This window comes from Littorina saxatilis, linkage group LG14 (assembly GCF_037325665.1).
Source record: "Littorina saxatilis isolate snail1 linkage group LG14, US_GU_Lsax_2.0, whole genome shotgun sequence".
Classification (NCBI taxonomy): domain Eukaryota; kingdom Metazoa; phylum Mollusca; class Gastropoda; order Littorinimorpha; family Littorinidae; genus Littorina; species Littorina saxatilis.
This window is the reverse complement of record NC_090258.1, coordinates 45041022-45316021: the sequence shown is the minus strand read 5'-3', so window position 1 is coordinate 45316021 and position 275000 is coordinate 45041022. Positions and strand designations below refer to the sequence as shown.

Genomic DNA, 275000 nt, shown 5'->3' with positions numbered 1-275000 from the left:
TTTACAGTGGTACCTCCCTTTACAGTGGTACCTCTCTTTACAGTGGTACCTCTCTTTACAGTGGTACCTCCCTTTACAGTGGTGCCTCCCTTTACAGTGGTACCTCCCTTTACAGTGGTACCTCTCTTTACCACCCCTCTCTTTCACGGGTCCCTCAATATTACGACCGACTTTTCTCTGACGGATGTTTTCTCCTTCTTTGTCTTAGTATTTCCCACCTCCATATTTCGTCCACCTCTCTGATACGACATACGACCGTCCATACGTGGACTTATAACGACTTTTCCCAAAATTATCACGGGTTTGGTTTTCTCTAACTTGTATCTCCAGTCGAGTCAGTACGCAATACGGACACAAACACATGCTGAAATCTTGTACATGTACAACATCACCTCGGCACGCAAACGGCTGAAGCCATGGTTTTTCATTTCTATTCCAGGTCATTACTTTATTTTGACTAGATAAAGGTCAGTTGCCAGATATCTGCTTCACTTTGCAAAGAACTGTGCAGGAATTCCTACCTTATAAACAGGCAAAGTTACAGAAACGTCATGAAAGTAATCCGCAGATCGAACCAAAACCGAAAGTTGTGGTGACGTCCTGACATTTTGCGATGTACATCAACGAAGCTCGTGCACATGTGGTCTGTCTTGCTAAAAACAATGGCTGACGAACATGGTTTCGAAATCAGAAACTGGTTTTTTGTTTTCCCCGATCCGTGACCGAGTGACGCGAAATATAACCACGCGTTCGTTTGAATCAATAAACTCTACTCAGGCAGTGAAGTTTGAAGGTGAGTAGTGTAGTCTCCTAAATTGCTCAACACTGGACAGTCCGGAGTGCAGTTATATGTCCCGTGAATGAGCGAGTCAAAGTTTTATCGTGAAAACTGACGCTTTTCGCTGCAATTTTACATCGGTTTTAACACACTGCCGCGGTTCTTAACGTCTGCAAAGGCTTACAAGTTCTTGAAACAAGCGTTTGGGACACTTCTTTGTTTTTAACCAAATCTCTGCACGACTATGATCAGAATCTGGTATCGAGATCGATGTGCATGCTTTGGGACCGCATACTTTTGTTCGACCTCAGTGTGTTTTAATTTGCAAACCCTTAACCCAGGAGTAGTTACGGGGCTTCATTAAACAAGCAAGACAACTATGTGTTGGTAAATAATTGAATAGAAAACTGTTTACTATAATCGTTTAAGGAAAGAATAACATTACTTTATGGGTGGCATCAATCAAAACGCCCATGTCATTCCTGATCATTGACGGACCCGGACATAAACCAATCCTCCATATTACGACCCCTCCATATTACGACCCCTCCATATAACGACCGAATTTCGGTTACATTTTCAAAGTCGTTATACAGAGGTACCACTCTACCACACCACTCACCTATACTGGGATCGAGCATGATCAGCAGGAACACGCCCCCACACCACTCACCTATACTGGGATCGAGCATGATCAGCAGGAACACGCCCCCACACCACTCACCTATACTGGGATCGAGCATGATCAGCAGGAACACGCCCCCACACCACTCACCTATACTGGGATCGAGCATGATCAGCAGGAACACGCCCCCACACCACTCACCTATACTGGGATCTAGCATGATCAGCAGGAACACGCCCCCACACCACTCACCTATACTGGGATCGAGCATGATCAGCAGGAACACGCCCCCACACCACTCACCTATACTGGGATCGAGCATGATCAGCAGGAACACGCCCCCACACCACTCACCTATACTGGGATCGAGCATGATCAGCAGGAACACGCCCCCACACCACTCACCTATACTGGGATCGAGCATGATCAGCAGGAACACGCCCCCACACCACTCACCTATACTGGGATCGAGCATGATCAGCAGGAACACGCCCCCACACCACTCACCTATACTGGGATCTAGCATGATCAGCAGGAACACGCCCCCACACCACTCACCTATACTGGGATCGAGCATGATCAGCAGGAACACGCCCCCACACCACTCACCTATACTGGGATCGAGCATGATCAGCAGGAAAACGCCCCCAAAGATGTTGTTGAGCAAGGTGAGCAACCCGTTGGCAGTTCCCTCCCCTGTGGGGTACGACACCTCGCACGTCAGTTCGAAGATGAGCGGGGTGGCCGCGTACACCGCTGTTGTGCCAACCACGATGGCACTGATGTACATGGCTGAAAGATCACACAGATCATGATGTACATGGCTGAAAGAATACACACAGATCATGATGTACATGGCTGACAGAAAACACACAGATCATGATGTACATGGCTGACAGAATACACACAGATCATGATGTACATGGCTGACAGAATACACACAGATCATGATGTACATGGCTGAAAGAATACACACAGATCATGATGTACATGGCTGAAAGAAAACACACAGATCATGATGTACATGGCTGAAAGAATACACACAGATCATGATGTACATGGCTGACAGAATACACACAGATCATGATGTACATGGCTGACAGAATACACACAGATCATGATGTACATGGCTGACAGAATACACACAGATCATGATGTACATGGCTGACAGAATACACACAGATCATGATGTACATGGCTGACAGAATACACACAGATCATGATGTACATGGCTGACAGAATACACACAGATCATGATGTACATGGCTGAAAGAATACACACAGATCATGATGTACATGGCTGAAAGAAAGGCCACACACGTATTCCAACCATAAATGCAGAGTTGTATGATGCACATGGCTGAAGCAGAGACAGGGAAGATAATGAGGGGACAGGTTTTCTTTGCTCAGAATGGAACACTTCTTAATACCCAGACATGCACACACTCCCCCCCCCCCCCCCCCCTCCCCAATTGCTTCCCAAACGTAACCCCATACCCTTAACCCAACAGCTGCAAAACCACAATAGAGCAAAATAAATCCCCTAAGCTCAAAATGACTTGACAAATCCAAAGGCACCCCACCTGGAGTTAAGTGTATAATACTGTCAGCGGCCAGGGCGAAGGTGAGAAAAGACGCTGTGCCCAGAGCGTAGAAGAGCACCACGAACCACTTCATCGCTCGCTTCAGGTGATCAGCCAGTCTGCACACATATATAGCTCTCTCTGTGACTCACGCACACACACACACACACACACACACACAGCTCTCTCTATGACACACTCACACACACACTGACACACTGACACACACACTGACACACACACACACACTGACACACACACACACTGACACACACAAAACATGATACTACAAAGTAAACTCACGCTGCAAACAGCACAGACATGACACAGCTCTCTCTATGACACACTCACACACACACTGACACACACACACACACTGACACACACACACACTGACACACACACACACACCATGGCACACACACACACATTGACACACACACACACACCGTGGCACACACACACACACTGACACACACACACACTGACACACACACACACACTGACACACACACACACTGACACACACACACACTGACACACACACACACACTGACACACACACACACTGACACACACACACACACTGACACACACACACACACTGACACACACACACACACACTGACACACACACACACACTGACACACACAAAACATGATACTACAAAGTAAACTCACGCTGCAAACAGCACAGACATGACACAGCCGCCACACGTTGCACCAAACCCGATCCACCCTGCCTCACTCTGCAACCCAAGGTCAACACAAGGTCAAACCCGATCCACCCTGCCTCACTCTGCAACCCAAGGTCAACACAAGGTCAAACCCTATCCACCCTGCCTCACTCTGCAACACAAGGTCAACACAAGGTCAAACCCTATCCACCCTGCCTCACTCTGCAACCCAAGGTCAACACAAGGTCAAACCCTATCCACCCTGCCTCACTCTGCAACCCAAGGTCAACACAAGGTCAATAACCAGGTCAATAACCAGGTCAAACCTGATCCACCCTGCCTCACTCTGCAACCCAAGGTCAACACAAGGTCAATAACCAGGTCAAACCTGATCCACCCTGCCTCACTCTGCAACCCAAGGTCAACACAAGGTCAATAACCAGGTCAATAACCAGGTCAAACCTGATCCACCCTGCCTCACTCTGCAACACAAGGTCAACACAAGGTCAATAACCAGGTCAAACCCGATCCACCCTGCCTCACTCTGCAACACAAGGTCAACACAAGGTCAATAACCAGGTCAATAACCAGGTCAAACCTGATCCACCCTGCCTCACTCTGCAACACAAGGTCAACACAAGGTCAATAACCAGGTCAAACCCGATCCACCCTGCCTCACTCTGCAACCCAAGGTCAACACAAGGTCAAACCCTATCCACCCTGCCTCACTCTGCAACACAAGGTCAACACAAGGTCAATAACCAGGTCAATAACCAGGTCAAACCTGATCCACCCTGCCTCACTCTGCAACACAAGGTCAATAACCAGGTCAAACCCGATCCACCCTGCCTCACTCTGCAACACAAGGTCAACACAAGGTCAATAACCAGGTCAATAACCAGGTCAAACCTGATCCACCCTGCCTCACTCAGCAACACAAGGTCAACACAAGGTCAATAACCAGGTCAAACCCGATCCACCCTGCCTCACTCTGCAACACAAGGTCAACACAAGGTCAATACCCAGATCAAACCTGATCCACCCTGCCTCACTCTGCAACACAAGGTCAACAACAAGGTCAACAACAAGGTCAAACCCGATCCACCCTGCCTCACTCTGCAACACAAGGTCAACACAAGGCCAATAACAAGGTCAACACAAGGTCAAACCCGATCCACCCGGCCTCACTCTGCAACACGTACAACGTCAACACAGGGTCAAAACAAGGTGAAACCCTATACGCCCTGCCTCACTCTGCAAAACAACGTCAACACAAGGTCAACAACAAGGTCAAACCCTATCCACCCTGCCTCACTCTGCAACACAACATCAACACAAGGTCAATAACAAGGTCAACAACAAGGTCAAACCCCATCCACCCTGCCTCACTCTGCAACACAACGTCAAGATAAGGTCAATAACAAGGTCAACACAAGGTCAAACCCTATCCACCCTGCCTCACTCTGGAACACAACGTCAACACAAGGTCAATAATAAGGTCAAACCCCATCCACCCTGCCTCACTCTGCAACACAACGTCAAGATAAGGTCAACACAAGGTCAACACAAGGTCAAACCCTATCCACCCTGCCTCACTCTGCAACACAACGTCAACACAAGGTCAATAACAAGGTCAAACCCTAATCACCCTGCCTCACTCTGCACACAACGTCAACACAAGGTCAATAACAAGGTCAAACCCTAGCCACCCTGCCTCACTCTGCAACACAACATCAACACAAGGTCAATAACAAGGTCAAACCCTATCCACCCTGCCTCACTCTGCAACACAAGGTCAACAACAAGGTCAACAACAAGGTCAAACCCTATCCACCCTGCCTCACTCTGCAACACAAGGTCAACAACAAGGTCAACAACAAGGTCAACAACAAGGTCAACAACAAGGTCAAACTTCAGTGGAACCCCTCTTTTCAGACCGTCCTTTCCAAGATGTTGTGTTGATAGCCTGTGTAATAATCATTTCATCTCTAGACCGTCCTTTCCAAGATGTGGTGTTGATAGCCTGTGTAAAAATCATTTCATCTTTAGACCGCTTCCTTTTAAAACCTGATTTTCTCAGATTGTTCATGGCCGTAATAGGGCCGTAATAGGGCCGTTCCACTGTAGTTTAATGTCTACTTTATTACTGCAAACAACAAGATTAAAAAACAATACTTCCTTTAAGACATGGAATAAGAAAATTAACAAAGGGGAAAAATAATCTTTGCCAACATCACAAACTTCTGCTTTAATATCGCTGATACCGTGAGGTTTGAGTATAACACAGGTAACTGACCTCGCTGATACCGTGAGGTTTGAGTATAACAGAGGTAACTGACCTCGCTGATACCGTGAGGTTTGAGTATAACACAGGTAACTGACCTCGCTGATGCCGTGAGGTTTGAGTATAACACAGGTAACTGACCTCGCTGATGCCGTGAGGTTTGAGTATAACACAGGTAACTGACCTCGCTGATACCGTGAGGTTTGAGTATAACACAGGTAACTGACCTCGCTGATACCGTGAGGTTTGAGTATAACACAGGTAACTGACCTCGCTGATACCGTGAGGTTTGAGTATAACGTTGATGACACTGGACCAGCAGTTAAGCACGCCCTGAGACAGTCCGTACGATATCCCCAGTATCCAGAACTGAGGTAGTCTGCACAAAACACAAAACACTAACAACAGCCCTTTAACAACAGCGATCTAACAACAGCGATCAAACTGATGACAACCTTCAGGCATTTAAAGAGCCGCTATGATATACATGTACCTTATTTGCATTTTTTTTAACCAAAATATGTCATTTGACAGAGATAGAGAAAGTCATTGTTCTACAAGACTGAACTCACAGTCGACAAGTGTACTATGTTACATGTATTTATATTCCATGGTGTGAAAACTTTATCATGTCTTATCATGTCAGTGTCAGCTGTCTAGGAAAGCTGTGTCACCATATTCTCAATTAGTTTTGCTGTCATTTAGCGTAATCTGTTTCGGTGGAGATTCTCGTAGACTTTTCTGTGCGGTTTATGCTATTATGCTAATGCTATATAATCACTCCGTAGACTCCTTCGCAGCTGGAGCGGTAAGTTGAGTGGGGTTTGTGTCTCGATAAAACAGCTTCTTGTATAAACATTTCGTAACTTTGCACATTAAGATATGTCTTGTTAGATCTGTTAGTGTTTCTTCTACACGCCGATGTACTTTTTGGGTGCATATTTTGTATACAGGTACATAACAACTGAAAACGGCTGCTTGTTTTGAAATTTTACCGATGCACCCGAGTACCGGGACCTTTCGTCCACATCACTAGGTATGTGAATGTTTCTAGATCTAAACAGATCAAAATTTCTAGATCAAAATGTTTCTACATCTAAAATTTTCAACACTTTGAATTAATTTACAGCCTGTATGCATAAGATCTAGAAAAAGTCACATAGCTAGTGATGTGCATAAAAGGTCGCGCTACTGGGATGCATCGGTAAAATTTCAAAACAAGCAGCCGTTTTCAGTTGTTATGTACCTGCGTAACGCACTGTGTTCTTTGACTGTTAAAGTTAAAATAACGGGTAAGTGCGAGATTTGTTCAATCTCTAGCTCATGCCTCTCAGATCGTCATTCAGTTTTTAATAAAAATGAACAGTTTGAAGGCGATTGGTGCTCAAATTTTGGAGAAATTCACGTTTGATTTTTAGATCTAGATCTAAATCTTTCATCACTTTACAATCGCCTTAATGCGCAGTATAAATTTTCATTCATTCATTCATATGGGGTCGCCCGACCGGGGTATCGAACCCGAGACCTTTAGGTTACAAGTCCAACGTGCTACCGACTGCGCTACCCGGCGAAGAAGAAGACCAAGCTAAGAAGAAGAAGAAGAAGAAGAAAAGATCATCGGTTTCTGTTTTTTGGTTCAGTAGGTAGAGATACTGCCCCATAGTAACTCTCCATGGTTCCTGCAAAATAGCTCCAAGCCAATTAGAGGACATAAACATGAGTGTGCAGGGTCGGTGGTCAAACACAAACGGTGGGCAAACACGGCAGCTGCGGGGGAGAAACACGGCAGCTTCGGGGGGCAAACAAAGAAGTTGTAGGATAATTCTCATTCTCCGAATGCTTTTCGCTGTCTGCAAGGTCCTAGAAGCTTGAAACTCGGCCTCAGTACTGCAGAAAGGTTCAGGTTTTTGTGGAACTGATGGCAGTTCTTCACATTAAAGTTTACACCAGTAATTTGTTACGAATGCTACGAAATTTGCTTCTGTGCAGTTACAGGCGTGATATTTTACAGAATCACGGCTATAATATACAAAATATGCACCCAAAAAGTACATCGGCGTGTAGAAGAAACACTAACAGATCTAACAAGACATATCTTAACCTTTAAAGCGCGATGGGCCACGATCGTGGCTTCACGGTAGAGTGCGATGGGCCACGTTCGTGGCTTTGTTTACGTATGGTCGGAAATCGTTCGACTATCATCGGCAGCCTTCGTAAAACTGTCTCGTTTTGGTTTAGTCACTTCCTCCATGTGTTGTGACATCCCCGCCATTTACATTTTGTGACTTTGTAGCTCGATTGTTTTGCAAAAATGAGCGATGCTGAAAGCGACAACAATGATGAGAGGAATGTTGATGACACCAGCGAGGAGTCAGTTGTTGGAAGCGACAGTGGCGAAAGTGATGACGGTGAGTGAAGTAGCTTTCTTGTTTCGATACTTGCATGCGTTGGCTTCGTTGTTGTTCATTCTGAAAGTGGGTGCAGTCGACGGTGATGGGGAAGGGGGGGGGGGGGGGCGGGGCAGGTTAGGCATGGATTCATTGGTAATTCTGGCCAAAATAAAGCTAGCAGACTGGGAATTTTGAATTGAAAGCATTCTTGCTGCTTCTCAAAACAACATAAAGTTAAAAAAAAATTAATGACAATAATTTTATTTACTGTTTTTGCCCTTGGTTGTGTCAAATATTGAAGAAGACATAAGTGGGCGTGGCATGGGCGGATTTGTCTCCAGCAAATAATACATTGCTTATAATTTCAGTGGCTAAATTTGTATAGATGTCATGATGTGCTGTTTGATTTATCATACTATTCTTTGAAATATATTTTTGGAAATAATATTTTTGATTTCAATCCAGATTCTTTGAAATATTGCTGTTCAGATGCAAATTTAGAGTGAAACATGTGAAATTAAAACGAGCAGTTTGGAATCTTTTGATATCCCAAAAAGATATATTGCAGAAAACATATTATAGCAAAAATGCTCATTAGTCTTCTCCTTTTTTGTTTGTTTATTTAGAATCTGGGGAGAGTGCTGCTGAGGACAGTGGTGGTGAGAGTGATGGAGGAGACGCAGGCGGAGTTGCCCCTGTGGCTGGCGTGTGGTTGCCCATCATCGGCGCTGATGTTGGCCGTGTTCTGTGGCCTTTTACTTCTGTCCCTGGCCCCAGGTATGATGCCCCCCCTGCTGATGCCAGACCCATTGAGTATGTGGACTTGTTTTTCAGTCCTCAATTCCTCAATGCCATTGTGGCTGACACAAATCGTTATGCTGATCAGTGGGTGGCAGGACATCAGCAGCATCTCCAACGCAGTCCACAGTCCAGAGTCCACAGGTGGATCAGGCAGGGCCAGACAAACCTTGAAGAGTTGAGAGCCTTCATTGGTATTGTCATCAACATGGGATTAATCCAGAAAAGAAACCTACAGGCTTACTGGGATTCTTCTCATGAAAGTCAGTCCACACCTTGGTTCATCAAGCACTTCTCCCGAGACCGCTTCCAGCTTCTGCTCAAGTTCCTCCATTTTGCAGACAACAACAACATGCCAGATCAAAACCATCCCAACTACAAGCTGTACAAGATCCAGCCAGTGATAGACCACTTTCGTGAGAAATTTCTTCACTACTATCAGCCTCACGCGGACATATCCATCGACGAGAGCATGATTGGATACAAGGGAAAGACCCCCTCACCTTCGCATGTTCATGCCAAACAAACGGCATGCCCGCTTTGGGATCAAGCTGTGGTGCCTATCCGACAGTACCAACGGATATTTGTGCAGGTTTGAGGTTTGCAAGGGTGCACATAACCCAAGAGATCCAGAAAATGTACACGGCACCACGTATGCCCTCGTCATGTGGCTGATGCGGGACTCTGGCTTTCTAAACAAAGGCTGCCACCTTTGCCTTGACAATTATTTCTCCTCACCACTGCTGTTCCAAACTCTGCATGTTCAGCAAACCACTGCTACTGGCACTGTGAGGACACACAGAAGAGGCCTTCCTCGAGACTGCATCACCAGAAGGCTGAGGAACGGGGAAGTGTCCGAGCGAAGAAAAGGACCGCTGCTGTGTGTGGCATACAAGGATGGCAATAGAAAGCCTGTTCTTCTGTCAACTGCTGCCACAGCTGGCTACTCTGAACACCAGAACAGGAGGGGCAACAGGGTCCAGAAGCCAAACACTGTTCTTCTCTACAACAAGACCATGGGAGGAGTGGACCTGGGTGACGCCCAACTCTACATGTACCTGGCGGAGAGGAGGACCATGAAGTGGACAACAAAGGTGGCATTCTCTCTGTTTGGCAGGGCAATCCTAAACAGCTACCTGCTCTACAAGATGAATACCTCTGATGCCCCTGTACTGTCCAGGTACCTGTTTATGGTGTCTGTGGTGGAGAGCCTGGCTGGTAACTACTACCCACCACAGAAAGTTGTGCGCAGGAGGCGTACAGCTGCTGAGATCAGGGCTGCCAGAGACAACCCCCAACCCCAGCTGGTTGCAGCAGCCCCTCAAGCTGTTCCTGCTCACCCCCTTGAAGGACATGTCCTGGTCAAGCTTCCAGTTGGGAGGAAAAGGAACTGTGTGGCTGGACATGGCACTCGTGTTCGCTCTGGCTGGGAGTGCCCTGGTTGTGATGTGGGGCTCTGCCCAGGCTGCTTTGCTGCACACCACAAGCGACCCAGGAACTAGGCTTGTGCCTTCAGCAGCAACAACAGGATACTTATCAGATAGTATCTACAGTTTTGAGTGATTTTGACACTGTGACAGACAGACCATACCTTTCAAATACTGTGGTAGACTTTTTGGATTACCTGTTTGTGGAGCTTGTTGGATACATTTTGTGGGATATCTCCAGCTACATACCAGGTACAGTCTCTTTTTTATTTTTATCACATTCTACATTATCTCTACTTTCCAAAAATGTATAGGTTTACCTATCTAGTGTTACTAATAAGCATATAAGAGCCTTAAGGGCAGAGGTGGCACGGAATTTTAGCAAACATTTGTTCAAAAACGTGTTTTGGGTTTTTGTTTTTTTCAGGTACTTTGAACATCATAGAATCACTGTGTGTTGTTTATTTTGTCAATTTCATCGTTTATTTTGCAATAAAGTGGTGATTTTCAAAGTATGTGTACATGTGTGAGTGCTGCAAGTGTGAGAAATTGCTGAACAATCTATGTTTTCAAGTCCTTGCAACAACCACGATTCCCCGAATAAGCTTGGCAGTAACACATCGAACGGTTGAGCGGGAATTCCCGTTTTCTGTGAACGTTAAAAATAGACATGAACAGTCCGTTATTTCCGTACAACGGCCGGATCGCGCATCAACTTTTTCAGACAGTAATATGAATATTCATGAGAACAACCTCTAACCTTTGAGAAACTTCTCTGGTTGGTCGTTGTCAATGACCACAGTGACGCGCATGCGCAAACTGCCTTATCCGTTGTAAACACAGTGTCGATTCCACGTAACTCAATATCAACTATCAACCAGCAATGTCTACTCCGAAATTCGCAAGGATCTTCCCAACGCAAAAGGAAGAATCAGCTTTCAGATGCTCGAACAACGAGGAAGGAAAAACCAGCAGGCGACGAGAACGCGCCTGAAGTTGGCAGAGCAGAGACAGTTGTTTTGAGAGATAGTGCTGACGCGTATGTTTCGAATCGACTCGGAGTCGAACCTCGGCCAGTTTTGGGCGATGTGAACCGTAATCAGCCTCAAATCGAAGGTATTTCTGCTTCGGCGACAAAACTGAGGAGATTTAGTGGTGCAGGCATCGACCTGAATGCTCAACCACCAGCTGAGCTAAATCGCCGTTCGTGGTGTTTTGCCGAGTGCAGTCAGTTGAACTGAGAACTCGCTTCTCTCTGATGTGAAGTGCCCGGAGTGCGAGGCAGGACATGTGACAATTCAAGTTGGTGACTCGATGGGCTTGTCACAAGAACTAGTGCTGTGTTGCGACAGCTGCCAGTATTCACGCACAGAGTATTCGTCGCCAAGAGAAAACAACCTCAACCACAGACAAAATGTTCCCTTTGAAGTGAACAAAGAGATTGTGCTATACACTCCAGTGTGGACAAACTGTGCACAGTCTTTGGAATGCCAGCGATGAACAAGAGTTCCTATCATCGCATAGACAAACGAGTCAATGCCAGCATTGTGGAAGCTACAGATGCCACACTTAACGAAACAGTGGAGTTTGTGAGGGAAGCCTACAGGGAAACATTTCCTCAAGGCAGAGTGAATGCTGTGAATGATGATGGTGAGGAAGACGGTGCTTGGGAAGATGATGATGGCATTCTCTGGGTGGATGTGGCCTTTGATGGTACATGGCACAAGAGAGGATTTTCCTCACACTATGGAGTTGGCGTTGTTGTTGATGTTCTGACTGGGTATGTGCTGGACTTCTGTGTGAAATCCACATACTGTCACACATGTGCGATGAACAAAGAAAAACTAGAGGGGATGACCGCTGCCGAGCAACTACAGTGGAAGCAGCTTCACCAGCCTGACTGCAGCATTAACCATGAGGGATCTGCCAAGTCTATGGAGAGGGACACAGCCTTGGAGTTGTGGGGAAGGTAAGAATATTGTTCTAATAGCCTATACACTCTTCCCTATATCCTTTATTTTCAAATACAGAATAAGACAACATGAATAAGGTTGCGCTAAAAAGTAAATTTTATTTAAAATTGTATAAAGCATGGTACATTGTGGGTGTTTCTTTTTCTTTACAAAGAAAGATGAAGACCAACAAAACACAACACAGAAGCACATATTTTTGCAACAAAACACTGTCCACAAACCCTTCACAAATACATTTTCTTTTGTTGATAAATCATTAAATGTTCACAATGTCCTAAAGGATCAGCTAGGCTGGGAAATTTTTTATTGAATCTGCAAATTTCAGAGGAAACCTGACAACTTTTCTATTGAAAAGAAAAAGTGTCCCAAACAAGTTGGGATCAAACTCATTGTCAGTGTGTGTGCGTGTGTGTGTGTGTGTGTGTGTGTGTGTGTGTGTGTGTGTGTGTGTATGTGTGTGTGTGTGTGTGTGTGTGTGTGTGTGTGAGAGAGGGAGAGATGTGTGTATGTATACATATATATTCTAACAAGTACAAGTTAAATGTTCACCCTCTATGAAAAGATCACTTTATACACACTTAGTACACAAGCCAATGTAAATTGGCACACTTTCCAGTAATAATAATACATGTATGTATTTTTTGCTGGGAGAGGCCTCCTGATACTCTTCACTAAAGTAATATCCAAAATCATTTTCATTCGTGGGTCTGCGTCTGTATCTCACCAGGACCTTGTTGGCCCATGAACCCCAGTCTTTTTCATATTTTTTTTCAAGACAGTAGTTATCCAGCCAGTACTTTACACTAAGTTTTTTTTAATTTTTCTATGCTGCAGGTCTGTTGAGCGTCACAACCTCAGGTACAGAACTATGCTGTCGGACGGAGATTCCACAGCGTTCAATGCTCTGGCTGCAGCTCAGCCCTACGGTCCCACACGTCCCATCACCAAGCTGGAATGTACCAACCACCTCCCCAAGAGAATGGGCACAGCTCTCCGCAAGGCATCAAAGGATGGAAGGCTTGGTGGAAGAGGGGAGGGGCGACTAACCAAGGAAAAGTGTCAACGCTTGCAAAACTACTTCCGTAGCGCGATCCTCAACAACCTTGAAGATCAGCGAGCCATGGAGCAGGTGATCTGGGCCACTTTCTTCCATGTGACTTCAACTGACGAGGACCCTCACCACGACAGATGTCCAGCCGGGCCAGCCTCATGGTGCTTTTTTCAAAGAGCCAGGGCAGAAGGGCAACCACCACCTCCACACGCAGGGCACAACGGCACTGCCTTGTCCAGGGAAGTATCACATGCTGTTCTGCCCATCTACAGGAGAATGACAAATCCCATTCTTCTCAAGCGCGTGGCCATGGCAAGACTCAGAACAGTAATGAGTCTCTCCACAATGTCATGTGGGGACACTGCCCCAAAGAAGTCTTTGTTGGGAAAGACCGGGTGGAAGCAGCCACCGCTGAGGCTGTCGCAAAGTTCAACAGAGGCAACTTTGCACTGGCACAGGTCATGGACCACATGAGCTTGCCAATTACTGAGCTTACGTACTCATTCTGCTTTGGCCAAAAAAGACAAGGTGAGGGTCCAGAAGGCGGAGAGAGTAACAGATGTGGCCGCTGTAGCAGCTCGTAGGGCAAGATGTGCTGGTCGTCAACGTCAGCTGGAGCAGCGAGAAGACCAGGAGGGGGAGGTGTACGGTGCTGGACTGATGGGGGATGGAGGGGAATAAGTACCAACATCGTTTGAAGAAGACTCGGAACAATACATGAACACACCCAGACTCTTTTTTCAGCAATTTGTCTTCATAATGTGTAAAGAAACACTTTACAAACTTTCAAATGCAATTTTCTCTGAATATGGGTTTTCAAGGACGGTATCAACGCGGGAAATGATATTTCGTCAGAACTACTTGTGGTAGAGTTATAATTTTTTTTTTACAGGAGTAAGATTTGATTTTGCCAGACTCTTACAGAGCGGTTTTTGTAAAACCCATCAAAAATTTTTTTTAGAGAATATAATATAAGCCTGATTGGGTATTTTGGGGGCAAAAATTTATATCTCTCAATTTATGCTGCTGAATTCGAACTGGGGTAATTTGGTCAAAATGGCTCTGTATAAGTCTGAAACTGATATCTGGGAGTAATTTTCACTGCATTTGAAGCCTGTAGCTTCAAAAATGTCTTTTGAATTTCATGGGGCGTGGTGTGTAATTTTCGTATTTTTTTAAAGAAATTGGTATTTTTTTAATGAAAATATTACTTGCTGGGTCAAAAACTGGGCATGCAGGTGCTTTTTTAGGCTTTCTTTCTACGAAGTACCCCTAAACTTCAAAGAAAACTTACAAATATTCAGATTTCATTTTTCGTGCCACCTCTCCCCTTAAAACAGAACACAGGTAGTGGCGGCTAATTATTCTTTGTTTTAACCATGATTTCTGAGAGCAATAATAATTATATTTAGCACTGTAAGGGTTAATGTGCAAAGTTACGAAATGTTTATACAAGAAGCTGTTTTATCGAGACACAAACCCCACTCAACTTACCGCTCCAGCGTGCGGGGTGCAAATACCCGTGCAGCACGCAACACACCGCTGCGAAGGAGTCTACGGAGTGATAATGCTTACCTGACAATATTTTGGATTCCCACAAAGAAGTCGTCGCGCTGCACGGTGGCCGACACGCTGGGAGGTAGCGGTGGTTTCTTGGGCAGGTAGATAAAGATGAGAAGGAACAACATACACGCCCACCCGCACTCTGTGGCACAGAAACATTCAACAACAGTTTCAGTCAGTATACGAAGCACAAGAATCACCTTTGATAGATAGAGAATGTTTAGAAAGTGCTCAAGAAAAACAACAAGGGGACTGTGTAAACAAATGAGAGTGTAAAAAGTTGGCTCTGTAAACAAATGAGTGTAAAAAGTTGGTTCTGTACAATAATGAGTGTAAAAAGTTGGTTCTGTACAATAATGAGTGTAAAAAGTTGGTTCTGTAAACAAAATATGAGAGTGTAAAAAGTTGGTTCTGTAAACAAATGAGAGTTTTAGAAGTTGCCTGGGTGTTTACCAATGTACATCAGTCGATGGATGGCCTCCCTCTCTCCGGACACTCTCTCCGCTTCTGAAAACAGACAACACATCTCATCTCTCATATACACACACAGAGAGGACAGCACAGACAACACATCTCATATCTCATATACACACACAGAGGACAGTACAGAAGTAACACAACCAATCTGACACACACAGAGGACAGTACAGAAGTAACACAACCAATCTGACACACAAAGAGGACAGCACAGAAGTAACACAACCAATCTGACACACACAGAGAGGACAGCACAGAAGTAACACAACCAATCTGACACACACACAGAGGACAGTACAGAAGTAACACAACCAATCTAACACACACAGAGAGGACAGCACAGAAGTAACACAACCAATCTGACACACAGAGAGGACAGCACAGAAGTAACACAATCAATCTGACACACAGAGAGAGGACAGCACAGAAGTAACACAACCAATCTGACACACACAGAGAGGACAATACAGAAGTAACACAACCAATCTGACACACACAGAGAGGACAGCACAGAAGTAACACAACCAATCTGACACACAGAGAGGACGGCAAAGAAGTAACACAACCAATCTGACACACAGAGAGGACAGCACAGAAGTAACACAACCAATCTGATACACAGAGAGGACAGCACAGAAGTAACACAACCAATCTGATACACAGAGAGGACAGCACAGAAGTAACACAACCAATCTGACACAGAGAGAGGACAGCACAGAAGTAACACAACCAATCTGACACACAGAGAGGACAGCACAGAAGTAACACAACCAATCTGACACACACAGAGGACAGCACAGAAGTAACACAACCAATCTGACACACACAGAGAGGACAGCACAGAAGTAACACAACCAATCTGACACACAGAGAGGACAGCACAGAAGTAACACAACCAATCTGACACACACAGAGGACAGCACAGAAGTAACACAACCAATCTGACACACACAGAGAGGACAGCACAGAAGTAACACAACCAATCTGACACACACAGAGAGGACAATACAGAAGTAACACAACCAATCTGACACACACAGAGGACAGCACAGAAGTAACACAACCAATCTGACACACACAGAGAGGACAGCACAGAAGTAACACAACCAATCTGACACACACAGAGAGGACAGCACAGAAGTAACACAACCAATCTGACACACACAGAGGACAGCACAGAAGTAACACAACCAATCTGACACACACAGAGAGGACAGCACAGAAGTAACACAACCAATCTGACACACACAGAGGACAGCACAGAAGTAACACAACCAATCTGACACACAGAGAGGACAGCACAGAAGTAACACAACCAATCTGACACACACACAGAGGACAGTACAGAAGTAACACAACCAATCTGACACACAGAGAGGACAGCACAGAAGTAACACAACCAATCTGACACACAGAAAGTACAGCACAGAAGTAACACAACCAATCTGACACACACAGAGGACAGCACAGAAGTAACACAACCAATCTGACACACACACAGAGGACAGCACAGAAGTAACACAACCAATCTGACACACACAGAGAGGACAGCACAGAAGTAACACAACCAATCTGACACACAGAGAGGACAGCACAGAAGTAACACAACCAATCTGACACACACAGAGGACAGCACAGAAGTAACACAACCAATCTGACACACACAGAGAGGACAGTACAGAAGTAACACAACCAATCTGACACACAGAGAGGACAGCACAGAAGTAACACAACCAATCTGACACACAGAAAGGACAGCACAGAAGTTACACAACCTTCACAAGACATGCTACACATTTCACAAGACAGATCAAGGGTCAAAAGCAGTCAAAAATTGTGTGTGTCTTACAATCAAATTAATCAGGCCAGAAAATTGTCCTTTTGATTACACAGAGAGGTATCCTGGGTCTTTCTGTAAATCCTTGATTTCAATCTTTCGAAGAATAAACGAGATATTTGTCAATTGCACTCACTTGATTCTGTGCTGATCAGAGCACTAAATTCGACGTCTGTCGAGTTCTTAGGAACATCAGGTACTAGCATCGGTCCTGCAACAAAAGAAAAGAGAAAGCGTACAAGTTTCATCTGTCATTGTCATATGTCATGATTTTCAACATGTACCAGAAACTCATTAATACTTGTGTACCATTGACTGGGGTATCTAGGCTGGCATCTAATTCAGTGAAAACCCATTTTAAGACCTCCAACAATCTGAGCAAATCAGATCTTAAAGTAAATGGGATCTTAAAATGGAGGGAAAGGAATTGACATTTATGAACAGAAAAGCTGAAAAGGCAAGGTCTTAAAAGGGGGGGGGGGAGTCCTAATTAGGTGGTCTTAAAAGGGGGGGAGTCCTAATTAGGTGGTCTTAAAAGGGGGAGTCCTAATTAGGTGGTCTTAAAAGGGGGGAGTCCTAATTAGGTGGTCTTAAAAGGGAGGGGGAGTCCTAATTAGGTGGTCTTAAAAGGGGGATTCCTAATTAGGTGGTCTTAAAAGGGGGAGTCCTAATTAGGTGGTCTTAAAAGGGAGGGGGAGTCCTAATTAGGTGGTCTTAAAAGGGAGGGGGAGTCCTAATTAGGTGGTCTTAAAAGGGAGGGGGAGTCCTAAATAGGTGGTCTTACAAGAGGGGGGAGTCCTAATTAGGTGGTCTTAAAAGGGAGGGGGAGTCCTAAATAGGTGGTCTTACAAGAGAGGGGAGTCCTAAATAGGTGGTCTTAAAAGGGAGGGGGGAGTCCTAATTAGGTGGTCTTAAAAGGGGGGGAGTCCTAATTAGGTGGTCTTAAAAGGGAGGGGGAGTCCTAATTAGGTGATCTTAAAGGGTGGTCTTAACACTATTGTGACTAGCACTGCCACGGCGTTGACGTCCTGCCTGCCCAAGCTTGCCACCAAGAAACTTACCAAAAATCAGTAACTGTAAAGAAATCTGTCTAGCAAGCTTGAATTAAGTCCAATCACCACCAAATTTTTTGTACTAATTAAAAAATGGATGCCCAGATCAGTCGTGCTATTTATAAGTTTGTCACGCGATTTGTTTTAGCAAAGGGGGGGTGAAAGGGGGATAATTTGTGTTTTTTAACGTTTTTTTGTGTGTGTTTTCTTTTCCACTGCTTTTTTAAAAGTTATTTTTTAACAGAAAGTATTATAAATAATTTTATAACCAAACAAGGTGTAAAACCTATGAATTAGCTGAAATATTGTTAAAATTCTACACAGAAATAAGGAGACAGTACAAAGAAAAAAACAAGCAAATCCCGCATTCACTCACAGCATCCTGACTCAAATGAAACAAAACTGTGACAGTCTCACCAAATGATGTCTAGGTAATCCATATTGAATATAAGTCACATTTTCACAACAAAGTCCCAACTGTACACATATGAACATTTCCAAAAGGATTAGGACGCTCCAGCCATCCATTGTTATCAGTGCTGCCACGCCCCCCTTGCAACTACACATTCGAAGATTCATGCAGTACCACCCTAACACGTGTAGTTTGCCGACTCATACTAGCAACACTGAACAGGACTGTTTCTTCCTCAATATCACTGCTATTATCGCTTTCTTGAGGCGAAAACAACACGTCGGAATCATGATCTACAGGGTCCTCAAGATCCAGCATCCGGAGAATCTCCTCCCGTGACAAGGCTCGCCTTCGATTCATTTTTTTTCTCGAAAAAACCACACAAATCAGGCTAATTTTACATATCAATCAATCAATCAATGAGTCTTATATCGCGCATATTCCGTGGGTACAGTTCTAGGCGCTCTGCAGTGATGCCGTGTGAGATGAAATTTTATACGGCCAGTAATATGGCGGAAGGGCACGCAAAGTGTGTCAAGGGAAACAACTCAATTTACTGCAAGCTTCAAAAACCGGGAAGCAATCACGAGTCGTGTACCCTGTATGGCTGTTACTGATTTATAAGCGTCCCGTCCATGGGCGTGTCAGCGCTGTTACTGATTTATCAGTGTCCCGTCGCGAAAGTGTTAAAAGGGAGGGGGAGTCCTAATTAGGTGGTCTTAAAAGGAGGGTGTCACTGTAATGCCTCTTTCAATTTCCTGTTTCACCTTCTGTGCAGCTGTGTATGAGATTCAAACCCTATTCAGAAATGACAAAATCTCTCTTCTAGGCAAAAGCTGAGTCCTTGAACTAAATAAAGGCACATGTGCCAAGGGAGAGTACTCAGTATTACACTGTGAAGGAAGTTGATAAAGAGTTGCTTCCCTTTCACTGGGCCCTCTGAACAGGATGTGAATTGTGTCCCATGAAGCAGCCTGTTGCCGACACTATATCAACACTTGTCGGTATAGAGAGGTTTTTGTTTTCAGATTGAATGACATGTTGAGTTTCTAAAACTCGCCCAACATTGATGTAAAATAACAAGTCCAGTATTTCTGGTACAAGGGAACGCTCCCCCCACATTTACCTTCATTGTAACACTGCCTCCCTTTGCAAGCCGGATTTTCTGGTACAAGGGAACGCTCCCCCCACATTTACCTTCATTGTAACACTGCCTCCCTTTGCAAGCCGGATTTTCTGGGGGTTATTTGGGTCTTAAAAGGGAAGTTCCACTATCTCTAAGAATAGTAAGAGTCACACGCTTTACTGCCTATATAAGGAAAAAGAGAAGTTCCACTATCTCTAAGAATAGTAAAAGTCACACGCTTTACTGCCTATATAAGGAAAAAGAGAAGTTCCACTATCTCTAAGAATAGTAAAAGTCACACGCTTTACTGCCTATAGAAGGAAAAAGAGAAGTTCCACTATCTCTAAGAATAGTAAAAGTCACACGCTTTACTGCCTATATAAGGAAAAAGAGAAGTTCCACTATATCTAAGAATAGTAAAAGTCACACGCTTTACTGCCTATATAAGGAAAAAGAGAAGTTCCACTATCTCTAAGAATAGTAAAAGTCACACGCTTTACTGCCTATATAAGGAAAAAGAGAAGTTCCACTATCTCTAAGAATAGTAAAAGTCACACGCTTTACTGCCTATATAAGGAAAAAGGGAAGTTCCACTATATCTAAGAATAGTAAAAGTCACACGCTTTACTGCCTATATAAGGAAAAACAGAAGTTCCACTATCTCTAAGAATAGTAAAAGTCACACGCTTTACTGCCTATATAAGGAAAAAGAGAAGTTCCACTATCTCTAAGAATAGTAAAAGTCACACGCTTTACTGCCTATATAAGGAAAAAGAGAAGTTCCACTATCTCTAAGAATAGTAAAAGTCACACGCTTTACTGCCTATATAAGGAAAAAGGGAAGTTCCACTATATCTAAGAATAGTAAAAGTCACACGCTTTACTGCCTATATAAGGAAAAAGAGAAGTTCCACTATCTCTAAGAATAGTAAAAGTCACACGCTTTACTGCCTATATAAGGAAAAAGAGAAGTTCCACTATCTCTAAGAATAGTAAAAGTCACACGCTTTACTGCCTATATAAGGAAAAAGGGAAGTTCCACTATATCTAAGAATAGTAAAAGTCACACGCTTTACTGCCTATATAAGGAAAAAGAGAAGTTCCACTATCTCTAAGAATAGTAAAAGTCACACGCTTTACTGCCTATATAAGGAAAAAGAGAAGTTCCACTATCTCTAAGAATAGTAAAAGTCACACGCTTTACTGCCTATATAAGGAAAAAGAGAAGTTCCACTATCTCTAAGAATAGTAAAAGTCACACGCTTTACTGCCTATATAAGGAAAAAGGGAAGTTCCACTATATCTAAGAATAGTAAAAGTCACACGCTTTACTGCCTATATAAGGAAAAAGAGAAGTTCCACTATCTCTAAGAATAGTAAAAGTCACACGCTTTACTGCCTATATAAGGAAAAAGAGAAGTTCCACTATCTCTAAGAATAGTAAAAGTCACACGCTTTACTGCCTATATAAGGAAAAAGAGAAGTTCCACTATCTCTAAGAATAGTAAAAGTCACACGCTTTACTGCCTATATAAGGAAAAAGAGAAGTTCCACTATCTCTAAGAATAGTAAAAGTCACACGCTTTACTGCCTATATAAGGAAAAAGGGAAGTTCCACTATCTCTAAGAATAGTAAAAGTCACACGCTTTACTGCCTATATAAGGAAAAAGAGAAGTTCCACTATCTCTAAGAATAGTAAAAGTCACACACTTTACTGCCTATATAAGGAAAAAGAGAAGTTCCACTATCTCTAAGAATAGTAAAAGTCACACGATTTACTGCCTATATAAGGAAAAAGGGAAGTTCCACTATCTCTAAGAATAGTAAAAGTCACACGATTTACTGCCTATATAAGGAAAAAGGGAAGTTCCACTATCTCTAAGAATAGTAAGAGTCACACGATTTACTGCCTATATAAGGAAAAAGAGAAGTTCCACTATCTCTAAGAATAGTAAAAGTCACACACTTTACTGCCTATATAAGGAAAAAGGGAAGTTCCACTATCTCTAAGAATAGTAAAAGTCACACGATTTACTGCCTATATAAGGAAAAAGGGAAGTTCCACTATCTCTAAGAATAGTAAAAGTCACACGATTTACTGCCTATATAAGGAAAAAGGGAAGTTCCACTATCTCTAAGAATAGTAAAAGTCACACGATTTACTGCCTATATAAGGAAAAAGAGAAGTTCCACTATCTCTAAGAATAGTAAAAGTCACACGATTTACTGCCTATATAAGGAAAAAGGGAAGTTCCACTATCTCTAAGAATAGTAAAAGTCACACACTTTACTGCCTATATAAGGAAAAAGGGAAGTTCCACTATATCTAAGAATAGTAAAAGTCACACGATTTACTGCCTATATAAAGAAAAAGGGAAGTTCCACTATCTCTAAGAATAGTAAAAGTCACACACTTTACTGCCTATATAAGGAAAAAGGGAAGTTCCACTATATCTAAGAATAGTAAAAGTCACACGATTTACTGCCTATATAAGGAAAAAGGGAAGTTCCACTATCTCTAAGAATAGTAAAAGTCACACACTTTACTGCCTATATAAGGAAAAAGGGAAGTTCCACTATATCTAAGAATAGTAAAAGTCACACGATTTACTGCCTATATAAAGAAAAAGGGAAGTTCCACTATCTCTAAGAATAGTAAAAGTCACACACTTTACTGCCTATATAAGGAAAAAGGGAAGTTCCACTATATCTAAGAATAGTAAAAGTCACACGCTTTACTGCCTATATAAGGAAAAAGGGAAGTTCCACTATATCTAAGAATAGTAAAAGTCACACGATTTACTGCCTATATAAGGAAAAAGGGAAGTTTCACTATATCACAAAGCTGTCCCTAATTGAGCCCTAAGTTGACTTTACATTTGCAAGGACTTTGAAAAGTTTTTTCTTTTACAAAACTTCATGCAGCCAGCATTGTGAAGTAGACTTCCCAATGTTGACTTTGTGAAGTAGACTTCCCAATGTTGACTTTGCACGCTTAATATCAGGCTTTAGAAAAGCAAAGTACAGCCTACCTATAAGGAAGCCCGAGGCGGTACCGAACATGCCGAAGAAAGTGCCTACGGAGGTGGCGAGCGTACGTTGTTCTGGGGGGAACCAGGTGGCCGACACCGCAGGGGGGCCCGCCATGGCGATGGGGCCTGCCAGTCCATTCAGCGCCTGACCCACGTTCATTAGTCTGACAGATAGTAATGATGATAATAGTGACAATGATAACAACACCACAGGGGGGCCCGCCATGGCGATGGGGCATGCCAGTCCATTCAGCGCCTGACCCACGTTCATTAGTCCGACAGATAGTAATGATGATAATAGTGACAATGATAACAACACCGCAGGGGGCCCGCCATGGCGATGGGGCCTGCCAGTCCGTTCAGCGCCTGACCCACGTTCATTAGTCTGACAGATAGTAATGATGATAATGGTGACAATGATGATAACAACACTGCAGGGGTGCCCGCCATGGCGATGGGGCCTGCCAGTCCATTCAGCGCCTGACCCACGTTCATTAGTCTGACAGATGATAATAATAACAATAAGGGTATTTATATGGCGCAAATCCTAACATAGTTTCAAGCGTCTTACATTCTTTAAAGGCACAGTAAGCCTCCCGTAAACCATCACAGATACTGTCAGGCTTTTACACACAGTACAAACACCCTTCCATTTGAACGCTCACCGAATGGGAACATCCTAGGTGCCCTACGTAAAGAGCGAGCAATTTTCAAAGAATTAATTTTTTGGATTGTCTCCATCACAATCGGACCGTGGTACGTTTTGGCGCTAGACCTAACTTTTAAAATCTAAATAATAAATTGACAGCTTGTTACACAAACATTCTTAAATCATAAAAGATTCTTTTTTCATCAAGACAAGATCAGTACAATTCGAAGTTTTGAAAGTTTGAAAAAAGAAAAGCCCGGAAGCAGGGTCACGCAAGGTCGTGGTTCTCGTAGCAGAGGACGGTTTATACCTATCGCCAGTTCCTCTGAACAGTCAAAAGCCATCGCTAGAGTTCTTGTGAACCACATCCGTTTGTTTCGTGCATAATCAGAGGTACATAATAACGTGCTATTGCAGATAAGCTCACAGCGAGCCGCATTCAAATTACAAACTGACAACTGCATTGTGAAAAAGGGAAACTGGGTCCACGATGGCTCAGGGGTAAGATAAACCACGCAAAAATAAATTCTTTGAAAATTGCTCGTTCTTTACGGAGGGCACCTAGGATGTTCTCAAGCGGTGAGTGTTTAAATGAAAGGGTGTTTGTACTGTGTGTAAAAGCCTGACAGTATCTGTGATGGTTTACGGGAGGCTTACTGTGCCTTTACCCAAATACTGTATTAAGAAAAAAGAGAGGGGAGAGAGAAAGAAGTGCCGTAAATGAAATGCAGGAAAGGGGGAACTTCTTTATAACATGCAACAAGACTGTGCGACTCACATCGTGACTCCTGGTGGCTCCATGGTGAATATTCTCACCACCGTCCCCGACGCGATTAAGAACGCCGCCCACAGAGACGCCACCCGTAGACCTGAAACGTACAGCACAACTCAAAACAGGTCAAACAATTATATGTACAAGGGAAGCTTTGTTATAGTATCATGACTATATAATCCTTTCAAAAATTTGTATGGTTAAATTGTTGTTGAGGGTAAACAGAGGGTTTTAGTGTGGGATAGGCTGGGAGGGGAGGGAACTGCTGTTGGCAGACACCAGGACTGAAGGGCATGCACAAAGCGGAACTGGATGCCAACCAAATGGGTGGTACGTCTGATTGCTTGAATTGAGCTTATGCCCATCCTAATGGGTGGTACGTCTGATTGGTTGAATTGAGCTTATGCCCATCCTAATGGGTCGTACGTCTGATTGCTTGAATTGAGCTTATGCCCATCCTGATGGGTGGTACGTCAGATTGGTTGAATTGAGCTTATGCCCATTCTGATGGGTGGCACCCAGTCTTGCTTCATGCACCTCAGCCCAATTCAGGCAGACAGACACCAGTGACATTGTGGAACTGAGCAATACAAAAACCTGGATCAAAACATCCAGCAAAGAATAAGATGATCCCACCCTTGTGTTCCATGGCCCAGATAAGTGGGACTGTCCCCGTGATGAAGGAGATGGGTAAAACATGTAGCAAAGAATAAGATGATCCCACCCTTGTGTTCCATGGCCCAGATAAGTGGGACTGTCGCCAGATGGGTAAAACATGTAGCAAAGAATAAGATGATCCCACCCTTATGTTCCATGGCCCTGATAAGTGGGACTGTCGCCATGATGAAGGAGATGGGTAAAACATGTAGCAAAGAATAAGATGATCCCACCCTTGTGTTCCAAGGCCCAGATAAGTGGGACTGTCGCCACGATGAAGGAGATGGGTAAAACATGTAGCAAAGAATAAGATGATCCCACCCTTGTGTTCCAAGGCCCAGATAAGTGGGACTGTCGCCACGATGAAGGAGATAGGTAAAACATGTAGCAAAGAATAAGATGATCCCACCCTTGTGTTCCAAGGCCCAGATAAGTGGGACTGTCGCCACGATGAAGGAGATGGGTAAAACATGTAGCAAAGAATAAGCTGATCCCACCCTTGTGTTCCAAGGCCCAGATAAGTGGGACTGTCGCCACGATGAAGGAGATGGGTAAAACATGTAGCAAAGAATAAGATGATCCCACCCTTGTGTTCCATGGCCCAGATAAGTGGGACTGTCGCCGTGATGAAGGAGATGGGTAAAACATGTAGCAAAGAATAAGATGATCCCACCCTTGTGTTCCATGGCCCAGATAAGTGGGACTGTCGCCGTGATGAAGGAGATGGGTAAAACATGTAGCAAAGAATAAGATGATCCCACCCTTGTGTTCCATGGCCCAGATAAGTGGGACTGTCGCCGTGATGAAGGAGATGGGTAAAACATGTAGCAAAGAATAAGATGATCCCACCCTTATGTTCCATGGCCCTGATAAGTGGGACTGTCGCCATGATGAAGGAGATAGGTAAAACATGTAGCAAAGAATAAGATGATCCCACCCTTGTGTTCCATGGCCCAGATAAGTGGGACTGTCGCCGCGATGAAGGAGATGGGTCCCCAGTTGGTCAGCATTCCGATGTTGCTGGTGTCCCAGTCAAATGCGTCCTCGGCGGTGGACGAGATCGGGCCGAAGGTGTTCCACACGCCGCCCTGTGTGCCGCACATCAGGCTGAACAGGATCAGGATGTACCAGCGACGTCGGTAAACATGTGTCTCGTCCTCACCCCGTGTGTTGCCGCCGTCATGGCTGACCACGGGTTGAAGAAGGGGGGAGTACTGTTGGTCGCTGTTGATGGAGTGGTAGTGGTGAGTGGTGCCCCCTTGCTGGGGGTCAGAGCATGCCGGGTCGTCACCATGGCCACCCAGCAGAGGTTCTGTCGACATTCTGCCAGACTTCGATCTGTTGCCGGGATGCAGTCACTCTCACCTGCAACACCGATGAATAATCTTGTCATCATTTTTATTTGAAACGCATACATCAGAAAAAAACTTCATACTCTTGGTCTACGGTCAACAGGCTTAACATCTATGATTTCTATTCTTCTTCCTGGTTGCATTCAGGGCAACAGACTTAACATCTATGATTTCTATTCTTCTTCCTCGTTGCATTCAGGGCAACAGGCTTAACATCTATGATTTCTATTCTTCTTCCTCGTTGCATTCAGGGCAACAGGCTTAACATCTATGATTTCTATTCTTCTTCCTCGTTGCATTCAGGGCAACAGGCTTAACATCTATGATTTCTATTCTTCTTCCTCGTTGCATTCAGGGCAACAGGCTTAACATCTATGATTTCTATTCTTCTTCCTCGTTGCATTCAGGGCAACAGGCTTAACATCTATGATTTCTATTCTTCTTTCTCGTTGCATTCAGGGCAACAGACTTAACATCTATGATTTCTATTCTTCTTCCTCGTTGCATTCAGGGCAACAGGCTTAACATCTATGATTTCTATTCTTCTTCCTCGTTGCATTCAGGGCAACAGACTTAACATCTATGATTTCTATTCTTCTTCCTCGTTGCATTCAGGGCAACAGGCTTAACATCTATGATTTCTATTCTTCTTCCTCGTTGCATTCAGGGCAACAGGCTGGCCAACACACAGCAGGTGCCTGCAGTACCATTCTCAGCAACCTCCAGTACCATTCTCAGCAACCTCCAGTACCATTCTCAGCAACCTCCAGTACCATTCTCAGCAACCTGCGACACTGCACATGCACTTGCCTCAATGATACATATCATAAGCGTATAACTATTCACATCATTTATTTTTTCAATAGCATCATTGACAGTCATCACGTAGTCATATTTGGGATTCTTTTTACCAGAATGCAGAACATTGCACTTTGAAACATTAAAAAATAATTTCCATTTATTTGTCCAATCCTGAAGTAAGTGTATGTCTTTTTGCATGACTGAACTGTTTGTTGCTTTATTGTATAGCTTTGTATCATCCGCAAATATCTTGACTATACCACTAACCACATCTGGTAAATCATTTATAAACACTGTAAATAGAACCGGCCCCAAAACGCTGCCCTGTGGAATTCCGCTGAGAACTGCTGCTTGGCTCGACGTTTCCTGTCCAACTCGTACCCTCTGGGACCGGCCACTCAAGAATGACCGAATCCAGGAAAGGACGCTGGAACTAAACCCATACGAAGCAAGCTTTAGGAGTAATCTCTCATGCGGCACAGTATCGAAAGCCTTCTTAAAGTCACAGTAAATAATATCTATGGCTTCACCTTCATCAACAAATTTTGTGAGGTCTTCCATGACCTCTATGAGTTGAGTGACACAGGAACGTCTTTTTCTAAAACCATGCTGACAGTCAGCATATAAATTATTGATAGAAAATGCGCTTAAGGGATTCGACCTCCCCAACTGACCAGAGCCCAGTCATATTGCCTACTTAACGCCTTCTTGTTACGTACTTTCCGAGATACTCCATTACTCGGTTTGATATGAAGACGTGTCCTCATCAGACAACGGCACTGCACAGCCCTACAAACATGAGTTGTTTCTCTGCACTTGGAATAGAGTTGTATGGCAAGCAGTGTGCAGACTGTGGAACTGAAACTCTGTCAAGCAATCACAAAGTAACATTAATTGAATGGACCACACAGTTCGGGATGGAAAGACGAGCAAATTAGCAGACGACAAAATGGCGCAGCCGCTGTATTTTTACTTATTTTATGTATGATCTAATGCACTTACACTCAGTGAAGTTCCAGTGATAGGTGGTTAACACTTACCTCAAACCATTTTTACAGGTCGTTGTGACTGCAGATGTATATTATGGTCCCAAACAGAGAGTATTACATGATAGAAAATGCGCTCCCACTTTTCTTCTTCTCTGTCACATGACACCCAGTAAACAAAGAGCAGTTAACTCAATATATCTTTTTACCACAATCTTACCCAAACATGGCAAAAGGGCTGCTGGTGAAACACGGAATTTTTACTCCACGAAAAATTTACTCCGGAGTAAGAATTTCGTGACACCTTTCGTACGAGAAAAGAACTCCCCAAGGCACACAAAAATTACTCCCTCCACGAAATTTTTACTCCCCATTTTTACATTTAGTCAAGTTTTGACTTAGGGTTAAGTTTTGACTAAATGTTTTAACATAGAGGGGGGAATCGAGACGAGGGTCGTGGTGTATGTGTGTCTGTGTGTCTGTCTGTCTGTCTGTGTGTGTAGAGCGATTCAGACTAAACTACTGGGCCGATCTTTATGAAATTTGACATGAGAGTTCCTGGGTATGATATCCCCGGACGTTTTTTTCATTTTTTCGATAAATACCTTTGATGACGTCATATCCGGCTTTTTGTAAAAGTTGAGGCGGCACTGTCACACCCTCATTTTTGGTTTAAACAATGTTTTATTAAATCAAACATGGTACAACAATACAACGATAAACAATAGGGACACGAACTCAAGCGAACGCTTATATTACGCGCCCTACGTAGTTACAAATTAACAAAAATATGATGTCGGACAAACATTACTTATAAACTATGGAACTATCTAGGTAAACAGCATAGTTGAAGCAAACCAAAAAGAACAAGAGAAAGCTAGCAGGAGGAAGAGGGGGAGGGTGGAGGTGGGACGAAAGAATGGTCCCAGCAAACAATTTTACGTTGTATTCACGTTATATTCACGTTGGGTTACGTTGGGTTTACGTTGCGTTTCAACGTTTTTTTACGTAGATTTGTATGGACGAAATCACGTGGGAATAACGTTGGAAAACAACGTTGCATTTTACGTGACACCAACGTGAATGCAACGTGAATTATTGGTGGAGGTGGATTGTTCGTAAAAACATTACGTGAATTTTACGTTGTCACAACGTGAATTTTTGGTTGTGGTTGTGGTTTGGTTGAAATTGCGTTGCATTTTTACGTAATGTCCACGTGAATGGAACGTAAATTTTAGGTCAAAATTTAGATGAAAAATTACGTGAATTCTACGTTGACACAACGTAAAAGTTGTGTTTTGGTGCATTTTTTTCTGATAAAATTGACGTGAATTACACGTCGACACAACGTGAATTTTTGGTTGTGGTTGTGGTTTGGTTTGATTTCGACGTGAATGCAACTTTGGTAAATGTATACACGCACACACACCAACTTTCACACTCAGTCACAGATCATAAGGACTATTACGTGTAACACCATAAACTCAAGATACGATCAACAATTTTATTTCATAACAAAAACATGCATATTATGTTGCGGAGAAACTAAAAATGCACGCAGCTTTGCAGGGCAACAGCACAGCATATTCAATCGATTTCATTCTTTGTCCTGGTGGTCCTCTTCTCCCAGGCAGTCCTCTATGCGCCTCTTTGATGCTGGTCGCTAAACAAAGCAAAGACAGCACATTGATATTAGTGACACCAGAGCCTCTATAATGTCTGGAGTAGAAATACACATCTTTTCAACTTAGGTCACTTTTTAGTAACTTTCCACTGCCTACTATGTCTCTGGCCTACTGCCAACTGAGTGTTGACACTACATGTATTTCTTTTTAATATATGAAATAAAGCATTATGTCCCTTCTTCGAAAAGTTTTCTAACCTTCATCTGTCCGACACGTGCGATCTCACTTTTTCAGTGAGTTATTTTTTCCCTCTAACATCTGGTTGCCAGACTTCCGTCAAACTCTTGTCAAATGTCACACTGTGATTCTCACGTATCTGATCGCTTCTTTAAGAGCACTTGACAGTGCAGCTAGTGTCCAGTCAATCACTTCTTTCAGACGGGTCATAAAATTGCAAAGGCTCCTAATTGCCCCGCTCCTGTACGCTTCGTTGGGAAAAGTCGAAGAGGCTAGCGGAAAACTTTGGGGGGAGGGTCTATGGGGGGGGGGGGGGGGGGATCTTAGATTGAGAGGAGACGGAATGCATGGAACGGAACTTTTATGAATCGTTTTGTAGTTTTTGTGTCTGGGGCATGTAAACAAAACAAAAATGAGCAAAATTCTGAGAGAAAAACGGGAGCTTTATCAAAGCAAATTTGTTTTACAGTTGTTGTGATTATTTAACGACAAGAGGAGACACAATATAATTTGTTATAATTTTGATTTCTAAGAGTTGAAATCAATTACGCAGATATATTATAAGTCTACAAAGCCATGACGGTGCCAAAATAGAATGATAGCATTTTTGAATATTTCACTAATCAGAGCAGCAGAATTCTAACTTCATTATATAAAATCAATCTAATCAATGAATTTAGTAAGCACTGAAGGCATCGTGATCATTAAAAAATCTCACAACTTAAGAACATCATACCTCTGTATAAATTACGCTTATGCAGTATGTTTCTTCCGATTAATGCAAACACTTTTTTTTTCGCAGAGCAGGGACCCGGCATTGATACCGTCACCTGAAAATCAGTGGCTGTGTTGTAAGACCTACATTTTGTAATTGACAATGACTTGAAAAGGCACGTGTCCTAAGCATATAGGAAAGGTAATACATGTACACTCAACGGTGTCTTTTGCACACTGCTATCTGACAAATTATTTAGAGCGGTCATCAGAAGCAGGCGACGATAGTCGAGTGATTTATTACCCACGGGGGGGGGGGGGGGGGGGGGGGTTGAGGCTGCAGACAATTAACTGTGAACTGAGAAGGGGTAAGCGGTGGGGGCGGAGGGGGGGTAAAAGGGTGGGGTGACAGGCATAAGATAATGAAAACTTGTTACGGTCCGACTTTGGGTTTGGTGTGTGTTGGCTACGCTGATGTCTCAAGTAGACTCACGTTCATAAGGGGGTGGGTAAATCAACATGGTCGGCAATTTTATGATCCAGGTCGACAAAAGACAGTCAAGTGTGTAATTAGCCAATCAGTCAGATGACATCAAGGTGTCAAGTTATGAATTCTTCTCATACCACCGTTCCGACCTCATCTCTCGGACAAAAGTTGGACAACCAAGTTTTTGAAGAAATTTTCAAGGAAGAATGACATCACAGGTTTCTGGAAAGCAAGGATTCGGGACAAAAGAAAGAATAACTGACACTATAACACACACACACACACACACACACACACACACACACACACACACACACACACACACAGGCACGAACTCAAACAAACACACTGGCACACCACACACACACTGACACCACACACACACACCGACACCACACACACACACTCACGCACGAACACATTCATACAAACTTGCGCGCGCGCGCACTGATTTCTAAACAACAACAACAACAAGCAGTGAACGATGCATATGCTAATCATGAGGCAAGAAATGAATGTGGCAAGTTTTGAGCCGTCAGTAAATATTTGTAGGTGATCTTTGTAACTGTTTGAGATTATTTCTCTTACTATTGATGAGACAAGCACAGGGTTATCTTTCTTTGTTATACCCAGATCGTGATCAGGGATGATAATGGGGGACTCCATGAACCAAAAGGGGAAGGGGTAAATGGGAATTTGGGCCATCCTACCTGGGTTCACCCCACTTTCTTGAAATATCGGTTGAACATAGTCTGCTAGTGGGATTGTTGCTTCGTATATTGTGGGTGTTTTTCTTTTTATATTTAGTCAAGTTTTGACTAAATATTTTAACATCGAGGGGGAATCGAAACGAGGGTCGTGGTGTATGTGCGTGTGTCTGTCTGTCTGTCTGTCTGTGTGTGTGTGTATAGCGATTCAGACTAAAATACTGGACCGATCTTTATGAAATTTGACATGAGAGTTCCTGGGTATCAAATCCCCGAACATTGTTTTCATTGTTTTGATAAATGTCTTTGATGACGTCATATCCGGCTTTTCGTGAAAGTTGAGGCGGCACTGTCACGCCCTCATTTTCAACCAAATTGGTTGAAATTTTGGTCAAGTAATCTTCGACAAAGCCCGGACGTCGGTATTGCATTTCAGCTTGGTGGCTTAAAAATTAATTTATGACTTTGGTCATTAAAAATCTGAAAATTGTAAAAAAAAAAAATAATTTATCAAACGATCCAAATTTACGTTCATCTTATTCTCCATCATTTTCTGATTCCAAAAACATAAATATGTTATATTCGGATTAAAAACAAGCTCTGAAAATTAAATATATAAAAATTATTATCAAAATTAAATTGTCCAAATCAATTTAAAAACACTTTCATCTTATTCCTTGTCGGTTCCTGATTCCAAAAACATATAGATATGATATGTTTGGATTAAAAACACGCTCAGAAAGTTAAAACAAAGAGAGGTACAGAAAAGCGTGCTATCCTTCTTAGCGCAACTACTACCCCGCTCTTCTTGTCAATTTCACTGCCTTTGCCGTGAGCGGTGGACTGACGATGCTACGAGTATACGGTCTTGCTGAAAAATGGCATTACGTTCAGTTTCATTCTGCGAGTTCGACAGCTACTTGACTAAATATTGTATTTTCGCCTTACGCGACTTGTTAGGTTTTGGTAAGGGGCCGAGGTTGTGTCGAAATCAGCAGTGAGCTCTTCGTTTACAGCATTATCAACTGTACTGGCTCTTGATACGTACTGGGCCGACGTTAGTCTTCTTTCTTCATTGAGGGGCAGCCAGCCAGCCTCTTGATACACTAATTTGTTTATGGAGTGTTTTGGGAGATCAAAGATGATTTTGAGGGCAGCCATTTCGGCTCTTTCCAATAGTTTTAGATTCGATTTTGATGCAGCAAAAAATGCTTCTTGACCATATGTTAAACGGGATCTTATAATGGCTTTCGTAACGTGAAGCAGGCTGTCTTTATTTGAGGCCCAGGTCTCTCGTTTTAATACTTTGAGGAGACTTAGTGCTTTCTTGGTTTTGCCAAGAAATCAGGAATCGACAGGGAATAAGATGAAATTGTTTTTAGATCGATTTCGGAAAATTAACTTTAAATTTAATCATAATTTTTATATTTTTAATGTTTAGAGCTTGTTTGTAATCCAAATATAACATAAGTATACGTTTTTGGAATCAGAAAATGACGAAAAAAAAGATGAAAATGTTTTTGGATCGTTTGATAAAAAAAATTATTTTAATTACAAGTTTCCGATTTTTAATGACCAAAGCCATTAATTAGTTTTTAAGCCATCAAGCTGAAATGCAATACCAAAGTCCGGCCTTCGTCGAAGATTGCTTTGCCAAATTTTCAATCAATTTGATTGAAAAATGAGGGTGTGACAGTGCCGCCTCAACTTTTACAAAAAGCCGGATATGACGTCATCGAAGGTATTTATTGAAAAAATGAAACAAAACTTCCGAGGATATCATTCCCAGGAACTCTCATGTAAAATTTCATAAAGATCGGTCCAGTAGTTTAGTCTGAATCGCTCTACACACACACACACACACGCACAGACACACAGACACACACACACACACACACACACCACGACCCTCGTCTCGATTCCCCCTCTATGTTAAAACATTTAATCAAAACTTGACTAAATGTAATAAGGCAAAACAACTCAGGGTTGAAGCAGCCTGCATGCAACTGAGGACAACAACAACAAGTCGCGTGAGGCGAAAATACAACATTTTAGTCAAGCTCAGTCGAACTCACAGAATGAAACTGAACGCACTGCATTTTTTCACAATGACCTTAGTCCGCCGCTTGTGCAAAACGGAGTGAAACTGACGAGCCTGTTCAGCGCTGTACATAGTGGTTTCGCTGTGCTGCATAGCACGCTTTTCTGTACCTCTCTTCGTTTGGTTTAAACTGTTTTATTCAACGTTTGTGCATTATTTACAAATAAAAAACGCATATATATAGAGTAAACAACACAAGCATAATGCTTATAGTGGTGTTTACAGTTTTCTAGAAAAATACATATAAATGGCGGCTATTGTACAGTTTAAATGAAGAGCAAGCAAACATGAAAAGAAAATTGAATGAAAAATATTACATCAAAACAAAAATCCGTTTAAGAATACATATATTATATTTTTCGTTTTAACTTTGTGAGCGTGTTTTTAATCCAAACATATCATATCTACATGTTTTTTTGAATCAGGAACCGACAAGGAATCAGACGAAATTGTTTTTAAATCGATTTCGGAAATTTGATTTTGATAATTATTTTTATATTTTTAATTTTCAGAGCTTGTTTTTAATCCAAATATTACATATTTATATGTTTTTTGAATCAGATAATGACGCAGAATAAGATGGAATTGTTTTTGGAACGTTTGATAAAAAAAAAAATTTAATTACAAGTTTCCGATTTTTAACGACCAAACTCACTCATTAGTTTTTAAGCCACCAAGCTGAAATGCAATACCGAAGTCCGGCCTTTGTCGAAGATTGCGTGGCCAAAATTTCAATCAATTTGATTGAAAAATGAGGGTGTGACAGTGCCGCCTCAACTTTTACAAAAAGCCGGATATAACGTCATCAAAGGTATTAATCGAAAAAAGGAAAAAAAACGTCCGGGGATATCATACCCAGGAACTCTCATGTAAAATTGCATAAAGATCGGTCCAGTAGTTTAGTCTGAATCGCTCTACACACACACACACGCGCACAGACACACACAGACACACACACACACACACACACACATACACTACGACCCTCGTCTCGATTCCCCCTCTATGGACATTCTGTGAGTTCGACAGCTTGACTAAATGTTGTATTTTCGCCTTACGCGACTTGTTTTTTGCTGTATTTTTCTCTCTTTTTCTTTATTTTGTCTTATATGTCTGTAATGAACATTTTAAAATGAAGAGGAAAATCACTACCCACGATCCTCTCAACGAAACAGTACATTAAAAAACCTGCGCACGCGCACACACACACAAACACAACTTTTCGAGAAAACATTGGCTGCATTTTTTTTTTTTACTGGTGAGCGTACCCTAAGAAGAAATCCAACATGTGTTGTCCATATGATTTGCCCGTTCGGTTTTCTTTTGTTCTCATACGCGAGATGTCTCAAGAGGACCCATTTTGGCAAAGTTTAGAGGAGGGGGAGGGGGGGGATGGGGAAGCATGTCCGTAATTTTATTATCCAAGTGGACAAGCGATCGACAAAAGCCCGACAAAAGACTGCCAAGTGCCGTAAATGAGTCAGGTAAGATCAAGGTGCGATTTTTGACTTGTACTTCATACCAGTTTTTCTCGCCTCTTCTCTCCTCAACAAAGGTCTAGCAACAAAGGTTGGGGGGGTGTAATCTCATAAGGAGTGACATACTATCACATGCGAATATGAGGGAACGAGACAGAAGAATGAATAAAACAGCCGCTATTACGCTATCTGTGTTGTGGCTGGAAGAAAAAAGAACAAGTCGCGTAAGGCGAAAATACAATATTTAGTCAAGTAGCTGTCGAACTCACAGAATGAAACGCAATGCCATTTTACTCGTAGCATCGTCAGGCCACCGCTCATGGCAAAGGCAGTGAAATTGAGAAGAAGAGCGGGGTAGTAGTTGCGCTAAGAAGGATAGCACGCTTTTCTGTACCTCTCTTTGTTTTAACTTTCTGAGCGTGTTTTTAATCCAAACATATCATATCTATATGTTTTTGGAATCAGGAACCGACAAGGAATAAGATGAAAGTGTTTTTAAATTGATTTGGACAATTTAATTTTGATAATAATTTTTATATATTTAATTTTCAGAGCTTGTTTTTAATCCGAATATAACATATTTATATGTTTTTGGAATCAGCAAATGATGGAGAATAAGATAAACGTAAATTTGGATCGTTTTATAAATTTTTATTTTTTTTTTACAATTTTCAGATTTTTAATGACCAAAGTCATTTATTAATTTTTAAGCCACCAAGCTGAAATGCAATACCGAACCCCGGGCATCGTCGAAGATTACTTGACCAAAATTTCAACCAATTTGGTTGAAAAATGAGAGCGTGACAGTGCCGCCTCAACTTTCACGAAAAGCCGGATATGACGTCATCAAAGACATTTATAAAAAAAATGAAAAAAACGTATGGGGATATCAATCCCAGGAACTCTCATGTCAAATTTCATAAAGATCGGTCCAGTAGTTTGGGCTGAATCGCTCTACACGCACGCACGCACGCACGCACGCACGCACACACACACACACACACACACACACACACACACACACACACATACACACTCACATACACCACGACCCTCGTTTCGATTCCCCCTCGATGTTAAAATATTTAGTCAAAACTTGACTAAATATAAAAAGAAAGAATACCGTCCAACTAACACGAAGAAGAATGGGAAAAAATCTTAAATAAAGGGAGAGGTACAAAGGTTGCGATTCATCTCGGCTAGATATTATTCACGATTTTTGTAAACATAGTAATTAAGCCTATACTCGCATCAGACACATATTTTACATGTATCAGCATCCTACATTTTGTCCGTGTCTGCCTTCTGGCCGGGTTTGCGATTTCTACATATTATATTCCTGTGTTCTTCTCTCTGACAGTGCGGGCTCAACTTTTACAAACGGGAAAATATGACATCAAATACCGCTATCAAATATATCGGAGAACAGCCACACAATCGAATGCTCTCAAGAATATGTAAACCAATGTTCATCAAAATCCGTCAGGTAGCACACACACACACACACACACACACACACACACACACACACACACACACACACACACACACACACACACACAGTCCGAGTGTGTCATTACTTGAATGGGGTATGCACGTTAAAGATCCCACGATTGACAAAAGGGTCTTTCCTGGCAAAAGTGTATTGGCATAGATAAAAATGTCCACCAAAATACCCGTGTGACTTGGAATAATAGGCCGTGAAAAGTAGGATATGCGCCGAAATGGCTGCGATCTGCTGGCCGATGTGAATGCGTGATGTATTTTGTTAAATAAAACCATCTCACACGGCATAGATAAAAATCCCTGCGCCTTGAATATGTGCGCGATATAAATTGTACAAAATAAAAATACAAAAATAAATAAATAAATCCCCGCGCTTGGAACTGTACCCACGGAATACGCGCGATATAAGCCTCATATTGATTGATTGATTGATTGAATCAGTGAATGTGAAAAGACTATGGGTAGTCGTCTAAAACAGGTTAAAATCAGTCTAACGAATGACTACACAAACCTGCATGTGTCAGGTTTTAATTTGTGTTTGTTTGTTCTTTCTTTATTTTGTTTTGTTATTTCGTACGTTCGTTGATAAAATGCCGTCCCAACCTGCTGCCCACACACACACACACACACACACACACACACAAACACACACACACACACACACACACACACACACACATTATAATCCCCCCTCCCGAATCCCCTCCCCATTCTCCACCCGATAGCTCCTCTTTGTCTCACTCTCTCCTCCTTACAAATAACAATTTGATACGTTCATCTTTAATCCACCCCCCTCCCCGAATCACCTCCCCATTCTCCACCCGATAGCTCCTCTTTGTCTCGCTCTCTCCCCCGGTGTGACGTTTTCATCTTTCGCCGTGTTGATATTTCGCTTCTCGGCCTCGTTGATCTAGTATAAACTCAACACTGAACAAAAAAACACCCTTCGATAGTACTGATGAGCGACCTTGTGTACCTTACATTCATGGGGCCAAATTTGTCCAACCAATTTGTTTTATTTAACTTAGAAATTTGATTCATCCTAAAATGTTTCCTTCTTATTTAAGGGACGTAACCACTCAGTACACATTTTCGAAGAATTCGATTTTGGGGTTGAAATCTATTAAATTTTACCACCAATTTTCTTCACATGCAAGAAACTGACATGCTTTTCGTCCTTAAATAATTTCATTTCTTAATTTTACCAGGAAACAACATTTCAGTCTTGAGTATATGTCGAGGGGGAAATATGTACACAGGCGAAAGATGAAATCGTGACCGGCAGGGTATCTCGGCTGCCCACTTGAGTGAGTAACAGAACAGGTCGACAAAAGACAGTCAAGTATGTAATGAGCCAATGTGTCAAGTTCTGAATTCTTCTCATAACACTGTCCGCTGGGCAGATTCACTTGAACTTGAAGCAGCTTGTCTGGATACATCGTCCTCCCTCAAGATCGTAAAATGCCCAATTAAGTACTTGAGATATCAATGGCCGCCCCCGCTTTCAGGCTCATGCACTGAGCTAGTCTGATTAAACAGCTTTCTAAAGATTGCGTCCGTCTATGTGAAACGTGTTTTTCCTTTGTGTTCCACTGCTTGTGACCCATTGTTTCGCTATACTGACTCAAAAGTTAAGTCTAAAAGAATGTGTATCCCTTGAACTGAGTTAGGGCTGACATTGTGACTATTGGAAAGACCCGCCATCTTTGGCCGGTCCGTTTCCAATCATGGTCTCGACAATCAAGTAATCTGTGCATGTGTACATGGAGTACAATAAGTGATAACGTCTCATGTGGAACAACTGAAAACAACTTACCTTCGAGTTGATTACGATGAATATTTTAGTCCTGAAAGTGTTCATCAAAGTTGAAAACCAAATTTGGGATACACAAAGTCGACCGTGGCCATCACCGGAGAACACTGTCGGTTAGTAACGCGTCTTTTTTTGGGAGGGAAAGTTTCGCACTCGCAAATCCATTTAACTCAGCAAATTCCTTGAAACAATATGCATTTATGTTATACTCTTTTCGTCTTACACAATTAGTGAACCTCTATGTTTGACCGAACATTAATTGAATAGAATATTACGAAACTAAAAATGCAGGTGAAAAAACCGAAATGATTGACAAAGTTTCGACGTTGTCTCTCTCTGTCTCTCTCTGACTCTCTCTGTCTCCCTCTCTCCCCTCTGTCTCCCTCTATGTCTCTCTCAGTCTATCTCTCTCTCTCCCTCTCTGTCTCTGTCTGTCTGTCTCTCTGTCTCTCTGTCTCTCTGTCTGTCTGTCTCTCTCTCTCTCTCTCTTTGTCTCTCTCTCTCTCCCCCGACCCCCAGCCCCAAGTTTTGGAAGGTTAGAAACTAGAGGACGTACATTTCTGTACAGTCACCATAAAATCTTCATCATGAATGCAAAAATGTTAACAAAATCGGCAAACCATAAAAGAACATGAAAAAAGGAAAGAGGTGCATTTAAAGGCTGTTGGGTACTGGCTCTCAAAATCCGTTCAGCAGAATGAGTTCGCATGTAACTGAAACTATTCTTAAAAGTTACTTGGTGATTTTAAAAGCTTGATGACACAAGTCCCATGATTTTAGACATGCTACAATGCCTTTAATCGAAGAAAGTTTGCGTTCTTGGCCGAGTCAATGCAGCTGGCTCGAAAATTACCTCCCTTGGACGCGTGACGTCTATAGCGGAATCGGCCGGGTGGAACGGCGCTCTCTTATGCCGTGCAATGGGCGCAATCGGGTAGTCTAGTCATGTCCTCAAGAATACTTCAAAGGTAGGTCAAGAGAAACTAAGGACGGGGTGCGAGGGTGACTTCTCCCAGGTTATAACATTTCAAACAATAAATAACGGAGTTCATAACATGTATTCTGCTCCCTTCCTGCTTTTTCAGGTGTAATTCCCACTTGAACCCTGTTTTAGTTCAACTTATTGGCAGATATATTGTCACGCGCCGAGGGACACAAACACACACACACACACACACACACACACAAACACACGCACGTACGCACGCACACACACACACACACACACACACACTAACATGTGTACACACACACGCACACACACACTAACACGTGTAATCACACACACACACACACACACACACACACACACACACACACACACACACACACACACACAAACACACGCACGTATAGACAATCACAGAGATTAGGTTCATGTATTCTGCCCCCCTCTCGCCAATTTACAAAATACAACAAGAGGTTTGATGAGCACAGTAGATCAACTTTAAACGTACACAATTATATTTTTAGCATTACTTTTAAATTCTCGTTGATGCATTAATGATGCCAGAAAATGTAACCGGACGCATTTGGAACGCCAAAGCAATCAAATACATTGCGCGGTACATCGGCGCTTAATTTCATAACGTCTGACTGAGTCATTTGTTATTCGGTGATAGTTTCGCACATATCTATCTCCTGTATTTGAAAATCTGTTCACCTTACGTAATTTTCAAAGGCTTTATATATATTGATAAACGATACGAAACCGTGCAGGTGAAAAATTGGTAATGACTGACGTAGGATTTACGTTGTGGATTTCACGTTGAGGGCACGTTGGCGATCAATCAAACCCCAACGTTGTGTGTTTACGTTGAAACTACGTTGTAGGAACGTTTGTTGTATCAAACTAACTTTTGTTTTTAAATCACGTGAATTTCACGTGAAAATCACGTGAGTATACCAACGTCGTTCGAACACCAGAAAATCACAATAATACAACGTCGATTTTACGTTGCTTTTTAAGGTGGAATCCACGTGAAATTTACGTTATGTACCAACGTGTAAAAAACAAAAAAACACAACTGTAACGCAACGTTGCTTTCACGTTGTGTTTTTTGGTTGGATCCACGTAAATTTCACGTAATCTTCGCAACATTTGTAAGACACCAAAATGCAACGTGAAATTCACGTAAAATGTACGTTGTATTACAACGTCGAAAGAACACCAAAATCTCACAATGACACAACGTTGGTTTTATGTTGCGTTTTTTGGTTGGTTCAACGTAAATTTCACGTAAAGTTCGCAACGTTGCTAATGACACGAAAAATTCACATTTTCGCAACGTCGTATTTACGTTGTGTGTTTGCTGGGGTAGGTACATATGAAAGATGACGGTGGTTAGCGCATACAAAAAGAATATACATAGTACATTGTAAACTGTAATCCAGTGGCAAATAAGCAGTAGTTCGCTGAATATATAATTGAAAAATGTATATAGAATACATGGCATGGATATGCGTACTGAGTCAAATTAACAAAAACGACCAGATTTACAGATAAACGATTGGACACTTTCAAAAATAAGCTTGTTGGTGCGAAGAGAAAGGTTTTCGCTACCATTTAACAATATTTCAACATGTCTGTAATGTACAGGTAGTGCATTTATTGTAGATAGGCGAGCGTCTACGTACAGAGGGCAATGTATCAAGTAATGGTCAGCTGTTTCGTGCAGGTAGCCGCAAGCGCACTGCGGATTTTCCTGTAAGTGGCGTTTGCACAGGTCAGAGTTCAAGTTACTCATGTTTAGGCGCATTCTGCAGTGATGGATCTCTTCCAATCGTTTACCACAGTAGTAATAGGCAGGTACGTTATAATCAGGAATAGTTAGATAGTGTTTGAATTCGCTGATTGAGTTAGTTGTTTTGATGTTGTCTGGCAAGTTGTTCCAAAGGACAGTGGTAGATGGTATAAAAGATCGACGGTATAATTCAGTTTTGCAAGTGGGAACTCTTCTTTCTGATGGTCTTCTTCTTCTTCAGAAGTTAAAGGTGGCAAAAGTTGTGCTAAGTAATGAGGACATTTGCCAAATACCATCTTGTAATATAAAATTAGTTTGTGTCTGCTCCGTCTTTCTTTTAGGTTACAAAATCCGCTTTCTTTATACAGCTTTTCGTGGCTGGTGCCGCGTACACCACCGATTATAGTCCGAATGGCTTCCAAATGTAATTTTTCCAGTGCAGTACGAGTTGACCAGTACTCGGTGCAGTAGTTGTCCCTCATTTTTCAATTAAATTGATTGAAATTTTGGCAAAGCAATCTTCGACGAAGGCCGGGGTTTGGTATTGCATTTCAGCTGGGTGGCTTAAAAACTAATGAGTGAGTTTGGTCATTAAATATCGGAAACTTGTAATTAAAATTATTTTTTTATTAAACGATCCAACAACAATTTCATCTTATTCTTCGTCATTTTCTGATTCCAAAAACATATAGATATGTTATATTTGGATTAAAAACAAGCTCTGAAAATTAAAAATATAAAAATTATGATCAAAATTAAATTTCCGAAATCGATTCAAAAACTATTTCATCTTATTCCTTGTCGGTTCCTGATTCCAAAAACATATGGATATGATATGTTTGGATTAAAAACACGCTCAGAAAGTTAAAACGAAGAGAGGTACAGTAAAGCGTGCTATGAAGCACAGCGCAATCGCTACCGCGCCAAACATGCGCGGGGAGTGCGCATGCGCGGCGAGCGGACGCGTTTCATCTGCAGTCCTAGTTTAGCCGTCGTATTTTTGGAAGTTATCGATAGTCAAACCTTGTGCCTCGCCGTGTAATTCTTTCAGAACATACCTAGGGACACTTAGCATGGAAATTACAGTTGTGTAGTAACTTTTTAGGTGTGTGTCGCGTGCCAACCTCAATATAGTCTACCACCCTACCTCGACCGACCCCCCGCCATCTTGAACTTCTGCTTCCCGTACCTTGCCACCTCCATCCGCTCGTCTCCGAGCACCATGCTTCGTGGCATACTCCTTGCCTTCCTTCTTTACGCTGCCTACCATCGCCTTGCACCTCCTCCTGCTGAACACCATGCCCCCAGCCACCTTGACTCTGCTTTCTGCAAGTATCGCCGTATTTTTACCTCCACCCCCCACCCCACTCCATCAAACCCGTGCATGTTTGCATTCGCCTTGCTATTATCAGGAGATGTTCACATCAACCCCGGCCCACCGACTGTCTACATCTGCGGCTTGTGTGACCATAAGGTGTCCTGGAACTGTGTTTGCTGTGACGCCTGCAACATCTGGTACCACTTCTCCTGTGCGGATGTGGGAGCTTCGCGGACCGACCTTGACCGCTCAACAGCTGTCTGGAACTGCCCTAGATGCAACAGCTGCAACTGCGACAGCTTCACCTTCAGAAGCTATGAACTCGACTGTTCCAACTACTACTACCCCCTCCAGAACCTTAGCCAGACTATCAGTACATCTTCAGTCATAGACCCCTTTTCTCCACCGAGAGCCAGCAGCCCGAAGACCTCAAGTTCTTCACGTAGTACTCCACCTTCCACCCACCCCCCAGTACCCCCACCCCACCAGAGAAGCACCAGATCTGAAAGCTCCTCCGTCTTTGACCTTCCGCCAAAATCCAACCTAAGAGTCATGACTGTCAACTGCCAGAGCGCCGACTCCAAGAAGCAGGAGCTAGCAGCGTCCCTCCACTACGTCAAGCCCGACATCGTCTGCGGTACGGAGTCCTGGCTGCGAGGCATCCAACCAGGAAAGTCCCCATCACAAGACCACATCAAGTCGGCGGAAGTTTTTCCAGACTACTACGATGTGTACCGGAACGACCGAACCACTCGAGGGGGCGGCGTCTTCATCCTTGTACACAAGTCTCTTACTTCTGTCGAACAGCCCGAGTTCGTCACCGACTGCGAGATCGAGTGGGTCAGAGTCAAGCTGAAGGACCGGAAGGACCTCCATGTGGGAGCGTTCTACATGCCCGACCGGAACCAGCACGACCTAACCGAGCTTCAAAGGTCGATTGACAAGCTCACCAACAACGGCAAGCTCCAACGAGAAGTCATCCTAGCAGGTGATTTCAACTGCCCCAACATCGACTGGTCCACCCACACCGCTTCCTCATCCGGCAGAGATAACGCCATACAGCAGTCGTTGATCGATATCACCTCCTCCTCCCTCCTCACCCAAATCCAACACACCCCCACCCGTGGCCGTGGCCCCAACATCCTAGACTTGGTCTTCACCTCCAACCCCTCCCTTGTAAAGTCCTCTGTAAGCGCCCCTGGCATCTCAGACCATGACATCGTAGTGTCAGACTTAACACCAGACCCCAGGTTACCCCGCAGAAAGCGCGCAAGAGCTACAAGTTCAAGAAGGCCAACTGGGACAACATGAAGAAGGACATGGACGATGCAGCCAGCACAGTCAAAGAGGAATACAAGGCAGGCAAGGACGTCAACACCCTCTGGGAAACGTTCAAGAGCCTCCTCGTTAGCTCCATGGAGAAAAACATCCCGTCCTTCACACTGCGGCGACCCCAGAACTTGCCTTGGCTCAACGCTTCCATCAGGAGGATGCTCAAGCGCAAGAAGAAACTGCTAAAGCGTGCAAGGGCTACGAAGAGCTGGTCCCCCTACAGGAACTACCAGAAATACTGCAGGCGAGAGCTCCGGCGTGCTGAGTGGCAGTACATCAATGGCACCATCCAAGAGGGACTAGACCAGAACGACTCCAAACCCTTCTGGCGCTTCATCAAGGCGAAAAAGCAAGACTCGACAGGTGTGGCCCCGCTAAAAGAAGACGGTAGACTCCACAGTGATAGGCAGACCAAAGCTGACCTTCTTTTAAAACAGTTCAAGTCTGTCTTCACCAAGAGTACCAGCAGCACGCTGCCAAATCTTCTACCACCAACTGCCACCATACAGCCCATCAGTATCACCACAGCCGGTGTCGCCAAACTCCTTCAAAACATCAAACCCAACAAAGCCTCTGGTCCCGACAACATCCCCAACATCGTCCTTAAGACCCTAGCCCACCACATAGCACCATCCCTGTCCGTCATCTACCAGCTCTCATTAGATTCTGGGCGTCTCCCACAAGATTGGCTCAGTGCCAACGTCGCGTGCGCGTTCAAGAAAGGCGACCGTCACTGCCCAGCCAACTACCGCCCCATTTCACTCACGTCTGTCCCCTGTAAGATGCTGGAGCACATCATTAGCCGCCACATCCTATCCCACCTTGAAACCAACAACATTCTGACAAATCTAAATCATGGCTTCCGATCCGGCTATTCCACAGAGACCCAGCTCCTGACAACAACAGAAGACCTGCTATCCTCATACGACCGGGGGCGCCAAGTCGACATGGCCATCTTGGATTTTTCCAAAGCCTTCGATACGGTACCCCATGATCGTCTCCTCCACAAACTCAACAGCTACGGAATCTCCGGCTCCATACTCGCCTGGCTCCAGACCTTCCTCACCCAACGTACCATGCAGGTAGTTGTGGAAGGCACGACCTCCGCCCCAACCACTGTCGACTCTGGAGTCCCGCAAGGCACCGTGTTAGGGCCTCTTCTCTTCCTTTGCCACATCAACGACCTCCCGGATGCAGTCAAGTCCCAAGTGCGCCTCTTCGCAGATGACTGCCTCCTCTACAGGGAGATCGTTGACTTCAGCGACCACATCGCCCTCCAGGAAGACCTGAAGAGCCTGGAATCCTGGGCAGAGAGATGGGGCATGCGCTTCAACGCTACAAAATGCTACGTCATGACTCTAGCACGGAAAACCCCTTCCTCCTACCTCTATTCCCTAGACAGCACCATCCTCAAGAGTGTACCCACGAACCCCTACCTTGGCATTCAGTTCTCGAACGACCTGAAGTGGTCCACCCACATCAACTACATCACTAAGAAAGCTAACAGCACCCTCGGATTCCTCCGCCGCAACCTGCGCCACTGCCCATCAAACTGCAGGCACAACGCCTACCTTGCCCTCATCCGCCCTCTTCTTGAGTATGGTGCCACCATCTGGGACCCATACCTTAAGCAGGACGTCGAGAGATTGGAGCGCATACAGCGGAACGCATCCCGCTTCATCTCTGGTGACTACAGAACCACGACTCCTGGCTTCGTCACTGGGCTCCTACACAAGCTTCAACTACCAACCCTCCAGGAACGTCGCGAACACCTGCGTCTAACCTCCTTCTACAAAGTGGCTGAGGGGCTGGTGCCGGCAATCCCGCCTGACAAGTTCCTGACCCCTCAAAAACCAGGACGCCTCATTCGTCCACGTCAATCTTCCAGAGACTTTAGCACCTCGAATCCAGTAGACAACTACATCAGGAACAATAGCAGATGCTTCACTGTGCCACGCTGTAACACTGAGCAATACAGACATTCGTTTTTTCCAAAGACAGTAGTGGCCTGGAACCAATTAGATGAAGAAACTGTAACCTCGGCATCGACCGAGAGCTTCAAGTCGGCGCTGGCAGTAGCCAGACGACGATAAAGAACTAGCTGCGCACCCCCCACTCCGCTGCAACAATGCCAGACATCTGGATGACTTGTTCTACAAGTGCAGCGTAACAGACAGATACAGAAACAGGCTCGTCACTTTCACTGCCTTTTGCACTAGCGGCGGACTGCGTTCAGTTTCATTCTGAGCGAGTTTTCGCGAGGAACAGGGTTGAGCTACGGTAGGGTCACTGCGCATGTCTGGTTTTTTTCTTCGCGGAAACGCTGTTGGGTTGTGTCCAGTCGCGTCCCTTGCAACAAGATGGCGACAAGCGCGTTACGGATTTACTGTTGTGGAGAGTTGATGGACGACGATGATGAACAAGCAGTACTTGTGTTTGCTGTGACGCCTGCAACATCTGGTACCACTTCTCCTGTGCGGATGTGGGAGCTTCGCGGACCGACCTTGACCGCTCAACAGCTGTCTGGAACTGCCCTAGATGCAACAGCTGCAACTGCGACAGCTTCACCTTCAGAAGCTATGAACTCGACTGTTCCAACTACTACTACCCCCTCCAGAACCTTAGCCAGACTATCAGTACATCTTCAGTCATAGACCCCTTTTCTCCACCGAGAGCCAGCAGCCCGAAGACCTCAAGTTCTTCACGTAGTACTCCACCTTCCACCCACCCCCCAGTACCCCCACTATTGTTGATGTGAATGTAATGCCAAAACATCGAACTATCGATTCGAACGTCAATGAAGAAGTGAGCGTGAAAATCGAGCGCAAAACAGCCGGGTAAAAGTTCAGGGCGCTAAAGTACATTTGAGCCGAAATCGCACCCAAACTCCTGTTGACCTCATTTCTTCCCAAAATAAACATCACTGCTAAAATAAAATGCATTAAAACCAAGACAGTATCCAACCCAGTATCCTTAATTTTTGAAAGGCTAAGTGATTTACAACAAATGTCTTCTCACAATCCGTAACTTTGTCAAAAAATATTTGCAGAAGTTTCTCACCTCGCCTTGGCAGCCATCTTGGAACTGGAGAGACCCTACGCAGGAAGCAAGGTTGAAAGTTGGTTAACCGGTGACGTCACTCCAGTCGTGCCGGACCGAGTTTTTGCGACCTCCGGTTCGACTCGAGTCACCTTAGTTGACGCTAAAACTCGCTCTCTGTGAGTTCCACAGCTTGACTAAATGTAGTACCTAGGCTAATTTCGCCTTACGCGACTTGTTTTTAATTCCAGTACAAACCTCGTACGCGAAAATGGGATGCGGGCGAAGGGTTAATGCCAATATGTGTTCTCGCGCAAACGAATGTCGCGCTACCCCTCCTTCCACCCCTTCCACCACAAAGACTAACAGGGGACAAGGGAGTAACAATTTTGTACACCTGGCATGGGAAGTTAAATTGCTCGTGTTAGGGTGAAGTAATTTATTCGATATTTATTCGTCAGGGGAGTAACATTTTTGTACGAAATATTTACTCGGAACTCACCTGTCGTGGGGAGTATTTTTCTCGCGTAATGGGGGAGTACTTTTTTCGTAAAGGGAGTAACATTTTCGTACGAAATTTGTACTCCGGAGTAAAAATCTCATGGGAGTAATTTTCTCGTGATACACTGAGTTCACCTTACCATCTTCATTTACAGACACAGTTGAAATTATGGTTACATTGTGTTTTACTTTTACTTCTTTTTTTTAACTTTGAGCTGTAGCACTCATAGATGGTGCCAGGATTTGCGGAATGGTGTCAGTTTCAGTCCTTGATGAATGTCTCGCTTTGTATCAGTTTCAGGCCTTGATGAATTTCCCGCTTTGTATCAGTTTCACCCCATGATGGATGTCACGCTTTGTATCAGTTTCACCCCTTGATGAATGTCTCGCTTTGTATCAGTTTCACCCCTTGATGAATTTCCCGCTTTGTATCAGTTTCACCCCATGATGGATGTCACGCTTTGTATCAGTTTCACCCCTTGATGAATGTCTCGCTTTGTATCAGTTTCAGTCCTTGATGAATGTCTCGCTTTGTATCAGTTTCAGGCCTTGGTAAATGTCTTGCTTTGTATCAGTTTCAGTCCTTGATGAATGTCACGTTTTGTATCAGTTTCAGGCCTATAGATGGATGTCACGCTTTGGGTCAGTTTCAGTCCTTCATAATTGTCACGCTTTGTATCAGTTTCAGGCCTTGATAAATGTCACGCTTTGTATCAGTTTCAGTCATTGATGAATGTTACGCTTTGTATCAGTTTCAGGCCTTGATGAATGTCACTCTTCGTATCAGTTTCAGGCCTTGATGAATGTCACGCTTTGTATCAGTTTCAGGCCTTGATGAATGTCACGCTTTGTATCAGTTTCAGTCCTTGATGAATGTCACACTCTGGGTCAGTTTCACCCCTTGATGGATGTCACTCTTTGGATCAGTTTCAGTCCTTAATAAATGTCACGCTCTGGGTCAGTTTCAGTCCTTGATGAATGTCAGGTTTTGGGTCAGTTTCACACCTTGATGGATGTCATGCTCTGGGTCAGTTTAAGTCCTTGATGAATGTCATGCTCTGGGTCAGTTTCAGTCCTTGATGAATGTCACGCTTTGGGTCAGTTTTATTCCTTGATGAATGTCACGCTTTGGGTCAGTTTCAGTCCTCGATGAATGTCACACTTTGTATCAGTTTCACCCCTTGATGAATGTCATGCTTTGTATCAGTTTCAGGCCTTGATGAATTTCACGCTTTGTATCAGTTTCAGGCCTTGATGGATGTCACGCTTTGTATCAGTTTCACGCCTTGATGAATGTCACGGTTTGGGTCAGTTTCAGTCCTCGATGAATGTCACACTTTGTATCAGTTTCACCCCTTGATGAATGTCACGGTTTGTATCAGTTTCATCCCTTGATGAATGTCATGCTTTGTATCAGTTTCACCCCTTGATGAATGTCACGCTTTGTATCAGTTTCACCCCTTGATGAATGTCACGCTTTGTATCAGTTTCACCCCTTGATGAATGTCACACTTTGTATCAGTTTCACCCCTTGATGAATGTCATGCTTTGTATCAGTTTCAGTCCTTGATGAATGTCACACTTTGTATCAGTTTCAGTCCTTGATGAATATCACGCTTTGGGTCAGTTTCAGTCCTTGATGAATGTCACGGTTTGTATCAGTTTCACCCCTTGATGAATGTCATGCTTTGTATCAGTTTCAGTCCTTGATGAATGTCACACTTTGTATCAGTTTCAGTCCTTGATGAATGTCACGCTTTGTATCAGTTTCAGGCCTTGATGAATGTCACGGTTTGTATCAGTTTCACCCCTTGATGAATGTCACGCTTTGTATCAGTTTCAGTCCTTGATGAATGTCACACTTTGTATCAGTTTCACCCCTTGATGAATGTCACGCTTTGTATCAGTTTCACCCCTTGATGAATGTCACGCTTTGTATCAGTTTCACCCCTTGATGAATGTCACACTTTGTATCAGTTTCACCCCTTGATGAATGTCATGCTTTGTATCAGTTTCAGGCCTTGATGAATGTCACACTTTGTATCAGTTTCAGTCCTTGATGAATGTCACGCTTTGGGTCAGTTTCAGTCCTTGATGAATGTCACGCTTTGTATCAGTTTCAGTCCTTGATGAATGTCACGCTTTGTATCAGTTTCACCCCTTGATGAATGTCACGCTTTGTATCAGTTTCACCCCTTGATGAATGTCACACTTTGTATTTGTATCACCCCTTGATGGATGTCACGCTTTGGGTCAGTTTCAGTCCTTGATGAATGTCACGCTTTGTATCAGTTTCAGTCCTTGATGAATGTCACGCTTTTTATCAGTTTCAGGCCTTGATGAATGTCACGCTTTAAGTCAGTTTCAGGCCTTGATGAATGTCACGCTTTAGGTCAGTTTCAGTCCTCGATGAATGTCACGCTCTGGGTCAGTTTCAGTCTTTGATGACTGTCGCTCTTTGTATCAGTTTAAGTTCTTGATGAATGTCACGCTCTGGGTCAGTTTCAATCCTTGATGAATGTCACGTTTTGTATTAGTTTCAGTCCTTGATGAATGTCATGCTTTAGGTCAGTGTAAGACCTTGATGAATGTCACGTTTTGTGTCAGTTTCAGTCCTTGATGAATGTCACGCTTTGTATTAGTTTCAGGCCTTGATGAATGTCATGTTTTGTATTAGTTTCAGTCCTTGATGAAAGTCACGTTTTGTATCAGTTTCAGGCCTTGATGAATGTCACGCTTTGTATCAGGTCACAAGGTTTTTGATGACGTCAATGTTGGTGTCTTGAACAGAGACTGTACGGGTTAAAGGTCACAAGGTTTGTGATGACGTCAATGTTGGTGCCTTTCATAGATACTGAACGGGTTAAAGGTCACAAGGTTTGTGATGAGGTCAAAGTTTGTGCCTTGAACAGAGACTTTACGGGTTAAAGGTCAGTGTTCGGGTTTGTCAAATGTGTTGCAAGAGGCATAACGGTCAAAGGTAAGTTAATGAGCCTTTTGACAGTTGTCGTTTCTGCAAGAGGCATGATGGTCAGAGGTAAGTTGAGCCTGTTGACTGTTGGAATATTTTTGGAATCAGGAACCGACAAGAAATAAGATGAAATTGTTTTTAAATCGATTTCGGAAATGAAAGTTTAATCATAATTTTTATAGTTTTAATTTTCAGAGCTTGTGTTTTATCCGAATATAACATATTGATATGTTTTTGGAATCAGAAATTGATGAAGAATAAGATAAAATTGTTTTTGGATCGCTTTATAAAAAAAAAATTTAATTACAATTTTCAGATTTTTAATGACCAAAGTCATCAAATAATTTTTAAGTCTCCAAGCTGAAATGCAATACCAAAGTCCGGCCTTCGTCGAAGATTGCTTGGAAAAAATTTCAATCAATTTTACGATTGAAAAATGAGGGTGTGACAGTGCCGCCTCAACTTTTACAAAAAGCCGGATATGACGTCATCAAAGACATTTATCAAATAAATGAAAACAACATCTGTGGATTTCATACCCAGAAACTCTCATGTAAAATTTTACAAAGATCGGTCCAGTAGTTTACTCTGAATCGCTCTATACACACACACACACACACACACACACACCACACACACACACCACGACCCTCGTGACGATTCTCCCTCTGGGATGTTAAAACATTTAGTCAAAACTTGACTAAATCCAAAAAGCAGATACATAAAATCTGAATAATACCGTCCACTTACATATCATCTTAATCAACACCTCAGAAGTGTGAAACATACTGTGTGTGTGTGTGTGTGTGTGTGTGTGTGTGTGTGTGTGTGCAGGTGTACCTACGGGTGGACAGGGCGTGTGTGTGGCTCAGTCGACCCCGAGGCACAAGGTAGATTCAGATGTGCTCTGTTCTCCCTGTAGGCTATGTGTCTTTCTGTCCGACCGTTCGCCTCTCCACCTTTCTCTCCATCTCTCTTTTATGACTACATGCGTATGTATGTATGTATGTATGTATGTATGTATGTATGTATGTATATTGTGTTTATGTGTGTGTATTAGGTGTGTATTTTGTGCATATTATGTATATTGTGTGTATATTGTGTGTATATTGTGTGTATATTGTGTGCATATTGTGTTTATGTGGGTATATTGTGTATATTGTGATATTGTGTGTATGTGTGAAGAGTCATATGCTATGGGCCGTGCCGGTAGGACTGGCTGTGATACTGGGCTGTCTCTGTCTAATGCTGATCGCTGGCGCCATCTATCTGACTATTAGGGTTTTAACGTCCTCTTAGACCAACTGGTCTATATTGGGACAGGTATTGGTAATACACTGAAGATATGGTGTGATACTTTGATTCGAACAAGCCCGCTGTGGCTGTCTTCTTCGACACACCAGCATTGGGTTTGTCTCGTCAAAGTATCGAAATACGATCATGATAATCAGAGACGAGAGATGATGCATGCGTGTCTTCGTGTTTTCCAAGCCCTGAGACTTTCGCTGTGAACGTGGGATTTTTTCGTGCGCATGTGTGCACACGGGGGTGTTCGGACACCGAAGAGAGTCTGCAGAAAGTTGACTCCGAGAAATAAATCTCTCGCCGAACGTGGGGATCGAACCCACGCTGATAGCAACCAACTGGCTACAAAGCCAGCGCGCTACCAACTGAGCTACGTCCCCGCCCCTGCCATCTATCTGTGCTGTAGGACGAACAGGTGAGGTCTTGTGTTTAAGCTGGCGTAACTAAGAATCTCCTGTAAGAGTGCATGGATACATGAAGCAAAGCTGGGCTGGACCAAGTGTATGAGAAGGAGGGGATTCCAACATGAGGCAGGGGTTCAGGGGGCTGGACCTAGTGTATGAGAGGGAGGGGCTTCCAACATGAGGCAGGGGTTCAGGGTCTGGACCTAGTGTATGAGAGGGAGGGGCTTCCAACATGAGGCAGGGGTTCAGGGTCTGGACCTAGTGTATGAGAGGGAGGGGCTTCCAACATGAGGCAGGGGTTCAGGGGCTGGACCTAGTGTATGAGAGGGAGGGGCTTCCAACATGAGGCAGGGGTTCAGGGTCTGGACCTAGTGTATGAGAGGGAGGGGCTTCCAACATGAGGCAGGGGTTCAGGGTCTGGACCTAGTGTATGAGAGGGAGGGGCTTCCAACATGAGGCAGGGGTTCAGGGGCTGGACCTAGTGTATGAGAGGGAGGGGCTTCCAACATGAGGCGGGGGGAAAGGGGCTGGACCTAGTGTATGAGAGGGAGGGGCTTCCAACATGAGGCAGAGGTACAGGGGTTGGACCTTGTGTATGAGAGGGAGGGGCTTCCAACATGAGGCAGAGGTTCAGGGTCTGGACCTAGTGTATGAGAGGGAGGGGCTTCCAACATGAGGCAGAGGTTCAGGGTCTGGACCTAGTGTATGAGAGGGAGGGACTTCCAACATGAGGCAGTGGTACAGCGGCTGGACCTAGTGTATGAGAGGGAGGGGATTGCAACATGAGACGGGCTAGACCTAGTGTTTGAGAGAGAGGGGATTCCAACATGAGACAGGGGTACAGGGGCTGGACCTAGTGTATGAGAGGGAGGGGCTTCCAACATGAGGCAGGGGTACAGGGGCTGGACCTAGTGTATGAGAGGGAGGGGCTTCCAACATGAGGCAGGGGTACAGGGGCTGGACCTAGTGTATGAGAGGGAGGGGCTTCCAACATGAGGCAGGGGTACAGGGGCTGGACCTAGTGTATGAGAGGGAGGGGCTTCCATCATGAGGCAGGGGTACAGGGGCTGCACCTAGTGTATGAGAGGGAGGGGCTTCCAACACGAGGCAGGGGTACTGGGGCTGGACCCAGTGTATGAGAGGGAGGGGCTTCCATCATGAGGCAGGGTTGCAGTGGATTGACCTATACAGTGGTATGTGTTATAACAGGCAAGGTGGCAGTGGATGGACCTATACAGTGGTATGCGTTATAACTGGCAAGGTGGCAGTGGATGGACCTATACAGTGGTATGTGTTATAACAGGCAAGGTGGCAGTGGATGGACCTATAGGCCTACAGTGGTATGTGTTATAACAGGCAAGGTGACCTATACAGTGGTATGTGTTATAACAGGCAAGGTGACCTATACAGTGGTATGTGTTATAACAGGCAAGGTGACCTATACAGTGGTATGTGTTATGACAGGCAAGGTGACCTATATAGTGGTATGTGTTTTCAACAGGCAAGGTGACCTATACAGTGGTACTGTATGTGTTATAACAGGCAAGGTGACCTATACAGTGGTATGTGTTATAACAGGCAAGGTGACCTATACAGTGGTATGTGTTATAACAGGCAAGGTGACCTATACAGTGGTATGTGTTATAACAGGCAAGGTGACCTATACAGTGGTATGTGTTATAACAGGCAAGGTGACCTATACAGTGGTATGTGTTATGACAGGCAAGGTGACCTATACAGTGGTATGTGTTATGACAGGCAAGGTGACCTATACAGTGGTATGTGTTATAACAGGCAAGGTGACCTATACAGTGGTATGTGTTATAACAGGCAAGGTGACCTATACAGTACGTGGTATGTGTTATAACAGGCAAGGTGACCTATACAGTGGTATGTGTTATAACAGGCAAGGTGACCTATACAGTGGTATGTGTTATAAAAGGAAAGGTGACCGATACAGTGGTATGTGTTATAACGGGCAAGGTGGCAAGCCGAGGTCAGCGCTGGGACACCACCACGTGGGCAACACACTCCCCTCCTCCACCCTGCATTCCACCACCTCCCCCGTCATGGTCGTCAAGGCAACACAAGGGTCAGTCAGCAGTGGCTACGTCATGGTGGACAGTCCCACCCCCCCTCTGTCGGGGGGCGTTCCCAGGGGCGTGGTCAGTGACGTGGGGTCAGGGAAGCGACGCGAGTCGACCAGTGGTTACTACGACCTGGGCTTCTCCCCGCCCCCCGACCTCACCCTCCACAAGGACAAGGTCGAGCCTGCTGTCTTCTTCACCAACACTTTCATGACTGACCGTTTGTGAACAGCAACACTTTCATGACTGACCGTTTGTGAACAGCAACACTTTCATGACTGACCGTTTGTGAACAGCAACACTTTCATGACTGACCGTTTGTGAACAGCAACACTTTCATGACTGACCGTTTGTGAACAGAAACACTTTCATCACTGACTGTTTGTGAACAGCAACACTTTCATCACTGACCGTTTGTGAACAGCATCTTCATGTCTGACCGTTTGTGAACAACATCGTTATGTCTGACCGTTTGTGAACAGCATCTTCATGACTTATCGTTTGTGAACAGCAACATCGTTATGTCTGACCGTTTGTGAACAACATCGTTATGTCTGACCGTTTGTGAACAGCAACACATTTATGCCCGACTGTGAACAGCAACACCTTTATGCCCGACTGTGAACAGCAACACCTTTATGCCCGACTGTGAACAGCAACACATTTATGCCCGACTGTGAACAGCAACACATTTATGCCCGACTGTGAACAGCAACACCTTTATGCCCGACTGTGAACAGCAACACCTTCATGACTGACCGTTTATGAACAGCAACAACTTATGTCCGACCGTTTAGAGGGCGGACGAGAACAGGTGTATCCGACCGTTTGTGAACGAATGTGTTCACTTGCACTTGCGTTCAACATTAAAGGGGAGGCCAGAAGAGTTGTAGACTTGATATTTTATTTTGCTGTGGAGTGCGTGTTGTCAGCGGGCATCCCATACATCTTTCTTTTCATTCAGTCATCAATAAAGGTGTAGCTTGCAAGGATTATCCATTGGATTGAGAATGTGTGTGTCTGTGGAAGTCAGTTGCTCACTTCCATCCGATACAGATAGGTTTCACACACACACACACACACACACACACACACACACACACACACACTGTCTCTCTCTCTCTCTCTCATAAAATCACTGACTGTTATCTGAAGAAATGTGTGTAAAAATCTCGTATCAATATCTAACAATCACTCCATTCAATGTTATGCATCACCAAGAAAAGGCAGTCAACCATGCAACACAATATCACAACAATAGTCATTGTTTTGTTATTCATCACCAAGAAAAGGCAGTCAACCATACAACACAATATCACAACAATAGTCATTCTTTTGTTATTCATCACCAAGAAAAGGCAGTCAACCATGCAACACAATATCACAACAATAGTCATTCTTTTGTTATTCATCACCAAGAAAAGGCAGTCAACCATGCAACACAATATCACAACAATAGTCATTCTTTTGTTATTCATCACCAAGAAAAGGCAGTCAACCATACAACACAATATCACAACAATAGTCATTCTTTTGTTATTCATCACCAAGAAAAGGCAGTCAACCATGCAACACAATATCACAACAATAGTCATTCTTTTGCTAGTTTCATGATGTCCATCTCTCCTTTGTGCTTTTCTTTATCATTCTTTTTTTCTGAATGAATAATTTGTTTGAAAAAGAGAACCCCCCAAAACTGAATAATAAGACAACAGAAAAATATAAAAATTAAAATTCCGGCACCCATAAAAAAGCAGCATTAAGAATTTTTCAGATCCAAATTACAATTCTCTCTCTCTCTCCTCTCCACACAAACACACACACACACACACACACACAATATGATGCACGAGATGCAACAACAACAACAACAAAATTAACCCTTTCGCTGCCTAGGACTTCAGCTTAAAGGCAAAACCTATTTGCCAAGTAGTTTTACCGAAAAATGGGTAATAATATGCAAAAAATTCTGGAGACTTTGTTATTGCCTAAAACACAAATAAAAGTATATATATTCTGAAAGGTAAATGAATAAACAAAACAAATAAAGCATTGAATTCCACTTTTGCTTTTTATTCCAAGACTTGCAGCTGCTTTGAAATCAATGTTAGTTTGATTTTTCAAAGTAGTCATGTTGATCACATGTCAGGGAGGTCTTCTGATTTGCACAAAGATACCATGTTGATGATAACATAATACACATTAGCACACACACATTTAAGTAAAAGTGAATACATGATCAATGTGACACCTTATAATGATAAAAATAATTGACCAATTATGACAGTCAAATCACCTCGGCTGAAGAAAAAAACATACCGCTCACTGACACAGTTCCCTGCGAATCAGTCTTTCTCTCATTCACCTGTTGCTGTCCACAGTTACACAAACTTGAAAAAAGTCAACTTACAGTTTTGCAGCACATTAAGAAATCAACACTGGTAGACGGGTGCCTCCCACAGGTGAACAAAATCAGAATTTTTGCTAAATCGACCGAACAAAGGATTCCCGTATGACGTAGATGGGGTTTCCGCCTATAAATAGACCCTAGAGATATTTTTGTACCCAAATGGATCAGTTTTGTTGTCAGTGAACTGAATGACAACAAATGAAAAATCAGGGTAAGTCAACGACGAGATATCTCGTCGAGCATAGCAGCGAAGGGCACGTAACTTCGCTGACGAGATATCTCGTCATGCAGGCAGTCTCAGGGTCAAAAACACTAAAACAGCCAACGATAATGTAAAATGAGAGTTGTGAGAAAGGGACAACAGATCTATTTCAAGCAATGTCTATGATGAACAGTTGTTTGTGTCTTGGTTAGCCTGGACATGTGGAACAGAACAACAGATCTATTTCAAGCAATGTCTATGATGAACAGTTGTTTGTGTCTTGGTTGGCCTGGACATGTGGAACAGTACAACAGATCTATTTCAAGCAATGTCTATGATGAACAGTTGTTTGTGTCTTGGTTGGCCTGGACATGTGGAACAGAACAACAGATCTATTTCAAGCAATGTCTATGATGAACAGTTGTTTGTGTCTTGGTTGGCCTGGACATGTGGAACAGAACAACAGATCTATTTCAAGCAATGTCTATGATGAACAGTTGTTTGTGTCTTGGTTGGCCTGGACATGTGGAACAGAACAACAGATCTATTTCAAGTAATGTCTATGATGAACAGTTGTTTGTGTCTTGGTTGGCCTGGACATGTGGAACAGAACAACAGATCTATTTCAAGCAATGTCTATGATGAACAGTTGTTTGTGTCTTGGTTGGCCTGGACATGTGGAACAGAACAACAGATCTATTTCAAGCAATGTCTATGATGAACAGTTGTTTGTGTCTTGGTTGGCCTGGACATGTGGAACAGAACAACAGATCTATTTCAAGCAGTGTCTATGATGAACAGTTGTTTGTGTCTTGGTTAGCCTGGACATGTGGAACAGAACAACAGATCTATTTCAAGCAGTGTCTATGATGAACAGTTGTTTGTGTCTTGGTTGGCCTGGACATGTGGAACAGAACAACAGATCTATTTCAAGCAATGTCTATGATGAACAGTTGTTTGTGTCTTGGTTGGCCTGGACATGTGGAACAGAACAACAGATCTATTTCAAGCAATGTCTATGATGAACAGTTGTTTGTGTCTTGGTTGGCCTGGACATGTGGAACAGTACAACAGATCTATTTCAAGCAATGTCTATGATGAACAGTTGTTTGTGTCTTGGTTGGCCTGGACATGTGGAACAGAACAACAGATCTATTTCAAGCAATGTCTATGATGAACAGTTGTTTGTGTCTTGGTTAGCCTGGACATGTGGAACAGAACAACAGATCTATTTCAAGCAATGTCTATGATGAACAGTTGTTTGTGTCTTGGTTAGCCTGGACATGTGGAACAGTACAACAGATCTATTTCAAGCAATGTCTATGATGAACAGTTGTTTGTGTCTTGGTTGGCCTGGACATGTGGAACAGAACAACAGATCTATTTCAAGCAATGTCTATGATGAACAGTTGTTTGTGTCTTGGTTAGCCTGGACATGTGGAACAGAACAACAGAGAAAACAATTTGTGTGTACACACTTCTCAAACACTAAACTGACAAATTATATTTAACTTGGTGGTTTTTTTTCAAAAGTCTTGTCTTGTGAACAGTTTGTTTTAAAGCAGTAAGATTTACAGAGATTATTTACAAAAACTTACACTTCGAGAATCATTGAAAAGTACCATCCAATCAAACAAGGCGCGGTGTTTTGCTGTACGACCGGCAGTTATAACCCCGACGGAGGACTGCGGACGCTGTGATCAAATCCATTTCTCCTTGGAATCCACGTCCCTGTCAACAGAGAGGGCGGCCCACATCACAACCATCGTCTCCACAAATGTTGCATAGAGCACGATTTATCATATTCAAGTAGATGTTCACAGAACGGTCTTTAAAGCTTGCAAAACTAAGACAATTCATTTAATTTCCATACTTCATTTACAAACACAACGAAATGTACAGCTATTTTTGTTTCAAAAGAACGACCTTAAAATATCATCCAGGAAAACAAATGAGAGATTTGCATTATTGTAAATAAACCTCCAGCCACATAAACTTCATTAGCAACAATAATACAAAATCTGCATACTTGTAAACTGCATAATATATCTGAGTTATCATGTGTGTTCATAACAACAAACTCAAAATCAACATAATTCAATCTTTGAAATAACAAACACCCCAGGTAACATACTGTAAAAAGCAGGAAAAATGTGCACCGCACTCTCTCCTCTGTCTGTCGGTCTGTCTGTCGGTCTGTCTGTCGGTCTGTCTCTGTCTTCTGCCTGCCTGTCTATCTGTCTGTCTGTCTGTCTGTCTGTCTGTCTGACTGTCTCTCTCTCTCAGGTACAGCAAACAAGAGATAAAAAAGCATACCTAGTCTACATGCAAGTTATCAACACAAGCGTAAAAGCTGCAAGGACAATAACGCTCAACATGAACACACTTCATACACGTCTTATCACCACAGTAACAACATCAATCATACATCACGCACAATAACGCTCAACATGAACACACTTCATACACGTCTTATCGCCACAGTAGCAACATCAATCATACATCACGCAAAATAACACTCAACACACACACTCCATACACGTCTTATCGCCACAGTAACAACATCAATCATACATCACGCACAATAACACTCAACACACACACTCCATACACGTCTTATCGCCACAGTAACAACATCAATCATACATCACGCACAATAACACTCAACACACACTCTTCATACACGTCTTATCGCCACAGTAACAACATCAATCGTACATCACGCACAATAACACTCAACACACACACTCCATACACGTCTTATCGCCACAGTAACAACATCAATCATACATCACGCACAATAACACTCAACACACACTCTTCATACACGTCTTATCGCCACAGTAGCAACATCAATCGTACATCAAGCACAATAACACTCAACACACACACTCCATACACGTCTTATCGCCACAGTAGCAACATCAATCGTACATCACGCACAATAACACTCAACACACACACTCCATACACGTCTTATCGCCACAGTAGCAACATCAATCGTACATCACGCACAATAACACTCAACACACACACTCCATACACGTCTTATCGCCACAGTAACAACATCAATCGTACATCACGCACAATAACACTCAACACACACACTCCATACACGTCTTATCGCCACAGTAACAACATCAATCGTACATCACGCACAATAACACTCAACACACACACTCCATACACGTCTTATCGGCACAGTAACAACATCAATCGTACATCACGCACAATAACACTCAACACACACACTCCATACACGTCTTATCAAAGCAATGTAAACCTTTTTTCATAAAGCAAAAGCCATTGCCTTATCCCAGCGCATATGAACTGCTGGCGCTCTTGATCATGAAGTTCACTCAGCATTTGTCCATAGTGAAGATAATATCATAAAGTTACTGGTTTATAGTCTTATCAGGGGGCCCCGGGGGAAAAATGGATCTTACGAGAACAAAGTCTATCAAAACATCATATCTAGAAAGACTGCATTTTTACTTCATTCATTAGAAGAAAAAAGAGCATAATTGAAATGTAGCACAGCCAGCGATCGATTGCTTAAAAATAAAGACAAGTGTGCAGAAAAACATAGCAGAAAATAATAATGTAAAAACAAATTACTGCCCTGAGTGTAAGTGAGTTCAAAACATTTTGATCAAAAACAAAAACATATTCTGTGCCTCGGATTTGTTGTTTGACCAAGGACGACTGAAAACAGGACGCGCAGTGATGAGATTCGGAGTCAGCCAGCGAAGGCGATCGCTAACGGCTTAGCGATGCGAGTGGTCTTGATCTATTTTTAGCGATAGGCCTACATCCATGTCGCCACATGGGTTACGCGTAGAGATCTGGAGCCTTCTAATATTTTCGACTAATTTCTATTTTACATACATGTATCTCAGCGTAATCTTTTGAAGTAATGATAGTGTTATGCAGTCAATAAAAGGGCTGAATCTGATTGAAATATACTTTTTTGTCACTCCCAAACACGGACTATTTTGCACCTCGCCGAGGTTCTGACCGGAAGTCAGTGCAAGAATGAACGGTAGATTTGTTTGCTAACACAGTCGCACGAGTAACTCGCTTTCGAGCTTGTGTTGTTGGATTTACTACTGTTTTGAAGTGTATTTATTGTCACGCTGCCGAACAAGTGTGGAATTGTGAATTGTAGAGGAAACTACGACGATGCGACCAAGTGTAGAATGTTCAAACTCCCCAAAGATGATCCAGAAAGACAGAAGTGGCTTGCTGTGATTCCTCCTCGAAAGGACCTCGATGTTTCTAAAGCCAAGTCATTCTTTGTTTGCGAGAAGCATTGGCCTGAAGATCGTCCCATGAAAAAACTGCCAGGCGGAACAACAAGACCAGCTGTTGCACCAAGCATGTTTGATGTGCCTGCTTCATGCCTACCGACCTTGAGAACCCCTCCTTGCCCAGCAAAACAAGACCAGCTGTTGCACCAAGCTTGATGAGCCTGCTTCATGCCTACCGACCTCGAGACCCCCTCCTCGCCCAGCAAAACAAGACCAGCTGTTGCACCAAGCTTGATGTGCCTGCTTCATGCCTACCGACCTCGAGACCCCCTCCTCGCCCAGCAAAACAAGACCAGCTGTTGCACCAAGCATGTTTGATGTGCCTGCTTCGTACCTACCGACCTCGAGACCCCCTCCTCGCCCAGCAAAACAAGACCAGCTGTTGCACCAAGCTTGATGAGCCTGCTTCATGCCTACCGACCTCGAGACCCCCTCCTCGCCCAGCAAAACAAGACCAGCTGTTGCACCAAGCTTGATGTGCCTGCTTCATGCCTACCGACCTCGAGACCCCCTCCTCGCCCAGCAAAACAAGACCAGCTGTTGCACCAAGCATGTTTGATGTGCCTGCTTCGTACCTACCGACCTCGAGACCCCCTCCTCGCCCAGCAAAACAAGACCAGCTGTTGCACCAAGCTTGATGTGCCTGCTTCCTGCCTACCGACCTCGAGACCCCCTCCTCGCCCAGCAAAACAAGACCAGCTGTTGCACCAAGCTTGATGTGCCTGCTTCATGCCTACCGACCTCGAGACCCCCTCCTCGCCCCAGCAAAACAAGACCAGCTGTTGCACCAAGCTTGATGTGCCTGCTTCATGCCTAGCGACCTCGAGACCCCCTCCTCGCCCAGCAAAACAAGACCAGCTGTTGCACCAAGCTTGATGTGCCTGCTTCATGCCTACCGACCTCGAGACCCCCTCCTCGCCCAGCAAAACAAGACCAGCTGTTGCACCAAGCTTGATGTGCCTGCTTCATGCCTACCGACCTCGAGACCCCCTCCTCGCCCAGCAAAACAAGACCAGCTGTTGCACCAAGCTTGATGTGCCTGCTTCATGCCTACCGACCTCGAGACCCCCTCCTCGCCCAGCAAAACAAGACCAGCTGTTGCACCAAGCTTGATGTGCCGGCTTCATGCCTACCGACCTCGAGACCCCCTCCTCGCCCAGCAAAACAAGACCAGCTGTTGCACCAAGCTTGATGTGCCTGCTTCATGCCTACCGACCTCGAGACCCCCTCCTCGCCCAGCAAAACAAGACCAGCTGTTGCACCAAGCTTGATGTGCCTGCTTCATGCCTACCGACCTCGAGACCCCCTCCTTGCCCAGCAAAACAAGACCAGCTGTTGCACCAAGCTTGATGTGCCTGCTTCATGCCTATCGACCTCGAGACCCCCTCCTTGCCCAGCAATACAAGACCAGCTGTTGCACCAAGCTTGATGTGCCCGCTTCATGCCTACTGACCTCGAGACCCCCTCCTCGCCCAGCAAAACAAGACCAGCTGTTGCACAAAGCTTGATGTGCCCGCTTCATGCCTACCGACCTCGAGACCCCCTCCTTGCCCAGCAAAACAAGACCAGCTGTTGCACCAAGCTTGATGTGCCTGCTTCATGCCTACCGACCTCCAGACCCCCTCCTCGCCCAGCAAAACAAGACCAGCTGTTGCACCAAGCCTAATGTGCCCGCTTCATGCCTACCGACCTCGAGACCCCCTCCTCGCCCAGCAAAACAAGACCAGCTGTTGCACCAAGCTTGATGTGTCCGCTTCATGCCTACCGACCTCGAGACCCCCTCCTTGCCCAGCAAAACAAGACCAGCTGTTGCACCAAGCTTGATGTGCCCGCTTCATGCCTACCGACCTCGAGACCCCCTCCTTGCCCAGCAAAACAAGACCAGCTGTTGCACCAAGCTTGATGTGCTCGCTTCATGCCTACCGACCTCGAGACCCCCTCCTTGCCCAGCAAAACAAGACCAGCTGTTGCACCAAGCATGTTTGATGTGCCTGCTTCATGCCTACCGACCTCGAGACCCCCTCCTTGCCCAGCAAAACAAGTAGACAGACAGCTTCAGTTTTTCATGGACAAAGACAAGATCAAATCATTTAGTGACTTTGTGCCAGACAAGGAAATCCACAAGAAATACGACAACGTGGTAATTTCTAGATCTTCTGACAAATGTGCATTTCTCTTCATGCCGTCTGACTTTCATGAATGCAAGATGACAGTGGTAGTAGAAAACAAATCAACACTGTGCTATTTCCTCGTGTGTTGTGCATGCAAGAATGGTGTCCGCATTCCCCTGGGGAAATTTTTGAACCCAAATAATGGTCTGAGCTCTTATTCTCAGTTTGATGCTGTTCTGCACACTTGCTTCAACTACAAAATCCCCCTAGAAAATGTGTTGAGGAAAGTAGTGACCGAACTTCAGGCCCAAGAGACTGACGACAAGAAGAAGGCCAAGAAACTGGACTTTATCACCAACAACCTCAAGCTACTAGCAGATAAACATTTCACTGTTAAAGACTACTGCTTTGCTGTGGAATCTTTTCCACGCTGTAGTTATGGATCAAGAAGGCTCGCTTGTCGGATTAACCTGTATTTGGTGAGTTTTCTTTATTTTTCATGAATGAAAGCAGTCATCCTGGATGCAATTTACACAAATGGAGTGTGGAGAGGACTCATGTCTTCATTGCCTGATACAGTGATAGTTTTCAATATTCAATGCTATTTTTCTCTTTCGTATGCAATTATACAGGTACTATGTGTTACTGTTCACTGCAACTAATAGTAAACACCTTAGACCAACTGAGGTGGTCTCTTGTTGAAGTATTATTGGGAAACCTGCTAATGAAGTATGAGATTGAGAGACTTCTTTTAAATTGTGACACCACTAATTTCAAGTACAAAATCAAGGTCTTCTTTTGTAATGATCCTTTGATGATGGATCCCCTGTCTTGAGAGACCACTTAGTTGGTCTATAGTATTGACTTTAAAGTGGCTTCCATTGTATCTATTCAAGTTCATTGTGGTTGTGGAATGGTTTATGGATAAAAACTTGTCAGAAACTATTTTAATTTAATTCAAATCAACTTTTAAGATTAAATCATGGCAAGAAATGATACTTTAAGTTCAACAAGAGACCACCTCACAGGGATCGTGTTTACCGATAATTTCCGGTATTTTACCGATTGAGATTCGCCAATACCGATTAATAGATGGGTGCTCGGTCAGATGTACCGATTGTTATTTGGTTTGACCGGAGGGTGGTGGTGGGGGGGGAATAAAGACTAAAAAGAAAATCATTTTTGTCTGTACGAGAGAGAGAGAGAGAGAGAGAGAGAGAGAGAGAGAGAGAGAGAGAGAGAGAGAGAGAGAGAGAGACTAGGTGTCATTTGGTAAAATGATACACTTTTGCCATTGTCGTGGGGGGGGGGGGGGGGGGGAGTTAATGACCCTTGGTGTTAATAATAAAAATAAAATAATTGACTGATTTACGTGAGAGCATTGTGATCAGCTCATTATGTCATACCGGTTTGTAAGATATTTAGCGCTATCACTGACCTCAGTTGGTCTATGATGTTTACTATTAACTAAGCGGTTTGTAAGATATTTAGCGCTATCACTGACCTCAGTTGGTCTATGATGTTTACTATTAACTATAAGTGGGTTCCACTGTATCTATTTATATTCAATGTGGTTATGGAATGGTTATGGAATGGTTATGGAATGGTTTATGGATGAAAACTGCCAGAAGCCATTTCAAATCAACTTTGAAGATCCACTGGCATAAATCAAATGGTGTATTTAAACAAGAGACCACTTAAGTTTAGACCGTGCTATTGAGTCAGTTGACCTTTTAATAAATTTAAGCGGGTTCCACTGTATCCATTCAGATTCAATATGGTTGATGACTGTGGTTTAAAAAAAAATAAAAACTTGTCAGAAACCATTTAAAATTAACTTTGAAAAAAGACTTAATGGTATAACATGATAAATATTTCAACAGTCATGTTATATAGCATATTACATGTACCGTACTTCACCCACAGGCTGCTCTGTGAGCATGGTGACACTTATTAACTCTCTCAATATGGCTTTAAACATAGTAATACAATTGTATGAAACAATTGTGGGTCTATCATGAGTAGATTTCACTAAAACAACAGCACTTTCATAGTAAAGGTGATCGCCTTTGCTAGCAAAGTCAGGACATAGGCAGTGCATGTCCTTTCTTTAGAGGTCCTTGTGTTTGACAAAGTTAGCACTTGTGACTTTTTTTAAATGAAGGACAAAACTTATTTCCTGTGGAATGTTGTTCAGAGTTACCACCCCTTGTTTAATGATAGAATTTAATCACATAGCATCGATCGCCTTCAACAGAAAGGTGCAGCATTTTGATGGAAATGATGTTGGCAATGGTTTATATGCTGGTTCATCTTTCATGTTGGTCAATTTGTCTCTCAGTCTGACCCATAATGATATGAAAGCGGCGCTGCATTTCAGATGTGGTCTGACTGGTCGGTGTGCCATTTCCTGTGAGAAGCGAAATTGCTAGTTATAGAGAACGCGTGGCGTAGAGAGTGGCAAGGGTGATCAACACACTAGAATAAAGCATTTTGGGCACGGTCACAACACTATTCCTCTTACCTCACATCACGGTCACAACACTGTTCCTCTTACCTCACATTGACTAAACCTCACGGTCAGAACACTATTCCCTTTTATTCTTACAACCTGACATTGACTAAACCTCACGGTCACAACACTATTCCTCTTACCTCACATTGACTAAACCTCACGGTCAGAACACTATTCCCTTTTATTCTTACAACCTGACATTGACTAAACCTCACGGTCACAACACTATTCCTCTTACCTCACATTGACTAAACCTCACGGTCAGAACACTATTCCCTTTTCTCTTACAACCTGACATTGACTAAACCTCACGGTCAGAACACTATTCCCTTTTCTCTTACCTCACATTGACTAAACCTCACGGTCGCTCTCACAGCTACGTTCACAGCAAGACAAAGGCAACAGATCACGACTAGCAGTTCATATGTGCTGGGGGGGGGGGGGGGGGGGGGGGGGGTGAGGTTGAGGTGGGGGGGTCAACGACATATTCTGCAGTGAGAGAGGGGTTGTGTTCATCGAGCTCTAGCCTGTTATAGTTCGCCTCCATGAAGAACAGCAGCGGCACACACACAGCACACGACCCCACCAGCGTCCAGTTCATCCACTCCGTGCCTGCAACACACAGCAAGGTAACAGTAATAACAGGTGAGTGAGAGTGACAGAGAGAGAGACAGAGAAACACACAGCACATGACCCCACCAGCGTCCAGTTCATCCACTCCGTGCCTGCAACACACAGCAAGGTAACAGTAATAACTTATGAGTGAAAGTGAAAGAGAGAGAGAGAGAGAGAGAGAGAGAGAGAGAGAGAGAGAGAGAGAGAGAGAGAGAGAGAGAGAGAGAGAGCGAAGGAGATACTGGGGAGAGAGAGAGAAAGAGAGAGAGAGAGAGAGAGAGAGAGAGAGAGAGAGAGAGAGAGAGAGAGAGAGAGAGAGAGAGAGAGCGAGGGAGAGGGAGACACTAGGAAAAGTGAATTACATAGACAAAGTTTGTTGAGGATCCCTTGGGTGGTTGTTGTGGACAGGTGGTGGTCAGAGCAAGTTCTGCTGTACATATTTATTTCCTTCTTACCCTCCCATTTTGTCCTTTCAAGCCAAACCAAACCAAGGTAAACAGTCCGCCCTCTGTACCACCTGCCTGTACTGGGGTCGAGCATGGCGAGCAGAAACAACAAGCATTGACCTTAACGGGCAAAGTAGCCGCCCGTGGTGACACGGGGGTAGGACATGGATACCATCTCTGCACAAACAGTTGACCTGTGACCTAATCCGCGACCTTAAGTCACGCTTAACACTATTGTGACTAGCATTGCCACAGCGTTAACGTCTTGCCTGCCCAAGCTTGCCACCAAGAAACTTCCAAAAAACAGTAACTGTAAAGAAATCTATCTAGCAAGCTTGAATTAAGTCCAATCACCACCAAATTTTGTGTACTAATTAAAAAATGGATGCCCAGTTCAGTCGTGCTATTTATAAGTTTGTCACGCGATTTGTTTTATCAAAGGGGGGTGAATGGGGGATAATTTGTGTTTTTTTAACGTTTTTTTGTGTGTGTTTTCTTTTCCACTGCTTTTTTAAAAGTTATTTTTTAACAGAAAGTATTATAAATAATGTTATAACCAAACAAGGTGTAAAACCTATGAATTAGCTGAAATATTGTTAACATTGTACACAGAAATAAGGAGACAGTACCAAGAAAAAAAAAGCAAATCACGCATTCACTCACAGCATCCTGACTCAAATGAAACAAAACTGTGACACTCACCAAATAATGTCCAGGTAATCCATATTGAATATAAGTCACATTTTCACAACAAAGTACCAACTGTACACCTATAAACATTTTCCAAAAGGATTAGGAGGCTCCAGCCAGCCATTGTTATCAGTGCTGCCACACCCCCTTGCACCAACACGATTCCGAGATGTGCGTCTAGCAGTACCACCCCGTGTAGTTTGCCGACTCGTACTAGCAACAACAGGACTGTTTCTTCCTCACTATCACTGCTATTATCGCTTTCTTGAGGCAAAAACGACACGTCGGAATCATGATCTACAGGATCCTCAAGATCCAACATCCGGAGAATCTCCTCCCGTGACAAGGCTGCCTTCGATTCATTTTTTTTGTTCGAAAAAACCACGCAAATCTGCACTAATTTGATCAGGGCAGAAGAGGAAACCACGTGTATCAAGGGAAACAACTCAATTTATTGCAATCTTCAAAAACCGGGAAGCAATCACGAGTCGTGTACCTTGTATGACTGTTACTGAAAAATTCACTTCCCGTCCATGGGCGTGTCAGCGCTGCTACTAATTTATTCACCTCCCGTCGTGAAAGTGTTAACAGTTTCAAACCATACTGAGAGAGAGCGAGAGAAAGAGAGAGGGTGAGAAAAAGAGAGAGAGAGACAGAGAGAGAGAGGGGGGACACACCTTCTCAGCCGCGCTGTGCAGGTCAGAATTCGGTTCGCGGCCTAGCTGACCCAGTTGTTCCTGCCAGTGCGCCCGCACTGACTGGTTACCAGGGCAATGGAAATTCAAAATGGCGGCCAGCAGAATCTCACTATCTCTGGCGAGTGCTGTTTTTAGGAGATTTACAACACATTCCCTTCATTCTAATGCCCCACTATCTTGCACCAGTCTGTCAGCCAGGCAATTAGCTTGCTGTGTGTCCAGCCAGGGATGTTTATCCCCACTGTAATTGATAGTAGGCAGCTTCAAGTGAAACTGGCCCCTTGGCACTAAGCAGAAAATGGACTCCAGATGTTAAAACAAATGCCCGGATATCTCAGTTCCCTCTAATCTTGTAGCTTTGCTTGAACTTAGACCTGTTGGCAGAGTTGCTATGCTGCTGGTTGCAATAAACAGTTCTGGGGAAGCAAGACTTGCCTGGGGAAAAAAAGGGGGGGGGGGGGGGGGTCATGGGTTTGGTCAGTACTTTGGGAGAGTGTCTACTCCCACTCACTGTGCTCTCTGTTCTGTGGAAAGCAAGCACTAGTGGAATGAATATGTGCCTTATCTAAAGGAAAGTGAATGTGTTGGTATCTGTGCTGTTTTATTTTGTTGTTTTTGTGTGGACGCCTGTACACAACACCGCTTTCCTTACCCGAAGCCGTGACAACTGAACTTTGGAAGAGTACACCTCTTCATTACCTCCAGAGATCTTTCACTTCCAGCTGACTACCATCCCACCCCCCACCCCCTTTGACAACAGCTGAAACAAATTAAAAAACATGTTATCTGACAAGTGTACACGCCCATGCTTTGTAAAAGCTTTCATGCTTCATGTATAAAGGTTTTAGGTCTTACTTAGCACATGTCTTCGACGTCAAGTGTTAGGTTGAAACGCGCGTCCTCATGCCAAATCTTTAGCATCCGCTTTACAGGGAATTGTTTGTCACGAAGTGGTTTGCATGTGAATTTATTATGCGTGTTCTGCCCTTTTGCACTGTCTCTACCCTTTCACACCAAACACTTCAAAAACAGAATTTGGGAGGATGCAGGCTCATTATTTCCTCAACCAAAACAACATACTTCTTCACTTTAAATACATCAATACGAACAACTTTTCAACACACAGGTCGCACAATCTTCCAGCTTTCACTCAAGGCATGTAAATACATATTATAACAATTCTTTCTCAAATATAGATTAGCGCACACAAGAAGGTACCAACAGACACTCACGAGTTCGTCTCACGGCTCACTGCATGTCGCCAGTTCACTTACTTGTCCCGCTGAATCGTCGTAGAATAATGAAATCGGATGCCAACACACAGAGATGCTAAGACACACCTTTCGCTGAAGATGCCAACACACACCTTCCAGTGAAGATGCCAACCCGCACCTTTCTCTGAAGATGCCAACACACATCTCATGGAAGATGCCCACACACACCTTCCAGGTTTCTCCCCGAGAAACCCTTCCGCCCGTAGCGGAAACAACCGTCGACAGCTACGACCGGTCTCGATGAAGACTCCACTCGTCTAGTCATCTGCGCAGAGGTGGTCCCTTGCTTCCACCGTCGTCTAGCGCTTCTCTCGTGTAAGGTCCCTCCCTTATACGCCATGGAAATCCCTCATGGAAACTCCTAAAGAATTTAACCAAGTCTTAATACAACATTCTCTAAAACCATCTCTTCTTCCAAACGTTCATGTACCACTCATACATCCTCGTTCATTCACAGATTCAATATCCAAACTAACACTTAATCAATGAATAACACTCCCCATACAAAGCATGACCGTCTTAAACATAACATAAATGCCTAGCAATTATGTTCAAGAAATTCCCCATTGAAAAACCGTGAAACAATTACATCAAGAATTCTCTCAACGCTTCACACTAAGATTGGGTGCACTTTATACACACTAACCTTTACGCTCCAGCTATGTATTCCAACGTCACTAATATACAACATAGTAAATCATTTACCTTAAGAGACCCGTCTCTTGAAAGAGTACTTGTTCCCAGAACAAGTCTGACACACGCTGAACAACCTTCCCGGTTGGAAATCTCACACGCTGTGACGTTATTTACCCCAGACCAGCTACATGTCTCAAACACAACTCACATCAAGCTAAGCCAGTTTTACGTGCAACACCCGAAACACGTGAATAACGCCAGTCCGGTCAGCTACCCTCGCCTGTACAACATTTAGGGAGGTTAAAAACACGACGTGGTTTCACCTCACAAATATGCTACTCACATCTTTGTGACATCCCCCTTCCCGGGGACAAAAGAAAACTCTCGAGTTTTCTTTTGATCAAAGCAACTTTCTTTTTCCACACATCCCATAAACCTATGGTATGCTCTGATCTACGAATGACCTGGACAAAATGTCTGTCAACGTATTCCTGTCTCATGCTATTGGATGAACCTCGAATGCTAATTCTTGCCGTTAAAGACACCACCGCATCACATGTTTTGAAAATTTCATCCATCTTTCCAAACACCTGCTTCATTTCATCCTTTTGACCATCTGTCAAACCAGGATCAAAAACAATATCTCTGACTATCTCTTCCTTCCCCTTAGGCAATGTAGGTAACGGCAACGTTTTCCTCTCCTCAGTCTGAGGTAACACTGCAACCTTTGCCTCTTCACCTTTACTTGAGACAACACCCTGACTGCCACAGTCAGATCTCAGTGGAATGCTTTCGCGATATCCATTACTTACTTCCTCAATATCAACAACTTTCTCTGCACAAACTGCATACTTCTCATCCTCTCGTGACACACTCAACACCTCTTCCAATGTCTCAACTTCTCTCAGCAAACTTTCCAGATCCTCCTCGTTAACCGACAAATCAGGAGTAACCACATTTTTCAATGGCACCGGGGAATCCTCCAGTCTCTTTTTGGCTTTTGCCCAACTCGAACCACACACGACCTTCTCAAGTATCATGTCTTCAGTGATTTTCTTGTGACTTACATCAGCACACAATCCAACACCCTGCGTATTCCCAAGGAATAAATCTACTCTGGGTACCACACCCCGAAGATTACCTATCACTAGGTCAGCGACTGGGTCTGTGAGCACACAACATTTCAACTTTCCCTGAAAATATGGGGTATCGACAACCACTTCCGCCAATGGATACAAATCAATCCGTCCACTAAAACCCTTCACTTTTTGGACCTCTCCCTTTATGTACTGGCTTGGTAAGACCAACGACTTCCTTACCCCAGCTACATTAGCTCCTGTGTCTCTCAGTACTGAAACTTGCTTCCCATTAACGATACCTTCCGCTAATGGCAACGACCCGAATGCTGCCGAGCTTACCAACACTCCAGCGTCCTGACAATCCGCTACCGACTTCGCTGAATATGCTACCTGAAAACATTCTCTAGCGTAATGGCCCAACTGCCCACATCTGTAACATGTGTCCTGATTTTGCTGTTCCGTACCCGTACCTCTAGTACTTCCTTGCTGCCAACCTCTTCTACCCGGCCTACGATCATCTCCTCTGCCTTGAAACCTGGTATTTCTGCTCATACCCTCTTGTCTTCTGCCACTATCACCTTGACCTCGATTGTAAGACTGACCCGATCCACGATTCTGATTGAACGCTACGTTTCCAGTCCCCAAAGGATTTACTTGACTCTTTCTGGCCAAACATTTATTTGGATGGGCCGATTTGTACATTTCTGCGCTAGCAATCATGTCTTTTGAATTTTTACAATCACGTTCTTTCAAAAAGACTGCCAAATCAGTGCATACACTGGTAAGAATCTGTTCACACAACACAAAATCAAACAAAGCTTCATATGAGGTTTCTATATCAGACAAACTCAACCAACGGTTGAACAAATGCGTCATCCTTGTTACGTATGTGCCAAAACTTTCATCAGCCTCTGGCTTCGTACTGCGAAATTTCTCCCGAAATCCCTCTCGAGTGCACTGAAACTTCTTCAACAACTCTTTCTTCAAGTCTTCATACGACAAAGTACCCGTTGAAAACAACGAATGAAACAATGACAATGCTCCACCCTCCAGATAAGCTGATAAGTATGTAGCCCACTCTGAATCATTCCATTTGTTCGCCTTTGCATGCGTTTCAAATCTGAACAAGAAACTGTCAATGTCATCTTTATCTTCCTTGAACATGGGGAGTTTTGGGTACTGGGGCCTAATGCTGGGACCTGATCTCCCACCTGCATTTCCACCTGTACTTTGCTGCGCCTCTTTCTTAAACTCCAAATCCATTTTCCTTGCCTCAGTATCTGCTTCTAGCCTCTTTGCATCTAATTCCATTTCTAACCTTCTTGTCTCAGCCTGAGTTTCTAATCTTTTTGTCTCAGCCTCAGTTTCTAATCTTTTTGTCTCAGCCTCAACTTTCTTTGTCTCAGCCTCAACTTTCTTTGCTTCAACCTCAGCTGCTACTTTCTTTGCTTCAACCTCAGCTGCTACTTTCTTTGCTTCCCTTTCCTGAATTCTCTCTTCTCTATCCATATGATCCTGAGCAAACTTAAACAAAGCTTCTGCCTTTAAGCCATGCTTCTCTCCCAACGCCAAATAATGATCATATGTGCTACCACCAGTATCACTATGCTCAGCCATCTTTACAATGTCAAAATATCAAAGTAATCTCAAAGTAATACAATGGATCAAGTAACACAAGTTTCACGAAATTGCTTTAGGTATCAAAAGTTGTATCATACACCACTTTCTCGCAATACTAAACACACACAAAAGAGTATCATAAAATACTAAACTAACAGAAATCTTGTGCCTTTTTAAAAACAATCCTCAAATTGTTTACTACTTAACTATTTACACAACCAGTCTCAAAAATAAACAATAAACTTTATAGAGTTCAACAAAAAAATTATAATTTAGAAAATATCAGATTAAACAATCAATAGCAGCTTCAAACACTTGTCAATCAATGTCAAACTTAAACTAACAACTTTAGAACATCAACAACAACAAAAATAAAAAATAAATTAACTGGAAATTTCAAAGTTTCTCAAACCCAAATAACACACTTTAAATGAAAATTTCAATTCCACACACCACTAACCAGCGTCAGATCCTTTAAGGAAAATCAATCGCCCGAGCAAAACCAAAACAAAATTTAAATGTTCACACAACAACAACAACCAAAAAAAAAAATTTACCCAAAATTTTGTCTAAGTACAAATGTTTACAAATTATTACTAACCACAAAACTTTCCCCAAACCAACAACTAAATATCAAACACTAGTATAGGGGAGATAATCACCCTATTACTAATCCAACTACAAATAGGAACAACAATAACAATAATAAACCAACACTTTTCAAGCCAGAGTACACAACTAAAAAAAATATCAGAGTCCAAACAAAAAAAAATAAAAAATTTCAGAATTTATACACACAAAAAATGGCACACCCTATACTATTTTATTTAAAATAAGCCTGCACCTCAACGACACCAATCATACACAACAATCAATCCAAGATAGAATCTAAGAAAAATAGTTTTTAAAAAACTTATAGGAAAGGGAGCTAGAATTTAGATAGAAAGATAGATAATAAATACACAGAAAAGGAAGCAAACAGAATCTAAGGCCCTCTCTACGTAAGAAACTATACAATTACGTAGACCCCTAGAGCTGGAGAGGGGATGTCCAATAACATACACATAAACAAACACTACAACACGCAAAGTATCAAAGTATGTATAATTAGCTACACTAAGGCACTTCTTTCTCAATTTCTCAATTTTCTCCAATGAAAGGGAAACAACTGCTTTTTAACTAGCACAAAAATCTATCCTTAGAAACAAAAACCTATTTAGGGCTAAATCGGGGTCACCACTGTCACGAAGTGGTTTGCATGTGAATTTATTATGCGTGTTCTGCCCTTTTGCACTGTCTCTACCCTTTCACACCAAACACTTCAAAAACAGAATTTGGGAGGATGCAGGCTCATTATTTCCTCAACCAAAACAACATACTTCTTCACTTTAAATACATCAATACGAACAACTTTTCAACACACAGGTCGCACAATCTTCCAGCTTTCACTCAAGGCATGTAAGTAGAGGTTACATGCCGAGTCTCAGTGATTATCAAAAATAATGGTCGAAGTTAGCGGATCATGAAAAATGCGAGCTTTAGCGAGCTTTTTCATGACCGCGAACTGAGACCATTATTTTTTATAATCACTGAGACGAGGTGTGTAACCTCTTTATTCCTCCTTTCTTCAGTTATTCAAAGAAAACAGGAGTTTTTTTGCGAAAGTTTGATCGAATCCTATTCTCTCAACCAGTCAACCTGCGCAGGCGATCGATTAATGCGCGGTTGTATAGTTCCGTGCAAATCATTCCATTCTGTTAACACTTCTTGTCAGTTTTCCTATTTTGGGCTAAAATCAAGTACACAGATATGCTGTTATTCTGCTGTGGCGGCAAAGGCAGATATTGTGTGTTCTGTATATATGTTTTGGTATCGCTCAGGATAATGTTTTTTCGTCAAATGGGACTAGCAGACGAACTTTTGCACCCGTGTTCCAACGTTAAAAACTGTATGAAGTTCAGTTTTCTGGGGAAAATAGTGTATGAAACCCCTTTATGTTGTTTAAATTGATGAGATGTGTGCATTTGGTTGCGTGTGATCTGTTTATTAAATGAAATATTGTTGAAAACTGACCGTCGGATTGCAGTCTGTTGTCGAAGGAACTGAGTGAAAAGGAGGGGAACTACTCTTGTCGCTAGACAAAGTATGAGTTACTTGCCTTGGGAAATTGCTTGTGATGAACGGCTTGTTGAGCACGGCAGATGAGATTCAGAAAACAACCGAACTCATGGATTTTATATGGAGATTCATGTGTTCAGGCCTGTAGTTGTTAATTTAAATGCGGTGTGTTTGTATTGTTTGCTCGAGAGATGTATACTTCGTACATTAGAGCGTTCGGAACTTTTCAGTCGCAAAAAGTAGTACCGAAACAGAACAACCTCTTAACCCATTGCACTATCGAGGATTCAGGCTGTTGCTGGGTCGTTATTTGTTTGGTTGCTGGGTCATTATCGAAAAATAACTACCCCTACAAGTTTACAGAGATAAAGAAGCAGAGGGGGGAATAAATACATATTATAACAATTCTTTCTCAAATATAGATTAGCGCACACAAGAAGGTACCAACAGACACTCACGAGTTCGTCTCACGGCTCACTGCATGTCGCCAGTTCACTTACTTGTCCCGCTGAATCGTCGTAGAATAATGAAATCGGATGCCAACACACAGAGATGCTAAGACACACCTTTCGCTGAAGATGCCAACACACACCTTCCAGTGAAGATGCCAACCCGCACCTTTCTCTGAAGATGCCAACACACATCTCATGGAAGATGCCCACACACACCTTCCAGGTTTCTCCCCGAGAAACCCTTCCGCCCGTAGCGGAAACAACCGTCGACAGCTACGACCGGTCTCGATGAAGACTCCACTCGTCTAGTCATCTGCGCAGAGGTGGTCCCTTGCTTCCACCGTCGTCTAGCGCTTCTCTCGTGTAAGGTCCCTCCCTTATACGCCATGGAAATCCCTCATGGAAACTCCTAAAGAATTTAACCAAGTCTTAATACAACATTCTCTAAAACCATCTCTTCTTCCAAACGTTCATGTACCACTCATACATCCTCGTTCATTCACAGATTCAATATCCAAACTAACACTTAATCAATGAATAACACTCCCCATACAAAGCATGACCGTCTTAAACATAACATAAATGCCTAGCAATTATGTTCAAGAAATTCCCCATTGAAAAACCGTGAAACAATTACATCAAGAATTCTCTCAACGCTTCACACTAAGATTGGGTGCACTTTATACACACTAACCTTTACGCTCCAGCTATGTATTCCAACGTCACTAATATACAACATAGTAAATCATTTACCTTAAGAGACCCGTCTCTTGAAAGAGTACTTGTTCCCAGAACAAGTCTGACACACGCTGAACAACCTTCCCGGTTGGAAATCTCACACGCTGTGACGTTATTTACCCCAGACCAGCTACATGTCTCAAACACAACTCACATCAAGCTAAGCCAGTTTTACGTGCAACACCCGAAACACGTGAATAACGCCAGTCCGGTCAGCTACCCTCGCCTGTACAACATTTAGGGAGGTTAAAAACACGACGTGGTTTCACCTCACAAATATGCTACTCACATCTTTGTGACATTGTTTTCCTGGCCGGGTGCCAAAAACGTGAAAAGCGTGTAAAGCTAATATCTTCCGTTTGCCTACCGTTAGGATGTAGAGATTTTTATTAATCTCTCTTTCTACAAGTACTTACCAGTTCCATTTAACTTTGCATACCATGCTAATAACTCAGTAAAACAAGAAGAGCAAACGCTCGATCGAGTCACTTTCGCAGTTCTGAATATTATATGAGGCATCAGATGGACAGGAAGAAATTGCTATTCACAACACAATGAGTCACGTTCACATAAAATTTGAGCCCGGTCACTTTTATAGTTTCCGAGAAAAGCCCAACGTTAAGTTGTGTGTTGCTGAACAGAAAAGGCTAGTTATCTCCCTTGTTTTTCTGATAACGTTCGTAAAAGGCTACAGATGTAAATACTTTGATGTAAAGAATAATCCTACAAAGTTTCAATCACATCCGATGAACTTTGTCAAAGATATAAAATGTCTAATTTTTCCTTTGACGCTGACCTGTGACCTTGAAAAAGGTCAAAGGTCAACGAAACCATCGTTAAAGTGTAGAGGTCATTGGAGGTCACGACTAAACAAAATATGAGCCCGATCGCTTTGATAGTTTCCGAGAAAAGTTTGTCAAAGATATAAAATGTCTAATTTTTCCTTTGACGCTGACCTGTGACCTTGAAAAAGGTCAAAGGTCAACGAAACCATCGTTAAAGTGTAGAGGTCATTGGAGGTCACGACTAAACAAAATATGAGCCCGATCGCTTTGATAGTTTCCGAGAAAAGTCCAACGTTAAGGTGGTGTCTACGGCCGGCCGGACGGCCGGACGGACGGACGGACGGCCGGACGGACGGACGGACGGACGGCCGGACGGCCGGCCGGACAGACTAACACTGACCGATTACATAGAGTCACTTTTTCTCAAGTGACTCAAAAACTTAATAGCATCAAGCTTACACCTCTATGTGGTATAGCCCGGTTTGTGTGCTATTCCCTATAGCCCGGGCGTTTCCCGCCACTGGGATGGGTACCTCTAATAGCCCATAGCCCGGTGACGTCATAGCGGTATTCCCCTGCGCACGCACTGGCGGTAAGCCTATCATAACGTAGTAGAAACGTAATTTTTTGCACAAACCCTTGGCCCCACAATTCCAAGCTACTCGCCATATTTGAGCTCAAGTGACCCCAGAGTACCAGAGATACAGTCCCCATGCTTTACTGGACAATCAACTAGACTTTCAAACAATCACAAGAGCAAAACCTAAGTATAGCCGGGCTATAAATAGCCGGCGGCTAAAAAAAACCTCCCAACCCCCAAGATATTGTTGACCAGAGCGAGCGAGCCTTGCTTTCAACCACAACCAGTCAGGATAGAGATTCAACCCTCCAGGAGCGTGGGGGATCGCTCAGTCGGTAGCAGCACTGGCATGAAACCAGTTGTCGTTATCATTGTAGGTTTGACCCCTACGTTTCGGCAAACGATTTATTTCTCAGAGTCAACTATAGGCAGACTCTCCTCGGTGTCCGAACAACCCTGTATACACGCATGTGCACGATAAAGATCCCAAGTTCACAGTGAAAGTCTCAGGGCTTGGAAACATGAACACATACATAATAATAATAATAATAATAAATGAGCATTTATATAGCGCAACATCATAACTTTACAATTATGCTCTTTGCGCTTGACACATTTAACTGATCTTAGCAAAGAGAAGACAACTCATTCCAGTCATGCAAACGTGACCAACGCTGACGATGTGTTTGACTCACAGTCAACTCCCAAACATACGCATTTTTGTGCTGTTTTGTGTTTTTTTCAAGGCAAAATTGCATACACATACATTTTTCATTTAGCCGTTCTGACCGTTTATGATTAATTCTGATCTAAAATAAATTCATCAGAGTAACCAGAAGAGGTTCAAAATCCAGAATCAGAAAAAAAACGAAAATGACCAGGGAACACAAAAATTACTTTTTTCACTGTGGTGTCTGCCCTTAAAATTAAAACACAGTTATACAAGCATTTACATCTACATTCATAGTCAACAACGCTTAATTAAAAGCATACACCATCACACATACATTACAAAAGATTCTTCCACTAACTAAGTAATAAAAACATGAATAAAATAGTTAGTAAAAAACAAGGAAATACCAGCTGAATACCCTTAATCAAACAGAACATGTTATCAACAATGCTGAAAACAGTCCTAGATGTTTATATACATTATCACTAAAACAACAAATACACTACATGTAGCCTACTGATGGACTGAGAAAACAAAATCAGGGGTTGTATTTCTTGAAGAGGTGCGTTTTAAGTGCTCGTTTGAATGCTTGGGGTGACTGAGAGTGGCGGATGTGAAAGGGGAGAGAATTCCATTGTGTGGGTGCGCAGAAAGTAAAAGTGCGTTGTCCGTATGTTTTGGTTTTGGTGTGTGGAATGGTAAGGATGCGACAGTCAGAAGAGGCACGGAGTTGTCTTGCTGGAGAATAGACGGTGAGGAGTTCAGAGAAGTAAGCAGGAGACGAGCCAGAAAAGAAGTTAAAGTGTTGCGTGATCTCGTTTTCGTGCTTTGAAAAAGAGAACAAGAAGGGCAAAGCCCATACGACTCACATGCTTGACCTTGACCTTTACATGACCTTGACCTTCAGCTAAACCTAGCAATGACATCATACACTAAGAACTGCTTTACACATTTTTCCTACCAAAATACATGTGACCTTGACCCAAGGTCAAGGTCATCCAAGGTCATGCAACACAAAGCTGTTAATTCAAGACATAGGAAGTACAATGGTGCTTATTGGCTCTTTCTACCATGAGATATGGTCACTTTTAGTGGTTCACTACCTTATTTTGGTCACATTTCATAAGGGTCAAAGTGACCTTGACCTTGATCATATGTGACCAAATGTGTCTCATGATGAAAGCATAACATGTGCCCCACATAATTTTTAAGTTTGAAACAGTTACCTTCCATAGTTCAGGGTCAAGGTCACTTCAAAATATGTATACAATCCAACTTTGAAGAGCTCCTGTGACCTTGACCTTGAAGCAAGGTAAACCAAACTGGTATCAAAAGATGGGGCTTACTTTGCCCTATATATCATATATAGGTGAGGTATTAAATCTCAAAAACTTCAGAGAAAATGGGGAAAATGTGAAAAATAGCTGTTTTTTAGACAACATTTATGGCCCCTGCGACCTTGACCTTGAAGCAAGGTCAAGATGCTATGTATGTTTTTTGGGGCCTTGTCATCATACACCATCTTGCCAAATTTGGTACTGATAGACTGAATAGTGTCCAAGAAATATCCAACGTTAAAGTTTTCCGGACGGACGAACGACTCGGGTGAGTACAAAAAAGACTCACTTTTGCTTCGCATGTGAGTCAAAAATGGGTAGCACTGCACTGAATGGCAACTCGCTTACCCCAGTGAGAAGCAGCCCGAATTTCCATGAGGGTGACCTCACAAGACGATAGAAAACCAAAAACAATACCACTCACCTATACTGGGATCGAGCATGATCAGCAGGAACACGCCCCCAAAGATGCTGTTGAGCAAGGTGAGCAACCCGTTGGCAGTTCCCTCCCCTGTGGGGTAACACACCTCGCACGTCAGTTCGAAGATGAGCGGGGTGGCTGCGTACACCGCTGTGGTGCCAACCACGATGGCACTGATGTACATGGCTGAAAGAAAACATACAGATCATGATGTACATGGCTGACAGAAAACACACAGATCATGATGTACATGGCTGACAGAATACACACAGATCATGATGTACATGGCTGAAAGAAAACACACAGATCATGATGTACATGGCTGACAGAAAACACACAGATCATGATGTACATGGCTGACAGAATACACACAGATCATGATGTACATGGCTGACAGAATACACACAGATCATGATGTACAGTCGAACCCACTTAAAACGAACACGCTAGTTACGAATTTTTACTTATAACGAATTAGTTTTAAGTTCCCAACTGAATACCTCTTTCTTCATGCTTAAAAAAAATGCTTAAAACGAATTCTTTATAACGAATTTACGCTTATAACGAGCACTTTTTGGATTCCCAAGCATGCATAATGTCTGTAATTTACTCACGCTTATGACGAAATCTTTAAACTCGTCCCGAGATCGACATATCATGGGAATTTGAGAAGTTTGAATACACGTGTGTCAAAGTCTTCCCTTGCGTCGACTGCTTGAACCATTGCTCAACCGATCACTGAATAAAGTTAAACTGATTACACTGTACTCACAAAACAATTTCAAATTTAGAATCAAAGTGATTGATAGCTCAGACACTGAACATGAATGACTGACTGACGTTTATTTCCTTCGCGAATACCAAAAACGAAACATCGAACGGAAGCCATTGCCAAAAAATATAGATGCCAGAGTGGTTTCCCTTGGACAAGGGAAACCACACTCTCAACGTTTGCGTTCGCCGGTTCGCGATAGTTTATCAGTCAGTCAGTGCTTTCGATTTGGATGTGAACATCATGTTGCAACAACAACAAAAAAAAACTAAATTGGCCAAGGTTTGCTACCCGTCGCCAAGGTAAGTGATTCCGGACAAATGATAGGAACACCGCGAATGTGGACAGTGTCAGTGTGTGCGCGTGTGTGTGACCAAAAACGTAACAACTGGATGAAACATCTGTGTGCTCACTCTCACTCAAACTCAACAATCATCACTCAACATGAGACACACATGAACATGTACCTGAATATGTCACTTTATTGTCTAAACGTGAAGCAGCATGAAAGTTGCGAAAGAAACAAATTGAAACACCATAAAATGTACAAGACTTAAAAAAAAAAATTAAAAAAAAATCGATCAATTTTCTTAATACGAATTTTGGTTAAGACGAACTTTTTTTCCGATCCCCAGTGATTCGTCTTAAGCGAGTTCGACTGTACATGGCTGAAAGAAAACACACAGATCATGATGTACATGGCTGAAAGAAAACACACAGATCATGATGTACATGGCTGAAAGAAAACACACAGATCATGATGTACATGGCTGACAGAATACACACAGATCATGATGTACATGGCTGACAGAAAACACACAGATCATGATGTACATGGCTGACAGAATACACACAGATCATGATGTAAAATAAAAATTAAAAAATTAAAAAATAAATCCCTGCGCTTAGAACTGTACCCACGGAATACGCGCGATAAAAGCCTCATGTTGATTGATTGATGTACATGGCTGAAAGAAAGGCCACACACGTATTCCAACCATAAATGCAGAGTTGTATGATGCACATGGTTGAAGCAGAGACAGGGAAGATAATGAGGGGACAGGTTTTCTTTGCTCAGAATGGAACACTTCTTAATACCCAGACATGCACACACTCCCCCCCCCCCCTCCCCCAACATCTGCAAAACCACAACAGAGCAAAATAAATCCCCTAAGCTCAAAATGACTTGACAAATCCAAAGGCACCCCCACCTGGAGTTAAGTGTATAATACTGTCAGCGGCCAGGGCGAAGGTGAGAAAAGCCGCTGTGCCCAGAGCATAGAAGAGCACCACGAACCACTTCATCGCTCGCTTCAGGCGATCAGCCAGTCTGCACACATATATAGCTCTCTCTGTGACTCACGCACACACACACACACCTACACAGCTCTCTCTATGACACACTCATACACACACACTGACACACACACGCTGACACACACACACTGTCACAAAGATGTGAGTAGCATATTTGTGAGGTGAAACCACGTCGTGTTTTTAACCTCCCTAAATGTTGTACAGGCGAGGGTAGCTGACCGGACTGGCGTTATTCACGTGTTTCAGGTGTTGCACGCAAAACTGGCTTAGCTTGATGTGAGTTGTGTTTGAGACATGTAGCTGGTCTGAGGTAAATAACGACACAGCGTGTGAGATTTCCAACCGGGAAGGTTGTTCAGCGTGTGTCAGACTTGTTCTGGGAACAAGTACTCTTTCAAGAGACGGGTCTCTTAAGGTAAATGATTTACTATGTTGTATATTAGTGACGTTGGAATACATAGCTGGAGCGTAAAGGTTAGTGTGTATAAAGTGCACCCAATCTTAGTGTGAAGCGTTGAGAGAATTCTTGATGTAATTGTTTCACGGTTTTTCATGGGGAATTTCTTGAACATAATTGCTAGGCATTTATGTTATGTTTAAGACGGTCATGCTTTGTATGGGGAGTGTTATTCATTGATTAAGTGTTAGTTTGGATATTGAATCTGTACGGAATGTGAACGTGGAATGAACGAGAATGTATGAGTGGTACATGAACGTTTGGAAGAAGAGATGGTTTTAGAGAATGTTGTATTAAGACTTGGTTAAATTCTTTAGGAGTTTCCATGAGGGATTTCCATGGCGTATAAGGGAGGGACCTTACACGAGAGAAGCGCTAGACGACGGTGGAAGCAAGGGACCACCTCTGCGCAGATGACTAGACGAGTGGAGTCTTCATCGATACCGGTCGTAGCTGACGACGGTTGTTTCAGCTACGGGCGGAAGGGTTTCTCGGGGAGAAACCTGGAAGGTGTGTGTGGGCATCTTCCATGAGATGTGTGTTGGCATCTTCAGTGAAAGGTGCGGGTTGGCATCTTCAGTGGAAGGTGTGTGTTGGCATCTTCAGCGAAAGGTGTGTGTTAGCATCTCTGTGTGTTGGCATCTGAATTCATTATTCTACGACGATTCAGCGGGACAAGTAAGTGAACTGGCGACATGCAGTGAGCCGTGAGACGAACTCGTGAGTGTCTGTTGGTACCTTCTTGTGTGCGTTAATCTATATTTGAGAAAGTATTGTTATAATATGTATTTACATGCCTTGAGTGAAAGCTGGAAGATTGTGCGAACTGTGTGTTGAAAAGTTGTTCGTATTGATGTATTTAAAGTGAAGAAGTATGTTTTGGTTGAGGAAATAATGAGCCTGCATCCTCCCAAGTTCTGTTTTTGAAGTGTTTGGTGTGAAAGGGTAGAGACAGTGCAAAAGGGCAGAACACGCATAATAAATTCACATGCAAACCACTTCGTGACAGTGGTGACCCCGATTTAGCCCTAAATAGGTTTTTGTTTCTAAGGATAGATTTTTGTTGTAGTTAAAAAGCAGTTGCTTCCCTTTCATTGGAGAAAAGTGAGAAATTGAGAAAGAAGTGCCTTAGTGTAGCTAATTATACATACTTTGATACTTTGCGTGTTGTAGTGTTTGTTTATGTGTATGTTATTGGACACCCCCTCTCCAGCTCTAGGGGTCTACGTAGTTGTATAGTTCGTACGTAGAGAGGGCCTTAGTTTCTGTTTGCTTCCTGTTCTGTGTATTTATCATCTATCTTTCTATCTAAATTCTAGCTCCCTTTCCTATAAGTTTTTTTTAAAAACTATTTTTCTTAGATTCTATCTTGGATTGATTGTTGTGTATGATTGTTGTCGTTGAGGTGCAGGCTTATTTTAAATAAAATAGTATAGGGTGTGCCATTTTTTTTTTTGTGTATAAATTCTGAAATTGTGTTTTTTTTTGTTTGGACTCTGATTTTTTTTTTAGTTGTGTGGCTTGAAAAGTGTTTTTGTTATTATTGTTATTGTTTTTCCTATTTGTAGTTGGGTTAGTAATAGGGTGATTATCTCCCCTATACTATTGTTTGATATTTAGTTGTTGGTTTGGGGAAAGTTTTTTGTTTATTTTTTTTGTAAATTTGTTTTGTTTTTTTGAGTTAGTAGTAATTTGTAAACATGTGTACTTGGACAAATTTTTGGGTACATTTTTTGTTGTTGTTGTTGTGAACATTTAAATTTTGTTTTGGTTTTGCTCTGGCGATTGATTTTCCTTAAAGGATCTGACGCTGGTTAGTGGTGTGTGGAATTGAATTTTTCATTTAAAGTGTGTTATTTGGGTTTGAGAAACTTTGAAATTTCCAGTTAATTTATTTTTTATTTTTGTTGTTGTTGATGTTCTAAAGTTGTTAGTTTAAGTTTGACATTGATTGACAAGTGTTTGAAGCTGCTATTGATTGTTTAATCTGATATTTTCTAAATTATAATTTTTTTTTTTTGAACTCTATAAAGTTTATTGTTTATTTTTGAGACTGGTTGTGTAAATAGTTAAGTAGTAAACAATTTGAGGATTGTGTTTAAAAAGGCACAAGATTTCTGTTAGTTTAGTATTTTATGATACTCTTTTGTGTGTGTTTAGTATTGCGAGAAATTGGTGTATGACACAACTTTTGATACCTAAAGCAATTTCGTGAAACTTGTGTTACTTGATCCATTGTATTACTGTGAGATTACTTTGATATTTTGACATTGTAAAGATGGCTGAGCATAGTGATACTGGTGGTAGCACATATGATCATTATTTGGCGTTGGGAGAGAAGCATGGCTTAAAGGCAGAAGATTTGTTTAAGTTTGCTCAGGATCATATGGATAGAGAAGAGAGAATTCAGGAAAGGGAAGCAAAGAAAGTAGCAGCTGAAGCTGAGGTTGAGGCAAAGAAGATAGAAGCTGAGGTTGAAGCAAAGAAAGTTGAGGCTGAGACAAGAAAGTTAGAAATGGAATTGGATGCAAAGAGGCTAGAAGCAGATACTGAAGCGAGGAAAATGGATTTGGAGTTTAAGAAAGCAGAAGCGCAGCAAGGTACGGGTGGAAATGCAGGTGGGAGATCAGGTCCCAGCATCAGGCCCCAGTACCCAAAACTCCCCATGTTCAAGGAAGATAAAGATGACATTGACAGTTTCTTGTTCAGATTTGAAACGCATGCAAAGGCGAACAAATGGAGTGATTCAGAGTGGGCTACATACTTATCAGCTTATCTGGAGGGTGGAGCTTTGTCATTGTTTCATTCATTGTTTTCAACGGGTACTTTGTCGTATGAAGACTTGAAGAAAGAGCTATTGAAGAAGTTTCAGTGCACTCGAGAGGGATTTCGGGAGAAATTTCGCAGTACGAAGCCAGAGGCTGATGAAAGTTTTGGCACATACGTAACAAGGATGACGCATTTGTTCAACCGTTGGTTGAGGTTGTCGGATATAGAAACCTCATATGAAGCTTTGTTTGATTTTGTGTTGTGTGAACAGATTCTTACCAGTGTATGCACTGATTTGGCAGTCTTTTTGAAAGAACGTGATTGTAAAAATTCAAAAGACATGATTGCTAGCGCAGAAATGTACAAATCGGCCCATCCAAATAAATGTTTGGCCAGAAAGAGTCAAGTAAATCCTTTGGGGACTGGAAACGTAGCGTTCAATCAGAATCGTGGATCGGGTCAGTCTTACAATCGAGGTCAAGGTGATAGTGGCAGAAGACAAGAGGGTATGAGCAGAAATACCAGGTTTCAAGGCAGAGGAGATGATCGTAGGCCGGGTAGAAGAGGTTGGCAGCAAGGAAGTACTAGAGGTACGGGTACGGAACAGCAAAATCAGGACACATGTTACAGATGTGGGCAGTTGGGCCATTACGCTAGAGAATGTTTTCAGGTAGCATATTCAGCGAAGTCGGTAGCGGATTGTCAGGACGCTGGAGTGTTGGTAAGCTCGGCAGCATTCGGGTCGTTGCCATTAGCGGAAGGTATCGTTAATGGGAAGCAAGTTTCAGTACTGAGAGACACAGGAGCTAATGTAGCTGGGGTAAGGAAGTCGTTGGTCTTACCAAGCCAGTACATAAAGGGAGAGGTCCAAAAAGTGAAGGGTTTCAGTGGACGGATTGATTTGTATCCATTGGCGGAAGTGGTTGTCGATACCCCATATTTTCAGGGAAAGTTGAAATGTTGCGTGCTCACAGACCCAGTCGCTGACCTAGTGATAGGTAATCTTCGGGGTGTGGTACCCAGAGTAGATTTATTCCTTGGGAATACGCAGGGTGTTGGATTGTGTGCTGATGTAAGTCACAAGAAAATCGCTGAAGAGGTGGTACTTGAGAAGGTCGTGTGTGGTTCGAGTAGGGCAAAAGCCAAAAAGAAACTGGAGGATTCCCCGGTGCCATTGAAAAATGTGGTTACTCCTGATTTGTCGGTTAACGAGGAGGATCTGGGAAGTTTGCTGAGAGAAGATGAGACATTGGAAGAGGTGTTGAGTGTGTCACGAGAGGATGAGAAGTATGCAGTTTGTGCAGAGAAAGTTGTTGATGTTGAGGAAGTAAGTAGTGGGTTTCGCGAAGACATTCCACTGAGATCTGACTGGGGCAGTCAGGGTGTTGTCTCAAGTAAAGGTGAAGAGGCAAAGGTTGCAGTGTTACCTCTGACTGAGGAGAGGAAAACGTTGCCGTTACCTACATTGCCTAAGGGGAAGGAAGAGACAATCGGAGACATTGTTTTTGATCCTGGTTTGACAGATAGTCAAAAGGATGATATGGAACAGGTGTTTGGAAAGATGGTTGACATTTTCAAAACATGTGATGCGGTGGTGTCTTTAACGGCAAGAATTAGCATTCGAGGTTCATCCAATAGCATGAGACAGGAATACGTTGACAGACATGTTGTCCAGGTCATTCGTAGATCAGAGCATACCACAGGTTTATGGGATGTGTGGAAAAAGAAGGTTGTTTTGATCAAAAGAAAACTCAAGAATTTTCTTTTTTCCCCGGGAAGGGGGATGTCACAAAGATGTGAGTAGCATATTTGTGAGGTGAAACCACGTCGTGTTTTTAACCTCCCTAAATGTTGTACAGGCGAGGGTAGCTGACCGGACTGGCGTTATTCACGTGTTTCAGGTGTTGCACGCAAAACTGGCTTAGCTTGATGTGAGTTGTGTTTGAGACATGTAGCTGGTCTGAGGTAAATAACGACACAGCGTGTGAGATTTCCAACCGGGAAGGTTGTTCAGCGTGTGTCAGACTTGTTCTGGGAACAAGTACTCTTTCAAGAGACGGGTCTCTTAAGGTAAATGATTTACTATGTTGTATATTAGTGACGTTGGAATACATAGCTGGAGCGTAAAGGTTAGTGTGTATAAAGTGCACCCAATCTTAGTGTGAAGCGTTGAGAGAATTCTTGATGTAATTGTTTCACGGTTTTTCATGGGGAATTTCTTGAACATAATTGCTAGGCATTTATGTTATGTTTAAGACGGTCATGCTTTGTATGGGGAGTGTTATTCATTGATTAAGTGTTAGTTTGGATATTGAATCTGTACGGAATGTGAACGTGGAATGAACGAGAATGTATGAGTGGTACATGAACGTTTGGAAGAAGAGATGGTTTTAGAGAATGTTGTATTAAGACTTGGTTAAATTCTTTAGGAGTTTCCATGAGGGATTTCCATGGCGTATAAGGGAGGGACCTTACACGAGAGAAGCGCTAGACGACGGTGGAAGCAAGGGACCACCTCTGCGCAGATGACTAGACGAGTGGAGTCTTCATCGATACCGGTCGTAGCTGACGACGGTTGTTTCAGCTACGGGCGGAAGGGTTTCTCGGGGAGAAACCTGGAAGGTGTGTGTGGGCATCTTCCATGAGATGTGTGTTGGCATCTTCAGTGAAAGGTGCGGGTTGGCATCTTCAGTGGAAGGTGTGTGTTGGCATCTTCAGCGAAAGGTGTGTGTTAGCATCTCTGTGTGTTGGCATCTGAATTCATTATTCTACGACGATTCAGCGGGACAAGTAAGTGAACTGGCGACATGCAGTGAGCCGTGAGACGAACTCGTGAGTGTCTGTTGGTACCTTCTTGTGTGCGTTAATCTATATTTGAGAAAGTATTGTTATAATATGTATTTACATGCCTTGAGTGAAAGCTGGAAGATTGTGCGAACTGTGTGTTGAAAAGTTGTTCGTATTGATGTATTTAAAGTGAAGAAGTATGTTTTGGTTGAGGAAATAATGAGCCTGCATCCTCCCAAGTTCTGTTTTTGAAGTGTTTGGTGTGAAAGGGTAGAGACAGTGCAAAAGGGCAGAACACGCATAATAAATTCACATGCAAACCACTTCGTGACACACACATACACAGCTCTCTCAATGACACACTCACACACACACACTGACACACACACACACAAAACATACACAGCTCTCTCTATGACACACTGACACACACACTGACACACACACACACTGACACACACACACACACACTGACACACACACACACTGACACACACACACACACTGACACACACAAAACATGATACTACAAAGTAAACTCACGCTGCAAACAGCACAGACATGACACAGCCGCCACACGTTGCACCAAACCCGATCCACCCTGCCTCACTCTGCAACACAAGGTCAACACAAGGTCAAACCCGATCCACCCTGCCTCACTCTGCAACCCAAGGTCAACACAAGGTCAAACCCGATCCACCCTGCCTCACTCTGCAACCCAAGGTCAACACAAGGTCAAACCCGATCCACCCTGCCTCACTCTGCAACACAAGGTCAACACAAGGTCAAACCCTATCCACCCTGCCTCACTCTGCAACCCAAGGTCAACACAAGGTCAATAACCAGGTCAATAACCAGGTCAAACCTGATCCACCCTGCCTCACTCAGCAACACAAGGTCAACACAAGGTCAAACCCGATCCACCCTGCCTCACTCTGCAACACAAGGTCAACACAAGGTCAAACCCGATCCACCCTGCCTCACTCTGCAACCCAAGGTCAACACAAGGTCAATAACCAGGTCAATAACCAGGTCAAACCTGATCCACCCTGCCTCACTCTGCAACACAAGGTCAACACAAGGTCAAACCCTATCCACCCTGCCTCACTCTGCAACACAAGGTCAACACAAGGTCAAACCCTATCCACCCTGCCTCACTCTGCAACACAAGGTCAACACAAGGTCAATAACCAGGTCAATAACCAGGTCAAACCTGATCCACCCTGCCTCACTCTGCAACCCAAGGTCAACACAAGGTCAAACCCTATCCACCCTGCCTCACTCTGCAACACAAGGTCAATAACCAGGTCAAACCCTATCCACCCTGCCTCACAACATCAACACAAGGTCAATAACAAGGTCAATAACAAGGTCAAACCCTATCCACCCTGCCTCACAACATCAACACAAGGTCAATAACAAGGTCAATAACAAGGTCAAACCCGATCCACCCTGCCTCACTCTGCAACACAAGGTCAATAACCAGGTCAAACCCTATCCACCCTGCCTCACAACATCAACACAAGGTCAATAACAAGGTCAAACCCTATCCACCCTGCCTCACTCTGCAACAGAACATCAACACAAGGTCAATAACACGGTCAATAACAAGGTCAAACCCTATCCACCCTGCCTCACAACATCAACACAAGGTCAATAACAAGGTCAAACCCTATCCACCCTGCCTCACTCTGCAACAGAACATCAACACAAGGTCAATAACACGGTCAATAACAAGGTCAAACCCTATCCACCCTGCCTCACAACATCAACACAAGGTCAATAACAAGGTCAAACCCTATCCACCCTGCCTCACTCTGCAACAGAACATCAACACAAGGTCAATAACACGGTCAATAACAAGGTCAAACCCTATCCACCCTGCCTCACTCTGCACACGTCAACACAAGGTCAATAACAAGGTCAAACCCCATCCACCCTGCCTCACTCTGCACACAAGGTCAACACAAGGTCAATAACACTGTCAATAACACGGTCAAACCCTATTCACCCTGCCTCACTCTGCAACACAACGTCAACACAAGGTCAATAACACGGTCAAACCCTAACCACCCTGCCTCACTCTGCAACACAACGTCAACACAAGGTCAATAACAAGGTCAAACCCCATCCATCCTGGCTCACTCTGCAACACAAGGTCAATAACAAGGTCAAACCCGATCCACCCTGCCTCACTCTGCAACACAAGGTCAATAACACGGTAAAACCCTGTCCACCCTGCCTCACTCTGCACACAACGTCAACACAAGGTCAATAACACGGTCAAACCCTATCCACCCTGCCTCACTCTGCAACACAAGGTCAACAACAAGGTCAACAACAAAGATGTTGTGTTGATAGCCTGTGTAAAAATCATTTCATCTTTAAACCGTCCTTTCCAAGATGTTGTGTTGATTCTTTCTTTCTTTATTTGGTGTTTAACGTCGTTTTCAACCACGAAGGTTATATCGCGACGGGGAAAGGGGGGGGGGGGGGGGGGGGGGGGGAGATGGGATAGAGCCACTTGTTAATTGTTTCTTGTTCACAAAAGCACTAATCAAAAAATTGCTCCAGGGGCTTGCAACGTAGTACAATATATTACCTTACTGGGAGAATCCAAGTTTCCAGTACAAAGGACTTAACATTTCTTACATACTGCTTGACCAAAATCTTTACAAACATTGACTATATTCTATACAAGAAACACTTAACAAGGGTAAAAGGAGAAACAGAATCCGTTAGTCGCCTCTTACGACATGCTGGGGAGCATCGGGTAAATTCTTCCCCCTAACCCGCGGGGGGACGTTGTGTTGATAGCCTGTGTAAAAATCATTTCATCTTCAGACCGCCTCCTTTCCAAGATGTTGTGTTGATAGCCTGTGTAAAAATCATTTCATCTTCAGACCGTCCTTTCCAAGATGTTGTGTTGATAGCCTGTGTAAAAATCATTTCATCTTTAGACCGTCCTTTCCAAGATGTTGTGTTGATTCTTTCTTTCTTTATTTGGTGTTTAACGTCGTTTTTAACCGTTCAAGGTTATATCGCGACGGGGAAAGGGGGGAGATGGGATAGAGCCACTTGTTAATTGTTTCTTGTTCACAAAAGCACTAATAAAAAAATTGCTCCAGGGGCTTGCAACGCAGTACAATATATGACCTTACTGGGAGAATCCAAAATTTTAATAATAAATTTTCATTTAATTAATATACTTACCCAACTCACATATAGCAATTAACTCTAGTTCAGTGCTGGTAACGCTGTACGTGTCCCCTTGGTAACAAGGGAGACCACTCTAAAAAAGAGTGACCAATCCCATAAGGCCAGACTAACAACAAGCCTGACTTCCGTATGTGTGCGCATACGCCGCCATTTGTATTCATTCCAAAACGAAGCCCAACTCACTTCTTTTTTAGACCCCCATACCACCACAGCGGGGAGGCGGGAGGGAATAAACGATGTGAGTTGGGTAAATATATTAATTTTTGTTTGTTTGTTTGTTTGTTTATTTGTTGCTTAACGTCCAGCCGACTACGCAGAGCCATATCAGGACGAGGAAGGGGGGGATGAAGGGGGCCACTTGTCAAGCGATTCCTGTTTACAAATGCACTAACCCATTACTTGTGTCCCAGCAGGCTTTAGTAAAACTAAATTAATACCTACTGGAAGATTACCAGTTTCCAGTATGTTAAAATAGGCTTAACCTATCTACTGCTGGACTTACATCAGAACACTAACAGATTAAACTATACATGAATCGCAAGACAAGCGGCAAGAGAAGAGATTTTTGGAAAAAATACAGGTGAATGAGCAAGAAGGCAGAAAAAAGAAAAGAATTCATGAAGAAAAAGAGAGCATGACAGGAAAGAGGAACCAAAAATGTACCTAACAGCAAACTAGAAAGCTCCTGCGGTTCCAAAAACAGGAGGGGCTTTTAATTTCATAACCGCAGTGCCCCACTGCGGGAATATATTAATTAAATGAAAATTTATTATTAAAATTTTGGATTAAATTACATATCTTTACCCAACTCACATATAGCAGATTGCTACTATAGGTGGCGGGTACTCACCAAAATCATGAAAGTAGGACCTGTCCTGCGGCTACCATAGCAGGCAACCCGGAACTGCCGTCCTGTCTCAAGGAGGAGACGTCTCTGAGGTAATAGTTAATAAACACATCCTCAGATCGCCAGTACGCAGACTCCAGAACTTCGGCCAAGCGGCCCGACCGGAGGACTGCCAAAGAGGAGGCCCATGCCCTTGCCTCATGTGTTCTTGCCGAAGTGAGAGGCAGCACTGCCCTAACATCTCCCGACTGTTTTATCCACCAGGCGTAAGCTTGTTTGATCAACGTGGAGACCCACTTGGTTAACGTTGTTTTTGCGATATCCTTACACCTTGCTGTGTTCAGTGAAATAAAGAGAAGCTTCTGGTTTTCTGAACGAATGTGCCGAGTCCGCGACAGGTAACTGCTGAGCGTTCTCACAGGACAATTAACTACGTCTGGATCTCCAGGAGCAAGAATTTTGCTCAAGGGGGGAATGTTAATGACAGGAGAGATTTGGCCTGGTTTCTGATTTTTCGCAAGAAAATCCGGCCTAAACCTAAGTGAAATAGACCCATCTTTCTCAGTCGAGATATCTTTCGCTAATCCAGACAAAGCATGCACCTCGCTACCTCTACGAGAAGTCGCGAGTAAAACCAGAAAAACGGCCTTGCGTGTTAAATTAACCAGGCTGGCTGACTGAAGAGGTTCAAACTCATCTGATGCCAAAAAAACGCAAAACCAGCAACAAATCCCAGGCTGGGAGCTGAGACTTTGAACGAGCGGCCTTAAGGGAGGCTCCCTTAATAACACTAGAAATGACTCCACTGAGAGTAATCTTGTGACCTAGCTGCCGCAGCGTTGAGGAGATAGCTGACCTTCTAACGCGAAGGGAAGAAGAAGACCCACCCTGATCTGCTAGCCAGGCCAAATGATTGGCCACCTGCATAGATCTTGTTGACAGGGGTCTAACCCCGTTACGTTCACACCATGTAACCCAGGACGACCAATGAGAGGAGTACACCGAGCTAGTCGACTCCCTATGGGCATGCTTCACAAAATTCAGAGTGGCAGAAGATGCCCCTGCCCTAAGCAAAGAGCTTCTGACAGAATCCAACCGTGTAGGTTTAGAACCTGAGGATTCTCGTGAGGGATGCCTGACCGGGGTTGCAAGAGTTCTCCCTTTCTTACTGCGAGGGGGATAGGCGGTCGAACCGCCAGTCGCAGCAAGTCCGGGAACCAGTGCTGGCTTGGCCATAATGGGGCAACCAACACCAGCGCTGGTCTCTCCAAATCGACTTTCCTCAAAACTTTGCCTAACAGACAGAACGGCGGGAAAGTGTAAGCTGTCAGGTTTGACCAGTCCAGTTCCAGAGCGTTCACTCCCTACGCCAGAGGATCTGGGAAAGGGGACACGAAAAGGGGCAGCCTCGCCGAGAATCTTGTTGCGAACAAGTCGATCAACGGCTTGTCGATCTGTATCCAAAGTCTCTGCAGGGACTGATGAGACAGAGTCCACTCTGAATGGACAACCTTGTCTCCCCTGCTCAGTGTGTCCGCAAGGACGTTCAAGCTGCCCTTCAGGTAAACCGCTGACAGCTGTATGTGCCACAAATCGCACCACGTCAGGATGCGGCAAGCACTGTCTGAAAGACTGAGAGACCGTGTCCCTCCCTGCCTGTTTACGTAAGACGCCACAGTCATATTGTCTGTGTGGAGCCTGACATGACTGTTCTTCAGGAAAGGCAGAAAAGCTTGGAGGGCCAAAGAAACTGCCTCCAACTCCAGCGCATTGATGTGCAGGGAGGACTGAGCCGAGTCCCAAACCCCTGACGTCATATCGACATATGCTCCGCCAGGTGAGCGCCCCACCCCCTCTGAGAGGCGTCTGTGAAGAGTTCGTTCTCTGGCAACGGGCCGATGTCAAAACCCGTACACTGGCCAGATTCTCTCCGTGAAGCGAGCGGATCAAGTCCTGGAGTTTGGTCACCCTTCTCTGAGAAGGGCGGACAGACCAATCTCGGGTGTCGAAATCCATCCCTAGATATGAGAACTTCTGGGATGGATCCAACTCCGACTTTGACAGGTTTATCGAAAAGCCGAGCTGAGCTGCCTGACTGACGACTTTCCGAGTATGGACCCCGCAAAGATCTCTGTCCTGATGGAGGATCAGCCAATCGTCCAAGTACGCACGGAGGCGCACACCCTCTTTTCTCACCAGAGAGCAAAGTTGTCGAACGACTATGGTAAAGATCCATGGCGCGAGAGATAGACCGAACGGAAGTGCCCTGAACTGATAGGCCGTGTCTCCCCAGGGGAAACGCAACCATTTCCTGTCTGTGACATGCATCAGGACGTGGAAATACGCATCTGTTAAGTCCACCGACGTTGCTCAGTCCCCTGGACGCAGAGCCTCCCGTACTGAGACCGGAGTCTCCATGGTGAATTTCACTACCCGAAGGAACTTGTTCAAAGTCGATAGATCCAACACCGGTCTCCATGCCCCCGAGGCTTTCGGCACTACAAAGAGTCTGCCGTAAAACCCCGGCGGCCGTAAAACCGTGACTTCCTCTATTGCCCCCTTGAGGAGAAGGGCTGTCACCTCCTTTTGTACAGCAGCCCTTGCCTCTAAGTCTCTTGGAGCTTTGCATGGCGGCATTATCCTGGTAAGAGGTGCCTTTTCCCCTGACCAGAGAAGTCGGAACCCCGAACGCACCATCCCCGTAACCCACTAATTGCTGTCCACCAGCTGCAGCCAGGAAGAGAGGGCCCTGGACGGGCCGCCCGCTACAACCAGTGCGGGGGCTACCGGGATGAGAGGTTCGGGGGAGCATCATTGGGGGTGAGGCTTGCGCCCCGACCCCCTAGAGCCGCCAAAAGACTGTCCCCTCTTAGGGTAAGGCGCTCCGCGACCCCTACCCCTCGAGGCAAAGGACTGAGTCTGAGTCTTACCGCCGCCAGACGAAGAAGTCTGAGGCTTGTTAGACGACTGAGTTTGCGGCTTGCTCTAAGTCTTCGGCAAACCCTGAAGCGCGATACGGGATATGGCAAGATCCCTCGCGTCCTGAGTTTCCTTCTGGAGAGCGTCTAGGGAAGACTGCCCCAAAAGAGCACCCTCTGAGAATGGAGAATTCTTCAAGTTCTCAACAGTGGTCTTGTCCCTAATCCTAGAGCCTGCCAAAAACGCAGACCTCCGGGCAAGGACGGCATGTGTGTAAAGCTTCGCAGACAGAGACATCTGCTCTTTGGAAACTCTAGCCAGAGTAGACAACAGAGTGGTCACATCCACAGAGGAAGCATCGAAGCGAAACTCAAATGGATCCAAAGAGGTAGCGATGGACCTCGACAAAGACCTCTGCAAAGTTTCAGAAACAGAGGAGAGTTCCAACAAAGATCTCCCTGTCTCCTCCACAGCCGCAAGGGAAGCGTCAGTGTATGGGACAAGCTTGTCCTTACCGTAGCCGTCTTCCCGTAACACAGCAAGTTCCGGTGAAACCGGAAGTACCGCCGGAGGCAATGCGAACGAGTCAATCAAATTGACAGGCTGCGAAGTCAGCTTGCCATTCCGGAAACCGGAAGCAGCTTGCTCCCCAACCTTCGCAAGTCAAGGGATGACAACGTCCGGAGCCTCGCTATGTTGAGTCAACAGCGGAAACGGCGGACCACGTCTAATCTTGCGAACATTCGCCATCTCAAAAGCAATAGATGGAGATGAAGCGAACCTTGTGTTCCTTCGCCGACCGGAAATCATCAAAAGCGGAGAGAGGTGGAGGAAGCTTTAAAGAACTCTCAGCCACCCCTTCCGGAAAATACCTAAATGCCGTCTCGGCCGCCAGTGACACTGCACTTGACAGCCTAAACGGCATGTTCGGTTGAGTGTCTTCCGCCGAAACGGAAGTACCCTCGTCAACGTCTCCTTCCTGCTCCAAAGAGCATTCCGGAAGCTGACCCCCGGAGAGACTCGCATGGTCAGACCGAGAGTCGGCTACGCCAACAACTTCCTGCCACCCGGGCGGAAGAGGATAAGTCCGATCCCCGTTATGCTCTGACCGAGAGGGCTTTGACAAATCCTTACGCTGCACAGGGCCCTCCGACCCCACCGACCTGGCGCTTACGCCCAAAGGATCGGCTGGGTTGTCAGGACTTTCGCTGCTCGGCGAGCACGCATTCTCATCCTCCTGTGCACGCAACCCACTTTCGCCGGAGAACCCGGCTACTCGTGGGGTAGACCAACCTTTGACATGCCCAGGCATGTTCACCAACGACACACGTCGACAGTCACCGTCCTGCGTAGCATGAACGTCGGCATGAGTGACGAAACCGGAAGCAGCCGCGGAAGCGGAAGCAGAAGCGGAAGGTGAAGACCGGATCCGAGCAAGTGATGACGCATCCACCACACCGGAAGGAAGAGCGCGTAGCTCCGCCCTAGTAGACGTCAAATCTGCCGCCAACGTCGAAACCTGCGAACTTAACGTAAGCAACAAAGAAGCAACATCCGAGGGCAACAACCCAGAACTAACCGGAGCCCCCGAATCAACGACAGCTTTGACCACATGGCTAACCTTGTCTTTAACCTTCAAAGGCACAATGTCAGCCGGCGGATTATCAACAAGAACATCAATGCATTTGTTAGAAACTGGTTCTAGAACTGAGATAGCGGTTATTCCGGCACTCTTACTCTTTCTAGACACTTTCTTAGTGGGAGAAGCTGCAGCAGTCACCTGTCTCGAACTGGACTGCTTCTTGGCGTTCTCCGCCATAACAAAACGAACTCACAAAAAAATTTTCTTTGAAAAATATTACAAGTCCGAAAATTGCGACCAAAGTGTCGCCAAAGTTTCACAAAACAAGAAAGACCTCACCCAAACAGCATCAGGTGAAGAAGCAAGCACAGCAGACCAAGGGGTAAAGCCAAAGTACAAAGACTAAGGCATAAAGCTGACAACAGCCGGAGCGTACATAGATAGCGACCAGTTCCCTTGAACGCTGAGTGTGGAATGAATACAAATGGCGGCGTATGCGCACACATACGGAAGTCAGGCTTGTTGTTAGTCTGGCCTTATGGGATTGGTCACTCTTTTTTAGAGTGGTCTCCCTTGTTACCAAGGGGACGCGTACAGCGTTACCAGCACTGAACTAGAGTTAATTGCTATATGTGAGTTGGGTAAAGATATGTAATTTAATGCAAGTTTCCAGTATAAAGGACTTAACATTTCTTACATACTGCTTGACTAAAATCTTAACAAACATTGACTATATTCTATACAAGACACACTTAACAAGGGTAAAAGGAGAAACAGAATCAGTTAGTCGCCTCTTACGACATGCTGGGTAAATTCTTCCCCCTAACCCGCGGGGGGTTGTTGTGTTGATAGCCTGTGTTAAAATCCTTTCATCTTTAGACCGCTTCCTTTCCAAGATGTTGTGTTGATAGCCTGTGTAAAAATCATTTCATCTTCAGACCGTCCTTTCCAAGATGTTGTGTTGATAGCCTGTGTAAAAATCATTTCATCTTCAGACCGTCCTTTCCAAGATGTTGTGTTGATAGCCTGTGTAAAAATCATTTCATCTTCAGACCGTCCTTTCCAAGATGTTGTGTTGATAGCCTGTGTAAAAATCATTTCATCTTCAGACTGTCCTTTCCAAGATGTTGTGTTGATAGCCTGTGTAAAAATCATTTCATCTTCAGACCGTCCTTTCCAAGATGTGGTGTTGATAGCCTGTGTAAAAATCATTTCATCTTCAGACTGTCCTTTCCAAGATGTTGTGTTGATAGCCTGTGTAAAAATCATTTCATCTTCAGACCGTCCTTTCCAAGATGTGAATGAATGCAAATGCGCTAGTACGCTATCATACAGAAACAAACACAACTCCAAATGTAGGTTCCCTCCACTGTATTATACAGGTATAACACTTAACAGCATACACACAAATACACACAATCATGAACATAAATGTTAGGTACTCAAAAATCCAGTACTCACAGTTTTGGTAGGCAAAAAAACACTCGAGATGACAATCTCGTACCCAATTGCAATGACAAAACTCTCTATCCTTCACTGAGGTATAAAACTACAAAAACAGTTCGTGGACTCACAGGCACACGATATCTAGTTTACACGTATCTACTCACGGCTCTAGTGTAGTCAACAAAAACCAGTTATAGTTTCTACTACGGCAGACTTAAAACACTGTCTGCTCTGTCTACTAAGTATTCCTTATCTCTTAAGTAATTAAGATATTGTAGACATATTTTAATTCTGGTCATACGCAGAATTACACAGCTTCTTTTGCTGTTCACTAGGAAATGTATTTTACTACTAATTCCTGCTATTGGTGACCTCGGTCTACTCAGTTTTTACCGCCCTGTGACCACTATGGTCTAACTCAACGGACAAACATAACCGTGCACTAGCTTCTAGAAATCCCGTCGAATCTCAGCTATGCGAGTCTAAAGGCGTGATATTCCGGCGACTTCTCAGATCCTTCATTCTGTCGTCTGGTCGCTACCTTCCTTTACGACCGGTTACACGACGCACGGCACAACATAAATAGCGGACATCTTGTCTTAGATATCTGTCTGCTATGTTTAAAGTTACAGTGTTAGTCGATTCGACTTATGCGATAAACATTAACGATATTCAAATGCTTATTCCATTTACCTGTTAAGTGCTCTACTTGGGCTTCCTTTCTCCCGGTCGATTCCTGTGACAACCCCTCCCTGTCGCTGGACAGTGGTTAAGTGTAACGATATCTTCGTTGCGATTTACAAAGTCAACTCTCTCGGTCAGTGAGCTGAATTCACAGTACGTGCAACCACACTTCACTACGTCACTCTATTATCTCTGGTTAGCGCTCTCAAAGCGTGGAGGATATCACTATCAAACTTTGCCTGTTAGTGTTATTCGTGATTTCCTTCACAGATGTTGTGTTGATAGCCTGTGTAAAAATTATTTCATCTTCAGACCGCTTCCTTCTAAAACCTGATTTTCTCAGATTGTTCATGGCCGTAATAGGGCCGTTGCACTGTAGTTTAATGTCTACTTTATTACTGCAAACAACAAGTTTAAAAAACAATACTTCCCATGCCTTTAAGACATGGAATAAGAAAATTAACTAAGGGGAAAAATAATATTTGCCAACATCACAAACTTCTGCTTTAATATTGGTATCCAACCAGAACTACTGCTCCTTTTGTCTCCATCTTATGAACCACACGCAAGGATAGTTTTTACACTCAGAAATAACATGCATGGAATGGCTTGAGCAAGCATACATATTGTTCTTTCCCTATGCAAAAGCTCCTGGCTGCCAAGCCAATAAAAACAAGTAATCATTGTCTATACGCAACGCTTGATACAATGACACGCCCCTAAAAAACAAAGACGAGAGGGTAACACAGGTAAGTGACCTCGCTGATACCGTGAGGTTTGAGTATAACACAAGTAACTGACCTCGCTGATACCGTGAGGTTTGAGTATAACACAGGTAACTGACCTCGCTAATGCCGTGAGGTTTGAGTATAACACAGGTAAGTGAACTCGCTGATACCGTAAGGTTTGAGTATAACACAGGTAACTGACCTTGCTGATACCGTGAGGTTTGAGTATAACACAGGTAACTGACCTCGCTGATACCGTGAGGTTTGAGTATAACACAGGTAACTGACCTCGCTAATGCCGTGAGGTTTGAGTATAATACAGGTAACTGACCTCGCTGATGCCGTGAGGTTTGAGTATAACACAGGTAACTGACCTCGCTGATACCGTGAGGTTTGAGTATAACACAGGTAACTGACCTCGCTGATGCCGTGAGGTTTGAGTATAACACAGGTAACTGACCTCGCTGATACCGTGAGGTTTGAGTATAACACAGGTAACTGACCTCGCTGATACCGTGAGGTTTGAGTATAACACAGGTAAGTGACCTCGCTGATACCATGAGGTTTGAGTATAACACAGGTAAGTGACCTCGCTGATACCGTGAGGTTTGAGTATAACACAGGTAAGTGACCTCGCTGATACCGTGAGGTTTGAGTATAACACAGGTAACTGACCTCGCTGATGCCGTGAGGTTTGAGTATAACACAGGTAACTGACCTCGCTGATGCCGTGAGGTTTGAGTATAACGTTGATGACACTGGACCAGCAGTTGAGCACGCCCTGAGACAGTCCGTACGATATCCCCAGTATCCAGAACTGAGGTAGTCTGCACAAAACACAAAACACTAACAACAGCCCTTTATAAACAGCGATCAAACTGATGACAACCTTCAGGCATTTAAAGAGCCGCTATGACATACCTTATATGCATTTTATTTTGTGCCAAATTATTCATTTGACAGAGATAGAGAAAGTCATTGTTCTACAAGACTGAACTCACAGTCGACAAGTGTACTATGTTACTTGTATTTATATTCCATGGTGTGAAAAGTTTATCATGTCTTATCATGTGAGTGTCAGCTGTCTAGGAATGCTGTGTCACCATATTCTCAATTTGTTTTGCTGTCATTTAGCGTAATCTGTTTCGGTGGAGATTCTCGAAGACTTTTCTGTGCGGTTTAAGCTATTATGCTAATGCTATATAATGCTTACCTGACAATATTTTGGATTCCCACAAAGAAGTCGTCGCGCTGCACGGTGGCCGAGACGCTGGGAGGTAGCGGTGGTTTCTTGGGCAGGTAGATAAAGATGAGAAGGAACAACATACACGCCCACCCGCACTCTGTGGCACAGAAACATTCAACAACAGTTTTAGTCAGTGTATGAAGCACAAGAATCACCTTTGGAGGCAAAGCCAGTCAAACAGAAGAGATTTTAAGAGATAAATTAATAGCCCTATAAAAAATGCCCATTGATTCAAGTCAAAGAGCATGACAAATTCTATGACTACAACCAGGTGAAAGTTAAAAAAGTTGGTTCTGTAAACAAATGTGTAAAAAGTTGGTTCTGTAAACAAATGAGTGTAAAAAGTTGGCTGGGTGTTTACCAATGTACATCAGTCGATGGATGGCCTCCCTCTCTCTGGACACTCTCTCCGCTTCTGAAAACAGACAACACATCTCATCTCTCATATACACACACAGAGTGGACAGCACAGACAACACATCTCATCTCTCATATACACACACAATCTGACACACAGAAAGGACAGCACAGAAGTAACACAACCAATCTGACACACAGAAGTAACACAACCAATCTGACACACAGAGAGGACAGCACAGAAGTAACACAACCAATCTGACACACAGAGAGGACAGCACAGAAGTAACACAACCAATCTGACACACACAGAGGACAGCACAGAAGTAACACAACCAATCTGACACACACAGAGAGAACAGCACAGAAGTAACACAACCAATCTGACACACACAGAGAGGACAGCACAGAAGTAACACAACCAATCTGACACACAGAGAGGACAGCACAGAAGTAACACAACCAATCTGATACACACAGAGGACAGCACAGAAGTAACACAACCAATCTGACACACACAGAGAGGACAGCACAGAAGTTACACAACCAATCTGACACACACACAGAGAGGACAGCACAGAAGTAACACAACCAATCTGACACACAGAGAGAGGACAGCACAGAAGTAACACAACCAATCTGACACACAGAAAGGACAGCACAGAAGTAACACAACCAATCTGACACACAGAGAGGACAGCACAGAAGTAACACAACCAATCTGACACACACAGAGGACAGCACAGAAGTAACACAACCAATCTGACACACAGAGAGGACAGCACAGAAGTAACACAACCAATCTGACACACACAGAGAGGACAGCACAGAAGTAACACAACCAATCTGACACACACAGAGAGGACAGCACAGGAGTAACACAACCAATCTGACACAGACACAGAGGACAGCACAGAAGTTCTTTCTTTCTTTATTTGGTGTTTAACATCGTTTTCAACCACGAAGGTTATATCGCGACGGCAGCACAGAAGTAACACATCCAATCTGACACACAGAGAGAGGACAGTACAGAAGTAACACAACCAATCTGACACACACACAGAGGACAGCACAGAAGTAACACAACCAATCTGACACACAGAGAGGACAGCACAAAAGTAACACAACCAATCTGACACACAGAGAGAGGACAGTACAGAAGTAACACAACCAATCTGACACACACACACACAGAGAGGACAGTACAGAAGTAACACAACCAATCTGACACACAGAGAGAGGACAGCACAGAAGTAACACAACCAATCTGACACACAGAGAGAGGACAGCACAGAAGTAACACAACCAATCTGACACACAGAGAGGACAGCACAGAAGTAACACAACCAATCTGACACACACACAGAGGACAGCACAGAGGTAACACAACCAATCTGACACACACAGAGAGGACAGCACAGAAGTAACACAACCAATCTGACACACACAGAGAGGACAGCACAGAAGTAACACAACCAATCTGACACACACAGAGAGGACAGCACAGAAGTAACACAACCAATCTGACACACAGAGAGAGGACAGTACAGAAGTAACACAACCAATCTGACACACACACACACAGAGAACAGCACAGAAGTAACACAACCAATCTGACACACACAGAGAGGACAGCACAGAAGTAACACAACCAATCTGACACACAGAGAGAGGACAGTACAGAACACAACCAATCTGACACACAGAGAGAGGACAGTACAGAAGTAACACAACCAATCTGACACACACACACAGAGGACAGCACAGAAGTAACACAACCAATCTGACACACACACAGAGGACAGCACAGAAGTAACACAACCAATCTGACACACACACAGAGGACAGCACAGAAGTAACACAACCAATCTGACACACAGAGAGGACAGCACAGAAGTAACACAACCAATCTGACACACAGAGAGGACAGCACAAAAGTAACACAACCAATCTGACACACAGAGAGGACAGTACAGAAGTAACACAACCAATCTGACACACACAGAGAGGACAGCACAGAAGTAACACAACCAATCTGACACACACAGAGAGGACAGCACAAAAGTAACACAACCAATCTGACACACAGAGAGGACAGCACAAAAGTAACACAACCAATCTGACACACAGAGAGGACAGTACAGAAGTAACACAACCAATCTGACACACACACACAGAGAGGACAGTACAGAAGTAACACAACCAATCTGACACACACACAGAGGACAGCACAGAAGTAACACAACCAATCTGACACACAGAAAGGACAGCACAGAAGTAACACAACCAATCTGACACACAGAGAGGACAGCACAGAAGTAACACAACCAATCTGACACACACAGAGGACAGCACAGAAGTAACACAACCAATCTGACACACACAGAGGACAGCACAGAAGTAACACAACCAATCTGACACACACACAGAGGACAGTACAGAAGTAACACAACCAATCTAACACACACAGAGGACAGCACAGAAGTAACACAACCAATCTGACACACACAGAGGACAGCACAGAAGTAACACAACCAATCTGACACACACACAGAGGACAGTACAGAAGTAACACAACCAATCTAACACACACAGAGGACAGCACAGAAGTAACACAACCAATCTGACACACACAGAGGACAGCACAGAAGTAACACAACCAATCTGACACACAGAGAGAGATGACAGCACAGAAGTAACACAACCAATCTGACACACAGAGAGAGGACAGTACAGAAGTAACACAACCAATCTGACACACACACAGAGGTCAGTACAGAAGTGGAAATGGGTGGCCAGTGGTAACGCACTAGCGCTCGGAAGCGAGAGGTTGCGAGTTCGACCCTGGGTCAGGGCGTTAGCAATTTTCTCCCCCCTTTCCTAACCTAGGTGGTGGGTTCAAGTGCTAGTCTTTCGGATGAGACGAAAAACCGAGGTCCCTTCGTGTACACTACATTGGGGTGTGCACGTTAAGGATCCCACGATTGACAAAAGGGTCTTTCCTGGCAAAATTGTATAGGCATAGATAAAAATGTCCACCAAAATACCCGTGTGACTTGGAATAATAGGCCGTGAAAAGTAGGATATGCGCAGAAATGGCTGCGATCTGCTGGCCGATGTGAATGCGTGATGTATTGTGTAAAAAAAAATTCCATCTCACACGGCATAAATAAATCCCTGCGCCTTGAATATGTGCGCGATATAAATTGCATAAAAAAAAGTTAAAAAAATAAAAAATCCCTGCGCTTAGAACTGTACCCACGGAATACGTGCGATATAAGCCTCATATTGATTGATTGATTCAGAAGTAACACAACCAATCTGACACACACACAGAGGACAGCACAGAAGTAACACAACCAATCTGACACACACACAGAGGACAGTACAGAAGTAACACAACCAATCTGACACACAGAGAGGACAGCACAGAAGTAACACAACCAATCTGACACACACAGAGGACAGTACAGAAGTAACACAACCAATCTGACACACACAGAGGACAGCACAGAAGTAACACAACCAATCTGACACACAGAGAGAGGACAGTACAGAAGTAACACAACCAATCTAACACACACAGAGGACAGCACAGAAGTAACACAACCAATCTGACACACACACACAGAGGACAACACAGAAGTAACACAACCAATCTGACACACACACAGAGGACAGCACAGAAGTAACACAACCAATCTGACACACAGAGAGAGGAGAGCACAGAAGTAACACAACCAATCTGACACACAGAGAGGACAGTACAGAAGTAACACAACCAATCTGACACACACAGAGGACAGCACAGAAGTAACACAACCAATCTGACACACAGAGAGAGGACAGCACAGAAGTAACACAACCAATCTGACACACAGAGCGGACAGCACAGAAGTAACACAACCAATCTGACACAGAGAGAGGACAGCACAGAAGTAACACAACCAATCTGACACACAGAGAGGACAGCACAGAAGTAACACAACCAATCTGACACACACAGAGGACAGCACAGAAGTAACACAACCAATCTGACACACACAGAGGACAGCACAGAAGTAACACAACCAATCTGACACACACACAGAGGACAGCACAGAAGTAACACAACCATTCTGACACACACAGAGGACAGCACAGAAGTAACACAACCATTCTGACACACAGAGAGGACAGCACAGAAGTAACACAACCAATCTGACACACACACACAGAGGACAGCACAGAAGTAACACAACCAATCTGACACACACACAGAGGACAGTACAGAAGTAACACAACCAATCTGACACACACACAGAGGACAGTACAGAAGTAACACAACCAATCTGACACACAGAGAGGACACCACAGAAGTAACACAACCAATCTGACACACACAGAGGACAGCACAGAAGTAACACAACCAATCTGACACACAGAGAGGACAGTACAGTAGTAACACAACCAATCTAACACACACACAGAGGACAGCACAGAAGTAACACAACCAATCTGACACACACAGAGAGGACAGCACAGAAGTAACACAACCAATCTGACACACACACAGAGGACAGCACAGAAGTAACACAACCAATCTGACACACACAGAGAGGACAGCACAGAAGTAACACAACCAATCTGACACACAAAGAGAGGACAGCACAGAAGTAACACAACCAATCTGACACAGAGAGAGGACAGCACAGAAGTAACAACCAATCTGACACAGAGAGAGGACAGCACAGAAGTAACACAACCAATCTGACACACAGAGAGTACAGCACAGAAGTAACACAACCAATCTGACACACAGAGAGGACAGCACAGAAGTAACACAACCAATCTGACACACAGAGAGGACAGCACAGAAGTTACACAACCTTCAGAAGACATGCTACACATTTCACAAGACAGATCAAGGGTCAAAAGCAGTCAAAAATTGTGTATGTCTTACAATCAAATTAATCAGGTACTCATGTATACACTGACGGATCTGCCGACCAGGCTGTCAGAAGTGGTGGTGCCGGAATCTACATAAAGTACCCAGGAGGTCGAGAAGAAGAACACATCTCCCTCGCTACCGGCCTCTACTCCACCAACTTCAAGGCTGAAGCAGTAGCGCTCCAGACAGGTGCAGCCCACATTGAGCACAGTCCACTCTCCTCCAACAACGTTGTGTTCTTCAGCGACGCAAAGTCAGTCCTGCAGGCCTTAAACACTGCCAGAGACAAAGAACTGAATGACCTGTCATCCGCCTTGACCTCCCTGTGCAGAGCCCACACAGTCGTGCTGCAATGGGTCCCCTCTCACTGCAACATACCAGGCAACGAAGCCGCAGATACTCTGGCAAAGGAGGGCACTACGAAGGACCAGAATGACAGATCAACCACCTTCAAAGAAGCCAAGACCATCATCAAGGCCAAGCAACACAAAAAGTGGTTGCAGCAGCACCCACACTACAACAAAAACGACGCCTTTCACCTGCTCACAAGGTCTGAGCAGGTCCTCATATTCAGGCTGCGGACAGGCCACAACCGAATGAACCACCACCTTTTCACCAAGTTCAGAATTGGCCAGTCAGACCAGTGTCCTTGTCAAACAGGCAGCATGACAACGGAACACCTGCTGCAGACTTGTCCACTACACGATGGCCTCAGGAGCCAGATCTGGGCGGAGGTGACCACGGTGCAAGGGAAGCTCAATGGCAGTCTGGACGACCTACAGCACACGGCAACATTTGCGCGGAGAACCGGCGTTTCCATCTGAGTGATCGACAAGAAGAAGAAGAAGAAATTAATCAGGTCAGAAAATTGTCCTTTTGATTACACAGAGAGTTATCCTGGGTCTTTCTGTAAATCCTTGATTTCAATCTTTCGAAGAAGAAACGAGATATTTGTCAATTGCACTCACTTGATTCTGTGCTGATCAGAGAACTAAATTTGATGTCTGTCGAGTTCTTAGGAACATCAGGTACTAGCATCGGTCCTGCAACAAAAGAAAAGAGAAAGCGTACAAGTTTCATCTGTCAGTGTCACATGTCATGATTTTCAACATGTACCAGAAACTCATTAATACTTGTGTAGCATTGACTGGGGTATCTAGGCTGGCATGTAATACAGTGAAAACCCATTTTAAGACCTCCAACAATCTGAGCAAATCAGATCTTAAAGTAACTGGGATCTTAAAATGGAGGGAAAGGAATTGACATTATGAACAGAAAAGCTGAAAAGGCAAGGTCTTAAAAGGGGGAAGTCCTAATTAGGTGGTCTTTAAAGGGGGGAAGTCTTAATTAGGTGGTCTTAAAAGGGGGGAGTCCTAATTAGGTGGTCTTTAAAGGGGAAGTCTTAATTAGGTGGTCTTAAAAGGGGGGAAGTCCTAATTACGTGGTCTTAAAAACCTAATTAGGTGGTCTTCAAAGGGGGGGAGTCCTAAATAGGTGGTCTTAAAAGGGGGGTTCCACTATATCTAAGAATAGTAAAAGTCACACGATTTACTGCCTATATAAGGAAAAAGGGAAGTTCCACTATATCTAAGAATAGTAAAAGTCACACGATTTACTGCCTATATAAGGAAAAAGGGAAGTTCCACTATATCACAAAGCTGTCCCTAATTGAGCCCTAAGTTGACTTTACATTTGCAAGGACTTTGAAAAGTATTTCTGTACAAAACTTCATGCAGCCAGCATTGTAAAGTAGACTTCCCAATGTTGACTTTGCAGGCTTAATATCAGGCTTTAGAACAGCAAAGTACAGCCTACCTATAAGGAAGCCCGAGGCCATGCCGAACATGCTGAAGAAAGTGCCTATGGAGGTGGCGAGCGTACGTTGTTCTGGGGGGAACCAGGTAGCCGACACCGCAGGGGGGCCCGCCATGGCGATGGGGCCTGCCAGTCCATTCAGTGCCTGACCCACGTTCATTAGTCTGACAGATAGTAATGATGATAATAGTGACAATGATAACAACACCGCAGGGGGGCCCGCCATGGCGATGGGGCCTGCCAGTCCATTCAGCGTCTGACCCACGTTGATTAGTCTGACAGATGATAATAATAACAATAAGGGTATTTATATGGTGCAAATCCTAACATAGTTTCAAGCGTCTTACATTTTTTAACCCAATACTGTATTAAACAAAAAAGAGAGGGGAGAGAGAAAGAAGTGCCGTAAATGAAATGCAGGAAAGGGGGAACTTCTTTATAACATGCAACAAGACTGTGCGACTCACATCGTGACTCCTGGTGGCTCCATGGTGAATATTCTCACCACCGTCCCCGACGCGACGAAGAACGCCGTCCACAGAGACGCCACACGTAGACCTGAAACGTACAGCACAACTCAAAACAGGTCAAACAATTTTATGTACAAGGGAAGCTTTGTTATAGTATCATGACTATATAATCCTTTCAAAGATTTGTATGGTTAAATTGTTGTTGAGCGTAAACAGAGGGTTTTAGTGTGGGACAGGCTGGGAGGGGAGGGAACTGTTGTTGAGGGTAAACAGAGGGTTTTAGTGTGGGATAGGCTGGGAGGGGAGGGAACTGTTGTTGAGGGTAAACAGAGGGTTTTAGTGTGGGACAGGCTGGGAGGGGAGGGAACTGTTGTTGAGGGTAAACAGAGGGTTTTAGTGTGGGATTGGCTGGGAGGGGAGGGAACTGTTGTTGGCAGACACCAGGACTGAAGTGCATGCACAAAGCGGAACTGGATGCCAACCAAATGGGTCGTACGTGTGATTGCTTGAATTGAGCTTATGCCCATCCTGATGGGTGGTACGTCTGATTGGTTGAATTGAGCTTATGCCCATCCTAATGGGTGGTACGTCTGATTGGTTGAATTGAGCTTATGCCCATCCTAATGGGTGGTACGTCAGATTGGTTGAATTGAGCTTATGCCCATCCTAATGGGTGGTACGTCAGATTGGTTGAATTGAGCTTATGCCCATCCTGATGGGTGGTACGTCAGATTGCTTGAATTGAGCTTATGCCCATCCTGATGGGTGGTACGTCAGATTGGTTGAATTGAGCTTATGCCCATCCTGATGGGTGGTACGTCAGATTGGTTGAATTGAGCTTATGCCCATCCTGATGGGTGGTACGTCAGATTGGTTGAATTGAGCTTATGCCCATCCTAATGGGTGGTACGTCAGATTGGTTGAATTGAGCTTATGCCCATCCTGATGGGTGGTACGTCAGATTGGTTGAATTGAGCTTATGCCCATCCTGATGGGTGGTACGTCAGATTGGTTGAATTGAGCTAATGCCCATCCTGATGGGTGGTACGTCAGATTGGTTGAATTGAGCTTATGCCCATCCTGATGGGTGGTACGTCAGATTGGTTGAATTGAGCTTATGCCCATCCTGATGGGTGGTACGTCAGATTGGTTGAATTGAGCTTATGCCCATCCTGATGGGTGGTACGTCAGATTGGTTGAATTGAGCTTATGCCCATCCTGATGGGTGGTACGTCAGATTGGTTGAATTGAGCTAATGCCCATCCTGATGGGTGGTACGTCAGATTGGTTGAATTGAGCTTATGCCCATCCTAATGGGTGGTACGTCAGATTGGTTGAATTGAGCTTATGCCCATCCTGATGGGTGGTACGTCTGATTGGTTGAATTGAGCTTATGCCCATCCTGTTGGGTGGTACGTCAGATTGGTTGAATTGAGCTTATGCCCATCCTAATGGGTGGTACGTCAGATTGGCTGAATTGAGCTTATGCCCATCCTGATGGGTGGTACGTCAGATTGGTTGAATTGAGCTTATGCCCATCCTAATGGGTGGTACGTCAGATTGGTTGAATTGAGCTAATGCCCATCCTGATGGGTGGTACGTCTGATTGGTTGAATTGAGCTTATGCCCATCCTAATGGGTCGTACGTCAGATTGGTTGAATTGAGCTTATGCCCATCCTGATGGGTGGTACGTCAGATTGGTTGAATTGAGCTTATGCCCATCCTGATGGGTGGTACGTCAGATTGGTTGAATTGAGCTTATGCCCATCCTGATGGGTGGTACATCAGATTGGTTGAATTGAGCTTATGCCCATCCTGATGGGTGGTACGTCAGATTGGTTGAATTGAGCTTATGCCCATCCTGATGGGTGGTACGTCAGATTGGTTGAATTGAGCTTATGCCCATCCTGATGGGTGGTACCTAGTCTTGCTTCGTGCACCAGATGGGTGGTACCCAGTCTTGCTTCGTGCACCTCAGCCCAAATCAGGCAGACAGACACCAATGACATTGTGGAACTGAGCAATACAAAAACCTGGATCAAAACATCCAGCAAAGAATTAGATCCACCCATGGCCCAGATAAGTGGGACTGTCGCCGTGATGAAGGAGATGGGTAAAACATGTAGCAAAGAATAAGATGATCCCACCCTTGTGTTCCATGGCCCAGATAAGTGGGACTGTCGCCGTGATGAAGGAGATGGGTAAAACATGTAGCAAAGAATAAGATGATCCCACCCTTGTGTTCCATGGCCCAGATAAGTGGGACTGTCGCCATGATGAAGGAGATGGGTATAACATGTAGCAAAGAATAAGATGATCCCACCCTTATGTTCCATGGCCCAGATAAGTGGGACTGTCGCCACGATGAAGGAGATAGGTAAAACATGTAGCAAAGAATAAGATGATCCCACCCTTGTGTTCCATGGCCCAGATAAGTGGGACTGTCGCCATGATGAAGGAGATGGGTATAACATGTAGCAAAGAATAAGATTATCCCACCCTTATGTTCCATGGCCCAGATAAGTGGGACTGTCCCCGTGATGAAGGAGATAGGTAAAACATGTAGCAAAGAATAAGATGATCCCACCCTTATGTTCCATGGCCCAGATAAGTGGGATTGTCGCCACGATGAAGGAGATGGGTAAAACATGTAGCAAAGAATAAGATGATCCCACCCTTATGTTCCATGGCCCAGATAAGTGGGACTGTCGCCACGATGAAGGAGATGGGTAAAACATGTAGCAAAGAATAAGATGATCCCACCCTTGTGTTCCATGGCCCAGATAAGTGGGACTGTCCCCGTGATGAAGGAGATGGGTAAAACATGTAGCAAAGAATAAGCTGATCCCACCCTTGTGTTCCATGACCCAGATAAGTGGGACTGTCCCCGTGATGAAGGAGATGGGTAAAACATGTAGCAAAGAATAAGCTGATCCCACCCTTGTGTTCCATGGCCCAGATAAGTGGGACTGTCGCCGTGATGAAGGAGATGGGTAAAACATGTAGCAAAGAATAAGCTGATCCCACCCTTGTGTTCCATGGCCCAGATAAGTGGGACTGTCGCCGTGATGAAGGAGATGGGTAAAACATGTAGCAAGAATAAGCTGATCCCACCCTTGTGTTCCATGGCCCAGATAAGTGGGACTGTCGCCATGATGAAGGAGATGGGTAAAACATGTAGCAAAGAATAAGATTATCCCACCCTTGTGTTCCAAGGCCCAGATAAGTGGGACTGTCGCCGGGATGAAGGAGATGGGTCCCCAGTTGGTCAGCATTCCGATGTTGCTGGTGTCCCAGTCAAATGCGTCCTCGGCGGTCGACGAGATCGGGCCGAAGGTGTTCCACACGCAGCCCTGTGTGCCGCACATCAGGCTGAACAGGATCAGGATGTACCAGCGACGTCGGTAAACATGCGTCTCGTCCTCACCTCGTGTGTTGCCGCCGTCATGGCTGACCACGGGTTGAAGAAGGGGGGAGTACTGTTGGTCGCTGTTGATGGAGTGGTAGTGGTGAGTGGTGCCCCCTTGCTGGGGGTCAGAGCATGCCGGGTCGTCACCATGGCCACCCAGCAGAGGTTCTGTCGACATTCTGCCAGGCTTCGATCTGTTGCCGGGATGCAGTCACTCTCACCTGCAACACCGTGGAATAATCTTGTTATCATTTTTATGTGAAATGCATACAATGATACATCATGAAAAAACATACTCTTGGTGTATGTCTGGTCAAGAGACTTAACATCTATGATTTGTATTCTTCTTCCTTGTTGCGTTGAGGGCAACATTCTGGCCAACACACAGCAGGTGCCTCCAGTACTGTCCTCCCCAGACAGCGGTACGGCATATGCAGTTGCCTTAATGACACATATCATAAGTATAACCTGGTGCTACTGGCGATTCTCGTCATAAAACATATGTAATGATACATCAGCCTTCTTGAAACTGCGATAGCTAGCTTGGTGGTCAGTGACCCGGAATGAAAAAAAAATCTTTTCGTCCAGATCAAACATCTTGAGGCAAATTAATTAAGGCACCCACTATCGAACTCTCCACATGATTGCCGGAAGAGGAAAATGTTCTGTCTTTCTAGTGCCATACCTGTCAAGCTCTTGTGGACTCTCACCATAAGATTTTGCTCACAAAACCATAAGTTTGCACCAAAAAGCATGTCGACAACGTGCAAAACTGCAGAAGTCGTTAGATTAATCACCACGTGACCACAAGAACTAAATACATGCACACACACAAAAACAAGAAATCAGCCTTATTTCACACATAATCAAAAAACAAACTTTTTTTCAACACTGAACTGCACTGTTTTATGTAATTTTGAAATGCAAAGCACAGTGTTGTTGCCAGCCTAAGAAGACAATAGTTCATTTGGACCTCCCTAAAAAAAACACCAATAGGTCCAAATGCCCTGGCTTTAAAAAAGCAATAGGTAAAAAAAAAAAAATTACAACTTTGTTGCTACTTTTAGCATCTTTTTTGGGGCAACATTTTCAGGCTATTCCAGGGCCGGACTAGGCTAAGAGGAGGGGGGGGGGGGGGGGTTGCCAGTGGTGGTCCAGGGGGATGTTCTCAGGGGGGTCAGGGGGCGAAGCTGATGGTAAGGTCATATTCTGAGATAGGAAAATGGTCGCTCCTTGCATGGAACGGCATAAAATAAACAATAACAAGAAATTCCTCCGAGGTAGGAAAAACACCCCCGTTGGTCAAAGGGAAATAACCATTCTCACTGCCACCAACTGAGAAGGTTATTTCCCTTTGACCATTAATATGTCCCTCTATAAGTCCTTGTAGAATCTTAATCCACCAATAACTCCCTAACCGTGTGTTTGACTGGTCCCAATTTTTGTAAGGACCGTCTCAGGAATGTATAGAACCTGTTCACCAAGTTTGGTGACGATCTGTCCGTTCATTCTTGAGATCTATATGCGAACACAAACACACAAACACACAAACAAACAAACAAACAATACAATACAATACAATACAATAAACTTTATTAATCTCTAAAAGAGAAATTGCATTGCTGAGCTTTTGTGTCCGTAATAAAACATACATAAAACATTCAAAAATAAACATTTGTTCTTTGTCATTCATACATTCTTGTGTTCTTATACATTTCTTCAATTCATACATCATTATTCTATCATGTATACATTTATTCTCTTTTAACAGTCTGTCTTCAAACGCATCTCAGAGAGGAAGGCTAGAGATTTGTGTTGTGCCATAGGTAAAATCATGTGCTTAGCTATGAAGTAATGTTATCACATGTTATTTAAGGAAAATGAGTAAATCTATATATATATATACGACTTGTGTCTGTGTGTCTGTGTCTTCGCGATGCACGGCCAAAGTTCTCGATGGATCTGCTTCAAACTTGGTGGGCTTATTCACAGAGACCCCGGACACAACCTGATCGACGAGATATTTCAACACGTGATCTCAGCGCGCAGCGCTGAACCGATTTTCGTTTTTCTGTTTATTTCACCATTCCCAGTAACTCTTCCTTATCTTCTCCAGTGTTTTGCGTTTATCTCCCTTCCTTCGTGTGGCGTCAATCCATATTTTATTCGGATTTAGTTCTCTTTCCTTGTTTGTATTATGATAGTGTAAGTGTAAAGCGCTCTGGGCTCGTCACCACGAGGTTTACGCGCTATATAAGTAATCGTTATTATTATTATTATTATTCCCGTTTGTACGTTACTATATTTAGAAGGTCACTGCACGTTACTATTTTTAGATCTCCCTTCCTTCGTGCGCCGGCAAAGCCGGGTCCCCGGTGACAGCCGGGTATTCGGCTCTACTTCTTCCCGGCGAAGCGGGTAATCATCTAGTATATAAATATATATATACAAACACATCGACCGAATCCTATACACACCCCTATACCAGGGGTGTAATAAAAAATGTTTTAAATAAGTGAGGTACATGTTTAGGCTAGGGGGGGGGGGGGGGGGGTTGCGCAACCCCCATAACCCCCCCCCCCCCCCCCCCCCCCCCCCCCCCCCGGTAGTCCGGCCCTGTATTCGCGTTTTTCCCTTTCCTTCTTATTCTGAACCTGTTTCAAGTCCTTTGACATTGCTTTGATGTCGCTTCCTAGTTTTAATTGTTCATAAACTTTGCGAGGAGAAAGAGCCTGATATTCCTGGCCTACCCTTTCCAATACAGTGCCCGATGTGCGAATGTAGGGATCCTGCCTGATCTTTGCATTACCATGCCGTAGAACTTTCCGCTGTTTGAGAACATATTGATGAACTTTCCGCTGTTTGCGCCGTTTTCGGTAAATAGGTACACCGGCTGGATCGGGTATTTTCGTAAACGCAGCCTCGAGTGTCAATGACGACAAACACGGACTCGGCACCGAGTGCATTTTTACTCGTAGCGAACATGAGCATTTTGATCGGGGTTTGTTTTCCGACTTTGCAACTCCCATTCCATTCATTGCAGACCTTGTCCGCCTAATTGTACGAATATGTATCGGTCAGTTGACCACCAAAACGTAAAAAAATCGGTCTATCGACCGGACAAGGCTAGGTCCAATGCGTCAAATCAGAAAGGAATGCGTCAGAGACCGAAGACCGAGGCCTGGCAACAACACTGAAAGCATGTTGAAATGTAAATTGTACCGAGAATCACCTAAATTGTACAAAGACGGCACACGTCCAACCTGGCAGTCACACATTTACACCCCTCACAAAAATGTTACCAGAATGCACAAAAACACCACATGATAGTAAAGGCACAAGACAAGTGTGTTTTAACAACATTCATTCATTGAGCACAGTGATTCAATCATGAATGGAAACCCCCACCACAATGTGCAAAAGAGAACATTTTAGCCAAACAGAACATGTAAAACACACAAGTTACAAGCCAGAAACTCATGTGTGTCTCAACAATCAAGGACAAAAACCAGATCAACAAAAATATGACATGTAAATGCTTTAGTTTGAGGTCGCGCATATTCTAACAAGAGGCGAAGCCTTCACGGCTCACGTAAGAAATCGACAAACAGTAACACAAACTCAATCACTCTGTCACACATACACACACACAGTAAGCATACCGTCGCGATATAACCTTGAACGGTTGAAAACGACGTTAAACACCAAATAAAGAAAGAAAGAAACAGTAAGCATAAGTGATACGGTGCAAGAGTGCGAGACACTAGATCTAGATCTGTCTGTCTGTAGCCTACTTACGGGGACACGACTGCCAGATGGCCAGATCGACACTGCGCTTTCGACCGCGCTTCCTCGCGCAGACACTGGAAACACGCTGTGCAGATTAACCTGTAGGAAATCTCCTTTGGTATCTTCTTTATCTATTTTTCTGGAGCTACGAAACCGAACAATGTGAAATCATGAGTCGTCTTCTCCGAATCGGCGAACTGCAGCTTGGTGATAACTGTATCTATACCACAATCCTTCACGCGATCTGACCTAACCTTGACCCCTGACCTGGTCTACATACCACACACGACACAAACCAGTCAGCTGTTTTTACCCCCCCAAAACCCCCCACCACCCGTTTTCTTTGGATACACACTTTAACTACATACGTGCCGACGAAATGTTGATCATTGCTTCAATACTTTGAAGCTGTTGCTTGAATAATAACCAAGTAAAATGAGTATTTCGGTGTTCAGTCAAATGTTAAAGTTTCTATCACACACGCACGCACGCACTCACAGACAGACAAAGTTTAGCATCGCATAGGCTACATTTACGTGAGCCAAAAACAAGTCGTATATATGTTCTGCGCGTTCTTAGAATCCGGTTTCATTCTAGAATGGACCGGGTCCAGGTTGGAATTCTAACCCTGCGCAAGTACAGGGGTGCCATTCTAGAATGAAACCCTTGTTGCTGGTCCATTCTAGAATCGGCCGTGCGCAAGGTTGGAATTTGGGTCCAAGTTGGAATAGTCATTTCAGTTAGACTATCACACATCCAAAGCCACAAATGTGGATTTTCTGTTTGTTTTTGTTTTTTGTGTGTTTGGTTGGGTTTTTTTTTTCGGGTTTTTTACACTTTACTCAAAGACATCGTGAATTGGGATTGTGATGTTCTGAAAGTGATTACGATTTTGAGAGACACTCAGCACTGATCGCTACGAACGGAAATTTCCGGACTGACAGTGTTTTGCCGATCTCGCTTGTAACTGGATTTTCTGTTTGTTTTTGTTTTTTGTGTGTTTGGTTGGGTTTTTTTTCTCGGGTTTTTTACACTTTACTCAAAGACATCGTGAATTGGGATTGTGATGTTCTGAAAGTGATTACGATTTTGAGAGACACTCAGCACTGATCGCTACGAACGGAAATTTCCGGACTGACAGTGTTTTGCCGATCTCGCTTGTAACTTTTAATCTTATTCATATACATGAAGAGTTTGAAACGTGGGCATATCACAGTTTGGAAGGTAGGGATTCTGATAGATTAAATAAAAACTGTCAAACTTTTAGGCATGGAATTCCCCTTTGAGAGTATTTGTTGTGGTAGTACTACTACTATGAATTGCTTTCAATGTTTTCCCATAATATTATAAAACTGTTGGTCTGTCTGTCGGTTAGTCGGTCTGACCGTCTCAGTGTCTGTCTGTCTGTCAAAAAAATTGTCAAAAAACCGGACATTTCCGAGAGGGAGACAGCGCTGACATTGCAAGCGGCCGCAACCGGCTCTCATCACAAAAACAACTGCCCTGCAAACATTACCGCCCTGGTAGTCCCCCTTGCTATGGTCTGCCTTTGTTTATTGCGTACTCAGGAGTGTCAACTTCCTTGACACAGGGGTAGACAAATCAGCCCCATTTTATCAAAGGGAAGGTGCAGGTGGAGATAATTCAAGGGAAGACAACTCTGTCTTACCTACAAACATTACGGCCCCCTTTATTCACTCTCGCGATGCTTCACGCATGGTTTCATTCTAGAATGGCACCCCTGTACTTGCGCAGGGTTAGAATTCCAACCTGGACCCGGTCCATTCTAGAATGAAACCAGATTCTAAGTTCGCGCAGAACATATATGATTATGATCGGTTGTGACAAACATCCGGTGCTAACTTTCGCTCTCTACCTCTTCGAAAATGCATCACAACGGCCTTATTTTTATTTATATGGCTTCACACTTGGTACAACGTGAGAAAATACTGTGTAGATACTAGAACAACAAAAAATATGACATGTAAATGCTTTAGTTTGAGGTCGCGCGTGTTCTAAAAACAAGTCCGACATGATTGGATGTGACAGAAATCCGGCTCCTTTCGCTTTCGATCGCAGTGTGAACCGAGAGTGAATGTGTCATTGTGTGGAAGTTTTGCTTGATTGATTTATTCATGATTTAATTTGCCTTTTGGTTCAATAGAAAAATCTGTGTACCTTTTTCTTTGTATTTTGTGGTGTGATTCGCCCGAGTGCGAGACCCCCATCCCCGAACGCCTCTGTGGGTAGAATTGTATAATTGTGTGAGTAACGTGAGTGTGTAGATGAGAATGTGTAGATGAGAATGTGAAAGTTGCTTTGGACCCAGACACACACAGCAGACTTCATCGCAACAGCTAAGTTTCAGCCTGACAAAGAAATTCGAGTGACACAGCTAAGGGCTGTACTTGTTATTTCTCTATTAAAACAAATGTTTCAAGATCTTTAGGCCAATAAAAAATAAATTGTCTGTTTCTAATAACATGGGTAAACAAAATAGGGTAGGTAGGTAGGGATTTTTAATTTTTTTTGCCAGGATAGAATTCTTCAAAATAAGTAAATGACACAAAGAGACAAGACTCGCTATAGATAAATTTATAAAAAAAAAAAAGTAAAAAATGTGACAAAGAATATAAAATGATTGTTTTACCTGGTCTGGAATCTTCAGTAGTAATTGCATAAAAAAAAGTCTGATATATATATATTTATATATCAATTATCATGTTAACTTTTTCTTAAAATGGGTGCGCTAAATCCTAGTCTGTTTGTTTTTAATGGACTAAGCAATCCTTGGACTGACAGAAAATATGTATTTTAAAAATGTCCAGTTGCAAATTACTTATTTTTCTAATTGGAAGAGAATATACACTCTTTTGTGTTCAAATGGGTAGGGGGCAGGGGTAGTAAAAGGATCACAGTTCAAGATTGTGCGCGACAAGAGGTGTGTTTCTTTTAACTGTGATAAAGAGCGACAACTCAACTTGGTTTCTAACACTATTTCTGAACACTGTAACCACTGTAACCACTTTAGCACTTTTAATTTATTTTTTCTGTCTTCCAAACTTCTTCTTCTTCTCCTCCTCTTCTTCTTCGTTCATGGGCTTAAACTCCCACGTTCACTCATGTTTTTAGCACGAGTGGATTTTTAGGTGTATGACCGTTTTTACCCCGCCATTTAGGCAGCCATACGCCGCTTTCGGAGGAATTCCAAACTTCTAATTCAGCTTCAAAAAATGAGAAAAAAAGGTGTTTTTTTAATTCAACAGTTAAAATTAAATCACTATGTTGGATATTCTATTTTGCTTCCCTATTTATCTTAAGTTTTTGATCATCTGATTACCTTTCTTTCCTATTTGTAAGATAATATGCACTCTTTTCTGAAAAATAGGTAGGGGGTGGGGGTAGTAAAAGCATCAAAGTTCAAGATTTTGCGCGACAAGAGGTGTGTTTCTTTAAACTGTGATGAAAAGGGATAACTGAACTTGGTATCTAACACTATTTCTGAACACTGTAACCACATTAGCACTTTTAATTTTTTTTCTGTCTTCCAAGCTTTAAATTCAGCTAATAAAATGAGTAAAAAAGAGTTTTTTTCTGAATTCAACAGTTAAATTACTATGTTGGATGTTCTATTTTGCTTCCCTATTTCTGTTCTGAAGTTTTTGATCATCTGACTACCTTGCTTTTCTATTTGGAAGACAATATGCACTCTTTTGAAGTTTTCTGAAAAATGGGTAGGGGGTGGGGAAAGTAAAAGCATCACAGTTCAAGATTTTGCGCGACAAGAGGTGTGTTTCTTTTAACTGTGATGAAGAGGGATAACTAAACTTGGTATCTAACACTATTTCTGAACACTGTAACCACTTTAGCACTGTTAATTTATTTTTTTCTGTCATCCAAGTTTTAAATTCAGCTTATAAAATGAGTAAACAAGTGGGTTTTTTCTGAATTCAACAGCTAAATCACTCTGTTGGGTGTTCTTTTTTGCTTCCCTATTTCTGTTCTGAAGTTTTTGATCATCTGATTACCTTGCCTTTCTATTTGGAAGATAATATGCACTCTTTTCTGAAGAATGGGTAGGGGGTAGGGGTAGTAAAAGCATCACAATTCAAGATTTTGCGCGACAAGAGGTGTGTTTCTTTTAACTGTGATGAAGAGGGATAACTCAACTTGGTATCTAACACTATTTCTGAACACTGTAACCACTTTAGCACTTTTAATTTATTTTTTTCTGTCATCCAAGCTTTAAATTCAGCTTATAAAATGAGTAAACAAGTGGGTTTTTTCTGAATTCAACAGCTAAATCACTCTGTTGGGTGTTCTTTTTTGCTTCCCTATTTCTGTTCTGAAGTTTTTGATCATCTGATTACCTTGCCTTTCTATTTGGAAGATAATATGCACTCTTTTCTGAAGAATGGGTAGGGGGTAGGGGTAGTAAAACCATCACAGTTCAAGATTTTGCGCGACAAGAGGTGCGTTTCTTTTAACTGTGATGAAGAGGGATAACTCAACTTGGTATCTAACACTATTTCTGAACACTGTAACCACTTTAGCACTTTTAATTTATTTTTTTCTGTCATCCAAGCTTTAAATTCAGCTTATAAAATGAGTAAACAAGTGGTTTTTTTCTGAATTCAACAGCTAAATCACTCTGTTGGGTGTTCTTTTTTGCTTCCCTATTTCTGTTCTGAAGTTTTTGATCATCTGATTACCTTGCCTTTCTATTTGGAAGATAATATGCACTCTTTTCTGAAGAATGGGTAGGGGGTAGGGGTAGTAAAAGCATCACAGTTCAAGATTTTGCGCAACAAGAGGTGCGTTTCTTTTAACTGTGATGAAGAGGGATAACTCAACTTGGTATCTAACACTATTTCTGAACACTGTAACCAGTTTTGCACTTTTAATTTATTTATTTATGTCTTCCAAGCTTTAAATTCAGCTAATAAAATGAGTAAAAAAGTGGTTTTTTTCTGAATTCACCAGTTAAATCACTATGTTGCATGTTCTATTTTGCTTCCCTATTTTTGTTCTGAAGTTTTGATCATCTGACTACCTTGCTTGTCTATTTGGAAGATAATATGCACTCTTTTCTGAAAAATGAGTAGGGGGTGGGGGTAGTAAAAGCATCACAGTTCAAAATTTTGCGCGACAAGAGGTGTATTTCTCTTAAAATTTGTGAAGAGGGATAACTCAACTTGTTATTTAACACTATTTCTGAACACTGTAACCACTTTAACACTTTTAATTTATGTTTGACTGTGTTCCATGCTTCAAATTGGGCTTCAAAAATGGATACATAAGGTTTTTTTTCCAAATTCACCTGTAAAATCACTATGTTTGATGTTCTATTTTGCTTCCCTATTTCTCTTCTTCAGTTTCTGATCATCCGATTGTTTTTTTGTTAACATATTCACAATACAATATCACAATTTCTTCAGTAGGGTTTGCGTGAAAAAATCTCATACCTATGCTCAAACTTCAGTCGCTATCTCAAAATTTTGCGCGACAAGCTCTATTCATTTTGTTTTTTCCTGATAAACAAAACACTGAACTAACATAAAAACAAACCTTTAAAACTGCCTAACCACTTTGAAATATGGCCTCAGGTGTGAACTCCAGCCTTAAAACTTCGCACAACGTGAGAAAATACCTTGAAGATACCGAGAACAACAACGCGTGTGGTCAAGCGTGGTCACACAGTACTCTGTCAGATCGCGCTGACGGTGTGCACATATGCACGGGGTCTGACTAAAGGCTACCAGTAAGTTCGTCACACGGTAGATTCGTCACGGGTGACGAAGTTACCGGCAGGGTGGGCGGCTGTTTATGCTTAGAGCTTATAATAAATGCTTTCAGATGTTTGATTTGTGGGAGAGATTCAAGATTCACATTTTTTAGAGAGAGAGAGAGAGAGAGAGAGAGAGAGAGAGAGAAAGAGACAGAGAGAGAGGGAGAGAGACAGAGAGAGAGGGAGAGAGACTGACAGAGACAGAGAGAGAGGGAGAGAGAGTTCTCAACTGAGCAGTTTTCACTGACACAGCACAGTCCGAGCGTTGTTATTTTAAAACCCGAGATCTACTCATTGAGCAGTTCTCAACAGCCTGTAGTCTGAGAGAGGGAGCGAGAGAGAGAGAGAGAGAAAGAGAGAGAGAGAGAGAGAGAGAGAGAGAGAGAGAGAATAAACAAGAGAGAGAGAGAATAAACAATAGAGAGAGAGGGAGAGAGAGAGGGAGAGAGAGAGAAAGAGAGAGCGAGAGAGAGAGAGGGGGGGGGGGTGCAAGGTTGTATTACCATTACATAACAGCCGCGCTCGGACTACTGTGGCGAAGTTACCTGTGGCTGTGGCGAAGTTACCGGGACCGGTGACGAATCTACTGTGTGACGAACTTACTGGTAGCCTGACTAAATACTACGCGACCGCACGCGGCCGCACGCGGCTTTGCACTAACCTTGCGCTACCAAACTAAAGCATGTACAAGTACTTTTTTTTTATATATAGTATCTTCACAACATTATCTGACTTTATACCAAGTTTTAAGTCACAGAAATAAAAAAAATAAGGGAGTTGTGATGTATTTTGCGACGATCTATCGAGCGAAAGTGAAAGCATCGTGGTTCAGCGTCCGACCATGTTCACATTGATCTAAGAACGCAAGCTCAACCTCAAAATAAAGAATGTTCATGTAATATTTTTATATATCTAGAATCTTCACAACAGTATCATACTTTGTACCGAGTTTTAAGTCACAGAAATAAAAATAATAAGGAAGTTATGATGCATTTTCGAAGAGCTAGCGAGCGAAAGTGCAAGCATCGAATATCTGCGTCCGACCATGTTCGCATTGTTAATTAGAATCGCAGGTAACTTGAGCAACATGGCTTCCGCAATTTGTCCCACTTTGGTCCCATCATCTGGAATGAACTGCCCTACAATGTTCGAAATAGTCGCTCCCCTCCTTCAAAACCAACATCAAGACACACCTCTTCAAACAACACTGATTTCGTCGCCGATTAGCTCTGTCCCAAACGTTCTCTATGAGTACTTAACTGACCTGGTGTGTGTGTGGGTGTGTGTTTGTACATGTGTGCTTGTTGTGAGCATTGTCTGTTGTATGAGTTTGTTTGCGTGTTTTTATATTTAGTCAAGTTTTGACTAAATATTTTAACATCGAGGGGGAATCGAAACGAGGGTCGTGGTGTATGTGCGTGTGTCTGTGTGTCTGTGTGTGTGTGTGTGTGTAGAGCGATTCAGACTAAACTACTGGACCGATCTTTATGAAATTTGACATGAGAGTTCCTGGGTATGAAATCCCCGAACGTTTTTTTCATTTTTTTGATAAATGTCTTTGATGACGTCATATCCGGCTTTTCGTGAAAGTTGAGGCGGCACTGTCACGCCCTCATTTTTCAACCAAATTGGTTGAAATTTTGGTCAAGTAATCTTCGACGAAGCTCGGGGTTCGGTATTGCATTTCAGCTTGGTGGCTTAAAAATTAATCAATGACTTTGGTCATTAAAAATCTGAAAATTGTAAAAAAAAATAAAAATTTATAAAACGATCCAAATTTACGTTTATCTTATTCTCCATCATTTGCTGATTCCAAAAACATATAAATATGTTATATTCGGATTAAAAATAAGCTCTGAAAATTAAATATATAAAAATTATTATCAAAATTTTTTTTTCGAAATCAATTCAAAAACACTTTCATCTTATTCCTTGTCGGTTCCTGATTCCAAAAATATATAGATATGATATGTTTGGATTAAAAACACGCTCAGAAAGTTAAAGCGAAGAGAGGTACAGAAAAGCGTGCTATCCTTCTTAGCGCAACGAATACCCCGCTCTTCTTGTCAATTCCACGGGCACTGCCTTTGCCACGGGCGGTTGAGTGACGATGCTACGAGTATACGGTCTTGCTGCGTTGCGTTGCGTTCAGTTTCATTCTGTGAGTTCGACAGCTACTTGACTAAATATTGTATTTTCGCCTTACGCGACTTGTTTGACTGTGCACTGTGCTCCGCTGCGAAAAAATTTGATTCTTTGTATTTTTGTGCAAGTAGCCTATGTATATGTGCTGTTTGATGAGTATTTTCCTTTTCATCTGAGACAAATTGTATTTGTGTTGTGTTTTTGATTGAACTTGTAAATTGAACTTGTAAAGCGCTTCGAGCTGTGGAGAAGCGCTATATAAATGTCCATTATTATTATTATTATTATTACTGAAATGGAAAATATTTGTGATTAGCTTAAAAGTTGTGATTTTATCAGTGATATCAACAAATATAATTCGATGGCCCAGAATTGTTTTAGTCACTGCCGTCTGTCTGACAAAAACGGCCCATCTTCTACTTTTTAATTGGAAAACAGGGCATGGGATCATTATAATTTTGTTTTGCGAAATTAGTGGTCACGTATAGCTGACTCAGAGTACTTTCTGTGTTTATGATTATTCTGAAACGCAGGGTTGGGGCTGGGCACAGATTCCATCAATGCAGAGGGGGGGGGGGGGGGGCCGGATAAAATCAGTGCAAGTGCAGTTGCTAAAAAAATGTAGTGTATTAATTTTGTGAAATATCCACTGATAAGATGCTACTGAGGACTGCCTCTCTGGTAAGGGAGGCCACTCTGGCTGCAACTCGCATCACCCACGTGCACAGTGTAGCAGACAGTCAGCGAGAGGTCTCCGCAGTCGTTATTGGTTGACGTAATTTGCTGCTCTTCAACTCTTCAACTCGACAGAAACTAACATGGCAGGAGAGTTTGGTATGTATTGTAGACAGAAATACTGTCTCGGAACGCTGTGCAGCCTTATTTTCTGATTATTTTGCTGTCAGTGTCATTCAATAAACGATTCAGCGTGGTCTGTTTCCGGTGCAGAATCTCGCGGAATTTTTTGCGCCGTTTGACCTTTCTTTCTTTCTTTATTTGGTGTTTAACGTCGTTTTCAACCACGAAGGTTATATCGCGACGAGCCGTTTGACCTAAAACTCCATGTTGATGAGAGATCGCTGTTATGCTGTCTGTTTTTTGTCGCCGTTTGACCTAAAACTCCATGTTGATGAGAGATCGCTGTTATGCTGTCTGTTTTTTGTCGCCGTTTGACCTAAAACTCCATGTTGATGAGAGATCGCTGTTATGCTGTCTGTTTTTTGTCGCCGTTTGACATAAAACTCCATGTTAATGAGGGATCTCTGTTATTCTTTCTACATTTTGTCACCCACTCTGAAATATATATGTGTAAATTACTAAATAGTAATTAAGTAGATGTGCAACGCCAAGGCACTGCATACCCCAGCGAAAGACAAACCTCCCTCTTACTCTTTCTCTTTCTCTCTCTCAAACACACACACACACACGAACACACACACACACACATATACACACACACACACACACACACACACACACACACACACACGCACACACACACACACCCCAAGTCACACACGTACACACATACACACTCACTCACACGCACTCACTCACTCTCTCACACACACTTCATACACACAAAACACACCCCCATACGCACATATAGACAGACGGACATTAAAGGCATATGTACGCGCTCCCGTGTTTACAAAGTGTAGTTTGCCCATAATCGATGTCAAACGCACCATAAGACCATGTAATGACGATATGTCGCCATGCGCGGACCATATACATGCATTACAGCTTGTTTTAGAGTCTCAAAAACTTTGGATGTAAACAAAGACGCGGAGTTATTTCCCTTGCGTCAACGCTACCTCTGTTGGCAAATCTATAAATAGGACGATCCAGATCAAAATGAAAATTAACATATCTCAACATTGAAGGGGTCCTAGACCACAATATTTTGCAGGGAACTTAATTTAGCATGTCTCCAGCTGTTGGTAAAGCAATTAGCGTGTATAGTCATCGAGTACATATGGCTTTAACACCTTTACAAACAAACACACATACACACACACATACACTTACGCACACACACACATACACACACCCACCCACTCTCTCTCTCTCTCTTTCTCTCTCTCTTTCTCTCTCATACAAACAGACACACACACACTGTACATACGCACAGACAAATACGCACATAGACAGTCGGACACACACACCTTTACAAACAAACACATAATTATACACACTCATACACACACAAACATACACACAAACTCATGCACACACACATTCACACACACACACACACTCTCTCTCTCTCAAACACACACACACACACACACACACACACACACACACACACACACACACACCCCAAGTCACACACACATACATACACACACTCACTAACACGCACTCACTCACTCTCACAAAAAACTTCATACACACAAAACACACACCCATACGCACATATGGACAGACGGACATACACACCTTTACAAACAAACACACAAACACGCACACACATACACTTATACCCACACACACATTTACACACACACGAGTACAGACTCATGCACGCGTGCGCGCACACACACACACACACACACAAATACACACACACACCACACACATACGAGTACAGACTCATGCACGCGTGCGCACACACACACACACACACACACACACACACACACACACACACACACACACACAAACAGTAACACTAACACATGTGCACAAAATGAACACAAACACACACACTGCGCGAGAGAGAAAGACTTCAGGGAGGCATGACGTCATGATGCATTAATTGACGTCAAAGACTTTCGACCGTGACGTATTCTTCTTATGCGAGCTTTATCCATAGACTTGGAAACTACGGAATTTCTACCCGTCCAAAACGGCCTTGGGTGGCGTTTGCTGAAAAAATGGGGGCGACTATTGCACCCACCGTATTTTTGTTAGTATGGTCCCAATTTTTGGTGAACTTCCATCTCCACCTGTAGCACGTAGCCGGGCACAAAGAATCCTTCTTTATCATGTATTATTCGGTATGCACATTTCTCAAGTCGATTACAGTATAGCGTTCACGGGATACCTCCAGCTTCGCTGGGATAATATCAGTCCCTGAAACATCTGCAAAAATAACTTCAATTAAGTAGATGTGCAACGCCAAGGCACAAGACAAACCTCTCTCTCTCTCTCTCTCTCCCTCCCTCTCAAACACACACACACACGCACACACGCACACACACACCCCAAGTTACACACGTACACACACACTCACTCACACGCACTCACTCACTCTCACACACACTTCATACACACAAAACACACCCCCATACGCACATATAGACAGACGGACATACACACCTTTACAAACAAACACACATACACTTACGCACACGTACAAACACACACCCACCCACTCTCTCTTTCTCTCTCTTTCTCTCTCTCTTTCTCTCTTATACAAACAGACCCACACACACATGTACATACGCATGCATGTACGCACGCACACACCCACAGACACACACACACACACACACATTGACTCACACAAATCTCATACACACAAAACACACACTCGGAGTCGTACGCACATACACGGTTGGCCTAGTGGTAAGGTGGCCGCCCCGTGATCGGGAGGTCGTGGGCTAGAACCCAGGCCGGGTCATACCTAAGACTTTAAAATTGGCAATCTAGTGGCTGCTCCGCCTGGCGTCTGGCATTATGGGGTTAGTGCATGCTAGGACTGGTTGGTCCGGTGTCAGAATAATGTGACTGGGTGAGACATGAAGCCTGTGCTGCGACTTCTGCCTTGTGTGTGGCGCACGTTATATCTCAAAGCAGCACCGCCCTGATAATTATGGCCTTTCGTGGTTGGCTGGGCGTTAAGCAAACAAACAAATACGCACATAGACAGACGGACACACACACCTTTACAAACAAACACATCTATATATACGACTTGTGTCTGTGTGTGTGTGTGTTTGATCACCATGCACGGCCAAAGTTCTCGATGGATCTGCTTTAAATTTGGTGTCCATATTCAGATACACCCTGCACAAAATCTGGTCGATGAGATATTTCAACACGTGCTCTCAGCGCGCAGCGCTGAACCGATTTTGGTTCCACCTGAGCTACCCGGGCCCCCATACCGACACACCAAAGCCAAAGTTCTCGGTGGATCTTTTTCAAATTTGGACACCGTATTCAGCTACCGTACTTTCCGGGTCATAAGGCGCGACTTTTTTCCTCGAGTTCGACCCCTGCGTCTTGTATAACGAAGCGCCTAATCCGTGTATGAAATACGAAAAAAATCAAAGAGACCGCTTGAGTACCAGTCAAACAACTTGTGATAATGCATGTTTCAGCTACTAGGTACTGCCCTGCCTTTGATCTGGCCGCACACACAGATTTCCACTCTGTTAAACTCGGTCACTGACCGGTCACTGACCCCGATGCAGGAAGTGTTTCCTCTCTCAGATATGACAGGGGAACCACCTCTCATGGCAAAAACTGGGTCATTGACCCCTGGGAAGAAGGTCGTGTCTTTTAACAAGGCCACCCAGCTATCACAATGCCTTTGATCTGGCCGCACACACAGAGCACACATATTTTCACTCAGTTAAAGTCGGTCACTGACCCCGATGCAGGAAGTGTTTCCTCTCTCAGATATGACAGGGGAACCACCTCTCATGGCAAAAACTGGGTCATTTTGGTGCGCCCTATCGGCCCCCTGCGTCCAATGGGTGACTGGATTACAATTTTTTTTAAAAGAAGGGGGTGCGTCTTAGATAACGAAGCGCCTTGTCACCCGGAAAGTACGGTACACCCCGGACACAATATCATCGATGATATATTTCAACACGTGCTCTCAGCGCGCAGCGCTGAACCGATTTTGGTTTTTGTGTTCATTTCACCATTACAAGTAACTCTTCCTTATCTTCTCCAGTGTTTTTCGTTTATCTCCCTTCCTTCGTGTGGCTTCAATCCATATTCCCGTTTCTAAGTTACTATTTTTAGAATGTCACTGCGCTGTCCAGAACGCTTCCCTTGCACCCGTAAGTTGTTCTTACTGTCAAAGTGAAAAGGTCGAATCAATTTATAACCACGCGAAAAATACACTGTCACCTATCTCTATATATTTATAGATATACATATATATACGGCTTCTCTGTGTTTGTGTGTGTGTGTGGGCAAAAACCTGTGGATTGTAGAGTTCTGTTTGTGATGGGGTCTAGCGGCTTTTGTCTGTATGTTCTGGCATTTGAGAAGCCACAACAGATAATATCGGGCTAAGAAATAAGCTCTAAAATTCTCAATCCCGTTTGACAGGACTTCGCCTGCAAAGGTGATTGTGATGAACCGCCACGCTGTCTGTCTCTGTCTCGCGATTTATTCCTCTAGTATATATATATATACACACTCATACACACACAAACATACACACAAACTCATGCACACACACACACATTCACACACACACACACTCTTTCTCCCTCTCTCTGTCTTTCTTACACACACACACACACACACACACGAGTACAGACTCATGCACACACACACACACTAACACATGTGCACAAAATGAACACACACACACACACACACACACACACACACCGCGAGAGAAAAAGACTACAGGGAGGCATGACGTCATGATGCATTAATTGACGTCAAAGACTTTTGACCGTGACGTGATCTTCTTGCGCGAGCTTTATCCATAGTCTTGGATAACCACACACAAATAGACTTGGAAGCTACAGAATTGCACCCACCGTAGTATGGTCCCAATTTTTGTTGAACAGTTCCATCTTCAACTGTAGCCGGGCACAAAGAATCCTTCTTTATCATGTATTATCGATATGAAAATTTCTCAAGTCGATTACAGTATAGCGTTCGTGGGATACCTCCAGCTTCGCTGGGATAATGAACAAGTCGCATAAGGCGAAATTACTACATTTAGTCAAGCTGTGGAACTCACAGAATGAAACTGAACGTAGTCCGCCGCTAGTGCAAAAGGCAGTGAAAGTTACGCGCCTGTTTGGCGCGGTAGCGGTTGCGCTGTGCTTCATAGCACGCTTTACTGTACCTCTCTTCGTTTTAACTTTCTGAGCGTGTTTTTAATCCAAACATATCACATCTATATGTATTTAGATTATATGCTTACTCCCAATCACATATTGCATTTGACACAGTCTGAGATGCTAGGTACTGAAAACGCTTACCCGTCTAACACATTAAAGGGAAGCAACCCCATCACCAAAAAGGCAAACGTAGCCATGGTAACGGACCAGTATCCCGGGAGTTACCTCCCATCTAGTGGATACTACGTCACTTCCTATACCAACACGTGGTCATATACTCATACGTCTTTTTCAGTCCTTGAGAGTAGGACGTCTGTTTTTGCGCTCCTCTGGTGTTTGTTGACACCTGCCGGCCACTTTACCTGTCTTCCCGCTTGCTGGCTCCTGTAGTTGGTCAACTCGTTCCTTTGTCTTTTGTTGACACCTGCCGGCCACTTTACCTGTCTTCCCGCTTGCTGGCTCCTGTAGTTGGTCAACTCGTTCCTTTGTCTTTTGTTGACACCTGCCGGCCACTTTACCTGTCTTCCCGCTTGCTGGCTCCTGTAGTTGGTCAACTCGTTCCTTTGTCTTTTGTTGACACCTGCCGGCCACTTTACCTGTCTTCCCGCTTGCTGGCTCCTGTAGTTGGTCAACTCGTTCCTTTGTCTTTTGTTGACACCTGCCGGCCACTTTACCTGTCTTCCCGCTTGCTGGCTCCTGTAGTTGGTCAACTCGTTCCTTTGTCTTTCGTTGACACCTGCCGGCCACTTTACCTGTCTTCCCGCTTGCTGGCTCCTGTAGTTGGTGAACTCGTTCCTTTGTCTTTTGTTGACTGGAATTTTTGTTGTAGTTACTGAATTCTGTCCATTTTGGGACTTGTGTTTTCAGTAGCTGTTTTTGTCTTGTCGCCATTTTTGTTGTTGCCAACTTGGCTGACGTAGATCAATATGTTTTTGAGCCGTTGCTTGCCTGAGCCTTGTGGTTGGCGAGCTTGGTTTATTTTCGTTTCTTTGCTGAATTTCTGTCCATTCGGACGTGTTTGTTTCAGTGTTGTTTGTGTTGTCGCCATTTTTTTTGTTGGTCAGTTTGTCTGACTTACTTTTAAGTGGTGTTAAGCCTTTGCTTGCCGGCTTTTGTGGTTGGCGAGCTTGGTTATGTCGTCGTTTCTGACGATAACTGTTGTTTGTACTGATTTCTTTGTCCTTTTGGGCTTGCGTGTTCAGTAAGATGTTCCACGTGTTGGTATAGGAAGTGACGTAGTATCCACTAGATGGGAGGTAACTCCCGGGATACTGGTCCGTTACCATGGCTACGTTTGCCTTTTTGGTGATGGGGTTGCTTCCCTTTAATGTGTTAGACGGGTAAGCGTTTTCAGTACCTAGCATCTCAGACTGTGTCAAATGCAATATGTGATTGGGGTAAGTATATTAATCAAATGAAAATTTACTTTACAAATTTTATAATCAGGAACCGACAAGGAATAAGATGAAATTGTTTTTAAATCGATTTCGGAAAGTTAATTTTGATCATAATTTTTATATTTTTAATTTTCAGAGCTTGTTTTTAATCCAAATATAACATATTTATATGTTTTTGGAATCAGAACATGTTAAAGAATAAGATGAACGTAAATTTGGATCGTTTTATAAAAAAAAAAATTCTTTACAATTTTCAGATTTTGAATGACCAAGGTCATTAATTAATTTTTAAGCCACCAAGCTGAAATGCAATACCGAAGTCCGGCCTTCGTCGAAGATTGCTTGGTCAAAATTTCAATAAATTTGATTGAAAAATGAGGGTGTGACAGTGCCGCCTCAACTTTTACAAAAAGCCGGATATGACGTCATCAAAGACATTTATCGAAAAAAAGAAAAAAATGTCCGGGGATATCATTCCCAGGAACTCTCATGTAAAATTTCACAAAGATTGGTCCAGTAGTTTAGTCTGAATCGCTCTACACACACACACGCACACACACACACACCACACCCTCGTCTCGATTCCCCCCCTACGTTAAAACATTTAGTCAAAACTTGACTAAATGTAAAAACGCACATGGATTAATAGTGATATTTAAACATGGAACTAAAGTTGGCCCTTACTAACCCAACTACGCATTTCGAATAATTGTATGTTTTTTTTTATCAACTTGTTTTTGCAACCTGCTATGACCCACAAAGTTATTTGTTTGACTTGACATTGGAAATCTAGGACTTGACCCGGTGAGAATGATGTTGTTGTGATGTGCAGATAGGCATGTTCTGGTTTTGTACATGTTTACCTGGTTCTGTACATGTTTACCAAATAACCTGTTGTGCTAATAGTAGGTAAGTCACCTGTCATGTCCTTGACATTGTTCAGTTTTTTGTTGGTCTTGTCACATTAGCCAAGTCTACTGGGTGTTTTTTTTCATTTCAAACTGTTAGATGATACTTTTAGGAGATATCGACCTTTTAGATGATACTGATAGTTTTAGGAGATATCAACCTTTTAAGAGAATAACAGTTGCACATTTCTGCCCTTTGATAAGATTGCATTAACCCTAACCCTAACACTAACCCTAACCCTTTGATAAGATTGCATTAACCCTAACCCTAACCCTAACCCTTTGATAAGATTGCATTAACCCTAACCCTAACCCTAACCCTAACCCTTTGATAAGATTGCATTAACCCTAACCCTAACTTCTCTTTATGATGAAAAGGTCAGATCAAATCAAATTAACTTCATCATACCAGGGACCTATATTTAGATACCAATTATGAGAAATTACAGAACTGAGGTGTGGGATCAAGTTTGTATGTGAATTTGTTTTTCTCTGTTGGTGTTGGTGGTGTTTGTGTGTGTGTGATAAATGATTGTCCCTGACATAAATTCAAAAAAGTGTCAACAAATTATTGCAAGTGTTTTAAACACTGATACAGTAGACGCCGCTTAATAAGGTCACCTTGGTGCAGGACAAAAGTGGCTATAATTATTAAGCGGGTGGATTTAATAAAAGGAACTCATGGTTTTCAGGCAAACAGAGCCTTAAAACAAAGGAGAGACATTCTGTGTGCATCTCTTATTAAACAGAAAAACATCTCTGTTTCCACATCTTTCCCAAGTCCTTAAAACAAAGGAGAGACATTCTGTGTGCATCTCTTATTAAACAGAAAAACTCTGTTTCCACATCTTTCCCAAGTCCTTAAAACAAAGGAGAGACATTCTGTGTGCATCTCTTATTAAACAGAAAAACTCTGTTTCCACATCTTTCCCAAGTCCTTAAAACAAAGGAGAGACATTCTGTGTGCATCTCTTATTAAACAGAAAAACTCTGTTTCCACATCTTTCCCAAGTCCTTAAAACAAAGGAGAGACATTCTGTGTGCATCTCTTATTAAACAGAAAAACATCTCTGTTTCCACATCTTTCCCAAGTCCTTAAAACAAAGGAGAGACATTCTGTGTGCATCTCTTATTAAACAGAAAAACATCTCTGTTTCCACATCTTTCCCAAGTCCTTAAAACAAAGGAGAGACATTCTGTGTGCATCTCTTATTAAACAGAAAAACATCTCTGTTTCCACATCTTTCCCAAGTCCTTAAAACAAAGGAGAGACATTCTGTGTGCATCTCTTATTAAACAGAAAAACATCTCTGTTTCCACATCTTTCCCAAGTCGCTGACGTTTTCTCTCAGGTGCACCAGTTGCAGTTTCACGCAGATTTCCTTCATTTTTCAGCAGATTTGTCAGCATCCCACGTGAAACTCCCAGAATTACAGCACCTTCCCTGACAGAGAAAGACGGCAGAGCTTTAAACTTTTCTAGGATTACGATCTTTTCTACAGGGGTCATGTCTGTTTTCTTGCGTTTGGTGGCCATGCCCATGGTTGCTGGTGTCCAGATTCAGACTAAACACATGTTGGCAGTGTATGTGACAGAAATGCGATCATGAACAATCATGCACATGAACAAAAGCTCAGAAGTACGCTTCTGTTGGAAGTTGTTTATGACCACTGACTTGCACTTAACGTGATTTCAAACTCACAAGAGGCTGGCCAAAACGTCTCGGGTTGTTTGAAAACCAGTCATGCATTAGCTGTGAGTGATCAGACAGCGATTACAGACTCACTGTTACGGCTTTTCACACCTGACGCGAGCCAAAAAATGGCTTTAATAAGCGGGATGGTGGCTTTATAAAGCGGGTGATTTTAAGCATAAAACATAAGGAAAAATCCGTGCAGTCAGAAATTGGCCTCAAAAAGCGGGTGGCTATATTAAACATGGCCTTATTAAGCGGGTGACTATATTAAACATGGCCTTATTAAGTGGATTCTACTGTATATACTGACCCTTAATCCCCCCACCACCACCCAAAAAAACCACCAAAAGCACACACCTGCACTTAGTAAAACAGTTTTGACCTGATTGTGTTGTGTGTGTTGAGCAGCGTTGCTGAGCGTGTCTGACAAGACTGGACTCATCCCCTTCGCTCAGAAGCTGGCCGCGCTGGGTCTGAGACTGGTGGCGTCGGGGGGGACGGCCAAGGTCATCCGTGATGCCAACATCCCCGTCAGGTGATCACAGCTCATACAGCTTGCATTTTGCTGTCTTCATTTTTTCCCTCCAGTTTTTACATTTAGTCAAAAGTTTTAACATAGAGGGGGAATCGAGACAAGGGCCGTGGTGTATGTGTGTGTGTGTGTATGTGCATGTGTGTGTGTGTAGAGCGATTCAGACCAAACTACCGGACCGATCTTTATGAAATTTGACATGAGAGTTCCTGGGAATGATATCCCCGGACGTTTTTTGTTTTTTTCGATAAATACTTTTGATGACGTCATATCCGGCTTTTTGTAAAAGTTGAGGCGGCACTGTCACACCCTCATTTTTCAATCAAATTGATTGACATTTTTGTAAAGCAATCTTCGACGAAGGCCGGACTTCGGTATTGCATTTCAGCTTGGTGGCTTAAAAATTAATTAATGACTTTGGCCAATCTGAAAATTGTAATAATTATTTTTTTTTTATATAAATTTACGTTCATCTTATTCTACATCATTTCCTGATTCCAAAAACATATAAATATGTTATATTTGGATTAAAAACAAGCTCTGAAAATTAAAAATATAAAAATTATGATCAAAATTAAATTTCCGAAATCGATTTAAAAACAATTTCATCTTATTCCTTGTCGGTTTCTGATTCCAAAAACATATAGATATGATATGTTTGGATTAAAAACACGCTCAGAAAGTTAAAACGAAGAGAGGTACAGAAAAGCGTGCTATGCAGCACAGCGAAACCACTGAACAGGCTCGTCAGTTTCACTCCGTTATGCACAAGCGGCGGACTACGTTCAATGTGAAAAAATGCAGTGCGTTCAGTTTCATTCTGTGAGTTCCACAGCTTGACTAAATGTAGTAATTTCGCCTTACGCGACCTTTTTGAATTTTTTTTATAGATGTTTCCTATATCTATACATATAAATAAAAGAGAGTGTCTGTCTGTGTGTGTGTGTGTGTGTCTGTCTGTCTGTCTGTGATCGCCAAAGCTCCGAGAAGGGAGGGGGCAGGAAGACGATGTCGTGCATGTGCACTCCTGTGACTGTGAAGATGTGCACCTGACCACCACCGCCGCTGCCGAACTTGTATCTATACATATAAATAAAAGAGAGTGTCTGTCTGTGTGTGTGTGTGTGTGTGTGTGTCTGTCTGTCTGTCTGTGATCCCCAAAGCTCCGAGAAGGGAGGGGGCAGGAAGACGATGTCGTGCATGTGCACTCCCTAGGTGCCGCAGATGTGCACCTGGGTTTTAGTTTCTTGATTCATTGTTTCCTTTCTCAGATTATGGACCTCCCATTTATTGAATACAGCCTATATGGTGCAAGACCAGTTCAGTGCCTACTGTTCACCTGTAGCAAGCACATCATGCCAGTGATATTAGAGACTCGCTATTGCTCCTATGAGGGGAAGAAATTAAGAATGAAAAATTAACTGGACAGTTCCGGAAATTTCTAGACGGTAAGGGAGATAACTCTTTTTTTGTATCCAAACAAAGGAGGTAAAGCTAATGATAATGGGATAGCGAGCGTCTTAAATTGCTACAGGGCTCCGCTTATCCCGGGCGAAGCCGGGCTTAACTGCTAGTTATATATAAACATCTCTTTGTTTTCTTTGTGCTTTCTTTTCTATTTTTTTAAAACAATTTTTTTAACAAAATCCAGATTTCCTTTTGATCAGCTTATGTTGGTGAACTGTTTTTAAAAGAAGAAAACAAAAGTTGTTCAAACATCCTACCAAGATTAAATGATGTGTTGTGATGTTTCAGTGATGTGTCTGAAGTGACAGGAGCCCCGGAGATGCTGGGAGGGAGAGTCAAGACGCTTCACCCCGCTGTGCATGGAGGTATGACAGACCCACGTTTCATAGCGTCAAGAATAGCTAGGTGTCTAGAGTGAAGCAAGGTATGCGAGGCTAGGCAGAGTGAAGACGTTGCACCCCGCTGTGCACTGTGGTAGGACAGACCCACATTTCATAGCGTCAAGAATAGCTAGGTGTCTAGGGTGAAGCAAGGCATGCGAGGCTAGGCAGAGTGAAGACGTTGCACCCAGCTGTGCACGGTGGTATGACAGACCACTTTGATCTCTTATTCAAGTTAAAAAACAGAAAGGGGACGGTAATAATTCAAACTAGAATAGTTGAGAATGAGCAATTGTCCAGGTGTGTATGTAGGTAGCATGGAGTACCTGAATGGTTGTAAATTGTGTGTACAGTATACCTGCATGCACAACTGCCTGCAGTTGTCACTGTGTACCGTGTACAAACTGTTGTTGTCTTGATGTGCAGTTGTCACTGTGTACTGTGTACACACCGTTGTTGTCTTGATGTGCAGTTGTCATTGTGTACACACTGTTGTTGTCTTGGTGTGCAGTTGTCACTGTGTACCGTGTACACACTGTTGTTGTCTTGATGTGCAGTTGTCATTGTGTACCGTGTACACACTGTTGTTGTCTTGATGTGCAGTTGTCACTGTGTACACACTTGGTGTGCAGTTGTCACTGTGTACCGTGTACACACTGTTGTTGTCTTGATGTGCAGTTGTCATTGTGTACACACTTGGTGTGCAGTTGTCACTGTGTACCGTGTACACACTGTTGTTGTCTTGATGTGCAGTTGTCATTGTGTACTGTGTACACACTGTTGTTGTCTTGATGTGCAGTTGTCACTGTGTACCGTGTACACACTGTTGTTGTCTTGATGTGCAGTTGTCATTGTGTACCGTGTACACACTGTTGTTGTCTTGATACCCCCCGCGGGTTAGGGGGAGTCCCATATTGGTTGGGACGAGAAAGAATTTACCCGATGCTACCCAGCATGTCGTAAGAGGCGACTAACGGGTCTGTTTCTCCTTTTACCCTTGTTAAGTGTTTCTTGTATAGAATATAGTCAATGTTTGTAAAGATTTTAGTCAAGCAGTATGTAAGAAATGTTAAGTCCTTTGTACTGGAAACTTGCATTCTCCCAGTAAGGTCATATATTGTACTACGTTGCAAGCCCCTGGAGCAATTTTTTGATTAGTGCTTTTGTGAACAAGAAACAATTAACAAGTGGCTCAATCCCATCTCCCCCCTTTCCCCTGGTTCCATGTCACTTCAGCGCCAGCACTTCAGCACCAGAAATTCAGCGCCATACACTTCAGCGCGAGGATACTTCAGCGCCGTACACTTCAGCGTTGGGACTTTTCAGCACCGTACCTTTCAGCGTGGCGAAATGTTAGCGCCGTACATTGTAGCGCTGTACATTATAGCGCTAGAGGAAGACAGAGAAAGAGAGAGAGAGAGTGTGTGACGGTGTGTGTGTGTGTGTGTGTGTGTTTGTGTGTGTGTGTGTAAAAGTGTCTGCGAAACTGCAAAACTGAGTGACTAATAGGCTTGATTGAGTTTATCCCACAAAAATCTATTCTTTACCTTTATTTCTCAATAAAGCGTATGAATTAAAATGTCCATTTAAATCACTAAAATCAGTAAAATGTCATTAAATGAATTCGATTGCAATGTGCCCATAATGAATAGCTGGAGGTGCCAGTTCAAGATCACACCGCGTCTCCTGACGCACCGAATAGCTTGTCTCTGAAGACGTCAACACTAGAACATGAAAGCAAAGGCGAGTCCTTCCATTGTTTCAAGCAGCCCCCGACCTCCGTCATTGTATTGTCTAACGATCGTCTTTATCCGTTTCTGTAAGTCTTTGTACTTGCGCCTTTTGGGCGCTGGAGCCTGGCCTCCCAGTAGACGTGTGACGTCCGCCTGGACTAGTGCCTGTTCTTTCTTGAGGGCCTCTATCAGCCTCCAAAGATTGGGGTAGCACGCCCCGACCACGTTCTGAAAGGCGTGATGCCACCCTTCACAGCTGCTGTTGGACTTGGCAGCATCAGTGAGGACGCGGTCGTGCACGTTCCACATGTCAATGGAGAACGTCGGCGGATGACGAGGACCACGACGGCGAGGTCTGCCAATATACGTGTCCTCAAAATAGTCGAAGATTGGTTGCCCACGTGCATCTGAATATAACTCAAACCACTCATTCAGACCTGATCTGTAACTCACGAAGTGATCTCTCTCTCTCTCTCTCTCTCTCTCTCTCTCTCTCTCTCTCTCTCTCTCTGACGCTAATAGTTTTACCCCCTTCCCCGACATTCCCTCCTTTTCCCTCACCACGGCGCTGAGATGTACGGCGCTGAAGTCAATCAATCAATCAATCAATATGAGGCTTATATCGCGCGTATTCCGTGGGTACAGTTCTAAACGCAGGGATTTTTTTTTTATATTATTTTTTTATGCAATTCAGTTATATCGGGCACATATTCAAGGCGCAGGGATTTATTTATGCCGTGTGAGATGGAATTTTTTTACACAATACATCACGCATTCACATCGGCCAGCAGATCGCAGCCATTTCGGCGCATATCCTACTTTTCACGGCCTATTATTCCAAGTCACACGGGTATTTGGTGGACATTTTTATCTATGCCTATACAATTTTGCCAGGAAAGACCCTTTTGTCAATCGTGGGATCTTTTACGTGCACCCCCAATGTAGTGTACACGAAGTCTCCCGGCGCTAAAGTGAACGGCGCTGACATGCCCCCGTGCTGAAATGTACGGCGCTAAAAAATACGGTGCTGAAAAGACGCCGCGCTGAAATGGTGGCGCTGAAAGGTGTAGTGCTGGCGCTAAAGTGACGTGTTACCCTTTCCCCTATCCCATCTCCCCCCCTTTCCCCGTCGCGATATAACCTTGAATGGTTGAAAACGACGTTAAACACCAAATAAAGAAAGAAAGTTGTCTTGATGTGCAGTTGTCATTGTGTACTGTGTACACTCTATTGTTGTCTTGATGTGCAGTTGTCATTGTGTACTGTGTACACACTGTTGTTTTCTTGATGTGCAGTTGTCACTGTGTACCGTGTACACACTGTTGTTGTCTTGATGTGCAGTTGTCACTGTGTACTGTGTACACACTGTTGTTGTCTTGATGTGCAGTTGTCATTGTGTACCGTGTACACACTGTTGTTGTCTTGGTGTGCAGTTGTCACTGTGTACACACTGTTGTTGTCTTGATGTGCAGTTGTCATTGTGTACACGGTACACACTGTTGTTGTCTTGATGTGCAGTTGTCATTGTGTACCGTGTACACACTGTTGTTGTCTTGATGTGCAGTGTACATTGTGTCTCCAGTATAAGTGCATATATATATACAGCCTGTCGTTGTCATGGTGTACACACTGTTGTTGTCTTGGTGACAGGTATCCTGGCGCGCCTGACAGACTCTGACCAGAGTGACCTGAAGAAGCAAGGCTACCAGCTCATCAGGTGAGTGGAAAACAGACCGGAACGAGGCAGCTAGACCTCTTTAACCTTCGCCGGTCGTTGTGGGTCCGTGTGGACCCGGAAGGGTGTTTAATTGCAAATATCTCTTGAACCATTTGGAATTTTTGAGTCACTTGAGAAAATGTGACTCTATGTAATCGGTCAGTGTTAGTCTGTCCGGCCGGCCGTCCGGCCGGCCGGCCGTAGACACCACCTTAACGTTGGACTTTTCTCGGAAACTATCAAAGCGATCGGGCTCATATTTTGTTTAGTCGTGACCTCCAATGACCTCTACACTTTAACGATGGTTTCGTTGACCTTTGACCTTTTTCAAGGTCACAGGTCAGCGTCAAAGGAAAAATTAGACATTTTATATCTTTGACAAAGTTCATCGGATGTGATTGAAACTTTGTAGGATTATTCTTTACATCAAAGTATTTACATCTGTAGCCTTTTACGAACGTTATCAGAAAAACAAGGGAGATAACTAGCCTTTTCTGTTCGGCAACACACAACTTAACGTTGGGCTTTTCTCGGAAACTATAAAAGTGACCGGGCTCAAATTTTATGTGAACGTGACTCCCAGTGACCTCTACACTTTGACGTCTGCTTTGGTGACCTTTGACCTTTTTCAAGGTCACAGGTATGTCTTGAAGGAAAAAAATTGAAATATCATATCTCTGAAACTATTCATCGGATTTGATTCAAACTTTATAGGATTATTCTTTACATCAAATTATTTACATCTGTATTGTGTTGTGAATAGCAATTTCTTCCTGTCCATCTGATGCCTCATATAATATTCAGAACTGCGAAAGTGACTCGATCGAGCGTTTGCTCTTCTTGTTTAATGAGCTTTTAAGAATGCCTCAGACACCTAAAAAGCTCTTATGTCCTAAAAGATCATTAAATTTCAGCGAGAAGTAATTACAAAAACAAAGGTCAAATTTTAACTGCACACTGAAGACATCGTGGGGCCGTGCGGACCCATGTTTCTCAAACTGAAGGAACTTACATAAAAACTAGGGAGAGAAGTCACAAACCTTCAGGTATTGGCTCTAAACATCATTTTCTACGATCTGTTTAATTTTGGAGTTAAGGCTGGAGCACACTTTGGAAAGTACGTTGGAGTAGCCTCCCTTCTACGTTGGAGTAGCCTCCCTTCCCGGATTTAGAACGCGTTTCGTGTCGTAACAGATTATCCACTTACTAGTCATATCCGTATGCAAAATAATGAAATAAACATTAGGAAATGGCAGACGTTTACAAATATCGACATTCTCTATCAGTGCAATAAAAAACAATCGTTAGAACTTGCATTTACGACATGTCGTGCGTGAGAACGTGTCAGTAAACAAGCACTTTTTGCCTGGCTGAAGAACCCCACGAGTCAAGCTAAAACAGACGACAAGTAGATCTAATGGAAAGCAGTCTGCGGATAAACATAACAAACTACTGATGAAAAAGTGTGTTCATCCCTGCTCTGGATAAAAGACATCGGACTGATGACAACGTGGCAGCGTTCACGCGAAAAGATTTTTTTTCAGATTATCGCTTCTACATTTTATTGCACGTACTTGGGGCAGATCTGAATTTCTCAGTGAAAGATGACAAATCGGTCTTGTGAGTTGAGAACCACATGTTCTTTGCCGACAGAAATCACGATGGGACAAGATGTAGATTGTGTTGAAGAGATGTTTGCAGATTATCGCATCTACATTTTATTGCTCAGATCAATGCACGAGTTGGGGTAGATCTGAATTTCGCAATGGAAGACGACAAATCCGTCTTGTGAGTTAAGAACCACACGTTCTTTGGCGGCAGAAATCACTATGGGACAAGATGAGGATTGTGTTGAGGGGCTAATACTGACTGACTTTAGATGAAGAGTTCCTAGACTGCCTGGTTTTTGTAGAGAGGCATCATGATGATATCCTGGGTTTTTTTTACGTTCTTGGTGACAACGCGCCAGAATCGCACGAAGATCGAACTCTCGAAGAAAACAAGTTTATCGCTGAACATCGGAAATGTGAAATGCTCTTCCTGTCTGACCAGTCTCCCCGTTAAATCCACAGGCTACATTATTTATCAGGTAACTTACCAAACCGGAGTGTGTGTGTGTGTGTGTGTGTGTGTGTGTACACCGGATTACCACCATCAACGCACCCTTTTGGACTTTTCTACTATGCCTGCTGTGACATTCACGAGGATTATTGTGATTCTTGGACAATCGTGTGCCTATGCTGGACTTGCAGGAAGACAAACGGTGCCGGAACGGTATACGTGCTGCCAAGTGTGCACGTCCAGAGCGCAGTGTGAAACGAGAGTGAGTGTGTCATTGTGTGGAAGTTTTGCTTGATTGATTTATTCATGATTTAATTTGCTTTTTGGTTCAATAGTAAAATCTGTGTACGTTATACTTTGTATTTTGTGGTGTGATTCGCCCGAGTGCGAGACCCCCATCCCCGAACGCCTCTGTGGGTGGAATTACTTGTGTAACGTGAGTGTGTAGATGAGAATGTGAAAGTTGCTTTGGACCCAGATACACACAGCAGACACCAACGCAACAGCTAAGTTTCAGCCTGACAAAAAAATTCGAGTGACACAGCTAATGGCTGTACTTGTTATTTCTCTATTAAAACAAATGTTTCAAGATCTTTAGGCCAAAACAAATAAATTGTCTGTTTCTATTAACATGGCTAAAAAAAATAGGGTAGGTAGGTAGGTGTTTTTGTTGTTGTTGTTGCCAGGATATAATTCTTGAAAATAACTAAATGACACAAAGAGACAAGACTCGCTATAGATAGATTTATTAAAAATAAAAATAAAATGTGACAAAGGATATAAAATGATTGTTTTACCTGGTCTGCAATCTTCAGTAGTAATTGCATAAAAAAAAAGTCTGATATATATCAATTATCATGTTAACTTTTTCTTAAAATGGGTGCGTTAAATCCTAGTCTGTTTGTTTTTAATGGACTAAGCAATCCTTGGACTGACAGAAAAGATGTATTTTAAAAATGTCCAGTTGCTTTTACTTATTTTTCTAATTGGAAGAGAATACAAATTATGCACTCTTTTCTGTTCAAATGGGTAGAGGGCGTGGGGTAGTAAAAGGATCACAGTTCAAGATTTTGCGCGACAAGAGGTGTGTTTCTTTTATAAAGAGCAAAAACTCAACTTGGTATCTAACACTATTTCTGAACACTGTAACCACTTTAGCACTTTTTTTTTCTTTTTCTGTCTTCCAAACTTCAAGTTCAGCTTCAAAAATGATTAAAAAAAAGGGTTTTTTTCTTCTGAAATCTACAGTTAAATCACTATTTTGGATATTCTATTTTGCTTCCCTCTTTCTCTTTTTAAGTTTTTGATCATCTGATTACCTTGCTTTTCTATTTGGAAGATAATATGCACTCTTTTCTGAAAAATGGGTAGGGGGTGGGGGTAGTAAAAGCATCACAGTATAAAATTTTGTGCGACAAGAGGTGTGTTTCTTTTAACTGTGATGAAGAGGGATAACTCAACTTGGTATCTAACACTAGTTCTGAACACTGTAACCACTTTAGCACTTTTAATTTATTTGTTCTGTCTTCCAAGCTTTAAATTCAGCTTATAAAATGAGTAAAACAGTGTGTGTTTTCTGAATTTACCAGTTAAATCACTCTGTTGGATGTTATTTTTTGCTTCCCTATTTCTGTTCTGAAGTTTTTGATCATCTGACTACCTTGCTTTTCTATTTGGAAGATAATATGCACTCTTTTCTGAAAAATGGGTAGGGGGTGGGGGTAGTAAAAGCATCACAGTTCAAGATTTTGCGCGACAAGAGGTGTGTTTCTTTTAACTGTGATGAAGAAGGATAACTCAACTTGGTACCAAACACTATTTCTGAACACTGTAACCACTTTAGCACTTTCATTTTTTTTCTCTCTGTCTTCCAAGCTTTAAAATTCAGCTAATAAAATGAGTAAAAAAGTGGGGTTTTTTGAGAATTCACCAGTTAAATCACTATGTTGGATGTTCTATTTTGCTTCCCTATTTCTGTTCTTCAGTTTTTGATCATCTGACTACCCTGCTTTTCTATTTGGTAGATAATATGCACTCTTTTCTGAAAAAATGGGTAGGGGGTGGGGGAAGTAAAAGTATCACAGTTCAAGATTTTGGCCGACATGAGGTGTATTTCTTTTAACAGTGGTAAAGAGGGATAACTCAACTTGGTATCTAACACTATTTCTGAACACTGTAATCACTTTAACACTTTTAATTTATGTTTGTTTGTGTTCCAAGTTTTAAATTAAGCTTCAAAAATGGGTAAAAAAATAGTTTTCTCATAATTCACAAGTTAAATCATTATGTTGGATGTTCTATTTTGCTTCCCTCTTTCTCTTCTTAAGTTTTTGATCATCTGACTACCCTGCTTTTCTATTTGGAAGATAATATGCACTCTTTTCTGAAAAATGGTAAGGGGGTGGGGGTAGTAAAAGCAACACAGTTCAAAATTTTGCGCGTTAAGAGATGTTTTTTTTTTTAAATTGGTAAAGAGGGATAACTCAACTTGGTATCTAACACTATTTCTGAACACTGTAATCACTTTAACACTTTTAATTTATGTTTGTCTGTGTTCCAAGTTTCAAATTAAGCTTCATAAATGGGTTAAAAAAAATGGTTTTTTAATAATTCACAAGTTAAATCATTATGTTGGATGTTCTATTTTGCTTCCCTCTTTCTCTTCTTTAAGTTTTTGATCATCTGACTACCCTGCTTTTCTATTTGAAAGATAATATGCACTCTTTTCTGAAAAATGGGTAGGGGGTGGGGGTAGTAAAAGCATCACAGTTCAAGATTTTGCGCGACAAGAGGTGTATTTCTTTTAACAGTGGTAAAGAGGGATAACTCAACTTGGTATCTAACACTATTTCTGAACACTGTAATCACTTTAACACTTTTAATTTATGTTTGTTTGTGTTCCAAGTTTTAAATTAAGCTTCAAAAATGGATAAAAAAATAGTTTTCTCATAATTCACAAGTTAAATCATTATGTTGGATGTTCTATTTTGCTTCCCTCTTTCTCTTCTTAAGTTTTTGATCATCTGACTACCCTGCTTTTCTATTTGAAAGATAATATGCACTCTTTTCTGAAAAATGGGTAGGGGGTGGGGGTAGTAAAAGCATCACAGTTCAAGATTTTGCGCGACAAGAGGTGTGTTTTTTTTAACTGTGATGAAGAGGGATAACTCAACTTGGTATCAAACACTATTTCTGAACACTGTAACCACTTTAGCACTTTTAATTTTTTTTTTCTGTCTTCAGTTCCAAGCTTTAAATTAAGCTAATAAAATGAGTAAAAAAGTGGGGTTTTTTTTAGAATTCACCAGTTAAATCACTATGTTGGATGTTCTATTTTGCTTCCCTATTTCTGTTCTGAAGTTTTTGATCATCTGACTACCCTGCTTTTCTATTTGGTAGATAATAATTATGCACTCTTTTCTGAAAAAATGGGTAGGGGGTGGGGGAAGTAAAAGTATCACAGTTCAAGATTTTGCGCGACAAGAGGTGTATTTCTTTTAACAGTGGTAAAGAGGGATAACTCAACTTGGTATCTAACACTATTTCTGAACACTGTAATCACTTTAACACTTTTAATATATGTTTGTCTGTGTTCCAAGTTTCAAATTAAGCTTCACAAATGGGTAAAAAAATAGTTTTCTCATGATTCACAAGTTAAATCATTGTGTTGGATGTTCAATTTTGCTTCCCTCTTTCTCTTCTTAAGTTTTTGATCATCTGACTACCCTGCTTTTCTATTTGGAAGATAATATGCACTCATTTATGACAAATGGGAAGGGGGTGGGGGTAGTAAAAGCATCACAGTTCAAAATTTTGCGCGTTAAGAGGTGTATTTTTTTTTAAATTGGTAAAGAGGGATAACTCAACTTGGTATCTAACACTATTTCTGAACACTGTAATCACTTTAACACTTTTTATCAATGTTTGTTGGTGTTCCATGCTTCAAATTGAGCTTCAAAATGGATACAAAAGGATTTTTTTCCGAATTCACAAGTAAAATCACTACGTTTAATGTTCTATTTTGCTTCCCTATTTCTCTTCTTCAGTTTGTGATCATCTGATTGTTATTTTGTTTACATTTTCACAATACAATATTGCAACTTATTCAGTAGTGTTTGCGTGAAAAAATCTGATACCTATGCTTAAACTTCAGTCGTTATCTTAAAATTTTGCGCGTTAAGCCCTTTATATTTTGTATTTTCCTGATAAAGCAAACATTGAACTAACAGAAAAAGTAACTTTTAAAACTACCTAATCACTTTGAAAGAGGGCCTCCAAAGTGTACTCCAGCCTTAATAAGCAAGTCGTGTGGCGCGAAATTAATACATAACAATGTGGGTCCACACGGCCCCACGATGTCTACAGAAGGGTATTCACGTTTTTCCTTTTTTGAGAAGCTTTAGTCCGCACGGTAATAATTAAAGTAATAATTTTTAATTTAATTACTTCTCGCAGAAATTTAACCACGGCGTCTACGGAAGGGGATGCACGTTTTTGCTTCTTTGCAAAGCATGGGTCTACGGAAGAATATGCATATTTTTCCTTCTTCGAGAAGCATGGATCCGCACGGCCCCACGATGTCTTCCGTGTGTAGTCGATAACCTGGTCGGGCAAAGGTTCATTAACAGCCGTGTCATGTGTCAGCCCAGAGCTGGTTATTTAACAGCCGTGTCATGTGTCAGCCCAGTAAGACAGCAAGAGCTGGTTATTTAACAGCCGTGTCATGTGTCAGCCCAGTAAGACAGCAAGAGCTGGTTATTTAACAGCCGTGTCATGTGTCAGCCCAGTAAGACAGCAAGAGCTGGTTATTTAACAGCCGTGTCATGTGTCAGCCCACTAATACTGCAAGAGCTGGTTATTTAACAGCCGTGTCATGTGTCAGCCCACTAATACTGCAAGAGCTGGTTATTTAACAGCCGTGTCATGTGTCAGCCCACTAATACTGCAAGAGCTGGTTATTTAACAGCCGTGTCATGTGTCAGCCCAGAGCTGGTTATTTAACAGCCGTGTCATGTGTCAGCCCAGTAAGACAGCAAGAGCTGGTTATTTAACAGCCGTGTCATGTGTCAGCCCACTAATACTGCAAGAGCTGGTTATTTAACAGCCGTGTCATGTGTCAGCCCAGTAAGACAGCAAGAGCTGGTTATTTAACAGCCGTGTCATGTGTCAGCCCACTAATACTGCAAGAGCTGGTTCATTAACAGCCGTGTCATGTGTCAGCCCAGTAAGACAGCAAGAGCTGATTCATTAACAGCCGTGTCATGTGTCAGCCCAGTAAGACAGCAAGAGCTGGTTATTTAACAGCCGTGTCATGTGTCAGCCCAGTAAGACAGCAAGAGCTGATTCATTAACAGCCGTGTCATGTGTCAGCCCAGTAAGACAGCAAGAGCTGGTTCATTAACAGCCGTGTCATGTGTCAGCCCAGTAAGACTGCAAGAGCTGGTTCATTAACAGCCGTGTCATATGTCAGCCCAGTAAGACAGCAAGAGCTGGTTCATTAACAGCCTTGTCATTTGTCAGCCCAGTAAGACTGCAAGAGCTGGTTAATTAACAGCCGCGTCATTTGTCAGCCCAGTAAGACTGCAAGAGCTGGTTAATTAACAGCTGTGTCATTTGTCAGCCCATAAAGACAGCAAGAGCTGGTTAATTAACAGCCGTGTCATGTGTCAGCCCAGTAAGACAACAAGAGCTGGTTCATTAACAGCCGTGTCATTTGTCAGCCCACTAAGACTGCAAGAGCTGGTTAATTAACAGCCATGTCATGTGTCAGCCCATAAAGACTGCAAGAGCTGGTTCATTAACAGCTGTGTCATGTGTCAGCCCAGTAAGACTGCAAGAGCTGGTTATTTAACAGCCGTGTCATGTGTCAGCCCATAACGACTGCAAGAGCTGGTTCATTAACAGCTGTGTCATGTGTCAGCCCAGTAAGACAGCAAGAGCTGGTTAATTAACAGCCGTGTCATGTGTCAGCCCACTAAGACTGCAAGAGCTGGTTAATTAACAGCCGTGTCATGTGTCAGCCCATAAAGACAGCAAGAGCTGGTTAATTAACAGCCGTGTCATGTGTCAGCCCAGTAAGACTGCAAGAGCTGGTTCATTAACAGCCGTGTCATGTGTCAGCCCATAACGACTGCAAGAGCTGGTTCATTAACAGCCGTGTCATGTGTCAGCCCAGTAAGACAGCAAGAGCTGGTTCATTAACAGCCGTGTCATGTGTCAGCCCATAACGACTGCAAGAGCTGGTTCATTAACAGCCGTGTCATGTGTCAGCCCAGTAAGACAGCAAGAGCTGGTTCATTAACAGCTGTGTCATGTGTCAGCCCATAACGACTGCAAGAGCTGGTTCATTAACAGCCGTGTCATGTGTCAGCCCAGTAAGACAGCAAGAGCTGGTTAATTAACAGCCGTGTCATGTGTCAGCCCATAAAGACAGCAAGAGCTGGTTCATTAACAGCCGTGTCATGTGTCAGCCCAGTAAGACTGCAAGAGCTGGTTAATTAACAGCCGTGTCATTTGTCAGCCCATAACGACTGCAAGAGCTGGTTATTTAACAGCTGTGTCATGTGTCAGCTCATAACGACTGCAAGAGCTGGTTAATTAACAGCCGTGTCGTTTGTCAGCCCAGTAAGACAGCAAGAACTGGTTATTGTTTCTGGGGCTGCTCAGGACTATTTCTTTCTCAACAAACATGTCTGATGTGGAACATCATTAAAATACCCAAATAAAGGGTGAAAATGGACAATGAACGGATTTGTGCCCCTATGTGAAGACCGGTGGTGTGTGTTGTGTGCAGGGTGGTGGTGTGCAACCTCTACCCTTTTGTGAAGACGGTGGAGAAACCTGACGTTAAAGTGGAGGATGCTGTGGAACAGATTGACATCGGTCAGTGTGTTTAGCGAGAGAGAGTGTATGCGTGTTTTGAGAGTGTATGTGTGTTTTGAGAGTGTATGTGTGTTTTGAGAGTATGTGTGTTTTGAGAGTGTAGGTGTGTTTTCAGAGTGTAGGGGTGTTTTCAGAGTGTAGGTGTGTTTTCAGAGTGTAGGTGTGTTTTCAGAGTGTAGGTGTGTTTTCAGTGTGTTTTCAGAGTGTAGGTGTGTTTTCAGAGTGTATGTGTGTTTTCAGAGTGTATGTGTGTTTTGAGAGTGTATGTGTGTTTTCAGAGTGTATGTGTGTTTTGAGAGTGTATCAATCAATAAGAAGCTTATATCGCGCGTATCCCGTGGGTACAGTTCTAAGCGCTTGTCGAAGAGCTGTCAACACAGGACTAACAGAAGAAAAAAACATCTACAGACGGACATAAACCCTATCACACACTAGCAGACCCAAATAAACATACAACAAACAACTGTTTAACAACAATGTACACATCAATAGCTATGTGTTTGAGCAGCACATTTGAGTGGGATGGGAAGACGATGATGGGTTTTTATTTTTTCAACATTTTTAAGAACATAAGAAGAGAAAAGAACCCATTTTTGTTTGGAACAACATTGCTCACGTCGAGAAATATCAATTGTGCGAAAGATATTGCAACTTGCGTCTTTGTTTGTACAGTATATTTACCAGGTTATTTGTAAAATTTCTGGCGGGCTAGTGACTTGCTTGAAGTTACTCACCCAGCTGGTGAGTTCAATTTGTGAGATGTGGCCATGCCTTGTTTACCTTTAAGTTCTATGTCTCCAGGCGGTGTGACACTGCTGAGGGCTGCTGCCAAGAATCACGCCAGAGTGACCGTGGTCTGCGATCCTTCTGACTACGACAGGTAGGGCTGTGGCTGTGTCTCTCTCGACTACACTGTCTCTGATCAGTTGTGTTCTCTACTTTAACGTTTTAGATATCACCTGCAAATAACCGATTGTAATGCACAATTTTATCAAACAGTGTTGGGCAAGCTGTCTTTGTTTTATATTGATTTTTATTTGTTTATTTATTTTTATTTTCTTAGAATTGTGGAGGAGATGAGCAGCTCCCCCAGCAAGGACACTGCTGAGTCGACACGCAAGACTCTGGCTGTAAAGGTGAGGGACGTTTGGTACCTGCACCGCTGTCAGCATGTAGATTGTGCTCTTTGCTTTGTAGTTTATGTATGTTGTTCTTTATGATTTGTACTTTAGCAAGACTGGCTGTGAAGTGAGGGACGTTTGGTATCTGCACCGCTGTCAGCATGTAGATTGTGCTCTTTGCTTTGTAGTTTATGTATATTGTTCTTTATGATTTGTACTTTAGCAAGACTGGCTGTGAAGTGAGGGACGTTTGGTACCTGCACCGCTGTCAGCATGTAGATTGTCCTCTTTGCTTTGTAGTTTATGTATGTTCATTTTTTTTTTTAATTGCTTGCTTAATGCATTCATGATTACATTGCTGTTGTACGCACATCACATGATGAATGAGGAAAAACAATGAGCTGGAATTCCTTTCAACAGCTGGGATTCCTTTCAACAGGTGGGACGTTCTGTGTGCACCGTGTGGCAACTGAAAGCAATAGATTATATCAAGCAGTACAAAACATTGCAATTAGCCAGGTTATATTTCCCAATGCGACAAGCTTTCAGCTACATCATAAACTGTACCATTTTCCAGGCTTTTAACCACACAGCAGATTACGACGGGGCGATATCAGACTACTTTCGCAAGGAATACAGCGCAGGGACGTCACAGCTGACACTGCGATACGGAATGAACCCCCACCAGAAACCTGCACAACTCTACACGACCCTGCCACAACTACCCCTCTCAGGTTAGATGTCTAGCTGTTGTCAGGGAGTCATGTTCCATACTGCCCTCTCAGGTTAGATGTCTAGCTGTTGTCAGGGAGTCATGCTCCATACTGCCCTCTCAGGTTAGATGTCTAGCTGTTGTCAGGGAGTCATGTTCCATACTGCCCTCTCAGGTTAGATGTCTAGCTGTTGTCAGGGAGTCATGTTCCATACTGCCCTCTCAGGTTAGATGTCTAGCTGTTGTCAGGGAGTCATGCTCCATACTGCCCTCTCAGGTTAGATGTCTAGCTGTTGTCAGGGAGTCATGTTCCATACTGCCCTCTCAGGTTAGATGTCTAGCTGTTGTCAGGGAGTCATGCTCCATACTGCCCTCTCAGGTTAGATGTCTAGCTGTTGTCAGGGAGTCATGTTCCATACTGCCCTCTCAGGTTAGATGTCTAGCTGTTGTCAGGGAGTCATGCTCCATACTGCTCTCTCAGGTTAGATGTCTAGCTGTTGTCAGGGAGTCATGTTCCATACTGCTCTCTCAGGTTAGATGTCTAGCTGTTGTCAGGGAGTCATGCTCCATACTGCTCTCTCAGGTTAGATGTCTAGCTGTTGTCAGGGAGTCATGTTCCATACTGCCCTCTCAGGTTAGATGTCTAGCTGTTGTCAGGGAGTCATGCTCCATACTGCACTCTCAGGTTAGATGTCTAGCTGTTGTCAGGGAGTCATGTTCCATACTGCTCTCTCAGGTTAGATGTCTAGCTGTTGTCAGGGAGTCATGTTCCATACTGCTCTCTCAGGTTAGATGTCTAGCTGTTGTCAGGGAGTCATGTTCCATACTGCCCTCTCAGGTTAGATGTCTAGCTGTTGTCAGGGAGTCATGCTCCATACTGCCCTCTCAGGTTAGATGTCTAGCTGTTGTCAGGGAGTCATGCTCCATACTGCCCTCTCAGGTTAGATGTCTAGCTGTTGTCAGGGAGTCATGCTCCATACTGCTCTCTCAGGTTAGATGTCTAGCTGTTGTCAGGGAGTCATGTTCCATACTGCTCTCTCAGGTTAGATGTCTAGCTGTTGTCAGGGAGTCATGCTCCATACTGCCCTCTCAGGTTAGATGTCTAGCTGTTGTCAGGGAGTCATGCTCCATACTGCACTCTCAGGTTAGATGTCTAGCTGTTGTCAGGGAGTCATGTTCCATACTGCCCTCTCAGGTTAGATGTCTAGCTGTTGTCAGGGAGTCATGTTCCATACTGCCCTCTCAGGTTAGATGTCTAGCTGTTGTCAGGGAGTCATGCTCCATACTGCCCTCTCAGGTTAGATGTCTAGCTGTTGTCAGGGAGTCATGTTCCATACTGCCCTCTCAGGTTAGATGTCTAGCTGTTGTCAGGGAGTCATGCTCCATACTGCTCTCTCAGGTTAGATGTCTAGCTGTTGTCAGGGAGTCATGCTCCATACTGCCCTCTCAGGTTAGATGTCTAGCTGTTGTCAGGGAGTCATGCTCCATACTGCCCTCTCAGGTTAGATGTCTAGCTGTTGTCAGGGAGTCATGTTCCATACTGCTCTCTCAGGTTAGATGTCTAGCTGTTGTCAGGGAGTCATGTTCCATACTGCCCTCTCAGGTTAGATGTCTAGCTGTTGTCAGGGAGTCATGCTCCATACTGCTCTCTCAGGTTAGATGTCTAGCTGTTGTCAGGGAGTCATGTTCCATACTGCTCTCTCAGGTTAGATGTCTAGCTGTTGTCAGGGAGTCATGCTCCATACTGCCCTCTCAGGTTAGATGTCTAGCTGTTGTCAGGGAGTCATGTTCCATACTGCTCTCTCAGGTTAGATGTCTAGCTGTTGTCAGGGAGTCATGCTCCATACTGCTCTCTCAGGTTAGATGTCTAGCTGTTGTCAGGGAGTCATGTTCCATACTGCCCTCTCAGGTTAGATGTCTAGCTGTTGTCAGGGAGTCATGCTCCATACTGCCCTCTCAGGTTAGATGTCTAGCTGTTGTCAGGGAGTCATGTTCCATACTGCCCTCTCAGGTTAGATGTCTAGCTGTTGTCAGGGAGTCATGCTCCATACTGCTCTCTCAGGTTAGATGTCTAGCTGTTGTCAGGGAGTCATGTTCCATACTGCCCTCTCAGGTTAGATGTCTAGCTGTTGTCAGGGAGTCATGCTCCATACTGCCCTCTCAGGTTAGATGTCTAGCTGTTGTCAGGGAGTCATGTTCCATACTGCTCTCTCAGGTTAGATGTCTAGCTGTTGTCAGGGAGTCATGCTCCATACTGCCCTCTCAGGTTAGATGTCTAGCTGTTGTCAGGGAGTCATGTTCCATACTGCTCTCTCAGGTTAGATGTCTAGCTGTTGTCAGGGAGTCATGCTCCATACTGCCCTCTCAGGTTAGATGTCTAGCTGTTGTCAGGGAGTCATGTTCCATACTGCCCTCTCAGGTTAGATGTCTAGCTGTTGTCAGGGAGTCATGCTCCATACTGCACTCTCAGGTTAGATGTCTAGCTGTTGTCAGGGAGTCATGTTCCATACTGCCCTCTCAGGTTAGATGTCTAGCTGTTGTCAGGGAGTCATGCTCCATACTGCCCTCTCAGGTTAGATGTCTAGCTGTTGTCAGGGAGTCATGTTCCATACTGCCCTCTCAGGTTAGATGTCTAGCTGTTGTCAGGGAGTCATGCTCCATACTGCCCTCTCAGGTTAGATGTCTAGCTGTTGTCAGGGAGTCATGCTCCATACTGCCCTCTCAGGTTAGATGTCTAGCTGTTGTCAGGGAGTCATGTTCCATACTGCCCTCTCAGGTTAGATGTCTAGCTGTTGTCAGGGAGTCATGTTCCATACTGCCCTCTCAGGTTAGATGTCTAGCTGTTGTCAGGGAGTCATGTTCCATACTGCCCTCTCAGGTTAGATGTCTAGCTGTTGTCAGGGAGTCATGTTCCATACTGCCCTCTCAGGTTAGATGTCTAGCTGTTGTCAGGGAGTCATGTTCCATACTGCCCTCTCAGGTTAGATGTCTAGCTGTTGTCAGGGAGTCATGCTCCATACTGCCCTCTCAGGTTAGATGTCTAGCTGTTGTCAGGGAGTCATGTTCCATACTGCCCTCTCAGGTTAGATGTCTAGCTGTTGTCAGGGAGTCATGCTCCATACTGCTCTCTCAGGTTAGATGTCTAGCTGTTGTCAGGGAGTCATGTTCCATACTGCCCTCTCAGGTTAGATGTCTAGCTGTTGTCAGGGAGTCATGCTCCATACTGCACTCTCAGGTTAGATGTCTAGCTGTTGTCAGGGAGTCATGTTCCATACTGCCCTCTCAGGTTAGATGTCTAGCTGTTGTCAGGGAGTCATGCTCCATACTGCCCTCTCAGGTTAGATGTCTAGCTGTTGTCAGGGAGTCATGCTCCATACTGCCCTCTCAGGTTAGATGTCTAGCTGTTGTCAGGGAGTCATGCTCCATACTGCTCTCTCAGGTTAGATGTCTAGCTGTTGTCAGGGAGTCATGTTCCATACTGCCCTCTCAGGTTAGATGTCTAGCTGTTGTCAGGGAGTCATGCTCCATACTGCTCTCTCAGGTTAGATGTCTAGCTGTTGTCAGGGAGTCATGCTCCATACTGCCCTCTCAGGTTAGATGTCTAGCTGTTGTCAGGGAGTCATGTTCCATACTGCTCTCTCAGGTTAGATGTCTAGCTGTTGTCAGGGAGTCATGCTCCATACTGCCCTCTCAGGTTAGATGTCTAGCTGTTGTCAGGGAGTCATGTTCCATACTGCTCTCTCAGGTTAGATGTCTAGCTGTTGTCAGGGAGTCATGCTCCATACTGCTCTCTCAGGTTAGATGTCTAGCTGTTGTCAGGGAGTCATGTTCCATACTGCCCTCTCAGGTTAGATGTCTAGCTGTTGTCAGGGAGTCATGCTCCATACTGCCCTCTCAGGTTAGATGTCTAGCTGTTGTCAGGGAGTCATGTTCCATACTGCCCTCTCAGGTTAGATGTCTAGCTGTTGTCAGGGAGTCATGCTCCATACTGCTCTCTCAGGTTAGATGTCTAGCTGTTGTCAGGGAGTCATGTTCCATACTGCCCTCTCAGGTTAGATGTCTAGCTGTTGTCAGGGAGTCATGCTCCATACTGCCCTCTCAGGTTAGATGTCTAGCTGTTGTCAGGGAGTCATGTTCCATACTGCTCTCTCAGGTTAGATGTCTAGCTGTTGTCAGGGAGTCATGCTCCATACTGCCCTCTCAGGTTAGATGTCTAGCTGTTGTCAGGGAGTCATGTTCCATACTGCCCTCTCAGGTTAGATGTCTAGCTGTTGTCAGGGAGTCATGCTCCATACTGCTCTCTCAGGTTAGATGTCTAGCTGTTGTCAGGGAGTCATGTTCCATACTGCCCTCTCAGGTTAGATGTCTAGCTGTTGTCAGGGAGTCATGCTCCATACTGCCCTCTCAGGTTAGATGTCTAGCTGTTGTCAGGGAGTCATGTTCCATACTGCCCTCTCAGGTTAGATGTCTAGCTGTTGTCAGGGAGTCATGCTCCATACTGCCCTCTCAGGTTAGATGTCTAGCTGTTGTCAGGGAGTCATGTTCCATACTGCCCTCTCAGGTTAGATGTCTAGCTGTTGTCAGGGAGTCATGCTCCATACTGCCCTCTCAGGTTAGATGTCTAGCTGTTGTCAGGGAGTCATGCTCCATACTGCTCTCTCAGGTTAGATGTCTAGCTGTTGTCAGGGAGTCATGTTCCATACTGCCCTCTCAGGTTAGATGTCTAGCTGTTGTCAGGGAGTCATGCTCCATACTGCCCTCTCAGGTTAGATGTCTAGCTGTTGTCAGGGAGTCATGTTCCATACTGCCCTCTCAGGTTAGATGTCTAGCTGTTGTCAGGGAGTCATGTTCCATACTGCCCTCTCAGGTTAGATGTCTAGCTGTTGTCAGGGAGTCATGTTCCATACTGCCCTCTCAGGTTAGATGTCTAGCTGTTGTCAGGGAGTCATGCTCCATACTGCCCTCTCAGGTTAGATGTCTAGCTGTTGTCAGGGAGTCATGTTCCATACTGCCCTCTCAGGTTAGATGTCTAGCTGTTGTCAGGGAGTCATGTTCCATACTGCCCTCTCAGGTTAGATGTCTAGCTGTTGTCAGGGAGTCATGCTCCATACTGCTCTCTCAGGTTAGATGTCTAGCTGTTGTCAGGGAGTCATGCTCCATACTGCCCTCTCAGGTTAGATGTCTAGCTGTTGTCAGGGAGTCATGTTCCATACTGCCCTCTCAGGTTAGATGTCTAGCTGTTGTCAGGGAGTCATGCTCCATACTGCCCTCTCAGGTTAGATGTCTAGCTGTTGTCAGGGAGTCATGTTCCATACTGCCCTCTCAGGTTAGATGTCTAGCTGTTGTCAGGGAGTCATGCTCCATACTGCTCTCTCAGGTTAGATGTCTAGCTGTTGTCAGGGAGTCATGTTCCATACTGCTCTCTCAGGTTAGATGTCTAGCTGTTGTCAGGGAGTCATGCTCCATACTGCCCTCTCAGGTTAGATGTCTAGCTGTTGTCAGGGAGTCATGTTCCATACTGCTCTCTCAGGTTAGATGTCTAGCTGTTGTCAGGGAGTCATGCTCCATACTGCTCTCTCAGGTTAGATGTCTAGCTGTTGTCAGGGAGTCATGTTCCATACTGCCCTCTCAGGTTAGATGTCTAGCTGTTGTCAGGGAGTCATGCTCCATACTGCCCTCTCAGGTTAGATGTCTAGCTGTTGTCAGGGAGTCATGTTCCATACTGCCCTCTCAGGTTAGATGTCTAGCTGTTGTCAGGGAGTCATGCTCCATACTGCTCTCTCAGGTTAGATGTCTAGCTGTTGTCAGGGAGTCATGTTCCATACTGCCCTCTCAGGTTAGATGTCTAGCTGTTGTCAGGGAGTCATGCTCCATACTGCCCTCTCAGGTTAGATGTCTAGCTGTTGTCAGGGAGTCATGTTCCATACTGCTCTCTCAGGTTAGATGTCTAGCTGTTGTCAGGGAGTCATGCTCCATACTGCCCTCTCAGGTTAGATGTCTAGCTGTTGTCAGGGAGTCATGCTCCATACTGCTCTCTCAGGTTAGATGTCTAGCTGTTGTCAGGGAGTCATGCTCCATACTGCTCTCTCAGGTTAGATGTCTAGCTGTTGTCAGGGAGTCATGTTCCATACTGCTCTCTCAGGTTAGATGTCTAGCTGTTGTCAGGGAGTCATGTTCCATACTGCTCTCTCAGGTTAGATGTCTAGCTGTTGTCAGGGAGTCATGTTCCATACTGCTCTCTCAGGTTAGATGTCTAGCTGTTGTCAGGGAGTCATGTTCCATACTGCTCTCTCAGGTTAGATGTCTAGCTGTTGTCAGGGAGTCATGTTCCTAATACTGCTCTCTCAGGTTAGATGTCTAGCTGTTGTCAGGGAGTCATGTTCCATACTGCCCTCTCAGGTTAGATGTCTAGCTGTTGTCAGGGAGTCATGTTCCATACTGCCCTCTCAGGTTAGATGTCTAGCTGTTGTCAGGGAGTCATGCTCCATACTGCACTCTCAGGTTAGATGTCTAGCTGTTGTCAGGGAGTCATGTTCCATACTGCTCTCTCAGGTTAGATGTCTAGCTGTTGTCAGGGAGTCATGTTCCATACTGCCCTCTCAGGTTAGATGTCTAGCTGTTGTCAGGGAGTCATGTTCCATACTGCCCTCTCAGGTTAGATGTCTAGCTGTTGTCAGGGAGTCATGTTCCATACTGCTCTCTCAGGTTAGATGTCTAGCTGTTGTCAGGGAGTCATGCTCCATACTGCTCTCTCAGGTTAGATGTCTAGCTGTTGTCAGGGAGTCATGCTCCATACTGCTCTCTCAGGTTAGATGTCTAGCTGTTGTCAGGGAGTCATGTTCCATACTGCCCTCTCAGGTTAGATGTCTAGCTGTTGTCAGGGAGTCATGTTCCATACTGCCCTCTCAGGTTAGATGTCTAGCTGTTGTCAGGGAGTCATGTTCCATACTGCCCTCTCAGGTTAGATGTCTAGCTGTTGTCAGGGAGTCATGTTCCATACTGCCCTCTCAGGTTAGATGTCTAGCTGTTGTCAGGGAGTCATGCTCCATACTGCTCTCTCAGGTTAGATGTCTAGCTGTTGTCAGGGAGTCATGTTCCATACTGCCCTCTCAGGTTAGATGTCTAGCTGTTGTCAGGGAGTCATGTTCCATACTGCTCTCTCAGGTTAGATGTCTAGCTGTTGTCAGGGAGTCATGCTCCATACTGCCCTCTCAGGTTAGATGTCTAGCTGTTGTCAGGGAGTCATGCTCCATACTGCCCTCTCAGGTTAGATGTCTAGCTGTTGTCATGGAGTCATGCTCCATACTGCCCTCTCAGGTTAGATGTCTAGCTGTTGTCAGGGAGTCATGTTCCATACTGCTCTCTCAGGTTAGATGTCTAGCTGTTGTCAGGGAGTCATGCTCCATACTGCTCTCTCAGGTTAGATGTCTAGCTGTTGTCAGGGAGTCATGTTCCATACTGCCCTCTCAGGTTAGATGTCTAGCTGTTGTCAGGGAGTCATGCTCCATACTGCCCTCTCAGGTTAGATGTCTAGCTGTTGTCAGGGAGTCATGTTCCATACTGCTCTCTCAGGTTAGATGTCTAGCTGTTGTCAGGGAGTCATGCTCCATACTGCCCTCTCAGGTTAGATGTCTAGCTGTTGTCAGGGAGTCATGTTCCATACTGCACTCTCAGGTTAGATGTCTAGCTGTTGTCAGGGAGTCATGCTCCATACTGCTCTCTCAGGTTAGATGTCTAGCTGTTGTCAGGGAGTCATGCTCCATACTGCTCTCTCAGGTTAGATGTCTAGCTGTTGTCAGGGAGTCATGTTCCATACTGCTCTCTCAGGTTAGATGTCTAGCTGTTGTCAGGGAGTCATGCTCCATACTGCTCTCTCAGGTTAGATGTCTAGCTGTTGTCAGGGAGTCATGTTCCATACTGCTCTCTCAGGTTAGATGTCTAGCTGTTGTCAGGGAGTCATGTTCCATACTGCTCTCTCAGGTTAGATGTCTAGCTGTTGTCAGGGAGTCATGTTCCATACTGCTCTCTCAGGTTAGATGTCTAGCTGTTGTCAGGGAGTCATGTTCCATACTGCTCTCTCAGGTTAGATGTCTAGCTGTTGTCAGGGAGTCATGTTCCATACTGCCCTCTCAGGTTAGATGTCTAGCTGTTGTCAGGGAGTCATGCTCCATACTGCCCTCTCAGGTTAGATGTCTAGCTGTTGTCAGGGAGTCATGTTCCATACTGCTCTCTCAGGTTAGATGTCTAGCTGTTGTCAGGGAGTCATGCTCCATACTGCCCTCTCAGGTTAGATGTCTAGCTGTTGTCAGGGAGTCATGTTCCATACTGCCCTCTCAGGTTAGATGTCTAGCTGTTGTCAGGGAGTCATGCTCCATACTGCCCTCTCAGGTTAGATGTCTAGCTGTTGTCAGGGAGTCATGTTCCATACTGCCCTCTCAGGTTAGATGTCTAGCTGTTGTCAGGGAGTCATGCTCCATACTGCCCTCTCAGGTTAGATGTCTAGCTGTTGTCAGGGAGTCATGCTCCATACCCTGATAGCATGCTAACGTTAATTTAACGTTAATTTAACGTTTGCATGGTTAGATTTTGGTTTACGGTTAGCATTAAACGTTAAATTAACGTTAAATTAACGTTAGCAGAAAAACGGTTCTAAAGCAAACGTTAAATTAACGTTAAATTAACGTTAGCAAGCAAACCGTTTTCATGGCAAACCTTTTTTAAACGTTAATTTAACGTTTGCCTGAAAACCAATATAAAACGGTTTGCATTGAAACGTTAAAATAACGTTAAATAAACGTTTACACATAACCGTTCAATATCAAACCATTTTTAAACGTTAATTTAACGTTTGCCTGAAAACCAATATAAAACGGTTTGCATTGAAACGTTAAAATAACGTTAAATAAACGTTTACACATAACCGTTCAATATCAAACCATTTTTAAACGTTAATTTAACGTTTGCCTGAAAACCAATATAAAACGGTTTGCATTGAAACGTTAAAATAACGTTAAATTAACGTTGGCACATAACCGTTCAAAATCAAACCAATTTCAAACGTTAATTTAACGTTTGCCCGAAAACACAAAAAAAACGGTTTGCACTGAAACGTTAAAAAAACGTTAAATAAACGTTGACACATAACCGTTCAAAATCAAAGCAAAAGCAAAAAAAACAACAAAAAAAAAAATGTTGTTATTGTTGTGGTGGTAACATTGACAATAACAAGCAACACAAAAAAAATTTGAAAAAAAAAAAAATTTGAAAAAAAAAAAAAAAAAAAAAAAATTTGACATATTATATCAAAAACAAACGTTTCAAAAAAATGTATTTGTAAAAAAAAATAATAAAAAAAACTACCATAATGTAACGTTAAATTAACGTTAGTTTTATGTTTTATGGCTAACGTTTATTTCATGTTTTATGGCTAACCTTAAATTAACGTTAGATTTAGGTTATTTTGCTCATCAAGATAAACGTTAAATTAACGTTAACATTTAACGTTAATTCAACCAAAATAAAACCATAATATAACGTTAAATTAACGTTAATTTAACGTTTACCGCTAATATCAATTTGACCAAAATAAAAGTATAATACAATGGCTGTTTGAACGTATTTTTCACGTTGAGTGCAAACATTAAAAAGAACCCCCCAAAAAACATAATCAAACAAATCATAAGGAAAATAATTTTATTTAATTTTTTATTTTGCTTTTTAAATTTTTTTTCTTATTTGAAGATGCATTTCCCATAGTCTTTTCTGTCTGCTGTTGTTGTAGTGTTATATATGTAGCTAAAACCATGTTAAAAAAAGACAAGCAAACACCAACATGTAAAGTCAAATCAAATTTTGAAAAAGGTTTTTGGTGAGAACGGTTAACTTTGCAGCTAACGCTATATGATCTTGTTGTATTACTTAATCCGGAGAGCATGCAGGCTGTTGATTTTTTTTTATTTTTTATCTCTGTCTCATTGCAAGAATGGTACTGGCCAGGTCTCATATTTTGAGCCAAACAGTGTACGTACATGCTAACATAAAACAAAACAAAATACAAATAAATAAACCCAGTAGAAACATGTTTTGATAATATGTTCTAAACATTTATTCATCATTCCCTGATATTTCCACAATGTAAAAAAAAAAAACAATGATACAAATTTCAAAAGTTGAATCAGTTTTAAAGTTTCTAGAAGTGAGTTTGGATATACCACACTTTTAGGTTCTGTACCTAGAAATTTACCAATTCTATTCCATCTTTTGGGTTTAAAAAAGTCTTTGCAGATATATATTATACATCCGACTTGATGCCAGAAGAGACAAGGAAATATGAGGTTATTTGCAACACCACCAGCAGAGGAAGAAGTCGCTCACTTTGCAGCAGCAGATAAAAAGAATTGTTGAATTTGAAGCAGGAGCAGACACAGAAGTTGTTGAATGTGTAGTATCTGCAGCAGACAAAGAAGTTGTTGAATTTACAGCAGACGATATATTTGTTAAATTTGCAGCAGCACACAAAGAAGTCATTCACTTTGCAGCAGCTCCAGACAACAAGAATTGTTGAGTTTTAAGCAGGAGCAGATACAGAAGTTGTTAAGTTTGCAGCAGGAGCAGCGGCAGACAAAAAAAGTTGTTGAATTTGCAGCAGACGATATACTTGTTAAATCTGCAGCAGCAAACAAAGAAGTCATTCACTTTGCAGCAGCTCCAGACAACAAGAATTGTTGAATTTTAAACAGAAGCAGACACAGAAGTTGTTAAGTTTGCAGCACCAACAGACAAAGAAGTTGTTGAATTTGCAGCAGACAATATATTTGTAAAATCTGCAGCAGTAGCCATGGAAAAAGTTGTTGATACAACCAGTGCAGACGATGACATGTCTGCAATAGGCGACTTTGAAGATCTGCTCCACATGCTATGACACCTGCAAAGACAAAGAATGCAACAATATTAAAACAAAGAATTCAGTGTTATTTCAGAACTTCAGTGTAAACACTATAATTACAGTATGTCTTCTTTGTTGGTGTTCTTTGCTGAACATAGAACTGAAGGTAAATAAGGTTTAAATTGTCTTTGCATTATGCCAATATTGTTGAATTTACTTCTGTGAATTTGCTAACTTTGATAGCATCATTCTGTGTTTGAATGAAATGCTCTATGTCAATGCTGCCTGGCACGGATAACATTAACAGCCCTACCAACCCGTCCACCCACACCCCCACCCCACCCCCACACACACACTCACACAGAACACCTTCCAACAAAATTTTCCCCAGACTAAGACAATAGAATGTCAGTTGGACCTTGACTAAAAATATGCATAGGTAAAGATGTCCCAGCTACAACAAATTGTTCTGTCAGAAGACCTCCTACATCCCGAAATGATGTGATGGCCAACCAGCCAAGGATTAGAACAATGCGTCATATAATATCAGCATGTATCAATGACCCTAGGCTGAGGCCTGACAATAATACTGCCTTCTCTCAAATTATATGATTTTTTGTTATAAATATAATAATATGACTGCTGGAACATTCATCTTAGCGTTAAACAAGGATTTTACCTGCAAACACACACACACACACACATACACACACAGTGACACACACTTACTTGGCCTCAACAGCCAGAATGTCGGGGTTGTACCTTGTAGTTTACATCCCTGTGAATGCTTTCTGTTCCATCCTCATGGTAATTCCTCCCACCCTGCAATGAAAATTGAAAGCATTGATGTGTGAATTGCATTAATTACAATAGCCTAAACACACTCAAATCTTTACTTGTTAATGAAGACAGAGAGATAGAGAGTGGGAATAAGGGGGGGGGGGGGGGGGGGGGGGGAGAGCAGTTGTCAATCAAACCTTGTTTTAAAAATTTAAGTGTCTTTGAATAGATCATTTTCGAAAATAACTCCCCATGCCTCTCCTGAGATCTCTTCTTTACTGTACAGTTATGCATTTGACCTGAAGCTGTAAGATTGAACAGTAAGTGCCCTGCGTGCACATGTGTGGAAAGTATCAGATTGAGAGAGAAAGTCTCAGATTGAGAGAGAGAGAGAGAGAGAGAGAGAGAGAGAGAGAGAGAGAGTAACAGACAGACAAAGACAGAGAGAGAGACTGAAACTGAGAAAGAGACAGAAGGCAGGAAAGAAAGAGAGAGAAATCCACCTTTCCAATCGTTATGCATGATATTGCTTTGATATTTGTGACTCGTATGAAAAATAAGTCAACAATCACAATGCCAACGGATCGTGAACTATGATTTACAACAGTACAGTTCAACATTACCTGAATTTCTTCCTGCTGAAAGTTCCATTTGCCATTCGCCTCAGCGTCACAAGATCTGTATTAGTCCTGATATATGCTGAAGTGTAGCATGTTATCTTATACATGTATCAGCAGTCACACTGGCTTTGAAGTTGCTGGCGTTTTAAAAACTGTTACAGAAACTTTTTTTAATTTCGATTCCACTGTGAAAGGTTGAGACTGAGAGTACTGTCCCTTGGCGATCAAGGGAGGTCACTCAGAATTTTCGTTCCTAGTTATCGAACTTGGACGTAACGGCAAGTTGTCAACAAATGCGTTGGGAAGATGGAAAAACTGGCAGTTGCAAGAGCACTATGTGATACACCAACAGAAACGAACCAGACTGGACAGTCCAATACTAAGACCGAAGGCGCAAGACATAATTACTGGACTGGTTTCAAGAGTTTTACAAACTTTGAGTGAGTATCTTGCCTTAGTGAACTTGGAAGATATAGATTTGCTAATTGACTTATTGAGACTTCAAGATGTATATTTTTTTCTCTCTTGGAATACATGAGACTAAAAAGTGTGTTTGTTTCTTATGTGTGTGTGTGTGTGTGTGTGTGTGTGTGTGTGTGTGTGTGTGTGTGTGTGTGTGTGTGTGTCTTGTCTTTCCATTACTGCCCACAATCAACAGTAGTGATTATTTCGGCACTTGATGGGATGTTGCGCAAGTCCAATAAAGTAGCGTTTCCAGCATCCAAAGTCCATTAAAATTCACAGGTTGGGGAGTATGGGGGGGAGGGGACATGAGTCACAGTGGCTGCTGGTTTAGTGCGAGGCGCGCGACACAAAGGTGTCGACAGTGCGGGCCTCGACGACAGCTGCTGGTAGAGAGTTCCAGTCCTTCACTGTGCTGGGTAGAAAAGCGGCACTCCGATACTGAGTGCGGCAGGTGATGAGGCCGAACTGCTGGCAATGGCCTCTTCGCTGGCGTGGTGGTAAGGGGGCCAGCTTCGACTTGATGCCCGGACAGTGGACGATGCTGTTCGTGATCTTGTAGAGCATCGATAGGCGGGCAAGCTTCCTGCGCTCCTCCAGAGACTGCCACCCAAGGGAGTCCAGCATCCGGCTGACACTTGACGTGTTGTGGTAGCGGTTGCAGACGAATCGGGCAGCTCGTCTCTGGACGGCCTCCAGCTTGTCGATGTTCTTCTGGGTGTGCGGGTCCCATACTGACGAGGCGTACTCCAGGATAGGCCTGACAAAGGCCTTGTACGCCTGCTCTTTCACGGATCTTGATGAGATCTTCAGATTGCGCCGCAGGAACCCCAGGGTCTTGTTTGCCTTGCTGACGATGTTGTTGATGTGGTCGTCCCAGCACAGGTCACTCTGAATGGTCACACCTAGGTACTTGACCGCCTTCACTGTCTCCAGCGTATGCCCGTGGAGCTGGTAAGAGGGCTGTAGTGGGCGTCTGCTCCTCGTAACAGGCAGGGTGTTGCACTTTGCAGGGTGGAACTGCATGTCCCAGTTCTTCTCCCACTCGGCTAGGCGATGGAGGTCTTGTTGTAGCTGGGCCTGGTTATTTACGCTAGTCACCACCCTGTACACTGCAGTGTCATCCGCAAACAGGCGCGCTAGTGAGTGTGTGTCACTGTGTGTGTGTCACCGTGTGTGTGTGTGTAGGTGTTTGCTGTTTTTCTTTATTGTTGTTGTTGCCTGAAATGGTGATTTTATAACGAGAATCCTTTTATGATTCTGTTGTGCATAATAAATAGCTTTTATTCTTTCAGATTTATACCACAAAAAAAACCTGTCTGCATTTGGTGGGGAGGTGCCTTAACTGGTCAAAAGAAAAGTGAGCCGATTGATGGCATGGCCGTTCATCGCATTTGGATGGTAAAAAGCAAAACCAGTTTCCATTCTTCAACAAGCTGAAGGTTTGCATTGGAAAACAGTAAGTGGTTTTTTGACTCACATGCGAAGCAAAAGTGAGTCTATGTACTCACCCGAGTCGTCCGTCCGTCCGTCCGGACGTCCGTCCGGACGTCCGGAAAACTTTAACGTTGGATATTTCTTGGACACTATTCAGTCTATCAGTACCAAATTTGGCAAGATGGTGTATGATGACAAGGCCCCAAAAAACATACATAGCATCTTGACCTTGCTTCAAGGTCAAGGTCGCAGGGGCCATAAATGTTGCCTAAAAAACAGCTATTTTTCCCATTTTTCCCATTTTCTCTGAAGTTTTTGAGATTCAATACCTCACCTATATATGATATATAGGGCAAAGTAAGCCCCATCTTTTGATACCAGTTTAGTTTACCTTGCTTCAAGGTCAAGGTCACAGGAGCTCTTCAAAGTTGGATTGTATACATATTTTGAAGTGACCTTGACCCTGAACTATGGAAGATAACTGTTTCAAACTTAAAAATTATGTGGGGCACATGTTATGCTTTCATCATGAGACACAATTGGTCACATATGATCAAGGTCAAGGTCACTTTGACCCTTATGAAATGTGACCAAAATAAGGTAGTGAACCACTAAAAGTGACCATATCTCATGGTAGAAAGAGCCAATAAGCACCATTGTACTTCCTATGTCTTGAATTAACAGCTTTGTGTTGCATGACCTTGGATGACCTTGACCTTGGGTCAAGGTCACATGTATTTTGGTAGGAAAAATGTGTAAAGCATGTGAGTCGTATGGGCTTTGCCCTTCTTGTTTAAATGAGTTTTCAATGTAACTGACATAACAATTTGTTGTATAATTATTATAATCAGTTGTGTAATGCTTGCAAAACATACACACATGTACACACGCATCCCCCACCCCACCCCACACTTTCCACATATATACACACACACACACATGTACACACGCATCCCCCACCCCACCCCACCCCTTTCCACATATACACACACACACACACAAACTCCAATTTGAACTGTTCCTGTTTCAGTGGTGGACCTTTCTGGTGACCTGTAATTACTCAACTGTCAGTTGGAACATATTAGGGAAAATAATCTATCATTGTGCTTTTGTAAATTTGTTGGTTAAATCAGAAGTACTTACAATTCTGTTTCCAGTCCTTTGTGCAAATTCGTATTAATTGGACATTATTTCTTTCAGATGAAAAAATCCTGTCTACAATCGGAGATGGGGGTGGCAATGGGAGGGGGCCACAGTCAGAAGGATGGCTGTACCAAAGCATGCAGTTGGAAGGGGACAACCCATCAAGGTTTACAATTATCAGCTTTGAAAACAGTGAGTACAATTTGGTACATGTATAATTATTGTTGTCAGTTGTTTATTGCTTGCAACAGACTCCCCCCCCCCCCCACACACACACACACACACTCATAAATTCAATATCAACCGTTTCTGTTTCAGTGATGGACTGGTATGATGAACTTTTCTGTTTTTAAATTTAATAACATTCAGGAAAACATGTTGTCATTCTGTGCTTGTTTGTTTGTTTCTGTGATAACTGAGAATCCTTGTTCTCATTCCTGTGCACATGTATTTATATTGATTTTTATTCGCTCAGATAACAAACAAGTCTCCAATTGGTGGGGAGGTGTCTGGACTGGTGGGAAGAATGATGAGTTCATTGATGACAGATGATTGTACCAAAGTTATTCAATCGGAAGAGGAAAAAAACATCGAAGTTTCCATTGTCTGTGCTGAAAGTTCACACTGTTGACCAGTAAGTGAATTGTTTAAATCAGTGTCGTCTTTTTTTTCTGTGGTGCTTAATTTAAATATCAGTTGTGTAATGCTTGCAACACACACACACACACACACACACACACACACACACACACACACACACACACACACACACTCTCTCTCTCTCTCTTTCTCTCTGTTTCTTTCTCTGTTGTTACAAATTGGGCTGAGACTTGATTTTGCATATATGTGGACTTGCGCCTGTGTGTGTGTGTGTGTGTGTGTGTGTGTGTGTGCGTGTGTGTCTGTGTGTGTGTGTGTGCCTGTGTGTGTGTGTGTGTGTGTATACATTGGTGTGTTTCTTAGTACAGTAGTACCTGCCATATCCGGTCACCCATTAGTCATTGCAAAGGTGACCGCAAATATCAGGTGGCCGTTCATTACAGGCCCCCTCCTCCTCCAAAAAACCCAAAAAAACACGATCAAGTTTTCATGAAGAAAAGAAAGCGATCATCCACGAGCCGCCGATTCATTGTCTCTGTTAGTTTTGCTTTCGTTTATACATCTTAATTATTTGCGTGTTTAACTCGATCGTCCTGGCTAAGCTATTGTTTCGTATGTTTCTATGTGTGTTGTTTGGATTATTATATATGTATTTGAGTGTCAGATAAACAAGTGTTTCAAACTCACATCAGCTGTGATCGATCCGGAAGTGACTGCCGTAAATGTACATGTATGCGCATGTCTGTATTTACAGTTTGCGCATGCGTAAGTATTCATGTCGTCTGCTCGTGCTGTGCCGTCTGTGCACACAACACACACACACACACACACACACACCACAGGCGCTCGCCCGCGAAAGTGACAAGTGGCCGTTAAGTGGCCGCTCCTGTCGAGTAAGAGGGGCACCTTAGGGCAAAAATCAGTGACCGTTGACCGCGTCAGACAGGTTAACGGCCATTAAGAGTCAATTATAGAAGGAAAACTCATTAGTCATGGGAAAGCTGGCCGCTCCGGGTAGGTTCACGCCCACGAAAGGGCCGGAAATGGAAGGGACTACTGTACATGTATTGTATGTGTTTGTTACTGCTAATGTGTGTGTATGTGTGTTTGTTGTACTACGTTGCAAGCCCCTGGAGCAATTTTTTGATTAGTGCTTTTGTGAACAAGAAACAATTGACAAGTGGCTCTATCCCATCTCCCCCCCTTTCCCCGTCGTGATATAACCTCCGTGGTTGAAAACGATGTTAAACACCAAATAAAGAAAGAAAGAAAGATGTGTGTTTGTAAGTGTATATTTGTGTTAGTGTATGTGTCTGTTAGTGTTGTGTTAGTGTTAGTGTGTGTGTGTGTTTGTGTGTGTGTGTGTTTGTAATCCCAGCCATTGACTAAGGACCATGTGTGATTTAGTTTGTAATCCCAGCCATTGACTAAGAACCGTTTTTCCTTCTCTATCCCAGGTTGGTATCCTGCATAAGATTATGACCACTTCAAAGTCAGGGAGCTGGGCCTGGCCACATAGTTCAAGCAGAAGTTGAACTACTCCCTCACCATTACCATCATCATATTCTGTGAGGTGGACTTCACCTACGACCAGAAGTTTGACCAGCGTCAAAGAGCGAGTGCAGGCAGCTGCTAGTGCTACAGGACATCATTGCGCGCCATCTCACTAACAAGATTCAACACCTTTGCTGACCCACAGCTTCTGAATGCTGTGTTTGCAAAGCAGCCCGGCATCAATCAATCAATCAATCAAGGAAAGACCCTTTTGTCAATCGTGGGATCTTTAACGTGCACACCCAATGTAGTGCCATCATTCAGGACTAACACCAACAGTTCATAAACAAATATTCACTGTGCACACACGTTTGGCAAAGTGGAGCAGAAAACTTGCAGTCTTGCTGCTTGTTAATTTTTATTCATCGATGATTGTTTTTCATCTAGCTACTCCACAAAATATGTTAATATCTTTTGTGATAGCAAGAATCTTAATGAAATGAAGCAGAGCGCTATTTTTAATTTTAAGATCTGAGAAACAAAGGGACGTAATTGCTCTGCTATATGACATGTGCAACAAGAGTAAGTGAGATTATGTGGAAGCAATTTTCTTGGCACCTATGAGAATAACACGCTTTTGAATGAACAAAAGACTTTACATGCATGTCGCACTGTATGCATTAATAGCGCTTACATCCCTTTGTTTCTCATATTTTGTGCTACTGACTTGCTTGTATTACTAGAGACATCCAGGTTTGCCTTCGTCAAAAGTTTGTGAGTTCCGATCTTAGCGAGTTTGTTGAAGTGATGACGTCACATCCCGTCACGGTCACCACTTTCCAATTTCGGTCCAGATCTACGTGAAGTTCTTCGTGCGCGTTGTCTGTTTTTCGAAACGGTGATGACGTGACGAGTAGTGTTATATATGACGAGTCTTTTTTATCGGAATATTCCAGACATCTGAATATGCTGGGTACACACGCAACACTGACAATTTTTTTCGATTTTTAGATTCATTCCTGTAAAATCTCCCAACTCTAAAACAAAATAGGCCTAGTGGAAACAAGTGTCTTGTGCAAGAGAGATCAAGGGAGATAATTGGCAGGATATGTCGCCCGTTGACTCAAGTTCTGAGTTTTGTGTGGGTATCCGTGTTCATGCACTAGGCCTCCAAAATGAACAGTTTACAGATGCACAGTCCACAGAAGCGTCGTAAAGATATCAAACTTTAACACTGCGCACATAAAACATATTTTTAACATAATGAAAAGGACTAAAAGTACTCTCAAAGATTGCTGATTAAGGTTCGTCAAACACGCCTTTTTCACCACGCAGATCTTCGGCAAGCAGTGGTGGGCGCGAAAACCCGAGCGCATGCGCATTGAGGCACAAAGTTAAAAATAGAGAGGAAATTCCCACCACCGACGAATGTTCGTCTGACGAAGGTTGAATCTGGATGTCCCTAGTGATTGTGCAAATAATTTGTATTGTTTTCATCTCTGATTTTGTCATTAACAATGATCGCTGTCGATAATGAGTTTGCACAGCCCTATGGTATTTACCTTGATGAACCCATACCAGCATTGTGATTGAAATTCTTAATTGCTGATCCTGTTATCACCTTCTGATGATTTTTTTTTATCAAGTTCAGACTATTATTAGTCAATGTAGCATTGCTTCAATGAGATTAGGTCCACACATAATTTTTGCCTGCCCGATTGATAATACTATGCTGTGGTATTTTACTGAGACTGAAAAATGTGTTGTAATATTTTTTAAGTTCACATTTTCATGTTTTAGCAATTGAAGGAATTAAGTTTGCATTGTTTAACATTTTAAAAGTGTTACTGTTATCAAATTAGTATTCACATATTGAATTGTTAAAGACCCCAACAATTTAAATTTTAAATAAAATTTGTGATCTTGAATTTTCTGTGCATTAATTCAAATTTGTATTTGCAAATGTTATTTTAATGTTTTCAGGAGAACGTAGATTTTACGTTTGCATGTGAACGTTAATTTAACGTTTGCATGTGAACGTTAATTTAACGTTTGCATGAAAACGTTTGATTATGGTTTTGTTTTGGTTAATTTTATGTTTGCATGCTAACGTTAAAAAAACGTTAAATAAACGTTAATAAAACGTTTTATTTTGGTTATTTTTATGTTAGCAAAAAACGTTAAAAAAACGTTAAAAAAACGTTAAAATAACGTTAAATAAACGTTAATAAAACGTTTTATTTTGGTTATTTTTATGTTAGCAAAAAACGTTAAAAAAACGTTAAAATAACGTTAATCTAACCGTTATATTATGGTTTTATTTTGGTTTTATTTTGGTTATTTTTATGTTTGCAAAAAACGTTAAATTAACGTTAATTTTAACGTTATATTATGGTTAGATTAACGTTAAATTAACGTTAGATTAACGTTAAATGTTAACGTTAATTTAACGTTTTATCACATGAGCAAATTAACGTTAAATTAACGTTAGCGGTAAACGTTAAATTAACGTTTACCGCTAACGTTAATTTAACGTTAATTTAACGTTAGCATGCTATCAGGGTACTGCTCTCTCAGGTTAGATGTCTAGCTGTTGTCAGGGAGTCATGTTCCATACTGCCCTCTCAGGTTAGATGTCTAGCTGTTGTCAGGGAGTCATGCTCCATACTGCTCTCTCAGGTTAGATGTCTAGCTGTTGTCAGGGAGTCATGCTCCATACTGCTCTCTCAGGTTAGATGTCTAGCTGTTGTCAGGGAGTCATGCTCCATACTGCTCTCTCAGGTTAGATGTCTAGCTGTTGTCAGGGAGTCATGTTCCATACTGCCCTCTCAGGTTAGATGTCTAGCTGTTGTCAGGGAGTCATGCTCCATACTGCCCTCTCAGGTTAGATGTCTAGCTGTTGTCAGGGAGTCATGCTCCATACTGCCCTCTCAGGTTAGATGTCTAGCTGTTGTCAGGGAGTCATGTTCCATACTGCCCTCTCAGGTTAGATGTCTAGCTGTTGTCAGGGAGTCATGCTCCATACTGCCCTCTCAGGTTAGATGTCTAGCTGTTGTCAGGGAGTCATGCTCCATACTGCCCTCTCAGGTTAGATGTCTAGCTGTTGTCAGGGAGTCATGCTCCATACTGCCCTCTCAGGTTAGATGTCTAGCTGTTGTCAGGGAGTCATGTTCCATACTGCCCTCTCAGGTTAGATGTCTAGCTGTTGTCAGGGAGTCATGCTCCATACTGCTCTCTCAGGTTAGATGTCTAGCTGTTGTCAGGGAGTCATGCTCCATACTGCCCTCTCAGGTTAGATGTCTAGCTGTTGTCAGGGAGTCATGCTCCATACTGCCCTCTCAGGTTAGATGTCTAGCTGTTGTCAGGGAGTCATCCTCCATACTGCCCTCTCAGGTTAGATGTCTAGCTGTTGTCAGGGAGTCATGTTCCATACTGCCCTCTCAGGTTAGATGTCTAGCTGTTGTCAGGGAGTCATGTTCCATACTGCCCTCTCAGGGTAGATGTCTAGCTGTTGTCAGGGAGTCATGTTCCATACTGCCCTCTCAGGTTAGATGTCTAGCTGTTGTCAGGGAGTCATGCTCCATACTGCTCTCTCAGGTTAGATGTCTAGCTGTTGTCAGGGAGTCATGCTCCATACTGCCCTCTCAGGTTAGATGTCTAGCTGTTGTCAGGGAGTCATGTTCCATACTGCTCTCTCAGGTTAGATGTCTAGCTGTTGTCAGGGAGTCATGCTCCATACTGCCCTCTCAGGTTAGATGTCTAGCTGTTGTCAGGGAGTCATGTTCCATACTGCCCTCTCAGGTTAGATGTCTAGCTGTTGTCAGGGAGTCATGCTCCATACTGCCCTCTCAGGTTAGATGTCTAGCTGTTGTCAGGGAGTCATGTTCCATACTGCCCTCTCAGGTTAGATGTCTAGCTGTTGTCAGGGAGTCATGCTCCATACTGCCCTCTCAGGTTAGATGTCTAGCTGTTGTCAGGGAGTCATGCTCCATACTGCTCTCTCAGGTTAGATGTCTAGCTGTTGTCAGGGAGTCATGTTCCATACTGCCCTCTCAGGTTAGATGTCTAGCTGTTGTCAGGGAGTCATGTTCCATACTGCCCTCTCAGGTTAGATGTCTAGCTGTTGTCAGGGAGTCATGTTCCATACTGCCCTCTCAGGTTAGATGTCTAGCTGTTGTCAGGGAGTCATGCTCCATACTGCCCTCTCAGGTTAGATGTCTAGCTGTTGTCAGGGAGTCATGTTCCATACTGCCCTCTCAGGTTAGATGTCTAGCTGTTGTCAGGGAGTCATGCTCCATACTGCCCTCTCAGGTTAGATGTCTAGCTGTTGTCAGGGAGTCATGTTCCATACTGCCCTCTCAGGTTAGATGTCTAGCTGTTGTCAGGGAGTCATGCTCCATACTGCCCTCTCAGGTTAGATGTCTAGCTGTTGTCAGGGAGTCATGCTCCATACTGCCCTCTCAGGTTAGATGTCTAGCTGTTGTCAGGGAGTCATGCTCCATACTGCCCTCTCAGGTTAGATGTCTAGCTGTTGTCAGGGAGTCATGCTCCATACTGCTCTCTCAGGTTAGATGTCTAGCTGTTGTCAGGGAGTCATGTTCCATACTGCCCTCTCAGGTTAGATGTCTAGCTGTTGTCAGGGAGTCATGCTCCATACTGCCCTCTCAGGTTAGATGTCTAGCTGTTGTCAGGGAGTCATGTTCCATACTGCCCTCTCAGGTTAGATGTCTAGCTGTTGTCAGGGAGTCATGCTCCATACTGCCCTCTCAGGTTAGATGTCTAGCTGTTGTCAGGGAGTCATGTTCCATACTGCCCTCTCAGGTTAGATGTCTAGCTGTTGTCAGGGAGTCATGTTCCATACTGCCCTCTCAGGTTAGATGTCTAGCTGTTGTCAGGGAGTCATGCTCCATACTGCCCTCTCAGGTTAGATGTCTAGCTGTTGTCAGGGAGTCATGTTCCATACTGCTCTCTCAGGTTAGATGTCTAGCTGTTGTCAGGGAGTCATGTTCCATACTGCCCTCTCAGGTTAGATGTCTAGCTGTTGTCAGGGAGTCATGCTCCATACTGCCCTCTCAGGTTAGATGTCTAGCTGTTGTCAGGGAGTCATGCTCCATACTGCCCTCTCAGGTTAGATGTCTAGCTGTTGTCAGGGAGTCATGTTCCATACTGCCCTCTCAGGTTAGATGTCTAGCTGTTGTCAGGGAGTCATGTTCCATACTGCCCTCTCAGGTTAGATGTCTAGCTGTTGTCAGGGAGTCATGTTCCATACTGCCCTCTCAGGTTAGATGTCTAGCTGTTGTCAGGGAGTCATGCTCCATACTGCCCTCTCAGGTTAGATGTCTAGCTGTTGTCAGGGAGTCATGTTCCATACTGCCCTCTCAGGTTAGATGTCTAGCTGTTGTCAGGGAGTCATGCTCCATACTGCCCTCTCAGGTTAGATGTCTAGCTGTTGTCAGGGAGTCATGCTCCATACTGCCCTCTCAGGTTAGATGTCTAGCTGTTGTCAGGGAGTCATGCTCCATACTGCTCTCTCAGGTTAGATGTCTAGCTGTTGTCAGGGAGTCATGCTCCATACTGCCCTCTCAGGTTAGATGTCTAGCTGTTGTCAGGGAGTCATGCTCCATACTGCCCTCTCAGGTTAGATGTCTAGCTGTTGTCAGGGAGTCATGCTCCATACTGCCCTCTCAGGTTAGATGTCTAGCTGTTGTCAGGGAGTCATGTTCCATACTGCCCTCTCAGGTTAGATGTCTAGCTGTTGTCAGGGAGTCATGTTCCATACTGCCCTCTCAGGTTAGATGTCTAGCTGTTGTCAGGGAGTCATGCTCCATACTGCCCTCTCAGGTTAGATGTCTAGCTGTTGTCAGGGAGTCATGCTCCATACTGCCCTCTCAGGTTAGATGTCTAGCTGTTGTCAGGGAGTCATGCTCCATACTGCCCTCTCAGGTTAGATGTCTAGCTGTTGTCAGGGAGTCATGCTCCATACTGCCCTCTCAGGTTAGATGTCTAGCTGTTGTCAGGGAGTCATGCTCCATACTGCCCTCTCAGGTTAGATGTCTAGCTGTTGTCAGGGAGTCATGTTCCATACTGCCCTCTCAGGTTAGATGTCTAGCTGTTGTCAGGGAGTCATGCTCCATACTGCCCTCTCAGGTTAGATGTCTAGCTGTTGTCAGGGAGTCATGTTCCATACTGCCCTCTCAGGTTAGATGTCTAGCTGTTGTCAGGGAGTCATGCTCCATACTGCCCTCTCAGGTTAGATGTCTAGCTGTTGTCAGGGAGTCATGTTCCATACTGCCCTCTCAGGTTAGATGTCTAGCTGTTGTCAGGGAGTCATGCTCCATACTGCCCTCTCAGGTTAGATGTCTAGCTGTTGTCAGGGAGTCATGCTCCATACTGCCCTCTCAGGTTAGATGTCTAGCTGTTGTCAGGGAGTCATGTTCCATACTGCTCTCTCAGGTTAGATGTCTAGCTGTTGTCAGGGAGTCATGTTCCATACTGCCCTCTCAGGTTAGATGTCTAGCTGTTGTCAGGGAGTCATGCTCCATACTGCCCTCTCAGGTTAGATGTCTAGCTGTTGTCAGGGAGTCATGCTCCATACTGCCCTCTCAGGTTAGATGTCTAGCTGTTGTCAGGGAGTCATGTTCCATACTGCTCTCTCAGGTTAGATGTCTAGCTGTTGTCAGGGAGTCATGCTCCATACTGCCCTCTCAGGTTAGATGTCTAGCTGTTGTCAGGGAGTCATGTTCCATACTGCTCTCTCAGGTTAGATGTCTAGCTGTTGTCAGGGAGTCATGCTCCATACTGCCCTCTCAGGTTAGATGTCTAGCTGTTGTCAGGGAGTCATGTTCCATACTGCCCTCTCAGGTTAGATGTCTAGCTGTTGTCAGGGAGTCATGCTCCATACTGCTCTCTCAGGTTAGATGTCTAGCTGTTGTCAGGGAGTCATGTTCCATACTGCTCTCTCAGGTTAGATGTCTAGCTGTTGTCAGGGAGTCATGCTCCATACTGCTCTCTCAGGTTAGATGTCTAGCTGTTGTCAGGGAGTCATGTTCCATACTGCTCTCTCAGGTTAGATGTCTAGCTGTTGTCAGGGAGTCATGCTCCATACTGCCCTCTCAGGTTAGATGTCTAGCTGTTGTCAGGGAGTCATGTTCCATACTGCTCTCTCAGGTTAGATGTCTAGCTGTTGTCAGGGAGTCATGCTCCATACTGCTCTCTCAGGTTAGATGTCTAGCTGTTGTCAGGGAGTCATGTTCCATACTGCCCTCTCAGGTTAGATGTCTAGCTGTTGTCAGGGAGTCATGCTCCATACTGCCCTCTCAGGTTAGATGTCTAGCTGTTGTCAGGGAGTCATGTTCCATACTGCCCTCTCAGGTTAGATGTCTAGCTGTTGTCAGGGAGTCATGTTCCATACTGCCCTCTCAGGTTAGATGTCTAGCTGTTGTCAGGGAGTCATGCTCCATACTGCCCTCTCAGGTTAGATGTCTAGCTGTTGTCAGGGAGTCATGTTCCATACTGCCCTCTCAGGTTAGATGTCTAGCTGTTGTCAGGGAGTCATGTTCCATACTGCCCTCTCAGGTTAGATGTCTAGCTGTTGTCAGGGAGTCATGCTCCATACTGCCCTCTCAGGTTAGATGTCTAGCTGTTGTCAGGGAGTCATCCTCCATACTGCTCTCTCAGGTTAGATGTCTAGCTGTTGTCAGGGAGTCATGCTCCATACTGCCCTCTCAGGTTAGATGTCTAGCTGTTGTCAGGGAGTCATGTTCCATACTGCCCTCTCAGGTTAGATGTCTAGCTGTTGTCAGGGAGTCATGCTCCATACTGCTCTCTCAGGTTAGATGTCTAGCTGTTGTCAGGGAGTCATGTTCCATACTGCCCTCTCAGGTTAGATGTCTAGCTGTTGTCAGGGAGTCATGCTCCATACTGCCCTCTCAGGTTAGATGTCTAGCTGTTGTCAGGGAGTCATGTTCCATACTGCCCTCTCAGGTTAGATGTCTAGCTGTTGTCAGGGAGTCATGCTCCATACTGCCCTTGGTTAGTCAAAGATTATGTAACATTTTGATGTTTTCATCTTTATTGACAGTAAGGTGTTTGGTATAGTCATTATTACTGTTTGCATTCACCCTATCCATCTCCACACACACACACACACACACACACACACACACACACACAGACCAACTAACACCGCCCTGCTAGTCTGTGTAGGAGTGATCAAGCTGTTGCCACCGTCACTTTCAACATGGCGTGATCACCTGAAACCCCTTCCCCCTGTCCCCACCTTTAATATTGCATGGCTGCATGACGCCCTTCATCCAGAAACACTTGCTCCTTCACCCCACCCCCCACCCCCCCACCTCCCTTCCTCCCTCCCTCCCCTGCTCGTACCCTCTTAACAGCTTAGAGCTATCAAGTAACAGTAAATAGTGCATGAACTTTTGCCAGAGCGCCACACATAGCTCTGCATAATAACATGAACTCGGCCTCACCCCGGGCACCCCAGCACATCGGCCTCTGTCCACAACCTTCCCACCTTCACACAGGTGTCTGTCAGAGTTATGCAGGTGTTGTCAGAGTTATGCAGGTGTTATCAGAGTGTCCCGGTTCATTCTGCATTGCGGGGTAAAACTTCTTTGCAACTTGCCTCATACCCGTCACACACAGAATCTAGCTTTATCTTCCTGTCATGCCTCATACCCGTCACACACAGAATCTAGCTTTATCTTCCTGTCATGCCTCATACCCGTCACACACAGAATCTAGCTTTATCTTCCTGTCATGCCTCATACCCGTCACACACAGAATCTAGCTTTATCTTCCTGTCATGCCTCATACCCGTCACACACAGAATCTAGCTTTATCTTCCTGTCATGCCTCATACCCGTCACACACAGAATCTAGCTTTATCTTCCTGTCATGCCTCAAACCCGTCACACACAGAATCTAGCTTTATCTTCCTGTCATGCCTCAAACCCGTCACACACACACAGAGAATCTAGCTTTATCTTCCTGTCATGCCTCATACCCGTCACACACACACACAGAATCTAGCTTTATCTTCCTGTCATGCCTCATACCCGTCACACACACACACACAGAATCTAGCTTTATCTTCCTGTCATGCCTCATACCCGTCACACACAGAATCTAGCTTTATCTTCCTGTCATGCCTCAAACCCGTCACACACACACAGAGAATCTAGCTTTATCTTCCTGTCATGCCTCATACCCGTCACACACACACACAGAATCTAGCTTTATCTTCCTGTCATGCCTCATACCCGTCACACACACACACACAGAATCTAGCTTTATCTTCCTGTCATGCCTCATACCCGTCACACACACACAGAATCTAGCTTTATCTTCCTGTCATGCCTCATACCCGTCACACACACACACAGAATCTAGCTTTATCTTCCTGTCATGTCTCATACCCGTCACACACACACACAGAATCTAGCTTTATCTTCCTGTCATGCCTCATACCAGTCACACACACACAGAATCTAGCTTTATCTTCCTGTCATACCTCATACCCGTCACACACACACAGACAGAATCTAGCTTTATCTTCCTGTCATGCCTCATACCCGTCACACACACACACAGAATCTAGCTTTATCTTCCTGTCATACCTCATACCCGTCACACACACACACAGAATCTAGCTTTATCTTCCTGTCATGCCTCATACCCGTCACACACACACAGAATCTAGCTTTATCTTCCTGTCTGTCTCTCCAACTGCAAAGATGTAACAATGAAAAGTGTCATCACACTATACATGTAATGGCTTTTGTTAGGTGTCAACATTTCATAGATATGGCAGAACATAGCAGAACACATGTTAACACATTTAGGTCGAAGAGCTGTCTTTTGTAAGTGTTGAGTGATATGTCTGTCTTTTGTAAGTGTTGAGTGATATGTCTGTCTTTAGACTTTTGTAAGTGTTGAGTGATATGTCTGTCTTTTGTAAGTGTTGAGTGATATGTCTGTCTTTTGTTAGTGTTCAGTGATATGTCTGTCTTTTGTAAGTGTTGAGTGATATGTCTGTCTTTTGTAAGTGTTCAGAGATATGTCTGTCTTTTGTTAGTGTTCAGAGATATGTCTGTCTTTTGTAAGTGTTCAGTGATATGTCTGTCTTTTGTTAGTGTTCTGTGATATGTCTGTCTTTTGTTAGTGTTGAGTGATATGTCTGTCTTTTGTTAGTGTTGAGTGATATGTCTGTCTTTTGTTAGTGTTGAGTGATATGTCTGTCTTTTGTTAGTGTTCAGTGATATGTCTGTCTTTTATTAGTGTTCAGTGATATGTCTGTCCTTTGTTTGTGTTGAGTGATATGTCTGTCTTTTGTTAGTGTTCTGTGATATGTCTGTCTTTTGTTAGTGTTGAGTGATATGTCTGTCTTTTGTTAGTGTTCTGTGATATGTCTGTCTTTTGTTAGTGTTGAGTGATATGTCTGTCTTTTGTTAGTGTTCTGTGATATGTCTGTCTTTTGTTAGTGTTGAGTGATATGTCTGTCTTTTATTAGTGTTCAGTGATATGTCTGTCCTTTGTTTGTGTTGAGTGATATGTCTGTCTTTTGTTAGTGTTCTGTGATATGTCTGTCTTTTGTTAGTGTTGAGTGATATGTCTGTCTTTTGTTAGTGTTCACTGATATGTCTGTCTTTTGTTAGTGTTTAGTGATATGTCTGTCTTTTGTTAGTGTTCAGATATATGTCTGTCTTTTGTAAGTGTTGAGTGATATGTCTGTCTTTTGTTAGTGTTCAGATATATGTCTGTCTTTTGTAAGTGTTGAGTGATATATGTCTGTCTTTTGTAAGTGTTGAGTGATATGTCTGTCTTTTGTAAGTGTTGAGTGATATGTCTGTCTTTTGTTAGTGTTGAGTGATATGTCTGTCTTTTGTTAGTGTTGAGTGATATGTCTGTCTTTTGTTAGTGTTGAGTGATATGTCTGTCTTTTGTTAGTGTTGAGTGATATGTCTGTCTTTTGTTAGTGTTCAGAGATATGTCTGTCTTTTGTAAGTGTTGAGTGATATGTCTGTCTTTTGTTAGTGTTGAGTGATATGTCTGTCTTTTGTAAGTGTTGAGTGATATGTCTGTCTTTTGTAAGTGTTGAGTGATATGTCTGTCTTTTGTAAGTGTTGAGTGATATGTCTGTCTTTTGTAAGTGTTGTGTGATATGTCTGTCTTTTGTAAGTGTTGAGTGATATGTCTGTCTTTTGTAAGTGTTCAGAGATATGTCTGTCTTTTGTTAGTGTTGAGTGATATGTCTGTCTTTTGTTAGTGTTCAGAGATATGTCTGTCTTTTGTAAGTGTTCAGAGATATGTCTGTCTTTTGTAAGTGTTCAGTGATATGTCTGTCTTTTGTAAGTGTTCAGTGATATGTCTGTCTTTTGTTAGTGTTCAGAGATATGTCTGTCTTTTGTAAGTGTTCAGAGATATGTCTGTCTTTTGTAAGTGTTCAGTGATATGTCTGTCTTTTGTAAGTGTTCAGAGATATGTCTGTCTTTTGTTAGTGTTCAGAGATATGTCTGTCTTTTGTAAGTGTTCAGAGATATGTCTGTCTTTTGTAAGTGTTCAGTGATATGTCTGTCTTTTGTAAGTGTTCAGTGATATGTCTGTCTTTTGTAAGTGTTGAGTGATATGTCTGTCTTTTGTAAGTGTTCAGTGATATGTCTGTATCATGTATGTGATACCTGTGTGTGTTGATACCTGTGTGTGTTGATCTGTTTTCACTGCTGAACGGGTCTCCGGGCTTCATCAACCTGTGTGATGTTCTATATGTGGCTGAAGCTGTATACCTTTGTGTTCATACATGTGTGTGTTCATACCTGTGTTTTTAGTGCTGAACGGGTCTCCAGACTTCATCAACCTGTGTGACTTCCAGCTGTATACCTGTGTGTTCATACCTTTGTGTTCATACCTGTGTTTTCAGTGCTGAACGGGTCTCCGGGCTTCATCAACCTGTGTGACTTACAGCTGTATACCTGTGTGTTCATACCTTTGTGTTCATACCTGTGTTTTTAGTGCTGAACGGGTCTCCGGGCTTCATCAACCTGTGTGACGCGCTCAACGCCTGGCAGCTGGTGACAGAACTCAAAAAAGCGCTGGGTCTCCCCGCGGCCACGTCATTCAAACACGTCAGTCCTGCAGGTAGGTGTAAAAGGTGTTAAAGTACAGGTGTGTTGAATTCTAGTGGTGGAACTAAAACAAGTGCTGGTTCTCCCTGCCGCCACCTCATTCGAACATGTCAGTCCTACAGGTCGGTATGGCCTGGGTGTTTTACGTGAAATAACGTGTGCATTGATGCATTCCTTACATGAACGTTGTAGTGCAAAACGGAATATGTCGGCTATCATGGCAGACCGGCCATAATTATGGCAGTCAGTATCAGTATCAATCAAATGAGATATGTCGGCTATCATGGCAGCCGGCCATAATTATGGCAGTAAGCATCAATCAAATGAGATATGTCGGCTATCATGGCAGACCGGCCATAATTATGGCAGTCAGTATCAGTATCAATCAAACGAGATATGTCGGCTATCATGGCAGACCGGCCATAATTATGGCAGTCAGTATCAGTATCAATCAAACGAGATATGTCGGCTATCATGGCAGACCGGCCATAATTATGGCAGTCAGTATCAGTATCAATCAAACGAGATTGACTTTATTATCTCAAGCATGAACAAATCCAGGCGCTGTGTTTGTTGAGCTTGGTGCATTTCTCTGTAGGAATAACCGAGAGATTATAAACATATTGTTTTATGTCTTAATAACCGAGAGATTATAAACATATTGTTTTATGTCTGGAATAACCGAGAGATTATTTATTTATTTATTTACTAGCAGTCAGGCCTGGCTTCGCCCGGGTGTTTCTGCTCTCCCCTCTCTCAGAAACCTCTCGAATCTTATTCCAATGTGGATAAGAAAAATGACAGTGTGAGCTCATACATTTGGATGTATAGGCAAGGCAAGTTTCTATTTGGTTCAACGTGTTCTTCGTGATTTGTTTACCCCTTCTCACACCCACTGTAGTTACCGTCTGATCAAAGCACGCATACCTCATGAGTGAGCGCGTCATACCTTTTTGAACAGGGGAGAGAAATCTGTAAATTCTCGTGATCTTTCACTGAGGCGATCGTTTCGTAAACATTATTCGTGATGATCTGGAAGGCAGGGAGGGGGAGCAGGGGGCAGGGTTAGTGTGTGTGTGTGTGTGGGGGGGGGGGGGGGCGGCGGGATGATAGCGGGCGGGGGGTAACCCTTGAGAATGACACGGTATACTGGTTTGATGAGAGTTACCTCCCTTCTGTGGGTGACAAACCATGACTTACCTCCCTTGCACTATATAGACTGTATTGATAGATGGGGAGGGTAATTATCCGAGGAAGGAAACAATGTCTGGAGAAACTAAAACCCAGGTGCACATTTGTGGGTCCAGGGCAGTGTGCATGCAAAATATCTTGTGCTTATCTTTTGCCATCTCTGAGGTATGGCGACCACAGACAGACAGACACACACACACACACAGACAGACAGACACTCTCTTTTATTTATATGTATAGATTTATTTATTAAGGAGATTTCTATAGCGCATAACTAAAAGCACTATGCGCTTATATTATAAACATATTGTTTTATGTCTGCAATAACCGAGAGATTACAAACATATTGTTTTATGCCTGCAATACCAGAGAAATTATTATTATTATTATGAACATTTGTGCCCCTAATCTAAATATAGCCCTAGGCGCTTACAAAATATACAATACATAGTGAACATTATACGAAACACAAATCGACAAGGACCAAGACACTCGGACTCATACACTCGCAGACAGACGCACAGCGAGAACGCGGCGCACTCACTCATACCAACTACAGGCACATGCATTCTGAAGACGGAAAAACAGTCATAAATAAATAAATAAATTATTGGATACATAAAGTTAGTTGAGAGAAGAAGAATAGAGCTGGAAGGGGAAGAAGAAGGAGAGAGAAGGAAACAGATTAAGGACCAGCATGAGAGGGGGGTGGGTGGTCATTAACAGACTAGTGAGGGAAGAGGTGTGTTTTGAGTGAGGTTTTGAATGATTGCATGGATGTGGAGTGCCTGAGTGAGTGCGGGAGTTGGTTCCAGATGGATGGGGCCTGGTAAGAGAAGGTGCGCTGGCCATATGTTTTGGTGTGTGCTGGTGGTATCCTAAAAAGGCGGGTGTCTGCGGAGGATCTTAGGGAGCGAGAGGGGGAGTAGACATCAAGAAGGTCAGAAAGATAGCTAGGGGACGATAGATCAAAGTTTCTAAGGCAGAGTGTGGAGATCTTGAACTGAATCCTCTGTTGAACAGGCAGCCAGTGTAGGGTTTGAAGAAGAGGGGTGATGTGGTCGTGCTTGGAAGAGCGAAAGATGAGGCGGGCGGCATGATTCTGAACACGCTCGATGATGTAGTTGGGAGAGCCAGAAAGAATGGAATTGCAATAATCGAGTCGGGATAGGACAAAGGCACAGAGCAGAGTTTTAGTGGCATCCTCAGTGAGGAGATGACGGATGGAGGAGATGCGGTGGATTTCAAAGAAGCAAGTGCGACGGACATTGGCAACATGCTGATGGAAGGAGAGGGACTGGTCAAGAGTGACACCTAGGTTGCGGACAGCAGGAGAAAGAGCAATAGAAGAACCATTCAGATCGACAGACGAGGGAAGAGAAGGATGATTGAGATGTTTTTTGGGAGAGACGAGAATCATTTCGGTTTTCTCCTCATTAAGCTTCAGCTTGTTCAGGTCCATCCACGCCTTGAGGTCGGTGATGCAAGACTGGGTGGAGGCAATGAGGCGAGGGAGGTCAGAGATAGGTCCAGAGAGATAGAGTTGGTTGTCGTCGGAGAAGCTGTGGTGAAATTATGTCTTAATAACCGAGAGATTACAAACATATTGTTTTATGTCTGCAATAACCGAGAGATTACAAACATTACCCAATATTGATGGACTGTGTGATGATATCTCCGGTCTCGATTTTGATATCACTGTCGAAACAGACCAATAGCAGAAGATATCATCACACAGTCAGTCAATGTTAGATATATTGCTAATTCTCTGGACATTTTGTATTTATTGTAAAGAAATTACAAAAGTATTTGTATAAGCTTTGGCTGTTCGATATCCCTCCCTCTGATTATTATTTCTTTTTGTTCACTCTTTTCTTGTACTTTTCAGTATTTCAAAATGTCCTTTCTTTCAAAAAATCTTTAGTCACTTGCTTAACTAAATTCTGAGATAATTACATTTTCATAAATATTTTTTTGTTTTTAAATTCAGGTGTTTTTGTTTTTGAAGTGGGGAAGCAATAAAGAGGTCGTCAATATCAAAACTGATATCGACGGAAATGTCGTCGATATCACTTTTGCACTGAGCTCAGTTTGGAAATCCACGTAACATATGAAATAGCAATATATTGTTTTATGTTTGCAATACCAGAGAAATTATGTCTAATAACCGAGAGATTACAAACATATTGTTTTATGTCTGCAATACCAGAGAAATTATGTCGAATTGGCGTTGGTGTGTGTGTTTGTGGAATACAGCCATTTTGTGTGTGTGTGTGGATACAGGTGCTGCTGTCGGGGTACCACTGAGCAAGGAAGAGGCACAACTCTGTATGGTGGATGACATGCAGGATTTGTCTCCCCTGGCCATTGCATACGCCAGGGCGCGAGGTAACTCCCTTTTGCCTTTTTATTTAAACCGTTCTGTCGTGACGATTAGTGTGTGCTTGAATTGCACAGTCCTAAAAAGTTCTCCACCTAAAGCTGGTGCATGTCTTCTTTAAGTTAGTGTTCCTTTTATAATGGTGCATGTCTTCTTTAAGTTAGTATTCCTTTTATAATGGTGCATGTCTTCTTTAAGTTAGTATTCCTTTTATAATGGTGCATGTCTTCTTTAAGTTAGTATTCCTTTTATAATGGTGCATGTCTTCTTTAAGTTAGTATTCCTTTTATAATGGTGCATGTCTTCTTTAAGTTAGTATTCCTTTTATAATGGTGCATGTCTTCTTTAAGTTAGTATTCCTTTTATAATGGTGCATGTCTTCTTTAAGTTAGTATTCCTTTTATAATGGTGCATGTCTTCTTTAAGTTAGTATTCCTTTTATAATGGTGCATGTCTTCTTTAAGTTAGTATTCCTTTTATAATGGTGCATGTTTTCTTTAAGTTAGTATTCCTTTTATAATGGTGCATGTCTTCTTTAAGTTAGTATTCCTTTTATAATGGTGCATGTCTTCTTTAAGTTAGTATTCCTTTTATAATGGTGCATGTTTTCTTTAAGTTAGTATTCCTTTTATAATGGTGCATGTTTTCTTTGAGTCAAGTTTTTAAGTATTCCTTTTATAATGGTGCATGTTTTCTTTAAGTTAGTATTCCTTTTATAATGGTGCATGTTTTCTTTAAGTTTTTAAGTATTCCTTTTATAATGACAACAACAAACAAGAGCTGCCATTTTTGACAAAACGCTATAAGCACACTAATGTTGCTTTAAAACTTATAATTCTTTTATGGGGATAACGACTCTTACCATTTAGAAAACAAAGACAAATAAAGGGTACTTTTTACATTTAGTCACGTTTTGACTAAATGTTTTAACATAGAGGGGGAATCGAGACGAGGGTCGTGGTGTATGTGTGTGTGTCTGTCTGTGCGTGTGTGTGTGTAGAGCGATTCAGACCAAACTACTGGACCGATCTTTATGAAATTTGACATGAGAGTTCCTGGGAATGATATCCCCGGACGTTTTTGATGACGTCAAATCCGGCTTTTTGTAAAAGTTGAGGCGGTACTGTCACACCCTCATTTTTCAATCAAATTGATTGAAATTTTTGTAAAGCAATCTTCGACGAAGGCCAGACTTCGGTATTGCATTTCAGCTTGGTGGCTTAAAAATTAATTAATGACTTTGGTCATTAAAAATCTGAAAATTGTAATAAATTTGTTTTATATAAAACGATCCAAATTTGCGTTCATTTTATTCTACATCATTTTTTGATTCCAAAAACATATAAATATGTTATATTTGGATTAAAGACAAGCTCTGAAAATTAAAAATATAAAAATTATGATCAAAATTAAATTTCCGAAATCGATTTAACAATTATTCCTTGTCGGTTCCTGATTCCAAAAACATATAGATATGATATGTTTGGATTAAAAACATATAGATATGATATGTTTGGATTAAAAACATATAGATATGATATGTTTGGATTAAAAACATATAGATATGATATGTTTGGATTAAAAACATATAGATATGATATGTTTGGATTAAAAACATATAGATATGATATGTTTGGATTAAAAACACGCTCAGAAAGTTAAAACGAAGAGAGGTACAGAAAAGCGTGCTATGCAGCACAGCGAAACCACTGAACAGGCTCGTCAGTTTCACTCTGTTTTGCACAAGCGGCGGACTACGGTCATTGTGAAAAAATGCAGTGCGTTCAGTTTCATTCTGTGAGTTCCACAGCTTGGCTAAATGTAGTAATTTCGCCTTACGCGACTTTTTTTTTTTTTAAGATAAGAACAAATCTAACCAATAAAACGCTGTGCATAATCAGCAAGTACAACAAAAAGTCATAAGAAAGTTACAACAAATTTAACCAATAAAACGCTGTGCATAATCAGCAAGAGCTAAGTACCTGTCATACCAATAAAACGCTGTGCATAATCAGCAAGAGCTAAGTACCTGTCATACCAATAAAACGCTGTGCATAATCAGCAAGAGCTAAGTACCTGTCATACCAATAAAACGCTGTGCATAATCAGCAAGAGCTCAGTTCCTGTCATATTTTTCTTCCAGGTGCAGACAGGATGTCATCGTTCGGTGACTTCATCGCGCTGTCCGACGTGTGTGACGTGGCCACCGCCAAGATCATCTCTAGGGAGGTGAGATGGTGATGACGTGTTGTCATGGAGACTGCTTAGAGATGGGGGGGGGGGGGGGGGGGGAAGGGGGGTCTCTCTTCTGAGATGTGAAGATGTGTCAAACAAGCAGGACTAGATGATGTTATTAAAGATGCCATCACATTTTTCTTTACTTTTTTTTCAATCACTTGCAGAATTTCTTTGACTCGGAAATCCATGTTTCCTACTGGTTTCTTTCTCTTCTCTGCTCTATATATTTTATTACAATGTTACCTGACATTGACAGAACCATGTGTGTTGGTTCAGGTGTCTGATGGTGTGGTGGCGCCGGGCTATGAGCCGCAAGCTCTGGAGATCCTGAAAAAGAAGAAGAGTGGTGGCTACTGCTTGCTGCAGGTAGGTCGTGCACATGGATGTTAAAGGTCCACTTGGCCTTTTAAAAACACTTCACCATGGATGTTAAAGGTCCACTTGGCCTTTTAAAAACACTTCACCATGGATGTTAAAGGTCCACTTGGCATTTTAAAAACACTTCACCATGGATGTGAAAGGTCCACTTGGCCTTTTAAAAACACTTCACCGTGGATGTTAAAGGTCCACTTGGCCTTTTAAAAACACTTCTCCGTGGATGTTAAAGGTCCACTTGGCCTTTTAAAAACACTTCACCGTGGATGTTAAAGGTCCACTTGGCCTTTTAAAAAAGGTCCACTTGGCCTTTTAAAAACACTTCACCGTGGATGTTAAAGGTCCACTTGGCATTTTAAAAACACTTCACCATGGATGTTAAAGGTCCACTTGGCCTTTTAAAAACACTTCACCATGGATGTTAAAGGTCCACTTGGCCTTTTAAAAACACTTCACCATGGATGTTAAAGGTCCACTTGGCCTTTTAAAAACACTTCACCGTGGATGTTAAAGGTCCACTTGGCCTTTTAAAAACACTTCACCGTGGATGTTAAAGGTCCACTTGGCCTTTTAAAAACACTTCACCATGGATGTTAAAGGTCCACTTGGCCTTTTAAAAACACTTCACCATGGATGTTAAAGGTCCACTTGGCCTTTTAAAAACACTTCACCGTGGATGTTAAAGGTCCACTTGGCCTTTTAAAAACACTTCACCATGGATGTTAATGGTCCACTTGGCCTTTTAAAAACACTTCTCCGTGGATGTTAAAAATCCACTTGGCCTTTTAAAAACACTTCACCATGGATGTTAAAGGTCCACTTGGCCTTTTAAAAACACTTCACCATGGATGTTAACCTTCGTGGTTGAAAACGACGTTAAACACCAAATAAAGAACCATGGATGTTAAAGGTCCACTTGGCCTTTTAAAAACACTTCACAATGGATGTTAAAGGTCCACTTGGCCTTTTAACACTTCACCATTTCTGATCTGGCAAGGCTTTTTTAACATGAGATAAGACCATCCCTCCACTGGTTACATACCTTTAACATGAGATAAGACCATCCCTCCACTGGTTACATACCTTTAACATGAGATAAGACCATCCCTCCGCTGGTTACATACCTTTAACATGAGATAAGACCATCCCTCCACTGGTTACATACCTTTAACATGAGATAAGACCATCCCTCCACTGGTTACATACCTTTAACATGAGATAAGACCATCCCTCCACTGGTTACATACCTTTAACATGAGATAAGACCATCCCTCCACTGGTTACATACCTTTAACATGAGATAAGACCATCCCTCCACTGGTTACATACCTTTAACATGAGATAAGACCATCCCTCCGCTGGTTACATACCTTTAACATGAGATAAGACCATCCCTCCGCTGGTTACATACCTTTAACATGAGATAAGACCGTCCCTCCACTGGTTACATACCTTTAACATGAGATAAGACCATCCCTCCGCTGGTTACATACCTTTAACATGAGATAAGACCATCCCTCCGCTGGTTACATACCTTTAACATGAGATAAGACCGTCCCTCCACTGGTTACATACCTTTAACATGAGATAAGACCATCCCTCCACTGGTTACATACCTTTAACATGAGATAAGACCATCCCTCCACTGGTTACAACATGAGATAAGACCATCCCTCCACTGGTTACAACATGAGATAAGACCATCCCTCCACTGGTTCAATTATCAAAATTGAACAGCCTGGGTGCTCTCTGTGCTCAGTTTTTTTTTTTATGAAGAATTAGTTTTGTAAAAGGCACTTGTGCCTTTCTGAAAGTTAATTCCTAAAAAAGCTCATAACAGCACGCAGTCAGGTGATTTCAGGTACTTTACCAGATCTGACCCACCTTTTCACCTTGACCCGTCTTTTCACCTTGACCCGCCTTTTCACCTTGACCCACATATCAATCTTGTCATCTGTTTTCTTATTTTTGTCATACAATATTTTCATGTAGGCATGTGACAAATATTTCTTCTCCTGTCGTGGTAGTTTTTGTACCCATGCTAGCTCCCATATCAGAACATTATTTTCTTGTTTAGAATTTTGTTACTTGGTGGGAAATCTGCAAGGAGGAGGCATGATGTGTGTGTGTTGGGGGGGGGGGGGATAATCATCAGGATGTTTTCTGACCCATTATTGGTACTGACAGATTGACCCGAGCTACCAGCCCCCCCTGATGGAGACCAGGACGCTGTTCGGCCTGCAGATGCAGCAACGTCGCAACGACGCCGTCATTGACAAGTCTCTCTTCGCCAACCTGGTCACCGCCAGGAAAGAGGTAGCTTGGAGCTTGGACACTGGATTTCTTTCTTTGAGCCATGTCACAAAAGTGTATTGTTCACCAAAATATAGCTATCTGTGTGTAGTGGGGGGGGGGGGGGGGGGGGGGGGGGGGAGGGTTGACAGGTCGGGTCTCTCTTCTTCAACCTGGTGACCACCAGGAAAGAGGTAGCTTGGACACTGGATTTGCCTTCTTTAAGCCATGTTACTGGATTCCCTTCTTTGAGCCATGTTACTGGATTCCCTTCTTTGAGCCATGTTACTGGATTCCCTTCTTTGAGCTATGTTACTGGATTCCCTTCTTTGAGCCATGTTACTGGATTCCCTTCTTTGAGCTATGTTACTTGATTCCCTTCTTTGAGCCATGTCACCTCACAGGCCAACTAAAACCTATGTTTAGGCGGCTGGCCGAGAGTACAAAAGAGTGTGCTGGCCGAGAGTACAAAAGAGTGTGTGTTTGAGTGCATTCAGTCATGAACACTAAGAACAATTCTAACTAAAATTGATCAATGCAAAAATGTTCTTTGTATATTTGACCAAAATATAACATTTGATACAAATCTCGACAGTCACTGTTCACCTTGACCCTTAGCACAGGGACTTAGAACAATGGTTATCTCAGAGGGGGGGGGGGGGGGGGGGGGTGAGTATGGAAAACCATGTCCTTTTGTGTTTTATGCCTGTGTCAAGGACTACTAGTAGTCCTTGGCCTGTGTGCAAAGGAAGACGTGTAGAGAATGTGATGATACTCGCTCTGCTAGGGTTTACAGTTCAAGGGAGGGAATAAATGCAGGAACTTGCAGGAGTTGTTTCCTTTCCACAATACCCTTCAGTTTGGCATGAAAGACTCATCAGATTTCATGATCTGGTGCACATCTAGTGTGTGCCTAATAGGTTGACCAGATTCAGGTCTCTCATTGACGTGTTTATCTGTTGATGATTATATTCATGCAGGTTGATGATTACAGATATTGTCTCCGCAGTGTTGATGATTATATTGATGCAGGTTGATGATTACAGATATCCCTTGTCTCCGCAGTGTTGATGATTATATTCATGCAGGTTGATGATTACAGATATCCCTTGTCTCCGCAGTGTTGATGATTATATTCATGCAGGTTGATGATTACAGATATTGTCTCCGCAGTGTTGTTTGTCATGTTATTTTGTCTGCTGTACAGTTGCCGGAGGATGCGATGCGTGACCTGATCGTGGCGTCCATTGCCCTCAAGTACACACAGTCCAACTCTGTGTGCTACGCTAAGAGTGGTCAGGTGAGTGAGTTACCTGTGTGTGTGTCCATGGCTCTCAATTTTGCAGGATGCTTGGTTGACAGCTTAAAATGTACTCCATTTCCTTGGTATTTGTAGAGCTTGCCTGTAGTAGGTTTTTGTTGTTGGTCTATTTGTTTGTTGTTGGTCTATTTGTTTTATGGGTTTTTTTTGCTTGTTGTAAATGTTTTTTTATTGGGGGGGGGGGGGGGGGGGGAGTGGTGCTTGCACAAAGAGACAATGTAGATGGCACCCTTCCACGCAATAGAGAAGTGGTTTGAAGGGGCTGTAATTACATGTTGGCTCACCGACACATAATCGATGGTTTCGCAGCTGCATTATCATCTAAGTTGCCTGTGCATTTCAACACAAGAGAAACCTTGACATGATTTTAAAGGGAAAGTATCCATGCTATCACAGTCAGCGACCAGCAGTCCACAACAACCACCCCAAAGGATCATCGACCAATTTGTTGTTTTGGTGTGTGTGTTTTTTCTTTGTAATTCACGTTTCTCTAGCGACCACCTGCCTTTACAAATCACATTTGGTCCGTCCCTTGGGTAGTGGTTAGACAGGTTCAACTGTTTTTGAACTAAGGCCTGCATATGGTGTGATTGACCATGACCTTTGACCTGTGTGTGTACCATGTGGTTACAGACGGGTTCACCTGTTGTTAAAATAATACCTGTGTTTACATTGTATGTGAATGTTCCCTGTGTCTGTGTACCATGTGGTTATAGACACGTTCACCTGTATACCCTGTACCTGAATGTTACCTATTTTACCAGGTGGTGGGCATCGGAGCGGGTCAGCAGTCACGCATCCACTGCACTCGTCTGGCGGGCGACAAGGCCAACAACTGGTGCGTTACCTCCCTTGTCCTGCCACCCTTGCAGGGTTATCTTCTTTCTTCCCTTTTTGAGTCACTTGAGAAAAAGTGACTCTATGTAATCGGTCAGTGTTAGTCTGTCCGGCCGGCCGGCCGGCCGGCCGTCCGTCCGTAGACACCACCTTAACGTTGGACTTTTCTCGGAAACTATCAAAGCGATCGGGCTCATATTTTGTTTAGTCGTGACCTCCAATGACCTCTACACTTTAACGATGGTTTCGTTGACCTTTGACCTTTTTCAAGGTCACAGGTCAGCGTCAAAGGAAAAATTAGACATTTTATATCTTTGACAAAGTTCATCGGATGTGATTGAAACTTTGTAGGATTATTCTTTACATCAAAGTATTTACATCTGTAGCCTTTTACGAACGTTATCAGAAAAACAAGGGAGATAACTAGCCTTTTCTGTTCGGCAACACACAACTTAACGTTGGGCTTTTCTCGGAAACTATAAAAGTGACCGGGCTCAAATTTTATGTGAACGTGACTCATTGTGTTGTGAATAGCAATTTCTTCCTGTCCATCTGATGCCTCATATAATATTCAGAACTGCGAAAGTGACTCGATCGAGCGTTTGCTCTTCTTGTTATTTCTTGTCTTGATTTATTTTGTATGTATTTAATTCTTGTTTAATCTGTCTTAGTTTCTTTCTTTTAATGTTTTATTTATTCAGTTCTGCCTGTTTAATATCTTAATGGAGGAAACGTTGAAAACTACATATCTTGCAACTTATAGGCTGTGTGAAGACGACTTGGTGAACTGGATTATAGCGACAGTTTCATTGCAAGAAATACATTTAGAAAGTCCAAAATGATGACAAAATCGTCTTTGAAAATTGTTTATTTTGAGAATTTCCTGGCAGTAAATTTGGAATATTTTATACAGATTGTCATTCCAGGCAAATGCTACCTTGACTGAGTGCATAGTTGTGCAGACTCTCCTTGATGTCTGGACATCACTGTCTGCACACATGTTCACAGTGAAAGTCTCAGGGCTTGGAAACACCAATACTCACATGCAGGAAAAAGTGTGTAAAAATTGGGTAGCGCCGTACACTGTATGGGTAGCGCCGTACACTGTATGGGTAGCGCCGTACACTGTATGGGTAGCGCCGTACACTGTATGGGTAGCGCCGTACACTGTATGGGTAGCGCCGTACACTGTATGGGTAGCGCCGTACACTGTATGGGTAGCGCCGTACACTGTATGGGTAGCGCCGTACACTGTATGGGTAGCGCCGTACACTGTATGGGTAGCGCCGTACACTGTATGGGTAGCGCCGTACACTGTATGGGTAGCGCCGTACACTGTATGGGTAGCGCCGTACACTGTATGGGTAGCGCCGTACACTGTATGGGTAGCGCCGTACACTGTATGGGTAGCGCCGTACACTGTATGGGTAGCGCCGTACACTGTATGGGTAGCGCCGTACACTGTATGGGTAGCGCCGTACAGTACGACAGCTCGCCTTTCTCGGTGAGAAAGCAGCTTGAATTTCCATGACAGTAACCTAAAATTATAAAATTTAAATAAAAGGAAACCATATGTATGTGTTGCAGGTGGCTGCGTCAGCACCCCAAGGTTCTGGGCATGAAGTTCAAGAAAGGCGTCAAGCGAGCCGAGATTTCTAACGCCATCGACATCTTTGTGCTGGGTACTGTGGGCCAGGTATGTTGTCTGTCTGTCTGTGTTAAGCGATCCGAGATCTTCAACGCCACGGACATCTATGTGCTGGGTACTGTGGGTAGATGTTGTTTACTCCTTGTTTTGATGGCTGTCAGAGAGAGACAGATTGTGTGTGTGGAGGGGTGTATGTGAAGCAAGCGAAGATCTCCAACACCATTCATATCACAGTGCTGGGTACTGTGGGACAGCTCAGTGCTGTTGATCTTTGTGGTGTGTACATGAATACATTTATGTAGTGCTTGTTTGTGTGTGCATATATGTTTGTGTGATAGTGTATGTACGACTATGATGGTGGATCCGCATGTCTTGATATGACCTGTGCCTGAATGTGTGTGTGTGTACATATGTGTTTTCATGCAAGGACCTGTGGTGTGTGTGTGTTTGTGCTTGCATGGACACTCAAGATTTTGCAACATTATTATGATGTGTTGGTTTGTGCAGGACATGGAGACATCGGCGTGGGAAAGTCTGCTGGAAAACCCTCCTGCACAGCTCACTGAGGTTAGTTCTCTGGCTCCCAACACCTTTCTCTTTCAACCCTGTCGAGGGGGGGCAGACACACACACACACAGAAAGTGGTTTCAGCCAGCCTGGGAAATGAGGCCAAGTAGTCCAAAACCTCATTAACCTTATTCACCAACTTTACCTCAGGAGCCATCATAGATGCACAGTGGATGGACTATTTCCCCTTTCAAACAAAAAAGCCTGAACAAAATCTGCAATCCTCTCTTCCAAATTGTATATATATGATTCCTCAGCTGTCAGAAATATGCTTTGAAGTCAGTGGTTGAGCTATTGTTCTTTTTTTTTTCAGGCTGAGAGGAAGGAGTGGGTCAGCGGACTGAAGGGCGTGTCTCTCAGTTCGGACGCTTTCTTCCCCTTCAGGGACAACATCGACCGTGCATACCAGGTGAGTTCATGTACAGTAATACCAGGTGAGTTCATGTACAGTTATACCAGGTGAGTTCATGTACAGTTATACCAGGTGAGTTCATGTACAGTTATACCAGGTGAGTTCATGTACAGTTATACCAGGTGAGTTCATGTACAGTAATACCAGGTGAGTTCATGTACAGTAATACCAGGTGAGTTCATGTACAGTTATACCAGGTGAGTTCATGTACAGTTATACCAGGTGAGTTCATGTACAGTTATACGAGGTGAGTTCATGTACAGTTATACCAGGTGAGTTCATGTACAGTTATACCAGGTGAGTTCATGTACAGTAATACCAGGTGAGTTCATGTACAGTAATACCAGGTGAGTTCATGTACAGTTATACCAGGTGAGTTCATGTACAGTTATACCAGGTGAGTTCATGTACAGTTATACCAGGTGAGTTCATGTACAGATATACCAGGTGAGTTCATGTACAGTAATACCAGGTGAGTTCATGTACAGTTATACCAGGTGAGTTCATGTACAGTAATGCCAGGTGAGTTCATGTACAGTTATACCAGGTGAGTTCATGTACAGTAATACCAGGTGAGTTCATGTACAGTTATACCAGGTGAGTTCATGTACAGTTATACCAGGTGAGTTCATGTACAGTTATACCAGGTGAGTTCATGTACAGTAATGCCAGGTGAGTTCATGTACAGTTATACCAGGTGAGTTCATGTACAGTAATACCAGGTGAGTTCATGTACAGTTATACCAGGTGAGTTCATGTACAGTAATACCAGGTGAGTTCATGTACAGTAATACCAGGTGAGTTCATGTACAGTAATACCAGGTGAGTTCATGTACAGTAATACCAGGTGAGTTCATGTACAGTAATACCAGGTGAGTTCATGTACAGTTATACCAGGTGAGTTCATGAACAGTAATACCAGGTGAGTTCATGTACAGTAATACCAGGTGAGTTCATGTACAGTAATACCAGGTGAGTTCATGTACAGTTATACCAGGTGAGTTCATGTACAGTAATACCAGGTGAGTTCATGTACAGTTATATCAGGTGAGTTCATGTACAGTTATACCAGGTGAGTTCATGAACAGTAATACCAGGTGAGTTCATGTACAGTTATACCAGGTGAGTTCATGTACAGTTATATCATTTGAGTTCATGTACAGTTATACCAGGTGGCGATCCTCTAGCATCGTTCACCCCTGTCACTGAATCAGAAGTCCGGAAGATCTTGACTAGCTCTGCCCCTAAAACGTGTGATCTTGACCCGATCCCAACCACCTTGCTCTTTGAGTGTCTAGATGTGGTGCTCCCCACCATTACAAAGATTGTGAATTAGGGTTGCCCACAGAGTGGTGTAGAGTTTATCACTTCCCCTGTCACTGTCTGTAAACCAACCTCTTGGTGTGATGTTACCCACAGAGTGGTGTAGAGTTTATTACCTCCCCTGTCACTGTCTATAAACCAACCTCTTGTTGTGATGTTGCCCTCAGAGTGGTGTGGAGTTTATCGCCTCCCCTGCTGGCTCTACAATGGACGGCGCCATCGTGACAGCCTGCAACGACCACAACATCGTCCTGGCCCACACCAACCTCCGCCTCTTCCACCACTGAACGAACACCGGCAGCTGTCGGGTTGTCAAGTGTTTGCCGACACCAACAACACTATAGCAGTGTCACAGCCAGGGACAGGACGTGCAGGAACCATGATGTCTTGTTATTGTTTTGTTATGTCTGTGTCATGTGAAGGCCGGTGCTATGGCGGTCTGTGTATTACTATATACAAATGCATACAACTGCCATGAAAGAGTATTTTTTTGATTCACCTCACCTGCTCAGACACACCTGCACCCTACCCCCCCTCCCACACACACAAGTATACCAAGATTCTATATTCAATAGGTACTGTGCATCTTATGGTAGTATTACAATGACCAGGTATGTAAAGCTGTGGTGAACAAGTATTGTTTGTGCCCTAACTTGCCTCCTCCCAATACCTATACATCAATACCTGTACACCAATACCTGTACATCAATACCTGTAGATCCCCACTGAGATGTAATCAGTTGAGGTGCGACCTAGCTAGAGACACTTTTTGTTGCTACCTCTCTTGGTGCATATGCTACAGGTGTACCCAACCTACGTCTCTTGCAGGCTTCCCATCTAGACTCCGAGCCATATTTCTGGGACCAAGGGAACATTTTTTGAAAAATTTAGAACAGTTTGTTAAAAAAAGATAGGACTTATTTTCCAGTGTTCACCAGTAGTTCTTTATGTGTTACCTGCCTTCAGCAGATGCTGTGTTTGTTCGCCTCTGTGGTTGTTCGCCTCTGTGTTTGTTCGCCTCGTTCTTTCTGCAGCTGATGAGTTTTTTTGTATACTGTTTTTTATTTTGAGGAGGTAGTGATGGAAATATCGTCTGAGGTGATGTCGAGTTGACACAGAGGATGAAGAAAGTTTCTGTATAGAATATAGTCAATTTTTGTAAAGATTTTAGTCAAGCAGTATGTAAGGAATGTTAAGTCCTTTGTACTGGAAACTTGCATTCTCCCAGTAAGGTAATACATTGTACTACGTTGCAAGTCCCTGGAGCAAATTTTTGATTAGTGCTTTTGTGAACAAGAAACAATTGACAAGTGGCTCTATCCCATCTCCCCCCTTTCCCCGTCGCGATATAACCTTTGTGGTTGAAAACGACGTTAAACACCAAATAAAGATATAAAAAAAAGAAAAGTTTACTTTTTTTTCCCCTGTTGATGTGTGGTTGCTATTGTATACTTAGGATTCGGGTTAGATGTGAGTTTATACTGTTTAAGATCTTTATAAATACTTAGGGTTAGGGTTAGATGTGAGTTTATACTGATCTTTATAAAGACTTAGGGTTAGGGTTAGATGTGAGTTTATACTGATCTTTATAAAGACTTAGGGTTAGGGTTAGATGTGAGTTTATACTGATCTTTATAAAGACTTAGGGTTAGGGTTAGATGTGAGTTTATACTGATCTTTATAAAGACTTAGGGTTAGGGTTAGATGTGAGTTTATACTGATCTTTATAAAGACTTAGGGTTAGGGTTAGATGTGAGTTTATACTGATCTTTATAAAGACTTAGGGTTAGGGTTAGATGTGAGTTTATACTGATCTTTATAAAGACTTAGGATTCGGGTTAGATGTGAGTTTATACTGATCTTTATAAAGACTTAGGGTTAGGGTTAGATGTGAGTTTATACTGATCTTTATAAAGACTTAGGATTCGGGTTAGATGTGAGTTTATACTGATCTTTATAAAGACTTAGGGTTAGGGTTAGATGTGAGTTTATACTGTTTAACATCTTTATAAAGACTTAGGGTTAGGGTTAGATGTGAGTTTATACTGATCTTTATAAAGACTTAGGGTTAGGGTTAGATGTGAGTTTATACTGATCTTTATAAAGACTTAGGGTTAGGGTTAGATGTGAGTTTATACTGATCTTTATAAAGACTTAGGGTTAGGGTTAGATGTGAGTTTATACTGATCTTTATAAAGACTTAGGGTTAGGGTTAGATGTGAGTTTATACTGATCTTTATAAAGACTTAGGGTTAGGGTTAGATGTGAGTTTATACTGATCTTTATAAAGACTTAGGGTTAGGGTTAGATGTGAGTTTATACTGATCTTTATAAAGACTTAGGATTCGGGTTAGATGTGAGTTTATACTGATCTTTATAAAGACTTAGGGTTAGGGTTAGATGTGAGTTTATACTGATCTTTATAAAGACTTAGGATTCGGGTTAGATGTGAGTTTATACTGATCTTTATAAAGACTTAGGGTTAGGGTTAGATGTGAGTTTATACTGTTTAAGATCTTTATAAAGACTTAGGGTTAGGGTTAGATGTGAGTTTATACTGTTTAACATCTTTATAAAGACTTAGGGTTAGGGTTAGATGTGAGTTTATACTGTTTAACATCTTTATAAAGACTTAGGGTTAGGGTTAGATGTGAGTTTATACTGATCTTTATAAAGACTTAGGGTTAGGGTTAGATGTGAGTTTATACTGATCTTTATAAAGACTTAGGATTCGGGTTAGATGTGAGTTTATACTGTTTAAGATCTTTATAAATACTCATTTGTTGATTTATGTCAAAATTAGTGAAAATCTTTAATGTTTTCAGAACTGTTTATATGTGGGTGTTCTTTTCCTGAAGGTAATAGAGGTTGTGTTTGTCAAGGAAGTATATACATTCCCTTTTTCATAACTGTTCTTTTTTCAGCACAAACATTTACTGCCTTTCAGCATGAACCATACTTGTGTTTTGAGTTTTATCTCCACTGACTTCATGTGCTTTTTTCTGCATCATTAAAAGTTATCTGGTTTAAACAAAACTTTATTCTATTTTAATCATGACAAGAACAATGCATGGATGATTGATACTCAAGCATACAATGCTTATTTTAAGCAATCATAGTAATTACAAAACAAAGGTTAGCATGATGGCGGAATAAGTACATTAGCTCATTTCAGGAAACGAAAAACAAAACAAGAGACAAAACAGATACACAAACAAGCAGAAAATGGGAAGGGGTTGGTGATACAGGAGGTGGGGAAAGGGCAGCTAGCTAGTAGCTAGCTTAAGGGAAAAAGAAGAAGAAGAAGAAGACTTGGAGCGCCAATATTTGAGGGGATTTTTTTTAATTGTAATAAATGCACATAAGACACTCGCACAAAGTTAATGCATATTGTGATCAGAGGAAAAGTCACTACATTGCGCATAAATCGAGACATACTTGATAAGTCGGAAAACAACAAGAGAACATGAGAGAGGTTATGGGGAAAAATTTGTCAGGCAGCATGTCGCATGACAGTGTCTAATAAATGTAATGAGTGAAGTATAGAGGCTCATTTGCGGAACCTGCCCGTCTGTCTAATATAGTCCTGTACAGTTATGAATATGGTCTGGTTGACATTTCGTGAATATTGCGGGATGCCTTTCAATAATATTTCGATATACTTATAATCATTTGTCAAATTATCAATGGACAATAATCTTATATCTCTATACAAGGGACAATGCAATAAGTAATGTTCAGCAGTCTCGCTGGGATAACCACACTCGCATTGAGAGCAATCCTTAAGGTGCCGCTTACATAAATCAAAATTCAAATCACTCATACCAATACGCAATCTGCAATGATGTACTTGTTCAAATCTTTCTCCATAATAATAATGGCATGGTACTTTAAAATCAGCACTTGACAAATAATTTTTGAACTCGCTCAAGGAGGTGGTCATTTTAACGTTATCTGGTAAGGTGTTCCATAGTACAGTCGTTTTGGGGATAAAAGAGTTGCGAAATAATTCGGTTCTATGAGGAGGTACATATCTTTCTAATGGTCTTCGTCTATGATACGGATTAATGTCAACTACAAGAGGGGGCAATACATTTACTAAGTACTGGGGGCATTTGTTATGTATCATCTTATGAAAAACAATTAATTTATGTCTTTTCCTTCGTTCTTCAAGGCTACATAGCCCACTTTCCTCATACAAGTTATCTCAGTGGTGATTTTGTGTATTTGACCTTTTCATGAGATTGGACTGGCAACTATCGCTGCAAGTTTTGCAGACCTTTTTTCAGCTGTTTTTGATTAAAATCACATATAACTCTTTTACAAAAAATTCTATGATGGAATGAGATGGAGGAGAAGATTGTTAAGATGTCAAAACTGGAGTGATTTCTGATGTTGATATTGAACGTCTGTTTCAATCATTTCTTTCAAGGTTATCGTGCATTTGAGGATGATCTGTTGGTAATACTCTCTTTGGTGCCTGGCTATTATTTCTGATTCCTTATATACGTCATTATCTGTAGTGATTATAATCAGATTTATTGTTAAAAAAAATATGTTGGGATTGTAACTTTGCCTCATGCACGTTTTGTACTGTATGGCTTTGTGTTCTCAGCTTGGTGTTCTCAGCTTGGTGTTCTCAGCTTGGTGTTCTCAGCTTGGTGTTCTCAGCTTGGTGTACTCAGCTTTGTGTTCTCAGCTTGGTGTTCTCAGCTTGGTGTACTCAGCTTGGTGTACTCACCTTGGTGTTCTCAGCTTTGTGTTCTCAGCTTGGTGTTCTCAGCTTTGTGTTCTCAGCTTGGTGTTCTCAGCTTGGTGTACTCAGCTTTGTGTTCTCAGCTTGGTGTTCTCAGCTTGGTGTACTCAGCTTGGTGTACTCAGCTTTGTGTTCAGCTTTGTGTTCTCAGCTTGGTGTTCTCAGCTTGGTGTTCTCAGCTTGGTGTACTCAGCTTGGTGTTCTCAGCTTGGTGTTCTCAGCTTGGTGTTCTCAGCTTTGTGTTCTCAGCTTTGTGTACTCAGCTTGGTGTTCTCAGCTTGGTGTTCTCAGCTTGGTGTTCTCAGCTTGGTGTACTCAGCTTGGTGTTCTCAGCTTGGTGTTCTCAGCTTGGTGTACTCAGCTTTTAGTTCTTTTCTCTCTGTCATTTTGATTTTTTTCGTTTACTGTTCAGAATAAATCATTTTTGATTTGTATTATCAATTGTTAAAGACTCTTTCGTCAAACAAGAATGTTACGACTATGTATGACTGTTTGTTTGGCTGTATGAACGAGTGTGTGTATGACTGTTTGGCTGTATGAACGAGTGTGTGTGACTGTGTTTGGCTGTATGAACGAGTGTGTGTATGGCTGTTTGGCTGTATGAACAAGTGTGTGTATGGCTGATTGTTTGGCTGTATGAACGAGTGTGTATATGACTGATTGTTTGGCTGTATGAACGAGTGTGTGTATGACTGTTTGGCTGTTTGAACGAGTGTGTATGACTGTGTTTGGCTGTATGAACGAGTGTGTGTATGGCTGATTGTTTGGCTGTATGAACGAGTGTGTGTATGACTGATTGTTTGGCTGTATGAACGAGTGTGTGTATGGCTGATTCTTTGGCTGTGTGAACGAGTGTGTGTATGGCTGTTTGTTTGGCTATATGAACGAGTGTGTATGGCTGTTTGTTTGGCTGTATGAACGAGTGTGTGTATGGCTGTTTGTTTGGCTGTGTGAACGAGTGTGTGTATGGCTGTTTGTTTGGCTGTATGAACGAGTGTGTGTGTGGCTGATTGTTTGGCTGTATGAACGAGTGTGTGTGTGGCTGATTGTTTGGCTGTGTGAACGAGTGTGTGTATGGCTGTTTGTTTGGCTGTATGAACGAGTGTGTATGGCTGATTGTTTGGCTGTATGAACGAGTGTGTATATGACTGATTGTTTGGCTGTATGAACGAGTGTGTGTATGACTGTTTGTTTGGCTGTTTGAACGAGTGTGTATGACTGTGTTTGGCTGTATGAACGAGTGTGTGTATGGCTGATTGTTTGGCTGTGTGAACGAGTGTGTGTGTGGCTGATTGTTTGGCTGTATGAACGAGTGTGTGTGTGGCTGATTGTTTGGCTGTGTGAACGAGTGTGTGTATGGCTGTTTGTTTGGCTGTATGAACGAGTGTGTGTATGGCTGTTTGTTTGGCTGTATGAACGAGTGTGTGTATGGCTGTTTGTTTGGCTATATGAACGAGTGTGTGTATGACTGATTGGCTGTATGAACGAGTGTGTGTTTGGCTGTATGAACGAGTGTGTATGGCTGATTGTTTGGCTGTATGAACGAGTGTGTGTTTGGCTGTATGAACGAAGGTGTGTATGGCTGTTTGTTTGGCTGTATGAACGAGTGTGTGTATGGCTGTATGAACGAGTGTGTGTATGGCTGATTGTTTGGCTGTATGAACGAGTGTGTGTATGGCTGATTGGCTGTATGAACGAGTGTGTGTATGGCTGATTGGCTGTATGAACGAGTGTGTGTATGGCTGTTTGGCTGTATGAACGAGTGTGTGTATGGCTTATTGTTTGGCTGTATGAACGAGTGTGTGTATGAATGATTGTTTGGCTGTATGAACGAGTGTGTGTTTGGCTGTATGAACGAAGGTGTGTATGGCTGTTTGTTTGGCTGTATGAACGAGTGTGTGTATGAATGATTGTTTGGCTGTATGAACGAGTGTGTGTTTGGCTGTATGAACGAAGGTGTGTATGGCTGTTTGTTTGGCTGTATGAACGAGTGTGTGTATGGCTGTATGAACGAGTGTGTGTATGGCTGATTGTTTGGCTGTATGAACGAGTGTGTGTTTGGCTGTATGAACGAGTGTGTGTATGGCTGATTGTTTGGCTGTATGAACGAGTGTGTGTATGGCTGATTGGCTGTATGAACAAGTGTGTGTATGGCTGATTGTTTGGCTGTATGAACGAGTGTATGGCTGTTTGTTTGGCTGTATGAACGAGTGTGTGTATGGCTGTTTGTTTGGCTGTATGAACGAGTGTGTATGGCTGATTGTTTGGCTGTATAAACGAGTGTGTGTGTGGCTGATTGTTTGGCTGTATGAACGAGTGTGTGTATGGCTGATTGGCTGTATGAACGAGTGTGTGTATGGCTGATTGTTTGGCTGTATAAACGAGTGTGTGTATGGCTGTTTGTGTGGCTGTATGAACGAGTGTGTGTATGACTGTTTGGCTGTATGAACGAGTGTGTGTTTGGCTGTTTGTTTGGCTGTATGAACGAGTGTGTGTATGACTTATTGTTTGGCTGTATGAACGAGTGTGTGTATGGCTGTTTGGCTGTATGAACGAGTGTGTGTATGGCTGTTTGGCTGTATAAGCCATACACACACTCGTTCATACAGCCAAACACACACTCGGTCATACAGCCAAACAATCAGCCATACACACTCGTTCATACAGCCAAACAATCAGCCATACACACTCGTTCATACAGCAAAAAAATCAGCCATACACACACTCATTCATACAGCCAAACAATCAGCCATACACACACTCATTCATACAGCCATACACACACTCGTTCATACAGCCAAACAAACAGCCATACACACACTGATTGTATGATTGTGTGTGTTGCATGTTGTACTGTATATAGTTTGTCAAAAACGGGGAAGGTTTACATTGTGGAGTCCACTATGATACACACTAATACATGCATGCTTACACACATTTACCAACACACACACTTATAATATACATTCACTAATAAAACGGACATACCCTAATACAAATAGCATCACGTATGTGTTTATATATTATCAAACACTTCTGTCTGTACAATATCAAAACTCAATGTAGCAAGGCATATCATCAACACATCTTTACACTTCCTTCAAGATAAAACAAAGTACACAAATTATACATACCAATTATGCTGAAGAAATATGCTCCCCTGACTCACAATATCTCTGCTCTGTTTTTTTCAAACCACTCGCATCATTCGTTCATCATTTATCTACTTCACAATCATCCGTTCATCATTTATCTACTTCACAATCATCTGTTCATCATTTATCTACTTCACAATCAGTGAACAGCATATCATGCATGCTGGTTGAAAAACAAAGAACAAATCAATAAAACAGGAGCAAAATCATACATGACTCGCCTTCGTCAGGTCAGCACAAAACAATCAATCATACATGACTCGCCTTCATCAGGTCAGCACAAAACAAACAATCATACATGACTCGCCTTCATCAGGTCAGCCCAAAACAAACAATCATACATGACTCGCCTTCGTCAGGTCAGCACAAAACAATCATACATGACTCGCCTTCGTCAGGTCAGCCCAAAACAATCATACATGACTCGCCTTCGTCAGGTCAGCCCAAAACAATCATACATGACTCGCCTTCGTCAGGTCAGCACAAAACAATCATACATGACTCGCCTTCATCAGGTCAGCCCAAAACAATCATACATGACTCACCTTCGTCAGGTCAGCACAAAACAAACAATCATACATGACTCGCCTTCGTCAGGTCAGCCCAAAACAAACAATCATACATGACTCGCCTTCGTCAGGTCAGCACAAAACAATCATACATGACTCGCCTTCGTCAGGTCAGCACAAAACAAACAATCATACATGACTCGCCTTCGTCAGGTCAGCACAAAACAATCATACATGACTCGCCATCGTCAGGTCAGCACAAAATAAACAATCATACATGACTCGCCATCGTCAGGTCAGCACAAAACAATCATACATGACTCGCCTTCGTCAGGTCAGCACAAAATAAACAATCATACATGACTCGCCTTCGTCAGGTCAGCACAAAACAAACAATCATACATGACTCGCCTTCGTCAGGTCAGCACAAAACAAACAATCATACATGACTCGCCTTCGTCAGGTCAGCCCAAAACAAATAATCATACATGACTCGCCTTCGTCAGGTCAGCACAAAACAATCATACATGACTCGCCTTCGTCAGGTCAGCACAAAACAAACAATCATACATGACTCGCCTTCGTCAGGTCAGCCCAAAACAAACAATCATACATGACTCGCCTTCGTCAGGTCAGCCCAAAATAAACAATCATACATGACTCGCCATCGTCAGGTCAGCACAAAACAATCATACATGACTCGCCTTCGTCAGGTCAGCACAAAATAAACAATCATACATGACTCGCCTTCGTCAGGTCAGCACAAAACAAACAATCATACATGACTCGCCTTCGTCAGGTCAGCACAAAACAAACAATCATACATGACTCGCCTTCGTCAGGTCAGCACAAAACAAACAATAATACATGACTCGCCTTCATCAGGTCAGCACAAAACAAACAATCATACATGACTCGCCTTCGTCAGGTCAGCACAAAACAAACAATCATACATGACTCGCCATCGTCAGGTCAGCACAAAACAAACAATCATACATGACTCGCCTTCGTCAGGTCAGCCCAAAACAATCAATCATACATGACTCGCCTTCGTCAGGTCAGCCCAAAACAATCAATCATACATGACTCGCCTTCATCAGGTCAGCACAAAACAAACAATCATACATGACTCGCCTTCATCAGGTCAGCACAAAACAATCATACATGACTCGCCTTCGTCAGGTCAGCACAAAACAAACAATCATACATGACTCGCCTTCGTCAGGTCAGCACAAAACAAACAATCATACATGACTCGCCATCGTCAGGTCAGCACAAAATAAACAATCATACATGACTCGCCTTCGTCAGGTCAGCACAAAACAAACAATCATACATGACTCGCCTTCGTCAGGTCAGCCCAAAACAATCAATCATACATGACTCGCCTTCGTCAGGTCAGCACAAAACAAACAATCATACATGACTCGCCTTCGTCAGGTCAGCCCAAAACAATCAATCATACATGACTCGCCTTCGTCAGGTCAGCACAAAACAAACAATCATACATGACTCGCCTTCGTCAGGTCAGCCCAAAACAATCAATCATACATGACTCGCCTTCGTCAGGTCAGCACAAAACAATCAATCATACATGACTCGCCTTCGTCAGGTCAGCACAAAACAATCAATCATACATGACTCGCCATCGTCAGGTCAGCACAAAATAAACAATCATACATGACTCGCCATCATCAGGTCAGCACAAAATAAACAATCATACATGACTCGCCATCGTCAGGTCAGCACAAAACAATCAATCATACATGACTCGCCTTCGTCAGGTCAGCACAAAACAATCAATCATACATGACTCGCCATCGTCAGGTCAGCACAAAAACAATCATACATGACTCGCCATCGTCAGGTCAGCACAAAATAAACAATCATACATGACTCGCCTTCGTCAGGTCAGCACAAAACAAACAATCATACATGACTCGCCTTCGTCAGGTCAGCACAAAACAAACAATCAAACATGACTCGCCTTCGTCAGGTCAGCACAAAACAAACATACATGACTCGCCTTCGTCAGGTCAGCACAAAACAAACAATCATACATGACTCGCCATCGTCAGGTCAGCACAAAATAAACAATCATACATGACTCGCCATCGTCAGGTCAGCACAAAATAAACAATCATACATGACTCGCCATCGTCAGGTCAGCACAAAACAAACAATCATACATGACTCGCCTTCGTCAGGTCAGCACAAAACAATCATACATGACTCGCCATCGTCAGGTCAGCCCAAAACAATCAATCATACATGACTCGCCATCGTCAGGTCAGCACAAAATAAACAATCATACATGACTCGCCATCGTCAGGTCAGCACAAAATAAACAATCATACATGACTCGCCATCGTCAGGTCAGCACAAAACAAACAATCATACATGACTCGCCTTCGTCAGGTCAGCACAAAATAAACAATCATACATGACTCGCCTTCGTCAGGTCAGCCCAAAACAATCAATCATACATGACTCGCCATCGTCAGGTCAGCACAAAACAAACAATCATACATGACTCGCCATCGTCAGGTCAGCACAAAACAAACAATCATACATGACTCGCCATCGTCAGGTCAGCACAAAACAATCAATCGTACATGACTCGCCATCGTCAGGTCAGCACAAAACAAACAATCATACATGACTCGCCATCGTCAGGTCAGCACAAAACAATCATACATGACTCGCCTTCGTCAGGTCAGCACAAAACAATCAATCATACATGACTCGCCATCGTCAGGTCAGCACAAAACAAACAATCATACATGACTCGCCTTCGTCAGGTCAGCACAAAACAAACAATCATACATGACTCGCCATCGTCAGGTCAGCACAAAATAAACAATCATACATGACTCGCCTTCGTCAGGTCAGCACAAAACAAACAATCATACATGACTCGCCTTCGTCAGGTCAGCACAAAATAAACAATCATACATGACTCGCCTTCATCAGGTCAGCACAAAACAAACAATCATACATGACTCGCCATCGTCAGGTCAGCACAAAACAAACAACAACCAGAGGAATGGTGTCACATACAGAACCGCTTGGTAACAGAACCGCTTGGTTTGTTTGTTCGTTCATGGGCTGAAACTCCCACGGCTTTTACGTGTATGACCGTTTTTACCCCGCCATTTAGGCAGCCATACGCCGCTTTCGGAGGAAGCATGCTGGGTATTTTCGTGTTTCTATAACCCACCGAACTCTGACATGGATTACAGGATCTTTTTCGTGTGCACTTGGTCTTGTGCTTGCGTGTACACACGGGGGTGTTCGGACACCGAGGAGAGTCTGCACACAAAGTTGACTCTGAGAAATAAATCTCTCGCCGAACGTGGGGACGAACTCACGCTGACAGCGGCCAACTGGATACAAATCCAGCGCGCTACCGACTGAGCTACATCCCCGCCCAGAGAACCGCTTGGTAACTTGGTAAGTCTGAATGTTGTACAAGTGAACCATTGCTGTTGACTTTGCTTTATAGGAAAGGAAAATGGACGGCTGTAAAACAGACTGGAACAGAAAAGTGAGTGTCATCAACTGGCAGCAATCTCAGCAGGTTTATCATTCCTGCAGTAACATTGGCCAAAGTGAGTGTCATCAACTGGCAGCAATCTTAGCAGGTTTATCATTCCTCCAGTAAAACTGGCCAAACTACAAACTGTTCCTCTTGTTAACAATAAAATGTATAACAGAAAATACTGAAACAAATAAACCACTTTCCAACACAGAGGTTTAGCATATTGCATTGTTGTCACACTATGACCAAAACGACATGGAATGCAAATTATACACATAACCATGCACACTCCTGCTACAAATTGTCTTTGTTGAGCACTGGTGCATACTTTGTTGTGTATCTCCTGCTACAAATTGTCTTTGTTGAGCACTGATGCATACTTTGTTGTGTAACTCCTGCTACAAATTGTCTTTGTTGAGCACTGATGCATACTTTGTTGTGTAACTCCTGCTACAAATTGTCTTTGTTGAGCACTGATGCATACTTTGTTGTGTATCTCCTGCTACAAATTGTCTTTGTTGAGCACTGATGCATACTTTGTTGTGTATCTCCTGCTACAAATTGTCTTTGTTGAGCACTGATGCATACTTTGTTGTGTAACTCCTGCTACAAATTGTCTTTGTTGAGCACTGATGCATACTTTGTTGTGTATCTCCTGCTACAAATTGTCTTTGTTGAGCACTGATGCATACTTGGTTGTGTAACTCCTGCTACAAATTGTCTTTGTTATGCACTGATGCATACTTTGTTGTGTAACTCCTGCAACAAATTGTCTTTGTTGAGCACTGATGCATACTTTGTGTAACTCCTGCTACAAATTGTCTTTGTTGAGCACTGATGCATATTTTGTTGTGTAAAGAATATATGACAGCACATGAAAAGAGTAACATATCTAATGCTATGAACTAGAACGAAGGATGCTGAGTAACATGCAACAAAAAACATACAGAGTTATTCTATGTTGTATCTTACTTAGAAATTGCAGGCTTTTCAGCCTACCAGGGCCTAGCAACCTAGTTTACAAGATACAAGATACAAGAAATTTTATTGTCCTCATCAATACAAGGAAATTTGGCATGTGTGTGGCAAGACATAATACACTGATACATAGACATTTACAAAGCAACAACTGAAGTTCAATATCAACACACCCTTACGCACACATACCCACTACTTCAGACACACAGGCTACATGTGCCCCTCGGACGTACGCAACCCACAATTCACCCAGCCATACAACGCCACATGCACTTACTCATTCATGCAGCACTCTAGCGCCCGATGTACAACTCACACACTGGAACCCTCGTACGGCTACATATGACACCCGCACAAACATTACAGCCTCAAACATCGTACTAGATCTTTTATGGAAAATCGACCCAGAAGGTACAGGATTCACATAGACTGTTGTCACACTACTGATGACAAATTCCTTCTAGACTTCAGGCGAGGCAGAGTGCTCAAGACAAGATGAAAGAAACAAAGGTAATTATTGGCTCTAAATGCAGACAAGTCGGTAAGAGTCCTGCAGAACCAGGCTCCTGGCACCTGAGAATAACAAGCACTTAAACGAAATAATGACTGTCATCCTTTTTTTCCTGAACATATCATCATAATGAATTTAAATAACATTTAACAGAAGGTACCAGATGACAGGTTCTACCTGACTCTCACTTACTGGTGTTGTCTATATTTACAGTGCTTACTTCCCTTTGTTTCCATGGGTGCAATTATTTTAAAACAAACTTTGCAGTGTAAGTATGCTGCCATTTTTTTACGTATCAAAACACAGAATACACGATTTGCAGCTCCCCATTCACGGGTCAAAATAAAGCTATCACAACCTGACCCTGTGTTTCACTGCCACAATACAACATGTTATATAAAAAAAAAGACCCAAAATACTGCACTCACATGTGAACAAAGACGACAAAGTTGCAATTCACTCAAACATGAGGGAGTATAATACAACACACAGTATTATCATAGGTCCCTGGTATTATTATTTAAAAACAAATTGTACAGAAGTTGTGGGTATGGTGAACAAGTCATCAAAACGATGCAGTCCAGTGGAACCCCTCTTGAAGAGCCCCCCCCCCCCCTCCTCCCCCATTGAACCCCTTGCCTGCCACAATAGAAATCAGGTACACTTTTTGCAGAGATAAAAAAATGTCTCTGACAAGGTAAACAACTGCGGTTATTTTGCCCTTTGAATTGCAATATGATTGCCTCCCCTGGATGGAGTTTGGTATGATTGTTATTTCTGATGATTTTTAAACTAAATTCTTCATTACTGACATTGTGTCAATCAGCACATTACTGACATGGTGTCAATCAGCACATTACTGACATGGTGTCAATCAGCACATTACTGACACTGTGTCAATCAGGACATTACTGACATAGTGTCAATCAGCACATTACTGACACTGTGTCAATCAGGACATTACTGACATTGTGTCAATCAGCACATTACTGACATGGTGTCAATCAGCACATTACTGACATGGTGTCAATCAGCACATTACTGACATGGTGTCAATCAGCACATTACTGACACTGTGTCAATCAGCACATTACTGACATGGTGTCAATCAGCACATTACTGACATGGTGTCAATCAGCACATTACTGACATTGTGTCAATCAGGACATTACTGACAGTGTCAATCAGCACATTACTGACATTGTGTCAATCAGGACATTACTGACATTGTGTCAATCAGCACATTACTGACAATGTGTCAATCAGCACATTACTGACACTGTCCGGAACGAAAATATTTTGCTGAATTAAGTTTGTAACGAACACTGTTGTCAGTCCATTTTTCTTTTAAATCCCCATTTAACACAGCAATTGATGAGGCAGTTGATGTTGGCTATGTGACCGAGTGGAAGGATGTGCTCACCACATGTAAACGTCAGACAGATGTTGGCTATGTGACCCAGTGGAAGGATGTGCTCAGCACATGTAAATGTCAGACAGATGTTGGCTATGTGACCGAGTGGAAGGATGTGCTCACCACATGTAAACGTCAGACAGATGTTGGCTATGTGACCGAGTGGAAGGATGTGCTCACCACACGTAAACGTCAGACAGATGTTGGCTATGTGACCCAGTGGAAGGATGTGCTCACCACATGTAAAGTCAGACAGATGTTGGCTATGTGACCCAGTGGAAGGATGTGCTCACCACATGTAAACGTCAGAAACATCTGTGGTGGTTGACATGACCCTTGCACCAGAGGGGATGGAGCTTTAAATGGCAACAACAAACAGTCACAACAACAACAGTCACAATTCTCGGTGGTAACAACAAACAACCATAACACTTGGCAGTAGCAAAAAGATACACAACATTCGGTGGTAATACATTATCACTTGGTGTAACAACAAAAAATACTCTAAAACTACTGACCAGGACCTGACTTTAGCTTGATCTAGGAACGGTGGACATACAATTTCATTTCCACCCTCTCTTCTGTTCTTACATGCTAAACTAACTGAAACTGAGCTGTCTATTATAAATGCAAAATAAATTGCCTGTACAAAGATGTTGCAGAAAGAAAAGAAGAAAAGAGTGATGGGAGTACATGCTAAAAGTGACTGAAATAGCTCACATCTCACTGCTCTCTCATTGCAGTCATCTAGCAGATAATTATGCTCTGTGATTGTATTTCACAACTGGAGGGATGGCACTGAATAAATAAACAATTTAAACCTGTCTGTGGTATTAGTAAAAAAAACCCACTAATTCCTTTTCTTGTGTGTTGTTTGTTGCGTTCGGGTTTTCTTTTGTACTTGACTGATGTCCTGCAGTGACCGGTACCTGTGATGTGAGACCCCTCCAATGACAGGACACCTCCCAATACAGTATACTTTCTGTTCTCTCCGTTATTTTGCATTCATGAACCCTTGTAAATTTACCATTTTAAGAATCCCTCCTTTTTAAGAAGTGATTTTCCCAGATGTCTTGAGGTCTTAATTTACATGGGGGTTCCACTGTATACTCACCACACACCTGACACACAGAGTACGTTTTGCCTGGTTTTACTCACCACACACCTGACACACAGAGTACGTTTTGCCTGGTTTTACTCACCACACACCTGACACACAGAGTACGTTTTGCCTGGTTTTACTCACCACACACCTGACACACAGAGTACGTTTTGCCTGGTTTTACTCACCACACACCTGACACACAGAGTACGTTTTGCCTGGTTTTACTCACCACACACCTGACACACAGAGTACGTTTTGCCTGGTTTTACTCACCACACACCTGACACACAGAGTACGTTTTGCCTGGTTTTGGAAGCCACGCAGCACAATACAGGTATGATATGTCGGTATTATGTACAATCCTGTTTAACACAGCACACTACACGCATGATATGTCTGTTATGTACAATCCTGTTAACACAGAACTATTACACGCATGATATGTCTGTATTATGTACAATCTGTTTTGCTGCACCATAAGCTGTATTGCGTAGAAAGGTCAGGGTGAAGGTCACAGGTCCTCTAACCTTCGCTGTACGGAGTTGTGAATGACCTCCAAGCTGTCCTTGTCCAACTCTCGTATCAACAGCAACACCGACTGAAGGACGTTGGCGTTCTGAAAAAGGCAAAGACGTGATGAAAACATAAACCATTGTAACCCTGTACTCTCACCTAGCTGACCAATGTCCAACCTCGTGGTAGTTTGTTTGTTTGTTTGTTTGTTTGTTTGTTTGTTTGTTTGCTTTACGCCCAGCCGACCACGAAGGGCCATATCAGGGCGGTGCTGCTTTGACATATAACGTGCGCCACACACAAGACAGAAGTCGCAGCACAGGCTTCATGTCTCACCCAGTCACATTATTCTGACACCGGACCAACCAGTCCTAGCACTAACCCCATAATGCCAGACGCCAGGCGGACCAGCCACTAGATTGCCAATTTTAAAGTCTTAGGTATGACCCGGCCGGGGTTCGAACCCACGACCTCCCGATCAAGGCCAACCTTGCCGGTCCCCTCATGGTAGTAACAGGAAGGGTGTACCATTGCTATTGAAATTAAAACTAACACATCATATATCAAACACACACAGCCTTGCACACAATGCACTTACATCTGTGCCTGGAATATGATCAACCATAGAACTACGATCAAACGTACCCTGGCTTTTGTAGCGCCTGTGGTGACCGACTTGTTGGTTGTGACCTTGGACATCGGCAATGGCTTCAACCCCAGTTGGGCGCGGATTTGACTGCAAAATTCAAAATGAATGAAACCACATGTTTGATTTTCCTTCTTACACTGCATTGATAGAACTGCTCAAACACAAATAAACATTTTCCTTCTTACACTGCATTGATAGAATGATACACAGTGAACTGCTCAAACACAAATAAACATTGATAGAATGATACACAGTGAACTGCTCAAACACAAATAAACATTGATAGAATGATACACAGTGAACTGCTCAAACACAAATAAACATTTATCGTACAAAACTCGGACACTGCATTGATAGAATGATACACAGTGAACTGCTCAAACACAAATAAACATTTATCACAAAACTCGGACAGTGGAACCCCCCTTAGAAGACCTCAAAACATCTGAGAAAATGCGGTCTTAAAATGGAAGTAAATGAACAGAGATTATGAACAGAGATTATGAACAGAGATTATGAACAGAGATTATGAACAGAGATTATGAACAGAGATTATGAACAGAGATTATGAACAGAATATCTCAACAAAGTTGGGCACAAATGTTCATTGTTTACAGTCGAATCAATGATAGGTATTAGAGGCTGAAAGTTATAATGGTTTTGTGATTATTTAACAGATTGCTGTTGTTATAAAAGGTACCAAGTCTGAGTTAAAAGGAATTCCAGCAGGTGTTCCACAAGGTTCTGTGTTAAGCTCCCTGTTATTCTTGATATACATAAACAACATTGTGAATGATACTGAATATGCGATAAAGTTGTTTGCAGACAATATGAGTACGTCTATCTCTTTAAAATGTATGATCCAATTACTTACTTACTGCCTTTCACGCCTGGTGGCGTGTAGGGCAGCGACAATATGATCCAATTAGACAAGCATAAATGTATGATCCAATTAGACAAGCATAAATGTATGATCCAATTAGACAAGCATAAATGTTAAATTCAAACCAAAAAACAATGGTGTTTGAGCGACACAGCAGAAGGCTAAATTCGATCAGACAAAAACTGATATGTTATAAAATACCAGTCATTTTCTATACTGCTGTTCTGGTAAAGATGAATGAGCATAAGCATCCTGTCATTTTGCAGAATAATTGTAAGTGGAATTTTCTATTCTCACAGATTCTTCAATGGCTAACAGGCTAATTACTTTTTCCGCCAATTATTCTTTTCAAGTTTGGTTTTTGAAAAGTAACCTATGGACACCACTCGAGTGGCAACAATCCTTTATTCGACTACATTCTAATTATGCAGACATATTGTGAGACAAGGGCAAATATTTTTCAAATGCACTGGAGAAATGTCACTTGGAGGTATCCGCATCATAACTATCAAGGAGGCAGTCACATCAAAATGAGAAACTACGTAATTACACCTCATTGTAATCTGCCTGCTTATTGCTCATGTGTTAAAAGACAGGAAGAGATTCATCACTGCACAATGTGCTTAACCAAAAGTAATCTTTATTTTGAGGTCTTTCTTGTTCTTTATTTTGTGTTTAACGTCGTTTTCAACCGTTCAAGGTTATATCGCGACGGTTATTTTGAGGTGCAGTTGATTGAATGAAACAGGTGATTACTACCTGCAGCACTGCCCTCCGCATGGAGAATCTTGCCTGTCGACAGTCAATGCATTATTCCTCAATTACAGATATCTTCATACACTGTAAAAGGGTAGCAGAAATCTTTTCTTTTTTTTTGCACTAACAATTCTATTTTCAAAACAGTACAGATGGTTCTTGGTAAAAGTATAACGGGTCAATTGTGGTAATTGAAAGTAATGTGCACATTGATGTGTGTTACATCATGACCTTCACCTTGAATTGGGCACTTTTACCCCATTGAACTGATGAATTACTGTTGTTTCAATTTCCACTGGATGATTGCAAATGACTCATGCTGTGCTCTTCTCTATCCTCCCTTCTCTTTTTTTATCATAAATTTCCTTCTCTCTCCCATGTCTCACTTTTAGTTTTATGCATGTTAATTCTGTGTGTGTGACTCCACTTCATATCGTGATTGTTGAAGGTTTTAAGACGGAGGTTCCCCAGTAAAAACAGAAAGTAGAACTCACTTTGTTTCTTCCCAGCTGAGTTTGACCGAGTCTTGTTGTTGCTGGAGACGATTCTTGTGAAGGTCGGACACGCTGATGCCAAAACTAGGCCCGCCCTTTGACCTCTCAGGCTGAAGATGATTGGCTGATGCTTCCACCCCACTGTCCTCCTCTTCCTCCTTGTACTCGTTGTCGGACAGCGGGTCAAGCGACGTGCTGCAGTGGTTGCTGGTGGGCTTGCCGTTAGCGTTGTTACTGTTGGCGTCATCTGACGTCAAGTCGTCGCCGTCTTCCAGCGCCTTGTTGATTTCCTCCTCCGTCACCACTGTTGCAATGAACAAACACTAAAATTACACAGTCCTTCTCCCACACAGAAATGAAGCTGATCTCCGGCGTGCAATCATTCACAATTTGTGTAATGTCTTTGTTGATACAGCGGAACCCCCCCTTTCAAGACCTTGCTTTGTTCACATTGATTGTGCATGTAACTAGAAGTACTTGCGCACTCCAAACAGAGCTGAAACACACAACTCATTTCTCTCACCAACATTGTCCAGTTTCTGCAAGTTCGGCAGCGTGCGTAAGACGGTCATGCGATAGTTGTCTCCCTGTGAGCAGGGGTTGTCGGCCAGCCAGAGCACCCGCAGTTTCTCAAGTTCCTTGAGGTACACAACGTCCGTCAGGCTCCCCACGCGGTTCTTACGGATGTACAACTCCTGCAGGTTGGTGCAGTGGGAGAAATCCTCCAGCGACGACAGGTTGTTGACACTGCAAGTCGACCAATCAATCAATCAATCAATCAACTAGTCAATCAATCAATCAATCAGTCAATCAACCTTTAGAGTGCTTCTTTCAGAAAGTTAGTGCAAATCAGCTTTCTGAAAAAATGGTCATTTTTCTCTCTCTGTTAATGTTATTTTCACTCTCTGAAGTCAAAGTTTTACCTTTTTTTTATCCTCTTTATTTTAGCTTAAATCAAGCAGCAATCTTGTTTACCTGAGACTGCACACCTCCAGGTTTGGCATTTTGCGCACGATGCTGGCATCCTGAATCTGTGACGCCCTGCAACAGAATAAAAAATGTAGACTTGACCATCAACTTGACTATCAACTTGACCATCAACTTGACCATCAAGACACCACCTGGCACCTCTCTGTCTCAACTTACAACTTACATCCTGTGAGCTGAAGACAAAGCAGAGTTCCCCTCACAGGCTCAGGAAGGGTTAAAAGCACCTGTGCTGCCACTGTCCAGTGCCACACATTTTCAAACAACTCTGGCAACGGGCTAATATCTGTTATCACTCTCACCCTCTCTCAGATATCTTTCAACATAAGGCCTTCCCGTGCAAGTTATTTGCCAAGCAGATTTATCTCATAGCAGTCTACCAAAAAGTACCATATATAGTACCCATCTAAAAACTTTCCTTAGCGCATGTCTGAGGAAAGAAGTTTACACTGGCCTTAAAGTTTTGAATCTATCAAAGTGCATGCAACCTTTCTTGGGTTTCTGTGGCTTCAAGCCATTATGTGATGGCTGCCCTTTTTATACAACATAGCACACTTTAAATATTTATGTGCATCATGCATTTGTTTTTCCATCTTAATTGGTGCCAGCATATTTATAAATTGTGATGTAAATGAATGCAAATGTCATCTTTTTTCCACAGGGGAAAGTTTTGTTTAGCACAACTTCAACCAAAAGTATTTACAACTGCATTTAGGGAAGTCTTCTGAAAAGTGTGTGTGTGGGTTTTCACGGATGCATGAAAACACATGATACGTTTGTGTACGTTTGTATCTGTGAATGTGTGTGTGTGTGCGTGTGCGCGCGTGCGTGTGTGTTCTTTGATATCAGTTTCACTTGTTCAGTGTCCGTTTCAATTAACTTTACTTGTGCTTTTGACTGAGGTTTACTTACCAACAGTTTAACTTTCGCACACTTTCCAAATCCGAGGCCCTTGTTCTAGCAAGCACCAACGCTTCTGTTAGCCTGTGGGGGTTTCGTTCAGTCTCTGACATCGCCATTGTGAACAAAACAGTCTCGCTTCCAGTCCCTTGAAGTGGAATTTTGTACACTCCTCACAACCGGAAGTTTACATTCTGGCTCGCAGCAAAAACTTTGAAAACTAGTTACATTTTTACATTAAATTTCTGTACATTGCTACATCATGATTTAAAAACAAATTTAGGATATGAATAAAGTCTGAACAAGTTTTGGAATTTATATAATTTCTGCAGAAACTTTGTTTTGCGAATAAGATTTGATCTTGTTTTATGCGCGGCGCTTGCGCGGCAGATTTGAGTGAGAATCCAGTCAAAACACACGGACGAGTTACGATCAAATACAGTGTGATTACCTTGTTTTAATTCATTTTAACCGTCTTTTCTCAAGATGGATTGGCCAGCTCTGAAAAAGCTTGGCAAGAAACAGTTTGATGGACTCAGCAGCGAGGTTCAGGTTAGTTGCTCCTATCGATCAGTATCACAGAACTCTCTTTCACTAGTGAGGTCGGATGATTTTTTGCTTATATTAGTTTCACTCTCAGTCTCACCCACGTCATTAGTCTCTCTCTCCCAGGCTCTGTCTCACCTCTCAGTCTCTCGTTCTCTCTTATTCACGTTAGCTTTGGGCCCCACATTGTTTTCTTAGTTAAATAGCCTTTTAGTTTGCTGGTATCCCCATGAACATTTTTAAAAAGGTTCATTAGCCTGCTCTACTAGTGTGCACTCGGTGAAGTGTCGCTGTCATTGTATGTGAAGTGTCACTGTCAGTCATCCGTTGCGACGATAGCACTGGCTCCTGCAACGTACCTTTACCAGATCCTTACCAGATTGTGTCAATCAATGTCTGCCCTACAACCAACATCAGCTGGTTTACCACCCTGCTGTATCTATTTCAGATCCAGTCTGAGTCAGAACAGGTTTGCGATACAACGTCAACGATCAGATGCATGATTCATATGCCTATCTGAAAATTCAAAATCCATGCAAAATATCCGCCCACTTCCTCAAGAGTTAAGTGTGTGCTTCTAAAGATTAAGGGCACTGGGAGTGGGATTGATTGATGCCCCCACCCCCTTCTTCTCTTTCACATTTTCCACCCGCCCCTCCAATCCTCAACAAGCACACAGTCACTGAGTCACACAGTCACCACCGCAGTCACTTGGTTGTTTAGATGAGTAAAAGTAACTTTGTCCATCTCACCGCAGTCACTTGGTTGTTTAGATCAGTAAACGTGATGATGATGTTTGACAATGACACCCAGACTTTGTTTTCTTGACTTCAGAGCTGTTACACTGACGCATGGAGCAGAGACAAGGCGGAGGGAGGAGACCAGGTGGCTTCCAGTGGTCTGTACAACTTCACCATGATGATGATAATTTACACTCAGACTTTATTGTCCACAGGGGTATTACACTGATGTCAGAGACACAGCGGAGGCAGAAGACCAGGAGGCTTCCAGTCGTCTGTACAACTTTACCATGCATTTCCTGACGTCCTGCTGCAGCCTGCTGGCCAGTGACACTGCCCCCCTGGAGCCAGAACTGGTCAAGTCCATCCAACACTGTTGCCATGGCTACAGCCAGCTGTGCAGGTCAGCGACGGTGGACAGCACTAAGATGGTCACGGGCCTCAAGACAATGTTGTACATCGTCGCCAAGCTCAATGGAAAGGTAAGATGGTCACGGGTCTCAAGACAATGTTGTACATCGTCGCCAAGCTCAATGGAAAGGTAAGATGGTCACGGGTCTCAAGACAATGTTGTACATCGTCACCAAGCTCAACGGAAAGGTAAGATGGTCACGGGCCTCAAGTCAAGACAATGTTGTACATCGTCGCCAAGCTCAACAGAAAGGTAAGATGGTCACGGGCCTCAAGTCAAGACAATGTTGTACATCGTCGCCAAGCTCAACAGAAAGGTAAGATGGTCACGGGCCTCAAGAGTCAAGTCAAGACTATGTTGTACATCGTCACCAAGGTCAACGGAAAGGTAAGATGGTCACGGGCCTCAAGAGTCAAGTCAAGACAATGTTGTACATTGTCACCAAGCTCAACAGAAAGGTAAGATGGTCACGGGTCTCAAGTCAAGACAATGTTGTACATCGTCACCAAGCTCAACAGAAAGGTAAGATGGTCACGGGCCTCAAGTCAAGACAATGTTGTACATCGTCACCAAGCTCAACAGAAAGGTAAGATGGTCACGGGCCTCAAGTCAAGACTATGTTGTACATCGTCACCAAGCTCAACGGAAAGGTAAGATGGTCACAGGCCTCAAGTCAATGTTGCACATCGTCACCAAGCTCAACGGAAAGGTAAGATGGTCACAGGCCTCAAGTCAAGACAATGTTGTACATCGTCACCAAGCTCAACGGAAAGGCATGGGTGAAACTTTTGCGCCTCAGGGCGGAAATCCGCGAAATGAAATTGGTTAAATAAGGAATTCCTTATTTTAAAAATCTTTAACCCCTTCACTGCCCAGCACATACTAGGTACGTGGTCATGTTTGGTTTGTCATACGCCCATACACGTACTAGGTACGTGGCATTTACATCAGCACTTTTCAGGACATTTGTGAAAACTAAATGGGAGGTAACCACTGTCCAACTTCTTGTAGGGGTTTAAACACAGTTCTTTCCCATTGACCGTTCAGATAAGGGTGGGTTTTTACGTGTATAACCGTTTTTATCCCTCCATTCAGGCAACCATATGCTGCTTTCGGGGGAGCTTTGAGTTTGATGGATAATTTCGGATTGGGCATTAACTTCAGTAAAATATAAAAAAGCGTATTTCTTCAATGTTGAGATTTCGTTTTGTTAACTTTCTTTTTTCTTTTTCTGAATCTAGGTCAGTGTGCAAACCCACATGGATTTGAGCAGCCACATACTGGACACAGTGAAATGTGTGTCACCCTTGCAGACAAACGACCAGGTGTGCGATCTCATCACCAAGTTCTACAGCTGCTTGTGGAACGCTGCTATCATGTTTGAACGTCAGGGGCAGGCCACTTTGCTTGAAGTCTGTCAGTTACGATTCTCTGCTCTGCGAATTTTAGCACAGAGACCTTCAGCAGCAGAATCGTGCCTGGAGAAAGTCGTGATCGTGCTCAATGTCTTTGAACACAAGTCCAAGGAGAAAGCCTCATCCAGCAGCAAGGGCAGGCAACTCTCTGATGGCAAGTCCAAGGACAAGAGGTGTTCAGGGAAGGGAAAGACAAAGCCAGTCAAAGGCAGGGATAAAGAAAGGGCACAAGCAGAAGGAAAACAGGATGATGATGATGTTGAAAAGTGTGAATGTGTTTCCAGTCAGCCTGCAGAGCTGTGTGTGTTCTCCCTCGCCCTGGGGTTACTCCAGGAGCTTCCCAAGCCAGAATCGGTGGGATCTTCACCTGTTCTCAAGCTGTGCATTGCGCTGTACGACTTCCTGGCAAGCTTCAGTATTTTAGAACACACACTAACACTGAGGACCGCAATGTGCAACCTTGCACACCATGGGAATGGGAAGAAACTCGCTGTCACTCAAGTGCTCAACAATTTCTTTAACTTGACAGAGATAGTAGAGCAGGTGTGCACGGAATCAGAAATGAAGGCAAACCTGACCAACCTGCTAAACAAGGCACACACCTGGGCCAAACAGCTGAGTGGTGCCGGTGACTCCAGTCCTCATCTTGACAGCATTCAGTGGTTGCTGAAGCAGATCAAAGCCAGGAAAGTCACAAGCCATTTCTTGGTCTCTATCAACAACGTGACTCTGCTGCTGACAGTGCTGACAGAGATCCAGAGCTTTCTGGCTGAGGGAGAGACTGACGGTGAGCGTGACTCTCAGGGGAAGGGAGAGACTGACGGTGAGCGTGACTCTCAGGGGAAGGAGGAGAGGGAGAAGCAGGTAAAGACTCGCCTGGATGCTCACCGCTGCTGGCTTGTCCTGTACCACCGGGCGCTGTTAGAACTGCACTCCCACAAGACAGAAGCAAGTGAGTGATTTGTCACCTCTTCTTGGTGGGAAATAAGTCCGGGCTCCCCACGGACCCTCCATCCCACCCCCTCAGTGAAGCTTTAGAGGGTCCGAAGACCAGGTTTAAATTCCTGCATATGAATAGCACGTTTATGGCTGACACATGATTTCTCAAGCACTCAATGACTCATGTCATTGTCAATGTTATGCAAACTTTTAAAAGTTCTGTGAGCCATTCACAAAAATATTGTGGTGATATATGGGTTAGATCAACTTCATAAATTAAGCTGGGTAGGAACAGATTTTCTGAAAACAAGTTCCAACGGAGCACATGGTAACCTATACATTCAATTAAACAGCTTTGAGTTATGGTAGCAACATTTTGAAAATACCTCTAGGATTCAGCACGTATAGGTGTTTTGTGTTGTGTATTCAACACATGTTGTTTGACATGGTGTTATTTTGTGTTGTGTATTCAACACATGTTGTTTGACATGGTGTTATTTTGTGTTGTGTATTCAACACATGTTGTTTGACATGGTGTTATTTTGTGTTGTGTATTCAACACATGTTGTTTGACATGGTGTTATTTTGTGTTGTGTATTCAACACATGTTGTTTGACATGGTGTTATTTTGTGTTGTGTATTCAACACATGTTGTTTGACATGGTGTTATTTTCTGTTGTGTATTCAACACAATCCATGTTGATTGACATGGTGTTATTTTGTGTTGTGTATTCAACACATGTTGTTTGACATGGTATTATTGAGTCACTTGAGAAAAAGTGACTCTATGTAATCGGTCAGTGTTAGTCTGTCCGGCCGGCCGGCCGGCCGGCCGTCCGTAGACACCACCTTAACGTTGGACTTTTCTCGGAAACTATCAAAGCGATCGGGCTCATATTTTGTTTTGTCGTGACCTCCAATGACCTCTACACTTTAACGATGGTTTCGTTGACCTTTGACCTTTTTCAAGGTCACAGGTCAGCGTCAAAGGAAAAATTAGACATTTTATATCTTTGACAAAGTTCATCGGATGTGATTGAAACTTTGTAGGATTATTCTTTACATCAAAGTATTTACATCTGTAGCCTTTTACGAACGTTATCAGAAAAACAAGGGAGATAACTAGCCTTTTCTGTTTGGCAACACACAACTTAACGTTGGGCTTTTCTCGGAAACTATAAAAGTGATCGGGCTCAAATTTTATGTGAACGTGACTCATTGTGTTGTGAATAGCAATTTCTTCCTGTCCATCTGATGCCTCATATAATATTCAGAACTGCGAAAGTGACTCGATCGAGCGTTTGCTCTTCTTGTTTTGTGTTGTGTATTCAACACATGTTGTTTGACATGGTGTTATTTTCTGTTGTGTATTCAACACATGTTGATTGACATGGTGTTATTTTGTGTTGTGTATTCAACACATGTTGATTGACATGGTATTATTTTGTGTTGTGTATTCAACACATGTTGTTTGACATGGTGTTATTTTGTGTTGTGTATTCAACACATGTTGTTTGACATGGTGTTATTTTGTGTTGTGTATTCAACACATGTTGTTTGACATGGTGTTATTTTGTGTTTTGTATTGTATTCAACACATGTTGTTTGACATGGTGTTATTTTGTGTTGTGTATTCAACACATGTTGTTTGACATGGTGTTATTTTGTGTTGTGTATAATATATAATACATGTTGTCAGTGTGCTTTGTGTGCAGATCTGGACGAAGTCCACTCGCAGGTCGACCGACAGCTTACTGCCTACACCGCCGCCATTGACAGTGCTGCCTGGTCACCCGACACCGAGATGAACGAACGATATTACTTGGGTGAGCCACCTTTATAGTTTGTGATTTCCTGAAAGTGTACAGGAAGAATTTCTGTTGAGCTTTCACGAGGGCATTGTTGGACACTGACAAGGCTGAACATTCCTGTGACTAATTCCTGTGAACATTGCAATGAACAGCTAGCCTTGGGGTTTAACAAGGAGATTCAATGTGGTGTAGCTGGAAATAATGCTTACATTGTACAGGAGGCATGGGCTTAAGAGTGTTGTGTTTGTTGGACACTCAACATCTGTTAAGTTTCGCATTCATATGAACACTCTACATCTGTTAAGTTTCGCATTCAGATGAACACTCTACATTTGTTAAGTTTCGCATTGAGATGAACAAAGTGAACACTGTTGTTACAGGGTCAGTGTGTGTCAAGCTGGGTCACCTACAGTACAACCACAGCAGAGACAGGGAGGCCGTCCCTTTCTAGAGTCTGGTGCATGGCCACCATGTTAATAATGTCAACACTGTTGTTACAGGTTCAGTGTGTGTGATGCATGGCCACCATGTTAATAATGTCAACACTGTTGTTACAGGTTCAGTGTGTGTGGTGCATGGCCACCATGTTAATAATGTCAACACTGTTGTTACAGGGTCAGTGTGTGTGGTGCATGGCCACCATGTTAATAATGTCAACACTGTTGTTACAGGTTCAGTGTGTGTGGTGCATGGCCACCATGTTAATAATGTCAACACTGTTGTTACAGGGTCAGTGTGTGTGGTGCATGGCCACCATGTTAATAATGTCAACACTGTTGTTACAGGTTCAGTGTGTGTGGTGCATGGCCACCATGTTAATAATGTCAACACTGTTGTTACAGGGTCAGTGTGTGTGGTGCATGGCCACCATGTTAATAATGTCAACACTGTTGTTACAGGTTCAGTGTGTGTGGTGCATGGCCACCATGTTAATAATGTCAACACTGTTGTTACAGGGTCAGTGTGTGTGGTGCATGGCCACCATGTTAATAATGTCAACACTGTTGTTACAGGTTCAGTGTGTGTGGTGCATGGCCACCATGTTAATAATGTCAACACTGTTGTTACAGGGTCAGTGTGTGTGGTGCATGGCCACCATGTTAATAATGTCAACACTGTTGTTACAGGTTCAGTGTGTGTGGTGCATGGCCACCATGTTAATAATGTCAACACTGTTGTTACAGGGTCAGTGTGTGTGGTGCATGGCCACCATGTTAATAATGTCAACACTGTTGTTACAGGGTCAGTGTGTGTGGTGCATGGCCACCATGTTAATAATGTCAACACTGTTGTTACAGGGTCAGTGTGTGTGGTGCATGGCCACCATGTTAATAATGTCAACACTGTTGTTACAGGGTCAGTGTGTCTGGTGCATGGCCACCATGTTAATAATGTCAACACTGTTGTTACAGGGTCAGTGTGTCTGGTGCATGGCCACCATGTTAATAATGTCAACACTGTTGTTACAGGGTCAGTGTGTCTGGTGCATGGCCACCATGTTAATAATGTCAACACTGTTGTTACAGGGTCAGTGTGTGTGGTGCATGGCCACCATGTTAATAATGTCAACACTGTTGTTACAGGGTCAGTGTGTCTGGTGCATGGCCACCATGTTAATAATGTCAACACTGTTGTTACAGGTTCAGTGTGTGTGGTGCATGGCCACTATGTTAATAATGTCAACACTGTTGTTACAGGGTCAGTGTGTGTGGTGCATGGCCACCATGTTAATAATGTCAACACTGTTGTTACAGGTTCAGTGTGTGTGATGCATGGCCACCATGTTAATAATGTCAACACTGTTGTTACAGGTTCAGTGTGTGTGGTGCATGGCCACCATGTTAATAATGTCAACACTGTTGTTACAGGTTCAGTGTGTGTGGTGCATGGCCACCATGTTAATAATGTCAACACTGTTGTTACAGGTTCAGTGTGTGTGGTGCATGGCCACCATGTTAATAATGTCAACACTGTTGTTACAGGGTCAGTGTGTGTGGTGCATGGCCACCATGTTAATAATGTCAACACTGTTGTTACAGGGTCAGTGTGTGTGGTGCATGGCCACCATGTTAATAATGTCAACACTGTTGTTACAGGGTCAGTGTGTGTGGTGCATGGCCACCATGTTAATAATGTCAACACTGTTGTTACAGGGTCAGTGTGTGTGGTGCATGGCCACCATGTTAATAATGTCAACACTGTTGTTACAGGTTCAGTGTGTGTGGTGCATGGCCACCATGTTAATAATGTCAACACTGTTGTTACAGGTTCAGTGTGTGTGGTGCATGGCCACCATGTTAATAATGTCAACACTGTTGTTACAGGTTCAGTGTGTGTGGTGCATGGCCACCATGTTAATAATGTCAACACTGTTGTTACAGGTTCAGTGTGTGTGGTGCATGGCCACCATGTTAATAATGTCAACACTGTTGTTACAGGTTCAGTGTGTGTGGTGCATGGCCACCATGTTAATAATGTCAACACTGTTGTTACAGGTTCAGTGTGTGTGGTGCATGGCCACCATGTTAATAATGTCAACACTGTTGTTACAGGGTCAGTGTGTGTGGTGCATGGCCACCATGTTAATAATGTCAACACTGTTGTTACAGGGTCAGTGTGTGTGGTGCATGGCCACCATGTTAATAATGTCAACACTGTTGTTACAGGGTCAGTGTGTGTGGTGCATGGCCACCATGTTAATAATGTCAACACTGTTGTTACAGGGTCAGTGTGTGTGGTGCATGGCCACCATGTTAATAATGTCAACACTGTTGTTACAGGTTCAGTGTGTGTGGTGCATGGCCACCATGTTAATAATGTCAACACTGTTGTTACAGGGTCAGTGTGTGTGGTGCATGGCCACCATGTTAATAATGTCAACACTGTTGTTACAGGGTCAGTGTGTGTGGTGCATGGCCACCATGTTAATAATGTCAACACTGTTGTTACAGGGTCAGTGTGTGTGGTGCATGGCCACCATGTTAATAATGTCAACACTGTTGTTACAGGGTCAGTGTGTGTGGTGCATGGCCACCATGTTAATAATGTTAATAATGTCAACACTGTTGTTACAGGGTCAGTGTGTGTGGTGCATGGCCACTATGTTAATAATGTCAACACTTGTTACAGGTTCAGTGTGTGTGGTGCATGGCCACCATGTTAATAATGTCAACACTGTTGTTACAGGTTCAGTGTGTGTGGTGCATGGCCACCATGTTAATAATGTCAACACTGTTGTTACAGGGTCAGTGTGTGTGGTGCATGGCCACCATGTTAATAATGTCAACACTGTTGTTACAGGTTCAGTGTGTGTGATGCATGGCCACCATGTTAATAATGTCAACAATGTTGTTACAGGGTCAGTGTGTGTGGTGCATGGCCACCATGTTAATAATGTCAACAATGTTGTTACAGGGTCAGTGTGTGTCAAGCTGGGTCACCTACAGTACAACCACAGCAGAGACAGGGAGGCCGTCCCTTTCTACAGTGTGGGCTGTAGCCAGCTGTCTGCCTGGTGCATGGCCGACCCACAACTAGCTGCTTCAAGGATCAAAGACGTAAGTGTCTCTAGTCCCTTTGTACAGTGTGGGCTGTAGCCAGCTGTCTGCCTGGTGCATGGCCGACCCACAACTAGCTGCTTCAAGGATGAAAGACGTAAGTGTCTCTAGTCCCTTTCTACAGTGTGGGCTGTAGCCAGCTGTCTGCCTGGTGCATGGCCGACCCACAACTAGCTGCTTCAAGGATCAAAGACGTAAGTGTCTCTAGTCCCTTTGTACAGTGTGGGCTGTAGCCAGCTGTCTGCCTGGTGCATGGCCGACCCACAACTAGTTGCTTCAAGGATGAAAGACGTAAGTGTCTCTTTTCCATCAGATGCCTTCTCCATCTGTTTGTTGTTATTGATGTTGTGGTTGTTATTGATGTTGTGGTTGTTATTTATGTTGTGGTTGTTATTGATGTTGTGGTTGTTATTGATGTTGTGGTTGTTATTGATGTTGTGGTTGTTATTGATGTTGTGGTTGTTATTGATGTTGTGGTTGTTATTGATGTTGTGGTTGTTATTGATGTTGTGGTTGTTATTGATGTTGTGGTTGTTATTGATGTTGTGGTTGTTTTCAACAAGTGTGTAAAGGACAGGGGACAAGAGATGATGAACAGTGCGCCCTGACAACCTGGATTTACATAGCCTTATCAAACGTTGCACACCTCTACATCTCTAGTGTTGTTACTCAGCAAGGTCTCAAGGTTACTCAGATTGGACACAATCTTTCTATTTTTGAAATATTCTACTTGATAAGCTTGTATAAAAAGTTTCTATTTTCACGCTGTTTTTTCAGGCTTCCCTTCTCAAGCTGTTCAACTGTCTGAGCCAGAGCCAGCACAAAGTGGGTGACCTTGACAACGCCATGGCAACGGTGACTAAGGCCTTTGCCCTGTGTTGCCGAGCACCCAGTGACGCGGTGTCCAGTCAGCTGATCTCCGTGTGGGTCAGGCTAAAAAGGTCGGCCGTCAAGGACGGTGGAGAGAACGTGGAGCAACGTCTGGCAAGGTCAGACAAAGAGAGATGGTTTTTTGGTTTTATTATTTTGTTTGCTTCTTTACTCCTGCTGTTATTCCCTTAATATTGCCGTTTGCTTCTTTACTCCTGCTGTTATTCCCTTAATATTGCCGTTTGCTTCTTTACTCCTGCTGTTATTCCCTTAATATTGCCGTTTGCTTCTTTACTCCTGCTGTTATTCCCTTAATATTGCCGTTTGCTTCTTTACTCCTGCTGTTATTCCCTTAATATTGCCGTTTGCTTCTTTACTCCTGCTGTTATTCCCTTAATATTGCCGTTATTTTTTATTAGTTTCTGCACTGGGTGGCTGGCAAAAAAATGAAATGTCATTTTACAAATGCTGGCAGGGTGTGATCTTTACAGGGAGTGTTTGGTTATTTTGGTTGTGAAATTGTTTTCATGGAGAATGTGTCATGGGATACATGTGTGTTCGTCTCTGTGTACCTGTTTGTGTCATCATATCTACATAAACCAGTAAATGTTACTCTATATGTCTGGAATTATTTTTAAAGACTGCAAAATCCATCCTTTTTTATCCCATATTGTTGAAAGTTATTTGTTTGCTGTGACAGGTCATTTGCTGATGATCCATTGTTGGATGTCGACACATTGTACCAAAGTTTACAGTTGGAACTCAGCTGGCTGCTCAGTGGGTGAGTACACTAACAGATCTGGAATCTAACATTCACTGCAATCCTAATGTAGCTATCTCTAAACAATCTTGTCCTTTCAAGAACATGAACTGCTTATTCTGTTTGGCCCTTCAATTCTTACTTTCCAGGCAATCACTTGATGTGAGACAACTTTATACTTACCTCTCACAGCTTTAATCCAGTTTGCAACAGTGGTAACATGTGCTGGTTTCATTTCTCTGTGCAGGCGACAGAGACCGCGGCTGTGGATGGTGGAAGAGGCGTTGTTGAAACGTATTCATGATACAAGCCCTACCCCCACAGACAAAGACCTCAGTCGTCTGCTCCTGATGCAGTTTGACGTCCTCACCCAGTCTCACCCAGTCTTCTCCAGGTAAGGAGTGTGGCGTGTTAGGCAGACAGTAGTTCACAGGGTAAGCCCCACCCCCACAGACAGTTTGACGTCCTCACCCAGTCTCACCCAGTCTTCTCCAGGTAAGGAGTGTGGCGTGTTAGGCAGACAGTAGTTCACAGGGTAAGCCCCACCCCCACAGACAGTTTGACGTCCTCACCCAGTCTCACCCAGTCTTCTCCAGGTAAGGAGTGTGGCGTGTTAGGCAGACAGTAGTTCACAGGGTAAGCCCCACCCCCACAGACAGTTTGACGTCCTCACCCAGTCTCACCCAGTCTTCTCCAGGTAAGGAGTGTGGCGCGTTAGGCAGACAGTAGGTCACGGGGTTAGCTTACAAGATGGGGGATTTAAAGTGAAAAAGGGAGAATATACATCCATTGCTATTGCTCTTAGAAATGTTTTTGCTGCATGAAGAGACCTGGGTTTGCTTTTTGTTTTTAAACGGTTCTGCTTGCCATTGTACAACTTGTTCCTTTCCTTGCCACAGAGAAGAGATTGCGAAACACCTGGAGCGCATGACGTCCACACACCGTGACGACCCGTACCTTCACGCCCAGGTGTCTCTCCTCCATTTCTGTCTGCACGTCAAGGATAAAATGGTGAGTCAAACATGGTGAGTCAAACATGGTGAGTCAAACATGGTGAGTCAAACATGGCGAGTCAAACATGGCGAGTCAAACATGGTGAGTCAAACATGGTGAGTCAAACACCGTCATGTTCTTGCAAGTCTTTAATTAGACGTTATTGCTTACACTTGTGTGTGTGTGTTTGCTTCTCTGCTGACTAGTTTGTCACATTGAAGATAGCATCAAAGTCAGTCAGACCTTCAGGTTCTCATCCTTCCCCCTACCCCCAACCAACCCCTCTCACAGTCTCTAACACGTTTCTAGGTTATTGAAAGCATATGAACTCACACCTGCTCCTTTCAACAGATGTCCCAGCAAATATCTCACACCCACATTTTATTCCAACAGATGTCCCAGCAAATATCTCACACCCACATTTTATTCCAACAGGGATCGTCAGCAGACGACCAGGCGAACAAAAGCATCACGCTAGACGTCCCTGCGGTCGGCAGTCACACTCGGATGATGGGGGAGGCAGAGAGGGTGCTGGTGAGGGCGGCTCTCAGGGATCTTGACCAGGCCTTGACAGGGAATGACTTCATCATAGGAGAGTCCAGAGAACTTCAGCGCAGAATGCTCAGGGACATGTTGATGATGGTGGCTGACGTTCTGTTGGCACGCAGAGAGGTAGGCCGCTCTTGTCTGTCCGCCATACACTCTTACAGTGGGACATGTTGATGATGGTGGCTGACGTTCTGTTGGCACGCAGAGAGGTAGGTCTGTCCGCTATACACTCTTACAGTGGGACATGTTGATGATGGTGGCTGACGTTCTGTTGGCACGCAGAGAGGTAGGTCTGTCCGCTATACACTCTTACAGTGGGACATGTTGATGATGGTGGCTGACGTTCTGTTGGCACGCAGAGAGGTAGGTCTGTCCGCTATACACTCTTACAGTGGGACATGTTGATGATGGTGGCTGACGTTCTGTTGGCACGCAGAGAGGTAGGTCTGTCCGCTATACACTCTTACAGTGGGACATGTTGATGATGGTGGCTGACGTTCTGTTGGCACGCAGAGAGGTAGGTCTGTCCGCTATACACTCTTACAGTGGGACATGTTGATGATGGTGGCTGACGTTCTGTTGGCACGCAGAGAGGTAGGTCTGTCCGCTATACACTCTTACAGTGGGACATGTTGATGATGGTGGCTGACGTTCTGTTGGCACGCAGAGAGGTAGGTCTGTCCGCTATACACTCTTACAGTGGGACATGTTGATGATGGTGGCTGACGTTCTGTTGGCACGCAGAGAGGTAGGTCTGTCCGCTATACACTCTTACAGTGGGACATGTTGATGATGGTGGCTGACGTTCTGTTGGCACGCAGAGAGGTAGGTCTGTCCGCTATACACTCTTACAGTGGGACATGTTGATGATGGTGGCTGACGTTCTGTTGGCACGCAGAGAGGTAGGTCTGTCCGCTATACACTCTTACAGTGGGACATGTTGATGATGGTGGCTGACGTTCTGTTGGCACGCAGAGAGGTAGGTCTGTCCGCTATACACTCTTACAGTGGGACATGTTGATGATGGTGGCTGACGTTCTGTTGGCACGCAGAGAGGTAGGCCGCTCGTCTGTCCGCTATACACTCTTACAGTGGGACATGTTGATGATGGTGGCTGACGTTCTGTTGGCACGCAGAGAGGTAGGCCGCTCGTCTGTCCGCTATACACTCTTACAGTGGGACATGTTGATGATGGTGGCTGACGTTCTGTTGGCACGCAGAGAGGTAGGTCTGTCCGCTATACACTCTTACAGTGGGACATGTTGATGATGGTGGCTGACGTTCTGTTGGCACGCAGAGAGGTAGGCCGCTCGTCTGTCCGCTATACACTCTTACAGTGGGACATGTTGATGATGGTGGCTGACGTTCTGTTGGCACGCAGAGAGGTAGGCCGCTCGTCTGTCCGCTATACACTCTTACAGTGGGACCCACTTTTTAGGACCCCCCCCCCTCCCATTCCATTTTAAGAATTTTTCCTTTTTAAGACAGTGGTTTTTTTCTGTGCGGTTTTTACCCCTCTTATTTCTCACAGAGATACCTTCCATATTATTCACTTTTTTTGTCTCTTTGTTGTCTCTTTGTTTTCTCTTTGCTTTGTCTCTTTCATATTGTTACACTGTCTTTTTGTGTATTGTACAGTTTCTGCTGCAACTGGAAGTTCTGGCCGTAGCCAAGCGGATGTCAGAAGACGACAGCAACAACTCCGGCCACATGGACATCTACATCGGTGTTGTAGATGCGCTGGCTGGCCTTGACGTTGCCCACATTCCTGAGTCACTGATCCGTGTCATTCACGGCAAAGATGGGGACTGGAGAGAGGCGGAGCTAGGTGACCGGGGGATGCAGAGTCTACAACTATCTCTGGTCAACTTGTACTACAACACTGGCAAGGTACTGGTCAACAGATAGGTAGGGGGGGAGGGGGGAGCTAGGTTACCGGGGGATGCAGAGTCTACAACTATCTCTGGTCAACTTGTACAACAACACTGGCAAGGTACTGGTCAACAGATAGGGGGGAGGGGGGGAGCTAGGTGACCGGGGGATGCAGAGTCTACAACTATCTCTGGTCAACTTGTACAACAACACTGGCAAGGTACTGGCAGACCTGTTTACCAGTACGATTTGGGCGTACAAATGCCAAATTATTATCAGTACGCAAATACGCGACACACGCACAAAATACGCATAAGAAAAAGTCTAGAATACATTTTCCGTTGTTGGTGTGCTGATTACGGAATGGTACAACTGATACCGGTTTCGGTCGAAGGGAGATAACCACTACAGCGAGTCTTCAGCTGTGGAAACCTTGTTCAGTTGTTGGGACGTGCGATCGTCTGGACAATCGTGGCAAAATGAAGCGGTAAAATGTGCCAGTTTCGGATGACTGTACCAAGTCTAAACAGCAGAAGCAGCAGATTTTCTTGGAGAAATATAAGAAAGAGGCAGGAATTGTGGAGTCTACTATGGGAAAAAGTCATGCATACTGCAAGTATTGTAAATCAGATTTCTCCGTTGTCCATGCTGGGAAATATGACATCGAACGACACTGCAGTTCCAAAACTCACATGGACAAGGTTGCTGCAAAGAAATCCGCTGAAAGCTGCCAAGGAATTATTAAGTTCATTCCCGCAAAGCAAATCCTGCCAGAAGAAAAGGCTGTAGTCCATGCTGAAGCAATGTTTTCTGAGATGATTGTAAAAATGAACTTGCCACTGTCAACCGCAGATGTTATTTCACGAACTTCATCTTTTCATTATCAATCTGCTTGGAAGACACTGGTTATAATGTTATAAACTGACAGGTAAATAAAATTGTTTTATCCCTGTTGTATCGGAAGGAGTTAAATTCTGAAGATGTTCACAAGACATGCTATTCTTACACAAACACGTTTGCACCCACGGCGTACGTTTTGCCTAGCCCATATGGCTTTGCTTGCAAAGTACACCAACTTTTTGAAAAAAAAACTTAACTTTTTCAAAAAGTACTCTTGCCTCAGGTTTAGGGTAAACAGGTCTGTACTGGTCAACAGATAGGGGGGAGGGGGGGAGCTAGGTGACCGGGGGATGCAGTCTACAACTATCTCTGGTCAACTTGTACAACAACACTGGCAAGGTACTGGTCAACAGATAGGTAGGGGGGGAGCTAGGTGACCGGGGGATGTAGAGTCTACAACTATCTCTGACTCTGGTCAACTTGTACAACAACACTGGCAAGGTACTGGTCAACAGATAGGTAGGGGGGATGGGCGGAGCTAGGTGACCGGGGGATGCAGAGTCTACAACTATCTCTGGTCAACTTGTACAACAACACTGGCAAGGTACTGGTCAACAGATAGGGGGGGGGGGGGGAGCTAGGTGACCGGGGGATGCAGAGTCTACAACTATCTCTGGTCAACTTGTACAACAACACTGGCAAGGTACTGGTCAACAGATAGGGGGGAGGGGGGAGCTAGGTGACCGGGGGATGCAGTCTACAACTATCTCTGGTCAACTTGTACAACAACACTGGCAAGGTACTGGTCAACAGATAGGGGGGGTGGGGGGAGCTAGGTGACCGGGGGATGCAGTCTACAACTATCTCTGGTCAACTTGTACAACAAAACTGGCAAGGTACTGGTCAACAGATAGGTAGGGGGGAGCTAGGTGACCGGGGGATGCAGTCTACAACTATCTCTGGTCAACTTGTACAACAACACTGGCAAGGTACTGGTCAACAGATAGGGGGGGAGGGGGGGAGCTAGGTGATCGGTACTGGTATAAAAATTGGAGGGGGGGGGGGGATACGAGGGGTTTCCTACATTTGTGTTTAGAATGGTCTCCCCTTGTGTGACCCACACAAACAGTTGCCCTTTGTTTAAAGACCTTTCATCGTTTGGGGTATTTTCATTGGCTATTTTCATTGGGTATTTTCATTGGGTATTTTTTTTCATATCACCCCAACAGTGCCATTCTTGCATTCTGATAAGATTTTGTCGGTATTTGCTGTGTTCAAAAATATTGGTAGTGATTGGGTTTTTTTAAAAAGCAAGATAACTGCAATCTACTATACCTCAAATGCAGGTGATACGATTCTTCTTAAGTTGCAAAAATGAAACATGAGCTTCAGAGAGATAATGATAAACAATGACTTCATTTTGTTGTTACCCCAGATAGAAGTGTTCCCACTGTTCCCCCAGATAGAAGTGTTCCCACTGTTCCCCCAGATAGAAGTGTTCCCACTGTTCCCCCAGATAGAAGTGTTCCCACTGTTCCCCCAGATAGAAGTGTTCCCACTGTTCCCCCAGATAGAAGTGTTCCCACTGTTCCCCCAGATAGAAGTGTTCCCACTGTTGAACGAGCTAAGAGACAAGTGCATAATAAACTGACTTCATTTTGTTGTTCCCCCAGATAGAAGAAGTGTTCCCACTGCTGAACCAGCTAAGAGACAAGAATATGAGGAACGAGCTGAGCAGTCTGCAGGGCGGCAAGCTGCACAGGATTGTGGGACAGTGTGTGTGTACAGCGCCCCCTACCTGTGGCAGCCAAGACTACGTTGTACTGTGCGCACAGAACGCCTACCGCTATCATTTTTCTCTCTTCTCTCGCACCAACGACCAGGAAGGTGGGTGTGGCCATTTTCACGGTTTTAGTTGATGTCAGATTTCTCTTTTCTTTATCTCAGCATGTAATGTCTGGCTTTTGTAGTTTTCTGTTCTCCATAAAAAAAACAAGTCGCGTAAGGCGAAAATACAATATTTAGTCAAGTAGCTGTCGAACTCACAGAATGAAACTGAACGCAATGCAACGCAGCAAGACCGTATACTCGTGGTCCACCGCTCACGGCATAGGCAGTGAAATTGACAAGAAGAGCGGGGTAGTGGTTACGCTATGCTGCATAGCACGCTTTTCTGTACCTCTCTTCGTTTTAACTTTCTGAGCGTGTTTTTAATCCAAACATATCATATCTATATATTTTTGGAATCAGGAACCGACAAGGAATAAGATGAAAGTGTTTTTAAATTGATTTCGAAAAAAAAAATTTGATAATAATTTTTATATATTTAATTTTCAGAGCTTGTTTTTAATCCGAATATAACATATTTATATGTTTTTGGAATCAGCAAATGATGGAGAATAAGATAAACGTAAATTTGGATCGTTTTATAAATTTTTATTTTTTTTTACAATTTTCCGATTTTTAATGACCAAAGTCATTAATTAATTTTTAAGCCACCAAGCTGAAATGCAATACCGAACCCCGGGCTTCGTCGAAGAGTACTTGACCAAAATTTCAACCAATTTGGTTGAAAAATGAGGGCGTGACAGTGCCGCCTCAACTTTCACGAAAAGCCGGATATGACGTCATCAAAGACATTTATCAAAAAAATGAAAAAAACGTTCCGGGATTTCATACCCAGGAACTCTCATGTCAAATTTCATAAAGATCGGTCCAGTAGTTTAGTCTGAATCGCTCTACACACACACACACACACACGCACGCACACACACACATACGCACATACACCACGACCCTCGTTTCGATTCCCCCTCGATGTTAAAATATTTAGTCAAAACTTGACTAAATATAAAAACAATTTAATGAGAGCTGTCTTCAGTTTATGGCCAGGTCTTTATATAATCAAACTGATGTTGCGTGCAGTGTTGCGGCCGGGTCACCAGGGAGGGGAGGAAACTCTGTGGCGAAAACTGGTGGAGCTGCTTCACTCCACGCTATTCCTGGGACGCACGTACCGACACATCGGCGACGCAAAGCGAGCACGTCTTTACCTAAAGGAAGGCCTGGCTCTCTCCACAAAGTTTGGACTGTTGAAGTGGTAAGGGCACTGTGATTGTTGTGGTGTGTGTACAGTATCATCTATCTCTCTCCACAAAGTTTGGACTGTTGAAGTGGTAAGGGCACTGTGATTGTTGTGGTGTGTGTACAGTATCATCTATCTCTCTCCACAAAGTTTGGACTGTTGAAGTGGTAAGGGCACTGTGATTGTTGTGGTGTGTGTACAGTATCATCTATCTCTCTCCACAAAGTTTGGACTGTTGAAGTGGTAAGGGCTCTGTGATTGTTGTGGTTTTTGTGCTGACAGTATAACAATCACCTCCTGACTGATAGTGCGTATCTTGGACTTTTAGAGTTTGCACTTGGACTGAGCTTAGTTACCTAAAGCAAACTTTGCACTGTCATATTTAATAGCATGCAACTGATGTACTTGGACTGAGCTTAGTTACCTAAAGCAAACTTTGCACTGTCATATTTAATAGCATGCAACTGATGTACTTGGACTGAGCTTAGTTACCTAAAGCAAACTTTGCACTGTCATATTTAATAGCATGCAACTGATGTACTTGGACAGAGCTTAGTTACCTAAAGCAAACTTTGCACTGTCATATTTAATAGCATGCAACTGATGTACTTGGACAGAGCTAGTTACTTGTACCAAACTGTGCAGTATTGTATATATGATACATTCCACTGATGCACGCCATGATTGCTTGTTGCCGCAGGAGCACCATGTTCGGCGTGGAGGTGGCACAACTCTTGTCAGCTTCCGAGTCGCTCCCGTCTATGCTAGAGGTGCTCAAGGCAACCTACACTCACCTGTGCAGGATCGAACCCCACACCCACGCTACACAAAGCTCCACTGGGCCTGTGAAAGCAGCGGCCAAAGCCCCGACACCCACTCCTGAAGACCTGGTGCAGGAATGCGTGATAGCGCTGGCGGAGGAGCGAGACAGACAGTTCAGTGAGGAAGACAAGACACAGGCTGTGGGAGGGTTCTGGCAGAGAATGCTGACCTACCCCCGAGCCAAGGAGGACACCAGAGAGGAGAGTGACAAGGAGCTAGCGGACCTTGTGACGCACGTCATGTCGTGGAGCAAGTCTCTGGTCAAGCACCCTGCGTCATGTTGGTGTGTCATGTGCACCGACCCAGAGAGTCAGCTCCTGGCCTTGACCTTGACAACCACCGCCATCAAGGTCGCACACGCCAGGATGTCGGTCAGAGGTAATTTGGAGGAGTTTTTCACCGGGGTGGTCAAACGCTTCAAAAGGATCGACCCGAGTGCGACCATCACACAGACGTTGCTGTCAGCGGGTTTTGTAGGCGAGAGCGACCTTGTGCAGTGTGGGTCCTGGCGTCACGTGCTGTGTGTGACTGAGCTGGGTGTGTGTCTGGCGGAGACCAGCCTGCAGCGTAACGACACCCAGCAAGCCCTGTCCCACACCCACACTGCTCTGATGGCCGCCAGTCACCTCCCACAACACGTCACACACACTGTGCTGGTCACAGCCAGGCTCACTCACCTGAAAGCTGCATGCCTGCACCGAACGCTGCAGTCACGGTCGCCACGGCGATCAGGGGACTTTAAGGACGCCTGGTGCTGGTTGGGAGAAACACAGCTGGCTGCTCAAGTTCAGGTCAGACTGGAGAAACTCAAAATCAGTCAGACGGCAAAAGTCAGCAGAACTTATCAGAATGACGAGGCAGCTAGTCAGGTGAAAGCCAGTGCAGCACCAGAAGCAGGCAATAAAACCGCCAAGAGAGGAGGAAGAAAACCCAGAGAGACTGGGGAAAACCCAGTTAAAACCTCCCAAAGCAGAAGGGTGGCTAACACCAGAGCAGCCAAGGGCAGATCACTCAGGCAAAAGTCAGCCGATCCTACGGAGCTGATTCCAGAAATAGAAACGGTGAGAGGGGGAGATGAACCGGAAGAAACGACGTCGCACAAAGACGTGTTTGACTTTGCTGAGAGCGATGAAGAGAATGATCCGCCTCCAACAGGCAGGAAGGGTCAAAAGGTCAAAGCCCTTACAGTCAAAAGGACATCAGCCAAGAGTGCAAAGCAGCCAGCCTCAAGAATGACTTATACAAAAGCTACGGAGAAGTCTAAAAAGGCTGCACCTACTAAAAGCAAGCTTGCATCTTACGCCCCCAAACCTGTGCCGCTCTCCAAGAAACTTTGTGCAGGTGCCAGTGACAGCAAGTTGGTTGAAAGCGTACAGTCGGACAAAGTGACTGGGGTGCAGGAAACAACACAGGCAAAGGGCCTGGCAGACTTGACCAGGGGTCAAAAAGATGCACCATTACGGCCAAACACCGTGACAGACCTTGACGCAGACCACACCTCCATCGAGACGCTGAGGAAAGTGTTGACACCTCAGACGTCGCTCAGTGAAGCCAGCGCTACCTGCACGCACAGAGGGGCGAGCAAGACGTGCAAGACCTGCAGAGTGACGACGACCGTTCCACCGGTGTCCTCTGACCGCAGTGAAGTGGGGCAGGTGTGGCACGTGGACACTTTGATGACCTACTTTGACAACCATGGCAGCAGTTTGGAGGGGAGATGTGATGGTCTAAGTTGTGATGGTCTAGCACAGACTGATGCTGAAAAAACAGGTATAGTCACTTTCTTCTTAGAGACATGCATGTTCACGCAAAGATTATTTCATTCGTTTTCATTAGGCACACATGTGAACATTAGCATAAACACACACACACACACACACACAAACACATGTGCACATACACAGACGCATGTACACACGCACACACACACACACACACTCACGTACGCACACACACACACACACACACTATAGTTGTTATCCCCATCAAATAGTTGTGAGGGGCACATGGTTCAGTCCTACAAACTTACTACTAAACTTGTACATCTCATGGACAATGTGTATTTGTGGCCTTTTGCACTGAAACGAAGTTAGTCATGTGTGTGTGCCTCTATAACTAATCTATTGGAAAATTTTTAGCTGTTTGAGTCTCAAACCATTTTATTTATTTGTTTGTTCATTCATTCATTCATTCATCTATCTATTTATTGATCTTTTTTTCTTCTTCTTTTTACATTTAGTCAAGTTTTGACTAAATGTTTCAACATAGAGGGGGAATCGAGACGAGGGTCGTGGTGTATGTGTGTCTGTGTGTGTGTGTGTGTAGAGTGATTCAGACCAAACTACTGGACCGATCTTTATAAAATTTTACAAGAGAGTTCCTGGGAATGATATCCCCGGACCTTTTTTTCTTTTTTTCGATAAATACCTTTGATGACGTCATATCCGGCTTTTTGTAAAAGTTGAGGCGGCACTGTCACACCCTCATTTTTCAATCAAATTGATTGAAATTTTGGCAAAGCAATCTTCGACGAAGGCCGGACTTTGGTATCGCATTTCAGCTTGGTGGCTTAAAAATTAATTCATGACTTTGGTCATTAAAAATTTGAAAATTGTAAAAAAAAAAAATTATAAAACGATCCAAATTTATGTTCATCTTATTCTTCATCATTTTCTGATTCCAAAAACATATAAATATGTTATATTTGGATTAAAAACAAGCTCTGAAAATTAAAAATATAAAAATTATGATCAAAATTAAATTTTCAAAATCAATTTAAAAACACTGACTTACATTTTATTTCTTGTCGGTTCCTGATTCCAAAAACATATAGATATGATATGTTTGGATTAAAAACACGCTCAGAAAGTTAAAACGAAGAGAGGTACAGAAAAGCGTGCTATCCTTCTCAGCGCAACTACTACCCCGCTCTTCTTGTCAATTTCACTGCCTTTGCCATGAGCGGTGGACTGACGATGCTACGAGTATACGGTCTTGCTGAAAAATTGCATTGCGTTCAGTTTCATTCTGTGAGTTCGACAGCTTGACTAAATGTTGTGTTTTCGCCTTACGCGACTTGTTTCTTCTTCTCTTTTTTTCCACAGAAGAAGCTCTCAACCAGGTCCAGTCAGACTTGCAGAGGTCCATGTCCCTGATCCAGCATTTCCCGCCGGTGCCTGTGTTGAGTGAGAGTTGTAAGACACTGGCCCTCATAAAGCTGGATGGGGACGGGGACCCCTGGGAGATTGCCGCCCTGCTGGCCGAGTCGGCTGCTGTCGGCCTCAGACACCAGTTCCTGGCTCATTTCCACCGGCAGATGAGGTAACTGTCAAAACTGGTACCCTACTTTATTTCGGTCACAGATTAGCGGCGGATAAGCCACAGCAGTCCGAGTGGGGTAAATATGGTACAATTTATTGATGACATGGTGTCAGTTTTCTGAAAAGAATATTTCAACATGTGAAAGATTGTTAACATTGCATGATTGAGTAAGGTGAGAAAAAGCTGGAAGCGAAGACAGCGAGGAAGAAAGGGATAGAATTTGGGGAGAGAGAAGGCGCAATACAGACAGATATTCATTGTTGGGGGATGGGACAGAAAAGATAGCGAGAGATGCTGGTTGATTTGTTGGGCTGTGTTAACACAAAGCAGAAACATGAAGAATGCTAAAGATTGGACAAAGTGTCAAGGACAATGAATAAAGCAGCCAATGTAAAACATTCCAGTTCTGGTTCCAGGTAGCATTATCACACTCTCTCACAACTTCTGCACACACAGTTCACCCAAGTAGCGTTGTAACGAAGTAAAAATGCTCCCAGGGCGCGGGCTTCAGAGGAGAGCGGCAAACGCAAACAGAGCGTGACGTCACTTGACCTTGGGACCGACTTCAGCGACCTGCTGTTCCCCTGGGACATGGAGAAATACAGGACGGTCGTACAGAGCATCCCGCAAGGTACGTAGTTGTTACTGGTCATACAGAGCATCCTGCAAGGTACGTAGATGTTACTGGTCATACAGAGCATCCCACAAGGTACGTAGATGTTACTGGTCATACAGAGCATCCCACAAGGTATGTAGATGTTACTGGTCGTACAGAGCATCCCGCAAGGTATGTTGATGTTACTGGTCATACAGAGCATCCCACAAGGTACGTAGATGTTACTGGTCATACAGAGCATCCTGCAAGGTACGTAGATGTTACTGGTCATACAGAGCATCCCACAAGGTACGTAGATGTTACTGGTCGTACAGAGCATCCCGCAAGGTACTTAGATGTTACTGGTCGTACCGAGCATCCCACAAGGTACGTAGATGTTACTGGTCGTACAGAGCATCCTGCAAGGTACGTAGATGTTACTGGTCATACAGAGCATCCCACAATGTACGTAGATGTTACTGGTCGTACAGAGCATCCTGCAAGGTACATAGATGTTACTGGTCATACAGAGCATCCTGCAAGGTACGTAGGTGTTACTGGTCATACAGAGCATCCCACAAGGTACGTAGATCCTTCCTTTCCTTATTTGGTGTTTAACGTCGTTTTCAACCACGAAGGTTATATCGCGACGGGGAAAGGGGGGAGATGGGATAGAGCCACGTGTCAATTGTTTCTTGTTCACAAAAGCGCTAATCAAAAATTTGCTCCAGGGGCTTGCAACGTAGTACAATATATGACCTTACTGGGAGAATGCAAGTTTCCAGTACAAAGGACTTAAGGGTACGTAGATGTTGCTGGTCGTACAGAGCATCCCGCAAGGTATGTAGATGTTACTGGTCGTACAGAGCATCCCACAAGGTACGTAGTTGTTACTGATCGTACAGAGCATCCCACAAGGTACATAGATGTTACTGGTCGTACAGAGCATCCCACAAGGTACGTAGATGTTACTGGTCATACAGAGCATCCTGCAAGGTACGTAGATGTTACTGGTCGTACAGAGCATCCCACAAGGTACATAGATGTTACTGGTCGTACAGAGCATCCCGCAAGGTACGTAGATGTTACTGGTCGTACAGAGCATCCCACAAGGTACGTAGGTGTTACTGGTCATACAGAGCATCCCACAAGGTCCATAGATGTTACTGGTCGTACAGAGCATCCCGCAAGGTACGTAGATGTTACTGGTCGTACAGAGCATCCCACAAGGTATGTACGTAGATGTTACTGGTCGTACAGAGCATCCCACAAGGTACATAGATGTTACTGGTCGTACAGAGCATCCCACAATGTATGTACGTAGATGTTACTGGTCGTACAGAGCATCCCGCAAGGTACATAGATGTTACTGGTCGTACAGATAATCCTGCAAGGTACGTAGATGTTACTGGTCGTACAGAGCATCCTGCAAGGTACATAATATGTTACTGGTCGTACAGAGCATCCTGCAAGGTACGTAGATGTTACTGGTCGTACAGAGCATCCCACTAGGTATGTACGTAGATGTTACTGGTCGTACAGAGCATCCCACAAGGTACGTAGATGTTACTGGTCGTACAGAGCATCCCACAAGGTACGTAGATGTTACTGGTCATACAGAGCATCCCACAATGTACGTAGATGTTACTGGTCGTACAGAGCATCCCACAAGGTACGTAGATGTTACCGGTCGTACAGAGCATCCCACAAGGTACGTAGATGTTACTGGTCGTACAGAGCATCCCGCAAGGTACATAGATGTTACTGGTCATACAGAGCATCCTGCAAGGTACGTAGATGTTACTGGTCATACAGAGCATCCTGCAAGGTACGTAGATGTTACTGGTCATACAGAGCATCCCACAATGTACATAGATGTTACTGGTCGTACAGAGCATCCCGCAAGGTACATAGATGTTACTGGTCATACAGAGCATCCTGCAAGGTACGTAGATGTTACTGGTCATACAGAGCATCCTGCAAGGTATGTTGATGTTACTGGTCATACAGAGCATCCTGCAAGGTACATAGATGTTACTGGTCATACAGAGCATCCCGCAAGGTACATAGATGTTACTGGTCATACAGAGCATCCTGCAAGGTATGTTGATGTTACTGGTCGTACAGAGCATCCCGCAAGGTACATAGATGTTACTGGTCATACAGAGCATCCTGCAAGGTATGTTGATGTTACTGGTCGTACAGAGCATCCCGCAAGGTACATAGATGTTACTGGTCATACAGAGCATCCTGCAAGGTACGTAGATGTTACTGGTCATACAGAGCATCCTGCAAGGTATGTTGATGTTACTGGTCATACAGAGCATCCTGCAAGGTACATAGATGTTACTGGTCATACAGAGCATCCCGCAAGGTACATAGATGTTACTGGTCATACAGAGCATCCTGCAAGGTACGTAGATGTTACTGGTCATACAGAGCATCCTGCAATGTACGTAGATGTTACTGGTCATACAGAGCATCCCACAATGTACATAGATGTTACTGGTCGTACAGAGCATCCCGCAAGGTACATAGATGTTACTGGTCATACAGAGCATCCTGCAAGGTACGTAGATGTTACTGGTCATACAGAGCATCCTGCAAGGTACGTAGATGTTACTGGTCATACAGAGCATCCTGCAAGGTATGTTGATGTTACTGGTCATACAGAGCATCCTGCAAGGTATGTTGATGTTACTGGTCATACAGAGCATCCTGCAAGGTATGTTGATGTTACTGGTCATACAGAGCATCCTGCAAGGTACATAGATGTTACTGGTCATACAGAGCATCCTGCAAGGTACATAGATGTTACTGGTCATACAGAGCATCCCGCAAGGTACATAGATGTTACTGGTCATACAGAGCATCCTGCAAGGTATGTTGATGTTACTGGTCGTACAGAGCATCCCGCAAGGTACATAGATGTTACTGGTCATACAGAGCATCCTGCAAGGTATGTTGATGTTACTGGTCATACAGAGCATCCTGCAAGGTACATAGATGTTACTGGTCATACAGAGCATCCTGCAAGGTATGTTGATGTTACTGGTCGTACAGAGCATCCCGCAAGGGAGGGTGCACATAGAAACCTAGAAACTCTTGTGTAAAGGCCACCAGTACCATGTTCGTGTCTCTCATCAGTTGAGTGTGGCAGACAATGGAGGGGGGTGTTGACAGCCCATGAATAGTAGAAACCACAGTGTCAAGGCCACCAGTATCATATTTGTGTCTCTCATCAGTTGAGTGTGGCAGACAATGGAGGGGGGTGTTGACAGCCCATGAATAGTAGAAACCACAGTGTCAAGGCCACCAGTATCATATTTGTGTCTCTCATCAGTTGAGTGTGGCAGACAATGGAGGGGGGTGTTGACAGCCCGTGAATAGTAGAAACCACAGTGTCAAGGCCACCAGTATCATGTTTGTGTCTCTCATCAGTTGAGTGTGGCAGACAATGGAGGGGGGTGTTGACAGCCCATGAATAGTAGAAACCACAGTGTCAAGGCCACCAGTATCATATTTGTGTCTCTCATTAGTTGAGTGTGGCAGACAATGGAGGGGGGTGTTGACAGCCCATGAATAGTAGAAACCACAGTGTCAAGGCCACCAGTATCATATTTGTGTCTCTCATTAGTTGAGTGTGGCAGACAATGGAGGGGGGTGTTGACAGCCCATGAATAGTAGAAACCACAGTGTCAAGGCCACCAGTATCATATTTGTGTCTCTCATTAGTTGAGTGTGGCAGACAATGGAGGGGGGTGTTGACAGCCCATGAATAGCAGAAACCACAGTGTAAAGGCCACCAGTACCATGTTTGTGTCTCTCATCAGGCTGGACGGTGTGTCAGCTGAGCGTGGCAGACGACCCAGGAGGGCTAACCTTGATGCTGACACGCTTGACATGTGACCAGGAACCCCTCACGGTCCACCTGCCTAGGTTCTCCGATGAAAAGGTAGACTTCTATTGAGTATAGTGGTTGGTGTGTCTTTGTCTTGCTTCTTGGTCATGGTTGGGTGTGTGTGTGCGAGCGTGCGTGTGCTTGTATGTGTGTGTGTGTGTATGTGCGTGCGTGTGTGTGCTCGGATATGTGTGTGTGTGTGTGTGTCTGTGTGCATGAACATGTGTCTGTGTCCGTGTGTACGCATGTTTGCATACTTAAATGGCAATTTCTCTGTGAATTTGCGGTAAATTCATCAATTTTTTAATCAGTTGGGAAGTTGATGCTCCTCTATATTTTGCCAGTTTGTGTTTTACGAAACAGTTACTTACTTTTATTTTGCCATGTCTATTGTACTGTTGAAAGAAATCAATGATTCCGTCGCATGGTGGTCATTGTTGTTTTCTGCGTGACAGGGTCAGGCCATCTACTTTGGGTTCAAGGACATCCTGAAGGGCAGTGAGGAGACGGTCAAGATCCACGAGAAGTCGCTGTGGTGGAACGCTCGCGTCACCTTGGATACCCGGCTGGAGGTCAGTCTCGTCTCTTTCCTTCTGGTTTTTATTGAGGTTTGGTCATGGTTGGTGCGTTTCCTAGTGGTATGAATCAGTCATCAGTTGACTGAACTGTAACTTGATTGAGTTTTGGTCATGGTAGGTGTGTCTCCCAGCGCTATGCATCAACTGTAACTTGATTGAGTTTTGGTCATGGTAGGTGTGTCTCCCAGTGGTATGCATCAACTGTAACTTGATGGAGTTTTGGTCATGGTAGGTGTGTCTCCCAGCGCTATGCATCAACTGTAACTTGATTGAGTTTTGGTCATGGTAGGTGTGTCTCCCAGCGCTATGCATCAACTGTAACTTGATTGAGTTTTGGTCATGGTAGGTGTGTCTCCCAGCGCTATGCATCAACTGTAACTTGATGGAGTTTTGGTCATGGTAGGTGTGTCTCCCAGTGGTATGCATCAACTGTAACTTGATGGAGTTTTGGTCATGGTAGGTGTGTCTCCCAGCGCTATGCATCAGTCATCAGTTGACTCAACTGTAACTTGATTGAGTTTTGGTCATGGTAGGTGTGTCTCCCAGCGCTATGCATCAACTGTAACTTGATGGAGTTTTGGTCATGGTAGGTGTGTCTCCCAGCGCTATGCATCAACTGTAACTTGATGGAGTTTTGGTCATGGTAGGTGTGTCTCCCAGTGGTATGCATCAGTCATCAGTTGACTGAACTGTAACTGATGGTGAACAGGAAAGGATAATAAATGTTTGAGCCAGCAGAAAATGACCAGGAGACGAGTGTTAATGGAGGAAGGTCTGTTCAGAAGCTGTCAAAGTGGAGCATTCTCTTTGACCTTCACACAACCTTCACACAACTTTAAGGCCAAAAAAAATAAATAGTCTGTTTACGGTAACCCGACCGACCCTATTTTTTTCCCGCGACCCTAGACTTTTTTTTGGCATTTGGGGGGGAAAAAAAATTGTTTTCTTTGCAAAATAGCGTAAAAATATGTTTTTTTGGGAAAAAAAATAAATTAAAAAAAATCCCGACCTACCGACCCTATTTTTTGGCCTATGTTACCGTAAACAGACCTATTTTTTTTTTGGCCTAACACAACCTCCAAGCTTTCAGACTTTACTGACAGACAGGCATACACTCATTCCTTTTATCACATTAATACACTCAGTCCAGCATTTCAAATGACAGAAACAAAAGGAGCAAAAGCCTGGAATATTTCTACAAATGTTGATTTATCATTTGTTGCTATTTGTTAGCCATGGCGACAGAACCTGATAGAGGGGATGGAGAAGCATGTTAATATTATATGTGTGTCCATTGATAAGTCTACCTTTTGATCACCATGGCGACAGAACCTGATAGAGGGGATGGAGAAGCATGTTGATATTATGTGTGTCCATTGATAAGTCTACCTTTTGATCACCATGGCGACAGAACCTGATAGAGGGGATGGAGAAGCATGTTAATATTATGTGTGTCCATTGATAAGTCTACCTTTTGATCACCATGGCGACAGAACCTGATAGAGGGCATGGAGAAGCATGTTAATATTATGTGTGTCCATTGATAAGTCTACCTTTTGATCACCATGGCGACAGAACCTGATAGAGGGGATGGAGAAGCATGTTAATATTATGTGTGTGTCCATTGATAAGTCTACCTTTTGATCACCATGGCGACAGAACCTGATAGAGGGGATGGAGAAGCATGTTAATATTATGTGTGTCCATTGATAAGTCTACCTTTTGATCACCATGGCGACAGAACCTGATAGAGGGGATGGAGAAGCATGTTAATATTATGTGTGTCCATTGATAAGTCTACCTTTTGATCACCATGGCAACAGAACCTGATAGAGGGCATGGAGAAGCATGTTAATATTATGTGTGTCCATTGATAAGTCTACCTTTTGATCACCATGGCAACAGAACCTGATAGAGGGCATGGAGAAGCACTGGCTGGGGGCGTGGAAGGGGCTGCTGGTGGGTCAGACGTCTGACGACTGCTACAACACAGATATGGACGTTGCCGCCACCAAGCTCTCCAAACTCATACACAAGTTTCTCTCCCTGAGATGTGCTGCAGGGAAAGCCAGGGTAGGTGTCATAGTTGTTTAATGTTTTGGTCTCATATGTTTTGATATGAAGGTTGATGTAGTGGTACAGTACCGATGGTGTGATATGAAGGTTGATGTAGTGGTACAGTACCGATGGTGTGATATGAAGGTTGATGTAGTGGTACAGTACCCATGGTGTGATATGAAGGTTGATGTAGTGGTACAGTACCCATGGTGTGATGAAGGTTGATGTAGTGGTACAGTACCCATGGTGTGATATGAAGGTTGATGTAGTGGTACTGTACCCATGGTGTGATATGAAGGTTGATGTAGTGGTACAGTACCCATGGTGTGATGAAGGTTGATGTAGTGGTACAGTACCCATGGTGTGATATGAAGGTTGATGTAGTGGTACAGTACCCATGGTGTGATATGAAGGTTGATGTAGTGGTACAGTACCCATGGTGTGATGAAGGTTGATGTAGTGGTACTGTACCCATGGTGTGATGAAGGTTGATGTAGTGGTACAGTACCCATGGTGTGATATGAAGGTTGATGTAGTGGTACAGTACCCATGGTGTGATATGAAGGTTGATGTAGTGGTACTGTACCCATGGTGTGATATGAAGGTTGATGTAGTGGTACAGTACCCATGGTGTGATATGAAGGTTGATGTAGTGGTACTGTACCCATGGTGTGATGAAGGTTGATGTAGTGGTACAGTACCCATGGTGTGATATGAAGGTTGATGTAGTGGTACAGTACCCATGGTGTGATATGAAGGTTGATGTAGTGGTACAGTACCCATGGTGTGATATGAAGGTTGATGTAGTGGTACAGTACCCATGGTGTGATATGAAGGTTGATGTAGTGGTACTGTACCCATGGTGTGATATGAAGGTTGATGTAGTGGTACAGTACCCATGGTGTGATATGAAGGTTGATGTAGTGGTACTGTACCCATGGTGTGATGAAGGTTGATGTAGTGGTACAGTACCCATGGTGTGATATGAAGGTTGATGTAGTGGTACAGTACCCATGGTGTGATATGAAGGTTGATGTAGTGGTACAGTACCCATGGTGTGATATGAAGGTTGATGTAGTGGTACGGTACCCATGGTGTGATATGAAGGTTGATGTAGTGGTACAGTACCCATGGTGTGATATGAAGGTTGATGTAGTGGTACAGTACCCATGGTGTGATATGAAGGTTGATGTAGTGGTACAGTACCCATGGTGTGATATGAAGGTTGATGTAGTGGTACAGTACCCATGGTGTGATGAAGGTTGATGTAGTGGTACTGTACCCATGGTGTGATATGAAGGTTGATGTAGTGGTACAGTACCCATGGTGTGATATGAAGGTTGATGTAGTGGTACAGTACCCATGGTGTGATATGAAGGTTGATGTAGTGGTACAGTACCCATGGTGTGATGAAGGTTGATGTAGTGGTACTGTACCCATGGTGTGATATGAAGGTTGATGTAGTGGTACAGTACCCATGGTGTGATATGAAGGTTGATGTAGTGGTACAGTACCCATGGTGTGATATGAAGGTTGATGTAGTGGTACAGTACCCATGGTGTGATATGAAGGTTGATGTAGTCCTACAGTACCGATGGTGTGGCATAAGAGGTAGAGAGTTTGCAGACAAAAAAACTCTTTCCTCCGAAATTCTCATGTGTCATGTATTTTTTTTACTATTATGTTTTTAAAAGTCCTTCCTTGGACAGTGAGTGAATTTCAGTGCAAGTTTTGTTGATGAGTTTTGAAAATATAATTATGCAATGTTCTAGAACCATTCATTTTTTTGCCTTTTCTTTTTTCGAGCCCAAATACTGCGTAACTGAAAGATTTTTTCTGGCGAAGAAATATTTGTCATTTGTGTGTGTCTGCCTGTTTTCAGTTTTCTGCGTTGAAGTTGCAGTAAGTCTGGCACATTTTGCGTGGGCAGTTTGAAGCCCTAACGAGTGTAAGTGAGATTTGCAGCCGAAGAAACTGTTGTGACTGTTCTGTGCTGGTCTGTGTCACAGCAAATAGTGGAGTTGATGCAGCACACCAGAGACCTACCCACAATCCTCTCTGGCGTGCTAAGAACAGACGTCGTCAGCAACACGGCTTTCCTGGAGGCCGTCACTTCTCAAGTGCTGGAGGTCATGCCCAAGGTCAAGGACGCTGACCTTCCTGTCATCTTCATACTGGACAAGGTCAGTCAAGGTTACTCAAATGACTATGGATCAGAAGTGATCACTTTGAAAAGTAAAGATGTAATGGTGGTTGCTTGCATAAAACAGCCGATAACAATCAACTCAGGTGGAAGCTGTGTCTTCTTGCAACCATCAGCTAAATAGATGTTCATGTCGTGAAGAGTTAAGCATGATGATGATCTTACCTGTGATGATCTTACCTGTGACTATGATGTTACCTGTGACTATGATACCTGTGATAATACCTGTGATGATACCTGTGATAATACCTGTGATAATACCTGTGATAATACCTGTGATAATACCTGTGCAGCACCTGGCCAACTTCCCCATGGAGCAGTTGAGCGTGACCCGAGACCAGCCCGTCACCAGAGTTCCCTCCCTTTCCCTCCTCCACCACCTCCTCCACCTGCACGGCCTCACGCCTTCCTCCTCCCAAACCAGCCCTCACACCTCTGGCAACAGGGACAGCAGTCAGGAGAGGAGTGGTGACAAGAGTGGTGACAAGAGTGGTGACAAGAGTGGTGACAAGAGTGGTGACAATCATCACAGCAGTAAGAAGAAGAATGACAGCGAGGGAAGTGTTGCTGGAAACAGGTGTGATGGTGAGGACAGTGAAGTGAGCGTGGCGCAGAGAGGGGTGGACCCCAGGTCTGTGTTCTACGTGCTCAATCCTGACGGGGATCTCACTCACACACAGACCTGTCTGCAGGGGCCCTATGAACGGTGAGTTGACCTGTCTGTCTCTCTGTCTCTGTCTGATTCTCTGTCCGTCTGTCTGTCTCTCTATTTAGAAACATGATTTCCAAAGGATGATGCAAACTTTTTAGGCTGACCTGCACGCATTAACTTGCCATTTGTTTCAAGAACTTACAGCTGAACATCATTGGCTTCTGTGTAACAGAAAGAAATGATACTTTGAGAACAATACAGCTGAACATCATTGGCTTCTGTGTAACAGAAAGAAATGATACTTTGAGAACAATACAGCTGAACATCATTGGCTTCTGTGTAACAGAAAGAAATGATACTTTGAGAACAATACAGCTGAACATCATTGGCTTCTGTGTAACAGAAAGAAATGATACTTTGAGAACAATACAGCTGAACATCATTGGCTTCTGTGTAACAGAAAGAAATGATACTTTGAGAACAATACAGCTGAACATCATTGGCTTCTGTACAGAAAGAAATGATACTTTGAGAAAAATATTAGACTGTACTGTAGATGACACATTTTGGTCTGTTGATCCCATATTATTATTATTATTATTATTGTGATCATTTTTATGCGCCTAATCTAGATATAGCCCTCGGCGCTTACATATTAATTTCTGCCGTTTGAAATGGAATTTTTTACAGATAGACAAACAGACATTTTTACACACACAATATAAGTTGAGTTCATTTCACGGTTTGCTGGAAAAAAAAGTGTGTTGTGTGTTTCAGAAACAAGGACTGGCAGGGGGTGACCGGGGTGGTGCCGACAGCGGAGCAATACATACAGGCCTTGACACAGCACGATCTCTACATGTCAGTATCATCCACACCTCTCTCTCACTGTGTCTCTGTCTCGCTGTCTGTCGTCTGTCTGTATCTCTCTCTCTCTCTGTCTCTCTCTCTGTCTGTCTGTCTCTCTCTCTTTCTCTTCCTTCTCTCTCCCCAGTTTCTTTCATCCCTCCCTCAATCATTGGTGTGTCATTGTGAAGCCAGGCTGGCAGACAGGTGTGACTGGACTCATTGTGAAGCCAGGCTGGCAGACAGGTGTGACTGGACTCATTGTGAAGCCAGGCTGGCAGACAGGTGTGACTGGACTCATTGTGAAGCCAGGCTGGCAGACAGGTGTGACTGGACTCATTGTGAAGCCAGGCTGGCAGACAGGTGTGACTGGACTCATTGTGAAGCCAGGCTGGCAGACAGGTGTGACTGGACTCATTGTGAAGCCAGGCTGGCAGACAGGTGTGACTGGACTCATTGTGAAGCCAGGCTGGCAGACAGGTGTGACTGGACTCATTGTGAAGCCAGGCTGGCAGACAGGTGTGACTGGGCTCATTGTGAAGCCAGGCTGGCAGACAGGTGTGACTGGGCTCATTGTGAAGCCAGGCTGGCAGACAGGTGTGACTGGACTCATTGTGAAGCCAGGCTGGCAGACAGGTGTGACTGGGCTCATTGTGAAGCCAGGCTGGCAGACAGGTGTGACTGGACTCATTGTGAAGCCAGGCTGGCAGACAGGTGTGACTGGGCTCATTGTGAAGCCAGGCTGGCAGACAGGTGTGACTGGACTCATTGTGAAGCCAGGCTGGCAGACAGGTGTGACTGGGCTCATTGTGAAGCCAGGCTGGCAGACAGGTGTGACTGGACTCATTGTGAAGCCAGGCTGGCAGACAGGTGTGACTGGGCTCATTGTGAAGCCAGGCTGGCAGACAGGTGTGACTGGACTCATTGTGAAGCCAGGCTGGCAGACAGGTGTGACTGGACTCATTGTGAAGCCAGGCTGGCAGACAGGTGTGACTGGGCTCATTGTGAAGCCAGGCTGGCAGACAGGTGTGACTGGACTCATTGTGAAGCCAGGCTGGCAGACAGGTGTGACTGGGCTCATTGTGAAGCCAGGCTGGCAGACAGGTGTGACTGGACTCATTGTGAAGCCAGGCTGGCAGACAGGTGTGACTGGACTCATTGTGAAGCCAGGCTGGCAGACAGGTGTGACTGGACTCATTGTGAAGCCAGGCTGGCAGACAGGTGTGACTGGACTCATTGTGAAGCCAGGCTGGCAGACAGGTGTGACTGGACTCATTGTGAAGCCAGGCTGGCAGACAGGTGTGACTGGACTCATTGTGAAGCCAGGCTGGCAGACAGGTGTGACTGGACTCATTGTGAAGCCAGGCTGGCAGACAGGTGTGACTGGACTCATTGTGAAGCCAGGCTGGCAGACAGGTGTGACTGGACTCATTGTGAAGCCAGGCTGGCAGACAGGTGTGACTGGGCTCATTGTGAAGCCAGGCTGGCAGACAGGTGTGACTGGACTCATTGTGAAGCCAGGCTGGCAGACAGGTGTGACTGGACTCATTGTGAAGCCAGGCTGGCAGACAGGTGTGACTGGACTCATTGTGAAGCCAGGCTGGCAGACAGGTGTGACTGGACTCATTGTGAAGCCAGGCTGGCAGACAGGTGTGACTGGGCTCATTGTGAAGCCAGGCTGGCAGACAGGTGTGACTGGACTCATTGTGAAGCCAGGCTGGCAGACAGGTGTGACTGGGCTCATTGTGAAGCCAGGCTGGCAGACAGGTGTGACTGGACTCATTGTGAAGCCAGGCTGGCAGACAGGTGTGACTGGGCTCATTGTGAAGCCAGGCTGGCAGACAGGTGTGACTGGACTCATTGTGAAGCCAGGCTGGCAGACAGGTGTGACTGGACTCATTGTGAAGCCAGGCTGGCAGACAGGTGTGACTGGACTCATTGTGAAGCCAGGCTGGCAGACAGGTGTGACTGGACTCATTGTGAAGCCAGGCTGGCAGACAGGTGTGACTGGGCTCATTGTGAAGCCAGGCTGGCAGACAGGTGTGACTGGACTCATTGTGAAGCCAGGCTGGCAGACAGGTGTGACTGGACTCATTGTGAAGCCAGGCTGGCAGACAGGTGTGACTGGACTCATTGTGAAGCCAGGCTGGCAGACAGGTGTGACTGGACTCATTGTGAAGCCAGGCTGGCAGACAGGTGTGACTGGACTCATTGTGAAGCCAGGCTGGCAGACAGGTGTGACTGGACTCATTGTGAAGCCAGGCTGGCAGACAGGTGTGACTGGGCTCATTGTGAAGCCAGGCTGGCAGACAGGTGTGACTGGACTCATTGTGAAGCCAGGCTGGCAGACAGGTGTGACTGGACTCATTGTGAAGCCAGGCTGGCAGACAGGTGTGACTGGGCTCATTGTGAAGCCAGGCTGGCAGACAGGTGTGACTGGACTCATTGTGAAGCCAGGCTGGCAGACAGGTGTGACTGGACTCATTGTGAAGCCAGGCTGGCAGACAGGTGTGACTGGACTCATTGTGAAGCCAGGCTGGCAGACAGGTGTGACTGGACTCATTGTGAAGCCAGGCTGGCAGACAGGTGTGACTGGACTCATTGTGAAGCCAGGCTGGCAGACAGGTGTGACTGGACTCATTGTGAAGCCAGGCTGGCAGACAGGTGTGACTGGACTCATTGTGAAGCCAGGCTGGCAGACAGGTGTGACTGGACTCATTGTGAAGCCAGGCTGGCAGACAGGTGTGACTGGACTCATTGTGAAGCCAGGCTGGCAGACAGGTGTGACTGGACTCATTGTGAAGCCAGGCTGGCAGACAGGTGTGACTGGACTCATTGTGAAGCCAGGCCGGCAGACAGGTGTGACTGGACTCATTGTGAAGCCAGGCTGGCAGACAGGTGTGACTGGACTCATTGTGAAGCCAGGCTGGCAGACAGGTGTGACTGGACTCATTGTGAAGCCAGGCTGGCAGACAGGTGTGACTGGACTCATTGTGAAGCCAGGCTGGCAGACAGGTGTGACTGGACTCATTGTGAAGCCAGGCTGGCAGACAGGTGTGACTGGACTCATTGTGAAGCCAGGCTGGCAGACAGGTGTGACTGGACTCATTGTGAAGCCAGGCTGGCAGACAGGTGTGACTGGACTCATTGTGAAGCCAGGCTGGCAGACAGGTGTGACTGGACTCATTGTGAAGCCAGGCTGGCAGACAGGTGTGACTGGACTCATTGTGAAGCCAGGCTGGCAGACAGGTGTGACTGGACTCATTGTGAAGCCAGGCTGGCAGACAGGTGTGACTGGACTCATTGTGAAGCCAGGCTGGCAGACAGGTGTGACTGGACTCATTGTGAAGCCAGGCTGGCAGACAGGTGTGACTGGACTCATTGTGAAGCCAGGCTGGCAGACAGGTGTGACTGGACTCATTGTGAAGCCAGGCCGGCAGACAGGTGTGACTGGACTCATTGTGAAGCCAGGCTGGCAGACAGGTGTGACTGGACTCATTGTGAAGCCAGGCTGGCAGACAGGTGTGACTGGACTCATTTTGAAGCCAGGCTGGCAGACAGGTGTGACTGGACTCATTGTGAAGCCAGGCTGGCAGACAGGTGTGACTGGACTCATTGTGAAGCCAGGCTGGCAGACAGGTGTGACTGGACTCATTGTGAAGCCAGGCTGGCAGACAGGTGTGACTGGACTCATTGTGAAGCCAGGCTGGCAGACAGGTGTGACTGGACTCATTGTGAAGCCAGGCTGGCAGACAGGTGTGACTGGACTCATTGTGAAGCCAGGCTGGCAGACAGGTGTGACTGGGCTCATTGTGAAGCCAGGCTGGCAGACAGGTGTGACTGGACTCATTGTGAAGCCAGGCTGGCAGACAGGTGTGACTGGACTCATTGTGAAGCCAGGCTGGCAGACAGGTGTGACTGGGCTCATTGTGAAGCCAGGCTGGCAGACAGGTGTGACTGGACTCATTGTGAAGCCAGGCTGGCAGACAGGTGTGACTGGACTCATTGTGAAGCCAGGCTGGCAGACAGGTGTGACTGGGCTCATTGTGAAGCCAGGCTGGCAGACAGGTGTGACTGGACTCATTGTGAAGCCAGGCTGGCAGACAGGTGTGACTGGACTCATTGTGAAGCCAGGCTGGCAGACAGGTGTGACTGGGCTCATTGTGAAGCCAGGCTGGCAGACAGGTGTGACTGGGCTCATTGTGAAGCCAGGCTGGCAGACAGGTGTGACTGGGCTCATTGTGAAGCCAGGCTGGCAGACAGGTGTGACTGGGCTCATTGTGAAGCCAGGCTGGCAGACAGGTGTGACTGGACTCATTGTGAAGCCAGGCTGGCAGACAGGTGTGACTGGACTCATTGTGAAGCCAGGCTGGCAGACAGGTGTGACTGGACTCATTGTGAAGCCAGGCTGGCAGACAGGTGTGACTGGGCTCATTGTGAAGCCAGGCTGGCAGACAGGTGTGACTGGGCTCATTGTGAAGCCAGGCTGGCAGACAGGTGTGACTGGACTCATTGTGAAGCCAGGCTGGCAGACAGGTGTGACTGGACTCATTGTGAAGCCAGGCTGGCAGACAGGTGTGACTGGGCTCATTGTGAAGCCAGGCTGGCAGACAGGTGTGACTGGGCTCATTGTGAAGCCAGGCTGGCAGACAGGTGTGACTGGACTCATTGTGAAGCCAGGCTGGCAGACAGGTGTGACTGGGCTCATTGTGAAGCCAGGCTGGCAGACAGGTGTGACTGGACTCATTGTGAAGCCAGGCTGGCAGACAGGTGTGACTGGACTCATTGTGAAGCCAGGCTGGCAGACAGGTGTGACTGGGCTCATTGTGAAGCCAGGCTGGCAGACAGGTGTGACTGGACTCATTGTGAAGCCAGGCTGGCAGACAGGTGTGACTGGACTCATTGTGAAGCCAGGCTGGCAGACAGGTGTGACTGGACTCATTGTGAAGCCAGGCTGGCAGACAGGTGTGACTGGACTCATTGTTACCTGTCTCTGCAGCTTCCTGTCTTGGGCACTGGAACTTTGTCTTTTGTGTCCCCACTGTTCCATGTCTTTTGTGTCCCCACTGTTCCATGTCTTTTGTGTCCCCACTGTTCCATGTCTTTTGTGTCCCCACTGTTCCATGTCTTTTGTGTCCCCACTGTTCCATGTCTTTTGTGTCCCCACTGTTCCATGTCTTTTGTGTCCCCACTGTTCCATGTCTTTTGTGTCCCCACTGTTCCATGTCTTTTGTGTCCCCACTGTTCCATGTCTTTTGTGTCCCCACTGTTCCATGTCTTTTGTGTCCCCACTGTTCCATGTCTTTTGTGTCCCCACTGTTCCATGTCTTTTGTGTCCCCACTGTTCCATGTCTTTTGTGTCCCCACTGTTCCATGTCTTTTGTGTCCCCACTGTTCCATGTCTTTTGTGTCCCCACTGTTCCATGTCTTTTGTGTCCCCACTGTTCCATGTCTTTTGTGTCCCCACTGTTCCATGTCTTTTGTGTCCCCACTGTTCCATGTTTCGTTATTTTCTTAGTTGTCTTTTGTGTCCCCGCTGTTCCATGTTTCGTTATTTTCTTAGTTGTCAAAATTGTCTGTCTGTTCTCATCTCTTGCTGTGTGCCATACAATTCAGTTTCACAGTTTGACCACAGATGACTTTTGTAGCGCTGGATTGCTGCTGTTGATGTTTTGATGTGTGTGTGTGGTTGTGTTCACGTCATGTCTGTTTTGATTTGATGAACAGCTACTCAGGACACGGGAGTGGCAGCAAGTACTTTTCTCGGGAGGAGGTTCTCAAGCTTCGTTGTCGCGCTGTGGTGCTGTTGTTCGGCTGTAGCAGTGTCAAGGTCGACCTGTACCGTGACCTTGACCCAGACGCCTACTTCTACAGCTACCTCTTGGCTGGAAGGTACTGACCATTTCACATCATGCATATCTCTCTGATTTTTTCTTCTCTCTCTTGTTTCTCTATCTCTGTTATTAAATTACATAACTTTACCCAACTCACGTATAGCAATTAACTCTAGTTCAGTGCTGGTAACGCTGTTCGCGTCCCCTTGGTAACAAGGGAGACCACTCTAAAAAAGAGAGTGAGCCATCCCATAATGTCCGACCAACTACTGGTCTGACTTCCGTATGCGTGCGCATAGGCCGCCATTTGTATCATTCCATACTCAGCGTTCAAGGGAACGGGACGTGTTTTCGTTCGCTCTGGCTGTGCTCAGCCTTTCTCCTACGTCTTAGGACTTGGATTTCGCCCCTTGGTCGCCGCCTGAGCCTTGCACCTGTACCTCTGCTGTATTTGGTGAGATCTTTCTGTTTTACTTGTAACTTTAGCGACATTTTGTCGCTCATCTCGGACTTACGAAATTTTTCTCTGAAATTTTTTTTGTGAGTTTGTTTGTTGACATGGCGGAAGCGGCGCTGAAAGATAGCGCTAAGAGAAAGCCTAGTGCGAGACAGGTTGCTACTGATGCCTCGCCCAGTAAGAAAGGGTCTCGTAATGCTAAAAATTCCGGTCATGACGTTTCTGCTTTTTCTGCCTTGCCAGCTAAATCACCGGTTTTGGCGGCCATGCTCGCTTCCCCCGTTTTGTCTAAGCAGATTCCAGTTAAGGGTACGCCTGTAGAAGTTCCTGGTGTTGTTTCTGGGACGCCTAGTGGCCCAGTTTTGGCTCCTGCGGATGTAGCGTCTTTGGTGCTCACTTTGAGCTCACAGGTCTCGACCTTGGCGGCCGAGCTTTCTTCAACACGGGCGGAGTTGCGCGCCCTCCCTTCCGGTGTTGCGGACCCGCCTTCGCTTGCCAGGATCCGGCCCTCGCCCTCTGCTACGGCTTCAAGGTCGACTGTCACTACGCGGGTTGATGTGCACACTTCTCAGGACGGTGACGTTTGTGATGTGTCTCTGCTGAACTCGCCGGTTCACGGCAAAGGTTTGTCTACCCCACGAGTAGCCGGGTTCTCCGGTGAAAGTGGGGTGCGTGTTCTGGAGGAAAAGGCGACCTCGGCTGCAAAGCCTGCGAGCCGTAATAGCCCCGACAGCCTGGCTGACCCCTCGCGCAGAAGCGCCCGGTCAGTTGGGTCGACGGGCCCTGTTCAGCGAAAGGGCGTTGCGCTCCTACCCCCTTCTTTGGAGGAACGTGGGGAGCCGCATCGTCCTCTCCCGCCCGGGGGGCAGGGAGTGGTTGACCTGGATGACCTTTCGGTTGACCAGGAGAGTCTCTCTGGGGGTCACCTTCCCGATTGCCCTTTTGAGCAAGAGGGAGAGGTCGACGAGGGTACGTCCGCCATGGGGGACGACCTTCAACTTACTTTGCCGTCAAGGTTGCCAAGCGCAGTGGCGCTGGCCGCCGAGACGGCATTTAAGTATTTTCCTGAAGGGGTGGCTGAAAGTAGGTCAAAGCTTCCACCACCTCGTTCTGCCTTTGATGATTTCCGGTCGGCTCGAGAGCAGAAACCTCAGTTCCGATTCCGCGAATCTTCGTCAATTGCCTACGAAATGGCAAACGTCTTTAAGGCCAAACGTGGTCCGCCGGTGCCTCTGTTGTTGCAACATGGGGAGGCTCCGGACGATGTTATGGACTGGCTTGCGAAGCCCGGGGGTCAAGTTTCTGGTTCCTCGAATTGCAGGTTTGCCCCTCAGTCAGTCAACTTAATTGAGTCATTCGCCCTGCCGTCGGCCGTGCTTCCGGTGTCACCGGGAATGGCTGTGTTGCGCGAGGACACGTACAGTAAGGATAAGCCTGTTCCTTTTACTGACGCGTCGCTTGCGGCTATTGAAGAAGCGGGCAGGTCGTTGTTGGAGCTCTCTTCTGTGTCAGAGTCTCTACAAAGGTCGTTGTCAAGGTCAATCGCCACATCACTTGACCCTTTCGAGTTCAGGTTCGACGCTTCGGCTTTGGATGTCACCACCCTTCTCTCCACGCTGGCTAAGGTTTCGAAAGAACAGATGTCTCTTTCGGCTAAACTTTATGCCCATGCAGTTCACTCCAGGAGATCTGCCTTTTTGGCAGGTTCCAGGATTCGGGACAGGGCTAATGTGGAGAGCTTGAAGGTCTCTCCGTTCACGGACGGGGCTCTTTTGGGTCAGTCGTCCATTGACGCGTTCCAGAAAGAGTCACAGGATGCAAGGGACATTGCTTTCTCTCACCTTGCGCTACAAGGTTTCCAGAAGGTTCCTAAGCCTCAGACTCAGACCGCCAGCAAGCCTCAGAACTCTTCTTCTGGCGGCGGTGGCAAGTCACAAAAGCAGTCTTTCGCTTCGAGGGGTAGGGGCCGCGGGGCTCCTTACCCTAAGAGGGGTCAATCTTTTGGAGGATCTAGGGGGTCGGGGCGCAAGCCTCACCCCCAATGATGTGTTCCCGAACCTCTCATCCCGGTAGCCCCCGCACTGGTTGTAGCGGGCGGCCCATCCAGGGCCCTCACTTCCTGGCTGCAGCTAGTGGACAGCAAGTGGGTTACCGGGATAGTGAGTTCGGGATTCCGGCTTCTCTGGTCAGGGGAGAAGGCACCTCTGACCAGGATAATTCCGCCATGCAGGGCTCCAAGGGATTCGGAGGCAAGGGCCGCCGTGCAAAAGGAGGTGACTGCTCTTCTGCTCAAGGGAGCAATAGAGGAGGTCACGGACTTACAGTCCCCGGGGTTTTACGGCAGACTTTTTGTAGTGCCAAAAGCCTCGGGGGCTTGGAGGCCTGTCTTGGATTTGTCAGCCCTCAACAAGTTCTTACGGGCTATCAAGTTCACGATGGAGACTACGACCTCAGTTCGGGAGGCTCTGCGTCCGGGGGACTGGGCGACGTCTGTCGATCTCACAGATGCATACTTTCATGTGCTGATGCTTGTAGCAGACAGAAAGTGGCTACGCTTCCCCTGGGGAGACAGAGTATATCAGTTCAGGGCCCTTCCTTTTGGCCTGTCTCTAGCGCCGTGGATCTTTACGATGATCGTCAGACAGCTTTGTGCTCTGGTAAGAAAGAACGGTGTTCGTCTCAGAGCATATTTGGACGATTGGTTGATCCTCCATCAGGACAAAGAGCGTTGCGAGGCTCACACTCGGGGAGTGCTCAGTCAGGCCTCGCAGCTAGGATTCTCGATAAACCTGGTAAAGTCGGAGTTGGTGCCATCTCAGAACTTTGTTTATCTGGGCATGGATTTCGACACCCGGAACTGGTCTGTCCGTCCTTCTCAGAGAAGGATCGACAAGCTCCAGGATCTGATACGTTCTCTTTACGGAGAGAATCGGGCCAGTGTGCGGGTTCTGGCCTCGGTTCTGGGCCAAATGGATTCAATGGCGACTCTCATCCCGTTAGGCCGGGTTCACAAGAGGCCTTTCCAGTCTGCTCTGCAGGCTCGTTGGGATCAGTCATCCCAAGGCTGGAATCTTCAGATAGCTCTGGGTTCATGGTTTCTGCGCACAACTCGCATTTGGTTGCTCCCTCTGTTGTTCCAGGGAGTGCCCATTGTTCGCAAGCCTCCAGAGAGCGAGCTCTTCACGGACGCCTCTCTGATGGGGTGGGGAGCTCATCTAGACGAGCAGACGGTGTCAGGGGTTTGGGACTCATCCCAGTCCTCCCTGCACATCAATGTGCTAGAGTTGGAGGCCGTCTCTTTGGCGCTGCATGCGTTCAGGCCTTTTCTGGTGGGCAAGCATGTCAGGCTCCACACAGACAACACCACTGTGGCGGCCTATGTGAACAGACAGGGGGGGACGCGTTCTCCCAGTCTGTCAGACAAAGCTTGCTGTCTTCTGACCTGGTGTCACACTCAAGACATTCTGCTTTCAGCCGTGTATCTGAGGGGCAGTCTGAACGTCCTTGCGGACACTTTGAGCAGAGGGGACAAGGTGGTTCACTCAGAATGGACTCTTTCACACCATGCCCTACAGCGTCTCTGGGCTCAGGTAGACAAGCCCAAGATCGACCTGTTTGCCACGAGGTTCTCGGCGAGACTTCCTCTCTTTGTGTCCCCCTTCCCGGATGCTCTGGCCTGGAAGGTAAATGCATTGGAAATAGACTGGACAAACCTGACAGCGTATGCCTTCCCTCCGTTCTGCCTTTTGGGCAAGGTACTAAGAAAGGTCGACTTGGAGAAACCAGCGCTGGTTCTGGTCGCTCCTCTTTGGCCAAGCCAGCACTGGTTTCCAGACTTGCTGCGTCTAGCAGTTCGGCCCCCGATCCCTCTCGCCGTGAAAAAGGGAGATCTTGTTCAGCCTCGGTCAGGCATCCCCCACGAAGATCCGCGGATCCTGAGCCTTCACGCCTGGATTCTGTCCGAAGCTCTTTGCTTAAGGCAGGGGCCTCTGCCTCCACTTTGAAATTTGTCCGTCATGCCCATAGGGAGTCCACGACTTCTGTGTACTCCTCCCACTGGGCGGCATGGTCTAGGTGGTGCTCTCTTAACGGGGTTAATCCTTTATCACCTAGATCGATGCAGGTTGCCAACCACCTGGCTTGGTTGGCAGAACAGGGAGTTTCACCCTCGTCTCTTCGCGTACGGAGGTCAGCGATCTCCTCAACTCTTTCGCAACTCGGACACAAGATTACACTCGGCGGAGTGGTAGCTAGTGTCATTAAGGGTGCCTCCCTTACAGCCGCGCGCGCTAGGTCACGTCTCCCTGCCTGGGACTTGATGCTTGTTTTGCGGTTTTTAGCCTCGGAGAGTTTTGAGCCCATTCTCTCGGCATCCTTGATTAATGTTACACGCAAGGCGGTTTTTCTTTTGCTGCTCGCAACCTCTCGGAGAGGTAGCGAGGTTCATGCATTGTCAGGTTTAGAGAAGGATATTGGTTTTGAGAAAGATGGGTCTGTTTCTCTTAAATTTACACCAGGTTTCCTTGCTAAGAACCAGAAACCTGGGCATATCTCTCCTGTACTCCACATCCGGCCTCTGAGCGGTGTTCTCGCTCCGGGCGACCCTGATGTAGTTAATTGTCCTGTCAGGTCTCTCAGTAGCTACCTGTCACGCACAAGGCACCTCCGTTCAGAAAATCAAAAACTGCTATTTATATCTCTGAATACGGCGAGGCATAAGGACATCGCAAAGGTTACGTTGACTAAGTGGGTCTCCAATCTTATCAAACAAGCTTATGCCTGGTGGGAGGTACAATCTGGAGATATTAGGGCGTTCTTGCCTCTCACGGCAGCCAGGACACACGAGGCAAGAGCATGGGCTTCGTCACTGGCAGTCCTCAGGTCTGGCCGGCTTACTGAGGTACTGGAGTCAGCCTATTGGAGATCTGAAGATATCTTCATCAATTACTATCTCAGGGACGTCTCTTCACTGAGACAGGACGGCAGTTCTGCGCTACCTTCTTTGGTAGCTGCAGGACAGGTCCTTCATGCTTGAATTTTGGTAAGTACCCACCACCTATAGTAGCAATCTGCTATACGTGAGTTGGGTAAAGTTATGTAATTTAATCCAAAATTTTAGTAATAAATTTTAATTTAATTAATATACTTACCCAACTCACGTCGTTTATTCCCTCCCGCCTCCCCGCTGTGGTTGGTTTTGGGTCTAAAAAAGAAGTGAGTTGGGCTTCGTATGGTATGATACAAATGGCGGCCTATGCGCACGCATACGGAAGTCAGACCAGTAGTTGGTCGGACATTATGGGATGGCTCACTCTCTTTTTTAGAGTGGTCTCCCTTGTTACCAAGGGGACGCGAACAGCGTTATCAGCACTGAACTAGAGTTAATTGCTATACGTGAGTTGGGTAAGTATATTAATTAAATTAAAATTTATTACTAAAATTTTGGATTTCTTCTCTCTCTCTCTCTCTCTCTCTCTCTCTCTCTCTCTCTCTCTCTCTTTTCTTCTCTTTCTCGTTTCTCTCTTTCTCAGTCTCATCTCTCTCTCACTCTGTCATGTTTTCTTTTCCTTCTTTGTTATTTTTGTTCCCTCCTCTCTCCCCCTCTCTCTCTCCCCCCTCCTCTCTCTCTCCCCCTCTCTCTCTTTCTCCCCTACTAGTCACGCAAGTGTAACGCCGACCGGTGGTTTCTTGGCTTTAAATATTTGTGGTCTGCAGATTGATTGGTTTTATGAGTGTGTGTTAACTGTTGGATCAGTATTTTCCTTTGTGTGTACATACTATACCTTGCTTTTTACCCTTAGTCTTAGATATTTTTGTTTACCTATGGCTTTCGTGTCTGTGTGTTTGTTTGTTCGTACTCATAATTGATAAACTAGTTTGCTATGTTTTTGTTGTTATTAATGTTTTGTTCATTTGTCCTTTTACCCCTTTTATGAATGATGCAGAAATTGTTGTTTTACCTTGTCTATAAGGCTTTTATTAGCTAATGACAATAAAGTGTCAAAGCGTCTCTCTCTCTCTCTCTCTCTCTCTCTCTCTCTCTCTCTCTCTCTCTCTCTCTCTCTCTCTCTCTCTCTCTCTCTCACGCTTGATTATGAATGCGTTTAATTGACTTGTGTGTTCTCAGCCCGTGTGTGCTGGGCAACCTGTGGGACATCACTGACCGCGACATCGACCTCTTCTGTCTGGAGCTCCTCCACCTCTGGTTGGCCCACCAGGGGACACAACCACGCCTCTCGCTCGCCACCCTTGTGCAGAAAGCTCGCCGCGTTGTCAGGATACGCTGGCTCAACGGCTGTTCCCCCGTTGTGTATGGTCTGCCCATGTCTCTCAACCGTCCCAACAAATGACCATTTCAAAGGAACAGTTGGCACAAGATACAATTTGGTGATTGCTGAGATAATTATGTTTGGTAAGGTTATGGACTGCCCATGTCTCTCGTCTGTCCCAACAAATGACCGTGCTGGTGATACGAACTTGAAAGGAACAATTGGCACAAGATACCAGTTGTTGATCGCGGAGACAGGGTAGGGACTGCCCGTGTCTCTCATACATCCAAACTAATGACCGTGCTGCTGATACAAACTTGAAAGGAACTGTACGCACAAGATACGAGCTGCTCATTGCTAAGAGAATTCTGTTTGTGAATGGACTGCCCGAGTGTGTCACAATTCCCAGGAAATGATCATGCTGGTGATACTTGAAAAGAACAGTTTGCACAAGATGTGAGTTGGTGATCGCTGAGATAAATCTGTTTTGTATGGGCTGCAGTCGTCTCAACTGTAAGGCAAAAAAAGAAAAAAATAGTCTGTTTACGTTAACCCGACCGACCCTATTTTTTTCGTGCGACCCTAGACTTTTTTTTGGCATTTGGAGGAGAAAAAAAAATCTTGTTTTTTTTTCCAAATTAACGTAAAAATATGGTTTTTTGGAGAAAAAAAAATCCCGACCTACCGACCCTATTTTTTTGTGCCTATGTTACCGTAAACAGACCTTTTTTTTTTGGCCTAATAAGTTCACGAGATAATCATGATCTGCTTCGCTGTGCGAGGATTGGCTGTGATTCTCTTTCCCCAACAGAAGCAAGCCTGGCGACAGTTGCACGCGGAGAGAACAGTTTGTACAACAGGAGGTGGTTCAGACAAGTCGGAAGTGCAGAATGTCTTCCTCTTCTAACCAAGGACAGGTCGGAAGTGCAGAATGTCTTCCTCTTCTAACCAAGGACAGGTCAGAAGTGCAGAATGTCTTCCTCTTCTAACCAAGGACAGGTCAGAAGTGCAGAATGTCTTCCTCTTCTAACCAAGGACAGGTCAGAAGTGCAGAATGTCTTCCTCTTCTAACCAAGGACAGGTCAGAAGCAGGGATCGCGTTTACCGGTAATTTCCGGTATTTTACCGGTTAAGATTCGCCAATACCGGAAAAAAAAGTGGATGTCGGTCAGACGTACCGATTGTTATTTGGTTTGACCGGTAAAAAAAAGTAGTAATTACAAAAATCGTTTGTCAGTACGAGGGGGAGAGAGAGAGAGACAGACAGAGAGAGAGAGAGACAGACAGAGAGAGAGAGAGAGACTCAGAACTTTATTACAAAAGGAGAGAGAGAGAGAGAGAGAGAGAGAGAGAGAGAGAGAGAGATTTGGATGGCTTGTTGTGACAGCGCTACAATGTTGCGATTATGTCTCCATTGATGACACTTGATGTCAAGGTGTCAAACATGACGTCAAAACAAGGAGGCGAGCTCCGAAATGTCTTTCAGTACGATTGTGCCAGATCTAAAGTATTTGCTAGCAGATTATTTGAGCAATGTAGGTGGTCAGGGGAGCGGAGAAATCTTTCTTGTCGCCGAGAAAAAGATCTACACACACAGACATCAGACATCAGACTTTTCGCGCCATTTCTTTCGGTTCCCGGTCCATCGTAAAATCTTTCAGTTTATGAGAAACTGAAAGACAATAAGGGACGGCGTCTAACTATAGCCGACATAGCACCATACCGGGAAATCACGTACTCACACCAGCTTAGATCTTTGTCTACATACAGTTGATTATTGTGAGGCGAAAGTGAAACTGTAACAGTAAGTAACTAGTGAGTAAGTCTTCCAGTTGCGTGATTACTATTTGCTTTCCTATTTTATTTCGGAAGTCTCTCTCTCTCTCTCTCTCTCTCTCTCTCTCTCTCTCTCTCTCTCTCTCTCTCTCTCACACACAGAGCGGCTGCTGATGTGTCACTGTCAAGTTGTGCGACAGTTGCTTTGAGGGGGGGGGGGGGGGGGAACGTCCGCATATATATCACTGACATTGATAAACATTGATTTAATGTATTGTAAGTCATTGTTTGTCTTTTACTGGTTGCCTTGGCAAGCTTACCGATTTTCGTGAGAGCCTTGTAGCCAGCTCATGACGTCATACCGGTTTGAAAAATACCTAGCGCGATCACTGCAGAAGTGCAGAATGTCTTCCTCTTCTAACCAAGGACAGAAAGATACAAGAAACTTTGAACTGCGTTTTTTTTTTGACTCACATGCGAAGCAAAAGTGAGTCTATGTACTCACCCGAGTCGTCCGTCCGTCCGTCCGTCCGGACGTCCGTCCGGACGTCCGTCCGGACGTCCGTCCGTCCGGAAAACTTTAACGTTGGATATTTCTTGGACACTATTCAGTCTATCAGTACCAAATTTGGCAAGATGGTGTATGATGACAAGGCCCCAAAAAACATACATAGCATCTTGACCTTGCTTCAAGGTCAAGGTCGCAGGGGCCATAAATGTTGCCTAAAAAACAGCTATTTTTCACATTTTTCCCATTTTCTCTGAAGTTTTTGAGATTCAATACCTCACCTATATATGATATATAGGGCAAAGTAAGCCCCATCTTTTGATACCAGTTTGGTTTACCTTGCTTCAAGGTCAAGGTCACAGGAGCTCTTCAAAGTTGGATTGTATACATATTTTGAAGTGACCTTGACCCTGAACTATGGAAGATAACTGTTTCAAACTTAAAAATTATGTGGGGCACATGTTATGTTTTCATCATGAGACACATTTGGTCACATATGATCAAGGTCAAGGTCACTTTGACCCTTATAAAATGTGACCAAAATAAGGTAGTGAACCACTAAAAGTGACCATATCTCATGGTAGAAAGAGCCAATAAGCACCATTGTACTTCCTATGTCTTGAATTAACAGCTTTGTGTTGCATGACCTTGGATGACCTTGACCTTGGGTCAAGGTCACATGTATTTTGGTAGGAAAAATGTGTAAAGCATGTGAGTCGTATGGGCTTTGCCCTTCTTGTTTTTTTATCAATTTGTGATGACGTCAACATGTGATTTCAGACAGAGACCAAGTTTCACAGGCTGAATATTCTTCAGTGTAACTACATGTGAGTTGTTAGAATGAACAAGTGATTTGAGAGACGCAAAGTTATGAAGAGTATTGTTGCATGCGAGTTGTTACTGTTAGAATGAACAATCACAACATGAGAAATGATGGGTGACGGAGGGGTAGCAGTCAACTACGGGAAACTCTATTTATTTGTCAGTATTTATTTTTAACGTGATTAAGTCATTTGTGTAGCTGTTCTGTGTGTTCTGGGCCACTGGATCGACTTTGGTTTATCAATTTGTGATGACGTCAACATGTGATTTCAGACAGAGACCAAGTTTCACAGGCTGAATATTCTTCAGTGTAACTACATGTGAGTTGTTAGAATGAACAAGTGATTTGAGAGACGCAAAGTTATGAAGAGTATTGTTGCATGCGAGTTGTTACTGTTAGAATGAACAATCACAACATGAGAAATGATGGGTGACGGAGGGGTAGCAGTCAACTACGGGAAACTCTATTTATTTGTCAGTATTTATTTTTAACGTGATTAAGTCATTTGTGTAGCTGTTCTGTGTGTTCTGGGCCACTGGATCGACTTTGGCCGTTCTCTTGATTGTGTAGCTGTTCAGTGTGTTCTGGGCCACTGGATCGACTTTAGCCGTTCTCTTGATTAGCTTTTATGTTGATTGTGTCAAGTGTGCTATTACAAGTTCCACATATATGTTGATTGTGTCAAGTGTGCTATTACAAGTTCCACATATATGTTGACATTGAATGAATTTCCATTTTGAAGTCACTTTATATATATGTGTTTTTAACCTGTTGGTTGTGAACTTTCTGTGGGATATCATGTTTTGTTGATGATGAATTTTGCCTTTCATTCTTCTTCTTCTTGTTGATCACACTTATATTGTCAGGCCGGACAGCGAGACGAATGATGCTGTATGCCTTTCATTCTTCTTCTTGTTGATCACACTTATATTGTCAGGCCGGACAGCAAGACGAATGATGCTGTATGCCTTTCATTAAACTGTAAATAAAAAATTAAAAATATATTGGAAATTTGCAGTGTTCACCGGTGATTTGTAGACTGCTTATTTTTTTTAACTTTTGTAAATGCATGGTTGTAACACTTTTTAGGAGCAGACCACTCCTTAAATCATCATCATCATCACCATCATCAATATTGATAGTTTATAGTTCAGTATCTTTGTACTTGTTAGTTCTGATAGAAACTTCTGCATGCTAAAGAATTAAGGAGATTTCTATAGCGCATAACTAAATGCACTATTTACCGTGGAATGCCTGAGAAACAGTCATTAAGAAACCCTGTATGTTGTTGTGCTGTCCGGTATTCTCTGTTCAACCTGCTGTCCAGTATTCTCTGTTCAACCTGCTGTCCAGTATTCTCCTTCGTGTATTGTCATTCTCTGTTCAACCTGCTGTCCGGTATTCTCCTTCGTGTATTGTCATTCTCTGTTCAACCTGCTGTCCAGTATTCTCTGTTCAACCTGCTGTCCAGTATTCTCCTTCGTGTATTGTCATTCTCTGTTCAACCTGCTGTCCAGTATTCTCTGTTCAACCTGCTGTCCAGTATTCTCCTTCGTGTATTGTCATTCTCTGTTCAACCTGCTGTCCAGTATTCTCCTTCGTGTATTGTCATTCTCTGTTCAACCTGCTGTCCAGTATTCTCCTTCGTGTATTGTCATTCTCTGTTCAACCTGCTGTCCAGTATTCTCCTTCGTGTATTGTCATTCTCTGTTGCAACCTGCTGTCCAGTATTCTCCTTCGTGTATTGTCATTCTCTGTTCAACCTGAGTTGTTGGGAAGGAGTGTAGCACGTGGTAATGGTTTTGCGTTTATCAGTTTGTACATCTGTCAGTTTTCATCTTTTCTAATTAGTACTACTGTAATGACAGCTTTTTCATGCAGTGAGGCTTCATTGTTTTGATCATGGGAAGATGGTTGTCTCAAGATAATTACTCACTGTAATGACAGCTTGTTCATGCAGTGAGGCTTCATTGTTTTGATCATGGGAAGATGGTTGTCTCAAGATAATTACTCACTGTAATGACAGCTTTTTCATGCAGTGAGGCTTCATTGTTTTGATCATGGGAAGATGGTTGTCTCAAGATAATTACTCACTGTAATATCTAAATCATTGTCATGCAGTGAGGCTTCATTGTTTTGATCATGGGAAAATGGTTGTCTCAAGATAATTACTCACTGTAATATCTAAATCATTGTCATGGTTTTAAATGATAGTACTACAAACATATGTTAAAAACAGAAGAAATAGTAACTCCCCAAATTGTGCTGTCTTTGTCTTGGCCAGTCAAGATTTCTTTGTCTTGGCCAGTCAAGATTTCTTTGTCTTGGCCAGTCAAGATGTCTTTGTCTTGGCCAGTCAAGATTTCTTTGTCTTGGCCAGTAAAGATGTCTTTGTCTTGGCCAGTCAAGATTTCTTTCTCTTGGCCAGTCAAGATGTCTTTGTCTTGGCCAGTAAAGATGTCTTTGTCTTGGCCAGTAAAGATTTCTTTGTTTTTTTCAACATTGCCTCATGTATTTATTTATTTTTTAAGAGTACTAAGTTAAGTTATTAAAGAAGTACCTCTTTGTAATTGTCAGAGCTATGTCTTACTCATACTCATTGCAATAATATTACTCAAGGTATGTATTCACTGGCTATTTGTGACCAGTATATTTATAAAGTGCATGCAGTGAACAACTTGTACAATGTATAATTTTGCGTGATTTGATGTGAGTGATATGAATAAAGTGTGGAAATGGCTGCTTTCTTCCTGTCCATAATTTATTTCAGAACAGAGAGTGTCGTGTGAAGTATGGACAAAATTATTGGACAAAACTGCCACAGCCAACAAGTTAGACAACAATAACACACACAACTCCATGCAAGTTAGACAACAATAACACACACAACTCCATGCAAGTTAGACAACAATAACACACACAACTCCATGCAAGTTAGACAACAATAACACACACAACTCCATGCAAGTTAGACAACAATAACACACACAACTCCATGCAAGTTAGACAACAGTAACACACACAACTCCATGCAAGTTAGACAACAGTAACACACACAACTCCATGCAAGTTAGACAACAATAACACACACAACTCCATGCAAGTTAGACAACAATAACACACACAACTCCATGCAAGTTAGACAACAGTAACACACACAACTCCATGCAAGTTAGACAACAATAACACACACAACTCCATGCAAGTTAGACAACAATAACACACACAACTCCATGCAAGATAGACAACAGTAACACACACAACTCCATGCAAGTTAGACAACAATAACACACACAACTCCATGCAAGTTAGACAACAATAACACACACAACTCCATGCAAGTTAGACAACAATAACACACACAACTCCATGCAAGTTAGACAACAGTAACACACACAACTCCATGCAAGTTAGACAACAATAACACACACAACTCCATGCAAGATGAAAAGTTGGTTCTTTGCTCTTCAAATTATAATATCAACAACTGTAGGCCAGTTGTAAACATTTGACATTCTTTGTTATATTCTCCTAAACCACTCATCGTTCAGTAATTTCGTTCTTGAAAAAAGATAGTGTCAAAAATAAAATCAGCAAAGCATATTGACGGCAAAGCATATTCATGGCAAAGCATATTCATGGCAAAACAGTAGCTTACGATTCATAGATGTACATACATGATCATAAAAGCGGGAACAACAAAACTTCCTGCAGAAAAGCAAAGAAAACAAAAACAGAAACTAATTACTTCTCAAACGCCTGTCTCAAACGCCTGTCTCAAAACTTGCAATCAGAACTAACACTAAACTAGCAACACAATGTACATGTAATGCATTTGATCGGACCCCTTGACAGTCAATACAAGTCAGGTAGTACTTTGTTGGAGACAAAACTCAATACACAGACCAAGGGGAACAACCGCTTGATAGTGTCCTTTGAATTTTCAGCAGGCTGATTGTCTCCCCTGGGAAACATTTTCTCTGTCATACTTTGCATGTTAGGATTTGTTACTGATTATTTTAACTAAATTCTTCCAGCAGTCAAGGGGTTTTACCTTTCTGTAGTGCACAGTCGTGCTCTTCTTTCAAATGCATGAGGTTTTCATACTGGTTGTGTTACATGCATGACGTTTTGTGTCCTTGACGTTTTGACATCACATCATGACACATGTCACTTGTAACATTTTCCACACATCAAGACAGAAAAATGCTTGTGAATAACTCTGATACACAAGTCACACAAACACTACACTCTACTAACATCAGCACACACAGCTCATTTGGGGACAGCTCAAAGTCATAATGCGGCATCACTTTTTTTCAGTGAACTATGACTCTTTAGGTAAACTCAGGGCTTTTTTGTGTGTGCGTCACAATATTGTTTCTAAATAGCTTTCACAACAGAAAGCCTGCCTCGTAGGTTTTGGACGTCTTCTGATACAAGAGTTACCCAAGCAAGTAAATGTTGCTGTCTTCTAGAGTAATCATAGACGACTTCTGAAACAGATACACTTTGAAACATCCAAACTTTACTGTCTGCAAGAGCCATCAAGCATTGCTTGTTTAGGACGGCTCAAACTCATAATGCTGCAACACAGACTTTTTTTGGAAGGGACAATTTATACTCATAAGTCTGTGAGAGAATGTCTTCACATGACAATGACTCGCTTCTGGTAAATAGCCCGACAAATAGGGCACGAGTTGCGGATATCGCCCATGGCAAGCTCTTCCAAAGTCAGCAAGCACGTCTCATGAAAAACATGTGTGCACGAGAGCAGCACCGTTTTTCTGGGTTTTGCCGCTTTCTTTGGCAACTTCTTCATCTCTTTTTCCCCTTCTTCCTTTGAGTTCGCTTTGTTGCCTTTCCCTAGCCCCGCTTTCTGTCTCGCTGCCTGAGATTTGGTGAGGTTAAGGGAGGCGACTGCTGTGGTGGGACTTGAGAGTGGCTTCCCCTTGCTTTCACCAGCGCCTCTGTCGCGGCTGGATGTGGGCGGTGATTTGTCGACCTCGGAGCAGAGACCGGTGAGGCAGATCGGGCACTCCTGGTTTGCCCGCTCCACCGCCTGCAAGTAAGAACAAATATTAAAGAGAATGTCACATATTTTTATTTACTGTGGTTTTATCTAGAGGTACAGCAAATGAAATTGAAACTAAATAAAACTGTCACTTTCTCTGAAGCAGTAGTTACTTTCTCTCAAACCACAGTCAGTTTTCAACCAGATCCATTCCTGCAATAACTGAACTAACAGCTAGATAACAGCTAGATAACAGCTAGATAACAGCTAGATAACAGCTAGATAACAGCTAGATAACAGCTAGATAACAGCTAGCACCTGTTGTTGTTACCTTACAGTCACTTTAATTGTCTCGTTAACTTACGGTCACTTCAATTGTCTCTTTACCTTACAGTCACTTTAATTGTCTCTTTACCTTACAGTCACTTCAATTGTCTCTTTACCTTACAGTCACTTTAATTGTCTCGTTAACTTACGGTCACTTCAATTGTCTCTTTACCTTACAGTCACTTCAATTGTCTCTTTACCTTACAGTCACTTCAATTGTCTCTTTACCTTACAGTCACTTTAATTGTCTCGTTAACTTACGGTCACTTCAATTGTCTCGTTACCTTACAGTCACTTTAATTGTCTCGTTACCTTACAGTCACTTTAATTGTCTCGTTACCTTACAGTCACTTTAATTGTCTCTTTACCTTACAGTCACTTTAATTGTCTCTTTACCTTACAGTCACTTTAATTGTCTCTTTACCTTACAGTCACTTTAATTGTCTCGTTACCTTACAGTCACTTTAATTGTCTCGTTACCTTACAGTCACTTTAATTGTCTCGTTACCTTACAGTCACTTTAATTGTCTCTTTACCTTACAGTCACTTTAATTGTCTCTTTACCTTACAGTCACTTTAATTGTCTCTTTACCTTACAGTCACTTTAATTGTCTCTTTACCTTACAGTCACTTTAGTTGTCTCTTTACCTTACAGTCACTTTAATTGTCTCTTTACCTTACAGTCACTTTAATTGTCTCTTTACCTTACAGTCACTTTAATTGTCTCGTTAACTTACGGTCACTTCAATTGTCTCGTTACCTTACAGTCACTTTAATTGTCTCTTTACCTCACAGTCACTTTAATTGTCTTGTTACCTTGAGTTGAATCACGTCCCAGTCGTCTTCGGTGATGACGCGATGTATGGCGTCAAAATGGCGGAAGATGTCACGACTCCTCTCCAGGCTGTTGTCAATCTCATGCAGGAAGCTGTTGACGTCAAAGTCACATGATTTGATCATGCGGTCTGTGATGCCTTCCAGCTGAGGACAGAAATAACACAGAAGATGGTGAATGGTTGGCCATCTCTTGAACTAGCCCTGTGGTCTGTGATACCTTCCAGCTGAGGACAGAAATAACACAGAAGATGGTGAATGGTCGGCCATCTCTTGAACTAGCCCTGTGGTCTGTGATACCCTCCAGCTGAGGACAGATATAACACAGAAGATGGTGAATGGTCGGCCATCTCTTGAACTAGCCCTGTGGTCTGTGATACCCTCCAGCTGAGGACAGATATAACACAGAAGATGGTGAATGGTCGGCCATCTCTTGAACTAGCCCTGTGGTCTGTGATGCCTTCCAGCTGAGGACACACAGATATAACACAGAAGATGGTGAATGGTCGGCCATCTCTTGAACTAGCCCTGTGGTCTGTGATACCCTCCAGCTGAGGACAGAAATAACACAGAAGATGGTGAATGGTCGGCCATCTCTTGAACTAGCCCTGTGGTCTGTGATACCCTCCAGCTGGGGACAGAAATAACACAGAAGATGGTGAATGGTCGGCCATCTCTTGAACTAGCCCTGTGGACATCACATCAATGCTCAGAAGAACAGTGGACATTTTGTTATGTTATATGAAGTCTTATATCGCGCGTGTATCTCCAGACTCGGACTCATGGCGCAGGGATCTATTTTGTCATTCCTTCAGTGTGACAAATCTTACCCTGGGCTGAGTCAGGAAATGACTAGATGGTCACCACAACAGGCTGATTATGAAAAAACATGTTGATGAAAAAACAAAACAAAAACACAAAAGAAAAAATCGTTCAGAGTGAATGATAAATTTGAACAAGGGTTGTTTTGTTTGCCATCTTTTGGTATGTCTGTTTCCTTGTTTGTTCCCCAGCACATGATACTGGTCTGGCTATTTTACTTTCTGTTTGTTTTGTTTGTTCTCTCTGTTTAGTGGGAATGCATACCTTGTCAATGTTTGTTCTCTCTCTTTAGTGGGAATGTATATACCTTGTCAATGTTTGTTCTCTCTCTTTAGTGGGAATGTATATACCTTGTCAATGTTTGTTCTCTCTGTTTAGTGGGAATGTATATACCTTGTCAATGTTTGTTCTCTCTGTTTAGTGGGAATGTATATACCTTGTCAATGTTTGTTCTCTCTGTTTAGTGGGAATGTATATATACCTTGTCAATGTTTGTTCTCTCTCTTTAGTGGGAATGTATATACCTTGTCAATGTTTGTTCTCTCTGTTTAGTGGGAATGTATATACCTTGTCAATGTTTGTTCTCTCTGTTTAGTGGGAATGTATATACCTTGTCAATGTTTGTTCTCTCTGTTTAGTGGGAATGTATATACCTTGTCAATGTTTGTTCTCTCTCTTTAGTGGGAATGTATATACCTTGTCAATGTTTGTTCTCTCTGTTTAGTGGGAATGTATACCTTGTCAATGTTTGTTCTCTCTCTTTAGTGGGAATGTATATATACCTTGTCAATGTTTGTTCTCTCTGTTTAGTGGGAATGTATCTATACCTTGTCAATGTTTGTTCTCTCTGTTTAGTGGGAATGTATATACCTTGTCAATGTTTGTTCTCTCTGTGTAGTGGGAATGTATCTACCTTGTCAATGTTTGTTCTCTCACTTTAATGGGAATGTATCTATACCTTGTCAATGTTTGTTCTCTCTCTTTAGTGGGAATGTATATACCTTGTCAATGTTTGTTCTCTCTGTGTAGTGGGAATGTATATACCTTGTCAATGTTTGTTCTCTCTGTGTAGTGGGAATGTATATATACCTTGTCAATGTTTGTTCTCTCTGTGTAGTGGGAATGTATCTATACCTTGTCAATGTTTGTTCTCTCTGTTTAGTGGGAATGTATCTATACCTTGTCAATGTTTGTTCTCTCTGTTTAGTGGGAATGTATCTATACCTTGTCAATGTTTGTTCTCTCTGTGTAGTGGGAATGTATTTATACCTTGTCAATGTTTGTTCTCTCTGTGTAGTGGGAATGTATCTACCTTGTCAATGTTTGTTCTCTCTGTGTAGTGGGAATGTATCTACCTTGTCAATGTTTGTTCTCTCTGTGTAGTGGGAATGTATATACCTTGTCAATGTTTGTTCTCTCTGTGTAGTGGGAATGTATCTATACCTTGTCAATGTTTGTTCTCTCTGTTTAGTGGGAATGTATATACCTTGTCAATGTTTGTTCTCTCTGTGTAGTGGGAATGTATCTATACCTTGTCAATGTTTGTTCTCTCTGTGTAGTGGGAATGTATATACCTTGTCAATGTTTGTTCTCTCTGTGTAGTGGGAATGTATATACCTTGTCAATGTTTGTTCTCTCTGTTTAGTGGGAATGCATACCTTGTCAATGTTTGTTCTCTCTCTTTAGTGGGAATGTATATACCTTGTCAATGTTTGTTCTCTCTGTGTAGTGGGAATGTATCTATACCTTGTCAATGTTTGTTCTCTCTGTTTAGTGGGAATGTATCTACCTTGTCAATGTTTGTTCTCTCTCTTTAGTGGGAATGTATATACCTTGTCAATGTTTGTTCTCTCTGTTTAGTGGGAATGTATATACCTTGTCAATGTTTGTTCTCTCTCTTTAGTGGGAATGTATATACCTTGTCAATGTTTGTTCTCTCTGTGTAGTGGGAATGTATCTATACCTTGTCAATGTTTGTTCTCTCTGTGTAGTGGGAATGTATCTATACCTTGTCAATGTTTGTTCTCTCTGTGTAGTGGGAATGTATCTACCTTGTCAATGTTTGTTCTCTCTGTGTAGTGGGAATGTATCTATACCTTGTCAATGTTTGTTCTCTCTCTTTAGTGGGAATGTATCTATACCTTGTCAATGTTTGTTCTCTCTGTGTAGTGGGAATGTATTTATACCTTGTCAATGTTTGTTCTCTCTGTGTAGTGGGAATGTATATACCTTGTCAATGTTTGTTCTCTCTGTGTAGTGGGAATGTATCTATACCTTGTCAATGTTTGTTCTCTCTCTTTAGTGGGAATGTATATACCTTGTCAATGTTTGTTCTCTCTCTTTAGTGGGAATGTATATACCTTGTCAATGTTTGTTCTCTCTGTGTAGTGGGAATGTATCTATACCTTGTCAATGTTTGTTCTCTCTGTGTAGTGGGAATGTATCTATACCTTGTCAATGTTTGTTCTCTCTGTGTAGTGGGAATGTATCTACATTGTCAATGTTTGTTCTCTCTGTGTAGTGGGAATGTATCTATACCTTGTCAATGTTTGTTCTCTCTCTTTAGTGGGAATGTATCTATACCTTGTCAATGTTTGTTCTCTCTGTGTAGTGGGAATGTATCTATACCTTGTCAATGTTTGTTCTCTCTGTGTAGTGGGAATGTATCTATACCTTGTCAATGTTTGTTCTCTCTGTGTAGTGGGAATGTATCTATACCTTGTCAATGTTTGTTCTCTCTGTGTAGTGGGAATGTATATATACCTTGTCAATGTTTGTTCTCTCTGTGTAGTGGGAATGTATCTATACCTTGTCAATGTTTGTTCTCTCTGTGTAGTGGGAATGTATCTACCTTGTCAATGAAGAACTTTTTGCGCAGTTTTGGGTCTTTGGGTGGCACAGCCTGTCTCAGCTTTTTGTACCACGACCGCACAACATAACCCCTCCACGCCGCCTGGATCCTGGTCCACACAAATAAATACACAATGTTGTGAGACAGGACAAACACATTCATAACATGCATGTTTTTTTTCACTTTATAGCAACTTTCAGTGTCAAGAGCATACATACGTTCTCTGTCTCTAATACACACACATGAAAACCTAAACCTGTGAAATTAATCCATTCTTTTGCAATTGTTTACAAATAACTCATTTAGTTACAG

At 43.6% G+C, this 275000-nt stretch overlaps 7 protein-coding genes, 2 long non-coding RNA genes and 1 pseudogene across 13 annotated transcripts in view; 5 read left to right on the top strand and 5 right to left on the bottom strand.

The window, feature by feature from the left end:
• The window catches only part of LOC138947871 (solute carrier family 49 member 4 homolog), a 33574-nt gene extending 5088 nt beyond the window's left edge, over window positions 1-28486 (bottom strand). Inside the window, exons 1-11 of the mRNA XM_070319432.1 lie at window positions 28358-28486; window positions 26102-26529; window positions 24514-24604; window positions 23087-23250; window positions 17600-17674; window positions 15603-15656; window positions 15162-15291; window positions 6218-6326; window positions 3668-3735; window positions 2987-3105; window positions 2013-2195 (exon numbers count right to left, since the gene is read on the bottom strand). Coding sequence (XP_070175533.1) covers window positions 2013-2195; window positions 2987-3105; window positions 3668-3735; window positions 6218-6326; window positions 15162-15291; window positions 15603-15656; window positions 17600-17674; window positions 23087-23250; window positions 24514-24604; window positions 26102-26486 — 1378 coding nt within the window. The 5' untranslated portion in view covers window positions 26487-26529; window positions 28358-28486. The remainder of the gene's footprint in view (window positions 1-2012; window positions 2196-2986; window positions 3106-3667; window positions 3736-6217; window positions 6327-15161; window positions 15292-15602; window positions 15657-17599; window positions 17675-23086; window positions 23251-24513; window positions 24605-26101; window positions 26530-28357) is intronic.
• On the top strand, window positions 8062-10696 carry LOC138947870 (piggyBac transposable element-derived protein 4-like; annotated as a pseudogene).
• LOC138947872 (uncharacterized) lies at window positions 11335-14072 on the top strand. The gene is made up of 2 exons (XM_070319434.1): window positions 11335-12531; window positions 13370-14072. The coding sequence occupies exons 1-2, from the start codon at window positions 12050-12052 to the stop codon at window positions 14058-14060; spliced, it is 1173 nt and encodes a 390-aa protein (XP_070175535.1). The 5' UTR covers window positions 11335-12049; the 3' UTR covers window positions 14061-14072.
• A 30016-nt stretch (window positions 28487-58502) lies between the features above and the next one.
• On the bottom strand, window positions 58503-122330 carry LOC138947868 (solute carrier family 49 member 4-like). 5 transcript variants are annotated; one of them, XM_070319427.1, is made up of 13 exons: window positions 122260-122330; window positions 111931-112358; window positions 108725-108815; window positions 108258-108532; window positions 107411-107485; window positions 101517-101570; window positions 101123-101252; window positions 100628-100736; window positions 89028-89095; window positions 82366-82484; window positions 80386-80568; window positions 66748-66832; window positions 58503-59015 (listed from the first exon to the last, which is right to left on the bottom strand). In XM_070319427.1, exons 2-13 carry the CDS (start codon window positions 112313-112315, stop codon window positions 58985-58987), a joined length of 1605 nt encoding a protein of 534 aa, XP_070175528.1. In that variant the 5' UTR covers window positions 112316-112358; window positions 122260-122330; the 3' UTR covers window positions 58503-58984. The 5 variants fall into 5 exon arrangements, with proteins under 5 accessions (XP_070175528.1, XP_070175531.1, XP_070175529.1 ...); XM_070319430.1 differs by having other exon boundaries at window positions 108258-108421; XM_070319428.1 differs by having other exon boundaries at window positions 122218-122311.
• A 2225-nt stretch (window positions 122331-124555) lies between these two features.
• Window positions 124556-196214, top strand: LOC138947867 (bifunctional purine biosynthesis protein ATIC-like). The gene is made up of 19 exons (XM_070319426.1): window positions 124556-124693; window positions 134316-134442; window positions 136195-136271; window positions 139670-139736; window positions 148591-148679; window positions 149481-149559; window positions 149743-149815; window positions 150378-150534; window positions 179961-180086; window positions 183548-183652; window positions 185788-185873; window positions 186159-186248; window positions 188445-188573; window positions 189757-189849; window positions 190635-190708; window positions 192295-192403; window positions 192863-192922; window positions 193236-193331; window positions 194825-196214. The coding sequence occupies exons 1-19, from the start codon at window positions 124678-124680 to the stop codon at window positions 194942-194944; spliced, it is 1773 nt and encodes a 590-aa protein (XP_070175527.1). The 5' UTR covers window positions 124556-124677; the 3' UTR covers window positions 194945-196214.
• On the bottom strand, window positions 159306-162940 carry LOC138947865 (uncharacterized). The gene is made up of 3 exons (XR_011449845.1): window positions 162801-162940; window positions 162127-162219; window positions 159306-161436 (listed from the first exon to the last, which is right to left on the bottom strand). It is a non-coding gene; the product is annotated as an uncharacterized lncRNA (long non-coding RNA).
• On the top strand, window positions 162998-169861 carry LOC138947866 (uncharacterized). The gene is made up of 5 exons (XR_011449846.1): window positions 162998-163237; window positions 164555-164718; window positions 165897-166031; window positions 166315-166473; window positions 167897-169861. It is a non-coding gene; the product is annotated as an uncharacterized lncRNA (long non-coding RNA).
• Window positions 196215-208745: 12531 nt separating the features above from the next.
• On the bottom strand, window positions 208746-215986 carry LOC138947864 (cilia- and flagella-associated protein 410-like). Its single transcript, XM_070319425.1, has 6 exons — window positions 215821-215986; window positions 214897-214962; window positions 214445-214668; window positions 213922-214225; window positions 211785-211875; window positions 208746-211242 (listed from the first exon to the last, which is right to left on the bottom strand). Exons 1-6 carry the CDS (start codon window positions 215925-215927, stop codon window positions 211138-211140), a joined length of 897 nt encoding a protein of 298 aa, XP_070175526.1. The 5' UTR covers window positions 215928-215986; the 3' UTR covers window positions 208746-211137.
• A 29348-nt stretch (window positions 215987-245334) lies between these two features.
• Window positions 245335-263731, top strand: LOC138946623 (separin-like). The gene is made up of 6 exons (XM_070318068.1): window positions 245335-245487; window positions 247482-247655; window positions 247969-248381; window positions 249105-249188; window positions 254901-255065; window positions 261592-263731. The coding sequence occupies exons 1-6, from the start codon at window positions 245335-245337 to the stop codon at window positions 261812-261814; spliced, it is 1212 nt and encodes a 403-aa protein (XP_070174169.1). The 3' UTR covers window positions 261815-263731.
• A 4549-nt stretch (window positions 263732-268280) lies between these two features.
• The window catches only part of LOC138947863 (RING finger protein 32-like), a 12553-nt gene continuing 5833 nt past the window's right edge, over window positions 268281-275000 (bottom strand). The window contains exons 7-9 of the mRNA XM_070319424.1: window positions 274689-274797; window positions 270998-271162; window positions 268281-269902 (exon numbers count right to left, since the gene is read on the bottom strand). Of these exons, the coding sequence (XP_070175525.1) occupies window positions 269489-269902; window positions 270998-271162; window positions 274689-274797 (688 nt within the window). The 3' untranslated portion in view covers window positions 268281-269488. The remainder of the gene's footprint in view (window positions 269903-270997; window positions 271163-274688; window positions 274798-275000) is intronic.

Bases quoted from the DNA above. Each gene is read 5' to 3' on its own strand.
- LOC138947864 (XM_070319425.1), bottom strand. From the start codon at position 215,927: ATGGCGATGTCAGAGACTGAACGAAACCCCCACAGGCTAACAGAAGCG. The intron at 214,669-214,896 runs GTAAACAAGATT...GTCGACTTGCAG, and splicing joins CTGGAGGTGTGCAGTCTCAG to TGTCAACAACCTGTCGTCGC. The intron at 214,226-214,444 runs GTGAGAGAAATG...TCATTGCAACAG, and splicing joins GCAGAAACTGGACAATGTTG to TGGTGACGGAGGAGGAAATC.
- LOC138947868 (XM_070319427.1), bottom strand. From the start codon at position 112,315: ATGTCGACAGAACCTCTGCTGGGTGGCCATGGTGACGACCCGGCATGC. The intron at 108,816-111,930 runs GTGGGATAATCT...TGTACGTTTCAG, and splicing joins CTGGGCCTTGGAACACAAGG to GTCTACGTGTGGCGTCTCTG. The intron at 100,737-101,122 runs GTAAGCATTATA...TGTTTTGTGCAG, and splicing joins GGAATCCAAAATATTGTCAG to ACTACCTCAGTTCTGGATAC.
- LOC138946623 (XM_070318068.1), top strand. From the start codon at position 245,335: ATGGAGAAGCACTGGCTGGGGGCGTGGAAGGGGCTGCTGGTGGGTCAG. The intron at 247,656-247,968 runs GTCAGTCAAGGT...ATACCTGTGCAG, and splicing joins TCATCTTCATACTGGACAAG to CACCTGGCCAACTTCCCCAT. The intron at 248,382-249,104 runs GTGAGTTGACCT...TGTGTGTTTCAG, and splicing joins CTGCAGGGGCCCTATGAACG to AAACAAGGACTGGCAGGGGG.
- LOC138947867 (XM_070319426.1), top strand. The intron at 136,272-139,669 runs GTATGACAGACC...TCTTGGTGACAG, and splicing joins TCACCCCGCTGTGCATGGAG to GTATCCTGGCGCGCCTGACA. The intron at 193,332-194,824 runs GTGAGTTCATGT...TGTTGCCCTCAG, and splicing joins ACATCGACCGTGCATACCAG to AGTGGTGTGGAGTTTATCGC.
- LOC138947872 (XM_070319434.1), top strand. From the start codon at position 12,050: ATGCCAGCGATGAACAAGAGTTCCTATCATCGCATAGACAAACGAGTC. The intron at 12,532-13,369 runs GTAAGAATATTG...TCTATGCTGCAG, and splicing joins GCCTTGGAGTTGTGGGGAAG to GTCTGTTGAGCGTCACAACC.